The 243,793-nt window shown below is 44.7% G+C and overlaps 2 protein-coding genes across 7 annotated transcripts; one reads left to right on the top strand and one right to left on the bottom strand.

The window, feature by feature from the left end:
- Positions 1-27,140: 27,140 nt before the first annotated feature.
- Lrig1 (leucine rich repeats and immunoglobulin like domains 1) lies at positions 27,141-129,613 on the top strand. Its single transcript, XM_038318403.1, is given in 28 exon segments — positions 27,141-27,227; positions 27,230-27,260; positions 27,263-27,386; positions 65,068-65,136; positions 65,772-65,774; positions 74,141-74,215; positions 100,089-100,230; positions 102,223-102,323; positions 102,325-102,363; positions 103,902-103,953; positions 103,955-103,990; positions 103,992-104,047; positions 105,351-105,494; positions 107,604-107,646; positions 107,648-107,707; positions 107,709-107,749; positions 109,975-110,035; positions 111,311-111,330; positions 113,393-113,464; positions 114,269-114,340; positions 116,960-117,123; positions 122,448-122,768; positions 124,125-124,406; positions 124,940-125,359; positions 125,907-126,032; positions 126,638-126,784; positions 127,717-127,998; positions 128,095-129,613. Coding segments are annotated over 28 exon segments (3,315 nt in total). The 3' UTR covers positions 128,340-129,613.
- A 601-nt stretch (positions 129,614-130,214) lies between these two features.
- Positions 130,215-243,014, bottom strand: Slc25a26 (solute carrier family 25 member 26). Of its 6 annotated transcripts, XM_038318397.2 has the most exons (10): positions 242,880-243,008; positions 237,268-237,424; positions 233,635-233,744; positions 209,324-209,428; positions 207,553-207,600; positions 156,255-156,299; positions 142,433-142,502; positions 134,961-135,025; positions 134,166-134,239; positions 130,215-130,497 (listed from the first exon to the last, which is right to left on the bottom strand). In XM_038318397.2, exons 1-10 carry the CDS (start codon positions 242,910-242,912, stop codon positions 130,380-130,382), a joined length of 825 nt encoding a protein of 274 aa, XP_038174325.1. In that variant the 5' UTR covers positions 242,913-243,008; the 3' UTR covers positions 130,215-130,379. The 6 variants fall into 6 exon arrangements, with proteins under 6 accessions (XP_038174325.1, XP_038174329.1, XP_038174327.1 ...); XM_038318401.2 differs by lacking the exon at positions 233,635-233,744 and having other exon boundaries at positions 242,880-243,014; XM_038318399.2 differs by lacking the exon at positions 237,268-237,424 and having other exon boundaries at positions 242,880-242,994.
- Positions 243,015-243,793: the final 779 nt, after the last annotated feature.

The raw sequence follows: 243,793 nt of genomic DNA on the forward strand, positions 1-243,793 counted from the left end.
ACTCATGTCAAAAGCCAGGTACAGAGCACACCTGCAATCCCAACACTGAGGGAGAGGAGTCAGGAGGATCCTGGGGGCTGGCTGATGAGCCAGTCTGAAGGGGCCAGCTTCTGCTTTGTAGAAGTCGCCTGTCTCAGAAAAGAGGGCAGAGAGCTGGAAAGAGCTGCACGTGCTGAACCTTCCGTCGGCGCCAATTCCATTGTCACTGCCATTAGCATCTCTACCATTAATATTTAACTAGGATCTTCAGGGAAGTGTCAGTGTTCAGAACGTCCTCTTAAACTTTAAGATAAGAACTTTCTACTCAAGAATGTAGCCCAAGGGCCAGTCCTATTAGGGCCCTCTGGGAGCTAGTTAGAATCGGAGACACACTGAACTGGATTCTGCATTTTCTAAGGGTGCCACGGTGAGTGTCTTGCTTGTTACAGTGTGAAGGACACTAGAATCTTCTTGAATCAGATGTGGGGGTGAACATCCTGGTCTGTCACTTCACCTCCTTAAAGTTCATCTCCGTTTGACTTCTCACTAACCTTGCCTGCACTCTATAGGGACTGCAATGAAGTCAGTCCTACCTTTGGCTTATGGTTTTCTGTGCCCAAGGAGAAGAGTCTTTTCTACAGTGACTTAAGGAGCTGTTTCCTCAGGGCCCTCTATCACTAGGGAGGCTACTGTAGCCTTTCAAGAGATAACAAACAATCAAGGACAAGGACAAGATAGGGTTAGGGCCTAAAAGTGGGAGGGTTTTGCTCTCTCCTCCCCAGGGGTCGGTCAGACACAAACTGACAAAATTCACTCCGAAGCTCCAAAGCTCTGTCAAACTTTCAAATCCTTGAAGTTGTCACCTGTTTAAACTGTTTAAATCCGAACCCTGGCCCCTTATTGGTTATATGTGAATGGAGGCTCTTCCCAAAGTTGCAGGCTTTCTAAAGCCATTGCTCCCAGGATAAAACAGAGCCTGGGAAAGATTGGGTCTCACTTTATTTAGTGTGTAGACCATCTGTTTCTATATCCTTGGAAGCAATGGCTTCCAAATGGGAAACAAAGAGTCCCTTCTCTACTTCTTTTTTTTTCTTTAATTTAGATTTCCCTTTTAAATATATATTTTATTACTATATTTTATGTGCATGTTTTTTTCTCTAAGGATGTCTGTTGTCTGTGCACCACGTGCATGCCTGGTGCCTGTGGAGTCCAGAACTGAAGTTACAGGTGGTTGTGAACCACCATGTAGTGCTGGAAATCAAACCTGGGTCCTCTGGAAGAGAGCAATTGGTGCTCTTAACCACTGAACCACCTCTCTGGATCCCCAAGATGCTTTCTTACTGAGAAGATGTCATCTTTGGAGAAGTCCAGATTTTTCCGAACTTAGATTACAGCCATGAGTGTCCAAATGATAGCAACAGTCCCTGTAAAGCATGTCCCGGTGAAAACCAGTAAAGCGTAATGTCTTGGAGGTCCGTGTTCTCGCTTACCGCCCACACACTTAACAGGCAGGCAAGCTCGGAGAGGTCAAGTAACGGTCAAAGTCACCTGACTGGTTGGAGGACTTATCTGGACTCAAAGGCCTGTGTTTCCATGTAACATGAAGTGGGATCTAGTTCCAAAGGAGGTGAAGCTCATGAAGGACTGTCAAGTGGTAGTAGGTGCTAATGCTGTTCACTGATGCTCCCTGAAGTCCTAGACTGGATGTTCACTGGTGCTCCCTGAAACCATAGACTGGCAACTGTTCACTGATGCTCCCTGAAGTCATAGACTGGCTGTTCACTGGTGTTCCCTGAAGTCGTAGACTGGCTGTTCACTGGTGCTCCCTGAAGCCATAGATTGGCTGTCCACCAGTGCTCCCTGAAGCCATAGATTGGCTGTCCACCAGTGCTCCCTGAAGCCATAGAATGGCTGTCCACCAATGCTCCCTGAAGCCATAGATTGGCTGTTCACTGGTGCTCCCTGAAGCCCTAGATTGGCTGTTCACTGGTGCTCCCGATGCCATAGATTGGCTGGAGTCTGCGCTGACTTCCTATTGGTGTAACAAATGCCCCCAAATTTAATAACACAAATGTGTTCTCTTAGAATCCTGGAGTGGAGACATCTAACCCAACTTCTCTGGGCTAATATTCCTAGCCAATTAGTATAATCATGATAGTTGCCCACAGACATGCCCAGAGGCCCATTTTGTAGGTGATTCTTGGTTCTGTCAGTTGACAGCACGTTCACACCCACTGCCATCCCCTTTCTTTTCCTCTCCCTTCCCATTAGAACCTTTGGTTCCCTAGAACTTCACATCCATTCTCATGTTTATACATGTGTTATTGATGTATCTAAATAAAATCTAGACTTTTCATATGAAAGAAATATATGATATTTGTATTTTTGAGGCTGGTTTTATTAACTTAGTGCAACTATGTCCAGCTATAGCCATTTTTCTGCAAATAACAGAACTTTCATGGCAGAAAACATTCCATTGAGTAGATACAGCACACTTTCCCTATCTGTTGGGGCCATTGTTAGATACCTACGTCAGCTCCATAGCTCAGCTATGGTGCACAGTGCTGTGATTCACATTGACGAACAAGTATCTCTGTGGTGTGTTGACTTGGAGTGCATTGGCTCAGTATCTAGGAGTGGAATAGCTGGGTAATTATTTGTTCATTGTTTTGTTGATCTTTGCCATTCTGATTAGGGTAAGATGAAATCTCAAAGTTGTTTTGATTTCCATTTTCCTAATTGCTAGGGACAAGGAACATTTTTAAGTGCTATTTCGTGTCCACTTTTGTTTCTTCTCTCAAGAACTCTTTGTCCAGAACCCAAGTCCATGTTCTTGAATGGGTCATTTCTTGACTATTTTTTTGAGCTCTTTGTATATTCTGGATATTATTCCTCTGCCAGATATATAGGTGGCCATGATTCTCTCGCACTCTGTAGGCTTCCTCTTCACTTGATTTTAGTGAATCAATCTAGTTTGACGAAGTTCCACTTGTCAATCATTGGCCTTTTCTTGGGCAACTGGAGGATTACTCAGGAAGTTCTTTCCTACACCCACATTCTGCAGAGCACCGTCTCTGTTCTCTTTCAGCAGTTTCAGGGTTTCAGGCTCAGGTCTCCAATCTGTTTAGAGTGAGGTTGTGTACAAGGTGATAGGCATAGGTCTAATTTCATTCTTCTACACATGGGCATCCAGTTTCCCCAGCACTGTTTGAGAAGATGCTTTCTTTTCCCCAGCTCATGTTTCTGGGGTCTTTGTCAAATATTAAATAGCTGAAGTCATATGTACTCATAGTCGGCTCTTCAATTGTGTTCCATTAGTTTACATGTCTACTTTTGTGCCAGTACCATATTGTCTTTACTCCTACCATATGGCCCAGCTATAACACTTCTTAGCGCACACCACAAATAACTTGATTAACCATGTCCATTGTTGCTCTATTCACAATAGTTAGGAAATGGAAACAACCTAAATGCCCTTCAACTATGACTAGATACTGAAAACATGGTACAGGCACACTACAGAGTACCATTCAGCTGTAAAGAAAAATGAAATCATGAACTTTGCAGGTTAATGGATGAAACTAGAAAGAATCATTTTGAGTGACGTAAACCAACCTAGAAAGACAAATGTCACACACAATGTCTTTCATCTGAGGTTCCTAGCTCTGAATCTTCAGATGTGAATATCTAACCTGGAGTAACTTCAGAAGCCAGGACAGTAAAAAGGGACTGTGTGACATGAAGGCAACAGACACTGAAATAGCAGGACATGAGTGGTCCAAAGGGGGAAATGGGAAAAACAGGGGACTTCAGCAAAAGAGGAGGCGATCAATGACAGAAGGGGGAAGAATAGTAAAATAGCATTAAAGGGGTCTTGAAAGTCACAAAGAATCATACTATTAGCTAGCTACTTAGAAATACCTCTAATACACATTAATCTTTGTATACATAAACATTTATAGTTTTAATGAAAACTTCCCATCTGGCCTAATGATGCTCCCTACAAAGAGCCATAGACTATCCAACAGAATCCCCAACACCAGGTATGAGGAGCCCTCTTGGAGATGGTCCAGGTTGTCCAAGAGACTCTCAAAACCTTGTGGGTGGTTGCTCCTGCCCTTTGTTGTACCTCAGAGACAGAAGGCAAGTTCCTTTTGCTGAAGACACTATGTACTTCAGGACCTGGAAGACCCAAGCTGAATCTGACCTAAACCCTGCTCCCTGAGGACTAGTTTTTATGAATCTAGAAGGCAACATGCGAGCTTCCAGAAGAGGGAAGCAAACAATGGTCCTTTTGGTTATGATGCCAGCATGTTATGATAACCCTAAGGGTAGAAGTAGTGGCACCTGTACTTTGGTGATACCAACACCTCTCTAATTGGATTAAAGCCTGCCCAAGAACGGGGAAATTTAACTGATACAAGAAACATAGCCAACTACCTAGCTAGTGAAGCCATGGATCTTGGACTAGAAACATAGCCAACTACCTAGCTAGTGAAGCCATGGATCTTGGAGGAGAACCAACAACCACCACTTTACTAAGACAGCATAATCACTAATTATATTCTAAACCTTTATCCCCTATACTCACAGATAAATGTAGTTCTTAGTTGTCATCAAGGAAACTTCTCTTTGCAACATAGGAAGACCGTAACAGAAAACCACAACTGATCTAAACACAGAGCTGTGGATTCCAGTCCCAACCAATACATCTACAACACAACTCTTGGGGTAGTGATATTTCATTTATATTTTAACACATAAAGCTTGCCTGGAGTTCATAGAGTAAACCAGCCTCATGAGTCAGCCTGACAGACCAGGTCACAACAGCTCACACCTTTAATCCCAGTAGCCACACTAGTTTGCCATAGAAACCTAGTGGTGCATGCCTTTAATCTCAGTGGTGCATGCCTTTAATCTCAGTGGTGCATGCCTTTAATCTCAGTGGTGCATGCCTTTAATCCCAGAACCAGAGTGGATTATAAAATGGGAGAGACAGCTCTTACACACAATCTTATTCTGAGTAGTCCTGAAGACAGGATCGCTGTTTTGGACTGAGATCGAGGTAAGAACCAATGGCTAGTTGTTTTACTTTTCTGATCCTTATACAAGTTTTATTTATTAAAATACAAGTGAAATGACACTATGTCATGGATCTAAGGTTTAAGAGTAATTTTGGAAGAGGGGACAGAAAGATTGTAAGACATAGAGGAACAGGGTGCTTCCTGTGAGGTTGTGTCTCCTAGAAATGTCAGAGAGTCTACACCACAAAGTCTCACTGGTATGGCTGTGCAAGGCAATGAATAAGGACAACATCAACAACCATGCTAACGTGCAAAGGGGAAGCGCATGAGACCTCAACCTTAGACAAAGAGCTACAGGTAGCTGAGGAGCACTGAGAGTGGGAGAAATAGTCTTCCCCAGAGAAGAGCACACCCATTTGTTATTCAATACCAAATGGTCATCCCTGAAAACATATCTATAATATATATACATATATATATTATATATATACATATGTGTTTGTAACATTATGAAGACTGAGCAGTTTGCATTCATATGTATAAGAATACACATATAACAACAACAACAACAATTTTTTAAAATGAGGCCGTGAATTTGAAAGAGAGTGGGGAGGGGAATGGATGAGAGGAGTTGGAGAGGAGAAAGGGAAGCAGGGGGTAGATGATGTAATTATAATCTCAAAAAATAAGCTAATAATAATAATAAGGCCAGATGCTGTGATATGCAGTTGTAATATCACTTCTGGGGAGGTAGAGACAGGAGGATCCTGGTACTTGCTGGTCAGTCAGCCTAACAGAATCAGGGATTCTAGGTACAGTGTGAGATTAAAAATATTGCCTCAAAATACAGTAGAAAATGGTAGGAATAAGGAAGACCCTATTGTTGCCCCCCCCCCAGCCTCCACATACATGTGTACATATATGCACAGGTACCCACATAAAAAGATATAGATATGCCTAAGGATTCAAGGTCGCCTCCAAACATCGAAAATCACTTTCTAGGTGCTTAGGTGTATACCTGATTCTTTTTCTAAGGTTGTGAGGTCTAAGTTCTCCGGTTTCAGAAGTAGAATAATCCCTATGGGCCAGTGTTGTAGAATCTTTGGGACTGTGGCTAGGCTAGCACAAGTGGGTCACGGGCAGTGGTGAGGGGCACTGAAGGTGATATCCACTTCTGGTTCTGACCCAAACTCTCTGCTTCTTGATCCAAGATGTGGAGAGCCCCATAAGGTCCCACCACCATGCTTCCCACAATGAAGAGTTTAACAACTCTCTACACTGTGAGTCAAAATAAGATACATCTTCCTTGATTGCTGCTGTTGGGTGTTCTGTAAGACCAGGGCAGAAGTAACTACCAGAGTGCTTTTGTTCACTTAGCAGTCTTCCTAAGTTCACTTAGGGTCTGACATCAAGTCTTGCTCCAAACAAGAAAATGAGTGTTCTTAACTCCTGAGCTATCTCTCTAGTCCGGTTATCTTTTAATTTAGGCCACAGGGGAGATTTTTGAAGATATGTGTTTTTTAAAATAGATGATAATGGTCCTTAGAAGATAGACCGTGAACTTGACTCTTTATATAGTACTTATGATGCAAGTTTCTGGTAATAGCTTAGATATGTGTTGAGCCAATTTTTCTGATTGGATTCAATAAGGCACCTTTGTTTGATTCCAGCATCAGTGGGATAGCAGGCTGTAGTACAATTAATAAAAGCACAAAAACAGAATGTGAGGTTCAGTCTGAAGGTCAGAAAAGCAAAACAGTCAGTCACTGGCTCTTACCTCTACCTCAGTCCAAAATGGCGATCCTGTCTCCAGGAATCTCAGAATGAGACTGTGTGTGAGAGCTGACTCCTCACATCCTATATTCCTCTCTAGTTCTGGGATTAAAGGTGCATACCACTACCACCCGGTTTCTATGGCAAACTAGTGTGGCTACTGGAATTAAAGGTGTGTGTCACCACTGCCTGGTCTGTAAGGCTGACCAGTGCGGCTGTTTTACTCTCTGAACTCCAGGCAAGCTTTTTTATTTAAATACAAATGAAATCTCACTAACTACAGTGGGCTGCACTAAACCTGTCCCCACCACTCTTCAACACAGCCTATAGCATATTGAGTCAATCAAAATCCAAGTCTGCAATAGCAGAAACACAGAGCCTGCCACTAAGTTGGGTTTCGTCTGCTCTGCTCTGAGGCTTTGTAGCACCAGATGTTAGATACAAAAAACTTGTGTAACGAATATCATTTTAAATCTGTAGCATGGCAGCACCTCTACTGTTTCTGCCAGGATGAGATCAAGAAAAGCCCTATCTTTGGGGGCGGGGGGTAAGACAAGCATTGAGCAGGTCTTACAGAAATTTTAAAAATACCGAATAGCACTGATGAGTCTGTGAGAAGTCATACCCTGACGTAAGAGAAATTAAAGCCCTGATTGCAGGGCTGGGGATTGAACCCAGGGCTTCAGGCACACTTGGTTTGGCAAGCACTCTGTCAATTCAGTTATATCCCTAGCCCTAAGGTGAAAACATTCTGCGACACATAAAACAGGTAGGAAATATAACCTTGCACTGTCCATGAACACAGCCATGCCCGCTAGTTCATATATGTTCCGTGGTTGGTCTTCTCGTATGGTGACCACAGCACAGAGTTTGTAGTACCCGAATCTTGAGCTGTTTACTGCCCTTCCACATACAAAGAGAGGTTACCCAGGCATGGTGGTGCATGCCTGTAATACCAGCAATAACAAATAAAATTTTTAATTAGGAAAGAAAGAAGGAAGATCTAGGGAGACTAGCCTGGTTTGTGCAGAAAGGCCATCTCTTAAAAATGGAGGGGAAGGCTAACGAAGGAGGCCCAGCAGATAAAATCGCTGCCAAGGTGCCAAGCATAACAAACCTGAGTTCAGTCTTGAGGACCCACACAGTGGAAGGAAAGAATTTACACAAGTTGTTCTCTGAACTCCACAGGTGTGTGTCATGAAGGGTGTGTCATGGTGAGAGTGCCTGCACACACATACACAAACACACAATAAACAAAAAAAATGAAACCATTGTAAAAGTGCCCAGAAAAAAGGAAAGAGTGCCCAGAAAGGGAGCGGAATATGTGCTAAGTTCTTACATAGGGATCAGAAGACAGCAGAAAAGTTGGGGGGGGGGGATGAGAAACTAGCAGAGTAGGCAGCATTAGACACAGGATACTTTTGTTTGTTTTTGGTGCTATTTGTTTGAGACAGGTTCTCACTCTGTAACCCAGGCTGTACTGGAACTCCATATGTAGCCCAGGTTGGCCTAAAACCTACAGTGATTCTCATGCCCCCAGCCTCTTGGGTTCTGTGATTGCCGATGTGAATGGCCACCCCGGCAATATAAGGTACTTTCTGTTACCCAATGGCTTGGCATCATAAGTTTTGGTAGTAAGCTTTTGTCTGGCTCTATTGCAGCTGACAGAGTGCCCCCCACCCCAACCAGAGGGGCTTGGAGAACCATGAGTCTGCCTGAGTCCCTGTTACTTAGGGCAGTGATTTAACAATAGAACAAATGAGCGAAATCTCAGACTCTGCTTCTTACAAGCTGTGTGAGCTTTGGTAGGTTTCTTAACCTCTCTGGAACACATCGTACTTCTTTGCAAAGTGGAACGACTCTACTGTAGCCCCATCGGGTCTACGCTGATATACGAAACGACCCACTGAAAGCTGTGGTCTGTTGCCTCTGTTGTAATAACCTCACTGGGTGCGCCAGACTGGGTGCCTGGCCCTGCCTTCAGAAACCCAGGTTCAGTTCATGTGGGTGGAGCTCAGGAATCCGCCAGGAGGTGTGTGAACCTGAACCATGGGTTGAGAAATAACGCCCCCAGGAAGACAGGTGTGGGGCCATCTGGCCTGGCAATGTGACCCGGCCCAAGGCACCGATGATTGGTAAACGTGTAGCATGCAGTGAGTGGGCGGATAGTCCGGAGGTGGGACGGTTTTCCTCTGCAAGCAAGCCCAAGCCTGAGGTTGAATAAAGCCAGGGAGGTAAAGATAGGCTTGAGAACCACCCACCCCTCTGTGCGCTGAGCACCAAACACCATCCTTTCGTAGGCGGGGGCCTGTACAGATTCATACACTGAATACTGCCTTTCTTAACTCTTTGAGATTCTGCACAGCTGTGGGTTGGTGGCCGCCTTGTCCTGTGAGGACAGTTAAGGATCTCCGGTACTGCACTTCCCCCATCCTTCTCCCCATAGTCAGAAGTACCTGGTCTAGGAAGGCCCCCGAGCCAGGCAAGCCTGGCCCCCAAGGGACAGGAAGGAGCTGTGCCGGCTGTGGTGAGCCAGACAACACAGGCTGTACTCACAAGGCTGGTGGCTCCTCTCCAGCCTGTTGTTGTTCTAGAAGGAATGCAGACTGAGAGTGGCTAGATAGTCCTGTTTTCCCAAAGAAGCCAGATCCCCAGATTTTTGTGTAGTATATTCCCATTAATGAATGTTGGCAAGTAAGCCGATTTTTTAAAAACCCCGTGTGGGCCAAACAAAACACATCTGCTGGCCCGATCCAGCCTGTGGGTGGGCCTCCAGTTTGCAAACTCTGGTCTAGACTGAACGATTCCAGCCTGTGGATCTGCAGAGAAGCCCCCCGCCCTACCTGCCCCATGAGTTGGCACAGGATTTAACCGAGGGAAGTCTTACTAACCCTCCCCACACACTGAACTCATCAATACACAAGATGTCCAGGCTTCATATCCAGGATTCTGACTAGTCCCTAGGGACAATGTCCATAGGTCCTAGGAGTCAGAACTCAGCTCCCCTGTGTTTGGAGGAAGACCTGGGCCTGCCTGGAGGATGTACTAGTTTGAAAGCTGTGCCAGACTGGAAAAGACATGTGACTTTTTCTGGTTTTCCTTATCTATGGAAGAGTGCCACGTGGTTACAAATGTTATAGGCAGGTGTGTGTGTGTGTGTGTGTGTGTGTGTGTGTGTGGGCCAGATGTCAATCTCAGGAGTGATTTTTCAGGTGCTATTGACCTTATGTTTCAAGACAGGATCTTTCAGTGGTACTGGGGTACCTTTTAGTGGTACTAAGCTTACTGATTAGGCTAGGATGGCTGGCCAATGAGCCCCAGAAATCTGCCTACCTTCCCATCCCCAGCACTGGGCTCACAAACACATGCTGGACCACACATAGGTATTATTATTATTATTATTATTATTATTATTATTATTATTATTATTATAGATTCTGTGGTTGATGCTCAGGTCCTCCTACTTGAACCTTACAGGGTGAACTATCTCCCTAACCCCAGTTGTCACTAAATTCTTAACAGCTTAATTCAGCATCATTGGACTGAGTTCACAGTCATGGGTCATAGTTTTAGTAAGGGAGATGAGAAGCAAGGAAAGGTCCTTTGCACCTTTGGACCCCTCCACACAGAAGCAGGGTCTTAGGCAGGACAAATGCCTGAGGTGACAGCTAACAGCCCACTGGGACAATTCTGCAGCTCAAAGCCTCAGACATGAGGCAAACCACTCCAGTCTCAAATTCCCTGGAGGAAAGAGACCCTTGGATTTGGGACAGGAGGTTGATGCATGGCTGATGAGTTATTTTTAAATCTTTGATGTTATAAACACATGCTGAAGTAGAAGAGGGACAGATACACAGAGACAGAGAGAGGAGAGAGGAGAAACAGTTCAGCTGATGCAGAGCTAGCCTAGTGTGCACAGAGTCCTGGCTCCAAACCCCAGTACCACGTTAGCCAGGCTTGGTGGCCAACATCTGTCATCCTAGCCGTCTGGAGTTGGAAGACAAAAGATAGAAGCTCAATATCATCCTCAACTACACAGGGCGTTCAAGGCTAACTCAGGCTACACGAAACACTTTCAAGAAGCCAAACATGAGAGAAGCTGTTTTTATTGCTTTTCTGTCTTTTAAGGCAGTTCTTCTGAGCCCCTTTCTGTGAGCAGCTGGGGGTCTGCCTGGGAGCCAGGGCCACTCAACTTGGTCTCACACTCTGTGCTGAGTTTTTCCAGTAAGTTCCCAAGTTGCCAGGGTGGTTTCATACAATGGTCTCCCTCACAAGCTGTAATTGGCCCTTAACACACAGGAAGACACCAGGGAGGTTTTATGGTGTGTGCAGGGCTTTTGAACCAGGAACCAGATTCCTTGTCTCCCCATACCCCCACCCTGCACACCCTCTTTTCCTTTTGAAGTCAACGGGAGCCCTGTTTAGGGTGTCTAGCAGGAACCAAGGATCTGGTCTAGTGAATTGTTAGAAAAATGTATTAAAATGCTTAAAGGGAGATTAAGTTACACAAGAAAATACACTTGAGCCAGAAGCGACTGCAGTCAGAGCCACCTGAGGAGGGTCCGCAGGTCAGAGAAGAGAAGCAAATGTCTCTTAAAAATTTAGTGAATGTCTTTCGTGCCTGGGAAGAAATAAGGCTCCGTTGTCCTTGACGTGTTTAAAATATGAATTGCCAATTAACAATACGATTGGCAAATTGCTCTACAATTAAAAACATAGAAATGTTGTTAGAGGCAATTAGAATAATTGTCACATGTTAATTATGGGTTGATGGATTTTGCATGCTGCCAGCAATTACCCTTTGAGCCTGAGATTTTTCTGAACAGAATCCAACCCCATAAAGACATTGATATACTATGAACTGTCTTCCTTGCTGGCATGCCTACTGTCTTTTTAGTGTCTTTTAAGGTATGTAATTATTTTTAATTAGGCTTCCAGGAGAAATTTTCTGAATATATGTTTTGCTAGGTCATCCTTAGAAAACCTTGTATCCAATCCAAAAGCGGACAGGAAAAGAAGCCACAGTGGAGAGCCAAGCGAACTTCAGTTTTGATATTTACTGCCTTGCTACAGCTTAGTCTTTGGTGACCTCAAAGTAAAGTAAGGAAAATAGATACCTGACAAGGTTGTTAGTTAACACTGATGTCTCTCTCCTCAGTCCCTGTGTAGGATGAAGTCGTCGACATTGGAACCTACACGTAGTGTCTCCTAGCCTTTCCTTGCTCTCTCTCAATTCTTGGAGAATATGGTTCCTAGGTTTGTCCTCTTCCTTTCGTATATTCTGGTTTTGCCTATGCTAGACCTTCTCATCTCAAATTCAGGATCCTCCTACATAGAGTAGTAGAGTCAGCTATCTTCACATGACTGCTCTACCTGCGAAGAGAACGCTAAATTTAAATCCTGTTTATTTATGGTTCATGTCCAATCTTCTTTACTGGGACTCCAGCAAAGTCTCTTCTAGTAGTATTGATCTGGGTTCAGCTGATTTTCACCTGCAGTCCTAATTTGGCCTGCAGCTGATTTTTGTAGAAATTGAAATGTAGCTATAGCCAGTTGTTTACAAACTGCCTGTGGCTGCATTTGAGCTGCAAGGACATAAGCAAGCATGTTGTGGAATATTACTTTAATTTATGTAAAGGTATGCTGCTTTTGTTTATGTTGCATTTGCTTAATTATAGATGTGTTGCTGTTTTACCTTGCCTGTCTAAGGCATTTGATTAGTCTAATATAAAGTTGAATGACCAATAGCTAGGCAGAAAAGGTGGGACTGCTGGGCAGAGAGAATAAGTAAGAGGAAGAATCTGGGCTTGAGCAAGAAGAAAGAATGAGAGAGGGAGGGAGGGAGAGGGAGAGAGAGAGAGAGAGAGAGAGAGAGAGAGAGAGAGAGAGAGAGAGAGAGAGAGAGAGAGAGAGTGTGGGGGAGAGAGAGAGAGGGGAGGGGGGAGGGGGAGGGAGGGGGGGGGGGAGAGAGGGAGGGGCAGGCCCAGGGCCAGCCAGACACAGAGTAGAACACTCAGAGTGGAAGAAAGGTAAAAACCTGGAGGCAAAACATGGATGTAGAGAAACAAGTTAAATTAAGTTATAAGAGCTAATGGGACAAGCATAAGCATAAGCTAAGGTTGAGGATTCATAACTAATATTAAGTCTCCATGTCTTTATTTGGGAGCTGGTTCGTGGTCCCAAAGAAAGCCTGCTACCCAAGTATTTGTTGTGGAGACACTATGGCCCTCAAAACTGAAAATGTTTACTGCCTGACCTTTCACAGAGAAAGTTTGTCTGTCCCTGGGAATGAGGCCTATCTTAGCAAGTACTTGCTTATCTTAATTCCAGAGGAAGTTAACACATTTAGTGACCAATCTTCCTCTCACAATTTTTACATTAGAGCCAGGAGCTGGATGTCTTTATTTCTTTTTAAAATGAGGAACTGGAGTTGCAGGCAGTGTGTGCCTTTTGAGGTGGGTGCTGGGAACCCATCCTGGCTCCTATCTGCTGAGCCATCTTCCTAGCCACCACCCTAGCATCACTTCCTAAAAGTGCTCTCCTCATGATACCCAATCTCTTTCCTCATTATTATTTTTAAAATATTCCTCATTTATTACTATTATTAGGAGACAGTATTGGGGTGTCCTGTAGCTCGGGGGGGGGGGCTTCAAACTTCATTCACATGCAGCTGAGGATGGCCTTGAGACCCAGATACTTCTGCCTGGGTCTTGCAAGTGCTATGCTACCACAACCAGTTTATGTGGTGTCAGGAATCAAACCTGGGACTTTATGCTTGGTAGACCAGCACTCTACCAAGTGAGCCTCCCAGCTACTCCTGTGTGTGGTAGAACAGCATTCTAGTAAATGCTCTTCTACCCATCCTTTTTTCCATCTTCTTTATGCCACTTTTGTGCATATGCGTGCGGTGTGTGTGTGTGTGTGTGTGTGTGTGTGTGTGTGTGTATGTGTGTGTGTATGTGCTTATGCATATGAGTGTGTACACATTCCCACATTGATTTATGGAAGAGGGCATGTGTATAGAGGACAAACGTTGGGGTTGTCTTCAGAAATACCATGCAAGGTCTCTCATTGGTCTAGGGTTCACCAATTAGGCAAGACTGTCTTGCCAGTGAGGCCCCCGTATATCCCTGTCTATACTTTCCTGGATTATAATAAATTATTATTATTATTATTATTATTCTCTACTTTCTGGGATTATGAGGGTATGCCACCACATCTGGCATTTTCACACAGGTTCTGGCAATTGACCTAGGTCTTCATGCTTGCAGGGCACACAGTTTACTGACTGAGCCATCTTCTCTGCATCCTTTCTTCTTAATTCTCCAGTTTTCCTTTATTTTTTTTCACAAGAGACTTATCAAACATACAAATGAAACTTATTGCTAAACTGGATGTTGTGGCTCAGGCTTGCAATACCACTACTCAGGAAGATAAAGCAAGAAGATCATCATGAATTGGAGTCCAGCCTGGGCAACCTAATGAGTTCTAGGCTATTATGTGCTACAAAGTAAGACCTTGCCTCAAAGTGGGGTAGGGAGCATAGAGAGAAACAGAGTTCTCACCAGGATGTCCAAAATCATTTCCCAGAATTGAATTGACTTCCATCTAGTTTCGGGAACCTTTATACTCCCCTCCTTAGGGCATTAGGGTTGCAACCTGGGATACATTTGAACTGACTGGATGATAGCAGAAGGATTCTCCTCTTGGCATAAACCTCGGACTGGTCACACAAACATGTCACTGGACATAGAATGGCACCATTGTTCCCATAATGCCCCAAGGACTCTAGTAGGGGAAGGATGAAGTTATGAAGAGGGTAAATCCCAAGTTCTAGTCCTCTGTGTATGAACCGTGACCTCAGCCTGTTCCTCCCAAGCTTCAGGCTTTCATTCTTAAGATGTAGCTGCACAGGCTGTGGTATGGCATCAGTGCATTGATGTTAGGAATTCAGGAACACATTTACAAACTGACATGCCCTCAAGGTGGGATGTGACATATAAAATAAGCCGCAGATGCCCATCTCCTACAGGTAGTTAATTTCAAGTTTTCAAAATAAGCACAGCGGATTAAGTAAAGGTAAGTTTGGCCCTTCTCTGTTCCTGGGTGATGTCTGAAACATAGATAGCAACTGTTAATATTGGCTTCCCACCTCAGTCAGCCAGTCCTCAGTCAGCCGCTGTGCTTAATGCTTCTGTTTCCTTCCCACACACCCATCCCAGGTCTCCTTCTATGCTAGGAACTGTGTGGGACACACTGGATCTGAGTCTTGGTCCCTGCTTCCATCTCCATCCCTACTGTTAGAGTTTGGGGAAAGTAGATTGACTGATTATAGATATAACTGCAAACAGGAAGCTGAGTTATGATGATAAGGGGATGAGATTTTGTAAAAACTAGGGAAGTGGGTGGGAATCATGGGGGTAACAACCACTAAGTTAGTGGTTGGGGCAGACAGTAGATTCTGGGTCCTGGTTGCACAGTCTTGGGTGGGTGAGTTACTGATGTTCCTGTCCTTTAGAGCTCTGCTCTGCAAAATGAAAATACGAGGTTGTTCCGCACCAGCACACAGCCTCTCACCCAGGTTACCCAAATGCCATGCAAAAGCTTAAGAATTGGGAAACTTGAGCGCCAATCGTTATTACTAACTTGTCACACGTTTTCTAGAATTTTTTTTTCTGCATTTTGAGGGTTATCCCTTCAAAAGTTCATGTGTTAGAAATGTAATCCCGCACCCCAGTTCAGATGTTCATCTAAAGTGCATTAGGAGATTGGGGTGGTTATTAGTGTTAGATGTCATAGAGGAAGGGGATCCCTGTGTCATTAATAACTTTAAAGTATTTAATTTAATTTCTATGCATGCGATGTGTTTGTGGAAGTGTGGGTCCACATGTATCACATGCATGTAGAGGTCAGGGAACAAGTTTCCTTCCACTGTGGGTCCTAGAGACAGAACTCAGTTCATCAGGACATCTTTTTCTCACTACGCCATTTGACTGGCCCATCATTAGGAACATTATAAGATGAGAAGAAATCTGATCTGTGTTAGCATGTGACACCACACCGTGAGGCAGCAAAAGGGCCATGACCAGGTGCTGAGCAGACATGAGCACCGTGCTCTTGGACTTCCCAGTCTCTAGAACTGTGAGCTACATACGCCTTCTTTCATTGTAAGTCATCTGGTGTCAAGTATTTCGCTAAAGCAATATTGTTAGCATCGGGAGTTTCATGACATAGGAAACTGCACGTTTCTGGGCAAACCCAGGTAGTTTGGCATCCTCATTCTACCTGAAGCTACTGTCTGTTGTATGACTTTGGTGAATTTAGACTAAATGGGTGGATCTCTAACTTTATCTTGCCTGAAACACCTATTGTTAAAATAGAACGCTGGTTCCACCCCCAGGGACAGGGGTAGAGCCTGACTCATTCTGCTAGATAATCACAATGTTGGTAGCCACCTAGAAGTCTGGGATTCTATGGCCACCTCCCTGTGATCTGCTTAGAGTCTAGCTTGAGAAAATGAGCTTCCCATAGCTTTTAACACAAGAGCCAGAAGAGAGTGGGATATAGGGGCTACCCAAGGGAGCAGAGGGCTGCTGTTTATGAGGATATTTTGAGAATCCATCTTTTTCCTTTTGTGTCTTTGAGACGGAGTCTCGTGATAAATCAGGATAGCTCGTGATAAATCAGGATAGCCCCAAACTAGCTACGTAGCTGAGGATGACCTTGAACTCTTGATCGTTCTGTCTCTGACTTGACAGTGCTAGTTTTAGCATCAATGTACCTGGTTTACAGGGTGATCAAACCCAGGGCTTTGTGCATATCAAAAACACTTGACCAACCGAGATACAGTCACAGCTCCAAATCCACCTCCCAAGAATAAACTAATGTTTTTTTTTTTTTTTGTTTGTTTGTTTCCTTTAACCTCAAGACAGGGAGAGAGGAGTAATTCTGTGGCCTGCTGAAGACCCAGAACACATATTACCCAAGAAGCCGAGTTAGACTGTGTCAGCCAGGCTGCATGTGGCACTCAATCAAAGATGGTGACAAACATGTCAAGGAGGTCAGTGATAACACTGATCCTTTGATGTTCCCAATGACAGGTGTATTTGATAAGACTTTTCTCTCTTCCAAACCACTCATGTTTTATTGCCTGTCTTCAGGCACGCTTGCAGTCTCAGCTATCTCCTGCGATTTAACAAATCCCTCTGGACTCAGTGGCCGGGAGTGGGGTCTGTTCTTACTGGTCATGATTGTCTGGGTTGGGAATCTGAATGAGGCTCACAGGGATGGCTCCTTCCACTCTGTGCTTGCCATGCTCATTCTCACGGCTGTACCCAGCCAGCGGCTAGACTGGGCTAAAAAGGGCATTGTGGGGCAGAGAGATGGTTGAGACGTTTTGTCCACTTGTTGCTCTTACAGAAGACTGGGTTTGGTTCCCAGCATCCACATGGAGGTTCACAAACCACCTGTAATTCCAGTTCCAGGGGATCTGATGCCTATTCCTGATCTCTGTGGTCACTAGGGATATACATACATGCAGACAGGGAAAACATTCATTTATAAAAGACAGTGACCAGGTGTTGAGCAGATACCAGCACCATGCTCATAAGAAAATCTTAAAAAAAAAAAAAACTTTTTATTTTAACATTGAGGCTTTCCTGTCAAATCTCATTCCAGTTTTGGCTGTTGACTATGTCTTTCTGTTCCCTATACATGGCCTCTCTTTCCTTATGGTCTCTGTTCTTCTGGGCCTCAATTTCTAGGACAGCCTGGAGCTCCTCATATGGTAGCTGGAGTAGGAAATAGACATAAGGCACAGATGCCAGACTTAGAACTGGTTAGAATGTGACTTCTTTTTTGTTGTTGTTGTTGGTTTTTCGAGACAGGGTTTCTCTGTAGCTTTTAGAGCCTGTCCTGGAGCTAGCTCTTGTAGACCAGGCTGGTCTCGAACTCACAGAGATCCGCCTGCCTCTGCCTCCCGAGTGCTGGGATTAAAGGCGTGCGCCACCACCGCCAGGCTAGAATGTGACTTCTATCATAACATATTGGTTAGAGTAAGTCAGCATGTCAATCATTATCCAAAGAAGGAGGAAAAATCCATCTTGCTGGGAAGAACTGCTTTACTGACTATTATTCTAGACACTTGATTCTCCGATTCTTACCCACCAATGCACTTCCAACATAAAAGCATGGCTATTTTTATGGGGTGAGAGTCAGGGTTTCTGGGTGACAAGATGAAAAGTTTTCTTTGATTTAGAGCATCCATGCCCAAGGAAGGGTGAGGACTCCCTCAGGGAAATAAGGAAAAGTAAATGATTATCTAAGGAATGCAGCTCCTGGGCTAGAATGGCAATGAATAGCACAGAATCTGTGTCTGTCTGAACATCTGTTTGCTTATTTGCATTTGTGTATGTGGTACATGCAAGTATGTGTTCGTGAATGCGTGGTTGTGCCAACCTGTGCAGGTGCTGCAGAGGTCAGAGACTGGTCAATTGCTTTTCTACCTTCTTTGAAATTTTATTTGTTTATCTATTATCTATCTGTTCTCTCGTCTCTCTCTCTCGCTCGTCTCCTCTCTCTCTCTCTGTGTGGTGTGTGGTGTGTGTGTGTCTGCTCATGCCATAGCATGTGTGGTGAGGACAAACCGTGGGACTTGCTTTCTCTCCTTCTACCATGTGAGTACCCAGTCCAACTCAGGTCGTCAGACTTGGCACAATCACCTTCCACTCACTAAGCAATCTCTACTGGTAGCTGCCCCCACCTTATTTTGTGTGTGGTTGCGGGGGGGAGGGGACTTAGGGAGATAGAGTTTCCTTTCTTTCTTGAAAATAAGTTTATATTTAATTTATGTGTAGTGTGGTGCCTGAGTATATGTCTGTGCACCATATGCATGCCAGGAGTCCTTGGAGGTCAGAAGAGGCAGTCAGATTCCCCTGGATCTAGAGGTCTAAGTGGGTTATGAACCATTGTCTAGATAGTGTGATGCGGGAGTCCCTCTGTATGCTGTGATACCATTAATGAATAAAGAAACTGGTCTTGGCCTGTTGCAGGGCAGACTTAGCTAGGCAGAAAAAACAAACAGAATGCTGGGAGAAAGAAGGGCAGAGTCAGGGAGAAAGCCATGTAGCCCTCGCTGGGAACTTTACCAGTAAGCCACAACCACGTGGCAATACACAGATTACTAGAATGGGGTTAAATAAAGATAATAAGTGTTAGCCAATAAGCAGCTAGAGCAATGGGCCAAGCAGTGTTTTAAATAGTATGGTTTCTTGTGTGATTATTTCGGGAGTCTGAGCAGCCAGGAACCAACAAGTAACCCTCCTCCTTACAATCAATACTGGAACTCAAACCCAGGTTCCTCTGCATGAGCATGTCCTCTTCCCAGCTCTGAGATAGTTCCCCTTGATGTTTGCCTAGACCTCATGGGCCAATGGGTTCCCTCTTGTCTCCACCCTGTCCTCAGCATTGGGATTCCAGATGTACCCGGCCATGCCTGGGTTTTTATATGGATGCCAGAGATCCAAAACTTAGTTCCTCATGCTTGCATAGTAAAGCACTTTACCATTGAACTGGCTCCAGGCTTCTCTGTCTATATGTGTAAGATAAATTTGAAATGTGTAATAAACCCAACTGTCCTTTTGGAAGCAAATATAACAGGTCATAAAATTCACAAATGCTTCTTATTATCTGCAATGCAGCTCAGAGAGAAAGAGTTAAGTGGCACCAGAGAATGTAGCCTTTTTTGGGTTGTAGTAGTGGTGTGTGTGTGTGTGGTGTGTGTGTGTGTGTGTGTGTGGTGTGTATGTGTGTGTGTTCTCCAAAATCTCATATGCAGCAGATGTTTTGAATGCTCTTCAGTTTAGGGGCAATAATAGAAACCACATGCTTGCCTTTATTTTTGAAATTGTTTTAGTAAGGGCTTGTGAAAAATATGGAAAAATGTAAACACGCACCAACATATACAAATACATAACGTGCAAAGAAGCACTGAGGGGGCCCACAGTGGCATGAGGGATAGGTGGTGGTAAAACCTGGTGTAATTGCCCATCGTTAAATGTGCAAAGGAATGATGACCTAGGTAAAGTCAGATTCTGAGGCTGGGAGTGTTGCTGGGTAGAACATTTGCCTAACACACTTAAGGCCCTGGGTTGAGTCTCTAGCACCACATAAAACCAGAGAGGTGGCACAGGCTTGTGAATACCTAGCCCTTGGGAGGTAGAGGCAGGCGAATAGAAGTTCAAGACCCTCCCTCAACTACGTACCAAGTTTGAGGGCAGTCTGCTCTAAAGAGGACAAATTCTGAACTAGTGGGTATGGGGAGGGGCCGAGGGTCGCACGCTGAGAGGTTTTATGGATGGTGGTGCTGGCCAGGTTTAAACAGTAGTACACATGCATAAGATGTGGGAAGGAAGGGCCTGACAAAATGTCCTCCCTTAAGACACAGGCATGGCTTAGTGAGCAACTATTGCATTTGTGCCTGAAAATTGAACTAGACCATGGAATACTAAGATCAGATTAAACTTGGTCTCCGGGACTTAGTGAGCCTCCAGGTTGGAAGGAAAAGTTAAAAGGAAGAGAGTGAAACAGAACGATATGAGGAGGTGTAGAATTGCCAAGATTAACTCTGAGCACGGTTTTGGGTTTCCTGTTCACTGTTTAAGTAGGATATGATAGGAGTTGAGTGAGCTCAGAAGTCTCTGTAATGTCATCCAGAAAAAAGAAGATGATCTTTTCAACCTTATAGTCTGAAAAAACAATTTTTAATGCTAAGATCAAAAACAGTGCCTTGGGTATTGCTAAGCAAGGTTTCATCTGTCACTGAGCTCTGCCCTAGCTCTTACCCTGTGGAAGTTCTCCATGAGACTTAGGTGGAATCAACCCATAACGTGAAATAATGCTTAGCAGATAGTAAGTGCTCCAAATGATTAACCATTATTACCATACAAGTGAGGGTAATCCGAGGGAAATGTCCCATGTGTTTTTCTGGAAAAAAATTAGCTTATGAATATCACAGATAAAATTCTGGAAATCCATTAGTAGTAATACAACAAGAAAAATAATTATGGCCAGTCTCATGATACTGTCAAGAAAGGGGCATCTTGATGTCTTTTTATGAGACATTTACTGATATAAATCATGGATGACAAAAGGAAATTAAGATTTTACTGATTCCTGACTTCGTGTGTCCACAGCTTTCACCTCTGTAAAGTGGGAATAGTTTCAAAACATTTTTGTTATTGAGGCATGGTGGCATGTCTGTTGTCCCAGTGTGTGGGGAGGCTGAGGCAGAAAGTGTCACCTAAGCTTAAGAGTTCAAGACCAAGCCTGGGCAATATAGTGCGACTCAGTCTCAATCAGAATAAATACCTTTCTACTCTCCCAACCCAACTTTAGAAGACCCAACTGTCATAAGAGTTCCGGTGTCTGCAGAGCTGGCTTGCAGTCTCGGCTCTGTCACTTATCAGCCCATGTGGCCATGACCATTTCCCTGGAATCTTCCCCCAAAACAAATGCCCAGTAAATGACAGCTTGTGGCTGCAATATGAAATTGCTTAAAAAAAAACACACCACACACACAAGGTGTATTAGTTCGTGAGGACGGTTTATTCTCTACGCTGTGATGAATGTGCTGTTTCCGGTTTACATCCAACTGTTTTCTTTGGAGTTGCTGGAAGGTGAGGAACAAACCTTGTTTTCTCTGCACCCCTAATCTTCCACATGCTTCTCTAATCAGCCTCCGGTGACGTCACCGGCCCATCATTAGAGGCAAGGGGCTGCCTCTTCTGGTGAGCTGCAGATTTCGAGATGGACAGAGCTTTATAAAAATCCTGTTAGTCGCTCAGTTTAGAATGGCATATTCACAGGTAAAGACAAGATCCCCAGGATGTGGCTTGCGTCAGGGAGTGGACCCCACAGTTGTTAGCCGATATTAATAGTTCTTAGAGGAGGGCAGGAACCCGTGCAGGTCACAGCTGAGTCACAGGCCTCACACATTCTGCTTGGGCAGGCACAGCAGCTGCAGTTTGACACTAGCCAGAGACCCGCCAACAAAAACCCAAACCTCCTCTTCTCCTCACCTCTTTCAGAGGAAAATGCTGGAACTGGAGGCAGGGAGACACCGAAATTCTCTTCCTTCCCATCCCCCACCTCATTAACCCCCTCGCCCGACTTTCTCCCCATCCATCTCCTGACAAGATTATTGGGAAAAAAGGAGTTAATGAGTACACAGTTGTGTTTTTCTTGGGAGAGAAGTACTAGACAGGCTCAGAGCAGGCTGTCATCACTCCCGAGTCCTTAGGGGCTTTACAGGTAATATTAACCCTTCGTGGTATTCCTGGAAGAGAAAAGCTTGAGGTTGGAAGAACCTACTAAGATTTTCCATCTGTAGTAAAACCATGGACTTTTGTTGTTTCAGAGTTTAAAGTTAGTAACACTTAGAAAAGAAGCCTTAGATATGTGTGTCCCTAAACTGCCCTAAACTGTCCCCTAACACACCCGTGCCCTTTATCAGAGAGATATGTTGTGTGAGAATGTGTGTACGTGAGGGCTCTTGTGTACATTGAGGGTAGGACAGAGGAAGACTTTGAATGTCCCTCCACCTCTCTCTGCCTAATGCCCTTGAAGCAGGGTCTCTTACTGAATCTGGAGCTAGGCAAACAGATGACAAGACCCAGCCATCCTCTTGTCTCTTGCCTCCCATGGCTCCGGGATACAGGCACACCAGCCAGCTTTTTATGGGGGTGCTGGGGACTTGAACCCAGGTCCTTATGCTTCATGGCTAGTGCTCTTCTCCATTGAGCCATCTCCTCAGCTCAACCAACACACATTTTAACTCTCTCGAGCACAGGAGAACTATCCTTCATTGCCATCCAAGAATACTGAAGGTTTAAGAAAAGAAAGAACGGGATAAAGGTTTCTAATAACAAGGCTGGCTGGAACCTAGGTCTTCTGGTGACCTGTGTACACCAGGCAAGGGGCGTACCACTGAGCTATACTCCTGAAGACTCCAGTGCTTTGTAGTGCACCAAATACCATGTACTTCTCTTTTCGCACCAAGAAGGCATAATTCTGACTCCTTTGAAGTTGGAATTTCAATTCCTGTGATCAGCCTGCTTTTCTGCTTTGTAGAAAGGGGTGTGCGTGCCAGGTGGGGGTATGCCCATGGCAAATCACACACATGGAGCTCAAAGGACAAACTCGTAAACTTGATTCTCCGCTTCCACCTTTATATGGATTCTGGGGTTGGAAACCTAAGTCCTCAGGCTTGTGCCTCAAGTGCCTTTGCCCACTGAGCCGTCTTGCTGGCCCCCTTTCCTATTACATTCTTGTGTGCTTCTTGGCACAGTTGGGGTAATTGAGGTTTTCTAGCAGTGGGGTTAGCATGATGTATTGCCGAGACTTCTAGATGCAAGAACGCTAGAACGATTTTTAGGGGTGTTCATTCCTTGCTGGTTCCGGCATTGGTTCCTGCTTGACTAAAGCAAACTGAAAAATCTAGAATGTTTAGCGAAATGGTTCAAGCGCTAAGGAGGTAGAGGCAGGAGGATCAGGAGTTCAAAGTCATCCTCTGTTACCTATCAAGTTCCAGGCTAGCCAGGACTACATGATATAGTTTTTTTTTAAAAAAAATAATTAGAGCAGTAGATTAAAATTGAGGACCCAGACACACTGCTCTGTGCTGAAAGGACCACAACCTGTTCTCCTAGCAGGTAGCTTTCCGTAATAAATGTCTCCCTTGATATCCCTTCCTGGATTTAGGTTGTGGCCACAGATGATTCTTTTCTAAGCTGGATCTCTGCTCTCCAGTCCACATTCTTGCTGCAATCACATGCAGGTTGCTAGTAGTGGGGCAGATACTTCCATACATGGGTGAGGAGCAGACATGACTTTCATGCTTCGCTGTAGACAAGAAGAACTGCCAAGGCCCAGGCGCCCCCCGTCCCCCCAAGTCTTTCTCTGTTTGGAATCCTCTTCTCTGGTGGTGTGGCAACCAGACCACAGGGGATGTTGTAGATCTGTGGGCAAATTACCTTTGCAGCTAACCAAATCCTGTCCTCTAGGACTCTGGAGGTCCCGAGTGCATTTCATAGTCTCCACCTACAAAGCATTTGAAAACACTCAGTTGGTGCCAACCTAAAGGTAATCTTTAGTTTCAAGAAGTGTGACTAGCTTGTGTTTATTATGCTTTTTGATTCTGGGGTGGGGTGGGGACAAGCTGACGAGTTTCTTCTCTAAGGAAAATCCTCATAAGTATTCTGAAAAAAATTACTCTTTGGTTAAAAACTCAGGGAGGGAGGGCAACTGAGAGATGGGCTCAGTGGTTAGGATCACTTGTTGCTCTTGCAAAGGGACTGGGTTTGGTTCCTAGCACCACTTGGAAGCCCACAGCTGTCTGTAACTCCCAGTGCCAGGGGATCTGATGCCATTTCTGATCTCTGTAGGCATGCATGTGTTTGCATAGGCATACACACAGGCAAAATGCACATACACATAGAACAAAATAAGACATTTAAATTGAATTTTAAATTAGGTGTGTGTGTGTACATGCATTTGGAGGCTGGAGGACAACCTGCAAAGGTCAGCACTCTCCTTCTCTGCCTTCTGGGTCCCAGGGATCAAATTACTCTCTTGTTCTACCATCTTAGTGGCCTAAAGTACTGTTTGTCCCAACACTTGGGATGCTGAGGCAGGAGGATTGTTGCAAGTTTGGGCTAACCTGGGCTACATAGTGAGATGTTGTTTCAAAGAAAAAAAGTTGTGTGTGTTGGGTGGGGGGTGTGGGTGCGGTATGGAGACATGGCTCAGTAGTTAAGCATGCCCATACTTCTCTTGCAGAGAATTTCAGTTTGTCCCAACATCCATGTCAGGGTGGCTCACAACTACCTGCATCAGGCTACAGTGCCTTTGTTCTCTTTGGACACCCTGCAACTCGAATGCACATCCTACAGACAGACAGACAGATATAGACATACACCACAACTAAAAATAGAATAAAATGAGTCTTTAAAATGCACCTTTTGTATCCATTGTTCTTGAAATACTTAAATATCAAGATAGAGGACTCCTTCAACTTGGGGGTCTTTTATATTCCATTCCCCCAACTTATTTTTATTATTATTTCTTCTACCCAAAGGCATGAAAACAAAGAAACCTGTTTCTCCTTATCCGGATGGAAGTATATGCTCATGTGCACTGCATGTGTAGTGCACACGTTCCTGCCTCATGTATGTATGTGCATGCACACACTGGCTGGAGCAATCAAGCACAGGGCTTTCCTGAGGTATCACGTTTGGCTTAATTTACACACGTCTGAACACTGCTTTCAACATCACTTTCAGAGATATAAAAAAAAAAAAAACCAAGAGAAATGAACATCATTTATCTGATAGTGTACGCAATTAGCAGAAAGGAAGGATCAAAGTCAGGATAAGGAGAATGGCAAACAAAGCTGGGTGTGGTGCACACACCTGCAATGACGGTATTCAGGAGGGTCACAACTTTGGAGGGAGCTGGGCTACACGTGGAGTCAAGAGAGGGGAGGGAAGACAGGCAGGCAAGCCAACAAATTACTTGACCAGTTTAAAAACTTGAGGGGGAACAATCACATTTAGTATCAAAGAAAACCACTTGAATGGGCCGAATATGGAATAGAAAAACCCTTTAAGTGTTTTGATTTTGTCTTCCCGATGAACAGCTCTTCTACTTCCATTTCTATAAGTGTAAGGTAGATTTAACGCGCCGGACAAATGTTTTCCAGACCCCTGTGGCTTAGCTTTCCTGACTGGTGTGCCCTATGTTAGATAGAAACTCTCGGGGAGAGATGTATGTGAGACACCAGCAAGGCAAAAGCGCCCAGAGCAGCAGGTATGTATTACAGTGCTAATCTTACCCCCCCCCCCTTTTTTTTCACTGTACGCGCCCACCTACGCCCATGCACTATTTCACATGGCAGCTCTCAGTCCATTCTGAACCGTAGAGGCCACATTTGCAGGTTTAGTTTCTCTTTTACTGTCTAGAAAGTGATGCCATGGATGGTGTCTTGAAAACTGACTTTTAAAAGCTCCGATTTTCAAAAACAAAGTACAACACCACAACAAACCCTTTCTTTAAGCCCGGAGCATTTCCCGAACTATCCTTCAACTAACTAGGGCGGGGGAAGAGGGCGTTGCCCTTGAGATTCAATTTCTGTAGCACACGTTCATTTCGGTAGTCAAGGACACATTCCTAATTTTAGATATCGAGAAGAACTCCAGGATGTTCGATGAGAAGGGGATCCGCTCTGGAGGAAAACGCTGAGAAAACTTGTGAAAGTTTTAATTTTTTTTTAGATGCCTCCCGAAAGGCACCTGAAAAAAGTGTGCAACGTTTGCTGTGAATCCACTGTGTTGTCTGTTGTATGGGGGGGGGGGGGAATCGGAACAAACCTTGGGTCCAGATAGTTCCCCAATCTTTCCTCCTCCTCTAGGCTCAACGGAGCGATCCCTAGGCCACTTCTAGATCCCGGGGCAGTGTAGCCGACGTCCTACGGGGCTCCTTTAAGACGAGGAAGCACGCCCCCTCCATTTCCCCCGCCCAGTCCCCGCCCTTCACACCCTTGGGGTGGGAAAAGCACCCCCCCCCCCCGCCCGCGGTAGGCCGGGTCGTGGGGTGGGGGAGCGAAGCGCTCCTCGGGCCTACGGTAGCCCGTGGGGCTCCCGTAGCCAATGAGCGGCGGGCGGGGCGGGGCGCCACTCTGCAGCCGGCGTCCAACGTGGGCCGCTTCTCCCGCCTTCGGGACCCCAGCCGAGGGTGTGTGAGGGCGAGCAGCCGGGGCGGGGCCTCGGGCCGCGGGCTGGACTGCGGCGGCGCTGGCCGCTGATTGTTCGCCGCGCCGAGGCACGGTGCGCTCCGGACGCTCCGGGACGTTGGGACGCGTGGGGGTTCACGGCTTCGTAGCCCGGAGCCCTCCCTGTAGATGCTCGCCCGCGCCACGCTCAGAGGCCGAAGCTAAGCGTCCTCCGTCCTCAGCGGCGGCAACCTAGTCGTGCGCGCCCGGGCCTCGGGAGGGCGACGCGCAGCGCGGCGGAAGGACTTGCGGGCGGCGGCCGAGCACTCACCGCAGGGACTTCCGCGGAGTTCGCCGCGCGCAGGGGCTCGGCCCGGATGGGGCGCGGGGGTGGCTGTTCCCCAGGGCGCTTGCGAAGCGGCCCGGGCTGAACGCGCCGGCTGAGCGCCCGCGGGCAGGCCGCCGAGCCGACTGGGGTCGGGCGTCCCATTGGTCCGGTGCGGAGGCCTAGCCCGAGCGCATCCCGCGCCCGACCGCTCGCTCGCCCGCACCTCGCGCCAGCGCTCGCGCCCCTGCTTCGCGGGCGCGCTCCAGACAAGATGGCGCGGCCGGGTCCGGGAGTGCTCGGGGCCCCGCGCCTCGCGCCTCGCCTTCTGCTCCGGCCGCCGCCGCCGCCGCTGCTGCTTGCTTGCTGCTATTGCCATGGCCGGAGTCGGCGGGGCGCCCAGGCCGGCTCGCGTGGAGCCCTGCGCGGCCGCCTGCACTTGCGCCGTGGACTCGCTGGACTGCAGCGGGCGCGGGCTGACGACGCTGCCCCGGGACTTGCCCTCCTGGACTCGGAGCTTGTTGAGTATCACCTTTGCAGCTGCCCGGGCGCTGTCACTGGGACGGGCTGCGGGTGTGCACAAGCCGGGGAGGGTGCGGAGTGCACTCTGCGGGCTGATGAGACTTGTGGGTGGCCTGGGTGGAGGTCGCGCGTTGGGGGTCCGGTGGAGAGGACCGTGTCTCTGCGGTCTGAAGGTGAGCGCGTCTATCTCGTGGATTCTAGAGGAGAAGCGTGCCTTGCAACGCGTGTTCTCGTGCGGGTTCAGGACACGAGTGTAGGGGGGGGGGGATTGAGCGTGCTTCGTGGAGTGTGGAGACCTGCGAGTGGTGGGGTGTGGAGGGTGAGCCACCCGGTTTGTGGACGTTGAAGGTGAGTGAGTGTGGTGACGAGCGGGAGGTGCGTGTGTGTGGGGTGTCTGTGAGTGAAGATGGAGGTGAGCGGATTTGAGTGCAACGCGAAGTGTTGGAGCCTATGTCAGGATCGGTGGGCGTTTGTTCCTCTTTTTCCTCTCCACCAAGCCCAGATCTTTGGTGTCCTGAGTTCCAACTTGCCTCCATTTGGTAATGAATGAAGGTGACTCTTATCTCCAATGTTCGTTCTCTTTACATTATTTATTAGTGAGTGTGTGTTGCTGTTGCCTAATCACTAGAGACCCATGGTGGCTTGACTTGGTATTGGCCAGGGGCAAAAGGGACCCTCTGCCCTGAGAACCCAGGACTGAGGAGCTTTGAGAGTTCTTGGAGATCTCTGAGTGCGGCTGTTTGCCCTTTTCCGCCTGACTGGCATGTAGAGGAACTGTGTTCCAGATCCCTTCCTGTCTGTTCCCTGGGGCCCCCTTGGGCTTGATGATCCCCCAGCGGTGGGTCCCACCCTCCAGTTTCTCCTCCATAAATGGCAACAAGTTAGTTGTAGAGTAGTGCTGCTTCTGGAGAGGTTGCCAGGGGCCTGCTGACTCTGTCAATTGGCTTCACCGCACAGAGGGGCATTTCTGGGCTGTTTGGGGTTGGTGGCCTGTCAAGGGTTAGTGGGATGCTTTTTAACAGGGGATTGGCAGGAACGAAAAGACATTCGGTTTCTGTAAGCACAGTGGGATAGAATAGCTTTGTTACTCTTCTAAAAACTTAGACCTCGGTTATCAGTAATTAGCATCTCTAGAACTATTAGTACCTTCCAAAAAGGCCTGGTTTGAGTAGTCTGCTTCTCACTTGAATGTCTTTCCTAGGACATAGAGAGGAGCAGCAGAAGTCATGACACTGGTTTCAAAAAGAGAAATCGACGACACAGGATTGGCCTTCTACTATGTGGAGAAGTTGTTTCCTTTCTAACAAGAAGACCCTGTGCTTCTCAAAATGAGGCATAGGTTCTTTACTTCCATCTCTGGGGCAAGCCGCTGTGGTGAGCCCTAGAAGCTGGCTGCGACCCATTAGCTACCATTGCTACCCTTAGGCTTTTTCTTCAGAGATCTGCTTCCTCTCCAGAATTCACTAGTGAAAATGCATGATCTTAGAATGGTTTGAGCACAGTGGTTCTGTGGTTAGTTACCGGGAGATGAACACACTGTTTGCTCTTTGCTAGGATTTTATTTATTAATAGTTGAGGCAGTTTGGGGACATGGTTTTTATTTGTATACTAAGGTAGGTTTTTAAAATTAAATATTAGAACCATGTGGGGTAGCATTAGGATAACTTCTTAGTGCTCACCTGTTGGGAGAGAGAATTGCAAGCCATGTGTTGGTGTCATTGTGAGGAAGGAAGGCTCTCCAAGCCTGACTTCCTGGAGAGGACAGAGTGTTCTTATGTTGCACTTTCCTAGGTCACAAGACCCCACCTGCCTTGCCCTGTTTTGGAGCAAAACTTACTAATCATTTTTTAGACTTTCGTTGCCCACAGTGACAATTCACACAGCATAGATACCTTTAAAGTTGCAGTTTCTTTTACTCACAGAATGTAATGATCATAAATACTAGAGTAGGTATTTTGAGCCTCAGGAGATTTGCCTCTGCTGAGGATGGCTTTAACGGATTAGATTTAGGGATTCAAGCAGTGCGGTTTTTCTTGGTTAGCATGTGGTAAATACAACACGCTCTCACATGTGCCTTCCCCGTGCCACAGCGCGTGCACACACACACACACGACACACGACAATTGTGTCCTTTAAAAAATAGTTAGGAATTTCTTCTTTCTGCTCAAATGAAATCAAGTGTGAATTGTTTCTAACCTCTCAGATTTCTCAAATATTCCCCCGCACCCCGATATTGAGGCTTGAGGTCTGGGGTGTGCTAGGCAGGCAAGCTTGCTTCCTCCAGGCTGTATCTCTGATACCAAACACTTTGATTTCAAACCATTGCTTTCTGTCTGGTATTCCATAAAGATGTTCATACTCGGGGCTCTGATGTGGCAAGACCCATGTAGAGAAAGTCTCCGTATATATATAGTGTCTGTTATTTTCAGTGATTTACTTACACCTTCTGAGGCCACTGTGTCTAGAAAATGCTTTGAGCCTGTTCATAAGCCTATGCAGTAAGTAACTGCAGCTGCTCAAACAGTTCAGTGCTGGGGTTTGCGATATCCAGGGACCTATGGCTTTGCGGGACTCCTCCCGCCTTTGTAAACAGTTCATCTACTTTTGGAGTTGCTCTTATGCCAAGCATAGAGAAACTAGAACGTTTTAACAGTAAATAGAATTCAGGTTGGTGCTTCTGGGGGAAATAGAGTCCTCTCCAGGGCTGAGCATAACTGAGGCCTATCTCATTGCATAGGTGAGGCTGGCATGCTCCAGTCAGGACATTCAGAAATAGCACCACATCCTGCCAAGACTTATTCCAGCTCCCAGAACCGTAGAAGAGGCTGACCTTCTTAGAACTTACGTGTTTGCGTTCCTTTGAAACTATTTTGAGAGCATGGATTATCAGAAGCTGTTTGAGGTATTAAGAGGATTTACTTTTCGACGTTTCTTACCTGTCTAGATTTGAGCAGAGAGTTTAGTTAAAAATGCTGTTGACTTTGACATTCTGATGGTAACTGATGGCCTGTTGGAGTGGAGGAAGGAGGCTGGGCCTTGGATTCTTGTTCTGTGGAGGGACGTTAGCAGGGATTCAAAGCAAGGACATTTAGGAAAGGACACCAAATGTGGTCATCTTGAGTGCCCAGTAGTAAGAGTTTATTGATTTGTTTCTCATACTATGATTTGCAGAACTGAGTTGGGTGGCTCAAATCTAGCTTGCTGTGGGAGCACATAAATGGCCTGTGCTGTCACTGTATAGTTGGAAGAAGCAAGGAAATCTGTCTTTCAGATTCTACCGCTGTGCTCCAAGGACCAGGCCGTGGCAAGTGTTGTGAATTAAAGTTCTGGAATTACTTTCCATCTTATTTATGCAAACCAGGATGACCAAATCCTTTTAAGAATCCAAACTGGGGCGTGTGTATGTAGATGTGTATGTTTGAATGGAGTGCCTAGCTGGCCCAGATTCCTTCTTACTGTTTTATGTATGCATATCTCCTATCACTTTAAGAGCTCAGCAAATCTTGAACTTGTTCTGATTCGGGGTTGGAGGCTGTTTGGAATAGAGATGGATTTATTTATTTTGTGGTGCTAGGGATCCAACTCACTGCCTGGGGCATGCTACACAACAGTGCTTCCACTGAGGTGCTACTATCACCCAGCCCTATAGATCTTGACGGGTACTTGCTCCTTTCAACATCTACTCTCCTGTGAGCTCACGGGATAAAGATCTGTAAGGATGGGATCGAACCCAGGGCTTTGCCTACTGTAAGCCAGCCTTCTGTCAACTGAGCCCACATCCTCATGGCATTGTCCCCCTTCAGGGCACTATTTTAAGAGGCAGTGTTGTTTCTATCTCTTTCTATAATTACCTATGGTCACTAGTATTCACAAACTTGGGACTTGTGAGTGTATTATAGGCAAGTGACTCTTTGGCAAGCATCTTGAAGAAGGCTTGGGGACAGTGCAGTGCACTGCGATAGGAGCTTCCTTCTGTCAGATTCCAGTGTTCCTGCTCTCCAGCCTCCTCCCTCTTTGGTTAATTGTGTTGCCTGGGTTCCCTGGACTACTTCCTGACCAGTTGGGTCGCCCTCTGGCTGACCTTTTCTGCGTCAGGCTGCAAGCTCCCTCCCAGAGGGTCTCTTTCCCTTCTCGCATTGTCTCTGTGGTGCAAAGCCTTCTCTCATGCATCCCATGGTGGATAGAAATTGTCCCAGAGCCTGCTAGGGGCTAGTGTGACTTAGCACACCTGGTTCTAAAATATGCATCTACTATGCCCGGAGAAAGACCTGTGAGATAGGAAAGCCGGGATGGTGGCTGTTCAGAGTAGTAGCCTGTGGCTGCTTGAAAAGGTGAGAGGGAAATGTAGAAGCGGGGCTCACCGAGCTTGAGAGCTGCAGTAAGCTGTAGGAAGAAAGGTGGTGGTGGTTGACCTTGCCATGTCATCCTCCTCCTCCTCCTCCTCCCACATTTGTCTGAAACGTTAAAGGGGATTCTCTCTTTACCGCATAGGTTGCAAGACTAAGTTTTGTGGGTAAGCCCAACTTTCAGCTCGCTTTGAATGAGCTTGGCGACATTCGCTTCCCCCTCATCAGCAATTGCAGTTTGAAACCCGGGGGTCTTTTAGAAGCAGATTTTGGGCTGTGTTAATATTGTTGTTCACAGTGAATGCACTTTCAAAGGCTGAATGCTTTGTCTTGAGACAGGAGGGAGAATGGGGTGTAGGGAAATATCCCAGGCAGAGGAAGGGAACTAGAAAAAATTCTCAAGTGGTGTCTGGTCTGTGGGAGGTTTAGGGGCCGTTAGTAATATGCGTTTACAGTTTAGGCATGGTATTGAGCCAGGGGGTCTGTTAGGGATGAACCTCATCACTTCACTTCTTTCTCTGTGCTAGTTAGCAACTGACTGTTATCTCCTGCTGTGGTTTCTAGTAAGATTGCAGAATTGGTTTTATTTCCTATGAACCTTGAAGCCCAGAGGTTGAACTTTGTATGATGGAAATTGCATTAATTTATTGATTTAGCCCAAATAGTTTTATGTAGTGACAGAGATTAGGATAGTAGTTCAGTCTGACCAATTCATTGGTTACTTACATAACTGTGCCAAACGTGGTCACTGTTACTAAGCAAAGTGAATAGGTCAACAAAGAATGCACAGAACACAATGAAGATTTCGGTTTTTCACCAGTTGAATTTCAGACTTCTGATTGTGCCCATACTTTCTTGGGTGGATATCCCTTTTCTTACCCAAAAGCTTTATACTTTAGCTTCTATGTCATCATGTTTTGCATAGTTTAGTGCTTCAGTTTGTGGGTTTTAAAAGACTTATTTTTATTATTTTTAGGTATGTGCATGCCCGAGGGTCTGTGGGGGTATATACCCTTGAGTGTGGGTGCCCTTAGATGCCAGAGGTTCGGATTCTCCTGGAGCTGGAGTTATAGAGGGTAATGCGAGCTACCTGACCTGGGTGCTAGGAACTGAACGAAGGTCTTCTGACAGAGTAGGAAGTGCACTTAAGTCTCAGCTTTCTCTCTGGCCTTGATCATCTGTTTTTGACCCAAGTGTATTATGCATAGACATCCTAAAACAGTTACACAATGTGCTAATAAAAGTTGTTCTAAGTTTTCAAAAGTGGTTTCTTTCTTTCCCTGTGGTCTTGCACTCTGGTTTCCCTGCCTTGAGTCTTTGCAATCCTCTCGAAATGGGCATTGGATCCTGGTTTCTGATAATGTGATAGGTGGGAATGATGTGGTTGGAACTTTATTTACTTTTGCTCTTCTGTGTATGGTGGCGCCATTTACCTTTGCAGGGGTCTGGGCACCCAATGCCACCCTTCACTTTGGAGTGGTGATGGAAAGATTGGAATGTTCTTTTTAGGGTCCGTTTCTGGTATCTCCATTCTCCAGCCCTTGCCCCTGTTTCTGCCACGGGGATCAATGTATCATATCTTGTCGTTGCCATGAGGAAGGTTAAAATGTGCATACGTGCCATTTGCTTCCTCTGTGTGGTCCGTCAATTGAAGGTTGAGGTGGCAGTTCCTCAAATCTTGCATCCGTTCTCATGACTAGCCCTGCCGAGTTGCATTTCCTAGTGACAAAGGCTTTCCTGGGGAAAGTTTACCTTTCTGATATGAAGGGATCTTTTGGTGTGGTAGTATAGCATGACTCACATCACAAGCCAGGCATCGTTCTCCAGCAACAGCTTTGGTGGTGCAGTTATACTGCAGCAGGTAGACTCGTGTGCTTGGGAATCTCAGAATAAATGGGCAGGAAGCTGTACACAGTTGCAGTAAATTATACAATTAGCAAAAATTGTTGGGGGAGTTTGAAATCTATTCCAGTTGTGTAAATACTGCCTGTTTAGCATATTCTTTGGGGAAGGTGGATGGGAAAGGCAGGAAAGTGAGAAGTCCTTAAACCAATCATTTTATCCTCCTGTTTCTCAAAGTTTCATTGAAACTGAGCCCTACCCAAATGCAGGTAGCTCAGTAGCTTGAAAGGATGCAGGTGTGCTCTTCCAAGTGAGATTAGGTTACAGTCTTTAGGGCCCGCTGATCCTTGTTGGTCCCCACCACTCCTTTTGGAAAGACTTGAAGGAGAGGAGGTGGGAGGGGAGATAGTTATTGGCTGAAGGCAGATAACAAGTTTCATTTGTTTTGATCTGTTTACAATGGTATGGCAACTTGAAGGGGCCACAGACAGCAAACACAGGGTCATCTAAGGAACCTGGCAAGGATATGCCTTGAAAAGCCGTTTGCTTATTGCTCCTGGAGCACCTGCCAGTGAGTCTTTCCCCTTGTGAATGGCCATGATTCACACACAGCCTTGCCCACATGAACGGTTGCAATTGTTTGCACCCTTATTACTATTTAATCTAACCTAACCGGTAAGGCCCACTGTGCTAACAACCAATCCGTTCATCTCCGTGAGGCCAGATTCATCACTGCTGCTTCCTTGTGAACCAGGATGTTGGTTCCAATCCCCGCTCCTTGAGTTTGTTTTGGCAGAAGACAAGAAAAGGTGGTCTGTCTTTAAGGTCTTCGTGATGTGTAGCCTCTCACCTTTTATGGTGAGCAGGAATTGGAAATGAATGAATGAGTACGGTTTCTTTCACAAGCAGCCCCTTCCCATTATTTTAAAAGCTGGTATGAAGCTGGGCGGTGGTGGCGCACGCCTTTAATCCCAGCACTCAGGAGGCAGAGGCAGACGGATCTCTGTGAGTTCGAGGCCAGCCTGTCTACAAGAGCTAGTTCCAGGACAGGCTCCAAAGCCACAGAGAAACTCTGTCTCGAAAAACAACACAACAACAACAAAAAAAAACAACAAAAAAGCTGGTCATGAAAACAAAGCAAACCCCCTTAAAATTTGCCTTGTGTGTCTTCATTGTGCAGAGCGAGGAGTTGCTCCCCCTGCCTGTCCTTTGACCTTTCTACTAATGTATAATTTGTTGTTCAAACCACCGCTCATCTCAGCAGAGCACAATCGCACTGTTGAATTCTTTGTTCTGCGTTACCTACTTGATGATGGCTGGTAGGGACCATTAGGGCCCAGTGAACTGGGGCGTAGAGCCCTGGCAGCTCCAGGTCCTGTGCTTCCAGGGCTCTGCCTTTGAGAGCCTTTACATCTGAAGCATTTGCACTGTGGGTTGGTTAACAAGAAAGGACAGTGAAAACTGTCAGCTGACTGGGACAAAGCCTCTTGCCAAGAGAACTTGTATTCTTCTGAGATGACTGGAAAGATTGGCCTTCAAACCAATTCTGAGTTAAGGAAATGTTTGCCATGGAGCTAGGTACTTTAAAGGGACTCACTCTACTAATGTAAGGTGTTTTCCTCTTAACATTATCTTGTAAAGAGAGACTAGTGCCAGTTTATTAATAATGTCGGCCAGCTTTCATAATTACCAACTCATAATATCTCAGAGGCTCTGTGTCTCAGTGTCCCCTCCCTTTCTACAGTGTTTTAAAGAAGTAAATCCAAAGCACGCCATTTCATCTGTAAATGTGTAGGGTTTACACTGAACAGCTTTTGGGGGATGTAGCATTCCCATGGCAACTATTCACTAAAAGATGACTTTGAAGAGATCTGTAAATGAACAAGTTCTGAAAAATAATCAATCAAAATTCCAAAGGGAATTTTGACAAACTATGTATTTGCAGGATGTTTACTCAGCACATGTTTCAGGCACTGTGGTTTTTTAATGTTCTCGAATTACATGTTATTTGTTTTCCTACCTTTGCTTTTGTGGGTAGTGTTTAAAGTTCTTAAGTTCGAGCTCCTTGCCAGAATGTGCAATTCTCATTCGTTTTTTTCTTTTTCCGTAGATCCCATAATTGGGAGGGTCCTTCCAACCTATTAATTGTTGATTACAATCTATTAGTGAGCAAATATGATTACAATGGGTCATTTAAAAGTGGTATTTTAGATATTATTATTATTTAATGTAGGGATAATTAGCTATTGGTTGTAGCTGAGTCTTGAATCTGAATTGAGTTAACTCTTGTTTACTTTGCAGGGCCTGACCCTCCAGCTGTGTCTACTTGAGTCTGCTTTAAATAGAGTTAGAAGCGCCCTATAAGAAAATCCCCCAAAGCTCAGAGCCAGCTTCCTGGAACCCTCTGGGTTCCTTTTTAGCTTCACACAGATTAGAAAAAATGCTTCCTCTTCATGGCTACCGAGTGGTTTGTGTTATAGAAGTCCGTGGCTCTGTTTCTCTATTGTCTCTCTGTTGGTTGGAGAAATTCCTTTCAAATAATCGATGATTTTCATATTCTGTATGTGAAGATCTAATTTTAGGTAAATTATAGAGCGTTTAGTGGTTTAAAAACCCATCCAGCATGTCATTTTAAGTTCAAAGATCTGTTGAGCATAATTAAACTGCTGTCATATTTGATTAGAATAGCATTTACAGTGGATTCTCTGTTATAAAAACATACGCCGGAGAGTTAAGAGCGACTTAGAGGCAGGAGAACCCAGTGTGAGGGTCTGACTGTGTGCTTGAGTTCTGATTTGTACCTTGGGGAGAACTCTCTCTTGTCCCCTTCCTCATGTGCTATCTTGGTTCAGCCTCGTGCTCACATTCTGCCTTTCATTTTATTTTTTACTAAGATAATTGTGTGTGTGTGTGTGTGTGTGTGTGTGTGTGTGTGTGTGTGTGTGAGACTTCCTTTCTCCACCTGGGACAGTGTGAGTTTCTGGCACATGAGCGCCTAGTGTTTGCAAAACTCTATAAACAGCCAGAAGAGCTCGGAGATTCCAGGAAGTGGGTTGTTGATGCAACCAAGTGATGGATGCTGAAGCCACTGCTCAAGTGGGGAGGGATTGTCCTCTCCTCTGTAGGAGAGGAGAGGCGGAAACCAAGGGAAAGCAAGTGTTTTCCAGCTACCAAGGCTGCCCCACTCCCAGTTCACAGTTTCCTCAGATCCAAAGTCTGTGTCTTCTCCCCAGGTCATTCCTTTCATGGGAGAGGCTGTGCCTTGCCCAAGAGAAAAATTAGGAATTCTGATACGCTTTTTATTTTATTTTGAAGTAGTTTTGTTTATATATGTATGTTTGGCCTTGCCCAAGAAAAACTAGGAATTCTGATAAAATTTTTATTTTTGAAGTGGTTTATTTGTGTATATGTGTTTGTTATGTGTTCATGTGTTTTTATGGCGTGTGTGTATGTGAATGTGTGCATGTGTGCATGCGTGCCCTTGAAGTCCAGAAGAGTGAGTCAGATATCGTGGAGCTGGCTTGCAGGTGATTGTGAGCCACCCAACATGGGCACTGGAATTCAGAGTCCGGGCCTCATGACCCGGCAGAAGTGCTGTGAACCACTGAGGCCATCTCACCAGTCTCTGAGAGGAGTTTTAGATTCTTTAAGTCTGTTTGAAATACTGTTTAGGAATGCTTTAATTATGTTCAGTTCTGGGCAGCCTCCCCCCCCCCCCCCACCCCGAAAGAAAACTTATTTCACCTCATTGTTAATGACTTGGAGTCTGTAGAACTTTGTTGCATGTCCTTAAATTTTCTTGCTTTTGTTTTGTTTGTTTGTTCTCAAGACAAGGTCTCTCCACTGCGTGGCTCAGGCTGGTCTTGAATTCACAGCAATCTCCTGCCTCAGTCTCTTGAGTGCCAGGGTCACAAGTTCACACCGCCAGCCATCATACCTGGCTCTTTACTTGCCTAAACAAACAAACAAAAACAGCAAGCAAAGAAACAAACAGTGAAGCTCTTAAAAGGTTGAAGATAGAAATTTGCAGCTTCCATAGCTTTCTCTGGACCCGAGGGGAGCAGGAGGCAAGGCTGAGTCTCCTTGGAAAACACTTGGTACTTAGTACATCTTTCTGGAGGAGAGGAGCCCAGAGCTTAAAAACTTCTTAAAGGAATTCTTGACTAAATGGGGAGAAAAACTATTGACCAAAAGAAAAGAGTGAATTTTTCTAAAGCTGTGGAGACTAAGAATGTGATAGAATGGAGACTAGCTGTGGCTGAGTCTCAGAAGGCCAGGTGGGGGTGTAGGAGGGGGGCTATCCTGACTGTGCTATTGACTGGTGCTGTGACCTTGGACTGGTCCCCTACTTTCCTATCTGTAAGGATATAAGATCTCATTTTCAGATTCTAGCTAGTGGAGGCAAAGGGGGAAGAAACTTACTCCTTGGATTTTCTGGTAAGAGAATAAACGGTCTTTGTGTAGGATGCTTACTTTAAAGTACTCCGTGGGATCTGCAGATGGGTACCCAGAGCAGCCAGAGGAGACGGAGCATCGGGGAGAGGTTTAGTGAGGGACCCTCCAATGGGCCTTTGTTATTAACAAGGAGAAGCAAATGCTGCATCTAAAAGCACAGGTGAAACTTTCCTAATCTGAAAGTCCAAAGTGCCTCAGATCTGACAGTTTCTGACTGCTGGCGTGACACCACAAGTGGAAAATTCCATACTGGGAACTTCATTTTTCATGTACAAAGTATTAAAATTAGTGTATAAATTGCCTTGAGGCTATGTGTATAAGGTGTATATGAATCATAAATGAATTCATGTTTAGACTTGGGTACCATCCTTATATAAATAATCCAGAAATAAAAAAAAATCTGAGATCTGGGGAACTGGCCCCATGCATTCTGGTTGAAGGATTGTTAGCTTGCCTTTCCCTCCAAAGAAAACTATGGAAACTGCAAACTTGATATCGTTGACTTAGCTTTTTAGGAACATAGGTTTAGAGAAAAGGCAAGAAGTTACAGAATCGTTTGAGTCGGGTTTTCTTAGGACTGCTGCTGGCTGTCGGTGAGTGAGTGGTTATCAGTGAAGTTGTCCCTAAGACTGGTAGTCTTTCAGCTTCAGTAGCAACAGCTGCAGGGAAGGACACACCCACAGCTCTGTCCTTCGGTTCTGTGCAGGGGCATGGCTGATTTCTGAGTAACTTTCAGCCATTTTCCCAGGGAGCTTCTCAGTGTGCCTTTCGGTGCAGAAACTCAGTGCTCAACTTCTGTACAGCTCAGTGACTTCTTTTTCTAATGTTTGAAGTTTCTTTCTCCTTTTAAAATATTATTTTATTTAATGTATTTCTGTTCAGTGAACACCAAATTTACCCATCTATGGGTTTCCTTTTGATCTAACATTGTTTTTAGAAAATCTTGGTTCCTGCCAAATAGAGTAGTTCCTAAGAGATTATATTTATCATGTAGCTTTTGTTTTCTATGTTCCTTATTCTAAGAAGTTATTTGTGGGAGGAGGGGCAGGGGAGCCTAGAAGCCAATGTTGGGTGTCTTTCCTGTGTTGCTTTGTACTTTATTTTGAAATGGTCTCTCACTGAAACTAAAGCTCATCCTTTTGGCTTGCTTGAGTTGCCAAAGGCTTCAGAAACTGGTGCCACCATTCCCCTGGTGCTGAGGTTACAGGCACATGACTCCTTTAACAACTAACTGCATTGGTGGTGGGGATCTGCATTCAGGTCCTTATGTCTGTACAGCGTGGATTTTACACACTGGACCATTCCCCATTCCCTGTTTTCTGTGTTCTTCACGGCCATCTTTTATGTGGAATTGCTGTTTTCTTTACTGGAGATTCTTGGGCTCTCCCTTTTATGCACATCATGTACATTTTCATAAAATGAGAAAGGATGTTTTTCTGTTCTTTTCTTTAGAGCATGCTCTTGGAAGTTGGAGCTTTGTTTGGGGCTGCAGACCCGAATAGAGTGAAGTTAGAGGAGCCTTTAGTGGTGTTTGGAACCTCTCGACATACATTTAGCAGGAATTAGAGATGACATTAGGACTGAATAGTCCAAAAAGCTACTTTAAAAAATTTTTGCCCGGCATGGTGGCATAGGCCTTTAGTCCATCCCAGTACTCAGAGACAGAAGCAGGTGGGTCTCTGTGAGTTCGAGGCCAGCCTGGTCTACAGAGCAAGTTCCAGAACAGCCAGGGCTATGCAGAGAAACCCTGTATCGAAAAAAAAAATCAACAACAAAAAAACTTTTCATTGAGAGCTGAGGAGATGGCTCAGTTATTAACGTACTACTGCCTTGCAGGCATGAGAACCCAAGTTCCCTCCTCAGAATGCATATAATAAAATCCAAGCTAGATGACTCTAAATCCTAATGCTGGAATGGTAGAGACCTGAGGATCCCTGGGGCTCACTAGGTTACCAGCTTAGTCACCTAAGTGGGTACCAGGCCAGTGAGAGTGTGTCTCCTGTCTCAAAAAGAAACAATCATGTGGTACCTAATGACGTGAGGTTGTCCTCTGACCTCCATATGTACATGTGAACCCCCCCCCCACACACACATACATGTGTGCCTCATGAAGTCTCAGCACTGGGGAAGTGGAAGCAGAAGAATCAGGAGTTCAAAGCCAACGCCAACTGTAGGCTGAATTCAAGGCCCGTCTGGACTAGATTTGAACCTGTCAACACAAACAAAAGACCCAAACAAACAACCCTTTTCTGTTCTGTTAGATCAGTATAGGCTAAATGATTTCCCACCCTTCTTCCATGAGCTTCATATATGGTGTCATTTCCTGTCACTCTTGTTACCTTTTATGAATTTACCATTTACGTCTGATCTTCTTGCGAAAGATTCTCAGTCTGATTAGGTAACTTTTCACCTCACTTAGTTTTGAAAGTCATAGGAACTGTTTAAGTCCATGTACCTACGAATCATCAGACAAAGTTTGTTTGTTGCCTCTGGACTTTTCTCTTTCAAGGTTTGGTGCATTCTTTCTTGGCAGAAAGGATCCCGTGGCTCCTTGATCCTCCAGAGGCTTCATAGGTTTAGCGTCCAGATGTTACTGTCTCAGGTCAACCTATGTAGAGGACTGAAGGGAAGTGGTTTGAGCATTAGCAATCATGAGGCACGGCTGTGTGGAGGATCTGGGTGGCCCTCGTAAGCTAGTGAGGTAAGGGGTAACTGCTGCCTTCTCAGGGATCATTGCTTTGCACCATGCAGTCAGACTGTGTGGTTTGTCAGCTTCTGTGAGAGAGAGAGAACCTTTGGAGAGAATCTCTGACCTAAAACCAAAGTTGTGGAGAGACCTCCTTTTCCTTCTTCCTCCTCATTTTCTACTTTCTGCTCGAGAACCACTTCAAAGAGTCAGATGTGTTGGTGCCGCAAGCTGCGCCGTTATTGTTAAAGAATTTGGAAATATAATTGAAAACAAACCGTTGGACAGAGCAGATTTAGGCAAGTTCTAGCTCTGAGAGAGGAGGGAATTCCAAGTTCTTCCTCTATTTGGAGCTGATGTCTCAGAACACTTGTTCTGTAGATGAGTCATCGGTGAACTCTACATCTGGGAGTTGTATATTGGGAAACGGCATTCTCTTTAAATGTGGAAGAAACATAAAAGCTTAAAGTTAGAGCGCAGTTGGAAAACTGTAGTCAGAGTTTAAAAACACTAGCATCGAGGTGAAAACGGCAGAGTAATTGACCGTGAGATTCCATACTTAAAATGGAATGTTTCTATCCGGAAGCAGCGCCACAGCCAACTTACGTACAGGACTCCCGTCCTTTGTCTCTGGGGCAGATAATGTTTAAGAAATGTCATCAACACCCGCTATTTGACGTCACCAGCAACTGCAAGTGTGACTTGGAGTCGGTGTGAGCTAAGCTTTTATTTTGAACTCTTTAAACCAGTTGAGCTTCTGATTACCAGGGAAGGCCCTAGAGTAGGTCCATGGTTCAGGGTCTGTGAGGAGACCGTGCGCTCTCACCTTCTGTGAGTTCCTTCGTGTCACAGGTTGTGGTTACAGGGTGGGAGATAAAGTGGCCATGTGGTTTCTGTTAAGAGTGGCATCCCTGGAACCTGTCTGAGTGACTTTGGTGCATCTGCTTGGTCTCTCTCTGCCTCAGTTTCCTCAAGTAAAATAAGGATGATTAAAGTGTCCACTTTATTGAGCTTTTTAAGGACAAAGAAATGACAATGCCTAACACATGGTTGAAGCCAGTAGAGTACTAACAGTTTATGTTTTTATAGCAGGATATATCATGTGTGTCTTATGCACCAGGCTCAGGGTTGGTAAAGAACCAGTCAGGTCTAGCAGTTGCTAGAGTTAGGTGTCTAGTCCGCGTGCACACGACCATAGTGGAAAGAATACTCTAAGACCAGTCCTGGCCCTTTCCCTTTCTTTCCAAGTCTGAGTCCTTGAGGCCAGTCACTGGCTTCTCTGCTTCTGAGTGGCTGGTGTACCCAGCACAGTTCGGTATACAGTTGGTACTCTAATGGTGTCTGAAATGCGATTTTGAAGCACGGGCTTCTTCCTGGTCTGGCTTGTGCTCCGGCTCTTTGGTGAGAAGGGTGGCAGCGTGCACATATGCCTTGCCATCTGTTGTTTATTGTTTCTGTTAGGTTGTGGTTTGTGTTCCTGTTGCATGTTTCTTTGGTTTCTGGAGCAACTGCGAATATTATATGCTTGGGGATCAGGAAGAGTAAACTATTTGTAAGCAGTGAAGTGTCCTTGGGTTTGGAAAGTGTTCTTCTCCAGCGCGTGTGGATTTGGTGACTTTATTGTAATCTCACGGAGGTATCGTTAGACAGTTTGCAGACCGAGGCTCAGCTAAAAGATGGGCAGGTCCGCATCCAGCCTTGTGTAACCAGCGCACAAACAGCCTGGTGATAAGGCCCTGGTGTTAACGCTGACCCAAGCGGTGTATTTTTAACTCAAGAACATATAAACAGTTTAGCCTGCTGATGGAGTTTATACTTGCCTGAAATCCTTGGCATGCCTTGGCCTGGGTGTGCTGGGGATACATGTGGCCTTAGGAGAGGGCTGTGGCCACCAGTGACCCGTGGCCCCCAACCCTTCATTCTAGAATGAGGAATGCAGGCTTGGAAGGAATGAAGGGAGGTGTGCTGGTTGCTTATTCTTACGGTACATTTGACATTGAACTTTAAAAAGTACAAATTCTCTGTCGTGTAGACGAGGCAGGAGTAGAGAGCTGCTGAACTCACATCTGTTTTGTCCCTGCCTTCTCCCAGCTCCTCTGGAGCCACAAGGGGTCTTCGCAGAGTCACAGATTAGACTTCCTCCTGCTGGCTGCCCACTCACTCTTGAGTGTTCTGCTGCCTTCCTGCCAGGTCCCATCTGCCCATGCTACCATGCCCAAGCTTTTTACAGCATCTGTACTGCCAGCTTGTTTGGTGTATGTCTGGAGGAAGGGTCTTTTGTCTTGGAGGCTCCTGTCTGTCCTTAAATGTTTCTTCCCCTGGAAACTATTGTTTGCATTCCTTTTGACTTGGATTCCCATCCGGAAGACCCTGCTGTACTTCATATAGACTTTTCAGCGTGTTAATTTGGTTGCTATCTGGCACCCTAAGCTGCCTGACAGCAAAGACTGGCTTTCTTTTTAATGCTTCATTGTTTTCCCAGAATCTAGCATGAAGTCTGGAACACATAAATGCCCAGGCAGTACAGATGTAGACAAGAGCATTGGCATTCCTTCTTCTGCCTCTGGCAGGGTCTTAGATAGCCCAGGCTGGCCTCAAATATACTAACAAGTAGAGAATGACCTTGGACTTCTGATTCTCCTGCTTCTGCCTTCCAAGTGCTGCCGCCACAGGTCTGTACCACCTCACCTGCTTTACTCAAGGGTGGAATTGATCCCACAGCTTCATGCATATTAGACATTTAGCCTACTGAGTGAGCCAGATTGCGGCCCTTGGTATTCTTTCTCTCTGCTTTTCTGAATTCAGTAGAGTAGGACAGAATAGCCCAGACTTGCCAGGGTTCCTGTGTCTGTCCACTTTCTATTGACCTCTTTGTTGTGTCGTCCCATTCATCTTCTACCAAGTGCACATGTTGAAAATTTAGAAGAACAGGAAGGTTTTAATGCCGTACAACTGGAATTTAAAAGATGATGGACAAGCAGTGGAAGCCCTGCATGGGACCTGTCTCCCACGTGGACTCCACTTCCTTGCTGGAGTCTTCCCCATGGCTGTCGTTGGCAGGTGGGCCAGATTGCACAGTTCTCTTCTGAGTTGTGCTTGGCCGGGGCACCCATGGTGTAGTTCCGAACTGTTGACATGGTCTCTCATTCTGCTCTTTTGCCGGAGCTGCCTGGCGGAGTCTGTTTTTGGGAGGGCTGCTTCTCACTTAGACTAAGGCTGTCTAGACACCCTTCCCCTTGTGGTTGTTCTGCTCAGCTTATGCTGAGCCCTCGCCAGGCAGCTGGTTTTGGTTGCCTGAGCTCTTGGTCACTCTGCTAAGACCTCCCCTGACAGAAAGCACGGCTAGGCCAAGGTCGTTTTTCTTCCTCTGCTCTTGGCAGAGGGAACATGGCTCTCCTTGACTGGAGTACAAACAGCATTCAGGGCAGGTTACTTTACCTTCAGGGGACAAAGCCAGAGCAGCAACACAGAGTTGTAGGGACATACACAGCAGGAGACTCTGGCCCTATGGACTTGTAAATCTGACCCCTTTCTGTGTGGCACTCAGGTGTGACACTTTAGCCCCTACTCCACCCTTAAACACATAGGCCTCTCCTCACAGCAGAGGGTTTGTTGCTGACCTGACTCAAGGGGCTCTCACTGGGCAGTTAGTTTCACAGAGATACTGCTAACAGAGGACACTGGGAAGCGGGGTCTGCCGTGAGCTCCTCCTCATGTCTTGGTTTTGATGACTAGGAGGTCTTGGGCTGGGGTTCTGCTTGGGCCTTTGTACCTGGCGGCCTGTACTAGGTGGGAGAAGTGCTTTATGAGGCGGCTTTGTTCTATTGAGCAAAGTCACCTTAGTCTAATGAACATGTCTTTAATTATTTTTAATTTATATGGTAATAAACGTTAGTAATTATTAAATCAGAGGCAATCTACAAAAGAAAGGATAATTAACTTTATTATTCAGTGATAAATATCATTTTGTTGTATAAATTTGCAGCAGTGTCTCAGTTGAATACCTGCTTCAAATTACTGGTGTTTGTTCGGAGATGATGATATTGTTGGCTTTGAACTTCACAGCCTTCTGTCTCAGCCTCCAGAGTGCTGTGAATATTTATAGCCCCATGCCGTGCCTGGCTCAAACTATGGGTTTGGGGATTGTTTATTTATCTGTTTGTTTATTTATTTATTTATTGTCTTTTATTTTTTAACTTAAAATATAATTACGTAGTTTTTCTTCTTCCTTTCCTTCCTCCAGCCCTTCCATGCACTGTTCCCTCCCTTGCTCTCTTTCAAATTCATGGCCTCCATTTCTTTGTGTGTGTGTGTGTGTTCCTAAGTATATGACTACAATCTGCTCAGTCCATATACTGTTACTTGTAGTATATGATTTCAGGGCTGGTCACTTGGTATTGGATAATCAACAATTTCAACTTATGTTTTAAAGACTCAGAATTATGAGTATTTCCTCTATGGTTAAACTTTATAAAACGTGTGGTTTGAGTCATAATTAAACCTTGCCTGATACAGAGCCTCTAAGCTTTTCAAAACCATAGCTGTTGCCGGGCATCCTTTTGTGCATGATTATTTCTATACTTCTTAGTTCCCTAGGCTGTTACCAAATCTAGGTTGTTCTTGATAGGAAGAGTCTTAATACTTCCCCCCAAGAACACGACACTCTCAGGGAAGCTGTGCCTCCTTTCTGACACGCTCCCGTTCCCAGGTCCCCTTTGTCTTCTGTTGTCGTGTACAGAAAACGGCCTTGCTGTCTCTTCGTCTTCCTTCTGTGGAGCGTAAGGCTGAAGACTTCTCACACAGATATTTCCTTTTAAAGTTTTCTTTTTTCCTAGGTTCAATCCAGTAATTACCTCGGTGTTCTTAACTGTGGACTTGAGACTTGAGCACTGTTTAACTCTATAGAGCTGATGTTTCTGAGACAGGGCAGGTCTAGTTCTGTAGAAAGCTGTGCTCCTGGTGGCCATGGCGTAGTTTTGGCCATTAAGCAGGACATGTGCGCTCTCTCTCTCTCTCTCTCTCTCTCTCTCTCTCTCTCTCTCTCTCTCTCTCTCTCTCTCTCTCCCCCTCTCACCTCCTTTTTTTAAAAATAGACTCGAGTTTGCACTTACGTTCCACAGAATTACAGCAGCTCTGTAGGTCCCAGGCTGTGGCCCCCGTGGAGCCAGTTCAGCCCATTCAACCCCGGAACCCTGCCTGTGGCCAGTGTGCATGGTACCTACAGCTGGTAGGAATCAGAGCAGATTAGCATGGCCGAGAACCCTTCAGGAACAGCTTCCAGCAAATGGAAATTATTTTAAAACAAATTGATGTGGTTTTTCTGTCAAACCTACTTGGAACATAAACAAGGTTGGACCATAAGCTGCCCCCTTTCTACAGACAAGCCTGTGTTTAGAATGTGGCTTTCAGCAAAGTAAACATGGTCTCTAAAGTGAGTTGTCATTGTGTCTGATTTGAAAAGTAAAAGTAGCCGACTGCGGCAGTGCTGGCAGACAGCTCTAATACTGTGTGTAAGACATCATTCGTTCATTTGTCTTCCTGTCGCGCAGATACCACTTCCTGGAAAGGCCTTTGGAGTGAGGAGTCATTTGGTGTTAAAAAGATTAAGGGAAAAGAAACACCAGGGCATTTCTGTGGTGAGATAACTGTTTTTATTTTGCCCCTTTGCCATGTGGGAATATCAAAAACATCTTGTGAAATACTTAACTCTTGTGTGTTTGTGAGTATTGTACCCTGCACCCTTTCCCGGTCTGTGTGTCTTTGAATTCTCTGCCAGGCTCAAAATGGTTCCCCCGTCCGAGGAACAGTGTCTTACTAAATTGGCCACAGTCTTCCTAAAAGGAACAACACTTTTAATGTTCTGATTATGTATTAATGAACAACCAGGCCAAGGGGAACTTGCCAAAAAGGTTCGAGTGAGAAGGCCACCCGTCTCGGAGCGAACTTTGCACTCTGGGAGTGTGAATGATCTTGGGTGAAAGGAGTTTATTGCACAGGGGAGCAAGTAGAATCTCTTTGATGTTGGCTAACATCCTGTCCCCATTAGACTCTGGGGCTTCCCAGCTAACTGCGTCTCTGCTGGCTGCAGTGGTGCTGGAGTGTGGTGCTCGGGGGTGTCCAGGAGCTTGCTCTTGACTGTCAAGGGTCAGGTACTGTGCAAAGGGAGTCACTGGCCTCTCCCATAGAGACTCCTCAGCCAACGTCAGTAAATGCTAGCCTGACTCCAGAACCAGACAGATGCACCTCCCAAGTTTTCCTCTGGAGGGAGTTTTCGAGAAACAGCATGCTATTATTCTAAAACCTCTTGCCCCAACCACAGAAAGAGGTTAGATTCTAATCTTAATATGACTAATTTATTTTCTCCCCAATGCACTGACATTTCCTACTGCCTTCTGGCTTCTTTTTAATTTTTGAATGGCTGACCATTGGGAGCCCTGCTGTCCATAGCTTTTTAAAGTAATTACTTAAAAGAAGAAAGAAAGGAAAAAAAAAAAAAACTCTTTCAAAATCTAGAGACTGTGGGAGGGAGGATCAGCTGCAGCTCAGATCTTGTGCCTCGAGGATTGGCTGAGCCTGCGAGTGTGTCCTTTGAGAAGCAGAAAAGAGCTAATTTTGTGTACGTGTGTGCGGGGGGTGGGGGTGGGGTGGGGTGATGGCAGTATCACAGGCTTACCATAAATGTGGGTACTTTGGCCTCTCCTGTATCTTCTAGCAGGAGAGGGCAAAGTGTACATTTTTTTGTGGTGTTGAAGTAAGGTAGCATTTTCAGTCTGAAATTTGAGTCCTGAGGTAGTGGGGCTTTTTCCCCTCCTTTGACCTCCCCTCCCTTTCCCAGCCCCCTCCTTTCTTTCTTTTGTTTGAAATAGGGTCTCACTATACAGCCCTCACTGTCCTGGAAACTCAGCAGAGACCCACCTGCCTCTGCCTCTGAGTGCTGGGATTAAAGGGATGCACCACCACACCCAGCGGCTTTTTTTCTTTTTAATTAACAGCTTAATCGAGATAGAGTCTGAATACCACAGTTGTCTTTTACTCATTGAGGTTCCGAGTTCTTAGTGTGTCCCGCAGCATGCAGCTGTCATCACTACTTCTGGGATATTTTTATCTCTATATTTTGTATTTTAAATTTATATCTTATATTTATTTATATTTGTGCTGGAGCACACACCCTCATGCTGGTTGGTGCTGCCATCCCCTCCTCCTTTCTCGTCTAGGAGTATCTGTTTTCTGTGTGATTTGCCTGGGTTGAACATTGGGTGTAACTGGAAACATGCAGTACCTGGCCTGTCATGCCTGCCATCTTCCTTTGCTTAGCCTAATATTTCCAAAGTTTTTAATATGTACACATTATTGTTTCTTTGCTCTCATGTATGGGTGCTCGTAGAGGACAAAAGAGAGCGTCGTCTCCCCTGGAGCTGGGGTTACAGACACTTGTGAGCATTCTGATGCGAGTGCTGGGAACTGAACTGGTTCTCTGTCAGAGCAGCAAATGTGCTTAACCACTGAGCCGTCTGTCGGTCCCCTTCCCCTTTCCTCCGACATCTGAATAACATTCCATTGTTTGGATGTAACACATATTGTTTATTCATTTATTAGCCAGACATTTGGGTTTTCCCCACCCTTTGGCTAGTAAGAATAATGCAGTTGTGAACTTCCTCCTCAGACAAGCTCTTGTTCTGTAGCTCTGCTCTGCTTTCTGCACGCTGGGATGTGGCATGCACCACAAAACCTGGCATGACTGTCGATGTGTGCGCTTTTGTTTGAGGGTTTGTTTCTTGCATGTGTATATGCGGAATTGCTGGGGCATAAGGTAAGTACATGTTGATTTTGGGTGGCATTGCTAGGCTATTTATGAAGAATCTGTGTGTATCATTTTAAAAAGAGACAAGTAATATGATTTCAGGTAAGATTTGGGTTCTTCCCCAGGTTAGGATGTTCCTCTTAGGTTTGTTGTCCTCAGACTTTTAGAACCTTTGGGGGTCTTCTGATAGAAACATATGGGTATGACAGGTGCTTATTAGTTCATAAAGGTAATATCCCACAACCCATGGTGAGTTAGAACCACCAAGTTGAAAGTATATTTACTACCGGTAACTTGTAGCTTAGCAACATAACGAGTGGTTGTGTTGGTTGCTGGGAGCCGTGGCTTGCTTGCTTGCTACTAGCCTGGGAAAAGGCCACATTCAGAATTCCAAGTTTGGCTCCTACTGAATGTGTCTGACTATTGGACCATCACAGAGTCCAAGAAGAGTAACAGTGCTTCATGACTTGTCCCTGTTTGTCATCCCAAGAGAAGCAGTAAATGTGGCAGCAAATGGCAGTGGTTGCTGTGGGGACTATAGGTGCAGGGATTCAGATTGGTTATTAGCACTGGCCTCTACTAGAACAGACGAAGGGGATTACTTTGTTGCAGCCTGCTGAAATTTGCTGTGTGTCCGCACCTGTCTCTGGGCCTGACCATTTTCTCTGCTCGGGGCTCCTGCTTTGCCAGCTGAATTTAGCAGCTATAAATTTAGACAGAAATGTGGTGCGGAGGCTGTCCAAAGGTAGGGAGGGTAATTGCTCTGGACAGGTTTACAATAGAGAGGTGTGAAGTGCTTGGTGGAGACCGGAAGCTGGGGGAGGGACTCCAGATTGAACTTGAGCAGTTTCAGGGTGATGGACTGATGCAAGTAATTGAAAACTATGGCTCTGGTGATTTTTATTTGGAAAGGAACCCAAGGCTTTGTGTGGTTTCTTTTAAAGCAAGAAAGCAGAGAAAAGTCAGCTTGCTGAGCTACTCAGGAGGTTGGCTTGGGACCTTTTCAAGCTGTGTAGAACCTCCGTAGGCAGTGAGATTCTCTGGCCTTTGCTTTTGTTGTCACACCTGCTCAGCACAGAGTGGGAAGACGCGGTGGGGGTGGGGAATCCTCATGGTGGCATTCAGCTTTTGAGGTGCACTTTGGAAGCACTGACAACCCTGCTCTTCAAAACTCATTTTGTGCGGCTAGTCATTGGGTGCATCTCTCTTAGCAAGACAGGAGTTACACAGGAGACATTTGGGTAGCTAGTAGGCTTTTAAAAATTACCAACAAAATATAACAACAAAATTTTTAATATACCCTAAACTAGAATTATGGTATTGTGGGCTGGAACCTGCATTTTAAAAGCTTTAGGGGGATTGCTTGGGATTCTTAGAATGAGGGTCCCCTGTAGAGTAGGTCTGCATGCCTAGGTCAGCTGACACATGATCAGTTGCTAACTTAGTCTCTGCCCAGGCCCAGCTGTGTAGATCCTGCCCTTTTCTGATGATGTGTTCTGTTACTCAAAACACTGTCTGTTCCTGCTTTAGTTTATTAAAACCCAAACCAAGAGTTAGACTCATTTTTATCCTTTTCAAACTTCCTGCAACAGCTTGCAGAAAGTCCTTTCAAAAGTGCGATATAGAAGGTTGTTGGGGTGTGCTGGGCGGATGGTGGCCACACACCTTTAACCCAGAGGCAGGGGATCTCTGTGGGTTCAAGGCCAGCCTGGTCTATGAAATGAGTTATAGGACATTGGGGCTGTTACACAGAGAAGCCCCCAAAACCAAGCCAAACCAAACCAAAACAACCCCCCCCCCCCAATAACACAAAGGCGTGTGGGGAGTGGAGGTGATAGTTCTCCTTGGAGTGCAGCGGTTTTCAGTCTGTGGGTCATGACTCCTTTGGGGGTTGAATGACCCTTTAGCAGTGGTCAAATATTAGACATCCTGCATAACAGATATTTACATTATGAGTCATAACAGTAGCAAATTACAGTTATGAGGTAGCAACGAAAATAGTTTTGTGGTAGGGTCACCAGCACATGAGGAACTGTATTAGGGTCGCAGCATGGAAGGGTGAGAACCACTGTGGAAGTGTGTGGTGGTTAACAGCGAACCTCGTTACCTAGGCTCAGGTGGAGCCTTATGTTGCCTTGCAGCTCGCTTGGATTTATAAGCACACAGTGCAGCCAGCTCAGTGCCACAGTTTAATTTCCTTTGGTTGGGAATAGCAGCCAACAGCTGTTTGGTTGTCCCCTAGTCTTCAGCATGTTGGCGACACTCAGATAGAGGTCTGAGAAGACCTCATTCGCATACACCTTTAGGTTTCATGTCCTGCCTGTACCCTCTCTTTGAAAACGGAGAGAGGGTGATTTTAAGTGAGACTAAGGAAAGAGTCCAAGAGGCAAGGGTGTGAGGGGAAGGGCACAGGCACAAAGACACGATAAGGAAGGTCCTCTGAGACCCGGGCAACTATCTCTTGAATGGTGGTTATTCTAGCCACACCCTTCCCTCCATTGTGCCCTGGCTCCTTTGGGACTAATCAGTTTGGAGGGTCCAGATAGAAACAGGGAAAGCATGATGAGTAATGTCTCAACAGCAAGCACCATCCTTGTGGTGGATCATTGTATTGCTGTAACTGCCTGTTCTGAGAGGCAGGTGCAGTGCAGGGCTTGCTCACTGTGGAACCCAGGGGCCAAGGAACCTGGGTGATGGTATGTCTGGCTTCACAAACAACACTTTGGAGTGCTACCTGCTCCTGCTGGCAACAGAGCCACCAGTTAAATATGCAGCTGTTTAAGAACAGGAGTGTTTGCACAGCAACCTTCAAATTTTCTGATCCTTGATGAAAGCTTGTTGGTTGTGAATGATTAACTTCAACATGCATGAGGAAATATTATCCACCTCAGTGTCAGCTGTATTTGTATGTAAGAAAAAAAATAAAACTGGCCACACCCTCAGCTGGTATCATTTGGGGTTGAGAATCTGTGTGCTCATCCAGCGAGTGCACCAGGCAGCATATTTCGAGCAGTGCAGGAATGTGGTGCATGGTGTGTGGCAGCTCTCAGTGGCCATCCCATTCTGCTGGAACCAGGAGGAAAGGAATGGGTTCTGTAAGCCTCCGGAATGTACAGATGCACTGAGGAGCTAGAGTCGAGAGAGGTTTTGGTAGGGTGCACCTCCAGTGGAACCACATTCTATGTGGAACATCCGAAGAGTATGGTTGAAAGGGTTGGCTTGAGAAGTCTGTCCCCGTGTCACCCGCCCAGCAGCTTTTGCAAGCCTATCTGAGGCGTAGTTAATCTGTCACCTGGGGAGCTGTCCTTCCTAAGTACTTTGATTCTGATGCAGTGGTGTCTCCATGACCAGGGCTGGAGGAGCTGACAGAGGGAGCTACCGTGTAGCATCTGCTGGGGACCCTGGATTACAGGAAGAGAGAGTTGGATATAGGATTGTGAGTCTGGTGTCCCCCAGCTGTGGGTTAGAGGTTCCTAGGGGCTCTTGAAGCTGGTATTGATCGGGTGGTTATCTCTTCTGTCCTTTATCTGGGAAGAAAAATTGTGATTAGACTTTCATGTGGACTTAAGAGTGGAGTAAGGGGCGGGTGGGGGTGAGGGAGGAGGGAGTTTGGGAAAACCAAAGCTGACCAGAAGGGCCCGTTTCGTACTCAGGTTTTCCCATGGGTTTGACTGAAATGATGTTCGGTGTGAGTAATGCTTTGAGGTGATTCTTGGGGTTCAGTTACCTTACTACAAGCTCAAAGCTTTGCTCATTTTCAGGGCGGAAAGCGTGCATGCTGTGGGAGGGGAGAAAGCAGGTGCTTTGCCTTCCTACCCTACCTCTTTATTGTCCTCAGGTGCAGTGCCATTTGATATTGGCAGTTCTGAAATACATTGAGCGCATTGTTCCCAAGCTGCTGGGATTAGTGCTGACATAAATGGTGGGTCCTGCCGCCAGCCTTCTGTATGGCGATGGAAGGGGAGAAACCCAAGCTGTAAATGAGTCTCTGTTTTGGGGCTTTGTAGTGGCAAATTACCCGAATGTCTGAATTGAAAAGGTGCCTGGTTTTATACCATCATGAATACCCAGGCCTTAGATAAATATTGACACCAGCAGTGTGACAGGCCTACCATTTGTCTCATGCCCCAGGAATAAAAGGTCTTTTCTCAGGTGCTCATGACCTTATAAACCACCCTGACGAGTTTGTGCAGGTGCTCTTCTGCACTGTTTCTCGAGGTTTGAGAATTGGTTTTTTTCTTTGTGATTGGGCAGGTATGGTCTGACTTGATCTCAACTGGTTCTGGCTTATTGATCAAGGTTGGGTTTGCTGCAAGTGAGGGTAATCACCAGCACAGCTTTGCTGCCATCGGGCTGCCCTGGGATTGCCCTTTTAATGGCATTGGTTGGATTTGAAGACGGAGTGTGAAATCGTGATAGGAAAGGGAAAACTTGTATAGAGCCGTCTGCTGCAGATATGGAGCTCAGAGCTGAAAGCCTTCCGGGTAAACCATGCCCGGTCCCAGACCATACTTTGACCCCTCTTATGGAAAAGAACTAGTCTGACACTTCTGAAGATAATGCTGTGCAGCAGCCCCCTCACATGCTTATGGTCCAGGGAAGTCCTGTTAGGGTCACTTGATATAGGGCAGAGTGCTGAGCAGGTTCATAGCTTTGGGTTTTTTTTGATGGCACATGTGAAAAAGTGTGATTGGTGGAACTGGGGACTGTTTTTGCATAGGAAGTTGTAGGTGGAAGTTCTGGCTGTGCATGAGGCAGAGTCTCAGGTGTGTGACCTCATGTGTGTCTGGGTTCCCTGCTGAGATGGGAAGATGCTCTGTGGGGTGACTATTCTGCCTCTCTTTGCACACACAGGGTCTAGATATGTGTGTTGTATTTCTTAGGATTTTGTCTTTAGAACTCCAAAAGGGGTCATTTATGTGTGACTTTTGCTAGGACTTCTAATCAACTTTGCTGGTCCTCGCCCTAGATAGAGTAGAATATCACTCACTTCTTGTTTGGCTAATAGAGTTGCCTGCTTATATCTGCTCAGGGAGCAGATGACCTAGGACTGTTCAGTTTCATATGGAGAAGCAGTGACTTGCTACTGTGAGCCTCATTGATGAATGAGTAAAAATCAGAGAAAGGACTATTTGTCCTATAGCCAGCACATCTATGTTTCCATTAGATGTGGTGGTAGAATTGACTGTGTTTGAGGAGATGTCTCAGGATGCCTCATCTGAGTCTCTGCACTTACCCAGTGGAAAGGAAGGCCCCTGTTGTCACGCAAGAGCAGCCTGTGAACGGTGCATGCTGAAATACCACTGTTCAGGCAGACCCTAACTGTGTATCTCGTCGGGAGCTTCAGCATCAGAAGCAGAATGAGTTCCACTGCCCTCCTGGCTCTCGAGCAAGACAATCATGCTGTGGACAGTCTTTCATGTTCGTAGTATTTCATGATGTTTTACTATTGCAGAAAGAAAACCGGCTTTTTGGTATTAGCTAGGCATTTCGTAACATACTTAAACTTTTAAAAGCCCCTTGGAAAAATGGACAGAATGAAATCCCATGGCTATAAGCTAGTTAATAAAGTTGTTAACTGCTTGCCGTGCGGCTGACCTTTCAGAACTGTGTCTTCGTTAAAATATTTAGCTAGATACTCCCACGCCTGCCTGTGATGCAGAAGATGGGTGCTTGTGAGTCTCTTCATTTTCTCATTTGGTTGATTTACTCCTGGGTTTCTGCTTTCTGCATTTGGGTAATCTTCAATTTTAAGTTTTGGTAGGCAAGAAAGAGAGGCTGTTGATCAAGGAAATAATGTTTACAGGTACGCTACGCTTAAGTTCCTGTATATGCATCATGGTAAATTCCAGTAAACATGGGTTTTTATATTTGAATATTTGGATTACAGATTCTGGATGCTTGGGCTTCATAAAGACTCACAGTGACATCACACAGTCATACTAGCAATCAGTGAGGTGATTTTAGTTGAAAATTCAAGGGCACATGTATGTAATGGAAGCTGACAGTCCACTAGGCAAGGCCTTTTTTTTCCTTTTTTTCTTTTTGCTTTTTTTTAATGAGATGTTTCAGCATGCTAAAGTCACACTCACTGATGTCATTTGCCTAGTAAAGCTTTTATATGGCAGTGAGAGGAAAGAATACTGATAACTAAGGTAAGCTGCTGTTTCTACAAATGGATTTGTTTAAAACAAGCCACTTTCATTTCCTTCCTCCTCCCTTTTAGTGGAGGAAGATAGGCAGCATATTACACATTGTTCCTTTGTAACCCGGAACTTATTTGCTCAGAATGATCCTTTTAACCACTTATTATAAACAAGGGCAGAGGGCTGGAGAGATGGCTTAGTGATTAAGAGCACTGGTCTCTTCCAGAGGAGCTGGTTTAATTCCTGGCATCCACATGGTAGCTTACAACTATTTGTAACAACAGTTTCAGAGCATTTAATGCCCTCTTCTGACATCTCCGGGCACACACACACACACACACACACACACGCTTAATAGTTGGGCATTGTGGTGCACATCTTTAATCGTAGCACTTGGGAGGCAGAGGCAGGGGGACTCTCTCAGTTGGAGGCCAGCCTGGTCTATAGAGCGAGTTCTAGGACAGCTATACATAGAAATTCTGACCCAAAAGAAAACCAATGAATGAATGAATGAATGAATGAGTACTTGAAAACCCCTGATCATTACATGTCAAAAGTAAGTCAGTATTGAGTTTTTTCCCATTCATTTCTGTGATAGGAAGTTTTGTACTAATATTTCCCCAGTTGGCTATTAGGAGATAGGTTAGACTTGTGTGTGTGTGTGGGGGGGGCGGGGAGGAGGCATACAGAATGTTATCATTTCCTGGTTCCATCTTCTTACTGGAAGATGGCGTTTAGGATGTGTGACGGGTGGCCCAGATAGAGAAGTTTTGTTTGTTTGTTTTGATGTATGCCTGTTGTACTCAGAGGAAGTAGTGCATCATGGAGCCTTCATTCTTCCTGCATGTTTATACCTCCTGCCAGAAAGACAAGTGTGGAACATGGCCACCCTGAGCAGGAGTGCTCCTTATGGAGCCGTGCCGAGATGATTGTTTTGCATCTTAAGCAGTTGTCCTCTCAAGACTCTTACTGTAAACACACGGATGTGAACCTATGGGCACGAATTAGAGAATCATTTAAGGTGCTGCAGCAGGAGCTTGGCCACACTGTTGCTGTGGACAGTGGTTTTTATCAGAGCTGACAACTAAATTCTGTGGACCATCGGAAGTATCCATAAGGGCAGCCAGTTTCCATCTTCCTGTGTATACCCCAACTTAGTGAATATTCAGCTGTCTTGTGAGCACAGAAAACATTATCTTACAGTGGATGACTCTGTAGGAAGCTAATCTCCCGAGAGAGCACTTTTGGTGGACTTACCAAAGCCCTTGAAGAACCCAAGATTCTAAATTTGTTTATTAGATATCCTTTTCTCTCAGACTCATGCATCTCTCATTTTCTGTCCCTTTTGCCCACCTGATTTTTGTTGCAAAAGCCCATTTCCTGCCTCAGTAGAGCACTGGGAAGACTGCTCCTCTACTTTCCCTAGGAGCATTGCTATCTTTGGAGTGAGTGACCACGAGTGGACACTGTCTGTTCCCAGCTATGGTGGACCCATCTTGAGGTTAGGAAGTGCCTAGATTCTGAGGTAGAACCGCATTTTATACTATAAAAGGTAGTTTGGGGCCCCATGGGTGGGTATTGTGCAAACAATGAGTTCTCAAAGCCCTGCAGACTTTAGACTCTGGAAGTGTGCGTTTGTGATTCCTTGGTGGAGGTGATAGAATAGGGAAAGGACAATTCTGAGGGCTAGCATTCAGCTCTGCTGTCTCACTCCCGTTTCTCAGTCTGTTTGAAGCCCTCTAATTAGAAAGTCAAATGGTGGCCCTCTGTACCTCGTCCCACTTCGGTGGTCATGGTAATGTTCCTCTGGTGGTAGATTTATGAGATGGTCAGGCCTGTGGCAGGCAGTCATTCCCTGCTCAAACGAATGCCATTTGCTTATCAAATATCTACCAACCACAGCAACAATCATGGGCTAGAGCGCACCTTCCTCGTTGAGTTAATTCGTCTGTAGGGGTTAATAGTGCACAGACCATGTGGGATTCTTCTCAGTGTCAGCCTCTACCAAGGATGCTTAAATAATGAAATAAATGTACCTATTTCCTCCCTCTTTTCCAAGCAAAGATTTTGTAAGGAAGACGGATCCTAGACTCCTGCTGTAAGTAAGGTGTGATGCTGAACACAGATGCTGGCTGTCTGTAGTGATGGCAGCAAAAATGCTGTCTTCCTGGAGGAACAAGGAGCTAATTCTGTTCTGTGGAAAGACTTTAATGGGCTGGTGATTGGCACTCATGAAGGTCTCATCTCTGAGAGCTGTTAGGATTGGTATAACGATTGATTCAGCTGCTTGTTAGGTGGGCCAGGAAGCTCTGGGCTCTGCTTTGCTGCTTTGCCCTTTCCTTTCTACAAGGTCCTTGATGTGCTTGGCCTTTAACAGTTTACTTTACTTTTTTGCTCTGTGTCCTCTTTGCTCCTCTAGCCTCAGTTCCCAGGCTCGGAAAACAAGTTCCTCTCAACTCCCCTCTATGGCTTACTTTTTTTTTTTTTAAGTCTTTTCCATCATAGCAGATCTTCATTGTCCTGGGATGCTCCTGTACTCATGCACTATCATAGGGGGTGCTAAATACTGCTGAGGAGTATAGAGGTTGTCACCAGGAGTGCTGAGGTCCTGTGGTCAGGAAACTGCTTATAAATCCACGTAGCCCATTGTGGTGCGGAATGCCCACTTAGTGACTGTTCTCAAGAGAAACTTCAGCATACTCTTCCTCAAAAACCCTAGGGTTTTTCTTTCTTACAAATATGTCCCTTGTGCCACATGAACTACCAGTGGAGGCCAGAAGAGGGCGTCAGATCCCTCTGGAACCCTTACAACTGGTTATGAGCTGCCATGTGGTGATTAGAATCATTTTCCAAACACTTCAGTTAGAAGAAACACATTTTTCTGCAGCCCAGTTTTGGCTCAGATCAGCCAGTATGCAACTTTTTATCTACTACTGGGAGATACTTCCTGGAGCCATTTGATTGTGGTTTTTGGTCAGGAGTCCTACCTAACCAGTACAGTTGTAAATCTTCTTCTTATCCTAATTTATATCAGAATTTATTTAGTCATTTAAAATTATTTTATGTGGCTGGGCGGTGGTGGCGCACACCTTTAATCCCAGCACTCGGGAGGCAGAGAGGCAGGCAGATCTCTGAGTTTGAGGCCAGCCTGGTCTACAAGAGCTAGGTTCCAGGACAGGCTCTAGAAAACTAAGGGAAACCCTGTCTCGAAAAACCAAAAAAAATATTTCATGTGTATGTATGTTTTGTCTGCATATTGTCAGTGCAATACATGTGTGCAATGTCCTCAGAACCAGGAGGAAATGCCAGAACCATGGAGCTTGAGTTACAAGTTGTTGTGACCTCCGTGTGGGTGCTGGGAATTGGACCCAGGTCATCCGGAAGAACAGTCAGTAGTTTTACTGCAGCCCCATGTATATGCTTATTCATGTATATATACATGTGTAATTAGGATAAATTGCAGAAAGTCTTATGGCAGACATATACTCAAACATTTGTTGAATTTGGCAATTATTAGGTACTAGAGGAAAAAGATGTGTATCTCTATCAGATTAACCACTGTTAGGATAGAGTACATTCAAGACCTTCTGAGGTTATAAAGGCAGCATGAGTTGGCATTGGAGTTCAGAGGCCCTGACCTGTAGATGCTGGATGGTAGAGTGCTTGCCTAGCACATGAAGTCCTGGGTTTGATCCATAATACTGCATGAAACAGACATGGTGACACATGCCTGTCATCCCAGGTCTTGGGAGTGAAAGATGGGAAGGCAGGAAGTTTGAGGTTGTCCTTGGATAGAGCACTTCCAGGGACCAGATTGGGCCACATGAAAACACTGCCTTAAAAAAAAATCAGAGGCACACACTAATAACTGAATGATTTAAAGAGGAATGGGTGAGTTTTCATCCTTGTATGGCTGTATTATTATGGCTGGTGTGTTGGCTTCTCTTTTAAGTCACCTCTTAGGCCTCCCTTATTCTCAGGGAAGATGGCTTTAGTAGCATTTTTAGAATTGGAAATAATTGCAGTTATTAGTGCCTTTCTGAAATAGAATTAACCAGAAACACAAAATGAGTGGCATGTATCTTGTTGGGACACCATTCACTTCCTATTTCCTTATTCACAGAAGGTATTACATTGCTAGACCTCTGCGCGGGGCCTCATGTGACTGTGGCTTATTTAAGACTGAGGATGTTTTCCTGAGTGAGAGAGCCCTTGGGTGTGGACTCCAGACGGATGAGTCTAACTTAAGTTGCAATTCTATTGTTCCTAATGTAATGTGTATTAGCAGGCTCTTCACTGTGGGCTGGGCAAAAGCATCTACGTTAAAAAAAGGGATATAGGATATGTGATGTCTTGGATTTAAGTGTTTCCTGCATTCACAAACCTGGCAAATGGATGTAGGGGCCATGACAGTGATTTCATTGGAAGGTTGCTGTGTGACATAGGAGTTCCCAGAAAGTACAAATGCAGAAGAAACAGCCTAAACGCTTGGAGCTCAGAGGGCTTGAACAGTTTTTGTGCTTTAGAATTCTCGAAAAGACCAGTCCTGCCTTTCCTGGCTCCAAACAGGCAATTTCCTCTTTAATGGGTGACAAACATTGCAAGTTTCTGAGGTTGAAGAAGACATGGATAGCCAGAACCTAAAAAAATATCATGAACAACGATTTTTCCGGGCTAGCCCTGGGGACTTGCTGGTACTCAGAAAACCGGCCATTGGGTTGCCTCTACCCTTCTCCCCCCCTTGCTGTGTTTACTCAGTTTAGCAAAACATCTGAAAGCTTAAACCAAGAAAAGCTCTGGCTGTCCAGGAGCCCAGCCAGGCCTGAGTAATGGGAAATAGATTCACTTGGAAACCAAACTGCAAAGGGAAACCTCATTCAGTGGGAGTGCTTGTCACAGATTTAGGACCAGTTCCTTCTGCTTGGAGCTGTTTGTCCGGTTGTGTGAGAGCCGGAAGCATGCGTTTTGCTGTGCTTCACTGTGAGAGTCTGCCTGCAGAGGCCTTGTCTGGGGGTGGGAGGGCTGAGCTCATTCTGCTGTCTAATAAAGTGGGGTAACTTCCTTACGCACAGCTTACTCAAAAAGTTAGTGGCACTTTTTGTACCTTAGCTTCCGAGAAGTCAATGAATTATTGTTCGCCAACTTGGAAGAATGCTTGCCAAGTCTGTAACGTGTGGTTCAGGCTGTAATCCAGGAAGGTGCTGGTCAGATTATGGAAATGCCGATTAAGCCTATAGGATTACACTGGAGCACGTTTTATTAGAATTTCCTTCTTTCCAAGGAACATAGGCTTTCCAGTGTCCTTTTCCTGCTTGGGGAGTTAAGAACTTGCTTGAGAAGAACTTGGGAGCCAGGCTGGTTGTGCATACCCCAATCCTGACACTTAGTGGTACAGGAGGATCAAGGTCGTTCTCAGTGTTTCAGTGAATTTGAAGCCAGCCAGAATTACATTACATAAGACCCTGACTCAAGAAAAAAGGGAAAGAAAGACATGTTTATTTGTTAACATCACTGTACATTTTTAACAAAGCTCTTGTGTTATTAAGAAACAGATTTGTAGTGCTGAGGATCAAACCCAGGATCTTCTGAGTACTGGGCAAACCCTCTCCCACCGTGTCCACCACAGCCCTGAGTTATCATATTGCTTGATGTTGGGGATCAAACCCAGGACCTCACGTATGCCAGGCAGTCACTCTACCTGGAGCCCCTGAGATTAACTTTTGACATCCATCTTTCTTTTGTAGTTGCTGCTTCACTTAGATTATTTGCTGATCGTGTGATGATTTAGAAGCACTGGTTACTTATAGTTAGTTCCAGCCCAGTTTAACAGAAATTTCAGCGATAACTGAAGTGTCTTTCCTCCATGCCGTGCACATGCTCTATTGAGTGCTTGAAATACATTAGTGTGATAAGGAGCTGAGCTTATATTTTCTGCTATCTTAATACAAGGCCACATGGTAGTTCGGTGTACGTGGTGGTAGTGATTTCTCGGGCTATTTGAAATTCTCTGGCTCAGGGCTGGGAGCTTGTTGGAAATATGCTTAGCTGGAGCACAGGGTTGTCGTGCCCTGTTAAAAGTGTGCTTTTCAGACACGATCCTGAATAAATTTGAGCTGTTCTCTGCAGCCCTACCTCTTGTGTGTTCTGCAGACAGTGGGCCGCATGGCATCTTTCAACAGATAGCTGAAAATAGTACCTATGGCTGAGTTCAATTGTTGGAAGATCTGCACGCTCTTTGTGCAAGAACAGGGGCAATTTGTGTTGTGACGGTGGTTGGTGATTGCTCAGGGAAAGGCCGCAGTTGGCAGAGACAGAATTCCCGGAGGTTTCTCTCCTTAGGTACAGGAATACTTTGACAGTGTGTGTCCTGCTGACAGATGAATTGTTTGACAAGAGAATCTGAACCTTCCACTGAAGACCCATTCACCTGTCAGGCAGGAAGGGGCAGCCGTGTTTCCTGGAAATATGTGGGAGGCTTAGATGTGTATGCAGGTCAGCTGCCACCTGGAGGAATGCTTCTCAGTAGTTAACCCTTTCACTGTTCTTGGGATGGGAAATTAAAATTCATATTCTTTTCTGCTACTTCTGGACTAAGTATATTTCCTTTAATGTTGGAAAACGAGTGTTGGTAAGTATATAAGGCAAAGGGTTAAAAAACGTAATTTTTTAATTAGGAAAAAATATCCTGTGCTTGTAATTGCTTTATTTAGAACAGCCAACTAGAAACAAGTTAAATGCTTCTCTGCAGACAGCAGATAAGAAAATGTAGGATGTTCATACCAAGTGTTATTCAACCATCAAAAGCAGTGACACTTAGACACATGTAATGAGATTCATCTATGAGCCTTGAAAGCATTTGTGTTAAGTGAAATATTCCAGACACAAAAGGACGGATATCTTATGATTCCACTCACGTGGTGCCCAGAGAAGTGTTTTTAGAGACAATGGTGGTTGGCATATCCGGGGCAGATTGGAATTGGGAACTTTATGCTAAAAAAGTCGATACTGGTGGTTATGATGGGTATGTTCAAATGTATGTGTGGTCGCTGAGCAGCAACTTACAAATGGGTAAATGGTGAATTTTATGTTATATGCATTTTTCAATGAGTGAGCAAGTAGTGTGAGAATTTATGTTTTGACTGATGCCTATTATTTTATTCCTTGTTATATTTCCACAGAAGAATTACATTGTTTCCCTTATTTCCTGCTAAGGCATTTGAGGTCTCACAGTTTCTTTAGGGATTCAGGACGACCTTTCAAACTTAAAAGCTTGTCTAGGGACAGGAGCTGTTGCAGGCAGGGGCTGTTAGCCGTGGCACCTTTGTTCCGTGCTGCCTACAGGTGCTGTGGGAGAGTGGCCCTTTCTTAGGCAGTCCCTTGGCACGTGTGTTGATCTGTGGCTTTTCTGGTTCAGTGACTCCCCACACTGACCAGTGAGGGCTAACACACTTAGTGTCTTGTCCTTGTAGCTGCTTGCTGTCATCTGCTATCATGTCCCAAGAGCTCTCAGCTCTGGATTACAGTGTGTCAGAAAAAGTTGTTTCTCACAGTCTGCTCTAAGAAGCAGAAATGATTAGCATTTCTGAAAGTTAGTTATCTTTCCTTGCAAGGAAAGACAAAGCAGTAGATATACAGCTTTAAATGGACATGTGAGGGGTGGGAAAAGAGAGGCCTGATTTTATCTCAGAATGCTCCAAAGGAAGCCTTAGTGAAGCTATAGAAAGCTGCTGAGCCCAGCTCCTCCCCTGACCTGTGCATCTGAATCTATAGCTTCAGGAGCCTGGAGTCCAGGTCTCAGCAGAAGCCAGTGCTCCCCAGGCCAGAGGTGGCTCGCAAAGAGGTTTTGTTTGACCTATCCCTGGTTACTTTGTTTTGTTTTGTTTTGTTTTTTAAAAGGAAATAAAAAGGTTTTTTTCATAAGAATTCAGATTTTGAGCTTCTCTGGAAAGCCTAGCCTGGTGTCAGCATTGGTCCTTGTCTCTGGTGCCAAGGAGTAAAGGGCTGCGTAGGTAGATGGGCGCGCTTCCGCGTTAATCTCAGTCCCTCTGCCCTTCTACCTGCTCTGTGGCTTCCGAGAGGTCTTATAAAGTTCTCTTCAGTTCACCCTTGCCAGTTCCCTGTGATGATGTAAACTTTGTGCTGTCGTTACCCCTCAAGACAGTGTCCCCATACCCTTTCTGATAATCTGATCAAAACAGAAGGCAATAGTCCAGCCGGTCCTTTCGCTGATGGAGGGAATTCTCTCCAGCTGGGTTTTCTCTCCCAGGTCTAAGCTGCCAATGTTTGCATCCTCATTAGTAAATGCCCCCTAAGTGTGGTCAAGCTCATACTTCAGTATGTGTTTTAAAAATTACCACCTTCAATCTTTCTGGTAACTTAATCTCTGGGCAAATTGCTTTTAATTCAGACTGTGCCGTGAACACAGATGGGCCATTTGTTTCAAGTGCAGAGTGACTTTTATTTAGATGAATGTCTTTGAGTTCACAGTGAAATGGCTATCAGCTCTAGGGTAGTATTGATTGAAATGTCTCTGGAGTAAGTTTAAAAGACAGTCACCATTTATGATTGGTAGTATTGTTAATTAGCGTTAATGTCAAGGGAATCAATAGCCACGATGAAAGATGTTGACCCCCCGCCCCAGGCCTGGATGGACTTGTGGCCAGGAACTGCAAGGCAGTGAATGCTCATCTTGATCACCCCCAGTGGCTTCTGCTCCTGATGGATTAGGCTGGCTGTGTTCAGCCTGTGGTTAAAGAAGCTTAGCTGAATGAACATTGCCGAACTTGCTCTGTCTGCATCTAAGGCTAGAGCTAGGAGTGCCGGGGAGAGACGCCCAGTTCTGTACAGGATGGTGCTACTACCTGAATGCTGCATCTGTGTGGCTTCCCTGGCTGGGGTTATCCCCAACATACATCCCACCAGTTGGCTCCCTTCTCTTGGGATTGTCATTCCTAATTTTGTTCATCGCTGTAGGCTTCCTATTCTGAATCGTGTATTGTTCATTTTTTAAATGTCACTTGAACTTTGTCTATGCTCCTGAACTTTTAAAATTAATCTTAGATTCTTGTTTAGACCAAGATTTTCAGTCTGACTAGTACTGACCCTGAGTTGCTGGATACCTGGTGTGAGACACTGACTGTTTGGCTTGGTGGAGTGTTGAGAGTTTCTCCAGATATCAAACCTCAAGATCTTAGTGCCATCTTCCACCATCACTGACAGCTGGGCATCTCTCTGACATTGCCGTGTGATGTGTGTGTGTGTGTGTGTGTGTGTGTGTGAAATCACTCTTGGTGGAGAACTGCTGGCTTAGACTGAAGTGCTGACAGCCTGATCTCTCTTTCTGTAACTAGTGTTTGTTGGTACTTTAGTTAAACATTAACTTTTAAAAAGTCATGGATGGTGTGCTGCATTAACCCTAGCAGAGGCAGGCTGATCTCTGAGTTCTTGGGCCAGCCTTGTCTACGTAGCAATTTCCAGACCAGCAAGGACAACATGGAGAGACCCTCTCTCAAAACAACAATGAGAACGTGTGGCTTAGCAGTGGGTCACAGTGGGGGAGGTGTCAAATCACCCTTTCACAGGGGCCCTCTAAGGCCATCAGAAAACACAGATGTTTACATTATGACTCATAACAGTAGCAAAATTAGTTACGAAGTAGCAACAAAAATAATTTTTTGGTTGGGGGTCATCAAAACATGAGGAACTGTATTAAAGGTGGCAACATCAGGAAGGTTGAGAACCACTGGCTTAAAGGAGCACAGGTGTGGAAGGAAAGACCAATTTCACAGTGGTTTGGCTCTCTGACCTACCCCCACACCACAGACACACACACCCCAAATGTATTTAAGTGTTTACTTTATAAGTTGTGCACCTGAGTATATGTTGTGCACTGCATGTGTGTATGAGCTTACAGAATATGAGAAGTGAATGTCAGGTCCTCTGGAAATGGAGTTACAGGCACTTGTAAGCCTTGTAGGTGTCTGGGTACTGAACTCAAGTCCTCTGCCAGATCAGTAAGTACTCTTAACTGCTCAGCTATCTCTCCAGTCCCAATAAATGTAATTTTAAAAACTGAGTGGCCGTGGACTTGACCTGGTGTAAAGCATTGGATTGGACTGGCCCACCTAAGTTTTCAAGTGTCAGGTAGCCAGCTGGTTGCTGTTGAAGTCTGCTTGAGTCTGCTCCAGCGGTGTGGGTTCCAGCTGTGCCCTGTGCACTCTGTGTGCACTGAAGCAGGTGAGGAGAAGATGTTTACCGAGCTCAGTGTGTGTTACTAAACAGTGAGCAGGATGAGAGGTCACTAGGCAGAGGGACTGGATTTCTTTGGAGGTGAGTGAGGAGAGGTTTCTCAGTCTTTGATACAGTGTCAACTATTTATTGTTTTTCACTTTCTCTTTTACCAGAAACCTGAGTTATAACAAACTCTCTGAGATTGACTCCAGTGGTTTTGAGGACTTGACGAATCTTCAGGAGTGTAAGTGTTCCCCTAAACCCACAGGGGTGGAGGGTAGAAAGGTCTGGGGGATATCTTTTCATATTACACTGTTCCCACTCTCCTGGGCAGGTGATCTCAGCTTATAGGAAGGCACTTTGCATATGGGTCTTCACTGACAAGTGGCACTAGGACGATTTCTCTCATCTGTGGTTTTAAAAAAGTTACCCCGCAGTCAACCAAAAATGCCAAAGTAGAAAATTTCCAGCAGTTAAGCAGTTCATGAGCTCAAGTTGCACTAAGTATGAGCAGTGTGGTGGAGTCTTGCATTTTTGCCCAGGTCACAGACTGTGTACACTGTCCGTGCCACTTGCCCAGTTATCAGATCGTCAGCCATGGCATTGTTGTGCTTATGTTAAGTAATGCCAGTTTTCCCTAGTAATGGTCTCAAAAGCACGGTGTTTGGTGATAGTTGACAATGGGAATATGCCAAAAAAGAAGCTCTGAAGTAGTTCTTTAAGTGAAAAGATGAAAATACAATAAGATTTTGTGTAAGAGGTTGAATTCACATAAATTTTATTCTGTGTTCTTTTAGTTATTATCAATCTCTACAACAACTGATTTACATATGGAAAAGACTATATATAGGGTTCCAGGTATCCATGGGGGCCAGAGAGTGTAGTCCTCAAGATAAAGGGGAGCCATATTAAATTTCTCCCTTTGCTGCGCCTCTGTTTCTATGAAGGGCATGCTTCAGTGTAGTAGGCATTCTGGAAATCATGGTTGTCAGGTGGGTGTGTAAGAGATAGAAAAACCCCGATGACCATCCGGGACACAAAGCTGTCCTGGTGTCTTCTCACAGGTCCCACAGAGGTAGGATCATTTAGTCAGCAGTGATACCTGGTGCTAGCCCACTGTTTGTGTTTCCCATGAATCTGACATAAAAGCATAGGCAGTAGAGGCTCTCCTTCCCTATATCTCCTAGTAGAGCTGAGCACCAGGTACGTCTTGGAGCATCCTTCAATGCAGTCCTCTGTCATTCTTTTGGCGGGGGGGGGGGGGGGGGGGGGGGGGGGGTGTTGGTTTTTGTTTTTTTGAGACAGGATTTCTCTATGTAGCTCTGGTTGTCCTGGAACTCACTCTGTAGACCAGGCCTTGAACTCACAGAGCTCGGTCTGCCTCTGCCTCTCGAGTGCTGGGATTAAAGACTTGTGCCACCACTGCCCAATTAATCATTCTCTTTATTGTAATGAGTTCTGTTTTGCTACATGCACTGGGATTATCAGGAATTTTAGCTCCACAGCAGCTTTACAGAAATTTCACATAAGTCACGCAGAGCCACTGTGACTATTTACTGCAGACTGCATACATATATGTGTATTGTTTCAGGATCAAAATGTATATTACAGTTTGTTGTTGTTGTTTTGAGACAGGATCTTGCTGTGTCACCCAGGCTAACCTCAAAGTCACATGATCCTCCTGCCTTAGCCCCCTGTGTGCTTAGAGTTGCAGGTGTTCATGGTTTTGTATCTGACTTACCTACTAATCCTCACATTTAAAAATACATAATTTAAATTTCCCCCCTTATTATTTGAAGACTTTATTAGGATCACTTTCATATATTTTAGGATGTTTCTAATGCACTAGGTTCTCATAGCCCCACTCAAGCGCCCCCTTAATTGTAGCTGTCTCTCCCTACCTTCCCTCCCTCAACCCCCATCTCTCCCTACCACTAGATCCTCCCCACTCCAGTCTCATCCTGTCGTGTCCCTGTCCCCCTTGTCCCTATTCTCAGCCCACTCATGAAGTCTATGCTCTGTATGAATATTTATATAAAACTACTATAAAATCATTTTCAAGTTTACTGTTATAGACATTTTATCAGATTATTAAGTTCTTTGTACATTTTTACTACAAGTAGTTGATAAAAGTCCTTGTGGGTTATTCTTCTGCTCTGTAATAGCATCTTATCTAATGAAACCTTAACTTCATTCACCGATACAGTTTGTAGAATAGTTGCACTCCCCATTCCGCATGTCCAAACATTATGGGTTTTTATGTCCTTTTACAAAGCTTAGACTTCCAGAGTTAAATGACAGAGTTGCAAGGAGTTTGGAATGCCTTGTGTTGGTCCTTTCATTTACCCATGAGGTTCAAGCTAGCCAGGATGGTAGGATAAAATGTGAAGAGGGCCAAGACCTCAGTAACAAATCCTGCAGGCTGCTGACTTCAACAGCAGACTGAGTCCTCATGGTTCTGAGAGCTGGAAGCCTGTAGGGACCCGGCTTCTCCTGAGCTCTTTCCCCTTAGTTTGCAGATGGTTGCCCCTTGCTGTGTCTTCACGTGGTCTTTCCTCTGTACATATGGTTGTGTCCTGATTTCCTCTTATAAAGACACCAGTCACATCACTCAGGATCCACCTGTATGATATCAGTTAACCTCAATGATATTTTCCTACCCTTGTGCTGGAGATGGAACACAGAGCCTTGGCCATCCTAGCCCAACACTGTACCACACCACTGAGCTGCAGACCCTGAACACCGTTTTCCAAAGGCCCTATCTGTAAATATGTTTATACTCGGATGTCCTAGACTGTGTGCTTCCACACACTAATTTGAGGAAGAGGACACAGTACAGCCAGCCCTAGTTACCTAGGTTGATAATCTTAGTCTGTCAGGAGCCAGTTGGTTTTATAACCCAGCACTTTGCTTTGGTCCAGGATGTTGTTGGCTCTTGGGATTATCATATGTTCAAATTCTGTGTCAGTCTCAGAGATTATTGGAAGAGATGAAAATGATGTTATTTCCTGTGACACCACAGGCTTTTGTTTATACTTATTCCTGTGTCTGCTTTGTGCTAGATGAGATACAGAGAATAGGTGAGATCCATAATAGGGCTGTGACTGGGGTGAGGCCGATGAGGGCCTGTCCTTAGGCACTGATGTCACAAGGGCACCAAAACTTACCAGCCAAGATAATGGATGTCTTGATGTTATATTTTAAAAGAGGAATGTTTTAGAAGTTCACAATGAACAAAATTATAAAAAATCCGAATCAAGACAGAATCAGTATTTCTGGTGTTTTTCCTATTGCCTCAGTACCAGAATGATTTGATTGTGCTACTTTTAATCCATCTTATCTCAGACTTTTGAATTTGCTCATTGTGGATTGTGTTTTGCATTCATTTTGATGTATATTTTTAAAATTCTATTAATATATTCTGTGTCCTGTCATTCATACGTGTGGTGAGCATTATGAAGAGCAACTTTCTGTGTTTATCTCCCTCCATCCCTGTTTCCTTGCTCAGAGGCTTCCTTCTTTCTCTCATTTGCTTGCTCCCTGGACCTCCAGCTGTAGTCTCCATCAGCTCCAGGTTTCTCAAGAGTTTATGCTCACAGCTAGTAAGGGGCAGAGTATGCACAGCTCACCCACTGCCCTGTGGCTACAAGGCCTCCTGGTGGGGAAATGGCTGGATTTGTGGTTCTGCTCCGGGTCTGTTCCTGCTCTTGGGTTTTTCCCCTTTCTGTGACATTGATGGAGTGGCCCATAGTCAGTCCTGCTGTAGCTCCTCACTGATGAGGATGTGGGATTCCCTGCCTCTGAACCCAGCAGCCTCCGTGCTCAGTGTGTTGTTTAGTAACACATCCTTGAGGCTGACAGATTGGACTTCTTGCCACTATGACTGTCTCTACCTCTGCAGACGGTGAGTTGCTTTCATCGTGCCCAGAGTAGCAACACTAACTTCTCACTGGTGGAGGACCCAGGCTTTCCCTAAGAGACTTGTAATAAAATCCTGGTAACTCAGAGAGGGCTGGGTACCAGCAGTGAGTGGTGGGACCCTAGGTAAGATAATGGAAAGAGGAACACAACCCACAGTCAACACACCAGTGCTTCCAAATTAACTTGGCTCAAGTCAGTTCTCCCTTGTGATCTTTGGGGCAAAGGCCAGCACGATAGTTGTAGTGACTTAGCAGTGGTTTAATTTTGGAAGCTCCAGAACCACATAGCATTGTGTGTTGAGGAGAGACAGAAAGCAAGCCCTTTGGAGCCCCCGGAGGATATGGCTATGTGCAGCTGCTTCCAAGTCACAGTCCTCACTGCTTACAACCCTGAGGAAAGCCCAGCAGGGAGTGCTTCCACCAGAATGCTGGGCACTGAGTCCTCTAAGAAGAGGCTATTTATACAGTCCTCTGTGCAAAGACACTCAGATCACGTTACCACGGGTGGTTTGGGAGTGCCCACTACTATGCTGCTGTGCCCTCCATGCTTCCTGGAGAGGGCGAGGAAGCCCTGTCTCCTCCCTTCTCCTGCCCGTGTGCATGTACAAGCACAGGTGTGGAGGGTACAGTGGTTGTTATGTAAAGAAAGACTGGAATACTGAGGGAGGTTCGGATGGGCTTTTTTTTTTTTTTTTTTTTTTGCTGTTAGTACTGACTGCTAAGTATTTCTCACTTTTAGATTTATTTCTTCTGGATCCTGCCCAAGCCTTGTGACTCCGGTACTTGTATTATTTACATTTCTTAAAGGAGGAAACTAAGGTACAGCAGGGTTAAATGGCAAGCTGAAGGTCATTAGATTGCTAAGGAGTAGAAGACCTAAGCCTCTGTGATTTAAAAATCCATGCTGTATGACCTCATGCCCAGAACTCCCTGCTCAGCTACTTACTTGGTAACTGCCTTTGTTTCTTCATTAGAGGTGGACTTGCAATTGAGTGGACTCCTGAGGGACTGGTGTATTATTCAGGATTGGGCAGCGCTGGGCACATAGCAGTCATTCGCCCTTCTTGTCATGTGGATTATTAACTTAAAGTAACTATTTCTCCATATCCATGGGTTTATCATCTGTGGATCAGCCAACCTCTAATTGGTAATTGAAAATGCTTGTTTGAAACATGTACAGATGTACTTATTTTCTTGTGCTTATGCCCTATACAGTGCAATCTAATGGCTTACCTAGCATTTACATTATCTTAGGTGTGTTAAGTAATCTGGAGATGATTGCGGGTTCCCAGGACACATTCAGGTTATAGACAGGTGCTATATATATCTTTATGGTTCTTGAGCTTCTGGTATTTTCAAGGAGTCCTGGATCAAGTTAGAGTTCATGAATTCTAACACACAATATTCTGTATTATTTTATAAAACAATTTTATCTGACCAGCTGCATATACCATAAAGTCTTACCAAGAACAATCGTGTGTCAGTGTTATTCTCCAGTAACTGAAGCTCTGATTTAAAGCTCACGTTTGCTCTTAAGCACTACTGCTAATGGGGTTTTCCTTGTAAGAAACAACCAACCAAACTCTCAACCTGACTCCTATTGCAGTTCCATCTCTGTAAGGAGATAGCCCAAAGCAGCCACTCTGTCTACAAAGAGCCAATTGGCTAAACAGTTAGTAAATAAATTCTGCTGGTGGTCAAAAGGTCTTCATGAAATATCCCTAGGGGGAAAAGCATTGTTGAACAGTATGTGTAGTGTGCACATGTCTGTATGAAACAGAAACATGCAAGTCTCTCCTGTCTCAGGAGCTTCCTCTTGGGCAGAACAGGCGCCTGAAGTATGAGCAGGCTTTGTCTTTCACTGAATACTCCTTGTATTCTCCTTGGAGTGTGTGAATCTGTGTGTCCCTTTAAACCACTCAAGTAAATAGACTTCAGTACCCTCCCCTTGTAGCCCCCAGTTACACCTTTGTTGGCTTTTATATTATTTATTAAAGCCACATTGGAGTAGGTTAATAAATGATGCTGCTGTACTGTGGCCTGCCCTTTATGACACTGTGCATCTTGCAGCATGTAATACTCCCTTTAACAAGCTACTTATTGCTTATAAGTAGAAGCTTTGAGAGAAAGCTGCAGGATCAGAATGTCCAAGCTGACCTTAAGGGTCAGTGGGAAGCATCCCACCTCCGGGTTCTGTCCTGGGGTCAGGCAATCTGTCTAACTCATTGACCCTACTTACACCTCCTCCAGCTCAGGGCTGGGCCGTGATTCATGCTCTGGTCCTGAATCATCAGGAGACGGTTTATAAAAGCTAGGCATTTCAGGGAGATACGTAGTGTTTTGAGTGGAAGTAAAGCTTTGGGTGTGGGGGTAGGTGGGTGGAGTCAGCAGGGAGCTGCTAGGCCTCAGGGCTTGAGGAAGAGTAGAACCCTGGATAGTGAAAGCATTTCATCACCCACTATCCTTAACCTCTAAAACGCCCGTATTCATGGAGACTGCTAAACATCCAGCAGCCTCTTTTCCTTCGGTGCCCCAGCAGTGCTATTTTTGACCAGTCTCTATTTCAGTCTGGCAAACAGCTCTTCATGTCTCAGAGCGAGTTCGACGGTTCTGCCTTCTGAGGATTGCATTCTCTTTTCGGCAGGACAAACAACTGGGGAGCCAATAGCGACGGAGCTAGCAGCTTATGTTGAATTAGCATTTTTTCTCTTCTTGAAAGTAGAAACAATATAAAAGTTAGCTAGCTGTGCAGTTAGTTCCCTCTCCTTTGGGCTCCAACTGTCCTCTCCATAAATCAGGCAGCCCTGTTGAAATTAGAGCCTGCTATTTCTGACCAAGCCTGTTGCTCCGGGGCTGCTCATCAAGACATACAATTCCCTGTTAATCTTTAGCCGTGGTCTACTGTTCCTGCATAATCCACTTCCAGCAGGCTCATGGAGATGTGAAGTGCTAGCCTGCCCCTTCGCCTCTCACACATTTAGTTCTGTGGTATGTATCAAGTGCAGCGGTGTGTCATATGCATAGCAGAGCTGGCCTGAGACCAGGTTCCTCAGCTGAAGTTCACCTGCACTGAATCTCATTCTCTTTTCAAGTTCAAAATCAAGTTATGGTAAGCAGGCAGGAAAACAACCTTGATGTTACCTGAGGGATTATGAGTGTTCAAGCCTGCCCCATCCTTCCTAGCCTGTGAGCTTGCTTCTTTTCTGATTTGTCTATCTTTGTTCATCTCCTGGCTGTGTCATATATGTGAAGTACTAGTCTGGGGTCATAGAACTCTAGGCTACGTATTTAAATGGACTTAAACTTACTATAATGTAGGGAATAACAAGTGCTGGTATCTGACTCAAAGTCGTTGCTAAGATAAAAATTACCTAATGCACATGGAATTTGGGCTGTAAATGGGTATTTGTTAGAAAACTTAGATCCTAAGCTTGACTCCCTGAGCCACTGTCAGGTGTTGTGGTGACCGTTATTTTGGCTGCTTCATTGGTGTGCTGGGATGTTCCTGAGGTCTTGGTATCTAATGATGAGGTGTGTAGCGCATGGGAAAGCTCCTAGAACGGTGCCCACCTTCAGTGAATCTCCAACAAAGCACTGCTGGTATTTTCTACTACCACCCGCCATCCTCCTCTGATTTCCAGTGATCCTTAAGAAATGGAGTTCTTAAGCTGGTGCCTTTAATCCCATCACTCGGGATGCAGAGGCAGGTGAATCTCTGTGATTTCGAGGCCAGCCAGGTATACACGAACTAGTTCCAGAGAAATGCTGTCTCAAAAAATCAAAAATAGAAAAAAGAAAAGAAAAGAAAAAGGAAATGAGTTCTTATGCAGGATGACTTGTTGGCAACAGACTCCCAACAGTTTTTCTTGCTCTGATGTGAGGGTCCTTTCTAGTAATCAGCACGCTGGTGGGCATTACGAAGATTTATTGGTTGAGATTAGGACTGATGAGAGTTTTCAGTACTTCCACACTGTGATAGGAAATGGCAGGGCAGGAAGAGATAACGGTGAAGCAGAAACTATGTGATTTAAGGGGCAGTCAGATAAGAGACTGTTAAAGTAATTAATTGTCTATTTCCACAAACAAGGCCTCTTTAAGTGGAGAAGCGATCTGCCACATGACACAGACCTGCCTTCTCCCTGCCAGATGCTTCAGTCATGGAGCTGGTGAAAAAGGCAGTCTGTGTCCCACGGTCAGGAACTGCCAAGCTTCATTCCTAACTGACTGTGGCTTTGATAGAAAGCCCCCACCCTTCTATTCATCTCTGAAAAGCATGGCAAGACAGCCATATTATTCAAACAAGTATCCAAGTCGTTGTACTTGTTGAATACAGCTGTCATTTCTGAGTCTTGTCCTCAAATGTGAGGTAGATGCTTTTTGCAAGATATACCTCCCTTAAGAAATTGGGAGCAAGGATAATCCATTTTTATCCCTCAATTCCTCTTTTTAAATACTATTTCTTTCTAGCCTATCCCCCCAGAACCCTGACTTTGTACTTTGGGTTTCTTAAAGCATTTGGGGCTCACATTGGGAGACTGGTTTTGGATTCCCTTCCCAGATTTAGAAGTTGTATGCCCATGTAAAGAGGCACAGCCTTTGTGGGTAGACAGGAGGCTGTGCTTCGGTTTGGGGCCTTCCCTTCCATTAAGAGATATTAACTGTGGAAATCTGGATTTAGAATATTGTAATGGGAGGGATCCTGGAGAATGAATCCATCTGCAGAGAAGTTTCAAAAATGTCTATTTGTGGAAGCATGGTACGTTTGTTTTTGTACATCACTGAGAGACTTCAGAGGAATCTCAAATAGGTGAGGGTGTGAGTCCAGCCCCCGGTACATCAGAGGCACACTGAATCCCCTGGAATACCATACCTGTGTTCAGCTCTCTCATTCTCATGGTCCCTTGCGTGGGACACGAACTAGAGTAACTCGGAGGGATCAATTCTTCCTATCCCCCAAATCCTTTAGTTCATCCAGATCATGTCTGTGGATGGTCATGGGAACACATTTGGTCTAGAACCCACACCAGGCCCTGTTTTTACTATTCTCTGTTAGTCTATTTCTGAGCTTGATGGGAAGCCAGAGCATGTCCTCTTGATGTTTATTTCTTACCATGGGATGTGATAAGTGGTTGGGCTTTTTTTTTTTTTTAAAGGAATGTGACTATCTCCCTTTAAAAAAATGCATTCTAAATCCCCTTATCTTTTACCTCACATCTCATTGTAGCCTTACTATGGTTAACTACAGCACTGATTTGGTATTTTTCTTGTATGTGATTTCTAACTAATTTAAATGCTCCAAGTGACGAATTACTTCTTGTTCTTACAGGTACCTCAACAACAATGAGCTGACAGCCATACCATCCCTGGGCGCTGCCTCCGCACACGTTGTCTCTCTCTTTCTGTAAGTGGTGCCACCTGGAGACCCTGGGCTGCGCGGTGGGGCTGTGGTGATTGCTGACACTTGCTAGCAAGAGCTTGTGTGTCCGTGTGTTTCCTGGTAAACAAGGGTCTTTCTTAGTGTTGCCTGATAATGATCATAGCAATGCACTTGTTTCGCTGTTGGGAAGTTTATGGTGTTAAGTTGAATTGTTGCTTCATTTCTAACTTGGGGAAAATTGGTCCCTGTGCTCCTTCCCCCCGCACACCCCACACCTGCTAGAGGTACACAGGACCAGACTCTCTTGCTTTTAGTAGTTAAGTTCCAGCTTTGGTTAATAAACTGTATTAGAAGAGTGAACTATGTCAGTTTACTTTTATGGCCCTAAGAGAGTAAAAACTACCACAGAGCCCTGGCGTCATCCTAACGTCAGGAGTTAACTGTCAGCCCCAAGTGTTAGCTGGGACAAGACCTGTGTGTGGAAGTTGCTGTACATCTCTGTGACAGAGCACCTGATGGGAACAGCTTGTACAAAGAAAGAGTGATTTTGATTCAAGGTTTCGGGGTTTTGACCCTTCATAGCGGATGCAGGTGGGCCAGTGGATCAGTCTGTTGCAGTAGGAGATTGTGGCAATGGCTGTCCACATGTTGGTATACCAGAAAGCAGGGGCCTAGAACCAGGGTCCTGGTAACCTCCAACAGCTTGCTCCTATTGGTACACTTCTGCTGCGTGGCCCTTGCTTCTAAGAGTTTTGCAACCTCCCAATCAGTACCATCAGCCAGGGAATAAACGTGCAAAACCTGAATTTGTGGGGGACATTCAGACTCAAATCATAGTGCTGTGTGTTACTGTAGACAAAATATTGAAGACAAGAAAAGGCATACAGGGGCCTAACCAAAAAGGAAGAGGAGGGTGCTTTGAGGGTGTTATCATTTAAGCTGCTCCTAGCCTTATCTGGGGATTATTATGCACTTGGCTCCACCCCATTCCTGTGGCATCAGGTGAAGTGCCACTGGTTTAAGCTCACACAGCGGTCTTTCCACATGTGCCCTGCGTACAGGAATGATGGCTACCAGGTTTCATTGGCAGTTTCCCCAGAAGAATACCTTGTTGTACTGGATTTCCCATCTCCACTTACTCCCTGCACACCTTTAATTTGTTGGCTTTAGGATTCATTGTCTCACCTGTATACATCGTTTTCTCAGCACAGGCTAAGCAGACTGAGAGAGGGACTTAGCAGGAAGTTAATAAGATTGCTGCTGGAGTAGCTTTGCAGATCTGATTCTGGCACGGGTACTGTGTCCTGTGCACTTTGCCCTGGAACTTAACCCTTTATGAGGCCTGGTAGCTTGCAGGGAGAACCTGTGGAGCAGAATTGTGACTCACTGTCTGTTCCTGGAAAAATGACTTATGCTCTTAGAACTCTTTTCCCTCATTTACAAAATGTGTTTTCTTCTCCTTTATACATTCCCCATGGGCAGGTCAGACTAATGGGAATAGAACACATGTAAAGCGTTTGTTACCCCCATGCGACATATACCTGGCCACTGCTTCTGGCTGGTGGACCTTGGTGAGCTCTCACTTTTAGGACATAGGATTTGTGGACCAGCCCTTGTTCTGTGAGGTGCTTGTGGGAAAGCTGTAACCCTTTTAGCTAGCAAAGCCTGGTTTTCTTTTGTATCTACTTGGCCTTTGTGCACGGCATCTGGAGAGTTGTTTAAGTTGCTGGTAAATTAGGTCAGTTAGCCTTATGTGAAGCTAATTAGGGATGTGATAATCCCTTGTGTGCCCATGAAGCACAGCACTTGAGGATTTAACTTGTGGCTTCTGGAAGCCCAGATAGCAGACTAGCAGTTCCTGTCAGCTCCAGACATGCTAGAGGCAGAGCATCGGGCCACACCCATCACAGCCCCCATTCAACAAGGCCACTTGCCCACTCATTCGAGTACAAGTGCTGGTTTCATTCCGCTTGCTCCTTACTTGAAGAAGCCAGGGAGGAGTAGCTCCCCAAAACTCTTCTTAGTTGTAAGACAGTGGTAGGACCGAGGCTGGACAAAAATGTCCTTACAGGTGATTCTGAGCCGTGGCAGGAGGGCCCCTGACTTAGTGCCTGGACCTGTGGCTCTTTGAACTTTCCCTTGCTCTACTAACTAAAACTCCGTTTCTGTTCTTTGGCACCAGTGCCAGGGAGCAGTGGGGCTGTTTGGCCCTATTCCCCTTCTTCCATTAGACTATGTTGAAATATATAAAAGAAAAAAAAGCCTCCCTTTCTGTTGTGATTCAGTTTGGGAAATGCAGATTCATGTTGGCAGCCACCTCATTGGTCTATTCTCATCCCCTCTGACTTGGGCAGTAATTTCTCCGAAAGTAGAAGTTGAAGGATCTTTATCTTATTTTGTTTTGAAACTGTATTTCGGGTGCCTTACAAAAAAACCAAAAGGTTCAGTTGGCAGTCTAGGGAGCCTGGTTATAGACCGTTTTGCTCCCAGCAGATGAGCAGAAGGCCCATGTCCCCTCCTGATGGGAACAGGCAGGGAAGCCACTGCAAATCATTCAGACTTGGAACAATGCTTTCTTAACCTGCGCTGTGTCTCAGGACCGCAGAACTAAGAGGTGGCAGTGTTCTGTAAGTACTTAGTTGTTGAAGGGAGTGGGGCCCCTTGTTCCGTCCCGCCCGGCTAGCTTTCAACCCGAAATAATCACACAGAAATTGTATTAATTAAATTACTGCATGGCCCATTATTTTTAGCCTCTTATTGGCTAACTCTTCCGTATTAGTTTAACCCATATCTAATAATCTGTATATCACTATGAGGTCGTGGCTTACCGAGAAGGATTCTAATCAGCGTCTGTCTCAGGCAGGAGAATGATGGCATCTGCCACACTTCCCTTCTTCCCAGCATTCTGTTCTGTCTACTCCACCCACCTAAGGGCTGCCCTATCAAAAGACCAAGGCAGTCTCTTTATTCAACCAATAAAAGCAACACACAAACAAAAGAACTTCCTACACCACTTAGTGCGTGCCTCTTTGGCCACTCCTTCTCTTCTGTCTAGAGCTTGTCCCAGATGCTGTGCATGAAGATATGGCAGGGCATGGACGCTTCTAATCTTTACCTTGCAATTCTTTGTTTAAGCTACATCATTTTGTAGTACTGGGGATTAAGCTCAGGACCTTAGATATGCTAGGCACATGCCTGTCCAGGTATACCCCCAGCTCCATTAAAATATTTGTGTGTGTGTGTGTGTGTGTCATTATCACTGGTGCAGGTGTGGCCTGGGACGTCCCCCCCTTTTTTCCTTACTTTTTTTTTTTAACTTAAATTAACCCATTTATTCAGTTGGCTGTGCATTATTGAGTAGGTTTATGAGGGTGCTGGGAAATGAACCTGAGTCCTCTGGAAGAGCAGTCAGTGCTCTTAACCACTGATCCATTTCTCCAGCCCTTCTTTACTTGTTAAATGTGGGACTTGAAACATGGGAAAAGGATCCCCTCAGCTTTTCACTTTCCTTCTGTGACCTAGAACCTGAGAAGAGGGCAGTATAACAGAAAGCACATTTCCCCTCTGCTTGAACTACTATTGGTACTTGAGACCTTAAGAAGTAGGTTTGTGGTTTTCAGCATTGATAGCTGCCATTCTGGATGCCAGCCTTAGGGTGTGCTCCTTGTGTCTTTTGTTACTCAGGACTGGGTTTTCAGATCATAATTTCCTTCTGTCTAGGTGTCAACCTTGGGAGGCCTCATGGGAAAGGTCCAGTTTTGTGCCTTTACTATCAGAAAAAGAGTTTGAGAGTTTGGGGACTGGGATCATCCAGCACAGTTTCAATTGGTTAATGCTTTCTGATTGAAGGGATCTGATTCAATTAAAGTATTTGTCAAAGAACAGGTTTATTTGCATTGGTGTTAAGGATAATGCTGAAGTTATTTGTCCTTAATGATAACAAAAAGCATGAAAACCCAAGGAAAGCTTTTAATAGGATTGGGGTGGAGTGAGGGAGCTCATTTCATAAAAATAGATCTTAAAAAATGAAACAGACTTTATCAAAAGGAACTGAATCTGCCAGCAGATTTTTATATTTGAGATTTAAGAAAAAATTTTGGAAGTATGAGAAACCCAACTTTTCATTCTCATGGCAATAGTTATTTTGTTTGAGAAATCAACGTCATTCCTGTTGAGGAAGAGTTTGTGCTTTTCCTCCAGCATTGCCATAGACCACTGAAGTGGAAGTGGTTCCTCTCTCAGACCAGGTTGCTGCAGGGACGTGGGCTACTTTGTGTCCTGCAGCAGCTGCAGGATACTTCCCATGTGACTCTTGTAGGGGCTGCCTTACCCCTCCAGGTGTGGGACATTTCAGGCCTTATTTGCCACCATGCCCTGCTCTTTGCTCTTCTCAACCTGTGTCCTTGATAGGCAGGACACCTGAGTTACACAATTACAGTTGTTTGTGACTTTGTGATACTGCTATTTAAAATTTTCTGTTGTTGCTTAGAAGTACTTCTCTTACAGATTTTAATTATTTCAGTTCGCGTGTATGGTTGTTATATCTCCACACTGTGTGCATGGCAGTGCCCACAGAGGTCAGAAGATGGCGGTATCTCACTTGGAGCTGGAGTTACAGGTGGTTGTGAGCTGCCATGTGGAATCAAATCCATATCCTTTGGAAGAGCAGCCAGTGCAGAAATCAGTTAACAGTGGAAGTGTAATTGAAAAGCAGTTCTTAAAGGGGAGAGAGCTGTGGTCTGCAGACATCCTTCTTACTGATCTTCCATGAGCATGTCCCTGGAAGCCAGGGATACAGGGAGTTCACTCAGCTTTGGAAATTATTTATGATTTCAGGACCTGAGCAAAGTCCCTCAGAAATTGGTTTGAAGCACAGGCAAATGTATACTGAGCCTTAATTGGTTGCTAATATCCTTTTTTCTTTATTTATTTGCTGTGTATTATATTTTTAGGGACAGTAGTTCAAGGTCACAGGTGTAACTTTGCTGGATGTAGAACTCTCTTGCTTATGGATATATTTTGTTTGCCTGAAGACCAGAGTGTGCAGAGAGCCACTAGTTAGCCATAGAGGCCAGGCAGTGATGGCATACACCTTTAATCCCAGCCGGCACTTGGGAGGCAGAGGCAGATGGATCTCTCAAGAGAAACAGCCAGACGGTGGTGTCTTACACCTTCAGCCAGTACTTGGGAATCACAGACCTTTAATCCCAACACTAGGAAGGTGGAGACAGGAAGGGATATGGATGGGCTGGGCCTAGAGAGGAATATAAGGTAGGAGGAGACAGGATCTTAAGGCATTCAGTCTGAGGACTTTTAGAGACAGGAATCCCCATTTGGTCTGAGGATTTCATAGAGGTAAGAACCAGTGGTTGACTGCTCTGCTTCTCTGATCTTTCAGCATTTACCCTGATAATCTGACTCTGGGTTTTTATTTTTAACACTAATTAGAATTTGAGCAACAGTTGCTAATATTCTTGAAGTAGTGTGTGTTTATTGTGGCAGGAGTGTTTACTCCTCACCTGAGATGCAAGAGTAGGTGAGGCTTTTGTCTTTGTTTTTCCTCAGCTGTCTTTCAAACTTCCTGTGAGTGCATCCCCTGAAAGGGCAGTATTAGAAGACATAATAAAGAGTTCATGTAAAAACAAAAAAGAAAACTTAGTTAGCACTTGGTGTTTATCGCAGGAAGGATGAAATAATGATCATATTTAAAAGCTTGGGGTTACTGTCAGGTGGTGGACTCATTTTTACTGTTGTAGAAACTGGGCGTTGTAGGGGTTATGCACAGTTGAGGTGGCTGTAGCTGATCTTCTTGTTGGTGTACCATCTGCCAGCCATCACGAGAAGAAAGACAACCAAGGGTATTGAAAGCTGGCCATGCTGTTCTGATTCATCAGTTCTGTATGGGACAAGGGAATTAGCTTATGCCTTCCCAGATGCTGTTGTACTACTATGCAGGGTCACTGCCTAGGTTTATATGAGATGTGGGAGAGAAGCCCCAGGTCTCAGGTATCCTTTCCAAGCCCATTAAACTTTGGAAGAGAATCAGCCAGACATTTCCTTATGTCACCAGTGTGGTGACAGGCACCTGCCAGGAATATTGGGCTCCAAGAAGTCACTACTCAGAGTTGAGTGGCAGGAGACAAAAAGCATAAGTACCTTGGATACACTAAGCATGCTCGAGTCCCATGGTTCTTAACAGTTTGTTGTTTATTGGTGACCTACTTGGGACTCTCCAGCTGACTTTCCAAGTTACTAGGGAGGGAAGGAGACAAGGAACGCTGTTATGCAGCTGTTATGCAGCCTAATCTGGCAGGAGCCATATCACCACCTGAACATTAGCACACTGGTGGCTGTTGAAGCTTGTCTCCCAGGGCAGGAGTCAGTTTTAATACCTCTGACCTTACTGCTGTCCTTGTCCTTACATAAGTCTTGAAGAGCACTTCTTTGTTTCATGTGACAGTTAAAAGGGATGTCAGGGAGGTGTGCACTTCTCTCCTTGTTCTAATGGGTCCCTCTCTTGTCTTTTCCTAGCGTTGCATTGTGCATAACCCTTCCATTTCTTCTCACTTTCCAGCCTTCTGCCCTGGGGAGGCTGTAGTCCTGATGGCCAGCAAGCATAAGAGATAATGAAGAACCAGCCTGCCCCTGTCTTAGACGTAAAGGCCAACTTATAGTAAAGACAAACTAGATTCATTCCTGTTTATGATTAAACCTCAGTTTCTTAAGAATTGGGCTATACCCCATCTATAACCTTAACTACAAATAGTCTGTATTGCCTGTTCCAGGAATGGTAAATGTATCTTTGTTTCAAAAAGTTAATAACCATGTTACAGCCCTAACTTTGTTTCAAAAGGATTGTTATGGCTACCTGGGTAGGACTACCTGTTGTTATGACCACCTGGCAGTCATGTCCTTGTTTCAGGAGGTTATTGCTAACTTGTTATGCTTGTGACCCTATCTATTTGCCCACCAAATCCACCATTTGGAAAGCCTCTGCCCCAAGCTATAAAAAAAGTCTTCCTCACATCTGGGGCTGCTCTCTTAAGATCCAGAGAGCCAGCTAGCCGGTTCCAGGTGCACCTCTCACACAAAGCTTGCTTTAATTAGTCAGTCATGGATTCGATCTTTCTCCTCGCAATTTCAGATTTTACAATAAAAGCAAAGTAGTAGGGCACAGGCTGGTTTGCCACGGACTCTGGAGTTGTGCATTATGGCTGCCAGGCCTGCTGTGCCGCTCCTAGGAGGGCTCCACCAGAAGAGAAGCTCAGTAACAGGTGGTCTAGGCCATCTTCTCCTAACAAGCTCCATCTAGCTGTAGAGGAAGAGGGACAGATAATCATCATACAAGGGCTGAGCACTGTCTGCGGTCCCTTCTTCATGCATGGCAGGAAAGGCTCTCAGATAAAGCGACATTTTACCCAAGGTTGTGGCAGTAAGAATGTGGCACAGAGAAGTAGGCAGAAGAGATTAAAGCAAGAGAACAAGCCAGATGGCAGAGAGACTGAAATCCCTTCTCCACCTACAGAATCTTCAGGAGAAGGTAGGGGTGATGGAAATGGCCTGCAGAGGGTCACCAGGCTTAGGGCTTTGGCAAAAGTCCCAGTTTTGTTCCAGCTGTCTAGCCCGTTCCCATTCTCAGGAATGCCTTTCTCTTCCTTAATACACTGCCCCTATCCCTGTCTTTATTCTAGGAGTCAGGAATTTGGAAATCTCAGTGGGTACCCTGTGGACTCTGATCCACATCTCTAATATTAGACTTCATTTTTCCTCCTCCATGAAGTGGGTGTAATTTAACACTGTTCCGCCAGCAGCACAGTGAGACCCTTGGGCATTCACCCATCCTAGCAGACCAGCAGACATGGCTAGCTCCATTTGGGGGCCAATCTGCCATTCCATCTTTTTTCTTTGTCATCAAACAGGCTGTTAGGCAAACTAGCAAGTTTCTGCTGAAAGGCTGAAAAGGACCTGTGGTCTCAGCACTGCAGCCTCATCAGATGCTGGGTGCCACCACTGAGCCTTAAAATAGAAAATTCCCACTTTTGAGAGCAGTCCTGTGTCCCGGCAACTTCCCGGGGACTCTGCAGCACAGATGTCCTTTTGCCCCCAGTTGAAGTGAGCCTTTCTCTGGGAAAGAAGCCGATGTGGCCTCCTAGAGAGCCTGCCAAATCACACACAGTCATTACTGCTTCTTTTCCTCCTCTCCTCAGTCTTTGAGAGTGGGGGTGGTAAGCCAGGGAGATGAGAGGTACATCTGCAAGTTATTTGCTGAGAAAGTGAAGGAACAGCAGCTGCAGAGCTGGGGGAGCCCAGGCAGGGGAGCACTTGCGGAATACCAGCTTGGTCATGGAGGTTCCTGCCTTCTGGGAACGCAGCAGCTGAAGTTATACTGCTGAGTGTTGGCTTTTGTGAGATGTTTGGGTGGTGCTCCCCTCCCCCACCCCCCGCCCCTTCTCCCTTTCTCCCTTCCTCTCTCAATATAGTACAGGATCAGTGGGAATACAGGCTGCTCCTGATGCTTGAGAACCAGGGAAAACTTGAGGGGAGGAGCCACGCCTTCCAGGAGTGGGCTCTGAGGCACCCTCCTGGGCTCCATGAATGTAGTTTGGAAGCAGAGCTGCGCTGGTCGCACAACTCCAGTGTGAAAGGGGCCGGCTCCTGCCCACATCAACAGACTCATTCCCACCGGGCCATTTCCTTCTCCCCTCCTCCCCTACCCACTTCCTGCAGGTGGCTTCTGTAATCCAGTTAGCACTTGGGGAAGCCTCTTGTGCACACGTACCTAATCCGAAAATGGCTGGCTTGACTTTGACCTGCAGGATGACCTTGCAAAGAAGGCAGTTTTCCTATTGTGTCTGCTCACACCTGGGAGCCATTTTCAGCCGTTCTAGCCCAAGTGGAAGAAATGTGTTTGTGTTTATTCCAGGCCTTTCTTTCATAAGGCCTGCCATTGTTGGGCAGTATATAGGGAATACAGATTCAACCCATTTGTGCAAAGGGTCACGGTTTTAAAGATAGGCTAGTTAATCATTATGTTGACAGGCTATGAAATGGACATTTTCGTAATTAAAAATGTTCAGATGTTATCTTATCCTTGCACCTTTTAAGATATAAAACAGTGAGTGCAGATTTGGTGTATGTCTTGTGTACCCTCCGAGGTGCAGTTCCGTAGTCTGAGATGCTGAAGGTGCAGACTGCAAGAGTCTTCACTGAGGTCAGAGAGTGACAGATGGGTCCTGATCTCTCTTTTCTCCACCTCTAAAGCTGGCTGCCCACTGGAAGGATGTGGTCTGGGAGCCTAGGGAGTTTTGTCAGGTCCAGAGCTGACATACAGTGAGGGGCAAGATGCTTCTGCCCAGGTGGTGTCCAGCTTATCCCTGCGTGTATTGCTTTACAGGCACCTCCTTGTCCTCAGGTGAGCTCATCTGGAGCATTCACAGAAATGCTTCCCGTGCCTGCAGTTCAGACTGATCCTTCCCATGCTCTCAGGTAGCTGGTTGTTCTGAAGGGTTATGGCCAGCTACCTCCTAAGAGGGAGACTTAGGAAGTGCTCTTGTTGCCAGGCCTCTGCAGAGCCCCAGCCTCCTTTGTGGTATTGCCAGCAGAGTTGCCCATAATGGGGACCTGCCCTCGAAGACATCACTCTAGGGCAAGATTCTTATGCCATTTCCTCACTTCCTGGATGCATTTCAAACCAAAGCAGCAGAGGCAGAGGTGCCCAATTTGTGGTTTTCTCTTCCCAACTTCTTAACTGGGTGCTCAAAGTGAGCGTGGGGAGGCACAACACTGTAGCCCCAGGGTCTGTTCTCTCTTGTGTCCCAGCATCGCCCAGCTGTGTTGGTACCGAGCCTTGGGAAATAAAAAGATACAGTGCTTTGGAGGGCTGCAGGGAAGTCACTCTGATACCCATATGACTCTGTGATGGAGTGTAAATTAGATTGCTCATATTGTCGCCTGCAGCTGCAGGGTTGGGCTGACATGGCTCTGCCTTGCTGTGCTCTAAGGGTGTTTGTTTCCTTTACCCCCAAATCAGGTGTCCTGGTGGTCAGATAGTCCATCTGTCTGCCCTAAAATTAATCTCATTTGCAGATATTCCTTCTGGATGATCTTTTGAAAAATCTATTGGAGTTCACAGGGTGTGTGTGTGTGTGTGTGTGTGGGTGTGTGTGTGTGTGTGTGCGCGTGTGTATGTATGTGCGTGTGCGTTTTTGTTCTTGGCTTTCTGGTGTATTAGCTCCTTTTTGGGAAGCTGTAGAGTATAGCTCTCTTATTCCACCAGGCCTTCTGTCAGCTATGACTGCCTGGCATTTGTTTTTGTTACTTTTTGCTTTGGAGGGTAATTGTTAGTTGACAAGTGGCTGTGAGAAGCAAAAACTTCCCTGAATACCTTTCCTCAGTTCCCTTAGTGGCTCTATCTTGTAAAACGTCACAACCAGGATATTGATACCGATACAGCAAGATACAGAACACATCCATCCCACTAAAGTCCCTCCTGCTCCATACCTGGACTGCTGTTCTCCCAAATTTATACTTTTTCCTTTTTTCATTTAAAGTATTATGGAAAATGAAACTCTACAGCACACTGTTGGGACTGGTCATCGTGCTGAGGTGTGATTCTTTGGAGGTTGGTGCAGTTGTGGTTGGCACTTAGTTCTTTTATTACCAGGTTGTATTCCATTTTGTAGATATATCATACTTTGCTTAACCTTTCAACCGTAGTGAGGGCTCCTGGAGTTCTCCCCAGTTCTTGATTGTTCTGAATAAGAGCTGCTGTAACCATTGATTTTTGTGTGTGTGTGTTTGTGTGAATATGAATCTTGCATCTTCTGGGATCAATGCCTCAACGTTAAGCAGACAACTTGAATGGCACTTCATGCTTTGTTTTTAATAAAACTGCTGTACTCTTTCAGAATGGTTGTGCTGTTTTATATTTCCACTAGCAATGTATGAATAACCCAGTTGTTTTTCTCTGATCAGTATTTAGTGGTGTATTTTCATTTTTTAGTTCTTTGACCATTCTGTTAAATACTTAGATATATAGATTAGATCTATTTCATTGTGATTAAATTTGTATTTTTCTATTATTGATGTGAATTTTTTTTATTTGTTAAATTTTCTACCTATGGGTTTATTATTTTTGTTGTTTTTAAGTACAGGATCTTGCTGTGGCAGCCCAGGCTAGCTTGAGGTCTCATTCCTCATAGGTGTGCGACCCATTGCCCAGCTCCTTGTGAGTCTTGTTGCTGAAAATGTTGTCAGACTTCTTGCTTATTGTCAGATCTTCAAACAAGTTATTTTATTTTCTTTTTGGTATTTGTGTTCTGGAAAGTTTTTACATATTCTACATCCTTTCCCCCCCCCCCTTTTTTTGGATGTGTGGTTTGAAAATATTTTCACTAACCTGACATTTAACAAACTTGTTTACATTATAAATACCTTAAACCTGGGGTATAAGTCCAGTGCACTAGTCTCTTACCTTATGGATTATGGATTCAGCCCTAAACTGAAAGATTTTTCTTCTGTTTTTTTCCTGTATGTTTTGTAGTCTTGCCTTTTGTATTTAAGTCCACAATAACATGCTTTAAAAGCATGTGTTTCCAGGGAAGAAACAGAGCAATTGCTTGCTCTTGTGGGAATGTAGAACAGACTGGATGGGGGACTGTTGATTTGGGGTGCGGAACAGTGGTGCTGACTATGGTGCCGCTTTGATGCTGTGGCAAATCTTGTCATCTATGGGGTGGATAAGGAGGATACCATTTAAGGGTCAGCTCTTAATCCCATTCTTGATTCTCCAAGTGCTCTTAGTTTGTATGCTGAGAGGCTTGGGAAATTGCGTGGTAAGAAGATAGTCTAAATCATATGATCACATCAAAAGTCTTCCCAGATGAGGCAGGGAAACAGGCCTGGTTCTATTTTAAAGGCACATCATGGTATAACTCCCCAGAGGGAAAGGACTTTGTCTTAGAGGCTGCAGCCAAAAATTGAAATAGCTTCCTCCCCTGCCTGGAACTGTAGGACTGTTCGAAGCGGGCATGTGGATTGGGGAATGTTCCAGTGTCAGGTGCAGACAGGCGGCCCTTTGGTGGCCTCTGAAGACATTTCCGGGACATCCTGGCTCCATCAAATGCCTCTCTGTTCTCTCAGCTATTGCTGTATGATTTGGCTTCCTGTGCTTCTTCTGCTCACAGGACAGCATAGCCAGGAGTGTGAGAACACCTGGGCTTGCACCCTAGTTGGCTGGATGACTCCCAGCCAGGGTGTAACCCCTGAGCCTGGCATGGTTGGGAGCAGAGGGTGAAAGCGTCCCCTTAGAAAATGCTTCTGTGCCACCTATCATTCTGTCTGCCTAGGAAACGTGAGGCACTCCCCTTGTCTGGTGCAGATATGGGAAGCTGACCACCGCGGTCATGGTCAGTATATATAGAGGAGGTCTGGGATCCTAGGATGTGTTTGTGGTTTGTAGGCTAAGGGCTTGGTAAGATTCTTGCAGGTGTGTGGGTCACCATTAGGAGACTAGGTGGGGAGGAATATACAGTGATCCTAACTTCATTTGCTACCTCAACATCTGTATAGACAGGCCAGCCACGGTTCTGATCACTTGGTGGCCCTCATGTCCAGTGATGATCTCTTTCCCAAGAGTCTGACTACCACCCACCTACATCCTGAGGCCATTCCATATCATGAGACTGTGGGGATTCACATACCGGGCTCCTGTGTAAAGGCAGAATGGGGAGGCAAGCCTGACTGTGGGCAAGCATCAGTGAATTTAATCCAGGTTCCAGCTATAATGACCCTTATAAGTACCTCTCACCTAGGAGTAGGCTCACATGCTGTGAGACTGTTAGGAACAGGGCCCTTTAGGAGACTCCAGATCTTAATACCCCCAAATCTGTTTCTGGTGCACAGGTAATAAAGCAGTAATTCCCATGCCCCCATACTATTCTCTCCCTAGGCATTTCCAGTTAAAGATTGGGTCCCATGAGGGCTGGAGGGATGGTTCAGGCACTGACTGCCCTTCCAGAAGACCAAGGTTCAATTTCCAGCACCCACATGACCCCTAAAACTGTAACTCCCGTCCCAGGAGTTCTGATGCCCTCTTCTGTCCTTCACAGGCACTACAACATATGTGTACAAAAATATATTCAGGAAAAACACTTATATAAATAAATCTAAGAAAAAAAAAAACTGAAAAAAGATTAATTCCCACAGCTCATACCTAAATTCACTTGTTTTTGTTGTTTGCTTTTAAATAAGCTTATTTAACCTAATTGGCAAGCACATTGATGTTGTGCAAGATAGTAAGTGTGATTGGATTGCTGTCAGGCTCTGGGTGAGAGCTATGCCCTACTTTGCTCTGTTTTGTGACTTTTAGAATAGTAGTCATGTGGCTGGGTGGTGGTGGCACACGCATTTAATCTCAGCGCTTGGAGGGCAGAGGCAGGTGGATCTCTGTGAATTCGAGGACAAACCTTGTCTACAAGAGCTAGTTCTAGGACAGGCTCCAAAGCTACAGAAAAACCCATCTCAAAAGTAAAAAAAAAAACTAGTAGTCATGCACATTGATAGCCCATGCTTCCTACCTTTGGCCTCACCACACTGGATAGACATTCTCCTGGTATACTTGGTACACAAGGATGACACAAAGTGTGGCCATACGAAGGAGGTGTGTTCCACTAGGGGAATGTGGAATGAGATTACCATGTGTTTCTCATCCCAGTTCCATCTGTTGGATTCTGGATGGTGAGGTCACCAGGAAGAAGGATCACAAGAGTTGGTGACAAAATCCATTGGTTTTGGATTTTCTGGGGTTCCCCTTACAAAGCAGAATTTGTGGGTGGTCTCTTTTATGGGAACCCTTGCTGGGGCAGAGCCCTTCCTGGAGGTAGACTCCTCCTTACAGTGGCTTGCTCAGAGGTAGCAGATCTCAGTAGGTCCCCTTCTCACCTTGTTTTTAGCTACTCTATGCTACTTCTGCCACCTTTCCTGTCCTCTCCCTCCCCTCTCCATCCTCCAACAGGAAGAAAATTTCATTTAGTACACTGCTAGGGGCAGGGACTGGGCATAAACATGAGTGCTGTTTGTCTGGCTTGTTGTTCAGAGACAGCATGCCCTGGCCCTGGAGGCTAGGAGAGTCTGTAGTCCCTCATTGTTCCGTGTAGGAGTTTTTCTTTCCTACAGGGCATAGACCATGGCCTCTAGTATGTACGAGACTGACTTTAGGCTTGTTTATCTATTGTAAGTCGGAAGGGCCAGGCCAGACTCGTAGTAGCCCTGGCTGTTTGTCTGGGGCTAAGGTCTGTAGAGTGGGTGCAGAGAAGCCCATGGGTGTGCTGGGGTCTGTGAGGTAGGCAGGTACAGATGGCTAGCATCAGAAAAAAGGACAATAACAGCTGAGAGAGCACCTGGTGGCCATGGTGGCCTTGACCAGGAGCAATAAACACTTAACGTCTGTATGTAGATGTAAATTCTGATGGAAGTCACTGATCTTGGCCTTGATTTCTGTCTCCTGACTCCAGTTTGATACCATGTTACCCTGCCAAGTTACCAGGACAGTTTCCATTTCTGCAGGGATGGAAGGAAGTCCAGCCCTCAGAAATCCCTTCCAGTTTGGGGGAGGCTCAGCCTGTGTCCTCAGGGATAAAGGCAGATGTGGCTTTCAGAGCCCACTAGTCAGTGGATCTGATAGGAACTCTATGGAGGGAGTGGAGAGACACTGTTCAAGGTGACACTGAGGTGACGCTTAGCCAGCCTCTCTTGACCTGCAGTGTTTACCTTGCTAGCGTGGACTCATGCACGGATCTCAGTGTTTGGGGCTAAGTGAGCACCCGAAAGATGTGAGTGACTCAAACCCACTCTCCCCACTATTCCTTAAAACCGCCTGCAGTTCTTACCTGGAAAAGAAAGTTAAAACTCTGTTTTACTTTTAATTCCTTTTTCTTTGTTAAAAAAAATGTTAGGTTGGGTGGTTTTACCCTTGTTTTCGTCTATGTAATTGTCAGGAGCTGGAGCTGTAATTCCACTTGTTTGCTCAAACAAACTCTGGTAGAGAAACTTCTGTGTTCTAACGCGTTTTTCCAGCTACTGAGGGTATAACAGTAAAGAAAGAAGTGAAAATGCCCAGCCATGTACAACCCTATACTCTGCTTTACCTCAGGACTGGCAAAATAACTCCAGGGGACTTAATAGAGGCATTCTGTATCCCCCCCTCCCCCGTCCCACCCCAGGTTTGCTTCCCTTGTCTTCCTGTGGGTTCATTGTTCATTCTTGATGAACCAACATCATCCCTAACTGTGTGACCTGTTAGTATTCTCTCTTGGTATTGGTTCTCTATTGGGTTTGAAGATGTACAGTGGCTACTCTGAGGCTCTAGTGTAACTGTCCCAACCCTCCTCCCTGTCTAATCCCGTCTTAACAAGCTACTGATAAGCTTGCTGTCTTGGTGTTTTTAATTTTTTTTTTCAGAATTTCTCAGAATGTTCGTTCAAAGTGTGTATTCGGAAGGCCTTTGCACCCAGCAACACACAATTTTCCTCAGGAACCATTTTCTTTGTTACTGTTTTATTTGTGCTCTTTATATGGGAATGCAGCAACAGTATGACAGTTTGGACTGTTGTCTTCATGAACCGTTCTCCCCTGGAGGGGTCACTCTAGACTTAGTGCCGGCTGCCACTTGATCGTCTCTGGGTTTCTTCATTGCAACCTGGGAACTTCTGGATCAATACTTCTAGGCCGATGGCAGGCAGAACCGGGTGGAACCTGCTGCAGCAGCATGGTCTTTGGGACATGCATTCGCATGGGCTTAAGGCATCAGATTTTTTTTTTTTTTATTTTTGAAGAGAGTTAATGGAAACACTGTCTGTTGAAGACCCCCAAGGGGGTCAGTGATCCTGACGGAAGTGAGCCGGCTGGGAGATTGGTTGACACAACCCAATCCTGCCTTAGGAGAGTTGACCCTGCCCTGGCGGAGGCTGTTTATCCTGCCACTGGGCTGCTCTTGTTTTTATCCAGTCTCCACCTGATAAACAGATCCAGAACGTCATCTGCAGCCAGGCTGAGAAATCTGCCAAAATTCCCCAGGGAACGGGTGATTCACTAGCAGCAGGGGAAGGAGAAAGGCAGTGAGCAAGAGACCTGCTTACGCTGACTCTCACTTCCTGTGCACCAGCTCATCTGGGCTGGGCTGTTTCTAACAAGACACCAGTGTGTTCAAGCGGGTTGTCAGTTTGTACAATGGGACAGATGGCTTTGGTTTTCAGTTTAGAAAGATGGTTATAAACCAGGCTGGTGGGGGGGCAAACAATACTTCTGATTGTCATGTCGAACTTTCTTTAGGTTGACCTTCAAAGACCTTCTGTGCTCACTGGGTTTAAGACTCTCCTGGGCCTCGGTTCAGGCTGCATATGGGCATTATTCTTGCCAGTGTATACCTTACACTTGTTATCATCATTTTGTGCTCATTAGGTCCTCATCTAATAGCCAGACAAGATGAGTAAATTGAACTTGGCCATATTCTGTGGCCCCGAGCTATATTCCTAATATTTAATATGTTTTACATTTAATATATTGATTATCTTTCAGGAGCCAGTGTTCAGTAGTCACTTGCACCATCTGAGTCCCAGGGTTGAGCTTAGGTTGTTAGGCAAGTGTCCTTATCCACTGACTCATATCCCTGGCCCTTGTAATACATTTTACTGATGGTGTGAAAGTGTGTGTGTGGGGGGGGGGGTTAGGTGGGCAGTGTGTGACTTTTGAACAATGGTTAAATGAAATAGCATAGATGAGCACTTGGAACACACTGTTTCTCAGGTTCATTTCAACCTTGGGTGAATTTAGTCCAAAGGAAAGGTACTAGTGTCTGTGTGAAGCTGATGATGCACATGCCTGATGACATGTGTAATGTCAGCACTGGCCTTTGCGTGCCTGCCAGAGAACACACAGATACACATCAACAAGCATGTTTGGAAGATTTATCTGTGTTCCTAGTTACGATTTTCACTATAGTCCCAACCTGGAAAATACCCCTTGCTGCTTAAAAAATAGAACGAGAAAAACAAATTTCAGTGTATTCTTCAATAGAAGTAGTGGTGCTGAAGTTGGGATGGAGGCATGTGCATATGATCTAGGAGGGTGGAAGGAGACTCACGGTTTAGGAGAGAGTACTGCTGACCTGAGCTACACACCCAGACTCTGTTACACGCAAGATGTGTGTGCACACACAGAAGCACACAAAGACATGCATGCACACTCACCTCTCAGTAGAAAAGAACAGTCTGGGTGTATCTCAAAATGTGAGTGAAAGTAGCCAGATATAGAAGAGTTCATGTGGAATAATTTTGTGATATATAAAGCATTAAAATAGGCTTTTATGGTTGGAAGAAATTATAGGTTTGGTTTGAGAAGAATAACAGCTAAGAGATCGGAAGGTGGCAGTTTTCTGTATTTGATCTGAGTGATGCTCATGTGGCTGTATATGTATCTTTTATAAAAATACACTGAACTCTGCGTGTATAGTTTATGCATAAAAAGTCTGTGTGACTTTTATATAGTTAAAAATGTTTATAAAATAAATAGGCTTTTAGTATCATGTGGACCTGCCCAGGGCACCCTGTTTGAACTCATTATATGCCTTGCCTTGGTGTGGCTTACATTATGAGGCATTTGAATGCAAATACCTCCCTCAGTAGCATGAGAGCTGCTCCGTGCTGCACTAAGTTTTACCCCTCAGTGCTGGTCTCCAGTTGTCTCACATTGTGCTAGTTATGTGCACGATGTGTGAAACTATACTGTCGTTTCCCACGGCACCTATGGATGGGTGGGCGCCTTCCGTTGTTTCTGATGAGACTTTTGAGTGCCTGCTGGGTGTGAGCGTGAGCTATGTACTGCCCTGCAGTCTCAGAATTCCTGAGCACTGCTATGGTGTGCAGAGGCTTCTGAGCAGCCCAGAGCTGCCCTAGTGGAGGGTTTGGTTACCTGTCTGCCAGGATCGCTGTGGGGATGGCAGGCTGGAGGTGAGAGAGTCGGGGGGTATACTAGGTATCTTACAGTTTTTTTCCTGTTCTGGTCTAGATTCAGGCAAGAGCTGTAATTTGGACTTTGCTAACTTCAGTGATTTAAAATGATAGAAGATTTTGTATTAGGTAGAGCCCACAGTCTGACACCATAATGGCTGGGAAGAGCTAAAGGTCATTCCATGATTGGTGCGAGGACTGGTGACTTGGCCGTTTTCATTCTGCTTCAGGATAGCTGGGAGAGCTATAGAGGAGAGACCCAAGGGTGGCTCTGTATTCTCTGCAGCACCCTCATTGGCCTGTCTCTTTCCACTGCTCCAGGTGTAACCCGGGTCATCTCTGAGGAATATACAAAGCTTGGTAATTTAGATTTCATTTTCCTTTCTGAAGAGCTAGAAAAGATATAGGCAGTAGAGTGCAGTAGTGATGTTGTAGCAGTGACATGGGCAGAGGAAGAAAGGGAGGGGTGTCTCTGCAGAGGGAGGTTTAGCCCAGTTGTGCAGGTAGCTAAGCCAGGTTGAGAAGCAGGTTGACACAGTTAGAAAACTGCATCAGACCTAGAATTCGAGTCTCCTAGAAACCAAAGCTGATTGCTCTGCTGTCAAGAAGGTGGCAAATAATAGCATGTGGCCAGTCCTGGTCTGCCTCTTGTTTCTGTAAGTCACTATGATGGAGGACTCTCCTTGGCTAATAAAGAAACTGCCTTGGCTTTTTGATAGGGCAGGATTTAGATAGGTGGAGTAGACAGAACAGGATGCTGGGAGTAAATTGCCATGCCTCTGTTCTCCCCAGACGTGGGGCTTGAACCCACGACCCTGAGATTAAGAGTCTCATGCTCTACCGACTTAGCCAGGCAGCCTGGAGCAGGGCGGCGGGAATGTGGCCCGCTGCTCATCACTACACATCACCAATTGTGTATTGACTATGCTGCTTGATCACTACAGAAGCTGAATTTAAGTAGTTGTGACAAAGACCACATGGTCCACAAAACAAGTTATTCACCACCTGGCCTATTATAGAGTAAGTTTGCTGGTATAGACAATAGGTGCATAATTTCAGGAACCAGAAATTTCCACTCAGCATGTCCTTTGATCCACTCACTCTTAAGATCTTTTCCACTACTAAGGGGACCTCGTGAACCAGGCTTTCTCAGGGTGTAGTGGAAAAACACTCATGATAAAAAGTTTTAAGTGTTGGTTTTGCATGCCTCTGTCTGTTTTACTGTCTAACATCAGCTCTGAAAATGTAGCCAAGTGGAGGGAGCTTATCATGCCTATCCTCCTTTGAAGACTGATATTATTTTTGAAGCCTTTAACAGGTGTTGCTTTAATAGACTTCTGCTGTATTAAGTTTTCTTTACCCCAGAGGGCAGCCCTAGAGGTAAACTGACACTAGTTGGAAGTGAGTGCCGTGTGACCAGGCTGCCACCCGCTACCCGAAAATTCCTGGCTGCAGAATGACTGGCTTGTGAGCGTTCCTTTGATGAGGCCATTGACATTATTCCTAGGCCAGTGCTGTGCCTGCCTTGCACTGGTCTTCCTTTTTTGTAAAACCAAAGAGTGTCCTTTTGCACTTCACCCACCCCGTGAGGAGGTGGAGTAGTCCTCCGACAGCAGCTGTGAGAAGGTGGTCTCTGGGGAGCCACTCTTCTCTCCACTGGGGGACCTTTGCTTCCATCCTGCCATGCTCGCTGAGGCCCTGGTCCCACAGGTCCTGTACCGCATACTATTCTTGTAGAACCCTGGGATGTTGGGGCATAGGCTGGGCCGCCTGGTGGAGGCTAGTTTACCACAGACCCATCAGAGTTGATCAAGGAAATAGAATTTGCTGGGAGAACTTCTTGAGTTGGCGAAGCCAAGACTCAAATTCTGGGCTTGCCTCCCAGCTCCTCTTGCATCTTAGCTGTGACCTCAATCAATTGAGTTCCAACAGAGCTCTGAGTTCATTGTTTTGAACCATCTAAGAAGAAATGGTAGTCATATTTACATGATTAGGTTGCTGCTTGGTTTCTTTTTTTCTTTTTTTTTTTTTGCCCAGGGCCGGCTATATGACATGCAGCAATTTACAGTTAAGAACTTGGAGATGAGTGTGGACCTTCAAGGGAAGTGAGCACTCAGGTTAATGAGTGATGTAAAATGATTTGTTTGGATATTCATTAAGAACGGAGTGTTTTCTGATCTGGGCTACTGAGACTCTGTCTTAAGCAAACAAGCAAATAAAAGAATAGGGAGTTTTGTGAAGTAGTGTGCTGTCCTGAGTTGGGCCAGCAGATGGGCTTTCAGGCCCTCTGCTTTCAGGGGGAGGTGGGATGGCTTTACTGTGTGATCCGAATGCTGGCCATTTTCCTCTAGACTTAAGGATGGAGAGCTAGAAGGGAGGGTCAGCCACCAGAAGAAATGGGTTTGGGCGTGTTTGGCACTCAAGGGTCAAGGATATGAGCTTGCTGGGATCTACCCCAGTTGGTTGGTGTTCAGTCTTAAATTTGCTTTGAAGTCTGGCTCCCTGAGACAGCTTGGTTGTCCAGGGGCTGGGGATGGCATTCTGCAGCTGAAGCAGGCCTGGCTCCTAAGTGGAGCTGAGAGCTCTGACTCAGTCCTTGTTCCTGAGAGGAGAGCTGGGCTTGCCTGTGTGCATTGAGATGTTGCAAAGAAATTGAAGGGAACCAGTCATCCATTCATTGTTCTCACTCACTTTTTCTCCCCCCAAAGCATTTCCTGTGAACCAGATCCATAGCTTGCTTCTGAGGACAAAACATGACTAATAAAACATGGACCCTTTTTATTAAGCAACTGCTGGTACATGTCAGGTCACATCAGCCCATGGGTATACGAACTTCATATTCCACTTTACAAATGGGACTCCACTGGGTTATGAACTTGGGTGACAATACTCATGACACATCTTCAGTAGGGCTGTGCCATGTTTCAGAGCAAGGGGTGCCCATTCTTGGGTAGAGGTGCCAGGATCATCATATAGATCTCATACACATGGATTGTCCTTCAAGGAGTGTTGCAGAGTCTGCAGGATCAGAGCTTCAACATCCACATATCCACATTCTGAAATTGGGTGGGTGATTAGGAAAGGTTGCTTGGGGCCCAGACTGTAGTTGACAGCAGAGATGAAAACCCAGAGAAAATGTAGTGTGAGTTCTTAGCAGCTGGGCTGCCTTTGACATGATATAGGTGTTTGCAACTGGGCAGGGCTGTCACAACATCTGTGCATGGCAAACTTCCTCCTGTTCCTGTTGATTCTGCCTGAAGCTCTTTGCTTGGACAGTTTTTGCTGCAAGAATGCTGGTGAATCACATTTGTGTGCTTACCCTTAGACCTTATGAAAGTAGCTGCATTCACTCTTGGTGACCTGTATTGAGCACCTGGTTCCTGCAACTTATACCTTTCGAGTGTCTGGAGGCAGTCAGGAGTAGATGACTGTCTTATTCATAGCACCCATGCCATGGTGAGAAAGAAGATGTGAACTAGATAAGCAACACCCAGTTTACCAGACAACAGTGAGAGCCTAGAGAAGGACAGGGCAGGTGATGGGAGTGCGTGCTGGGTGTGATTCTGGAAAGAGTAGCCAGGAAAGGCCTGACTGGGTTGACACTGGAATAAAGACAGGAATAAGGGACTGTCCTCTGGAGAATGCAGCACTGCAGGCAATATGAGCAGGAAGTACAAGGGCCCGTGGCCTGCCGAGTGTGAGGACAGACTGGGCAGAACATATGAAGTGGAGGAGTAGGTAGACCCATGACAGATGCTCTGACCTCTTAGGCCTTGAAATGAAGGACTTCATCTGTTTTGAGCAGGGTCTTGTGAACCAAGAATCATTTTGTTTTGCTTTAAAATTGTTATAAAATGTATATTAAAAAATTAAACAGAAAATTTAGTAGTTTTTGTTATTGTGCAACCTATCTTGAGCCATTCCTATCTTGCAGTACAAAACTCCATGTCCATTACCAACCAGTCTTCATTGTTTTTTCAAAGACCCCTGTCTTTGCAACCATCTTTGTACTTTATTTTATTTTATTATTTTATTTTTTTGGTACCTGCCTGCTTTCCCTCTCTTTTTGAAACAGGGACTCATCATGTAGCCCAGGGTACCTAGAACTCTCTAGAACTTGCTGTGTAGTTGAGGCTGGCCTCAAACTTGCAGTCCCTAGGTTAGGGTTAGAGCTTGGATCCTAGTATCTATGTAATGCTGGGCATTGTGCGAACACCTGTAGCTCCAACTCTGAGCAATCCAGTGCCCTCTTCAGGTTTTCACACATGCACAGGCTTGCGTACCTCTCCCACTCATGCACATGTGCATACACGTGTGGATACACACAAATAGTGCTAGGAATGCCATTTTGTATATGTTGTACAAAATGGTAGAAGTATGTTTAGGTCCATGCACAAACTGTTCAGAATTTTATCTTTATTTAAGCCAAAATTCACTGAACAGTTTTTTTTTGTGTGTATGAAATTGAAGTCAGCAACTGAAACAACAATTTTACAAAATGTAACATTTGAATATAATTCAGAGATACATTAATTTGATACATGCTTAGTAGTGACAGGACACAAACATTTATTGACAATAAGTCATACATTAATTTGAAGCATTTCTTTGGTGTGTCTACAAATAGCACAGTAAAAACTGGCATTTGTGAGCTGTCGTGCTTCCGTGGCATATCAACATGTGTAGCACGGGTATTGTGTGTTCAGAACCTAGTCTGCAGTGAAGACATGTGACACACCACGGGCAAGCGCCATCGGAAATATGGAGTCATTACACTTTCAATTTTGAGTTATTATTTTGTCATTGTGTGCATCCATAAGTCTATTACCAAACGTTTGCAGCCTCCATACGTTCAGTTGTATGTGGCCCCATACGAGGTGATACAATAGTTTAGGTTGCTGTGGTTTATATCTGTTCATCTGCCACTGGACATTTGGGTTGTTTCATCTCTGGAATACTCTAAATAGCGCTTCTATGAGCAAAAATGTCCTCCTGAAGCCATCTGCTGGGGGGGGGGGGTGTTAAAAGGTGATGATCCTGTGCTAATTTTCAGATGCCCGTTGTGTTTTCTAAAGCACCGCCCACCCCCACTGCCTGCCAGTAATTTCTCTGCACTCTCATGTCCATGCGCTCCTTTGATCGTTGCTGTGGGGACTGACTTAGCTTCCCTTACCAACACCTGTTGGCCATTTGTGTATCTTCTTTGGAGAATGTCTATTTAAGTCCTCTGCTAATTAAAAACATTATTTTTCTTTTATGTGTAGGTGTGTGACTGTATTCCATGTCTCAGGGTGGCTGTAGAGACCAGAAGTTGGTATTAGATCTTCCCTGAGCTGCTGTTAAAGGCTGCTGTGAGCAACCTGACATGGGTGCTGGGAACCGAACCCAGGTTCTCTGGAAGAGATCTGCGTCATCTCTCCAGCCCCCTTTGCTGATATTTTAATCATGATGGTTTGTTGTCGAATTGTAGCAGTTCTTCATAGATAACTAAACACTGAATGCTTCAGTTCTGTGTGTAAAACAACGCTGTATTTGCATGGCCCTGTGTACATTACTTGAAGTAATCTCTGAATTACATTTAATAGTCAAGACAGTGCAAGTACTTTGTAAGTCACTGTCTTTGTGGTTTTGGGGATGATGAAAAGAAAGTTGGCACATGTGCAGTACAGGTCTCATTTTTTTTTTCCTACTGACTATCGTGTGTGAATGCATTTGCTTAAATCTGTGGGTGTGGGACTCACAGGATCTGAAAGTTGAGCCTATTCTGAGCCTTCACCCAAGTTCCCAAGCTTGATGACCTAATTGGCTTGTTAGGCTGCTGGGCTAGGAACTGACTGCAGGTGGCACTGTGCACCTGGCTGGCTTTGCTGACCATCCAGTGCTTCTCTTGGGGTGTTATCTGTTCCTCTTTAATTCTTGTGTCCCTGTTTCTGGTGGGCAACCTCTCTCATTTGGCCCACTGAGTGCTTCCCTGGTTTCGTTCAGCCCAACAGGCCAGCTCTTAAGTCTGACCCAGCTCCTGATCTCCCCAACTGGCTCTTTCTGCCTCAGTCCTCCTCTCAGGCCTGTCCTGGCATCTTCTTCCTGACTGTCTTTCCCAGAGCTCATGCCTCACTCCCACAGTCTCCATGGCTGCCTTCTCTGCTCCGTGGGGAACTTTTCCACTGTGTGAAAATGTCTTGCCTTCTTCACAGTGGCATTTATCCAGAATGGGGGCCTAGAATGCGGTTCAGTGGATAAATATACTGCCAAGAAAGAAGAAAAACGTGTAAGACAAAAGACAAAGGCAGTGGAGACAGAGAGGAGGTGTGGGGGAGAGGAGAGAGGCTAGACTGTGTCCCAGGGCTTGCTTGTGCCAGACTCTTTGTGTGGAGCCATCCTTTCTTTGCCCAGGTCCTCTTTCTGGCTCCCTGGTACTATATTCAGAGTTCCCGGATGAGGCCCAGTGCTGTGTCTTTTATTTCTTGTTCTTTTTCTTCCCATACTTTACATAATAAAGCTTCTATTTTCCTTTTGGAGTCAGAAAACTGAAGAGACCGCCTTTATTAAAGACATTAATGAAGAACTCAGGAAGTAGCTTAGGGAGGGGCCTGGAGAGGTAAAGTTTGTCTCTGCCTCAGCACAGTTGTGCAAATGCATTTTGAGCTTCAGGGCCTGGGAGACTTGCGAAGAGAACAAGGAGCCTGAGAGTCCCAGAGCTTCTGGGAAAGAGGTCCTTGTTTATGCCTGTTGGAACCGATTTGGTCAAGTGTTTGTTTAAAGGAGATGCCACTTGGTAAGCAACACCAGGCTCTTTTGGGTTTTGTTCCAAAAGGCTTTTGATTGGTTGGAGAGCTGCCCCTGTTTACTCAGAGCTAGCGGGAGTGTGTGGCTGGGATCTGCTAGTCCCAGCACTACCTACCACCAGTGAACTTCACTGTGACCCCTCCAGGCAGAACCTAGCCCACATCAGTGCCCAGCCCTCACCCCATTGCTGGCTGTTGCTAATGCTGGCTGGTTAGGTTTTGGTTTTGTAGAAATAGGATTAAAGGTGCGAATAAGTCATGGCAGGAAGTTAAGCTCTGCTGTGCACTCCAGGTGCTTTAGTGTGGTTTCAGGGAGCAGACTGTGGCCTCATCTTTCAGATGAGAAAACTAAGGGCCAAAATTACCAACGTAGAGGTTCAGGGATTTGGCTCCAGCTGGGCCCAGCAGTGAGCACCTGTCTCAGTTTAGAGTCAGGTCTGGTCATCACCATCTTTGTATTTTTACAGTCCCATTTGTCTTCATGCCTGGCATACAGTACATGTCAGGAAATTGTAACTTGTGTTGTAACATATTCAGTTGGAGTAAACTGAGCTCTGGGGGGTGGGGTGGGCTGGAGAGATGGCTCAGCAGTTAAGAGCACCAAAACAGGACCCAGGTTCAATTCCCAGCACCAGCATGGCAGCTCACAACTATCTGTAACTCCAGGAGACTCAACACCCTTACATGCAGCCAAAACAACCAATGCTCATAAAATAAAAATAGATAAATAAAAAAAAAATAACAAACAACTGAGCTCTGGGCTCTGGTGCTTGCAGTCTTAAGTCACAATGCTAGGTACCAGAGATCAGAGATGGGGTTGGGTTGGGACAACTTGGTACACTTGCATGTCATCTATCACTGGGCAATGAGCATGTCATCATCCTATGTTCTTTTGGCTGGAACAGCTGAGGCCACAATATTTGGGCAAAGAACTTATTCTGCACAGAAAAGTCTATGTATAACACTGAGCCAGCAGATGATAATGCAATAGAAAGGGATAATGAATATTGAATATCACTGAATTGCAATTTTAGGTAAAAGTAAAATTGCAAAAAACAAGCAGTGGGGAAGGTAAGAGTTTGTTGTCTCACCCTTGCTCTGTTTCAGGCAGCACAACAAGATCCCCAGTGTGGATGGAAGCCAGCTGAAGTCCTATCTCTCCCTGGAAGTTCTGGATCTGAGTCTGAACAACATCACAGAAATCCGAAGCTCTTGTTTCCCTAATGGCCTGCGTATAAGGGAGCTGTAAGTATCTCTGCCATCCTGTACCTTAACTTCCAGGCCTTGTAATAACTGCCCTGGTTCTCAATCCTAGACACAGGATGGATGCTTGCTTAACTCTGGCCCTGCTTGGCTAAATCTATGAAGTTGTACAGACCTTTGGCAGGCCAAGAGTGGAGGTCTACCCATGATCCCTTGGGGCACCCATTTTAGAGCGTTTCCAAACCTGTAGTACTCTGTGGAGTCACAGGTGGAGGGCAGCCGTGAGGTAGGAGAGGTTAATTGGCTATCCAAGGAACTTGCCCCCCTCACAGTGCGGAGCCCAGGAGTTGGGACCAGTCTCTCTGCTAGAAGTCTAGTTTTGCTCTCATGCTCTGAACTATCTCCCAGAGAAGCTGGGAGGGAGTGGTTGAGTGATGAGTGGGTGCAACCCACAGGGGACAGGTTCAAGGAGCATATGTGTCTTTGTAGCACCAGAGACCATTTGAGTAAGCCATGTTGTGGCTGGCTCCTTTGGACAGGGCCGTTACTCAGCTTTGTAGTTGTTTTAGATGTCTAAAAAAACAGTCCCAGTACCTGTCTCACACTGAGTGGATGGCAAGACAGGAATGAAGAAGTTAAACCTATGGAATCCACTCACTGCAGGTAGGAAAATACTGCTTTGGGGAGGAACCTGAAGACCGAAGCTAAAGAAACAGTTCCTAGTTGTGAGTGGCATTTCAGCCGTCATCACTGCTTCTGACCTTAGTCTGCAGCTCATTGCAAGGCTGCTTTAGGGCTCACTGTGACCCATCAGGAAGGGTGTCACTTGGTGCATCTTTCCCAAGTCCTTCTGAGTCTCCAGGGAGAGGAGTGATTGCTTTCAAGAGTTCCTCAAGGCACAAGAACTGGGAACAAGAGGCCTTGGCTTCTATAACGCCCCTGGGAGGGGACTTTCAAAAGGGCAGCTACCACTTTAGTGCTTCTTATGTGACACAAAGCAGCCACCGACTGTCACCCTGGGTGCACTGTCCTTTCCCTGCACAGATACAGAGGGCACTTTCTACTTGGCAGCTGTTGACTGCTATGTCTTCATCACACCGATTGCTCTTTAATCTGGAGTGCTAAGAACAAACAGTCCAGCCCCATCTGCAGAGTCCTCATGTGCCCTACTCTGGGCTGCTGCCTGATGGCGGGAACAGAAGTGCTTCACTCCCTCTTGGCACACCAACCCATTGCGGTTGAAGATTCTCTCTTGTCTGTCTCATTTTCACTTAGGCATGTGTCTGGGGAAGGCAGGAAGAGGTGTGGAATGGCCTCTTGGGAGGAGCCTGTATTGTTGGCTATGTCTTGTCTTTTTACTACTTGATAGAATTTGCTCTTTGAGCTGCTTGCATCTGAGTTGTCCATTGCCATGTATATTGAGAAAGAGCGCCCTCCTGTGTGGTCACAGGAGGCTTCCTCTGATGTGCATACATGTAGCCCTGTGAAGATGCTTCTTGTTTTCCAAAGAACTCACAGAGGTTCTTATTGAAGGTGTTAGACCTTATTTAAATGAACGGTTTGCACATTTTCATTATGTAAATCGTACAGTCAAACCCACTTCAGGCTTAAATAAAGGCTGTTTTCCCAAGTGTAAAACCCACTTGACCTTGCCTCCCAGTTGACTTTTTGCTTTTAGGGCTTTTTCTGTCCAGTCTGAACTAATAGTTGGTGAAGGACTCCCACAGGTTCTCTTGAGTGAGGCAGGCCTTGTGTTGTGCAGCTGGTGTGGGTAAAGGTTAGTGTCATCCCCACCAGCATAAGCACAGTGTGTCTCAGTGTCTTCTCTTGATCACCATTTCTGCTACCAGCGTTCCCAGATTCCCTGTCTTCCAGTCAGGATAGGCTTGGAAGCCTCCAAGATGATAAACAACTTAGTGGAGAGCTGACCCCTCTGGGGTGTCTTAGTGCTTCCTAGCAGACCCCAGCTGGGTCCAGCACTATAAGGAGTGAGGACGGCTCCTCCTGCCACTACATTTTCTCTCCTGAATCATTCCAGCAACTGGCAAGCAACCGCATCAGCAGCCTGGAGTCTGGAGCATTTGATGGTCTGTCACGGTCGCTGCTGACTCTCCGTCTGAGCAAAACAGGATCACCCAGCTCCTGTGAAAGCATTCAAGCTACCCAGGCTGACACCATTGTGAGTACAGAAACCTGCACTTTAATTAAGGTAGCCAAAACTTATGGGGGCCAAATTTCCCCAAGGACCTTGTACCCAATCGCCACCCACCTTGCTTACCCCCCTCGTAAAGCTCTGCATAAACTATCATTTATGACCCTACTGCAACACCTAATAAAAGCAAATTAGGAGCTGGGTCTGGTGTCAGCAGGCTGCCTCAGATGCCGAGGAAAGACCCCGTGCATACATGCTTGTCCTCGCTGACACTGTACTTCTGAAATGCAGTCCCTGATGCCTGCTGATGGCTTTCCCTCTCTGAACTCCTGATCCCACTGCCCTCAACTTCCCAAGTGCTGGGATTACAGGCATGCACCACCACTTCCCACCACGGTCTCATCTCATAGGGTCAGCGAGGTTTCAGGTACTGAGGCAGCCTGTGCCTTGGACACGAAGGCATCTGAACTTTCTTGAATTCTTTGCTATGCAGCTAGCCTGATCAGAGGCAGCCACCTCTGACTGAAGGAAGCCCACCACTTCATTCCTAAACTTTAGAAGGTTAACTGGTTTGTTTTTGTATAAGAGAATACATTTGCATCCTTCCAGATAGCATAAACAACGAAAGGTTGCTAGAAAACTTACATTAACCAAATTAACCGTAGCCAGTGAAAGGTTTTTTCCACCTTTGTTTCTTTGCTTTTCTGTGTCTTCCTTTTAGCAGAAGAGTATATTTCAGGGAATATGCTGAGATTCAAAGTTCAGTTTAAACAGAACGAAGCAGTTGCAAGTCAGGCTGGGACAAGGTGGAGTATGTCCTATCCTCGTGCTCCTATGCAACACCAGCCTTAGGTGCTGGAGCTTCGCTTTGCTCTTTTCAGTCTAAGCGGCCAAAGATGCTGTATGTGAAGCAAGGGTCATGAGACACTGCAGAAATATCTGGGGAAAACCGAGGGCTTCCTAGCTAGTGCTGTGTTCTCCCACCTTCCCCAGAGTTGCTGATGGGAATCCAGCTGACTTAGATTCCTGCTCTCTCTTGGTCCATAAAAGCTGTTCTGCTAGGACTAGGGACCAAGTGTGTGCTCCCACCCCCACTTCTCCATAAAGAGTCACTTCTCTCCATTGTACGGAGGTCTATCAGACAGCCGAGTGGAAGTTAGCTGCTATTTGATACCTAGTGGTTAGGATTTTTCTTGGGTTGAAGCATCTGGTATGGATTTTGTTGCTGAGCACCTCAGTTAAGGAATGTATCTCCCGAGACCTGCCCAGGGCCTGCTATAGACTCATGAATGGTGACTTTGCTGGGCAGAAATGTGGGTGCTTTATGCTCCCACAGTACCAGGGCCAGCACAGAGCTAGCTATGCTATGTTCACTGTAGTGTTCTTACTATCTCCCATGCTGTGGACAGTTGTCAGTGTGCCAGCTGAGGTGTACCCTTGGCTCCCCTAAGACTCCTCCTCCTTAGTTTCCCCATTGACTTTAAAAACCTGCTTGAACTTCTGGGAATGGTGCAGGCTAGATGCGCACATGGGATGTTCTGACCTGATGGCTTCCATTTCCATAGGGACCTGAATCGGAATCGGATTCGGCTGATTGAGGGTCTCACGTTCCAGGGCCCTCGATAGCTTGGAGGTGCTGAAGCTTCAGCGAAACAAACATCAGCAAGCTGACAGATGGTGCCTTCTGGGGGCTGTCTAAGATGCACGTGCTGTAAGTGCAGGCATCCTCCTGGGCTCTGGGAGGACGTAGGCCATGGACTCTTTCAGCTGGGTGTGGTGGCTGCCTCCACCCAGTCCCTTGCTTCTTTGGCCCTTTTTCTGCACAATGAACCAAACCCCAGGCTTTTCCCTGAGAGGTAGGAGGAGTTTCAGCGGACACATGGTCAGCTAAGGAAGTGGAAGGAGACAGACTGCACCAGTCTTCTGGGCCTGCTCTCCCTCCCCCACTTCCTCCAGGAGCCTAAGACTGCGGAGTGATTCCTTCCCCCAGCCTCTCCACTCCACAATATTAGAGGAAGTCCCTTTCTTCCTCATGCTGGGTTGATGGTCTTTCTTGATGTGCAGGTGGGCCAAATGTATAGTCCATCTTGGGAGATTTATCCTGTCTTGTGAGCTAATCAAGACGCTGAGTGCAGATGTGCAGCTTTTATCAGGGGGTTTCCAGCCAGATGTGTGCAGCAGCAGAGCTGTCTGCTGCCAGAATACTGAAAAAGAATAGCAGAGAGGCAATCACTGATCTGATTTTAGACCTCTACAGTCGTTTGAATCTGCGCAGCCAGGCAGTGAAGGTGGTGTCATCTCACCACCACCACCAAGCTTGTTTTCCACAAGGTAGTCGCTTCTTACCATTTCTGTCTTTGGGTTCTCTGGTTTTCAGGCTTGTCAATGGCTCCTTCCAGAGGAATACAACTGTCAGTGACTCAGCTAGCCACGTTCTTTACTCCTACTTCTCATCAAATCACGTCTTAGCCTGTACTTCTGCTGTGTCTTTGTAGCTGGGACCAAGGCCGGAAGCCTGGGCCCACAGCCCCAGGTGCCGTCCTGTCTCATCCTCAGAAGCTGTCCCACTACCCACCCCCCCATACACACCCACTTCGTACGGCGTGCACAGGAGGAGCCTGCCACTCAGCTTCTTGCTGGTCACACTTCCACCTTCTGATTAACTGGATGTCAGTTTCCTGTGTTCATTAGGGAATCTGAAATCTAAATAAATGGTCACTTGCTGAGATCAAACTTCTCAGAAGAAAATCGATTGCCCTCCACTTGCTTATGTTAAATCTGTGTCTTTCTTAGAATTTTTTTTTTTTAATACACTCAAGCAGAGCAGTGGGAGAAAGTCAGACAGACAAAAGCAAGTTCCTGTTGGTTAAACTTCTCACTAATACTGAACACAGAGCAAGATGTGCATCCTTATCTCTGTGCTGGTACCGTCTCTGTGGTAATGACCACATCTGATACAGACAGTGTGACGAGGGAATGGCGGTCTCTTCATCCTGTGTGTATCCTCTCTGCAGACACCTGGAGAACAACAGCCTGGTGGAAGTGAATAGCGGCTCCCTCTACGGCCTCACAGCCTTGCACCAGCTGCACCTCAGCAACAACTCCATCTCCCGAATTCAGCGTGATGGCTGGAGCTTCTGCCAGAAGCTGCATGAGCTGTAAGTCAGGGGCAGTAGTCTCTCACAGTACCCGGTGAAGCCTCGAGTCAAGGAGCCATGGGCCCAATGTATCCCACAGGTCCTGAGGAAGAGGCAGCCCAGAGACAGGGAGCCTGGTGATTTGTTCAGGAAGGAAGACCCACATGAGTCTTAGGTCTGAGGCTTGGAGTCAGCAGTGAAGGAGAAGACATGCCAGAGAACAGAAGCCTAGATATTGTCACTTTTGAGTAGGACAGTGAAACCAGAAAATGGTGGTGTGCTGATGAGGGGAGGCTTTGTTAGCTTTGGGATCTTTACCATCCTTTCCTCAGTTTTTCAGAACACTGGGTTCACCCCCAGTGCCTGATGGTGGATGTGTGGAGAAGCAGCATCCCTCAGGTCCTTTGGGAAGTTCCCGGACAGGGCTCCCAGGTTGTACCCTTGCTCCTAAGGATGGTAGTGACAGACCCCCCCCCATGGGTGTGTGTGTGTGTGTGTGTGTGTGTGAGAGAGAGAGAGAGAGAGAGAGAGAGAGAGAGAGAGAGAGAGAGACACCTAGGCATCCCCTCACAGAAGGACTTAGCAGACATTCTGTCCCTGCCACGTGTCTAGTTCTAGGAATGCCACACCTTACTTAGCCTCCCCAGTGGTTTTTTACTTCACCAGCCATACTTAGAGACACTTGACCTTGATGCTGACAGGTCTCGCAGCCCATGTTCTCCTCTGGTCATCTACCCTCAGTGTAAATGTTCTTCCATATCCCACACTTCCCTGGAGTTCATAGTTTAGCTGGTCCTGTCCTTTGTACAAGGCCGCAGTCCCTGCCCCTTGCAGGACTGTGTTCATTTGTGTTCATTGCACTTAGGTTCTGTGTTAGTGTTCATTCCTTGGGTTTAGCTTCCTGCTACCTAGAGAAGCTGCTGTTGACCACCGCCCGTGGTACTGAGTGGCTCTGACCAGCCTTGACTCATGGCTTTCTTTTGGGGGCTAGGAGTCGTAGGGAAGAGAGGGGCCCTTGTAGGTGTCTAGTCCCCACCTGAGGACAGTCCTTCAAACATACCCAAAGTGTTTGGAGCCCCTGGAGCTGGGGCCACATGGAAAGTAAACTTCTAGAAAGGACCTTTGAATTTCCTCTTCCCGTTTCTGCCTGGCAATATGACAGTGTCTCTTGTGCCCTCTAAAGAAAGGGAATGTTCACTTGACTGTTCTGGACTAGTCCTAGTAATTTGCTCCATATTAGAAAACCTCAGCCAGATGTAGGATTGCTTCTTCAGGGTGTTCTTGCCCTTCCTTTAAGCTAAATTTAATTGCCAGTTCAGGATTGTAATTTTGGTTTTCCTGCCAGATCTTTGCAACTGAAAGAACACTGTGACTTATTTCTCTAAGAGGGTACAACATAGTGTTCATTGCCACCTTTTAAACCACCTTAATCTTCAATCAATTCATTCTGCTTCTTTTTGTACCAGTCCAGGCTTAACTTTCTAACTGTAGATAACTGATATGTTACATAACCAACGCAGTGCTGTGCAGCACCTGCAGTAGCACTGGGAAGAGAATTGGATTCCAACTAGAGTCAGATGCATGCCCAGGGCCCTGATCTCTGTTGAGGCAGGTGTTGTGGTCACAATCCAGGCCTTCTGCCTCAATCCCGCAATGATGACAGGTCCTGGTTTGGCTGTCCCAGGCAGTGGCTCACGGTGCCCTCTGCTGGCCGATACAGGAGTGTAGCTGTGGCCTCCTTGCTGAGTGAAGAACTCTTCCAGATTCTGTTCACTGTATCAGTCTCTGCCAACACCAGCAGTGGGAGGGGCTTGGAGCCTTGAGATTTGGGTTTATGACAGGTGTCTACAGTGTGTCTAAGCCTTAGTCCTTAGTTTTCTGGCATGGATTTCATTTAGTTATCAGACTAGATGAATGTACGGCCACTTTTACTCAGGATTCCTGTAGGTGTGCTTAAGTATCCCCTTTCCAGTGAGGTCATGCCTATAGAGGGATAAGGACTCTTTAAAAATTGTTATTATCAGTAATTCTTAGTACATTTGGCAGGACAGGGTGGCATGACTGTCCCAAGAGCAGAGAGCATCCACAATGGCCTGATGGTCATCTGTCTTCTTACTCTTCTTTCCTCAGGGTTCTGTCCTTCAACAACCTCACTAGGCTGGATGAGGAGAGCCCTGGCCGAGCTGAGCAGCCTCAGTATCCTGCGTCTCAGCCACAACGCCATCAGCCACATCGTCTGAAGGAGCCTTCAAGGGACTCAAGAGTCTGCGGGTCCTGTAAGGATTTTGCTTTGGGGGGGTGACAGAATAAAGGGTACCCAGGTGGGAGAGGCAGACAGCAAAGCCCCTGCTTTGTTGAGATTCCCTCTTGCTGGTGTCTAGTCAGGAATAGACCCAAAGCTGGCCTGCTTCGGGAACATGGACTCGAACTTTATATCATTGACCAAAAAATTACTATTCAGCAGAAAAATCTTTTCTCTATAGAGGGATAAGGACTGTTAAAAATTGTAATTATCAGTAATTTTTAGTACATTTGGCAGGACAGGGTGGGTGGATCTGGAAAGCAGTGCCTACACAGGGTACCTGCAGCAGCACCCAGACAGTCCGGTGTGTCTCTGATCTAGTCTTCTGTCTGTGACCTGCTCATCCATTTTTCTTTTTTGAGCTGAGAGGGTGGTGGTTTTGTTCATTTGCTTTTTAAGACAGGATCTCTGTAGCCCAGGCTAGTCTCAAACTCGTATAACTGAGGCTGGTCTTGAACTTGTGGCTTTCTTCCCACTTCAAGCAATAGGATTACAAGTGTGTGAGCTTCCGGGCCTGGCTGTAAATTTGAGAATTTTTTCTCATGTTGCTGTAGATCAAGCCCAGGGCCTTGTGAATGATAGGCATGCTCTCTTCCTCTGAGCCACAACCCCAGCCCTGACTTCTGTATTTAAATCCTCTGTGTTTCTTTCTCCAAGTCGGTACCATGGTCAGTTTCCTGCTACTTGAAGATCTTCAGTGGATCTGGTATCCCAAAGAGATAGAAATGAGGTCCTTGCTTGTGCCTCACTAGGGAGGGGTTGTAACAAAGAGAAAGTATGAATGTCACACCCTTTACACATCCAGTTGGGTTGAGGTTGCCCAGGGTACTTTCCTGGGACTTTGTAGTTACAAAAGTTAGGCAGATTCCTAGCAGCCTGAGCCCCAAACTCCCAGAAGGGCATAGGGTTTTCAACAGACAGTGGGAGCAGCTTCTGTGGCCTTGTCTAATGCGTGATCTTCTACTGGGAGAGCACGCCTGTCATGTGCCTGGAGGAAGGCCTTTCTCCTGCACTCGCACCCGGCAGAGTGGGCTTCAGGAGTGATTCATGGCTGGGGAGTATGAAGAGCTAGTGCCAAGTTCTCCAAGCCGAGGTCAGTCTGTGAGCCCTTGTGAGACCTGAACAGAAAGGCCAGAAACATTCAGGCTGAGCTGGCCAGAAAGAGAGGAGACTTTTGGCAGGCAAGGCCCAGAGCAGGAAGACAGGCACACAAAGCCGCCTCTTGGGCCCCTGCTGTGCTCCGTCTAAAGATGACAGGGTGGGACTCACTGAGAGGGGAGGTGCCTCCAGCACTGCTGTTCTCTTAGCTGCACTCAGAGTGAAGGTCACAGCAAGCATTTTGCACTTGCATCCCAGCTCTACTCCTAATTGGCAGTGACTTTCCAGCTTCTTCCCTGAGCCAAGAGCTCCATCCCTTTCTGCTCTTGGCCATATCTACAAGGATTCTGGAAAGAGATGTGCTGAGACCGTGGCCCTGTAAAAATCTGGAAAGTACCAATGTGAGAGTAGGGGTCTGGCTGCAGGTATGGTGTGTCGCTGGGAACTGTGACCTGCTCTTGGAAGCCGAAGTACTAACCTTATTCAGACGGCCTGGGGCCGAGGAGTTGGCCTTATTTTTCTCCTGTCCTGGCAAGTGGGTCACAAGACTGAGTCAGCACCCAAATGTCTGCTCTGGCTAAGAGTCCGGTGCTGGAGAGGCCTCATGAGGAGCAGGGTGCCGGCCCCAGACACAGGCCAGCCTGAAGGAACACCAGGGCAGAGCCCTACTTGTTGCCATCCCTTTCTCTCACATGCCTTCCAATGTCCTGGTTGAGCCCGAGAGAGGACTGTGGTTAATACAAGAGTAAACAGGAGCCATTGGGAATCATTTGGGCTAGAGGTCTGCTTTGGTGGAGGTGTTGACTTCTTTTGGTGCTGCCTCTACTGGTTTCCCTCCCTGGAGCCAGCCAAAGGATTTGATGGGTGTGCTAGCTTCACTGGAAGCAGAAGCAAGGTCACACTGCACAGTATGCAAAAGGACTTTTGTTCAGCCACACTGTTGTGGCAGTAACATAATGCTGGGTCCGCTGGGGTTGCACCTAGATGCTTTAGGGCCTCCCAGTGAAAAGCCCGGGTGGTGGGGCTGGTTCCTCCCTCTACAGTGAAGAATGAAGTCATAGCCCAAGAGGGGAGTGAACTCACCTTCTGTCTTCTTCTCAGGGACCTGGACCATAATGAGATCTCAGGTACAATCGAAGATACCAGCGGTGCCTTCATGGGGGCTCGACAACCTCAGCAAAACTGTAAGTATTTCTGGGTGTGCAATTCTGTAATGCAGGAGATGCTTTCTAGCAGCTCCCCTGACTGGGCTCACAAAGGACAGCAGGGGGTCGGCTGTGTGCAGAGAAGAGGCTGGGGACCAGTGTGAGGACTCCTTAGCTACCCACAGGCCACTCTCACCAGCGTGTGATGCTCCTTAGGGCTGCTGGTCTTGGCCCTGTTCACAGCCAATCCGAAAACGCCTAAGTGTTTTGTCCTCTGCACAATTTCTAGAAAATGTGTGAAATATCTTTCAGTGACTTGATAGTTTTGAGGCTCTTGTCAGTACTTCTGTATTAATTACAATCTCAGCTAGGAGCAGTCATACGGAGACCACTAGGAATAGCTACTTTGAATTCAATCTGGGGAGTCTTTTCCCTTCCCTCTGAGAATTTGCCAGTTGCTGTGTGAGACTCATGTCTGTGTGAGGTGTCCATGATGATCTATCTAATGAGGACAGGCTCCGTTATGCGACTTTAGAGCTAGGTGGGACGACCTTTGAGCCCAAGGCCTTGCAGGTGACAGGTTCAGATCTGTACACCTGGATGGAGGAGGTGGGAGGTAGGCGGTGTACTCATTCCCTTGTCCAAGTTCAGAGTTACCTTGCTGGGGGCCAGCCCACAGGCAGCTTGTGAGGGAGGGGCGTTTCTGGACTTCATAGACCCTGGAGAGACGTGTGGGAGAAGTGGTACAGCCCAGCACTCTGCCTCCAGGTCCACCCTCAGCATTGCTCAGGCAGGAAGAAGGCATTCTGTGTGAAGTGCACTTGAAGGGAATATGTGAAGTTACACAAGTGGGACCCTGTCCTCCTGCCTGGATGGGTGTTCCATATGGGGAGGAAGGGTTGTCCACGCCATGGCTCCTTCCAAGGACACGCGTACACGTCCTACTATGACATGTTCCTCCACTCTGCACACACTAGGGTGCCTTTGTGGTTGCTTTACCTTTAGCAAGCACTGAAATGGCCTTTGGGATCCTTTGGCTGGATTGGCCATATGTGTAAGAGGGTTTAAGAAGTGATGTCTGAGGTCACTGGGGAGGTCAGGCTGCCACTCCCCTGAAGCACCCTTCCAGCCCGGAGAGCCATCAACACCTGCTAGCTTGAGAGCCTGCCCCACACCACCCCCAGATGTCTGCCAAGAGGAGGGTGGGGCCTGATTCAACCTACCAGCAGAGTGATTGGCACTGTGTAATTGAGAATTTGTTTTATTGCTGTTGTCACCGTTAGAAATAACAGCTGCCCTCACTGTAAAAGAGGTCAACGTGACTAATATTTAATGGATGAAATAAGGCACAGCTTTTTCCTAGATCTAGTTTATGGGAGATTTCACTAAACAGCTCAGTTTGTTTTTACTAGGACTTGGAGCACATGGTGCCCTGGCTTGTGGGGATCTGAGTAAGTGCAGGAATTGGCAGTCTTGCAGACACACTTGGGGTTCAGTGCCCCGTGAGCTGTTAATTGCTGCTAGTTTTGTGGCTAAGGAGCCAAAGTGAACATAGCCACTGGGTTTCTGGGCAATTGGTGTATTTAAAGTAAGAATTCCGGGTTGTGAGTTGTGGAAGTGCTTTCAGGTTGAGATGGTTTTTGTGTCTACACAGATTGCCCATGAAAGAAGAAGGTAGAGAGGTCATTTGCCTGTTTGCCCTTCACCTTACTAAGGCTGGAAACAGTGGGCTTTGTCTAAAGGCTGAACTGACTGCTGAAGCCCTCGGGGCAGGAATCTGTTTCTAAAGAAGCCTTATGGTGTGGTTCGGTGATGCCCTTGGGAGCAGGTAGAACTGGCACCTGTCTCTCTGTGCCAGTGTTCCTTGTGTTTGAGCCTGTTTCTGGGGTATAAACCAATGTCTTGTAGGCTAGCCCTGTTTCTGCCCTGTACTGTCTGTCCCTTCAGAGCCTGACTCGAGGCCACGTGGTGGGTGATGGCTTGGCCATGGTACAACCTCGTACCTCACGTCACCTTTCATTAGTTTCCAGCCACAGACTGATACTCAGCCTCCCTCATGGCCTCAGTCCTACATAGGTGGAGGATGGCCAGCCTCTAGTCCAGATCGTATCCCTGGTTCTTGCTGGGACGATCTTACATAGGTGGAGGATGGCCAGCCTCTAGTCCAGATCGTATCCCTGGTTCTTGCTGGGACGATCTTACATAGGTGGAGGATGGCCAGCCTCTAGTCCAGATTGCATCCCTGGTTCTTGCTGGAAATTCTCAACAAGAAATACCTCTCTCAGGAAGAATTGAGCCAGCCTAGCTTTGTCCATGGCTTTCTCCTCTGTCCACTTTAACACTACTGCCTGGCCTGGTGGACTTTGACATTTCCCAGGCATCCGGCCTGCTTAACGTGCCTGTTAGAAAATCCTGGAAGACATTAAAACTGAAGGGGCAGAGCTGATGACAAGCACCACTTTTGGTAGTCCCGAGAGATATCTGCCTCTCATCAAAGTCCTGAATAACAAAGGAAGGAACTTTGTATTTAATTGTTCAGCATACTCAAGGGTCTCCCTTGGGTGGGAGCTCTGAGCTTCATAGCCAGTAAAAGGAACACTGTGTATATTAACTCAATACTCACTGCTAAGGCCAGGATTAGAACTGTGAAAGTCCTGTCTTGTGCTCAAATGCCTAAGGGTACAGGCTTTAGTCATCTGGAAAGTAGATTATGATACCCAAACTACCTGGGATTTAATGAACTTCTGGTCTACTGCATATAAATTCTGGGCTCTCACTCAAGAGCCAGAGTACAGGGCCTCTTCTCCAGGCCCTAAGGGTAAGGGTAAAGATCAGGACAGCTGCATCCTGGCCATTGTAGTGCATGGCAGATGTAAAGACGTATGGGGTATTCTGGATGGATGCCCATCTTCTTGTTCTCTTCTGGCCACTCAGGACCCTTTAGCATGGAGGTGAATGGCAGATTTCAGTGCCTTCTGACTCTACTTTTCTCACTAAAACAGTAACCAGCCTGTTTTTTCCTGCAAGACTACCACCTTGACAAACTTCCCACGCCCTTGGGTGGTCCTAGGACAGACAGCATGGTGTGGCCATGGTGATTTTTACTTGACACTACAAGGGGTCTCTTAAGACTGAGTGGAACATGTGATTCCAGCCTGTCATCAGCATGAAATTGTAATAAAGATAAAGGTATTTAATTTCAGAGTGGGGATGTCCTGTGTACTGCAGCTCTGTGATCCCTGAACAGGTCAGCATTGCACTCCCTCTCTCAGACACTTGTCAGGTAGCACTGCCCTAATGATGTGTTTTCTTTTTCCTAATGCGCCTTCATCCCCATCCTGTCTACCTTGGGCCTGGATGTTTGGAAACTACAGAACTCTGTTTGGAAACAAGATCAAATCCGTGGCTAAGAGAGCATTCTCAGGGCTGGAAGGCCTGGAACACCTGTAAGTATCCTGCCAGACCCTGCCCTCCCCACAGGCCTGCTAAACATGGCTGCTGGGGAAGTCTGCTAGCAATTTAATCGCTTCTTTGTAAACCGAGAAACAGGCTGTTTGGAAACACCATCTGCTTCCTTCTCATTATAAGTCAGCTTCAACTTTGGCCTTTTATTTTGCCCATGCCAGGAACACTCACAAAGCACATAGTCTGCTGGTGTTCTCTTAATTAACTCAATTGGTATTGGAACAAATACCTTCGTCCCACCTGCTGGACTACATCACCCTGCATCAGACTCCGTGCAGGGTCCCTGAGCTCTTGCTACTCCATAAGGATACTTTATCCTGGCAAAGCCAGGCAGCACCCCTCCCCGTTAGCAGCTAAGCCATTTCTAGCACATGCAGGGAACTTTTCTACTGGGAGGGATTCTTGCCTAAGGGACCTTGGAACGAAGTAGGCAGCACTAGTTCTGAGATGTTTATGCTGTTGTTGGGAGTGGGTGCCTCTGGTGCCGGGTTCTTAGCTTTATTCTTCTTTGAATCAAGGTTAGTCTTTGCTCTGCTGGGTAACTTTTTCCTCAGCGTTCTACCTAGCTTCAAGGCTGCTCTTATGGTTGACTCGGTCTCCAAGTCATTTTGTGTGCTTGCATAAACAAGAGAACTGTGGATCTGCCACATGGTGCATGGGTCGCTCCTGTGGGTGGGTCATCTGTGAACCAGGGCTGGCCTGGAAAATCCCTGATTGTCCTCACTCAGCCACACACTTGACAGCTGCCCTCAGTTCCTATGGATAAATTATGTGTTCTGTTTCAGGAACCTTGGAGAGAATGCAATCAGGTCTATCCAGTTTGATGCCTTTGCAAAGATGAAGAATCTTAAAGAGCTGTGAGTACTTGTGAATCCATGGCTTGATTGGCATGCGAGGAGACTCTGAGAATAAGCAAGACCTGTAATTGCATTGTGCTCACTTTATATAATAGCTCTGATCACTTATAGATTAGATGTCAGTTAAAAGAAAAATGCCTCATGGGGCTTAACTCTGGATAGGGGTACCATTTTTTTTTTTCTGAATTGCTAACGTAGTAAGCATTTTGGAGTTTTTGGGTCATAGGGGCTGGGTCATGACTATCAGATATGTTATTACAGCAGACAGCAGTAATAATACACAGACAATGGATGCAGCTGTGTGCTGCTAGATTCATACCAACAGAAACAGACGGTGGGCTTGCAGGCCAGAGTCTACTAAGGCCGTGCTGGTATGTAAGATAAAATCTCTTCTATAAAATGGATCATCACCTTTTTAGGTATACCAATTTTGTTTGATTTTTTAGGTTTGATTTTGTATTTGAGAAGGGTTTCCTGAAGAAGTTTGTAGGACTGTGAGCAAGGTGTCTATGGCCTAATTCTGGACGCTCAGCCTTGGTTTCTTGCCTGTTTTCCCTTCAACTGCTGTGTGTTCTTAAACCATGGGTGGCCCTGTGCCCAGTCCTCTGGTTGGAGAAAGAGGTTCACTTTGCTTGGTCATTTTCTTCTCCATCAGATCGCAGCAGGTTATTCTGTGCCCTTAGTCAGCCTTTGGGTAAATTTCCACAAGCAGTGATTAGAAACACACTTTGAGTTGGAATCATGAAAATGCACAATGTTAAGCCAGTGAAGAACTGGGCTGGTTAGAGGCATGAAGTTTTGCCTGAGTGAAGAAAAGACTGGAATCTATAGGACCTGGGGCAGCTCATGGTTCCACCATCCACAGCCTGGCCTTTGCCTCTACCTATGGGATGTGTGGTTGACCAGGAACTAGTGACCTCCCTGGTGTCTGCTCCAGTCATTTCCTGTGTTCTCTGGCCCTCACGCTCATCACTTAGGAAGGCCTTCCCATTCCTAGTACCCATAACTCGCTGGGTCTAGCCTGGCCTCTTCCCTGGGGTGGGCTTCACTAAAGACCTTAATGCTGAACCCAGCAGGTATACTGAATGTGGTACAAAGCCTGATTCTTCCTACAAACATCTGTTCAAGGGTTGAATGAGGTTTTTCCCTCAATTTGTTCCTATGGCTAGAATTTAAATAAATTTAAATGTATCTCTGTCCCAGCTCCCAGCAATGTCCCGGCCTTGCTCGCTACGCCTCTGCGGTCTGTTGTGCTCTACCACACACACGTATCTTTTGATGAGGAGTGTTTCTGACAGCCAGCCTGCCACCACATCTTGTGTGGTGTATGAATTAGTCCCTTTCTCATGGGTAGTGTTGATGGCCTCTGCCACCACAGTAGCCCCTTAGCAGGATGGCCCTCAGGTATCTTTCAGTGGATACTACTTGCCCATCATGTGAAAGGTATAAAAACCTCATACCGGTACTGTTGTCAAAGACGGACCAGCACCCCTATTTTAGTGCTTTTAGACAAATAGTTGAGTGTTTGGGAAAATATTTCCTAAGGTGATTTGGAGAGGCTGAGGTGGGGATATGAGAACAGGAGGAAGGAGGAGGCTTTCCTCTGTGGTCAGCATAGGCTGTGTTCATCCCTCTGTGCTATTTACTAGTTCCATACCATCACTGTTCATTAGACATCAAGAGAGAGATAGAAAACAAAGCTAGCTCACTTGTTGTTGTGGGAATAGGATGTGCTTGGAATTGCCCCCTTTGTCACCACGTACCCCAGGCAGTGCATGATGGGAAGCCCACACATTCATTGTCATCTCTTCTTTGGCTGTGGGCCAGTGTCACTCTTTAACTCAAGACTCCAGGTCTTTAAAGATTCAGGCAGCTAGACTCTGAGTGACTCTTGGAGAAGGAATGTCCGCTCAGATGGCCATTCTGATTTCTGTTTGGAAGTATAACCCCAGCTGCTGAAACATGAAATGTTCTCTGTTTTGGTTGGAGCCTCACAAAATCAAAGTTGAGTGTTTTCATGCCTGCTGGGCTGCAGCAGTGAACTCGAAAACACTGTTGGAGGTGGAGCCGAATTTAATGCTGGTGTGAGGGTAAACACGGGCAAGAGGAAGATGTGCTGGTGAGGCTCGGGGTTGGAAGTTAAAAACATTTACAGTTTTGTGAAATAAAAAGATAACAGCCATTTAGAAAAGATTTCATAGGATTTGTTGTAGGATTTAAAGTCTGCTTCAGCTTGGAAGTTCGGTACAGCTTATCAGAAATGTGGAGAGCCAGTGGCAGGCAGTGCTCTTCCCATGTGGGACACATTCACCATCACAGCAGGTTAGAAGGCATCCCCAGGGCAACAGGAGCTTTGACCCCCTTAGGACATGGGTAGACTCACTAGGTGCTACTGTTCCAAGTGTGATCTTAGGACAAGCATTCTCTTGGGGGTTGCTAGACATGCAGCATCTTGGGTTCTGCCCTTCTGACTCCATCAGAAGCATGAGAAAATAGCATTCCTTTTGTAGTTTAATGTCCCAACTTCTCAGCTGATTGGTTGCAATGCTTTGTTCTCTGTGTGAGGGAGCCACCCCCAATGGGTTCATGCTAAGTGTCCATCTCTTGTTTCTCTTCCAGCCACATCAGCAGTGAGAGCTTCCTGTGTGACTGCCAGCTCAAGTGGCTGCCCCCATGGCTAGTGGGCAGGATGCTACAGGCCTTTGTGACAGCCACCTGTGCCCATCCAGAATCACTGAAGGGCCAGAGCATTTTCTCAGTGTTGCCGGACAGTTTTGTGTGTGGTAAGATTTTCTTTGAGATTTGATTTTTTGTTTGTTTGTTTGTTTGGTGGATGAAGGGCAGAGAGGCCAGAAGGAACTGCTCATTATGAGACTCATTCCTATGGCGGTAGTTAATGTAGTCCATGGTTACAGATTAGCTGCTGGGTGCAATTTATTTCCCACAGAAACCACATGTATTTACTGTATGATACCTCATTATGTGGTTCTTGGAGTACATGTATTTAATTAGAAGGAAGTAGGTTCAGCTACAAATCTAAATAATCGGTTACAGGAAGATAGTTCTAGACTTTTCAAAAGGGTCTGGTGCCTGGGTTTGGCTGTGAATTTATGCAGTGCATGAGGATGGGGTTTCAATGTGTATTTCTTTCCATCCCTAAGAGTGAGAGGTTAAACACAGGAAGAACGGGTCTCAGGAGAACAGCCACTGTAGTAAAAATAATTCCTTGATGTTGACTTGCACTCTTGCCGTTTGTCCAAACCACTGAAATGTGCACTGGTGAGAGTCTTTCTTCCATCTTTGTGAGCAGGGGTGGTCAGGATCCAAGTTTAGTTACAAAGAGCACAGAAAATGCAGAACAGCTGAAACACACATAGGCTAGCTCCGGCAGCACTAACATAACCACATAGATAAGAAAATGGATTCCAAGAACGAGAAGTCTTTTGTCTGGGTTGCTTTGAGCAGAAGTGGGGTGTGTGATCCTCTTGTCATTGGTTCCCTCGGCCTCACTGAGCTTCCAATCTCTTCCTGGACAGTGCTAGTTAGGACCCCATCCAGCAGCATGGATGTCCCAGAACCTCTTGTCCAACTTCTCTTCCTTTTCTTTATGACTGCCTGAGGTGAGACGAGTGTCCTCTTACCTACTCTTCCTCTCCTTCCACCACATCAGTTCCCAAAGTAGAATCTAGGGTTATGTAGAGAGTGCCCTAGTCACAGAAAAGCAGGTCCCACTTGTAAGGCCAGTACTAAGCAAGTCCACGGCCATTGACTTGTTTGGGCTTCCTGAAGTTAAGTGGTCACTGGCTCCCTCCATCATTCCTGCTGGAGGGCAGTCTTCTGTTTGCATGCAGCCATGGGACTCGGGGCAGGCTGTACCTGATCCCTAGCTGGTGGCTTTGTCACACTTGGTATCACAGCAGCAATCCCTCATAACCACTTATGAGAATCTTTGATGGAAATCAGAGGTTCAAATTCTTCTCAGTGTTTCCCACTTGTGTTTCTAAGAAATAGCAACGGCCACCTTACACAGTCTAGGAAGTTAGCATGAAGTTATGAAGTTAGGTGAGTGCAAGTAGAGCCCTTTGGTGCTGCACAGGAGCCTTACTGTGTAAACAGTACACTATGGGCTACTGGGCCCACCCCTGTGATACAGCTCAGGGGGCGGAGCAGCTCTGACCAAGTGCTTGCTGAGTGTTCCTCATAACAGCCCAAGCTGGAGCTACCCAGACCCCCGTGAAAGGCGGTAGGCAGGTAGCAATCCCGTTGGTCATCAGGTCAGTTAGTCCGTCTCGCAGCATGGATGGACTCTGACAGCGATCACACAAGTGCATGGAGTCACGTGGAATGCCTAGAGTAAGGGGAACTGCAGAGGCAGGAGGAAGACGTTACCAGTTCCTTTGGAATGGGAAGCAATGGAGATGGAGATAGATGGGGAAGAACTAAAAAGGACAGAAGTCTTCTCTGTTGGAGGTGACAAAAATGTTTAGGATTTGTGAAGATACTAAAAAAAAAAAAAAAAACCCCAAATCACTGAATTGTATATTTTACAAGGGTGGATTGTAGCTGAATAAAGCTTTTTAAGAGAAAATATAATTTACATACTGTAAACATCTACCTTCTGAAAATGGCTTTAGACTACTCAAAATTAATGCCATTATTACTACTCATTTTATATTTTTATCGTCTCTAAAAGAACCCCACCCCCATGCCATGAAGCTGCCCTTGTCCCAAGTCTATCCCTAAATCCCGTGAGGGCACCGGTCCAGTTCTGTCTCGGATCAGTCTGTTCTAGACAGCTGACATAAATAGTACTAAACAAAAATTTAGCTTGCACCTTCTGGCAAGATGTAACTCAGTTCTGCTTTGATGGTGCTGAGGTTTGAATTCAGGACCGCAGGCATGCTAGCCTAGCATTCTAGCCCTGAGTACGCGCCAGTGTAGTGTCCCTTAACATGTACTCACTTAGTGGACTATGGGCTGTTATATGGGTATACAGTGTATCTGTCTACCCATCAGATGCTAGGCATTAGGTTGTGAGTACTCTTTGGACCCTTTGAACAATGTGCTGCACACGGTCAGGTTTTTATGTAAGTTTTCTTGGGTTTATACCTAGAATAGAATTGCTGAATCTGTTTTCCCAAAGGTGCTTCATAACGCCATATACCTACTGACAATGTCTGGGGATTCTGCTGTCCATAGTGGCATTTGTTTTCCCTATGACTTAGCTGTGGAGTGCACTGTCCTGTGCTTACCGGATGAGTGCGTCTCTTTTGGAAATCTAGCTGCTCAAATAATTTGTCCATGTTGTGTCTCTGCTCTTTAGCTGTAAATGCTTTTTATAGTCCAGACTCTGATCATGGATATATTTGCCAGTATGCTCTCCTACTCCGTAAGGTCTTTTCATCTTCTTGACAGCCGCAGTGCAGAGTCTTAGGGTCTCCAGGAGTCTGGAGTTCTCCACTCTCTGCTGTTTGTGCTGTCACTGTCATTTTGAGAGCTACTGCCTCACACAGGGTTTGTGACACCTTACTCCTCTGCATTCTCCAAGGATTATAGAACTTCTGCGACTCCATATTTTCTCTTGTCAAGATTATTTTGAGGACTATGGGTCCCTTGCCATTTCTCTATAAGATAATAATTTGTAAATTTCTTTAATGTCGGCAACTAGGATTTTGGTATTTTACTGACCCTAGGTTAACCTGGGAGCATGGGCATCCTATTTGCATTGTCTTCCTGAAGCATAAACGTGGTGTTTCCATTTCTCAGCTTTTCCATTTATTTATTTTTCTTGTTATTCTTTCATTCTTGGGTTTGTAGTGTAAAAATGTTACTCTCACCTAGAAATGGAGATATAGTTAAGTGGGATAGTAACTGAAGTGCTGGATATGAAAAAGCAACTCAAGTTTGCATCATGGATTTTGTATTGCACAACTGTGCTGTTTGATACAATATATTCTGCTTGGTTTTTGTTTTGTTTGTAGATTTTTCTGTTGTATGCATGTGTATAGTGGCCAGAGGTAACCCTCAGATGTCATCCTCAGGAACTCTCTATGTGTGTGCAATTTACAGTGCTTAGAATTTTTTTTTTTTGGTGGTATTTAGATCTAGTTTGCAAGACTCGTCCAGAATACATGTAGCATAGGTCTGGAAGCATAGAATTCTCTACTGCAGATTGCCCTTTTCTTTTATCTATATCTGGAAATGTTTAAATTACTCCAACTTCGGAAGGTTATTTTTTTTTTTTTTGCTGGATATGGGGATTTTAGTTTATAATTTTTACGTAAGGACTTTGGGTGTGTGTTTCTACTGTCTTCAGCCTCCCTGATTTCTGATGAGAAGTTAACTGCTGGTGTTTTAGAGGATCCTTCTAATGTAATGAGTTGATCTGGGGCTGTTTTGGTATTTAACAGGTTGACCATGGTGCATCTTTATCACGGTGCTTCTGGATATAGCTCTCCAATATACTTGTAGCTCACTGAACCTGGGATGCATCTTTTCCGTCAGATTAGCATGCTTGGGCCCATGTCTCTGAAAACTTCGTCTTTGTCGTCGTGGTCTCCAGCTAATCTGCATGTTGCTGTTCTTCTTGATGCTGTGGCACAGGCCTCTGCCATCTACTCAGTGGTCATTTTTATTTGTTCTTGGCATAGATCTCCATTCATCTGTTTCGGGTTCATACTCTTCCGCCAGCTCAGTTCTGCGGTCAAGCCCCTCTGACTGATTTTTTTTTTTTTTTTTTTTTTGTAAAACTTCACTTATTCTACTTTAAAACTACATTTGGTTCCTTTTCATAATGTGTCTCCTTGTTAAGGTATTCATGGTCTTTAATTAGTACATAGAGTTCCCTTAGTTGACTATTTTTATAGTATGATATAAAAAATTCAGAATATAGGATTCTTTAGACAGTGTCTCCTGGCTGCCATTTTCTTATCTGTATATTTCCTACTTTTGTTGTTGCAGAGCGGGCGACAAAAACCAAATAGTCTGCCCACTGTGGGGATCATATATCTGCGTGCTGGCCTTCTGGGCTGGTTGCTGCCTTTTATTCCTGTTTGTTTAGCGCTATCTCCTCGGCCCATGCTGTAAAGCCTGTGCACCGCACAGCCCCTTGGGTTTCTGCTTGGTTATTTTAGTGATTAGCTAACAGCCGGACACAAACATCCTTACTGAGTCTCCTATCCCCTCCCCCAAGGTCCCCTTAAGTATTGGGTTTTGCCACCATTTTCTCTTTGTGCAAGCCCCCAGTCCAGTCACAGGAAAAGAATTAGAAACCTTTCCTGGGTGTTTGCATAGCTCATTAGACCATGTGGTCTTCTAAATTCTCAGGACTCTGTTGAAGGGAGGTTTTCATTGCCCGTTAATGGTATCTTTTTCACCTGATGCCCTTTGAGAGTTGCTAGGGCTGGGGTGGTCACCTAAAGAGCTGTGGGATTAAACAGTGGTGCTTCACCAGTCCATCAGTTGTTCAGCAGTAGGGTTTCCTCTGCCCTGCATACTCCTGCAAGCTCATAGAGTTCCCAGCTGCTCCAGTCAGTGATAGTTCTCTGTGGCACTGTTGAGGGAGCTAGTTCTTGCTGCTGGGTTTCAAGTTTGTCACAGATCTGGGAACATGGAAGGAGACTTGGGTATATGAAAACACTGTACTGCTCACTGTCCTGAGGTGTGGCTTTTTTCTTGCATCAGAAATCCATGAATTGTTATTAAGCGCATGGTTTTCCACACATGTGAACAAATTTATTTTTGTGTTATTTTCCTGTTTGAACAGTAGGATGTTTTTGAGTTCTGAAACTCGAAAGTGCATTGAACGTCTGTCGTTTGCAATTAGGTTTGCAAGTCTGACTGATGATACCTGGAGATTTTGTTTCAAGTGGGCCACACTGGCATAGCTGTCAAAAGGAAATACAGGCTGGTTTGATGAATTGAGTAGTCATGGGTTTATTTCTAGCCAAGGAGGCAGTGAGGCCTGAGAGCCATGGCACAGCCCTCACCATGTCTAGTGGAACTGTGCTGGATTGTGCCCAGAACTGACCCAGTTCCTTCTTAGCTTGACTAGCAAGCAGCCCGTGTACAGAGAGCAGCGTGCCTTATGGTTGGTTCTCTTCCCCAGATGACTTTCCAAAGCCACAGATCATCACCCAGCCTGAGACGACCATGGCTGTGGTGGGCAAGGACATCCGTTTCACGTGCTCGGCAGCCAGCAGCAGCAGTTCCCCGATGACCTTTGCCTGGAAGAAAGACAATGAGGTCCTGACCAATGCAGACATGGAGAACTTTGCACATGTCCGTGCACAGGATGGCGAAGTGATGGAGTATACCACTATCCTGCACCTCCGTCACGTCACGTTCGGACACGAGGGCCGCTACCAGTGCGTCATCACCAACCACTTCGGCTCCACATACTCACACAAGGCCAGGCTCACTGTGAATGGTAGGCAGTGTCATCTTGTGCTTCTCCAGCACGGAGTCCAAACTGTGCTCTCGGTTGACTGTGATTGGTGCAAGGAGACAAAAGCTGCTATGGGGTACATTTCTTTGTACCATTCCTTGGGTTTGTCCTAGACCAAGTTTTACACATTGAATCATTCTTTTTAATTTGGGGTAGGTTAAAGTCCATTTACGTAAAGTGACATTGTGGAGTTAAGCCTTGTTATTTTTATCTGTTCATTGTCTTCCATAAACCAAGAGATGTGGTTTCCAGACTCCAAGCATCTCTGGATCCTGAGGAAGCTTCTGCCCTCAGAATAGATGCAAAGCAGATTGGGACAAGTGCCAGTCCCCATTCCTCTAGACAAGTGTGACCCTTTAATTCAGTTCATGCTGTGGTGACCCCTAACCATAAAATTATTTTCATTACTATTTTATAACTGTAATTTTGCTACTGTTACGAATCATAATGTAAATACTTTTGGAGATAGAGGTTTGCCCAAGGGTCCGAGACTCACATGTTGAGAACCACTGCTCTAGAGGATATGGAGTTAGGTGTGAGTTGAGCCCCTGGCTCGATGGTCCAGTGTGCAGGGAAGTTGTGACAAGGCCCTCTTACTCAAAAGCCAGCCTTTCAGCCGTTAAGGTGGCTTTCTTTTGGAGTACTGTTTGATGTTGTGTGAGGAGTGAAGTCAGCATGAATAGGCAAGCCTTCCATATCAGGCTGATGAATTGGCTTGTGGGTGGCCTGAAGCACGGCCTCCATCCTCCAGTACCTGTAAGCTAGTCTCTGCCACAGCCGGGCAGATTGTCGGGGTTCGCCTGAAAGAGCCTGGGTGTTTCCTAGAGACTGAGGCAGCTGGTAAGACTCCCACAGTGGCTTGGACACCAAGTCTGGACACTGTCTACTATGTCAGCATTGATAGCAAAGCTATATAGGCTAGTCAACTTCATATTTCTGCCTAGGCGTGAAATAGGTCATAGGTCCATCCGTGTGGGTTTCCTCTAGAGGGCTGAGCTAGACCATTTGTTTCTCTATGGTGAAGACATGCAGCTTTCCCCTAAGAGCAGATGAGTTGTTGCCCAGCTCTCTTCAGACAGCTACCTAGAGCAGGCCCGCCCCAGACCTCTACTTCTGGAGGATCCCTGTATAGTAACTATTGTGGAAGTACAAGAGGCAGAATGCTTTGAGTAGTTAGCACCGTCCTACAACACAGCAAGGCTTTAAGTGTAATAAGTGCAGAGTTGTGCCTGGGATAGGGAGACGGTGGAGTAGCAATGAGCTGGAGCCTGAGCCCAGTGGGGGTCTCCTTTTGCATGCAGCCATCCCATATAACTTTACCTATATTTTTTCCCCCAGTGTTGCCGTCATTCACCAAAATTCCCTATGACATTGCCATTCGGACTGGCACCACAGCTCGCCTTGAGTGTGCTGCCACAGGCCACCCTCACCCCCAGATTGCATGGCAGAAGGATGGAGGCACTGATTTCCCTGCGGCTCGTGAGCGACGCATGCATGTCATGCCAGATGATGATGTGTTCTTCATCACTGATGTGAAGATAGATGACATGGGGGTCTACAGCTGTACTGCCCAGAACTCGGCTGGCTCTATTTCAGCAAATGCTACCCTGACTGTTCTAGGTTCGCTAATGATAGTGTATGTGGTGGGGTGGGATGGGGGTAAAACTCAAGTATTGGAGGCATCTGCTTTCTGGAATAAGTGTGGTAGACTCTTTGTACCTAGTTTGAAATTTGGGGCTGCTTTTCAGTAAGTTTTTCTGGCTCATAAAAGACAATGAGCAAGAACTTTAGTCTTGATAGTACTCAGCTGTATGTCTGAGTAAGGATCCCTCTGTGTGGGGGGTGAGTGGGTATGATCTTGGCAGCAGTAGTGAGTGACGCAGGTCTACAATAGGACAGTTTAGTGTGAGGTAAGGCTTTAGGTCTTTGCTATGTTGAGGCCATTCCTAAAATGGCAAGGAGGATTTAGTCTCATTTGGTCTTCTGAAAAGCTTGGAGCACCCATAAAAGATCTCAGATGGCATTTCATTACTACATGGGATTGTCTCCTGTCTGGAAAACAAGTTGACCCCCAGCAAGCAGAGTGGGGACTGTTTGCCAAGAGCAAGCAAGCCCCGTAGAATAAATGTGCAATCTCCGCTGCCTTCCTGCAGAAACTCCATCCTTGGCAGTGCCTTTGGAAGACCGTGTGGTAACTGTGGGAGAAACAGTGGCCCTTCAGTGCAAAGCAACTGGGAGTCCCACGCCGCGCATCACCTGGCTTAAGGGAGGTCGCCCGCTGAGCCTCACCGAGCGGCACCATTTTACTCCAGGCAACCAGCTGCTGGTTGTTCAGAACGTCATAGTAGAGGATGCAGGCCGGTATACCTGTGAGATGTCTAATCCCCTGGGCACCGAGCGAGCACACAGCCAACTGAGCATTTTGCCCACCCCCGGCTGCCGGAAGGATGGGACCACCATAGGCATCTTCACCATTGCTGTGGTCTGCAGCATCGTGCTTACCTCGCTGGTGTGGGTGTGCATCATATACCAGACCAGGAAGAAGAGTGAGGAGTACAGCGTCACCAACACAGGTCAGCAGTGTGGCACTAACACTAACACACGTTAGCAGTGTGGCACTAACACTAACACAGGTCAGCAGTGCGGCAGGCTCTTCAGGGGGAGCGAAAGTAGTGGATGATGCTAGGCCTGAGGCTTTGCCTAGAACCTAAGTGACTGCTAGGATTCTGTCTGTAGAGTTGAGGTGTTGCCCTCCCCCCCCCACACACACAACATGTTAACTCTGAAGGACATAACAGGAAATTGAAACACTCTCAAATTCAAGCACCTGCTGGCCCCTGCAGTTTCTGGTCTCCATGGCGATTCAGAGGCATCCGGGCCCTGCCTATTGTCATGAATCAGGTTGTTTCCAAGCTCTCACAGCCTTGGGATTTTGTTAGGTCCTCCATCTTTGTGGAGTAAGGCATCTGACTGCCGCGGTTTTTACAACAGGATGGAAAGGAGGTTAAGCAGCAGTGCTGAGTCTGTGCGGAGCTCTCAGGCCACTGCTGTGTGACCGCACATGCGTATCTGTATTGGTGTGGCAGCAGCCTGTTGTTTCATCGTCATGTCTTCTTGCAGATGAAACGATCGTGCCTCCAGATGTGCCCAGCTACCTCTCCTCACAGGGAACCCTTTCTGACCGGCAGGAAACTGTGGTCAGGACGGAAGGTGGTCATCAGGCCAGTGTGCACATTGAAAGCAATGGTAAGTTCAAGAACAGTGGAACAGTCTGATCTGACTATGTCCTGGACGCGGCTTTACCTCCTCGCCGGGGTAGGTTGGGCACCTGTGTCATATGTGGCGAACCAGGTCTTTGACAGATGTTTTGCTTTGGATCTGGTGTGTACAAGTACTGTGGTTTTAACATCTGGTTGTCCAGAAGTCCCTACACTGGGCACTATGTCTTCAATCAAGAGAGGATTGCCAGAAAGAGTAGATGCCAAGAACATTCCAGGTCCTGGACCAGCTTTACAGTACTGTTGGTGCTTTGCATGTGGTGGTTCAATCAACCACAGACTGAAAATTCAGGAAAGAAAAGTTGTGTCTGTAGTGAATATGCAGGTTTCCCACTGTTCCTGGGTACTGTTAGTAGAGATGTCGTAAGGTCTGCCACAGACGTACAGTTTATGTGCAGACAGCATCATTTTACAGAAAGGACTTGACCATCCTTGGATTTGGGCATCTCTGAGGAGCATAGGAACCAATCCCCGGTGGGTGCCAACGGATGGGTGCCGGGAAAGCGCTGTGGCCTGTCCGCAAGAGGCTGAGAAACCTAAAAAGCTTCTGAACTGTAAGGGGCTTCATTTCAGGTGTGTGTCTGAGAGACTCGAGCCTCTTCCCAGAGGTTGACGTGCACAGCATTACATGCCGGCAGCCCAAGCTGTGTGCTGGATACACTAGAGAGCCCTGGAAAGTGATGGAGAAAGCCGACAGGACCGCTGCTGCACACACAGCAGGTAGGAATCACGGCGACAGGGAAAGCCATTGGTTTTGACACTGAAATAGGAGTAAGCTGAGGAGCAGCACATCACTGGTCTCATACTGTCTCCGAATTGTATTCAGAAAACAAACCGGAAGCTCTGGCTTCTTTTGATTTCAGAGTCCTGTGTGTCTTCGGTAAGTCTGGTGTGGTGAGCACAAGTGTGAGTTTCCTTAAATTTGTAAGGAGCTTACAGGGCAAGGCCCACAAATCATGGAAGTTAGCATCCTTGCACCCAGACTGTCTTGTCTTGTCTAGACAAGATTTCACTTTGTAGCCCAGGCTGTCTTCAGCCTTCTGAGATGCTAGGATTATAGCATGGGCTACGATACGCAGCCATTGGACAGAGGTTGGTGTGTCTTCCTCAGTCACTCTCCACCTTACGTACTGAGCAGAGCCTCTCTCACTTAAAGCCCAGTGCTCACTGATCAGTTACTCTAGCTAGCCAGCTTGCTCCAGGATTTCCTGCCTCTGCTTCCCAAGCCCTAGATTACAGATGGGCCGCCATGCTGCCTGGCATGTCCGGGAGTCTGGGGACCTGAACTCTGATCCTTATGCTCTTCAAGCACTTTACCTGCTGAGCCAACTCCCAGCCCCACTACCTGGAGTCTTTAAGGCTTAATGTCTGACTGTTGAGAAGATTCACCACTATGCGATGCCTAATGCAAATCTTCCCTTTTACTTTCCCTTCATTTTTCCTGTGATCAGAGTGTGCACTCTAAATTAATTTCATGTGCTCACTTAAGCACAAAAGACCAGGACTTGGTGTGGGCCCAGTTCCTCTCCATGTGTACATTCCAGGGAAGGACAGGGTGATTATAGTGGTAAACAGGACCCAGGCCTCTGAGAGGGGATGGGGACTTCAGTGGCTCTGGTTCCCATTGACCTTTGGCTCTGTGCTTCATTCAGCACACAATGGCTCTGCTGTATGCGGTGACTGCAGTACTGACACGGATAGTCAGCCCAAGGAACAAGCCTTCCATCCCCAGCCTGTGTCCAGAGAGAGTGGACGGCCAGGTACACCGAGCAGCCAAGAGCTCAGGCAGCATGACCTGGAATACTCTTCACACCATCCTTACACTGGGACTGCTGACGGGTCTCACACCCACTCTGGAGGATCCCTCTATCCGAGTAACCATGACAGAATACTTCTGTCTCTGAAGAACAAGGCAGCATCCCCAGATGGGAAAGGTAAGTATCGTGTTAAGAAGCATGTCTGCCATGGGCTGGGAGCCCAAATGGGGTTAATGTGCACAGGCTAACGTGCCCTCATGTTTTCTTAAACAGGAGATTCCTCTTGGACTTTAGCAAAGTTACATGCACCAGACTCCATAGACCTACAGCCTTCTCCTACGTTAACTTCAGGCAGCCCAGAGCTCATAGAAGATGCCCTATCTACTGAAGCCCAGCACTTGCTTGTTTCCAACGGCCACCTCCCCCAGGCCTGTGACTCTAGTCCTGAGTCTGTGCCACTGCCAGGACAGCTCACTGGGAAACGGAGGGGACCATTGTTGTTGGCACCGAAAAGCTAGGCTTCATCTACCTCAGCTCGTCTAAAGCAACCGTTACAGGAAAGAGGTAGGAGAAGCTGTGGGAAGTTTGTGTCCGAACAGCAGTCATCTGGACATAGTTTTAGCTTCCGTGTGGAGTGTCAGTTGGCATCTGGAGCACAGAAATGCAAGACTGTTTGTGTACAAAAGGCAGGAAAAGTATTTGATACCATTGTACATAAGAGTTTTCAGAGATTTCATATATATTATATATCTTTTACAGAGACTATTTTAATCCTTAGCGCATGGGTCCCGCCTTCAGTGATATTTTCACATTAGGTTGCTGTCTAATTTTGGAGAGGGTCAAGAATAGTTCTGGTGCCTTAATGCACAGCTGAAATTCAGGTAAAACCACATTAGCTGTTGCTGGTGGTTGGGAAGGAGGGCATTTTGGCTGTGTGCTCACTTAGTCAGATTCATGTGTGTTGGCCAGACCTGGGCAGCTGTTCTCTGGCCTCATAGAGTGGGACGCACATGTCACTTGCCTTTCTTCTGGGTTCAGGGTCTGTCTTTGAGGAAGAGGTTGAGGGCTGTTAATCCACCAAAAGCAATGGCTCGGAACAATTAAGCACTGCCTTTTGTCTTTGTAACTCACTTGGTAAAGCAATGTCTTGTCTCCTTCAATGGGTCTTTTGGAGCTTATTAAGGCAGAGGCTGCCAGTGTGGGTGCACCTGTGGATTTTCCCATAGTGAGGTTTAGTTCTGCCAATACAGCATTGCAGTGGGGGATAAAAGTAGTTCACTTCTAGGCCAGCTGATTTCTGCCCAGCAGGCCTGTCCACAACGTTCCCTCATATAGTGAAACTGGGCTTGGCCTATACAAGACTGAGTCCCAGGCCTGGGTGTATTTGCACTTTGGGGCCCTGTTGCTAACCATCTTGTGAGTGCCAATGTGTAATTCAGTAAAAACTACATGGAAGCAAACTCAGTCTTTAAAATCCCTGAAAGCTGAAGGGAAGTGTTGACACAGTGATGGCCTGAGACAGCGTACTGCCATGTCATAGGTCATCACTGTGCCCCAGGACAAAGCACAGAAGTTTATTCTCCACACTTGGCTGATTAATGTTACTTCCACAAAATATGTGAATTTGCTGCTTCTGAGAGGCAATGTGAAAGAGGAAGTATTACTTTTTATGTACAGAGTTATTTATTTATAGAAATTTTGGTACAGTGTACATTGAAAACATGTAAGATATTGAAGTGTCTAACAAATGGCATTAAAGTGTCTTTAATAAAGGTTCATTTATAAATACTAAGTGTGTGCTATGGTCATTGTTCTAAGTACAGTTATTCTGCTTTTTAATATTCTTTTTCCCCAAAGGGAGACTACTTAAGACAGAGCATCACAGACTACATTCCTTGCTCGGATGGATGGCTCACTAACTTTTTGCCACCTGGAGCTGGTTAGTTAAGCCTTGTGCTCCCCGAATATGCTCCCCCTGCAGCAGTGCTGCTTGCACACACCACGAGGACAAAGGAACAGCTCTAGCTGGCCCTTCTGAGAGGACAGTGGTGGTCATGGGGCTTCATGTCCCGCTTGGGCCCACCCACTCAGTCACTGGTGCTGCAGCTGTCTCACACTAGGGATTTTGGGGCACTCTGCTGTAAAATAATATAATCATGTGTTTTTATATGAGAAATACAAGGGTAATTAAAAACACCAGTCTCCTTACCAGAAAGAATGTATGCTATGCACCTGCAGTTCATGGTTTTTAAACAAAGCTATAATCTTACACAATAGGAATTAGCCCAGGGGAGAAGCACCCACACTCACATTTCCTGCCCCAGCCTCCTTCCTTTTCCCAGTCGAGCCATTTGCTTGCATTTTAGTGACTCAGTAGACAGCGGGAGGCAGAGGACTGACCAAACAGAAGGCTGAAGTATTTATTCAGGGGTGGCGATGCTGGTCTGGAGGTCCACCGAGGATAGTTTCCAGGGACGACACTGCAGCGTCGACTTTGCCGTCACAGGAAGGCAGGGGCTGCACATCAGCCCTCTTCTCCAGGGACACACAGTGTCTGCTCATGGGCTCTTCCTGCCCACTTCTAACAGTAAGCTGCGGGTCTGGTCGTAGGCACCCAGAAAGATGAAGCCGCCCATGCTGATTGCTGCCATTCGTGGGACGACACCTGCAAATAACCTAGGAACAGAAACCATGGTTTGCTCACTTGAGCACACCCACTTGTCAAATCCCTCAGTCACTTAACAGTGGTCTCCTTCCTCTCAGAAGACCACTAAGTACACTCCCAAGTATGCATGAGAACCTGGAGCCCAGTCTAGCATGGCTGAGTGCTAGGCTGTCTACCTGGGAGCTCTCATGTAGACGGAACCACTGTCCCAACATTGTGCTCTAAAAATGGAGTCAAAGGGACAAATCTGAGGCCAGGCTGGGAAGGGTATATCCCAGTGGGACATCTGAGGAGCCTCTGGGTCTCAGTTCAGGGAAGCAAAACAAGTTCTTAAACAGTTCAGCTATCTTCTTGTCCTGGTGACTCAGCTGTACTTTGTTGTTGGAGTTCCCAAATGTGATTCTACAAGACGGAAATGCATCTCGTTCAGGCTACATAAGGACACCAGAGGCACAAACCTGTGATGAAGGGGGAGCACCTCACACATGGCAGTCCTGGAAACTCCAGTGTTCCATCCCAGTCCAATCAGAACTGTGGTGTTAGCGACCCACTCTCTAGATCAGTAGTTCTCAACCTTCCTAATGATGTGAACCTTTAATACAATTTCTCATGTTGTGGTGACCCTCCAACCATAAAATTCTTATTGCTACTTCACAGTTGTAATTGTGCTGCTGTTAGGAATCATAATGTATATTTGTGTTTTTTGATGGTCTTAGGCAACCCCCCCCCCAAAAAAAAGGGTCACAACCCATAGGTTGAGAAGAAATATTCTAGAGGTTCAGATATTCTTCAAATATCCACTGTGACATTACTGAAAAAAAGTAATCTACTAATGATCTCATCTGGCTAGATAAGCCAGCACTGTAAAACCAGTAGAACAGCATGCAGCTGAACAGAACACAGCAGAAGAAGCAGGCCTGGCCCAGCCATAAAAGGTTACAGGTCTGTGTGCCAGGCTGTTGGACACGGGACACGGTCTAGGCTGTAAATAACTGATTTCTGCAGAGGAGGGAGAGGCGGGAGGGGCAGAAGACCTCTTATTTCTACTGAAACCTTGCTGCCCAGAAAAGTGCTTTCATATGCAGAAAGACAAAGTTGGAAATCAGAACTTAGGCTGGTGAGGTGGTTAAAGATGCTGGCCGTCAAGCCTGATGACTCAAGCTCAATCCCTGGAGAAAGAGCGAACCAGTTATCACAGGTTGTTTGATGTCCATGTGTGCACACTAGTGGGGAGACTTGGGGTGTACGGCAACTGTTTTGTTATGCCAGGGAATCCCTGCGGGATACACAGCCCCCTCATCCTACATAATCACTGAAGTAGTCTTCTCCCCACCCTTTATCTGGCACCTCACGGGAAAGCAAGGACTTTATATCACGGGGCCCCTTTTGATAAGCCATTTAGGGAGCTGGAGAGGTGGCGTAGAGGGTAAAATGCTGCAGTGCCGGCATGAGGACCTGCATTCTAGAACCCATGTAAAGCTGGATGTGGCGGCCCCAGAGTGGAGACTCAGAAGACAGCCAAGAATTTAAATTACCTTTCAGCGCTAAGGTTGGGTCAGAACCAACATCCACCCTTGACCTGTTTTTCCTTCTCTCCTCTGCCTGTAGTTTTGACATTGCTTAGTTTTAGTCGCTGTGTGCCGTGGCCTGGGCGGGGAAGGCTGGTCCTTGCGTCAGCGCTGGGGCAATGCCCCCGCCACTGTGCCATCCTTGTAACCACTTTCTCAACGCTGGCAATGGCTGCAGCTCTACAGCACCGTGGTCAGAGGCTTGGCTGAGTCACCACAGACGCTAACATGTGGAAATGAGACTGAAATCTGGCAGGTGGCCTTTATGATGTCGAAAGCCACTGTCCCCAGCTGCTGCTTCTGTGGGCCAGCCACTGCTTATCTAAGAGGACTCCCAAACAATGTACATGGGATTCACAGCCCATTTCCCTCCTCCATTTCTTTGTTCAGAGTCGAATTAGTTCCCAAATGAAAAACTATCGTGTCTTATTTCCTCAGAAGGTGTCAGCCGTGTCACTGCAAATGCTCCCACCATGCCGACCCTGTGCTCTGAGACATCAGGAGTCTGTCAGTCTGTCCTGTCCACCAGATCCCTGTATCTCAGACCATTGGAGCGGGACATTCAGTAAAGCCACTGGCTACCACTTTCAGCTGGAAAACCCAAACAACACAATAGGTTTGCTCTCTGGCAAAAGCCTGACCACATTCCCCGACCATCAGACAGCTGAAATTGAAAACACCGAAGTTACACAAAAACACAACCAATGACCTACTTTGGCATGGGGATGAGACAGGCAGCAGGGCCCGGTGAAGAGGCTGAGGGTAGGCAGGGCTCAGCTATGTATACAGTGCTGCTTTTACCCAGCCATCCCAGCGCTAGCTCACCCTGCCTCTCCAAAGGAGGCTGCTGAGGACTCCGCACAGCATATCAAGAAGGTTCCATGTAGAAAATCCTTCTTTGCTAACATATCAGCATTTGCACAGCTTCAGAACAACTATATGGGTGTAGAGTAGCAGCTGTTTAGGACATAAAGCAAGATAGTCTGAAGCACGTGGAGCTGGAGAGAAATATGCAAGTCTGAAGAGCCAAGCTTAGGTCCTCAACACCCACATAAAAGCGAGGTGCAGTGACATACACCTGTAGCCAGCACACCGGGGACAGGTAGATCCGGGGCTCACCGGAGAGCTACTGTAGCCAAAATGGTGAGCTCGAGGTTCTGAGAAAGAGACTCTAAAAAACAAGATAGAGCCTGATGAAGAAGACACCCAACCCCAACTTCTGGCATCTACATGCACACACGTGGGCAATACACCTGTTTGCATATCATATGCAAAGTGAAAAAGATTGAGGTTCTTAGCTATTAACACAGAGCAATACTGCCCAGCTGAGGCCAGCCACAGTGGAACTGCCAGTACAGTTGTGAGCTGGGTAACACTTCAGAGAAAAGCAGACTGCACAGCAGGTCCTGCTGGCCCTGTAGGATGAGGATGTGGCTGGAAATAGTTTTTTTCTGTTTGTATATCTCCAGATACACAAACATTTACTGCTGTTACAACTATCCATAATTTCCAAGACAGTCTCATGTTGTACTTGCAGCTACTATTCCCCAGGTGTGTGTCACACCATCTACATTTGTGTGAGCATTACAGTGACAAAACTGTCCATCAGTAAAACAAACCTATAGATGCAGAGCAAATCCCATCACACGGCGTGGCTACCAATGGTTCTTAAAAGTGGTTACAAGGGTTGGAGAGATGGCTCAACAGTTAAGAGCACTGGCTGTTCTTCCAGAGGTCCTGAGTTCAATTCCCAGCAACCACATGGTGGCTCACAACCATCTGCAATGAGATCTGGTGCCCTCTTCTGGCCTGCAGGCATACATGGAGGCTGAACACTGTGTACATAAAAAAAGACTACAGCTTAAAAAAAAGAAGTTGCTACAAACACCCAGCCCCACTTTCTTCTAACTCACTTGCATGTCTACATTTTCTTCTAACTCACTTGCATGTCTATACTGTGTGAGAACTTATTTGTATCAATGCTGGAGCCCAAATATAGCTGAGGTTATACATTTGCACGTCATCCATGGCAGGCACAAAGATCTGAGGAAGAGCCAGGGAAGAGGAGGAAGAGGAAGAAGAAGTCAGCTAAGGGCCAACTTCGTCCTTACCCTGCTAGTCCCTGTGTGCGCCACACCGCATGCATGGCCGAGAGCACATTCCCGACAGCAGTGCTGGAGCCCGCCTGCAGAAGACAGCAAAGACAGGGCTGTTACCTCCCAGTACTCTGAACAGGCTCCCCTCACCCACCTTCAAGGCACACTTGCGTTGGCTTGGAAATCTTGCCTACGTTCAGAGAGGCAGACAAACCCCTCAGGGAAGCCGCTTCTCAGCGCTCACCCAGGAACCAATGGCAACTGTTCAACAGAGAGCCGATGGGTGGGGTGGGGTCTCACTATAAAGCCTGACAGGAATAAGGAATGCCATTTTCAGTTTTAAAATCACCCCATTCTCAGAGCTGGTCCTGTCCACCTATGGACTAGAATTCTGCTCACGCTGCTCTGCTTCCTGCAGACCTGGACTCGGAGAGAATGCTCGGTTCAAATATGTTACTGAAATTCCTTAAAGCTCAGCCTGGAGCTTGTTTTGTTGTTTTTAACAATTCTGACAACTGTCTTTTCTGGTCACAGCCAACCATAACTAAATTCTGAGTCTGCAGATTAGCTTCCGAAGAACATGAAGCCAGTCAAGTTCTCGAGTCTTAGGTCTGAAAACAGTCGCAGGCAGAGGCCCTCAGGTCTGCAGCTGTGGGAATGCTTGTGAAACGGCAGCAAGCTACACACAGCTCCCTCACAGTGACAGTGCTCACTCCCAATGTCGGTGTCTCCAAGGGTCTCTGAACACTGCATCCCTAAAGCTCTGCCTGATAGCAGATACGGCATCAAATCTGCATTATTGATACTCACCTTGGCCAGCATGATCCTTGTCTTAGCCACATCCAAAGGTGTAGTAACCGCAGCTGCAAAGCCACCTGTGTGCGAGACCCAACAGTCGTGAGACATCTAGACAGCATCCTCGCCATTTCTACACCTGGAGTCACAGGACTGGCAGTCATGTCTTTGTCATGCCTACTTGACTGTGTTGAGAACGGTGCACACATGAAGAATTTAATCTACTTGACTGTGTTGAGAACGGTGCACACATGAAGAATTTAATCTACTTGACTGTGTTGAGAACGGTGCACACATGAAGAATTTAATCTACTTGACTGTGTTGAGAACGGTGCACACATGAAGAATTTAATCTACTTGACTGTGTTGAGAACGGTGCACACATGAAGAATTTAATCTACCCTGTTCACACCTCTTGCAGTGAGAATGCAAGCAAGTGGAGGCTACTCCTTTTCCTCGTGGGTTAAGGAGTGAGGCCCTACAACTCCCCCTGCTCTCTCTGAGCCTGGTACACTAACACATGTGTACACTAACACGTGTACACGAGCACATATGGCGCGTGAACAGCCAGATATGGGTTTTTATTGTGAGAAGCACACAGCTCCCAGTGGCTCTGGGGATCACACCTTTCTGTAGGCTCCCTGTCTTACAGCCTCCAGAGGCTTCGGTTGCTTCTGTTCCGTATGGGCAGGCTCATATGTGCCGCCTCTCCAGGAGGCTTCCTCTATTTCCCAGGCTCTGGATAACAGTCCAGAGAATAATTACACTTTACCCTCTCGGCCTCACCTCACATTCCCTCTTGCTTTGGCACACGTTCTGCCTCAAGGCTTCCTTTCCATATTCTCCTGTGTTTTCTTCATCTAACTACTATGATGGGCAAACTGTCCACAGATTTTAACAGTGTTTCTATCTGTGGACACAGACGCCAAGAATTTATTGCTGATATAAACTATAGCTTATGGTCTCAAAAGGTTTGTTTGCTTAAGACAAGGTCTCACTATGTACCCAGAGCTAGCTTGCAAATGGTTATGTGGATCAGGCTGGCCCAAACCCACAGGGTTTGCTTCCACCTCCTTGGCCTGGGATTAAAGGCATGTGACACCACTACACCAGGCCTGATGTCAATACTTTACTAACCTGCTGCAAAGATGCATACAAAACCCTGAAAGGACAGAAGGAGAAACAATAACCCCTACAAGGCTTTCGGGAGACTCAGCTCTCAGGAGTTTATGGGGCTTACAAAGGAGGCTCCAGAAGTAGCTCCAGGCTCCCTCTGCTGTGGCATATGGACAAAAGGGACACTGACTTCTGACAAATATCTTTCTAAATGTGGGACTGGAATAAGGTGGCCACAGTGACCCTGGGCTGCACAGTGACATCTGTTCTGACACTTGTGGGAAGGCACACCCACTCCCAGTTTACGCTCTAATCTTGGTTACCCACGACTGCCACACACCTTAGGCCTGTCAGCACCCCCTTTGTTTAGAACCCCGTACTTTTTGTCCTTTTAGATTATGAGTTTGTGGACCAACAAGATGGCTCAGCAAGTGAAGAGCATTTGCCATGGGTCCCATGCCCTGAGTGCGAGCCCTGGACGGCACATGGCGGAAGGAGAACTGACCCACATGCTGGCGCGGCATGAGCACGCCTTCACCCATCACCACCACTAGTGAAAAGAAACTGAGAACATTTAAAAAGATCTGAGATCTGCTCTAAGCTTGACTGGCTCCAGCACTTTTGGCCCTGGTGCCTGGCCTCAGACGCTCACCTGTAAAGGGCAGGCAGCCGTGAGGCAGATTCTCTTTATTAAAGAATCCATGCAAAGTGTCTAGAAGAGGCATGAGCCACAGTAGCACTACGAAGGAATCCAGTCCAGTCTAGGTGGGCCCTGTGCTGGTTAGGCTTTTGCTAACTTGACCCAAGATGGAGTCGTCTGGAAGGGGAACATCAACTGAGGAACTACATCCATAACACTGGCTTGTAGGCAAGTCTGATTTTCTTGATTAAAGACTGATGTGGGACCTGCAGACTGGGGGCAGTGCCAGCTCTGGACAGGTGCTCCTGGGTTGTATGGAAAAGCAGGCTGAGCAAGCCTAAAGGAGCATCCCTACAGGGCCTCTGCTTCAGTCCCTGCTTTGAGTGCCCATCCTGGCTTTTCTTCAGGATACACTGTAAGCTGAAATAAACCCTTTCTTCCCCTTGTTGCTTTTTGGTGTTTATCATAATAGAAAAAGAAACTAAGACATGGGTAGAGAGAATGGTGATTTTCCTTCCTACATCAGTCTAGTGCTCACAGTAGGCACTCAATATGCTTAGTGGGTGCCCCGTACTAGTCATGGTTTTACAAACTAAACATGTAAAGGGCAGGGAAAGGTTGGCATGAACACCATCCCTTGCTTACTATCAGACTCCAGAACTATGCCTGCACCATGACTAGCATCTACCCGTGGCCACAGAGCAGGTAGTATGGAGCAGGAAGTGGGATCACATGTATCCTGACCTCTAAAAGGATCCGATACAACACATTAAATAAAATAAGCCTGAGCATTAAACTTCATTCTCCTATATAAAAATATTCACAGGCTTCCCTAAATTAATTTATAAAGCAGATTAACACATAATAAATTTGGATAGCCAAGTCAAACTTGCCCTGGCCACCAACGGAGGTTAACCATCTTTTCCTGTGGACACTTGCATATTCTTTAGAGGTCTGTGCTCCCTGGAAGGAGTCTGAACGAAAGATGAACTCAAAGCACACAGATCCTTATTGTACTATCATGCAGAGATCGGTATTTTATGTAAGGCATTAGTAAATCAATCTGAAGGCCGTCAAATATCGAACTACTTATTTTATACGTTCACTTAGAGGGTAACTGTGAGGAGCACCTAACACATCAGAGGAAACCCTTATGGGGTGCGGCAGACACAGGATGCTCTTGTGTGACCCAGACTCCTAAGGGGACTTTGCTTCCCTGAATGCTCAGCTGCAGCTTTTGGAGCCACATTCATGGAACTGATTTTCCCAGGAAAACTACTTGCTGCCTTGGGGGACAAATGTAGTAATAGCCCTCTAAAAGGCAAAGGACTCCCTTCTTTCTGACAGCTTGGAGCTGCCCCTCAGAGCAGAAGCTACTAGGAATGTGGAGGAGGGGGGCCCAAGCCAACCCCGGCAGCCCGGCGGCTCATTTCTGCTCCTGGAGCCTCCTAACTGATGCAGTCAGGGGCAAGACTTTCTTCCTGCCCGCCTCCCTCTCAGGCTCCAAGCAAGGCTCCTCTCTCTCTCTCTCTCTCTCTCTCTCTCTCTCTCTCTCTCTCTCTCTCTCTCTCTCACACACACACACACACACACACACACACACACACCCTATTCTACAGTTCGAGGGATGACAGCCTCCTCTTCCCTTATACCTTTGCTCCTAAGAGAATATAAGAAAGTTTTTACTAGAAGAAATTGATCCAAAGATACCAGAATACCAAAACTGTAGTAAACATATCAATACCCAGCATCATAAGGTTTTATTTAAGAGTCAAGGCCTAGAGTGAGGAAGCTGGCAATGCCCTTCTTTTTCCTGACTTTAACCCTGACCAGAAGCCAGGGGAATTTCTAAGCATGACAAGCCATCAACACCTCCAATCTCAAGAGACATTTTTGGGTATTTGTGCCAAGTAGCTTATGAAGCAAGCACGGGCACAGAAGAGCGTGCTGAGGATGGCACAGAACACAGTCCTGGGCAACGAGCAGACCAATTTAAACTTGGGAAAGCATCTGCGGATGAAAAATCTCATCTCTGACTTGAGTGCAAGTTTGACCATGAGAGCAGCGAGTCGGTACAGCAGTGTGTGGATGTCTCGACAGGGCTGCAGTCCACTCTTGCAGAACACCAATTTGCTCAATTTGGACAGTTTTCAAATTATGTTTATCCTACAGCAATGTTTTCAAAATACTCATCTTGTTTCTCTAATGTTTGTACCAAACAAAATTTCCAAAGAATATAAACAAGAAATGTATTTCTTTTCTGTTAATGTATGATGACCTGTGAACATCCACTTTCCCCCTGCTGTGGGGCGATGGTCTTGTACCCTGTAAAGATCTGTCACTTGTACTGGTTTAATAAAACACTGATTGGCCAGTAGTCAGGCAAAAAGTATAGGCAGGGTGTGGAGGCCTAACAATTTCCTTGTTGACCAAAGGTCAGAGAGTTGAAACTTGTTAGTTCCTTCAAGGTTATTGTGCTTCTACCTCAGACAAGGGTCCCACCTAGATGTTGTTCAGAGAGTTCTGCTCTCTCAAGGTTATTGTCAACAGGTGTGGCTAATTGCCAGACCACATGCTCCTGGAATAGGGAAGTAGTTTGTTCCCACCTCAAACAAAAGTCTAAGGATTCAACTAAGTTCCAGTTCCCTTTATGGAAATAACTTGGGATTCTACCCAGGGAGCGGTTTGCCTACAGAATGTTTTGGTCTAGGGCATGAGCGTGACTTCTTTTGTTCTAGCAACAGAATGTTTAACTATAAATGTAGCCCATGACTTTCAATTGATATTTCAATTCCTTGTATCATGTTAATGCAGTCTTTTGTCTTAATCCTACTTTTTGGGGTAGGATATTTTAAGCGGCTGGAAATTAAATGCAGGCAAATTTTCAGTAGTCACTAAAAAAATTCCCTCCCAAGACTATCCTATATGTTTCTCCATTTTATTATTTTCATTTCTGTCTTCATATTCTTTACTACATTTCTAAATCCCCACACCTCTAGTCTGGAGAAAGGTATTTTTGTTGAGGCTGGCTCCTGAAAGCAGGGCAACCAGAACAGGAGAATTCTGGGAAGAGGAAAGGCTCAGTCTTCAGTCATCACTAGACACAGAGGAAGCAAGATGAGAATGCCTCACTGATAAAGGTACCAAGCCACGTGGCTAATATAGACGAGAATTATGGGTTAAAGTGAGATATAAGAGTTAATAAGAAAGACGGGTTTGGTCGCATGATCCATCAGTCCCCCGTCTCTCTGAATGTGGCCAACAGCGGGGGCTGACTGAGAAGCAAAGGACAATGGCGCTGGGCTCTGATTCTTCTGCATGGACGGGCTCTGTGGGAGCCTTCTCAGCTTGGTCGATCACCTTCCTGGACCTGGGGGGAGTTGGGAGGACCTTGGTCTTAGCATAGAGTAGGGAACCCTGATGGCTCCTTGGCCTTGAGAGGGAGGGAGGGGAGGTACGGGTGGAGGGAAGGGGAGGGAAGGGGGAGGAGGAGGGGAGGGAAGGGGGAGGAGGAGGGGAGGAGATGGAAATTTTTAAATATAAAAAAATAAACCACGAGGGAAAAAAATTTAAAAAAAAAGAGTTAATAAGAAGCCTGAGCTAATAGGCTGACCAGTTTATAATTAATGTAAGCCTCTGTGTGTTTCCTTAGGACTGAATAGCTACAAGACAGGGCAGGACAGAGACCTTTGCCAACAACCTCGCCCGCCCCCCCCCCCCCCCCCAGGCCTTAAACTCCTTCACTTGGCAGAATCTCACCTGAAAACAATGAGACGGATGGACAGGAAATCTACAGGCTCAAATAAGAAACTACACTGTGCAGTGACTGCAGACCATGACATCATCCAGTGCTGTCCAGGAAATGAGTTATTATGGGGACTGCTTTCCGATTGGGGGATGTTGCTTTTTTTTTTATTGGAAGAGTAGCAACTCCTTACAGCTGTTCAGTTTTACAGATCGCTGAGGGTCAATGCACACATCACTGGATCCATCCAGGGAGGAGTGATTATTTCTATGCTATAGGTCAGAAAGCCCAAGGTCTCTAGGAACTGGGCTTAAACCAGAGACTCGGCCACTTGTTAGACAGAGAGCCCAGCCTAGCTCAGCATCACAGCATCCTCGGGGAAACACTGCCTTCTAGAAGGGCCGGGGGCAGAGGGTTCCTACCACATAACACATGTGCGACAGAAACTGTCCTCCTTCCCTCCTTTGACAATGTGAGTGCCATGCAGAACATTCCTCAGCAAGAGGACTGTATAAAAACAAATCCCCAAATATACAGTATCCATGTGTCTGCATGTAAATTCTAGAATCGTGATTTGAAGGATATCTTAGGGTTTCTAGTGCTGTGAAGAGACACCATACTGACTGTGGCAATTGTTATATAGGAAAACATTTAATTGGGGCTGGATTATGGTTTCAGAGGTTAGTCTATTCTCATCATGGTGGAAACCATAGCAGCATGCAGGCAGGTATGGTGCTGGAGAAGGTGCCGAGAGTTCTACATCCTGATATGCAGGCAGCAGAGGAGACTGTGTGCCACAGTGGGCATAGCTGAGCATAGGAGACCTCAAAGGTGCTCCTACAGTGACAGCTTCCTCCTATAAGGCCACACCTAATAGTGCCACTCCTTCTGGGCCAAGTATTCAATCTCCATAATGTTTACTTGGTGTTCCACCCCTAATAACTCTGCCCCAGGTAAGAAGACAGTCAACAAAAGTAATACACACTTCTCTAAAGGGTGGGACAGCAAAGCATCCTGACCTCTGGAAAATGAATCAAGACCCCTCCCTTAACCCCACCCCTGATGATGCAGGTGTGGAAACCATTATCCTCCCTGATCTGGACAGACTGATGCCTTCTCTGCAGTAAAGTTCTCTCTGGTGGTTACTTCCACACCTTACATAGGTTTAAATTATTAACAAATGAGTCAATAAAATGTATGGCTTCTGTTTTCCTAATCACTACATGAAAACAAATAAAATCCAATAACTGTTACAGATATTTGTAAAAGAATCATTTTCCCCAAAGTTGCTGACCTCCAACCTGCCTGCCCATCAGTTCACCAGCACTATATCTAAACACTTTATAATTCTCTGGCCAAGCTCTACTTTTATTGCAACTATAATTCTAATTTGCCTGTATTTGTACTGACAAACAGACCTTTCTCTTCTCCAGTCTTTGAAGCATCTGTGTGCTTAGCACTGAGTGATGGACAGCAGCACAACACTGTGCTGACACGCTGTTCTTGCTTTAACGTCTTCAAAATGCCCAGATGTTCACAAGCCCACATGTCCTGCCCAGTGCATTCAGCCTGCCATAAGCTGTGGAGTAGCCCCTGCTCTCCTGATACCAATTAATCTCCTGCACTGTCAAACATGTCACACGGGCTGTGAATCTCCCATCGCCTGCAGCACGGTTCCCAGCAGACAGCTGCACAGTACCCCCTCCCTAACACACACAGAGGGCTTTATAAACCATCCTTAAAATAATCCAAGGGCCAGAGTGAGGCTTCAATAAAGATAAAAAGGAAAAGGGGAATCTGTCAAAAAACAAATTGGTTGTCATTCAAGCAGACACCTCTTTAGGGTTTGTTTCACTCCAAACAGCTAGCGAGGCTCTGTCCGTCTAAACAATGTGGAATTCCTGAAGAATGCAGCTCTGCACAGCGAGCATTTCACATTCTCTCCCCCCACTTTGGTTTTTCCCAGTATAATATAATCCCTTGCACCTGCAAAAGCTCCACAGACTGCTGACTGCCAAGAATCCACCACATGACCGCGTTGCCACGACCAGAGGGCCTGTGTGGAAAGAGAAAAAAAAAGTTATTCTATCTTTGAGTTTATCAGAACCTGCTGTGGGTTTAACATGGGATGGGAACTTCAGTGAGAAGCTATTTTGGTAGGAATTCTTCAACGATAACGTAAGTGATTTTCCCAAGGACTTAACTGCATTCTAAAATTAGTCAAAGAAGGAAGGGTGACAGCCACGTTATGAGTCTCAAAGGAAGTCTCAAGGAAGATTTCATACACACAAATTAAATAAAGATAATACATTTATGACAATGAAATATTTTGCGCATTATAGTTCATAATTATTCCAGAACAGTGTATGCCAAATTTCTTAGTTCTTTAAAAATCCTTATCCAAACTCACCTTTGAAAGACACTAGCTGTCACCTGAGTGGTACTTTAATGGAGGGGCATGTTTTGAGACAGGGTCTAAAGATAATCCAGGCTACCCCAGTCTCCTTAGTGCTAGGACTACCAGTGTGTGCCACGATGCCTAGCATTAATTTAAAATTGGTGAAAACACGTTTGTGCTGTTCACATAATAAGCTGGGGATCAAAACTATATATTTAAAGTATACAATTTAAGTAAGTTTAGGTGGACATACATACACACGCGATCACTGCTACAACTGGGACCACATACTTACTTACGAGCCAAAGTTCAGCATCCCTTTGGAACTTCTTTCCCGAGCCCCACCTCACTGTCCTCTAAGCAACTTGATAATCCTATCACTACTGACTGGTCTGCCTAGTCTAGAATGTTATATAAACTTAATCCCATCAATTTTCCTTTCTTTGTTTTCTCTCATAACTACTGTGTTTATGCACATTACAGATGTCAAGACTTCATCCCGTCCGTGTTGGTGAGCAGTAAGCCCGCACAGAGGTGCGGTACTATTTGTTTTTCCAGTTTGGGGATGTCACTGACAAACCATGTGAACATTTGCAAACAGACCTTTATATGGAAGATGCCTTCCCTTCTGCTCAGGAAATACTAATAACTAAGAAGGAAGTTGCTGGATCAGAGGCAGGGGTACGTTTAACTTTGTAAAAGCTGCCAAGCTGTTTCTCCAAAATGGCTGTACATTTTATATTCCCAGCAGTCCAGAGCTGCCCACATCATTCCCAAGCTAGGTTGCCAGCATCCATGAGTGCTCACACCCTAGGAACTGTGCCATACTGTTTTACTGTTCGCGTTTTGTTTTTAAGATTTTAAGTTCTCTATATGTGTGTGTATCCCTTGGACGAGATGGTATGGGCGCATGAAATAGACACCCACAGAGGTCACATGACGTTGGCCCTGGAGCTGGAGTTTACAAGTAGCTGTGAGCAACTAGACATGAGAGCCAGGGACCAAGCCTAGGTCCTCTGCAACAGCAGTACATACTCCTAACCACAAATCTCCTCTCTGGTTCCTTACCAGGGATCTAATGATGCTGACCTTCTCTTTACATATTTATTTGCCCAAATACATGAATTTTCAAATATCTGTGTATGCTTATTGGGTTGTCTATTATCTAAATTCATGATATTTCAAAGTTCTAAATATATTCGGAGTATAGTCATTTGCTGTTACTTTTCCTAATCTGTGATTTATCTTTTCATCCTTTGGAGAATGTTTTTCAAGTAAGCATTAAATTTTGATTATATCCAAATTATTTTAAGGTAATCATAATATTTATGTATGCTGATATTCATATTATAAATGGGGAGATTTGTTTGATTTTTGCTTGAGACAGGGTCTCACTCTGTAGTTCAAGCTGACCTGGAACTCACCACATGAACCAAAGTGGTCTTGAACCCACCCAAAGTAATCCTCCTGATGCTGCCTGCTCAGCACTGAGCCCACTGGTGTATGCCACGGGGCCTAGATTAGGAAGCTTGCTTTTGGTGTCATTTGTAAGAAAACTTTGCCTGTTTCAGTGGTGTAAAGCTTGCCCCCCATTATGTTCAGAGATTTTAAGTTTTGATCTACTGCTTGAAAAAAAAAAAAAGCAGTTCTTCCTTCAGCGAAATCCATTCTCCAAAAATCTCCCTCTAGCTGCTCATCATCCTCAGATGCCAGTGCTGTACTTCCTTGACTAGCACAGGTTTTAATAAGAGTCTGAAATTCAGTAGTTTCCGTTCTCCAAATTGATTCTTTTGAAAAGTTGTTCTGACTATTCCAGACTTTTCACATTTCCACATGGATTTTTACATCAGATCACCAGTTTCCACAGGACACCCTGCTGAGAGCTCACCCAAAGTACTTGGGTCCTTGGACTGTTTTGGGAAAGAATGGACACATTAACAATACTGATCTTTTCCTGACTTTTTCATCAGAAGCATTTAGTTACTCTTCTCTTGCTGTGAAGAGACACTGATTAAAACAACTCACAAAGGAAGATGCTTACTGTGGCTCACAGCCGCAGAGCCCGAGAGTCCTGATCAACATGGCAGGGAGCATGGCAGCAGGTAGGTATGGCGCAGGGGCAATAGCTTAGAGCTTAGATCTGATTCAAAGCAGGAAGCAGAGAAAAGAGAACTAAATTGGAATGGCATGGCCTTTTTAAAACCTCAAAGCCATCCCTAGTGACATACCTCCTCCTACAAGGCCACACCTCCTAATTCTTCCCAAACAGTTCCACCTGCGAATGAAGTATTTAAATGTAAGAGCCCATGGGTGCCATTCTCATGCACACCACCACAGGAAGCATTTCTCCCCTCATTCTGGCTTCCTATAAGGCCTCTCAAGCCTGCGCTATAGTTTCATAGGCTTTCATCCCGGTTTTGTCAGATTTATTTGCTAATACTCCACGTGTCATGGAGCTATGTAAAGGGTAAATTTGAATATGTAAATGTAATACAAACTGAGTATCAATACAAATGATTTTATATAATTTGTGTTCTGCAACATTAGCCACTTGGCAAGGCCCTCAGTTCAATTTCCAGCATCACAAAACAAAACCAAAAAATTTTAAAGTATATTCACTGCCAGGCTCAAGGTACATTGTAGAGCATTCTATTTTCCAACTTCACTCAGTGGTTCGGCTCAGCACCTGTGGAGACACCGTCAACTTTCTTCACACCTAAAGTCAGGTCTACTTCTTCCTTTCTAATCAGAACCTCTTATTTCTTTTCTTATCCTGGAATAATGGCCACATATGTTACCAAAAGGAGCTCCTGAATATCTCATCTTAAGTGTGCAGAATAGTATGACGTTGGAAGTAGCGTGGCTCTGGGGAAATATGCGCACACAGCACACATGAAATAACAACAGCGGACTCTGCACCCATCTCCCATTACAGGTGTTTATTTCCCCGCTGACAACTCCCTCTGGAAGGGTTACAGGACTGCTAAAGATTTGATGGCGTCCTAAAATTAAATCAGTATACACACGGCCCTATTTACCTTGTCAACAAAACAGAATAACAAATAAGATACACACTGCTGTGTGATGTCTCATTTCTTCCCAGTCCTATGAGGAAGAGTAATTCTCTGAAAGTATATTTACTAAATCTACTGGGCTAAAAATTTACCTATCAAATAGACTTCTTAACTCTGCACATGAAAACAGAGAAGCTTTAAGAAACTTTGTTACAAATGTTTCTAAAGGCTGTAGCTCCACAGAACAGAATTTGGTACATTCTGAGTAAATGCTTTACTCAAATTTATTTATGAAAATAAATGTGCACCTTTGTGGAAAGCATTATTGTCTCCATTGCTCTATAAGCATTAGATTAGAGACCCAATGGGACGTAGTGAAGAATAACAACTTTGATCTTCTGTAGCAATCTTTATGTGCTTTAGACACCATTAATAAAAATGTCACAAAGCATTTGTGTTAAATGCACCTCCCACCTGTGTGTGTTTGTGTGTGTGTACATTTGTGCCTGCCTTGCTCATGCCAAGCACATGTTATACTATTGAGTTACACCCCCAGCCCTTAATGCCATCACTCACTAACACACTGACTAGCAAGATGTGAACATGACCTATGTTTTTTAGTGGGGAGAGGTCATCTGCTATCCTTAATCTTCTGACAGCTTCTAAAGAGGACACCATTCCAAACACTGAAGCCACTGCTCAGAAGTTTGATTTATAGCAACAGTAAAGAACAACCAAAGGATGAAAGAGATCACAGAAGGAGAAGGCAACGAGTCTTCGGGGACTGCCTACCAGGTGTTTCCTGCAAGCTCAAGGGGAAAACAAAACTTCTGGGACATTCATGAGGGAGGCACATACAGTAAGCAGTGAGCAGGAGGAAGAATGGAGGAGGCACATACAGTAAGTAGTGAGCAGGAGGAAGAATGGAGGAGGCACATACAGTAAGTAGTGAGCAGGAGGAAGAATGGAGGAGGCACATACAGTAAGTAGTGAGCAGGAGGAAGAATGGAGGAGGCACATACAGTAAGTAGTGAGCAGGAGGAAGAAGGCTGTGCAATGGGGGTGTAGCTGCTGGTGGAGGAGATTTACAGGGGTACCCGCTGTGTTCTAGGAAAGGGACCTAGTTACCAAGGGAAGGAAACAATCAAAATAGATTCTGGTGTCTAAAGACTGTTTAAATATAGACTCCATAGATCAGCCACTTCACCTGGCCAGAATTAGCCTAAGAAGATATAAAAAAATTATTTTATAATAAAGTGAACACTAATAAAAAAATCTTAGAAAAAACAGTCCCCAAGTCTTTAGAGAAATTAAAACAAAGTCAGGGACCAATGTCAGTGGCAAACTCAGAGCACGATGTAATTATGACTGAGAGCAACAGGCACAACCGACTCCTCAGCTGCTAAAGACTTCTCATGGTGGGACTCTCACCACAGCCTCCTGGAGTGTGTGCGCCTGTTAGCATTCTGTCACCCTTAATCACTGGTGAGCCTACCAGTGGAACTGGATCTGAATGGGGCCACATGGTGTGTCCCATACAACTGGATACAGACCTACAAATTGCCACTGACTTTAAAATAGTGTCTGTTTTGTCTCAACAAAACAGGGTATATACATCAGGGACCACAGCTGCCACTGCCACGACACTGAAATACCCCAGTGAGGTGACTTATGCCTGTAATCCCAGCACTCAGAAGATGGCTAGGAGTTTGAGAAGAGCCTGGGCTTCATAGTGAATTTCAAGACAGCCTGGAATGAGATGACTCACTCAAGAAAACAAATTAAAAAAAAACAAATAACAACAACAAAACCAGGCTGGCTGACGACTGATTAAGTAAACAAATAAAGCACCCATACTATGCCATATTCAAAACAATTTGCTTCAGTAAGTTTGAGGATTTTTTTAGGTGAGTAACTGAATATAAACTCTTGGGAAGATAATATCGAGACTGACCAATGTAAACAAATGAGAGCCATTTACAAAATAAGAACAATAAGAACTGTGCTAGTCAAAAGTATTACATATAAATCAGAAATATATTTGAAATTGTATCTTAGCCCATGTGTCTGCAAGGACAAGAAGATGGGATACTCAACGGAAAAGCTAGCAAACATCACTCACAGAAAGATTAAATATCAGTTATATTTAAGTAAGATCAGACCACACTGGAAATAGAATAAAAATAAATACAGCGCCAGTGACGGGTCACAGGATCTCTACTGATGCTGCTGGACAGCGCACTAAGTAACTAGTGTATCCCAAGTGGGCATTAAAGATTTTCCCAGCTCGTCTTATTTAATTTTGGAAAGCCTGTATAACCGCGACAGGTGGAGCGCAGAGGCTAGAGTGCTGAACACACTGCCCGAGGTCACACGGATCATCCATCTGGTTGCTCCTGCTCTGCACAAAGCCACATCTTGTAACAGACAGAATGGTCTGTGTGTGCTTCTCCAGGTTAGTCACCGCGGCAGCACACCCTCCAGTGGAGTGCGGTACAACGTGCGAGCTGTCGAGAAAAACGGTGTCCTTTCCCATAGCATTGGTCTAATTACTGTAGTTTGTAACAGAGCCTTCTCTGTTGTCTTGTTTTCTTGCCTGAAGGGCCTTTCTGAACACACATACACACAAAACCTGAGTAAGTATTTCCATTGCCACATAAGAGTAACTGTCATTCCCAGCAAGGCAGACGAATGACTGGAGAGGTGAAGGGGGACAGAAAGGGACCAAACACGAAGAAACAATGTTGGAGCCTCAACTGTTAAGGATTTAAAACTATAAAGAGCCACATATTCCCAGATATTTGAATCCTGATCTCAGTATCATGTTGTTTCCTTTTTCTTTTCAAATAAAAACAAAATTTTATGATGACTACAGACATTTATTTATATCAAAGAGAAAATCAAGTTTAAGGGTTAAGACTGAACATCAGATTGCACTTAACTTCTTCATTTCTCCTTAGGTAAACCTTTCCTAATGCAGGGTGATAGGGAAGGAAGTGTTTCTGATCAAATCTATTCTAAAATAATTTTAGGCTTGCAGAAGAGCTGCAGAAACAGCTCAGTTCCTATTTACTTCCCCGCCCCAACATCCATAGTTCAAGGATCAAAGCTGACTACAAAAATCAGTACAAACCTACTTAACTGAATTTTATAGGAACTGCTACTGTCTGAAAGTGACTCCCATCTGCCTGGCTCTTTCCCACTAATGGTAACTCAGTGCATTGCTACAGAAATACCTGAGTTGTTTGCATCCCCCACGTGATTCCTCACTTTTTTTTTAAAGGTGTTTTACCTTGTAAACTTGTCTAGAGCTCCAGATGTAGACCAGGCTGGTCTTGAACACCACTTGGTTTCAGCCATTGCTGAAGGCTTGTCCGAGGAAGAATAATATGAGAAACTCTGGCTCTCCCACCCCATCCCAGCATGGCAGACACCAGTACCAGTATTCACAAAGAGGTACAAATAGGCAGTATCAGGAATGACTTGGAGACCCAGTGTGGGCAGCTATCTTCCTGATGGTGAGCTTTCCAAGAGTGTGAGCTTGATGAAATGCGAGCTGTGTGATTAACTGGTGGCGTCTGACAAAACATAGCATACACATAGCACACTGATTATCTAAACCCGTGCAGAACCCCAATAAAACCCATTGGCTCACCAAGGTGGACTTCACTGGTATCATACTTTGGTCTGTCATTAGTTCCGTATCTTGGGTAAATGGACTTTTGCTCACATCTCCCAGGAATACTGTCAGATGACAGGTCTCTGTCTCAGTCCCTGCCTTGAGCTCTTTTCCTGGCTTCTCTCAATGATGGGACTGTACACTGAAATAAACCCTTTCTTCCACTTTATTGATTTGGTCAGTGTTCATCATAGCACCAGAGAAGCAAACGAGGACAGTCTGACTCAGTCAGCAATCAGGAAATAGAACCACTCTGCTCTTACCTTAAGATTTCTTCCTCCATGCTGACATATAGGGCATGACATTACCATGGTAATAATCATACATGTGTACTTTGCTCTCATTCGTACCGCCTCAAACCAGCAAGCCTATCCACGGGGACAGTCCTCTCTCCCAGTCTCACAACACAGTGCCTAAGGAAAACTGAAGACTGAGCATCTTTGAATGATGCTTTATTACTCAATCCATCAGAGACATTTCTGTGGATGTGATCGTGGTAGATATTCAGCAATCACTACATCACAATCAACAGCAAAGTTACTGCTCTTTAACTTGAAAATATAGTTTTCAAAAAACAGTACTGCTTCTGCGTGATACTTACAGAATAAAAGAGAAATACCCAAGTAAGTATAGTTCGTAGTTACCTGTAAAGGAAATGAGGGTGTGCTAGCCCAGTTTTCCATTTCAAGGCTTCAGTTCCATTCTAAGAAGCACAGAATGATGTCACAGGCTTCTCCAAGTAAGCTGATTTGTTTTTGTTTGGCTTCAAGCTTCATGTTTTCATTTCTTAGTTACTACTATGTAATTCTGCGCCATCTTGTAGCTGATGTAAAACTATGTAGTTCTGGAAGCAATTAGCAATTCTCCTCCTGCACTGTGAAGTGCTGTTTCCTAGGTTTTGCTGTTCTTTTTAGGCTTGACCTTCCTATAGAACATTCAACATATCTTTTAATATTACATTTACTCTTCATCTAAACTTAGGAAGAAAAAAAACCTGTATGTTTCAAAAAGAAAACATTTTTATGGCCGTGAATATAGTTCCAAATGAACCTATAAATAAAATAGCCAATACAGCAGTTATACAAGTCTGTGTGGAACTCAGTCAAGAAAGAATGCTAATCTTCAACAATTAGCAAATACCTATCAACCCCCAGTGTAAGAGGCAGAACATGAAGAATATAAACATAAACAGGCAAATGACAATATTCATTCATCTTCACAGCAGCGTGCTGTAGGGAATGTGACACAAACGCCTGAGAGATGGCGCTGAGGTGGCCTTTGCATGTGCCCACTGTCCTGAAGACCTGTTGGTGGAAGTCTCTCGCTCATTCCCAGCCGCCCAGACTCAGAATAATCACTCAGAAACTACAGTATTTAAATCACTGCTTGGCCAATCACTTAAGCATATTGCTAGCTAGCTCTTATATCATTGGTTAACCCATTTCTATTATTTTATATTTTACCATGAGACTCATGGCCTACTGGCAAGGTTCCGGCTGGTGGTTTGCATCCATGGCTTCTCACTGACTCTGCCTTCTTTCTCCCAGCATTCAGTTCGTTTTCCTGCCTAGCTCTCTATTCTGATAAGGCATTGGCCGAGAGCAGCTTCTTAATTCATTAACCAATAAAAGCAACACATAGACTGAAGGACTTCCCACACCAAAGAACTGCGTTTGAGGGACTGCCAAGACAGAATATGACTGACTTTTACTAACTGTGGGTCAAATGAAAGGGAAAGTCACAGTAATGACAATGCACTTCATGAGCAAGCTCACGTGTGGGTGGACTGAGAACATAAGGGCTAGAGTCAGACACGGGTTCAGATCTCAAAGACACTCCTTAGCACTCCTGTGATTGGGAGCAGGGCTTGTGGCTGGCACACTCTCTCTTTCTTGGTCTCTTTCCCCAGCTACAAAGTGAGGACAAATGACACCTGTTACGGTCATTGCTGTTGCGCAGTAAAAAGTGCTGTGAGCAAATATAACCCTAAGTGACTTGATGGCAGAGACCTGCATGCCTGGCATTCCTAGCTAAGTCTAATGAAAGGCTCAGTTCTGAGTTCTACATGGTAGGAATAAGATTATAATGCAAGCTGCCATGGAATCTGCTTGGCCCACAACCAATGTCTTTGGTAAGTGTGTTTAGGGATGGCATGTGCCCTCTTGAAATGCCAGCATGCACTATGCAGGTGTTATGAGTTCTGAGGAAGAACAATGAAAGTCCTACCTGGAAGAGGGTGATACTTGCTCTAAGAACTAGTCATGATGACCAGCTGGGCTTGAGGCTGAGGGAAAGAGCTAGAATACATATAGCAGAGGAGAAATAATTTATAAAATGTTTGAGTACATGCCACATATGTGGGGACATCTGTGGAAGCCAGTCTGGGGTATCACACTCACAATGCTCCTGCCCCAGCCCCTTAAAGGCTGGAATTACAGGTATACACCACAACCTGACCCAAGGCGAGCATAAGCCATGAAGAAAAGACTCTTCTCTAAGGGTCCAATCGTGACAATCTACCCCTTCATTTGTCCTCCTCAAGATGCATTGAAAAAGTATTTTGAAGAAACTATATATTATGGTGACAGTCCTTGGGGACACAGGCAAGTGGCTTCCTGATTAGCTTGACCACTACAGTGCTCTGTATTGCTATGTGCCTCTGCCCACTGCACTCAGCTGCAATTCTTCCGGACTGAACGAGGTCTGGCCCAGGATGGGGCAATGAAGATGCACCAGCTGCTTGCACCACACTGGCTGCCTGTGCCATTTGGTCTGCCGGTGGAAGGATCTTATCTGAGTGCTCTCAGCTTGGTTCTGAGACAAGCAACTGAAAACACAAGCATCAGGGAGTCTGTACAGCCCAGAGCAGACAGCTTTGAGCAGGAGATCAAAACATGACTGAACTTTGAAAGATGCATCCCATCTGGATCCACGAAAGTACCATTCTGGTAGTGAATTCAGGGGAAAAAAATACAAGAGGAAGGGTTTGGGAAACCACTGCAAGGCATGGCATGAAGAGCTGTGAGGACCAACAACCTCACACTGACGAAGTCCTAAGTGTCTAAGGACACAAATGCCACTTCCAAAGGCAGAGAGCTGTGAAGACAGCTTACAGGCTAAAACACCTGGCACATAAGCATGAGGACCAGACTTCAGGTTACCCAGAACCCACAGAGAAGCCTGGCAGGAAAGGTGGCTGGCCACCTGCAATCTCAGCACTTGGGAGACAGAGACAGGGATCTTGGAGTAAGCTGGCTAGTTAGATCGCCAGAATTAGCAAGTTCCATGTTAAGTAAAGGATCTGGTTTGATATGTAAAGTGGAGAGTGAGTGAACAAAAAAAGCAGTGTCAACTTTGGGCCTCCACATGCATGAACACACATGTGCATGTGTACTTAGATACATGACAACCCACACACATGTATACACAAATATAGATACCACACACACTCACACCACACACACACTCATATACACCAAAAAATATGCACACACTACACACACTCTCACACACCCCAAACACACTTTAACACACCCTACACACATCACATACACGCACATGTGCACACACTCACACACTCATGAGTGCACAATATATACCACACAATCATAACACACACACACACACACACTCATTCACACTCACATACCGTAGAAGTAGATAATAAATTAGAGAACTTGTTAGAGCTTGGGGCTGGGATAAGGTAGTAAAAAAAAATCTTACAGCCAATGTCTACAGGTTTAAAAAGTCAGTTGACAGGGGGCTGGAGAGATGACTCAACAGTTAAGAGAACTGGCTGTTCTTCCAGAGGTCCTGAGTTCAATTCCCAGCAACCACATGGTGGCTCACAACTATCAATAATAGGATCCAATGCCCTCTACTGGCATGCAGGTGTACATATAGAATGCTCATACATAGACTATAAATAATTTTTTATGTCAGTCAATAAAACAGAGTAAACAATGTGATTGCAAATAGAAACCAGCAGTGACCCCTTGTAATGGGTCTGGAGACCAGGTGGTAGAAGCAGCCCTGGTTAAGTCAAGCGGGAGGAAGTCTGTTTAGAGGAGAGGTGACCACTGTAATCTGGACAAAGAATGTTTGGTGCTCACCCACTGCCTCCAGACACTGCTGACTACATACCATGGATGGCGAGGGCCCTGGCTGAGGAGGTTTTCTAAATCACATTCCTACACGAGAACAACAGAGACCCCACCCCCACCCCAAATAACACAATCTCCTTGCGCGACTGCAAAAGCAACTTGAGTGAATAAAACCAGAAACACAAAAGCAAGTGTTCTAAGGTTTCTGCTTCTACAAAGACCCTGTAACCTCACATTTGGATGTTAAACAAAAACACAGAATATTTGAAAAGATGCAAAACATCTCTAATCATCATTTAACCTTGAGGGAAATTCAAAGCAAAACTATGAGATGCTCGCCCACAACTATTAGAAAGGCTGTTTTTTCTAAATCAATTCACACAACAGCAAGGACACAGAACAGGAATCTCACGCACACACTGCTGGTGACGCACTGGGGGAAACACCCTATGGACTCTTATACAGCTAAGCATGTGCCCTGCTTCTGGCCCAGAAACACCACTCCTGAGCAGCTTTCTCAGGGTGGTGGTGGGGGGGGGGACGACGACATCCATACAAATACTACACACAGATATTTATAGAAGCTCAATGAATACCGACTGGAACCTGGGAATAGCTCAAATGTATATCAGTATTGACTAGAGCCACACACTCTGAAACACCAGTGATAAAAAGTCATCAATACCCGTGCAAGAAGCAATACAAAGACCCAACAGCACCGCAGAAGGAAGAGAACGGGGCAGGGCATGAAATGCTGCAGGGCACATTCTACCTGCTTAGTGACACCGAAACGAAACGCAGTGAGTGCAGGGAACTGGGGGAGATAGGGCACTCGCGACACCGTGGTTCAGTGAACTGGGCTGGAATACTGTTATAACTAACGTAGCCTTTTTGAGGGTGCCACTGACTGCACATGCTTTAAACAGGGCCGGAGAGACGACTCAGCAATCAGGAACTGGCTGCTCTTCTTTCTCGAGCTCAATTCCCAGCACTCACATGTAAGCTCACAAACATCTCTAACTACAGTGCAGGGCCCCGACGCCCTCTTCTGGCTTCTGAAGGCAGCAGGCACACACTTAGTGCAGAGACATGCATGAAGGAAACACATAAAATTAAAACTAAATTTACCAAAACCAACAAAACCCAAAAACCTTGAAGCACAGTACTGTTGTCTCTGATTACCACAAAAATTCACAGTGATTTCTTAACTAGTTAGAATTCTACAAATGCCCTTAAAATTTTTCGAAAGAAATGAACCAACCCATGCTTCTTCCCTCTTTGAACCTCTGAGCATTCCTCTGTGGGCTTGAGTGCCAGGACGTTAGAATGTGTAGAATCTTGTGAATTGGTCATTGAGGCACTTATACAGGGGCTCTTGTTTGCTGGACAGCTGTTGGTTACATTGTTCTTTTCTCACAGGCTAAAAAGGGGAACTGGTATGCTAAGGGAATGTGACCTTCTCACTGGATAGCTGTTACATCACGCCCTGAAACACCAGCCAAGGAATCTGTACTTACCCTGCACCAGGAAGGAAGAGCAGAAACATAACAACAAAAGACCCCAAACTCCAGTAAACGAGTGGTACTACCTTTTAAAATCGGACCACATGTAAGGAATCTTGAATGTTCTAGTTTACTTTAACTTTTAAAAAACTTACATTTATTTGTATGTGTGTGTGTTTTCACGCACGCATGTATTCATGGGGAGGGCTTACAAATGCATGCCAAGGCATGAGATCGGAGGTCAGAAGACAATATTTAGAAGCTGGTTCTCTCCTTCTACCATTTGGGTTCTGGGACTAAAACTTTGGCCAGAAGGCCTTTGTCTTCTGAGCTATCTTGATGGCTCCAAGCCTCCAGCTTACTTTCTAAAAGAACAATGTTTTGAACTCACTTATTATTCTTGGTATGCAATTTTAATACAATTTATTTAGGAGTCCAAAATCCTAAATAACTCTTAAGATACTTTTTAAGAGAGTTTTAAGAGAGTTTTCATGCACAGAAACTCTATAAAACTATGGGCAGCATCAACTCGGGTTTTGTTTGCTCTTTCTTTCCTGCAGTTCTGAGGCTGAATTTGGGGATATAGGCATGTACTGCCCAGCTGACCCAGCCCCAATCCCTACCTTGATACTTTGCCATCCTCCTGCTTGGTTACTTAAAACCCTTCTCACTTGGACAGGAACTTTCAATCTTTCCTGACTGTTAACCTACTAAACGGTATGCCTTAATAAGACTACATCACAACTCAGTCCAGTTCTCTGTGCACAGTGCAACACTGAAATTGCTCATGAGGATGCTGACCTGGATCGCTCTTTTTACTAAGCCCTTTACAGTGCTGGCAAAAAGACCCATGTGATTCAAACCACTATCAGTGCCCCAATGGTGAAAAACAAAGGCAATGTCTATGCATGCTTAAGCAATTTAATTAATCAAGTTTTGTGTGAGTGCATGCTCACGCACGCACACACACCCCAGGCTGTGTGTGGAGAAACACTTCTGGCTGCTGGTAATTTGGAATTTTTAAACTTCTACTCACTAATATCTTCTTCCATTGCATACCCACACTGTTGGGAACTAGAAAAAAATTCTCCAAATGATGATTAAAAACTTACTTTCAAGGATTCCCACAAGGGAAACTGGACCAAGGAGAAAGGAATCTGGAAAAAGAGAGAGAAAACATGCAAATTAGGTAACATGGACCAGAAATCATGCAAATTAGGTAACATCTACTGGTATTATTGTAAGAACCCACAAGTATTACAGTGCTTCATTTTATCTCATAGCTGTAATATGGACAGATTTAGCAAATATACAGGTGTAGTACATGTTTGGAAACCTGATAAACTCTGGCCATAGATCCTCTACTATTTCAAGCTTAAGGAATGCAAAGACCACCATGAAGTGAAGAAGAAATTCAGGGACAAGGTTGACACAGAAATGATACACCAAACATCTCCTATGGCAACACCCACAGTAAGACCCAAGCAGCTATGTGACAGCTATGGCTGTACAGTCCTCAGCAGGTAATGTAAGGGGTCAGAAGAGCAACTGAGCAAAAGAGAAAGGGTGAGGGCAGAGAAAGAGAAAGATTCAGAAGATGGAGACAATATAAGAGATGCAGGGAGAAGGGAAGAAAGTAAAACAAGGAGAGGGAGGGATGGAAATAAGAAGTGAGGACAGCGGGGGAGGACAGCAGGGGGAGGGCAGCGTGGGAGGGCAGCAGGGGGAGGATAGTGGGGGAGGGCAGCAGGGGGGGCAGCAGGGGAGGACAGCAGGGGAGGACAGCAGGGGGAGAGGGAGAAGGAAGCAGGCAGGAGAAGACTAACATGAAGGAAAACAGTGGAAGATGGGCAGGAAAGGAAGAGGGAGACAGAGGAGAGGATGGAAGTATGGAAATGGGGTGGAGGCTGGTGGAGGTGGAGAGAGTCACTTGAGGGGCATGTCAATATGGCAAACTCCAGGAACCTGCCAACTGTCTGGGAGTGGATGGCTGCACCCTAGAGGAAGAAAAGCTCTATAGGGATTGTGCTCCATGCAGAATTCAAAGTAAAGCTGTTGAGTCAGGGACAAAGTCCCCTGTAGTCCTCAGAAGAGGTCAAGGTCACAACACCTAGAAAGTGTTTACGGTGAACCCTGAACTAGGGAACAGATCACCGGGTCCTCAGTAAGCGGGACTTCACTAAAGCCCTCATGTCAGCCAGCGCTGTTCCCCTTGCCCTGCTGACAGATCAGAGGCTGGGTGTCCACAGAAACTGTGTAACTTGCCAAGAGACACAGAGTCAGGCCACCTGACTTCAGAGCCCTAACTACTATTTTACCAGCAAAGACAAACATTTAACCATGTTTATCTGCTTATAAATCCACATAGTACAATTTCTTCGCTTTTAATTAAACTTTTGGAAATTCTTAAAAAAAAAAAAACCCACACCCACATTTCCAAATTAAGAATAAACTCCAGTGGTCTCCAGTCACTGCTTCCCCATCACTGCCTGGCACACTCAGGGGCTCACAGTGGTCCCAGAGTTGCTATCTCTACACAGTTTAGTTCAGGGATACTGTCTAGACTGTGCCCATGTGGACTGCCAGAGTGTCGACCAGTGTGCACCCCCACACCTTTTGGAGGAATTGACAGGTGTGTAATAACTATCTGCGATCATATGAACTCAGGGCAGGAAGTTATTGCTATGCTTAGTCAGAAACACAAAGTCTGTCACAATCTGTCTAAAGCAGATGGTGTCCCTGCCTGGGAATGACAGTGGCCATAAAGAGAATCTGCCCTCCTCAGAAAGAAAATGGTAGCATGTGTGTGTCAATGTCACTAGTTTGGGTGAAGGTGACAAATGACAATCTCAGAGATGCTTGCTCATGTCATAAGTAAGCAGTCACTCACCCTATGTCACAGTCCCACAAAATGTTAAGTCGAGTGTTTTGATTCCCAAAACAAATCTGACATTATCCATCCTGAAATTCAAGAACTGTATTTTCAATGAAATCAAACACCAAAACAAAATCCCTGGCTGTGAAACTGATTTCTAAAAACTTTTCTAAAATCTTAACAAAGTATACTGTGCGGGGAGACGCCGCCAAGAGGAGAAGCAGCAGGACTTAGTCTTCTCAGTCTAACTTTCTTCCTTGGACTAAGCCTTTCTAAATGTGAAGACAGCACATTCTATGTTAAATGTCTCAACTGCAAGTTTAAAAAAGGTCTAAATTATTTTTACCAGAATTTATTTGACTTTTAAGACTATTCAGTTTTCATTCTATGGATATTTTGTCCATTTGCCTCTATTGCAAATTATTCATGAAATTCTTCCTTCAGTTTAAAGAGGTAACTTACATAACATACGATGGAATGACCCTGGTTCAACTATTCCCTGGGGCATTTGCTTAAAAAAGAAGGTCCACAGTGAACCCCAGCTTCGCTCCCTACAACAAGATTAACTGACAGACTAAGGCAATTAAACATTCTATAAATGTTTGAATATATAACTTTATTTGGGGCTTTTGGTAGTGAAAAGGTCCCTCATAAGATAAACGCCTGATGTGTGCAAGCGTCTCAAATGTTAGTCGCAACTGTGCAGGCTGCTCGCTGTCTTCCCAGCAAGAGGAAAGCGCTATGGAGACGGAGCACTCGTGTGGGGCAGCTCCACACTGCTCCTACCTTGGGCAGAACATGGGCTACCGGAGAACTGCCTCCCTTCCCAGGTCTGGTTTAAAGTCAGTAACACTGATGTTTCTTCAGAACGTGGAATTTTATACCCCAAACAGATGTAAGCTGTTATTCTAAAATGCTTTATAGATGAAGAAAATGAATAGCTATACTCAGAGGTTTTCTATTCCAAAATACAACACACCCATTTTATAGCACCAAAAGTTACAAAATGGGTCACTGTTGTGACTTGTTTAATGCCTCCATTTAAGATGTTTTGTTTGAGTAAGGTTGTTAAGACCCAGGGCACTAATAAGTGAGCAGCAATAAAGCCAGCTACCATCAAAGAGGCAGAAGCAGAGGACCCTGCTACAGTTCAACATGGATTCTGTTCAGCACAGGCAAAGAAGCAATTCTATCCCTTGAGCGTATGTGAGGATTCTGGCGGAAATAGAGAAAGTGGAATCACTAGTAACACGAACAATGTACATGGTTAGATCATAGGCAGGACTTACTATCCCCAAGTATTGGACTGCTATTCTGCTTGAATTCAATCAAAGTTTCTAACCTTATGATTGTAAGATAAATAGTCTTTCATAAACAGTGAAGTGATTTATAACTGAGGGGCTATAAAGTATCATTTCTAAGTATTATTAACCTCTGCAATTTGACTATTTGATAGAACAATCACATAACAAGATACTTTTTTAAATAAATAAGGGTAGACTGTAAGCTATAATAAATACAATGTGAATGACCTACAAATCTAAGGAACAAGAAGTTATACTTTAAGAATGAATGTTATTACACTTGGCAAAAATGACCAACATCTCTGTTTATAAACTCAAGGAAATGTGCAAGAGTTAAAATTCCAAGGATTGATGGTTAGTCCTAATCGTTAGCTTGGCCAGATTTAAAGTCACTATGGAAACGAATCTCTTGGCTTGTGTGTGAGGGATTATATAGACTAGGCTAGTTGCAGGAGGGAGATGCACTCTAAATGTGGGTGGTATCATTCCACAGGCTGGAGTCTTAGACTCAATAAAAACGGGAAAATGGACTCTGCGCACACACCCTTGCTCTCTACTTCCTGGCTGGACACAGTGTAGGCAGCTGTCTTCACTCCTGCTTGCAGCCTTCCAGCGGCCTTGGTGGACTGTGTCCACTCACGCTGAGACCTAAACTAAACCCTCCCTTCCTTTAGCTGCTTTTGTCAGGTATTTCACTGTGGAAACAAGGCGAATACTAACGCCTAAGATTTAAAAGCAGCATAGAAGTGTTCCGCTTGCCACCGACACAGGAACAGCTCCAAAGCTGCCCAGTCCCCTTTCCGAGGAATCCTACGAGGGAGAGGGAGAGTTCTCTTCTGCTGCATGGCAATTTCCAAGTTAATGTGCTTCATTTAGGGTTTCCCACTCTAGTGTCCCACAAATGACAGCCATTCCCCTCTTGAACAGCCAGCTTTTTTCTTATTTATTTATTTATTTTTGGTTTTTCGAGACAAGGTTTCTCTCTGTGTAGCCTTGGCTCTCCTGGAACTCACTCTGTAGACCAGGTTGGCCTCGAACTCACAGAGATCCACCTGCCTCTGCCTCCTGAGTGCTGGGATTAAAGGCGTGCGCCACCACCCAACTCAGTCAGCCTTTTCTGTTCAATACCAGTGGAGGCCAAGGGCAAATGATGGGAAGAAACCCCTTGCTTCAAAATGACTGGCATTCTTTAAAAACAAAACAAACCAAAAAACAGGGTAGAAATACAGCCATTCAAAGTCTGCTAGCAACTGCCTATCAGGACAGAATTTCAACAGTAAACACCTCATGGACAGAGAACAATTAATACATGCTTGCTAGTGCTCCACATTTACACGCCCAGGATTGCCATCTAGAGAACAGTCCCCAGCACAGTTAAGACAGTTCTTCCCACATCAATTAATCTAACCAAGACAATCCCTCACAGACTTCTCAGAGCTAAACAATCCCTCGTAGGTGTGCCTGGAGGCTGACAATACTAGCCCCTATCCAGGTCTCTCACTGATGATGGAACTCATGGATTGGGCTAGGCTGGCTGGCCAGTGAGCGCCAAGATCCTGCTGTCTCCATCTTCTCAGACCTGGTAGTACAGATGCTTGCAGCCATGCTTGAACATGCGTACCAGGGACCAAATTTAGGTCCTCAGGTTTGCACAGCAGGCTCTCTCTGAACAAACCATCTCCCCAGAGCCTGCCACTCCTTCCCTATGAGGTGACCGGTAGTTTAGTAACTGACTTTAGTCAATTTCAACTGCATTTCTGTATCTGGTTTGGTTCAGTGTTGTGGCTGCTACACTGGTTTATCTTCGCATCTCTGAAGGTTACTGAGCCCTCAAATGAGCGCTTCTAAGTAAGAAAATTCATGAATAAAACCAAAGGAGGCAACCATACCAACAGAGCTACAAGGTGCAGCCCAGAACACAAAACATGAAAAACCAAGGAATCATGACTCACAGAATCTCTTAACTCCTCTGAAGAGGGTGAACCCAGCAAAGCCAACAAAGCCAACAGCCATGCGAGAATGCGAAGCTATAGGAAGCAAAGCACAGACATGGTGGCGAGTATGCCTCTGCACTAGACCACGCAGAGCACAGATGAGGACAAGCACAAGGTGGGGGCAGCACCGACACACTCAGAATCCTTATGTTATTCTATATCGTGTGGTGTGTTCATATGCATGTGTGTACATGAGGGCACACGTCCCTGTGGGAGCCAGAGGCCATCTGCAATGTCTTCCTCACTCTCTCCACCTTGCTGCCTGAGGCGGGTTCTCTCACTGGAACTGAGTGGCCAGTTGCTGGGCCTGATATTTTTTTGTATGGGTACTTAGGATTTAAACTTGGATCCTCATGCTTCTGAACACTTTTTCCTACTGGGCCATCTCTCCAGGCTCCATAATCTTAAACGTTTTGAAAGCTGACATGATACTCCAAGTAGACCTGACCTCACATGAGGGATCACAGGCAAAAAGCAGGTGCCCTACAGCCAATGTATAAAATTACCTTCAAGCTATGTGCATGTGGTAAATATGAAACGTAAGTGAATTCACACTTAGCCTTAGCCCCTGCTGTAAGATGGTCTTTGCCGCTGAAGACAGCATGCATAGGATATGGTACTTTGGTGTTTCCACTACGAGTTCGTCCTTCCACCAATATATTTTAGCACCATGCTGCTCAGAAAACAAGAGGGAAAAAGAATATTCAACCATTTAAGAAGTTCAATGGTTAAGCTTTGTTACTTCTTATCTTTTCAGTGTCTGGCTTAACAAAAGGAGGTCACTTTATCTAGGCTCCTGCAGCCATTTTTCTGATCATCATTTAGACAGAATCTCACTATGCAGCTCTGGTTAACCTATAACTCACAATATAGACCAGGCTGGCCTCAAACATACAGAGATATACTTGCCTCTGCCTCCTGAGTGCAGGGAATAAAATAAAGGAGTATGCCACAATGCCTGGCTGGTTTAATAAATTCTTAAAGAATAAACAAAGAGTTTCAAGCTAACCAAACATAGCAAAGATTCTCCGTTAACAGTGACATCACCTCTACGGATGTACTCTTTGTCTTTACACTGAATCCTCACCTGCTTCCTTCCTGGTACCACCTCTAACCTCTCCAAACAGCTCAGTGCAATTAAAAGTACTTTTGGCAGTGGTGCTATTAAAATAAACCAACAACAGTGAGCTAAGCAGAAATGTATCCTTGAGCAATTTATAGACAACAAAGAGAAGAAAAAGCAGCTGGCAGAGCAGACGCAAAGACAGCAGACGAGAGCACAGGCAGTACGACCATTGTTCATTTATCCCCCGTCCTGGTCCTGGGCAAGAGGGCTCAATAAATACTACCTGGGTGAGTGGAGCAAAGGAGGGGAAAGAAGGGATGAGAAGAGAGATGGCTAGTTCGGGAAATAACAATTCATTAATTATGGTTTAAATTTACTTGTGAGATGGTGTTTGGAAAGCAGAATGTGAAATATAAGTCAGTGTCAGCTTCATGCAAAAGAAAAAATTAAAAAAAACAGATCTCAGTCACTGTATTTGCTAGTTAAGCCTACAAGTCAGTAATAAAGCCATGCACCCATCTCAGGAAAGTTCTATTGCCCAGGCACGTCATCTGCTGTCCACAGCTGGCTAGGGGCACCTTCATTTATGTTCTCAGCTACTACAGAGCTGTGCAAAGATTCAAGTAAACCTACAGCAAATTCAGGGTAGTAGGAGCGTCACAGGAACCCTAGTTCATAGCAAGCATAGTTCTACATATGAACACAGGGAAGAAAAAGCAATTCCAAAGCAGCAAGAATATTTAAAATAAAGAATCAAAACAACTCGATCAAATCAGCTAAAACAAGGGTAAGAAACTACAGTGGCAAATATGTAGCAAATGGTGTCAGGTATGGTGGATACACACTGCAACCCACACCCTGCAACCTACACACTGCAACCCACATACTGCAACCCACACACTGCAAGCCACACACTGCAACCCACACACTGCAAGCCACACACTGCAACCCACACACGGCAACTCTTGTGAAGCTGAGGCTGATCAAAAGTTTCAACCAGCCCTGGCTATTTAGTAAGCTGTAGGCTAGCCCAGGCTATATAGTGAGAGTCTGTCTCAAAGAACAACAAAGCAAACAATAAAACAAAATAGTAGCAAGAGAAGCCAGCTGAAAAAAACAAATTGTTACATTAAAATAACCAGTGGAATTTTGTTTATAAGGAAAATAAGAAGTGACTTTTAAAATGGTGAAAACAAAAAGGTAAGCATAGAAACTGGGCTAAAAATTAGCAAAGGTGATCTTTAAGAAAGATATTAAGTATGCTACCAAGATGGCTCAGTAGGTACCAGGCTGCCAACTGATCAACCCCTGGGAATCCAATGGTACAAGAAGAGAGCCAGTTCTGACCTCCACATACAAGCTGTGTCATGCATGAACACAGGCACATACAATAAATAAACATAAATCTTTAAAAAATATTTAAGTACCAATAAAGCCATGATTTATAAAGAACATATATTGGAAACTCACACTCAGCCGCAAGCACAACAGTGAAAGAACTCAAGACAGTGAACAGGAGTCTGCACATCAGGTAGAATTCCTTAATGCCACGTGGTGAGGGGACAAACTGCATCACTTGGTGAAAGAGGGGAAAGCGGCCCCTCTCAACCCTCACCTCCTCTGCCTCAGGAAACACAAGGGCTTTGGCTAACACTTCTCCATTGACTCAGAAAACCAAGCAATACTCTGGTCAAAACTATTACAAAGCTCCTAAAAATTACTGTTGTAGTCAAGAGAGCAAGGAAAAGGAATAAATATCCATATAAAGCCAAGAATATTATGAAAAAGTAAAGGTAGACAGGTGAGAGAGAAGGTCCCTGTTTACAACTCAGATTATACTTTAAAAGACTATACCCTGGAAACATCTGTTTAAAAACCTGTCTTTAGATCCAAAGAGCTCTCTAAGAAAAGCACAGTACAAAATGAAGCATTAATCTAAATCTTAATCAATAAAAACCAGGTTAGAGACATTGGGATAAAAACCTGGAAGATTAGAGAACTGGGAGCAGCTGCCAGATGCTTCCTATCTGTTTCATTCCTGGATCCAAAGAGGGCTGAGACGCCCACCTTATCACTTCCTGTCTTAAAGGTGTGTGCCACCACTGTCCAGCTTCAAAGGTTAACTAGTGGCTAGCTCCACCCTCTGATCTCCGGGCAAGCTTTATTTGTCAAAACACAAAATATTACAAAACAGCAACAGAAAGCATGATTAGGGATACCTGGGTACTCACTGTAGCACTCTCTGCAGCAACTGACACATAGAAGCAAAAGCCAATAATAAGAAAACAGCTGGACCCATGCAGGACTTTTCCACAGAATAGGAAGTAGTCATTTAAAAGAATGTTCTGGAACTGTAATTGTTAGCATAATTGATTTTTAAGTATATAAAGAAAAAGAAAATACAAAAATACTATGTATCATATAAAATCCTTATATAACGTTCAAGACAAAAACTATTTGATCAAGACAATGATAATACATAAAGTACACATACATAAATGCATGTGCTAATGTTAGGCTATTAATTAATATGAGGTATAGGGGGAGAGGAAGTTGAGCAAAGGAGTAAAAAGAGAAAAAAAACAGCCCCATAGAAGAACAATTCTCATATATTTTGGACCAAATTAATGTACATGCATCTCACAAGATGTATCAAGATGAAATCTAAAGAAGAGGCTGTGGAGCAGAAGGCAGGTAACAGAATATGAGTGGCCTTTGAGAGATTCTGCAAGGGAGAGAATTCAGGGAAACAAAGGGAAATTATGTTCATTGGGGAGAAAAGTGAGGGAAAACTATGGGAACAAGTGAAGAAATGAGTGGAACTCTAAATACCAGAGTAGGAAAAGCAATGCAGTAAGAGCGGCAGCAAGGCCCAAGGCAAGGACACTGGAATCAGGCACACATGCACAAGCTATATGAGCTGGGAGAAAACCAAGCCCATGGTTCAGTGCACATGTGAAGTCCTAGCAATAGCTCAGGGGCAGATGAGCACACAGAGTACTTCAGTCAGGTATCATCACTGTAAGAGGGGTTCTTTTAGGGACTGAATGGCTTTAGGGAATAGAGCAGAGTAGCGATAAAATGGGGCTTCTGTGACATTCATCAGACTGAACAGGTAGGTGACAAGTGCACACAACAGTGGAAGAATTGGCCAATAGGGCATTCCAAGAGGTATGGGCAGCAGGGAATAGGGATTGCAACGGCCCAGCACTCATTGGGCCCATTGGAGATAAGTGGGAACAGATGCATGAGGTATCTCGAGGAGTCAGATCTGAGAGTACCATTGTAGGAAGAGCCTACTTATTGGCTTCCCAGCTGCCCATTCCCTAATAATCACACACAAAAAACTATATTAATTACAACACTGTTTGGCCAATGTCTCAGGCATATTCGTAGCTAGCTCTTACATCTTAAATTAACCCATTTCTATTAATCTTTGTATCACCACGAGGCTGTGGCCTACTGGTAAGGATCTGGTGTCCTCCTTTGGTAGCTACATGGCATCTCCTTGACTCTGCCTACTCTCTCTCTCTCTCTCTCTCTCTCTCTCTCTCTATATATATATATATATATATATATATATATATATATATATATATATATATATATTCCAGCCTGACTATATTCTGCCCTGCCATAGCCCAAAGCAGCTTTATTCATTAACCAATAAGAGCAACACATATACAAAAGGACATCCCACATCACACCATAACCAAGAGATGGACCTGGATCATCTGCTTACCACCACCTATGTCATATGCCACGCTGCCCAGTATAAATATTGATAAATGGAATAAACCTTCTAGAAGATAAGACAACTGCAAGTCTATATGTGTGGAATGTTACCAAGTCTAATTCGTGCTACAAATACTGCTGGACGTAGAGAGGTAGGATCCAATTCAACAACACAGATGACTCCCATGCCTCACTCTCACTGACACATAGATCACCAAGACAAAACAAACAAAATACACTTCCCAAACTCATGAGATTAAAGTACCCCACAGATGAGGACTTAACACCCACAGAGGATTCCACTCAACAGCTACTGGATATATTATTCTTCCCAGCAGCTCATAAAACTCTCCATAACACAGATCCCTAAAGCAAATCTTAAACAAACAGACAAAGATGATTGGGATAATATCAGATTAATTATCAGATTATAATGAGAGTGGTCATCAACAGGAAGGAAAATCCAAAAACTACAAACACATGTAGCTGAGTGTATGCCTTTGAACATTTGGTGGATCACTGAAAAAATATGAGAAAATTTTTACAATTCTTTTAATTACTAAAAACCAAAAGATACCAGGCTGTTCTGTGTAACAGAAGGCAGCATATCTGAGAGGAAGATCACAGCTACACTAAACATCAGAAAAATCTAAAATAAAATGATGTAACACTGCATTGTAGAATCATTGGAAAACAACATCACAAACCACCCCAACCCAGCAGACAATTATGAACAAGATCAGAGCAAAAATTAATAATGACCAAAAGGACAATACAAAAGATCAACAAGCTGGCCAGGGAAGTAGTAGGCTAACTGCAGATCTTCACTTCCAATTCATTCCCCAGTCTTGTCCCCAGCTCTGTAGCAGATCACCTGCTACAGCCTCCCCTTCCTGTCTGCCCCCATTCCCAGGGGACTAAGCAGATCCTAGTGGGCCACCTGGCTTTCCTCCCTCCAGTGGACCCTCTCAGTGCTTCCCTCAGCCCATTCCCATTCTTAAATGTCTACTTCCAATACCTAGAACACATTCTACCTGGAACTCCCAGTGGTCACACCTGGCAGGATCCCAGAAGCATTTCCTACCAAGGAACACACAGTCACCATACCCTCCCCTCCTAAGAACCAGAGAGGGCAACAGAAATGAAGGAACAAAACACCCACCTAACAAAGACAAGACCAGATATCATCACCTAGAATTACAATCTTCCCAAACCCAGACGCCTAGACACCAGAGTTTAACAAAATCCAACACCACTTCATGATAAAAGGCTTGGAACAGTGGTTCTCAACCTTCCTAGTGCTGCAAACTTTAATATAGTTTCTCATGTTGTGATGATCCTCAACCATGAAATTATTTTCATCACTACTTTATAACTGTAATTTTGCTACTGTTACAAATTGCAGTGTAAATATCTGTATTTTCCAATGTTCTCAGGCGACCACTGTGGGGGGTAGTCCTGGAGAGGCTAGGGATACAAGGGACATACCTCAATATAACAAAGGCGGTTTACAGAAAACATCTACTTAAATGGAGAGAAATTAAAGCAATTCCATTAAAAACAGGAACAAGACAAGGTTTCCACTCTCTCTATACCTATTCAATATAGTGCTTGATGTCTTAGCTAAAGCAATAAGACAACTGAAGGAGATCAGAGGATACAAATTAGAAAGGAAGAAATCAAAGCATCTTTATTTACAACTGATACGTAAGTGACCCTTTTGAACTGAATTCTTCTGGGAAATTTCAATAGCTGGTCAATATTTTCAGCAAAGTAGCTGGATACAATACTAATTCACAACAATCAGTAGCCTTCCTATACACAAAGTAGATGAACTGATAAAGTAAGAAGTGAAACAACATCCCTCACAATAGCCTCAAAAAATATAAACTATCTTGGGGGTAACTTAACAAAGACATAAATGATTAAAAAAAAAACTAAAACATTGAAGAACAAAATTGAAGAAGATAACAGAAAATGTAATGATCTCCTACACTAATGATTTAGTAAAACTAGTATAATAAAATTGGCCATCCTACAAAAATCAATCTATAGAATCAATGCAATTCTCATCAAAATTCCATCATAACTATTCATAGATTTTAAAAGGACAATCTTCAGCTTCATATAGAGAAACACACGCACATATGAAACAAACAAACAAGTGAACAAAAACAGGTTAGCTAAAAACAATCCTGAATAATAATACAAGAACTACTGGAGGTATCACCAACCTCAATCTCAAACTGCACTACAGAGTTACAGTAATAAAAACGGCACGGTACTGGCACAAGAACGGACACACTGATTAACGGAATTCAACTGAAAATCTAGATAGAATTCCACACGCCTATGGACATCTGATTTTTTTTTTTTATAAAGAAGCCAGAAATATACATCGGAAACAAAACAAAACAAAAGACAGCATCTTCAACAAATGGTCAAACTAGACGGCTATATGTAGAAGAACTACAATAGAAAGATGTTTGTCACGGTGCAGAAAACGCAACTCCAAATGGATCAAAGACCTCAACATGAAACTAGATACACTGAATCTGAAGGAAGAGAAAGTACAGACTAGCCTTGAGCTCACTGGCACAGGAAGTCTTTCTGAACAGGACACTATTGGCACAAGCACTAAACTAAGATCAACAATTAATAAATGGGAATCTTACTAAACTGAAAAGCTTCTGCATACACAATAAAGGATACCACCATTCAGACAAAGTGGCAGCCTATAGAATGGGAAAAGATTTTTACCAACTACATATCTAATAGAGGGCTAATATACAAAAATATATAAAGAACTCAAAAAACTAGATATCAAGAATACAACCCAATTTAAAAATGGTATAAAGATCTAAGCAGAGAATTCTTAGAAGAAACTCAAATGGCCAAGATATACTTAAAGAAATGTTCAACATCCTCAGTCATCATGGAAATACAAATCAAGCTGACTCTGAGATTTCATCTTACACCTTTCAGAATAAATAAAATAAGTGACAGCTCAGGCTGTCAAGGATGTGGAGTAAAGGGAACACTCCTCCATCGCTGGTAGGAGTATAAACTTGTATAGCCACTATGGAAATCAGTGTGGCTGTTCCTCAGGTGGATGGGAATCAGTTTACCTCAAGACCACTGTACCACTCTTGGGCATATAACCAAAGGTCACCTCATTCTACCCCTGAGACAATTGCTTGATCATGTTCACTGCTGCTCTACTCGTAATAGTCAGAAACTGGAAACAGCCTAGATTAATAGATGAATAGGTAAAGAAAATGGGGTACATTTACACAATGGAATATTACTTAGCTGTTAAAATATGCAATCATGAAATTTACAGGTAAATAGAGGGAACTAGAAAAAAAAATCATCCTGAGTGAGGTAACCCAGACACAGAAAAAGACAAATATTGTATATTTTCACTTATATGTGGATATTAGCTGTTAAGTTAATGATAATCAAGCTATAATTCATAGAACCACAGAAGTTGGGCATAAATAAGGGAGGAAGGGGACAGATATATCTCACTAGGAAGAGGAAATAGAATAGATTGTTATGTATGGACAACAGGAGATAGAACTGGAATGGGAGGATCAAGCAGGGATAGGGAGGGAAGAAGATGAGGGAGAGACAAGTTAAAATAAGGGTCATTCAGGCGGTAGGATGAAAACCCAATGCAGAAAAGTTTCCTAAAATATATACATATATGAAGGCAATTTAAATGAAATCAGCAAATAATGGAGGAGACATTGCCCCAACCAGACATCATTTGTAACCAAAACAAAGCTTCTAATAATGGGAATTGGGTTACATCTAATTTATTGTGGGCCAAAGGGGTTCCATAGAATCCCCAAATAACCCAGACTGTTGTCAAAGTTATAGGTTGCTCTCCACAAACTGACGGCAACACCTACATAACTCACTGAACACGGAAAAGTTGAGTTGGTAACCGTCCTAGAGCCTTCACCCTTATGGCTAGTGTTTTCGGTAGCAGGAGGTACAAGGCAATAGATACAGCCATAGAAGGGTAGAAAAACAGATGAATAAATTGTCTGTGTGGATGGTCTGCGGCTGTGATGAAAGCTCTTCATGTCACCTAAGGGTCCCAGAGATTTACGTGTGCTGTTGGGAGCCTTTGCCATTCTCACCACTGGAATGCAGACTCTTGAGCAGGGTCTTTCAATGATGAGTCACAGGGTAGCCATCCTAAAGTGTGATTAAATTTAACTTGGACTTATTACATACACAGACCATATTATATGTGGAAGTTTACAGACAATCCAGCAAGTGATGGTCCTCAAAAAATAACTTAAATATTACATAAATGGCCATTACCTAAAAATAAATTATCAGTGATTTCATTTCAGTTTTCGGATCAGGCCACGGGGGTAGAGATCATGGAGAGTGAGAGAGCGAGCAAGAGAGAGAACAAGCTAGCTTGCTTAGCACTTTTGAAACCTGACGTTGCATCCCAGCACTGCAAATAAATGCATAAATAAGAAGGGCGGGCCAGATGGCTCAGTGGGTAAAGGTTCTGATTGCAAAAGCTTGGCAGGCTGAGTTTGACACCCAGAACTCACCCAGAACCCACAGACAGGTGGAGAGCGCTGACTCTGCAAAGATGTCCTTTTACCTCCACACACATGGCATATGTGCACAAAAGCACACACAAATAAATAAATCAATATTTTAATAAAAAATGAATTGAAAAATAAGTTGGATGAGGCCTGCTTCTCTGATCAAGTCATCCATTCATCTATGATTCCTTTCCTTGGGACCCAGAAACAATGTCAAAGTGATGTGGAAATCTGAAACCAGACACCAAAGGCATAGCAAACACATGCATTCTGGAAAAGTCATAAAAATATCCAAAAATAATTATATCCTTAACGTCCAAATGACTGAACAAATTCATTTCTAATAAAGTACAACTCTGAAAAGAAAGATGACAACATGGCACTTGCATATCAAGTATCCGCAGATTCCCTAGGACCAGGACATTCAGGCCTAGGGGAAGATGGGTAAGGAGGGGCACGCTCTCCTACTCACTGTATTCAAATTAAATCATGCCTGTCTCAAATATCACATGGGAGGGAGGCAAGAATAAGGGGCAAAGAACAGATTTACTTTGTTAGCAGATGTTTCTCCTTGTCCCCATGCAAGAGTAAGTGCACACTGTAAACGGCTCAGTTAATCAAACAACCATACATTCAGCCATTCCCCTCCAAAACCTAATTCACTATATGTACCAACTGGGCAGGGTACATGAACTCACCTTTCCTTGAAACTTTTACCTTTTGTTATGGTCACATTCTTTTTTGTTTAACATGTACTTCCAGTCTTGTACCAACTAGAAATGAATACACGTTCTAAGAGAAACACTTATACTAGGACTGTAGAAACAAAGGAGACCAAGATAAGCTGATGTGGGAGTCCCCTCTAAACAGAAAAGGGGAGATGGTGTGGGAGGTCCTTCTGTCTATGTGTTGCTTTTATTGCTTAATGAATAAAGAACTGGCTTGGTCTATAGCACAGGAGGAGGAAGGAGGAGTTAGGGAGACGCCATGGAGCCACCGCTGGAGATAGATGTGCTAAAATTTTGATGATAGGCCACAACCTCATGGTGATATACAGATTAATAGAAATGGGTTAAATTAATATATAAGAGTTAGTCAGTAAGAAGCTAGAGCTAATGGGCCAAGCAGTGTTTTAATTAATACAGTTTCCGTGTGATTATTTAGGGTCTGAGCTAGTCGGGCAGCCAGGAAGAACAAACAACCCTTCCTTCAACAATAAGCAGAGCTGGTGAAGGAAACAGACAGTTGGAAGGAAGCAGGGTAAAGGATGAGAGTGCCAAAGCCAGTTTAAAACCTCCATACACAATCTAAAATGGATGAAAGACACTTAAGGAAATGTTCAACATCCTTAGCCGTCAGAGAAATGCTCAACATCAAAGCAACTCTGAGATTCCATCTTACACCTAGAAAAATAGCTAAGATCAAAAACATTGATGACAACTTATGCTGGAGAGGATGTGGGGTAAAGGGAACATTCCTGCATTGCTGGTGGGAGTGCAAACTGGTACAGCCCCTTTAAATATCAGTATGGCAATTTCTGAGAAAATTAGGAAACAGCCTACTTCAAACCTGGCAATATCACTTGTGGGTATATATCCAAAGGATGTTCAACTGTACCACAAGGGCATTTGCTCAACTGTGTTCATAGCAGCATTGTTTGTCATAGCCAGAACCTGGAAACAACCTAAATGCCCCTCTACCAAAGAATGGATAAGGAAAATGTGGTACATTTACACAATGGAGTACTACACAGCAGCAGCAACAACAACAACAACAACAATAATAATAATGACATATTGAAATTTGCAGGCAAATAGATGCATCTAGAAAACATCATTTTGAGTGAGGTAATCCAGACCTAGAAAGACAATTATCACATGTACTCACTCATAAGTGGTTTTTAAACATAAACCAAAGAAAACCAGCCTACAAATCACAATCCCAGAGAAACTAGACAACAATAAAGACCCTAAGAGAGACATACATGGATCTTATCTACATGGGAAGTAAAAAAAGACAAGATCTCCTGAGTAAATCGGGAGCATTGGGACCTTGGGAGAGGGTAGAAGGGGAGGGGAGCAGAGAAAAATATATAGCTCAATAAAAACAATACAGAGGTTAAAAACAAGAAAACCTCCATATACTTCTCTTAATAGTCACATTTAGGACACATTTAGTCACATTCCACACACAACCCCATGGAGCAACTTGTGCACACTAAAGCTTGAAAACCCCTGAGATAATGTTGAGTATAGAATAAAGCAACTGTAGAGCTGTACATATTCAAACCATTCTGTTTAAGATGCTAACAAATTCAATCAGGAGGGCTGACGGGGCAGCTATTCAAAGAGAACTCCTCGCCTGCAGAGACAGACTCATCTGTACTACTCCTTAGCTCACAGGTCTATACTTTGTTGTAAGCAGCATGCATGGGGATGGACACAGTGCCAGCATAGGACCTGGCTCAGAGCAGGTATGTAAGAATGAAGTCTGGCTCACTAACTCAAAAACCACTCGCTACATTCTGAAAGCTGCAGAAAGGGGCAGTCAAGTACTTCCTTTGTTTCCAGACTGTTCTGTATTGCTGTGGCCTCTCAAAGGACAAGCTCTAGGCACCCCTGTAGAGAGAGCTCCACTGTACAAAGTGCTAGGCACCTAAGGGCCTTGGTAAATTAGAAAAGCACCTAATGTTACTCTATTATAGCATGGCTGAGGCAACTAAGGATGGATGACCATAAGCTTGGCCTCAATGTCAGGAATGAAGAAGATTCCATTTGTATTTTGGGCCAGAGCACTGTGGGGACCTAGAGCATGAAAAGGACATTGCCCTTGTTATTCCTGTCACCTAAGCTGACCCAGGGCACACAGTAAAAAACCAACTGGGTCCACATGCAAAACAGGAGGAAATGCAATATTCCTACAATAGCCATCTGTGAGCTCAGGAGAAAGCATGGACGACAATGAGCAAACCGGAGGGCTGGGAACTGGTCCCCCTGATAGGGCTCATAACCGTCTGAGCCAGCATGATTAAACCCCATGTCAGAAGCAAATGGAAACAACATTGTGCCATCAGGAGACTCCATGCTCTGTGGCAAAGGAACAATTCCCCCCAGTTCCGTCTCAGTCAGCAAGCCATGCACACACGAGGTAAGCACAAGCAAGGCCTGTGAAAGACTCTAACTGTCCTAGGGGCCTTGATACATCAACAGTGTGAAGAAAGGGAACTCGGAAACCATAGGGGTGCTGTCCTCCTAAGCCCCTAAAGAAAGGGTAAATTTTAAATACTGCCAAAGTTAATTCTAAATTACAACAGTGATACCCTTTATGAGCAATGAAGGACATTCTACAACTGGGAAGCTGCTCCACTACTCTGGCGTAGGTATGACTTGTAGTAACAAGCAAATTGAAGAAGAGACATGTAGTAATCTCAGTAGATAAAGAAAAGGTGCCTGAAATCCCACACACTTACCATTAAACACACAAAAACAACTAGGAACAGTAAGAAACTTTGCTCCTTAAGAAATAAGATTAAAGTCTCTTGCCTTTCTTGTCTCTCTTCTTGCATGTTCTGTCTGTCTGTGTGCCTCTCTCACGTCCCCACTCCAAGATGGCCTTTGGCTCTTTCAGGTTCCCCTTCAGCCTCTCACAATAAACCTCTTACACTAGTGGGGGAAAGATGGTTAAGGCCCAGGGATAAGATGCTTGTTAGCCCAGCCTCGACAGCCTGAGACACCAAAATGGTGGTGACTTGGTAAGTTGTTCTCTAGCCTATACACACACACACACACACACACACACACACACACACACACACAAACGCATGCACACATTGTAGTATGCACTTACACATGAGCATATACGAAAAATTAAAAAAATGTAAAATTAACTTCAAATAAAATTAAATATTAAAACATGTATAAGAAAGCAACAGTTATAACACTACTTGTCAAAGCTCCCTGCGTGTGCCTTTCACAAGAGACTGGGAACATGGGAAGGAGGTGCAGAGTGACCGTATCTATTCAGCATCACACTGAACATGGGAAGGAGGTGCAGAGTGACCACAGCTATTCAGCATCACACTGAATATAGGAAGGAGGTGCAGAGTGACCGTATCTATTAAACATCACATGGAGGGCTGAGCCAGAGCAGCCAAGAAAGAAAAAAATAAGGTGATTGCATAATGGAATGGCAAAGTTCAAAATTATAAAGACTGTCAACACCAGTTGCTGTCAAGGGTTGGGCAACTAGAGCCCTCGCATGGCTAAGAGAAGTCTAACGTGACCCCACCACTCTGGGAAATTGTTTTTGTAGACAAAGCTTCCCCATATAGACCAGTCTGGCCTCAAACTTGCAATCCTTCTGACTCATCCTCCCAAGTACTAGGATCATAGGCACATGCCATCATGGCTGTCCAGTTTACACACGATATTAGCCACATATTCCATATCCCACTAAGTACCTATAACAAATATCCACATAGAGGCTTGTACAAGAATGGGCACAGCTGCTTTACTAACCTGCGCTCAAAGCTGACAACCCAAATGTCAACTTCTAAGAGAACAGATGAGCCGATAATCACATCTTACTCAACTAAACAACACTTAACAGCCCAAAGGAAGAGGCAACCGTTTTAATTAACAGTGTGACTAAACTCCAAACACCGTGGAGCCAAAGGAAGACAGGAGATCCTCAGGTCTTAAATAGGCGGATAGCTAGGGAAAGAGCCTCATACCTAACTGACCTCCAGCTACTTTCACTTTGATCCAAGATGGCTGACTCACAAATTCTAGTCCAAACAAAAGGATCTTTGGCAGCTTTTCCTTGAGAGGAATCTCAGTGTCCCGTCCCTCCTTCCCTCTCCCTCTCCCCCCCCCCCCATCTGCTTTATCCAATAAGAATCCTGCTGTCAGATGAACCTACCCAACCACAAAGTGAATCTTGCCCAGGGTAATTCTCTATGGAAGACATAAAAGCCCAGACTCCACCCCTAGTGCGCCAACTCTGGAGTCCCTGTCTTTGAGTGCTGTGTGCTTCTTTGGCTTCAGTATGTCCCGACTGTGTGCTGTGACTGCAACCTTCTTATCTAGTGATTCTTTATCTGATGGAGAAATGGACCTGAGAAAGGAGACTAGAGGACAAGAGTGACAAAAGCCAGATACCAGAGGAGACCTACTGCATAATTCCACACAGTCGGAATCTTCTAAAGAAACCAATACATTCTCACACATCCTCAGCCTAAGTGTCGGTGAGAAGATGGGTGGCGGGGCCTGGCGACTGCGCATACAGCAGCACAGGCGAGCTCCTGGTGGTGATGAACGTTCCACAGGCTGTCCCAGGCACGCCCATCCGTGCATGCACTGTTTGACTGCTCTCCCGCCACCCGCAGAGCTGAGCAGCTGCAACAGTGATGGTCTGGCAGGCAGTCTAAACTATCAGACACATCTGTAGAAAGATTAGAGGCACCTGCTCTACATTCCCATCTTACTTGAGGTGGCCAGGCTGGAAGACGGATGTGAAAACTCACGAGTCATGAAATGAGCAGGTTTCTTAAAATAACAACTCTGTTTCTTTTGAGTCAATTTTAATGACTTATTTATTATTTATTATTTCCAAGAGGAATAACCATGATAAGAATATGGACGAAAACTGGGAAGAAAAAGCTATGATGCGAAGCGAGTCAGGACACCATTCTGTAACAAGAAAGTAGAGTGGAAGGTACTGGCACTCTTAAGTCCTTTTGTCTGCTTGAAAGAAGAACTGATTAAAAAAGTCCAAAGCCATAAATGCCCAGAGGTAACTTTAAGCTTCTCTTCCTGGAAGCCAATGTCGCACCACACAGACCCACTGCCAGGCGCTGCATTCTACAGTGTGAGTTCCACTAATCTTTCCAAAGCCATCCGCAGTCTTACTATGCCGTCACCTATCCTCATTCTATAAGGCCGGTTACTCTCCCAGAACTCCCTGCTCCTCTGCAGTCCCCACTCTGACCCCACTTCCAGGTACACTTTCTAATGACCCTGTATACACAAATTCCATCCACTTTGTCTTTATTCTCCTTGCTAATCTGTTTTCCCCCTCTCTCCTGCTAATCTATCTTTTGTCAGTTTAATTTTGGGCCTTCAAGCACTTCATGCCCCAATAGACATAAAATATGAGACAAAATAAAATTGGGCTTATAAATGAACTTTGGCAACCAATACAGAATATTATTTTTGCTCTTTACATTATTTCTCTTACATCATAATATTCTTACTAATGCAACGTTGATTTTTCAACATGACTTTAAATTAGTTGAAGCCTGTTAACAGCAGACATTCAAATCTGATGTGGCCTCTCCTCTCCCTCCCACATCAGCCCTTCCAGCCAAGCTCTCCCTCTTCCTCCTCAGCGAACAGCTGCTGACACAGAACAGCTGTCAACGCTGGGCAGGCAGAGGGGAGAAGGGAGAGATGGTCATGTGTGCCCAGTGCTCAGAGGGGTCACTACACTGTACCCCGATTCCAACACCTCATGCCAGGAGAAATCTTTCCACAGACAGGGGTTTTATCATGCCATGTCTAATTATTTTGAAATTGGTGTTATGATGCAGTATAAATAATCATGGTTAAAAAATAAGACAAGAAGGGTCCCTAAGGGAAATCCATGTCTATTTCATAAAATCTGACAAGGAATGTATCATGAACAGTTTTATCAAAGTGGTTTATTAACTAACGCTTTTCAATTATGAACAGGTGCCCCTAGAAAACTGACATAGAGCGGGAGGGGGAAGGGAAGGGGGAGAGAGGGAGAGAGAGAGAGAGAGAGAGAGAGAGAGAGAGAGAGAGAGAGAGAGAGAGAGAGGGAGAATATCCAAGTTGTTGCTGATAAATTGTTCAACACAGACTGAGTGTTGAGCTACAAACTGGCTCAGAAGTCAGTCATGGCAAAAGTATAAAACTTTAAATTTGAAGTCAACATTCATGTGCCAACCCTTTTTTGTTATTAAAACCACATGTTGGCACTGGGTCATTTCATGGTTCATTTGAAATAAACATGCAGAAAATTATGGGAAACAAATAGAGCCCCAGAAGTCTGTTAAAGCACATTCTCTGTCACCGGCTTCATGCTGCCATCCTAAATAGTGCATCTGTAGTGGAAGGGACTTGTGCTAAAAAGAAAACTGCATCATAGTGATGGGATTAGAACTGTGGCCAATGCTTATTTTTATCCCAGAGACTGGAAAACATGGATCTCATTACTTGTTCAATGAGAAAATGCATTAAAACATTTTAAATAGCTTCAGCTAGTAATATCAAATTTTACAAGGCAAGTGTCCTATTTAATATACAAAACTAAAATGTATATTAAACCAATGAATTAATATTAATGCAGAAGACTCCTTTCTTGAAGGACTCTTTGCTGTATCCTCACTGCAAATACAGGATCATCTCAAAACCCCACCCCTTCCCACAACTGCCTTCAAGTTCATTGGTGACAACAAGGCAAACCCTTTAACACAAGTACGCCCTGGTTCATTTTGGTCTGGGTTTTCTAAGACAGGGTCTCATGTAGCTCACGGAGGCTTGAGCTACGTACCCAAGTCACCTTGGGGTGACTAAGAAAGAAGACCCTTGCCAGGTAGAGCTCTTCAACACTGAAGCACCAACCTTTACAGTGAGAAATAAGCTCTCAGTCAGAGGCCTGCTGCTTGAGTGCTTGCCTAGCTTGCCCAAAGCCCTGGGTTTGATCGCCAACAACACACAAACTGGACTAGAGCTAGTGAGCCAGGAAAATCAGCAGTTCCAAGTCATCCTTTGTACACTGCAGCTAGCTTGGATACAGAAGACCCTGCCTCAAAAAAAAAAAAAAAAAAAAGGAGGAAAGGAAGGAGGGAAGAAAATGATGTAAAAATTAAATTTCCCTTCATTGCAAATTACCCACCAGCATAAAGCTAAAGTTCTCCCTGCTAATTCCGAACTCTAAATGGCAGGCCACCACTGAATGCGACAAAGCCAAAAAAAAACTGGTCAGGAACAAGAAAATGACAAAATTTCGCGGAGAAAACATTTCAAAGGAAAGTGAACTTTCGCTGCTCTCTCCACTACTTTGTAAATCAAGCAACCCCAGCTTCTCTCCTTCCCTCTTGTTGCCCTGTGTGCCTCAGCCTCCCCCCACCTCCAAACACACACCTAATGCACCAGCACAAAATTTAAATCAACAGTACTTTAAAGAGCTGCTACTGATTGCTAAGTATTGTGATCTATAAACAAGTGAAAGAGCTATAAATGTGCCTACTGACCCAACGAACTAGCACCACTCCAGGCGGGGGCTGGAGCTGGGAGAGTACCTTCCATCAAGGGATGGCATCCAAAAGAACCAAGATCTGCAGCTTCTCGGGATGCTACAAGGATCAGCAAAGAACTCCAAATGCAGAAAATCACCATGCCTCTTAATTACATGCAAGCCTGCTTCAAACACAGGTGAGGATCCAGCCCTCCCATTTCCACTTTAAGTAGGGCCTGAGAACTTGCCTTCATTTGCAATGCCAGCTGATGTTATACTTTATCCAAAGGCCACATTTGCAGAATCTCTGTGGTAAGCTGATGCTCATGGCCTATGTGGAAAATCCTGCTAGAACTGAAGCATTTGCTGCAGTCATGTGGAGTAAGGCAGGTGTGGTGCAAGCTGCACGGTAGCACTTGAGAAGAGAGGAAGAAGGGTCAGAAGCTCGAGGTCACCTCCCCACAAAGAAAAAGTCTGTGAGCAGCCTGGACTACATGTCTCCTTTTAAATAAATAAATAAATAAGTGTGGTTCTTCCTGACAAAATGTTCCCATCACATTGGTTTTTCTTAATGTACGTCTCTTTTTTTTTTAAGGTGATCTTCTTAAAGACCATGACTACTGAGATAAAAGTGACAACATACAAATCCTACAGCACAGCACAGAAGTGAGGACAACTGTGGTCACTTCAGACTATGACGCCTACACAGCAAAGGAAACTATCAGTGAAGAAATTGTGATGTCGGCTTTGGAACGCACACATCCGCGAAGAGGTCAGTATGGGAACGAAGCAGCAAGCCCAGAGCCCTGCAGTGCCAGGCACTCGGTCGGTCACACTGCCAGTGCTGGTTTTGTCAGCGGTGCTGTCGTGGTTGGTAATAGCAGGAGATTTGCTTTGTTTCATTTGTTGCTTTTCTGTCTTCTTGAGACACCATGTCATTATGTAGCCTGGACAGGTCTGAAGTCTCAATCCCCTTTCTCTGCCTCCTGTGTCATCATACCCAGTGCTAATTATCCTATTTTTAAAAGGACAAAAAGAGGGTTGGAGAGATGGCTTAGAGGTTAAGAGCACTTGATGCTCTTGCAGAGAACTAGAGATTTGGTTCTCAGCACTCAAATCCCACAAACTCTTCCCACAACTGCCTCTAATTCCAGCTCCAGGAGACATGACACCGCTTCCGGCTTCCACAAGCACCCATACACACATGCACATTAGTAAACAAAATAAAAATATTTTTAGAGGTTTATTTATGTTATTTTATGTGCCTGGAGCCTGGGGCTTGTGGCAGCCAGAAAAGAGTACCAGATCCCCAGGAATTGGAGTTACAGAGAGTTGCCACCACGTGGGTGCTGGTATCCAACTTTGGTCTTCGGCGAGAGCATCAAGTGCTCTTAACTGCTGAGCTATCTATCCCATACCCCACCTAAAAGAATAATCTCTGTTAAAAGGCAAATGAACCGAAGAAACATTTCTCTTTCAAAAGATATATAGACAACAAGCATTTAAAAAAGAAAAGTTCAGCATCACTTACCAGGGAAATGCAACTCAGAACTACAATAAGACACCACCCGACACCTGTGGTATGGCCTGAATGTGGAAATTTACCCTGAAGATGGAAACTAAGACAGATGAATCAGAGCATTCGGACACTGAAAAAAGGATAAAATAAGGAATATGAACAGAGTACGCAAGATCATGTGACACCATTAAAAGATCAAACTTACGAATCACACGGAGAAAGGGAAGAACTTCAACCTAAAGGGATAAACAACATGTTCAGGAAAACATCTCAAAACTAGAAAAAGAGATGAACATCCAGACCCACGAGACATTCAGTACAGGCAGACAAGACCAGAAAAGAACCATCCCACATAAATATTATGGTTAAAACACTAGAGAGAACAAAGATTATTGAAACTGTAAGAGAAAGGTATCAAGTCACATATAAAGGCAAAAATCGTAAGAATTACAGCACATTCCTTAACAGGAAGTCATAATCCCAAGAAAACAACAATCATGTATTTCTAAGCACTGGAACATAGTAACTGACAATCGAAATTACTGTACCCAGTGAAACTGTCTGTTATGACTGAAGGAAAAAGACCTTTCATGATAAAAACAAGCTGAAGGGGTCGTGACCACTAAACCAGCTCTACAAATGACCCTTGAATAAACCTCAGGCTTCCTACTAGGCTACATGCAAGAATAAACAATGCAAGAATAAGGAATAGAAACAGGAAAACACAAAGCATGACAAAAATCAACAAAATGACAGGAATCATATCTTCCAGTAGCAACTTTGAATATTAACAGGCTAATTTCCCCAATTAAAAGACACAGACTAGCATGTTGGATTATAAAACAAAATTCATCTATTTGTTATCTCAAAGAAATACACCTTATCACAAAAAGCAAATACAACCTCAGAGTGACAGGATGGAAAAAACATCCCAAGCAAATGGAACCAGAAGCAGGTGGAGATTACTATCCTGATATCCAACAAAATCAAAGTTCAAACCAAATTAGTCAGGAAAGATAAAGACAATCACATCATATTGATATCTGTATTACCTATCAAGAGGACATTATATATCTAAACATATAAGTGCCAAACGCAGGTGCATCCAACTTCATAGAACAACACTGATAGATGGGAAGACACAGATTTACCCCAACACAAAAACAGTGTGTGACTTCAATACCCAGTCACACTGAGAGCATCCCAACAAAAAGTAAAATAATGAGAAATATCTATGTTAACCACAGATCCAATGGACCTAACAGACATCTACAGAACATTCCATGAAACACTGCAGAATACACTCTTCTCTGCAGCCCAGGAAACTTTCCCTAAAATAGATCATATAATAGAAAATAAAACAAGTCACAACAAATAAAGAACACTGATTTAAAAATAACTTCTTATATGCTATCTTACAATAGAATAAAACTAAAAAATCAATAGCAAGAGAAATGACAGGACATATACCAAGTATGAAGACTAGCAAACACACAAACAGATAATGGAAAGCCTTCAAAGAAATTAAAAGGAAATTAAAACATTCCCAGAGTTGAATGAAAATGAAAACAACCATACAAAAACCTATAAAATATAGTGGAAGCAGCACTAAGAAGAAAATCCATACCTATAAGGTCCTACATTTGAAAATTAGGAAGCAGAGGTGGTGGCTGGGCAAAAAGTATGTGTATTGCTCTTCTAGAGGAACCTGACTCAGTTCCCAGCATCCATGTCAAACAGCTTGCAACTGCCTGTAACTCCAACTCCAGAGATCTGACACTCTCCTCTGACCTCTGCAGACATTGCACTCACGTGTACAACCCCTCATCCACAACACACATACACATAACGTTTTAAAATAATAAAAATAAATTCGTTTTTTAAACAAAAGAGAGAGATCTCAAATAAATAACCTAATGATGGTACCTTACGGCCTTGGAAAAGTAACAGCCAATGCCACAGAGAGTCAGGAAAAGATGAAATTAATTTTAAAAAACTTACAAACACTCAGGGAAATAGTGAGTTGGCTCTTTAAGAAGCAAGCAGCAAGTATAAAGCAGTAATAAAAAAAATCTTTCAATTTAAAAAAAAATCCAGACACAGATTTACTTCTGACTTCTCCCAGACCTTCAAAGAACTAAGACTAATGCTTCACAAACTATTCTACTATACTGAAAGGAGTTTTAGAAAACTGGAATTATTACTCTGGTACCAACAGTAGATAAAATATCACAATAAACCAGAAAATTATATTCCAGTCTCTCTGATAAACATAGATGCAAAAATACTCTGACAGGATTCATGAACATGTTACGAAGACCACTGTCCAAGGTCAAGGTGACTTCCTTTCAGAGAGAGGATAGTCCAATCATCTCAAAGCAGTAGATAGGAGTTGACTCCCCATGGACAGTATGGGGAAGGCCAATGGTAAACTATAGCTGGACATACTAGTGACCAGAGAGCACAGATAAACAAGAGCTCAAAGGTGGCAGCCATCAACACCAGCAAGGGTCGTTGGCCTGCAGAAAAAGACCAAGGTCAGCAACCAACAAAATACATGAAAAGGGGGCTGGAAGGATTTCAAAACACGATAGGCACTAATCTGGCAAGCAGTGACTATCTCCTACAGCTGGGCCAGGGGACATCTCAAAAGTGGGCAGCCTCCTCCAATTACTGGCTCAGATAACAATAAACCCACCCAAAATAACCGATTTTCATTAAAATTCAGACTTTGTCTAGCCTTCACCATAAATCTTACAAAAGCCTCTAAAGAAGCAACACGCTAGGTCCTACCTCGCTCCCCAATTACATGAACCTTAGGCTTCCTGTTCTTTGAGTAATAAACTTTCACTTTCACTTGCCACGCTCTTTCAGCCATGTTTCTTTTTTATTTTATGTGAATGGGTGTCTTGCCTGCATGTATGTCAATGAACCATGTGTGTGTGTGATGCCCTCAGAAGTAAGAAGAGGGCACTGGATTCCCTGGAACTGGAGTTACAGACAGCTGTTTGCCACCACATGATGCTGAGAATTGAACCTGGGTCCTCTGGAGAACAGCCAGTGTTCCTAACCTTGAGCCATCTCTCCAGCCTTTAGTCATCCTTTTTATTCTTAACAACGTGAGACAAAGGAATTTGAGAGCCACTCTCTCAAGGGACCAAATTTGCTGAATGATGATCTTCCAGCATTTTAACCCCTGGGTCAAGTCCGTAAAGAGTCCAGAAAGGTTTCCCCATTACTATCTTGATGCCCCTTGCTCATCAAATCCCTCCTTCCTCTCTTTGACTGAACTCTGGGAGCTCAGCCTGGTGCTTGGCTGTGGATCTCTGGAGGGTGGGGTGAAGGGGAGGTGGGGGAAGCAGATGGACAGGAGAGAGAGGGAGCTGTGGTATGTAAAATGAATAAAAAAAATTTTTAAAGAGTTCAAAAAGGCTGCTATTCTCAAAGATTCTGCATTATCAGGAACTAATAGGGGGCTCAATGGGTAACAATGTCACTGCATAAGCATAAGGACCTGGGTTCAAACCCCCAGCATGCACATAAAAAGCTGGGTGTGGCCACTTGTGTACATGTAACCCCAGCACTGTGGGGCATGGAAACCTGAGGACTGTGGGGAGTTTGTATGCTGCCACCTAGCCCCAGGTTCAAGAGAGACCCTAGAGACTCCAGCAGAAAACCCTTAGATCTCATTAACATGCTAGGCAAAGTGGAAGGATAGAAAGTCAAGGTATAAAAATTAGCAGCCTTCCTACAAACCAATAACAAATAGGCCGAGAAAAAAAGAAACAAAAATATCATTTACAAATGCTTCAAAAAATTAAATTAAAAATAAATACTGTGGACTAAAACTAACCCAGAAAGCGAAATACCCTACAATAGAATCTTTAAACAATGGAAGAAGCAATACCCTAGTTACTTCCCAGGCTGCAACCCTCTTGCAGTATACTCAGTAAACTGTTTCAACACACATACACACAAAAAGAAAGAAAAGGAAAAGAAAAAAAAAAAACACTGAAGGAAGAAATTAGACAAGTTACCAGAAGATGGAGACATCAGAGAGATCTCCTGTGTTCATGGATCAGAGAACTAATATTTTGAAAGCATTTATTTTACCAAAAGCATTCTATGGATTTGGTAAAATCCCCATCAGGATTTGAAAATCATGCTACATAAAAATAGGAGGAAAAAAATCTTAAAATTTATATGGAAGCACAAAATGTCCAGGGTAGTCAAAGCAATCCTGAATAAAAAGAACAACACTGGAGGCCCCAGCATGGCAGACTTGAAGTTATACCACAGACGTGGTAATAAAGACAGCATGGAACTGGTACACAGACACGTAAGTCAATGGAACAAAACAAAGCACCCAGACATAAACCCAGAGCTACAATTACCTGATTTTTACAAAGATGCCAAAAATTCACACTGAAGAAAAGCCCATCTCTTCAACAGTGTTAACAAAACTGAGTGTCTGCATGGAGAAGAATAAAGCCAGATCCCTTCCTCTCTCCCTTGCAGGAATCAACACCAAAGGGAACAAAGACCTTAACATAAGATTGGGAACTCTGAAGCTGACAGAAGACAAAGTAGAGAGAAATCTTCACAATATCAGGATAATAAAACTGAGCCCAATGGCTCACACCCATGATCTTAGCACTCAGGGAGCAGAGGCAGGAGGATCAGAAGTTCAAGGTTATCCTTGGCTGGATTAGAGGCAGCCTGGGCAATGGGAGAACCTATCTTGAAAAAAAAATGAAAGTTCGGGTCACAGACAGCACTTTAGGAATAAGACTCTAGTCACTACAGAAACAGTGACAACAACTGACAAATGGGACTTCAGGAAATTAAAAGGCTTCTGCACAGCAAAGGACAGACAATCACATGAAGACACAGCCTACAGAAAGGGAGGAAGTCTTTGCCAGCTACACACAGGATACAGGATTCACATCTATACAAGAACTCAACAAGACTAACCAAGGAAATCAAACCTAATCACAAAAGGGCTATGAAAAGAGCAAACATTCTCAAGGATGAGGTGTAAACAAGCCAAGACACACATGAAACAGCACTCACCCTCCCCTGCCTTGTGAGCAGTGCAAACAGGAAGTAAGGCCACTGGGGTCTACCCAGCTCCTTCCAGTCTCTTTTACTCTGAGGCTCTGGTGAGGTAAGCAGCTCAATGACTGCGTGCATACCACCATGAAATTCGACTGCACCACAGGCCCCAAAGCAAAGGAACCAACCAACCATGGACCAAAACTGCGAGTCGAATCAACTTTCCTCCCTCTTTGTTCAGTCTGTTATGTCAAGCATCTTGTTACTGAAACTCAAAACTAACTGATACAGGGTTTCCGAACACCTACAACATCACGAACAGGTCGTGCACCACACTTGCCTCTTGTAAGTGGCTGCTGTAACAGCAGACATCCATTACAACCTCACCAGACCACAGTGGACCCCGGCTCCACTGTCAACCGAAATACCTCGATGTCTGAATAGCTATGTTAGAAAAGAGGTGACGATTAAAACAGCACTAGAGACAGCACAGTAACTAACACATGAAGCTACTCTATTATAACTGTCACCCCTATGTCTTCAAAGTGCCATTTCAACCCAAGGACAGTTCTGCTCTTCCGCCACCCAGAATATCTGGGTTTCCCTACTTGGTGAGGCATCTGGCATCTAGCGGGTAGAGGCCAGGATGCCACTAAACATCTCCCACTACATGGGAGAGGGAGCAGGTCCAGAAGTCCTGCTCAGCAGACACAGGTCTCCCTCTCTATCCTTGCTGGCCTCTCATCCCTGCGACTGGACATGCTACTTAGCAGTAGTCTAAACTAGAGGCAAAATTTGCCCATGCCCCAAGTTTTGAGACTCGAGTTTTCATCATTTTTGGTTTAAGGCTTGAACTTAAACGTAAGCTACACTTTCTTAACCTTTTCTTCTTAGCAAGCAATGTCACAGTCCTGGAAGAGATAGGGCTTACCACTGCAGTTTATCTACCCACTCTTGGCAAATGCACACTGATTAAAGCTGGCTGAGCTGGTGGTGAGGGGCTAAGGGAAGCTGAGCACAAGAGATAAGAACCACGGCTGAGCAAAGGCTCCAGCGAGGAAGGGATCAAAACAACAGGAAGGCTGGAGACTTGCAGACACCTAAGGCAGTTCCCTAATAACTGACCCCCCTGCAGGGATATGGGTCCATCCCCAAAACCTGGGTAAGTACAGCTGGGTACACAGCCACACTGGAGACTTGGGAGGGGCTAAGTGGGCAGACCAGGAAGCTCTGAGGACTGCCAACACCAGCACCAGCACCAGCACCACGATAAACAGGACCATACGCACCCAAAGCACTGTCTGGCGCACTCTCCAGACCCCTTCAGGTGTATGAACACAATCAATGTGGGCACTCTCCTGAGCTCCTCACACGTGTAAACACAGATCTGTGTCACTGGCACTCTCCTGGGCCCCCCACATAATTCTCAGGGAGGCATTGTTTTGTACTCATCTCAAAAAGAAGAAAGAAAATGAGAGGAGACAGTTGAAATACCTTGCCTAGGGCCCCCACAGGGTGTAAGGTGCCTGCAGCTGAGGCGCCATCCAGACAGGCGACCTCACTGCCTGTGCATCTACCTACCACCCCAAACAGTCTCCTGCCAGCATTTCTAGACATTCATGGGCACTTGGCTCCACAGCTCTCAGCATCTGTACCTGCGGACAATACGCTTTATCAAGTTTGAATGACAGCACTTAGACAAGGAAACACATAAGGCGAGCTCGGGGTCTGCTGCCAAGAACCCAGATGTGGCTGTTGTCAAATGCTAGGCACTGCTCTTGGGAAATGGTCTTCGCCCAGAGTGGGCCTTTGAATCCAAGTTTGCTTTTTCCAGTCACAGCCTCCCGCTTACACATGAACCCTGACAGACAAACCTGCAGTTGTCACTCATATCCCTACTCACTCTCCCTGCAGCTAGAGCCAAAGGCGCTCCCGTGTCCTTTGACACAGCCCTGTTCTCCAGCCAGAGTGGGAGGTGTAGCAACAGCTCCAGAGCACAGCAAAGACCTGCATCTACTCCAACTCAGAACAAAACTCAAACTTTAAAGTAACTAGTATATAAACTAACTTCACATTTCACTTCATTTTAAATCAAAAGCCCATGCCGTAATTGACTCAGGGAAAATGGAAATTTTGAGTTAAAATTTCAAAATAAGTCAATTTCACCTTACTAGGAACACTGCTTTTTTTTTTTAAACTCTATTTTCCATCTTGGATTCAAATATCCTGAGCAAAAAATAAATCTGCCATTTGATTCCTGAAGCTCAAAAGCTGATCCGATACTAAATCTATATAGGTTTTTATTTATGGATGAGAGGAAACTTGAAGTTTTTTTAAATGCTGTCATTTCCAAATCTGCTTAGAAACACGAGCTGAATTGTAAAATAAAATCTACACTGTGCTAGAGAAAGCCATCCACACCTACAGAGGCAGAGGCGCAGATCAACAAGATGCTACAGTCCAATGCTCGTGTGTGTGTGTGTGTGTGTGTGTGTGTGTGTGTGTGTGTGTGCGCGCGCGCGTGCGCGCATGATCCCAACAGCACTGGGTGAGTCAGTACTAGTCTGTGTCCGTGAGCACAGGTGCTATCACACGTCCTCCTAATTTCTCTCCAGGAAATGCCACTGTTCTGTGTAAGGTTTTAATGAACCAAACTGGCAGAGGCACTCTTCTTCAGAACAAGGGAAACTGCACAAGTCATGGTGGTGTCCCTAAGGGGACAGATGGGAATGCTAAATTTTAGTAAGAAGAATAAAAATCAGCGTAAGTAACAAACCAATGCTTTCCCTACAAAAGTGACTTTCATCCTCCAGTGAGACCACACCTTCTTCCCAAACAATTCCACCAACTGGAGAGCTCGTTCAATCCACCACCCTGGGCGTGGGCTGCCCAAGTTCCTCAGTATCATATACCAAATGTCTAGAGACAGCTGGCAGACGGAAAGAAAGCAGAGTGGACGGCCCTCAGCACTCCCACCACAGTAAGTAGTCAGTCGTCTGGTTTCGGTTTTGTCTTAGGTTATGGAGTAGATAGTGGAGGAAGTCAGCAACTCAGAACTGCCAAACCAAAAATATAAAAGTTTTCAAAAAAGGAAGTAGTTTTCACATTCTAATTCTGGATGTTAGTTGTTGAAACCACTAAATACAATATGAAAAGATTACATAAGAATTATGCAAACAAAAAAATTGCTTATGACTAATTCATGATTTCCTTTAGAAAGGAGAAAGTTCAAATCATATTACCATGTCAATTTAACAAAAACCTGGCCACTGCAAAGAGTCTCCCACACTGTGGTCAATGGCCTGCTCACTTAATGTAATATTGGTAATGGCTGAATTCCAGTGTAACAAAAAGGAAATAAAGAAAAAAAAAACCAGCCTGGAAGTCTACTGGAGTTCACTGTAACAGGATTTGAGCTATAATTAAATTTGATTAGTTTGGTTCAAACCTCAAGTTCAAAAGAATTATCAGCATGAATGGATGAAAAGCCCTTTTACACGGGCATTTTGAAAATATGAAAAGGGCTGACACAGCAAGCATCAAAGACTTTAAAAGCAATTGACCCTTCCCAGAGCAAAGGAGAAAGGCTAACAGCTGAAACTCAGATGCTGCGTGAGAAGAAAATAAAGATCCAGATGGCTCCAAAGCTTGGCAGTTTCTTAAAAATTAAATACTATTATTTTTAACAGGAACTGGCCTATTGATGGCCCAAATGGGTCATTGATAAAATGTGAAAAAGTCTAATTCCACCCTCTGAAAACTGAACCAAATAAACTGTCCATTTTCCAAAACCTAGCAGCATGAGGACACTTCTCAAGGGCTTCCACAAACAGCTGTGACGACATTTAAATAAGCAGTGTCCAGTAAAAACTAAAGCACTAACACCCTGGTCTAAAACTCCAAGAAAGCAGTTTCTTACAAGAAAGCAGTTCAGGGAATCTAACCAACATCAGGAGACGCCACATGCTCACTCCCGACATGAACCTATGCCACCCTACACACCTCCCATCACACAGGGCACTGAAAAAGACGACTCAAAACAACGAGTGCACAGACAGCCTATGGGAGCCTACTCGTGGCTGGCAGTTCACGTGGGGCTTACAGACAACTATAAACAACTATATAAGCATGGCATATAGATACGAAAGTGTGCTGGGGGCCTAAATATATGCACACACAAGCAACATGGCCATCAACATCCACATAGCTGTCAGATGAGCTGTATGTGTTAAAGTGTAAGCATATAATAAGTGTGTGTGTTTATGTGTAGTCATGTACACACACACACACGGGCCTAACAGTTTACATACCCTGGATTTTTCAGTAGCACTTGTGCATTTTAATGTTAAAGCATGTTCCTTGTTATTGTAACCACAAGCCTGGGAAGCGGGAGAGCAGGCTGCTTGTCGAGCATTGGGAACACTGTGCCAAATGAAGCAGGTGTGAGCTATCTCAGAGATGAAAGCAATTTTCCAGACACCACCACCATCCTATGATGCCTTCCTGACACGGGCAATTCTCTTCCTCTCTGTGAAGCACATCTGAGGGGTGGACATTCCTACTGGGTTTTTAGCACAGAGGAAAAGGGTCGGATCCAACAGCAACCTTGTTCAAAATAGAAAGAAATCAAGCAGATAGGCTGGCTAAATCTTTTCTCAAGTGTTTTCGGTATAATCAAAATAATTCTTCATATAATTCTTTTATCTTGAAAATTATTTTAAATAGCTTAGCTTTAAAAATTCAAAGTAGTCAACTACCAAAAAGAGGGAAAAAAAGAAAAATACATGAAGAAATCAACCATGCTGTTTATTGTCCTTTAACAACACGATGAGAAGAGAGGGTGGGTGTGAGTGTGAGCAAAGTACGTAATACACAAACATGAAACTATCAAAATAATCCGCTGCATTGTGTCTGGATGAAAAAGTACGTGGAGGATAACACAGGTATCAGGAGTTATCATAAACAGGACAGAAATGTCACTAGAGATGGAAACACTTTAGCTCACCAGTCCTGCAATATTGTCCATCGTTTTATTTCAAAACAGAACAAGAACCTCTTTTTTGTTTCTGGTTGTTGGGATTTGTCTAGTTGCTGTTGTTTTGCTGTGCTGGGGACTGGATGGCAGAGAACCTTGCATACACTAAGTAAGCTTGTACCCCACAGGGAAATCTCTTCTCTGAATTTGGTATCATACAGTCCAGCTGCTCTCACATTTCAGCAGGCTTGCCTACCTGGAGGCAAAATACCTGGAGGATAAAATGCAAACTCGTGGGGCAGAACTTAAAGACTTACATGTTTACCAAGTACCCAGGTAATGCTGAAGCTGTTGGCCCAGGCGCCATACCTGAAGAACCAGACGGGCATTCCCCTGTCTCTTGATAGTCAGATGACCTGGCAATTAGAAAGACTTCTGGGCCCTGGAGCTAAGAAGGGGTTCTACAAAAAGGAACCCCAACCCAGGCAGGGAACATTCTTCGGAGGTTAGAGTCCAGGACTCAGCAAGCCTTTTTCTAACTGACCAGATAACAAGGAGAGCCGACTCTGCAGGCTGCGCAGTCTCTCCCACACCAGTGCAGTCTGTGCAGTGTGAAGGCAGGCCGTGCAGGAGAGTGGCTAGGAGCCTACAGGTATTACTAAGTTACAGTGTAGCATTTTAAAACCAACATGGTCCATGCCACCTCAAAAAGTCACAAGACAACAGATTATATTGCTGTAACTGGGACTTTGCTTCCGGTGGTCTGATATAGTGGACGGTAAAAAAAAGACACAGTGGAACACACTTTAACCTTGTGTAGTTTGCAATAAACAAAAGGGTTTACTAAATAGAGATCTCACTTCCAGAGTTAATATAAGACATGACTATTTCTATTTTTTACAAGATTTTGTTTTTCTTAATTATGCAGGTGTGTCATGGTGTGCAGGCACCTGCAGAGGTGTTATATCCCTAGAGCTGGAGTTACAAATACTTCTGTGCTCACAGACATTGACGCTGGAAGCCGAACACACGTCCTCAGCACGAGGGTACACTCTCCTAAGGCTGTACCATCTCCTCAGTCCGTTATCTCCGATACTGTCTGTAAACAGAAGGATGCCGAGGACACTGACTAGTTTTGATGACCCCGTTTTGCTGCACACCACACCTGGCGGGAATGAGCCTGCAGCTCAACCTTCTGGTCAAGGTGTGGAAGACAAAGAAAGCTAGGTCAGTCCTTATCATCTTGGTTTTAAATGTCTCTCTCTTCATCTACTACTTACTTTCTGCCCTTTCTTAAAACAATTTCCCCAGCACTAAAATCTTCTCACATAGGACCAAAAGAGGTATAAATTATGATATGTAAGTAAAATGTTTTGTGCACTGAAGTGAAGTAGTTCTAGTTATCAAATAATTCTTAAATTTAAATATTTAGCGAGCAAGACAAGCATGTTATCTTTACAAAGTAGGCGTCTATAATATTTAGTTATATATATACATATATACATGTGAATAACTTTCTATGTGTTTATAAAATCATAAACATACACACATACAACATCATCTACATGTGTTCACAGCTGTCTCAGCTTTCGTAACTGAAAGTGATATTTAAATTAAGTCAATATGCTCTGGTAACTGATGAGTAAATTTTATGTAGTACCTTCTAACATGCAGGCCAGCTTATCTAAGAAGTAAAGACAAATAAATCTGTTCACTTGTGTTCACAGATTCAAGCAGCATTTCTAAAGGAGCTGCAGCTAATGTGTGCATGTCCATGTTCAGGATCACAGTGATGAGTTCCAAGTCTGAGACACAGTTTGGAACATGTTTCATGTATCCTGAACCATGCATGAAGAAACAGCTGCTATTTACAGATCAAAGCAACCCCAAGGATCCTAAAACAAACCAGAGTGAAAAAGGCCTAAATCTAATTTCATCCTGTCCACACACTCCTTTGAACTTGTAATTCAGAGAATTGGTCAGTATGTTGAACTAATTAGCATGCTTAACGCTTGCCAATTTTGATGGCTCCAATTCTTTATTTTAAGAAATGGAATATAAATAAAAGGCTTTTGCAGATACACATAAGCAAGTCTGAGAAAATACAGGAGCCACTTCAACTTGACAAAGTCATATATATTGAGCAATGCCTAAAACTTCTCACCATGAGACTATCCACTGTTTTAATACCTATTTACTGTTCTCTAAATGGTGAATGGGAATCAGCTCTTCGGGGTGTTGTTTCGCATGAGTTAACTTAGTAAGTTTTTGTGACTATCTACCCGCTGTCCGCAGCAGACCTCCAGCACCAGCTCGGCATGAGGCACTGCAGTAGGTGCCCTGCTAGAAGGCTGGGCTGGTTTTACTCGCAATGAGAGTAAGCAGAGTCGAACCTTCTAAGTGAAACCCCAGACTAGGAGTTAAGAGCAAAAGGACACACCTCTCTCTCTAGCCACACAGTTTAGCCTCAGGGCGACCTTGCACAGTCATTCTTATTACCTCTGGTGCTCAAATAAAAACAAACAAATAAAACAAACATTCTAAATAGGTTAGTGGGTGTTTTACAGTGTCACCAGAACCAGTGAGGATAATGAGCATTGGGTGGGTTTTTTTTAAAATAATTGTTTAAATTGTCAGGCGGTGGTTGCGCACGCCTTTAATCCCAGCACTCGGGAGGCAGGTGGATCTCTGTGAGTCCGAGGCCAGCCTGGTCAACAGAGCTAGTTCAGGACAAGCATTAGAACTGTCTCAAATTCCAAAAAAAAAAAAATGTTTAAATTATGATAACATCATTCCCCCTTTCCCTCTCCTCCTTTCAACTCCTCCCACGGACCCCCTCCTTGTTCTCTCAAATCCCTGCCTTTTATTAACTGTTGGTGGTGGTGATGGTGTTAGTGGAGTGAATGTGTGTGCATATGTGCATGCGTGGTGTGTTTAATCTAGTCTATCCAAACACTGATGTTTTATTCACATGACATCAATGGACCTTCGAACAAACAAACTCTACTTCAGCTTCAACTCTGCTTGCCCCTCTAACTTAAATCTTGAGCTGGGCACAGGGTTGAAGGAGTGCCAGTTCCAAAGGGGGCCTGTGCATGTGATTCCAGGCAGGACCCGAGTGTAGCACTCAGTGCCACTTGAAACAACACTCCAGTTACAAAGATTCTGAAGGCAGTTAAGCAGCCCATACTTCCAGTATCAGTCTGCCCCATCTCTCTCTTCCTCCTGCTAGGAACCCTTGTAAAAGCATTACTGCAAATCCACCTCATTCAGAGAGACGGCTCACTCTGGCCAGTGACTGCTTGGTGCTGCACTTGTCAGCACCTGACATGTTCACCTACCAAGAACTGACTCTGTGCCCCACTGGCTCTATAACGAGTCCAAGTGAACTAACATTATGCGGCAACCACACCAGGGATATTAACTGTTCTAATGATGTGGGACAGTGTTTTGCTTGTGTTGATTTCATTTGCTAATAAAGAAACTGCCTTGGCCAGCCCTTAGGTGGGTGGAGTAGACAGAACAGAAAGAGGAAGTGAGGTAGATGGCTCAGTCAGATGCCATGCCTCTCCTAAGTTAGGTAGACTGCCATGCCTCTGCTCAGGGAGAGAGATGCGATGGGGCCAGCCGTTCAGACATGCTGAATCTTTCCCGGTAAGAAACCACTTTGTGGTGCTACACAGATTATTAGATATGGGTTAAAGCAAGAGATGTGAGAATTAGACAATAAGAGGCTAGAAATAATGGACCAGGCAGTATTTGAAAGAATACAGTTTGTGTAATTATTCGGGTAAAGCTAGCCGGGCAGCCAGGAGCCGGGCAACGGGAACGCGGCCCGCAGCTCCTCACTACAGAATGGCGCCCAACGTGGGGTTTTAGTCCGCCTTACCTATCCATTAAAAAAGCATCAGGGCAGGACGGGGGAATCCAGAAGACATAAATTTGGAAGATTTTTTTTTAATCAGCAGCCTACTCTGCCAGTTAAAAAAAGAAAGAAAAATTCCCTAGACAATCAAAGCAGCAACTTTCAAGCTAGATGTTGAGAGATGAGCAAACAAATTCCTGAGCATGACAAGAAAGCAAAGACACTGCCTGGCAGAGAATGAGGAGTAAGCACATGGCTGTTTACACATAACCACAAACATCATCAACTGCGGGGCAAGAGCATTTCCATAGAAAAGACGGAGCATCTCAACAGAACCATGTTAGAGCAACTGCACACCCACATGCAGAAACAAAACAAGCAAAACTTACACCTCACCCCTGAAGAAAAATCACCTCAAAATATAAAAAACAAACCATGAGACTTTTAAAAGAAAATAAAAATTGAATTTTGCAAGCAATGGAACAGCACTCTGTGACAAAGAACAACTGACAGACACAGGAAGACTCTAAGGCATTCTTCCTCCTGTGTAATATACCAGAAGCCAGTCCAGGAAATGGATAAAAACACTAGCATGTAGCCCTGATGACACAGTTCGGATCTCCGGAGCACATGGAAAACACAAACACCGCAGCAAGGTGGGAAGGGGAGACAGGCGAGTCACAGCTGCAAACAAACAAAAGACCCACGTAAACAACGCGGAAGGCTACGACTAGCACCCAGGTTATCCCAAGACACCTGTCTCACACAACAGGAAGGCGAGGACAAACAGCCAAAGCTATCCTCTGACCTCCACAGAGGAGCCTCCGCAAGCACTTCTCTCACAGAGACTTTTTGTCTGCAAGTTTGTCTGTGTGAGAAAATGTCTGTGTGAGGGGCTGGAGAGGTGGCCACTGGTCACGCTGGCCACTCTTCCAAAGGACCAGAGTTCAATTCCCAGCACCTACATGGCAGCAACTATATATTGTTGTCTGATATAATTATATAGAAATTGAATGGTGTAGGAGGTCCTTCTGTTTGAGTTGCTTTCGTTGGTTAATGAATAAAGAAACTGCCTTGGCCTAGTTGATAGGGCGGAACTTAGACAGGCGGAGAAAACTGAACTGAATGCTGGGAGGAAGAAGAGCAGAGCCAGAGAAGCCAGGGATCCTCCACAGGAGAATCTCTGGTAAGCCACTGCCACGTGGTGATACACAGATTAATGGAGATGGGTTAAACTAATATGTAAGAGTTGCCAATAAGAAGTTAGAGCTAATAGCCAAGCAGTGTTTAATTAATACAGTTTCTGTGGGGTTATTTAGGTGTAAGCTAGCCAGGCAGCTGGGACAAACAAGCGGCCCTCTCCATTACAATTAAGGGAATATATGACTGACTTAATTATTTTTTTCTGCTCCAAATAAAAGTTTATGTGTAACGATGCCCCTACCACCCAGAGATTGGCTTCAGAATACACTCTCCACAAATATCGACCAAACCAACAAGGAATGGAGGTTCTCGCAACATTAGAGACTTAGCAGGCCTCGAGAGGATCCCACTGGCCAAACTTCCGGAGCTACACACCAAACAATGTACATACATCATGGTTATTCAACAACGATCCCTAGCTGTGGTGATGAGGAGCATATACCTGCGACTACACTAAGATCCACTAAACTGTCACTTTAAGCAAGTGGATTTAATGGTATGTGAGTTACATCTCAATAAAGCTGTTACCCAAAAAGAAAAAGTAAAGGCATGAGTCCACAGTGAAGATTAAAAAAACAAACTGAGGGCGGAAGAGGCAAACTCTTCCTCACAGATGAATGCCGGTTAACAAACTCAGGAAAAGACAGTATTAGGAAAACCATCATTTGCAATACCAATGTAATAAATATTTCAAGCAAGAAGTATCCACAGATGGTAAAACTATTAGGTGAAAGATGACTGGGGAACAGGAGAGTCGCACAGCCTCAAAATATCACTCCAAGGATTGCTTTACAACAAGGAACTGAAACATCCATGCATGGAAATCAGAGAACACCTACCCAGGTGATCACCAGTGCCTGTGTAAAGCAGTCAGACTACAGTAACCCACAACTAATCACAGGAGACCAGACAATCTAATGTGTGGCTCCATAGGAGAAAATGTCAAAGTCATGAGGGAAATGAACACCCTTGTCCAGGCTGCACCTTCCACCTTCTGAGGACATGCTGCGGTTTCACAAGTGAGACGTCCTGTGTATACTATGAACACTGCACGGATGGTGAAAACCCTTGGTAAACAAATAATTAGTAAGAGATGAACTACATACCGTGTAACTGTCACAGGACCTGTGGATCTGTAAGCCAATATGAGGCATGCCCCATGCACCCGAGAAAGAAATGGTAGGGCAGAAAGGAAGAAGGGGCGAAGGAAGGACATAAATACAAAGCATTTCTTTTGGACCCTCGGCTGTATCCCTGCTGGGGAGGAACATACAGCAAACCACACCCCACCTTCTACCCCCCAAAATTCCACAGTCTGATGTCTAAACACAGTATCCAAAAGTACAGGCCTAATCAAATCACCTAAACAAAAGCCATGTCCAAAGTGAGGAAGGAGACAGGATGGGCAGCACTGCTCACCATGCCTTCTGCTAACTCCTTACACTTCTTTTTCTTTGACAAAACAGTAAGAGCTTAAGAATTAAGTTCTAAATTTAACTTGCCATTTTTAGTTTATTTTAAATCATTTCATACAATGCCCAAACCTGGCCCTTTTATAGCTTTTAAAAATAAAATGATGATTTTACTTTTTATGCATGGGTCTTTTGCCTGTCATGTATGTTTATGCACATAGCTATGGCCACAGAAGCCAGAAGAGGGGCCAAGGCGCCCTAGAACTAGAGTTGCCATATGAGGTGCTAAGAATCGAACCCCTGGAAGAGGTCATCTTAAACATCAAGGCCTCTCTCTAGTCCCCGATTTTTTTCTTTTTGTTTTTAAAAATAATTTATAGATTTCTATCAAAGTCACTAGTATGGTACAGAGTCCACACACATTCTGCTGCTGGTTCTAGAATAGTCCTTGAAGCCAGTGTCCACGGGACTGGAAAAGTAGCCCAGGGGCAGAGCAGGCACCTAACAAGGCTGCAGGCTGTTCCCAGCACATGGGAAAACAGCAGCAACTACAGTGCACAATGAAAACCACCGGGCTGCAGGCCAAGGCCACTACTGCATAGCCAGAAAGCTAGACTGTAGCTCTCATCTGAACTTCAAGGGTCACCTCACACATCTGCTTCCTGCCCCAGGCCCCGAAGCCTCCTGAGTCTCCTCTGACTCTTACGGCAGGCAGGCTTCCATCATGACTCCTCACCACCTTGACAAGCTTACACACCATCTCCCCGTTTGGCCGTATGAAGTTGCTTCAGGATCATACTGAAATTCATTATATTTTTGTTGTGTTTGGGTTGGGAGGCGGAGATAAGGGGGCTGAGTTTGGGGTCAGCCTGTTCTAGATAAGGAAGCACTGTCTTCATTTGCTTTTGATTTGGATTTTTGACTTTTTTTTTTTTAAAAAAAAAAGAGTTCCATGTATCCAAGGCTGGCCTCAAACTTGAAAGAGACGCAAATAGGACCTCGAACTCCTGATCCTCTCGTCTCTGCCTCCAGTTGGGTCATTACAGGCATCTACTGCTACACCTTTTTTCTGGAGGGGGCAGTTTCAAGACACGGTTTTTCAGTGTAGCTTCGGAGCCTGTCTTGGCACTCACTCTGTAGAGCAGGCTGGCCTCAAACTCACAGAGATCCACCTGTCTCGGCCTCCCAAGTGCTGGGATTAAAAGTGTGCACCACCACTGCCTGGCATACTACACCCATTTTTATGCAGTACTGGGGAAACAAACACAGGCTTCAACTACGAGCACTCTACTAGCTGACCCTGTCTTTAAATTAAGAAAGAAATAATAATAAATTCTGAGCATGTATGTACCAAAGCTAAAAAACAAATCTATGCATTTAAGCACTTTCTATCAGGAGCATAAACAATTGTGAACACACTCCAATCTGAACCACTTACTGAAGCCAGCAAACACTACCAAGCTTCCAGGTTCCTCCTGCCTGTTGAGAGTTCCAACTTCAACAATACACAGGCCTTGGGCGCCCTCTAGTGTCTCATTCTACACCACACGTTTCATATCAACTTAGGTAACCATTTTCAGAGAAGAAAGAAATGTTTCTTACTGGTTTCTTTTTTCCACCATTACATAATAGTTGCTTGGCTATGTACCAAAGTAATCTCAAGGCCCGAGCATCAATTTTCTTACCTACTGGTCATGCTGAAGCCCAGAGAAGGAAAGAGGATAGATGTCCAAGAAGTCAAAACAGTTTTAAACAAGTTTAATGAAGTTCATAGAATTCTTTAAAATTCAGATTTTGTGCTCTAGTATTAGAAAGATGGGTGGTTCCTGGGTCCCCAGCACTTGAGGTTAAAAAAAATCATAATCACTCATGTTTAAGAAAAAATAATCAGGACATGGCCACATGCCTGCCTAAAAACCCAGTGCCATGGAGGACAGAGACAGGAGAATCAGCAGTGCTTGCTGGCTGCCAGCAGAGTTCTTGCTTGAGTGACAGACCCTGCCTCAAGTGATAAGGCAGACAGTGGTAGAACACTCAGTGTCCTCCTCTGGCCTCCATACCCATGTACACAGACACACGCCCCTCCACACAACCATACCCAAACACGCACACACACACACACACACCTCCACACACCCACACACGCCCCTCCACACAACCATACCCAAACACACACACACACACCTCCACATACCCACACATGCCCTTCCGCATGCCCATTCACACACCCACACATGTACAGACACACTCCCCTCCACACACCCATCCATACATCCATACACGCATAGACACACACAGACACATGCCCCTACACACCCCCCCCACACACAGGAGAATGTGCTGTTTTCTGCTTACGGTCTTGATCCAAGCTTTGCTGTAGTCATTTTCCTGGGATTTACCGAAAGTGAACCTTCAGTGGGCTTAAATGTGAGATGTAAGCAAGTGGCTCCTGTGCCCAGGAATGCACACTTTGGGGCTTCACACACTTGACCTCAAATTCCAATCGCAACATTTCCTAGCTCTGCTGAATTGGCTCACTCATCTGGAAAAAGGCTAATGCTTTATAGTTTGAAGATTTAAAAATACATTAAGTCATTATTATTTCAAACTGTAGCTTTTCATTGTAAGAATCCATGGTAGTCTAGGCCAGATTGTGAAACCTCACAGACACAAATCTTCAAGTTCCTTCAAATAACCTTCAACCTTGAATTGCTCATAAAATTTCTGTATTTTACTTCAAATTTAATTTTCTTAATATATAAATGTTGTTTCTCTCTTAGCCCTTCTAGAAAGATGGAATTAGTGCAGACGGTAAGATTATACCAGTAACAGGACTCAAGACTTCTCAAGCTCTAGTGTTCAATTGTGTTCAATAGTGTTCAATTGGCATTTATCTGATGAAGGATCCTCTTTGCAAAACAAATTATATATTTTATATGTAATTTCAGAAAATAGTTGTTCATGAATATGTGTGTCTATATATTTCATGGCTGTGTGTGTGTGTGTGTGTGTGTGTGTGTGTTTATTCATCCCTTCCACGGGAGCAACCTTAACTAGAAATGAAGATAAGGGTATCTGTAGAAGACTCAAGAACACCAGAAAGTATATTAAGAAAAAGAAGACAAAACCTGACTGCACTGGATATGGAGAAGAGCAGGCTGGTGGGTACCAGAGATGTGCCAGAGAAGTGCGTGTGAACACTACCACTCTGCACCATCGCACTTGGTATACTGTGCATGTGTCTGTGTGCACTTGGGTACCCTGGCACATGTGTGGAGGCCGGAAGACAGCTCAGGGAGCCCACTCTCCTTCTACCATGGGGGTCCCAGGAATCAGCTCAGGCTGCCAGGCCTCATCAGCTGGGCCATGTGGCAGGCCTAGGCATTTCTGGAGCTTTAAGATGAGAACAGAATTTGTCCCAAGAATAGGAAAGAAAACAGCAGCTGGCTTCTGTGAACAGGACCTCACAACGCAGACAGTAAAGGACTAAAGTTATTTTTTCTACATTAATTTTACTGAATTGTTCTGTTTGAAAATATTTACTGAAGAGATTGTAGAAAGTGTAGGCTAAAATCCAAGCGGCAGCACAGTGACGTCAGGTTCTTACACTACAGGATTAACTGAATGATTTATCCTCCATTCTTCACAGGTCTCTAGTAGTTACTGTAATGCAAATGCAATTAAGTGACTCATCCTATAAACCTGTGTAATTAAAGGGGAAATTTTATTGTCATTTGTTTAATATTCCCATTAATAAGAATGTCTTAGCACACGTTTCCTGAATAAGAAAGCAATGGACAAATTCCAAGGACAAACAGGGATTTTCTTTTCTTTTCCCATGAAGCTAACGTTATGGAATTTAAACAGATGTTCTATTTGGTCATAGTTAATAAAATGAATTCTGGAGGATTAAAATCGGGCTCAGTGTGTTTGCACTCGATTATCACTAAAAGACAACTTTGCGTTAAAAGTTTGCAAAGGCTGCTGGCCATTCTACACTGGACAATCACTGGGCTGTAGATCAGTGAGTGCCTACAGCTCTCCTTCTCCAACAAAGCCAGACTAACAAAAATAATTTTTCTAAGGGTTAAGAAAATTAAAATCTTGGAAAAGTATGTCCCTCTTGGAATTTCAGTGTCTGGCAAGTGTGCAGGTCACAATGCAGCGTATCATCGGGAGAGCCACTGCCTGGCTGTCTCCAGCCCTGATTAGAGCTGCCACACCCTTCAGAGATGAACACGGTGTCTGGTAGCATGGGAACAAAACAGAACAGATCTTAATGCAAGGAGGAAACCAACACAAACTATTGAGCGCCTCTGTGTAGGCTCTCTGTGCTAGAGAACCAGCATGCAAAGAGGAGAGAAAAGGCAAGAGAAACGCAGACCATCTATAAAAAATAAAATTAAAAAAGAAAACAGAAAAAAACACTGGAAATAGGATGGAGAAACCAAAGGTGAAGCAAAGAGACAAATCAAAGACACAATGTCAAAGACACACACTGCAGCGCACAGCTAAAAAGAAACCCTCTGATGAGAGAGTAAAAAGTACAACCAAGAAGCTGGGAAGCAGTGGCCAGCCCTAACGGCGGCACGTGGTGAAGTTCAGGAGCTGCTGTTTCACATCATTCCTCCTAAGAGGACACAGAAGGGCCAGGACTCGCTCAGAAAGTCTCTCGGGCTGAAGACGCACCTCAGTCTACAACAGCCTGCTTGCCAACCAAGTCAAGCCCTGGGAATAATCCTAGCAAAGCAAAAGGCTTTCTTTGATGGATCATTGTGCTGGCTAATACTCTGTCAACAGCAATACAAACTGCAGTCACCCGAGAAGAGGGACCTCAACTGAGAAAATGCCTCCACCCGACTGGTTATGGGCAAACCTGTGCTGCGTTCTCATGACTGATAGTTGATGTGGGAGAACCCAGCTCACTTTGAATGTGGCCACCCCTAGGCAGGTGGTCCCGGATGTAAAAGAAAACAGGTTCAGTAAACCATGGGGAGCGTGCCAGTAGCAGCATTCCTTCATGGGTTCTGCTTCTGTTTCTGCTTGACTGAGTTCCCTCAATGGTGGACCAACATGGAAAATGTAAGTCAAATAAACTCTTTTCTTTCCAAGTTGCTCTTGGTCAGAATTTTTTTATCATAGCAATAGAAAGCAAACTAAGATGTATTCTTTCTTATCTGAAAAATGCAAATTAGCTTTTTATAGTAAATTAGCAACAGAATTTTTAAAAATCACATTTTTTCCTGACCTTATATTAATGATTTTAAAAAGTTCAAACATTAGGGTAACTCTACTCCACACTATATTTACAATGACAAAACTACTCTCTTGCAGATCTCTGGATGAAGCATCTTGACCCTAGTCCTGGGCCCCTCTTTCCAACACCTCCTATCATGAACCCCAGTTACACATTCAAATGTAGACAGAACCAAGTGGCTTCTGGAGGCAAGAACTGAGCTTCACGTCAGCTTTAATCCGGGTGTCTGGTAGGCTGTCCTAGTGTCCGTCTTAGCTCGCTATCTAAGAGTTAAGAGGACGGAACGCAGAGCTCCCGGCAAAACAGGGAAAACTGGGGATCGGAAACAGCACTTGCCAACTGCAGAAACTTAGCTGGGGCAGAGCTGCACCCTACATGTAGGTGTCTTCTTACTGTTAAAGGCTTTTTTTCTGGCTTTGGTTTTCTTTGAAGGCAGGATCTTGTTTTGTCCCTCATACAAGCCTTGAACTAGTCATTCCCCTGCCTCCAACTTTAAAGACTTGATTATCAAGAATACAAACTTAGCTCATGTTTCTTGAGTTTCTATTAGGTAAGAGGCATGAAAAAAAGAGATCTACATATATCCTCTGGGTTAATTCTCCAAAGAACGGTGATTGATTCAAATAACCCAATAAACAAAAGAATTCTAACACACATATTAATGCATTCAGTCTTACTTAAAATTAAAACATCATTTTCAGCTCATAGACCACTAGCACCACCAGTAAGCCCAAGGACAGGGGAGCTTCAGAATTCTCAGCAAAAATACAGGCTGGTACTTCCACAAACTCAACTTTCTATTATCTGTCAAAATTACACATTTATATGTCTTGGCATGTAACCTACAAAAAACCTGGCACACGTGTACAAGATGGCACATAAACAGCATTACACCTTGGGGTGCGTCTGTAATGGCAACCAATGAGGGGCTGGCTAAGTAAATAAAGGCTCATTTGTACAATCAAGCACCATGCAATCATAAAGAATAAAATGATCCAATTTGGCTAGCAAATACCATCAGCATGAGATGGAGCCCAAAGGATCAAACGAATGGCCCTAGAAGGCATTCTTGCATATCACCATAGAACCTTCACCTGGCATTGGATGGAGAAAATGACAGAGCCCCCACATAGAAGCACCGGATTGAGCTCCCAAGGTCCTGATGAGGAGCAAAAGGAGGGAGATCATGATCAAGGAAGTCAGGACCGTGAGGAGTGCGTTTACCCATTGAGACGGTGGGACAGATCTAACGGGAGACCACCAAGTCCAGTTGGAATGGGACTGATGGAACAGGGGACCAAACCGGACTCTCTGAATGTGGCTGACGGTGGAGGAGGACTGAGAAACCAAGGACAACGGCGATGAGCATGAACTCTACAGCATGGATGGGCTCACTGTGAGCCTTGTCAGTTTGGTTGCTTACCTTCCTGGACTTAGGGGGAGCTGGGAAAACCTTGGACTTAACATAGTGAAGGGAACCCTGATGGCTCTTTGGCTTGGAGAGGGGCGGAGTGGGGGTATGGGTGGAAGGGAGGGGAGGGAAGGGGGAGGAGAAGGGGAGGAGATGGAAATTTTTAATAAAAAAAAGAGAAAAAAATAAAAAAATAAAATTCTCCCGCACCATAAAAAAAAATTAAAAAAAAATAAATAAATAAAAGAGAGACTGTAACATGATGAACTTGGGGGAAGACTCCAAGAGAGAACAAACAACAGAACCAGAAAGGAAATTCTAAGGACAACGTATAGACATCCCTAAAGGGGGTCGCTTGTTGCCTAACAGGGATAATGAGAGTGACTGAGTCTGCAAGGCAAGGCCATCTCCTCTGGGGTGAACTATACAATGATTTTTACATCTCAGTTTGGGGTCTTGAATTTACAGAACAGGCTGCACTATCCATTTGACCTGCTTATAAGATGTGTGTGTCGGGAGGAGGGGGTATCTTTATCTACCTCCAAACTATTGGGTGGCTACACTCCTGTACAAGAAGCCAGGAGTTACTCATTATTAAGATGGTAATATCTACAACCAAGACGGCACCAACAGCATCATCCCTTCAGATCCGAGCAGCAAAAGCCACAAACTGGAATTTTCTCCTCTAGGACACAAAATCAGGCTCTTTCTGGGGCATCTCCCAAGTCTTCCCCTCCAGTCTTCTAGCAAACATGCAGCTGAGGTGAGAGGTTCAATTTATCCTCCTTGCAACACCCCACCTTATCAATGATCTCTGAAAGCATCCTTCCTTGACCTGAGGTTCATCTGGGAAACAGGGAATCCTGGATTCTACTTAGACATGCAACACACACACTCCTTCCCTGTCCTAGTTCAGGCTATCACATCTACTTACCTCTTTGACTACTTCTAACTGCAAGCCTTCAAGAATCATGGCTCATTTTGTGTCAGTGTGTTCATGTATGTACCCTCACATGCACATGTATGCAAGTGTGTATGCATATACATATGTGTACGTGTGAGCATGTGCAGGTCAGAGGTCAAAACTAGGTGTCTTCTTCAATCACTTTCCCCCTCATTTTTGAAACACAGTCTCTCACCAAACCTGGAATGATCAGTTCCGCTAGGCTGGGTGACCAGTGAACACCAGGGATCTGGCTACCTCTGCTTCTCCAACCCTGGGACTATACGCAATTGCCAATATAACCCTCTTTTGATGGCAGTACTGGGGGATTCAAACTCAGGTCCTCACTCTTGTGTGGCAGATACTTTACCAGCTTGATGTGGGAGGGTCTTCTGTTTTAATAAAAGAAACTGCCTTGGCCAGCCCTTAGGTGGGTGGAGTAGACAGAACAGGAAGTGAGGTAGATGGCTCAGTCAGATACCACGCCTCTCCTAAGTGAGATAAATCACCATGCCTCACCTCTCTGGGGCAGACTGCCGTGCCTCTCCTCAGGGAGAGAGATGCGATGAAGCCAGCCACCAGGTCAGACATGTTGAATCTTTCCCAGTAAGACACCACTCGTGGTGTTATACAGATTATTCGATATGGGTTAGTCAAGATGTGAGTAAGAGGCTGAAACTAATGGGCCAGGCAGTGTTTGAAAGAATACAATTTGTGTGTTGTTAATTGGGGGCATAAGCTAGCAGGCGGCCAGGAGCGGGGCGGCGGGAACGCAGCCCGAAGCTCATCACTACACAAGCTGAACCACCTCCCCAGCTCTAAGGCTTGCTTTTATTATAAATGTGACAAGAGTGGGCATACCCGGATGGGCACCCTCTGAACTCATCACTCCAGCCCTTAACTACATGGTAAAGAAGACTCCCCTGTGTGCTTCCCCAACCAGACAGAGCTATCTGCATAGTGTTAAGTAGAATCTGTAGATAAAGGCATCAGCTGAACTTAACTCACTTTAAGCTCTTTTAAAACAGATTGTTTTTCTCTGCTTTCTTTCCCCACCTAAGTCCCTCTAATTCACACTCAACAGCATGAGGCTAATTTGTATAACACTTTCAGGTCAATGCACCTAAAATCATCTTGACCACACCCACAAACATGACTGTGTTCCCCACCTCCATCTTACTGCAGTAACCCCAGTGCACCAAGATGCTCAGCCGTATCTAAGTTGGTCAAGTTCATGAGAAAGAAGAAAAGAGAAAAGGTGAGGTAAATAGTCTAATCTGCTGATCTCGCTCAGACTCCATGCAAAATCCGCAGAAACTTAACTAGTTCAGGAGAACAAGAGGCAAGGTATACAATCTCTACAAAGACCAAACACGACACTGTGTGACAGTGCCCACAAAGCCCAGAGAACGCAGATCTTGCTTCTAATGCATGCAGCTGAACGTCAAGCCCCTCTTAAAGGCAGTAGCTTGTGAGGTAAAACTATTTAAAGAAAAAAATGCACACTGAACAAATTGCATACATGTCCTGGTGGTTCTCACTAACATTTCTGTGTGTTTCTTATTGAAACAATCAAATGGGCTCTAGACAGAGATTTTATATTACTGTCAGTCTAACTCAAGGCTTAGAACTCTTCATAATGCAAACTGTTGTTTACAGCAGACATCCCTTCTGATTTGTCTCACCTGGAGAAGCTGCATCTCATTCTGCAGTAATTCCCTCTCATGCCAGCTGAGGCCGTGGACAGAGCAACACCTCAACTGAAAGCAGCTCTGAAGGAGCCTCGATGAGCACGCACAATGCACAAGACCCCAATCAAGCTGCCAGCAAAGCTCTGCCACTCTGAGTAAACAGTCATCTCAGTAAGGTCACAGGACTCACGAGGATTGCAGCCAAAAAATTAATTACTAGCACGACATATGTCAAAACAAATTTCTGAGAGGATGGAACAACAGTTGTGAGCATGTGTTTTATCTCTCTGTATGCAAAACTAGCACTCTCTGGAATGGAAATATATTCATTTATTCAGCCCTTTTCAGAAAAATTTTAAAAAATGTTAATTACTCTTTCCTCCGCTCTTTCTTGCACTCAGGTGTAGAGGAGCAAATAACACAGGTATCGTGAGTCAGAAAGAAAGGGCAGAAGGAGACTCATTCGGGTGATATTTCTCAGACAATAGCAACAAATGCAGAACACAACGAATGAGGAACATTCTGTTTGCCAAAAAGGGAGCTGTCAGGCTCCACAAGGCCACACTGCAGGTTGTTACCTCCTGAAAACCAAAGGCCTAGGCCACACTACACACAGCCTGTAAGCCACAGGGAGCGCAAAACAAGAGTTTTCAAAAGATGACCAATATTCTCCTAACATTATTTACATTAGAAATACTTTTGCAAGTTAAAATGTTTCAGTCGCAGGACTCCAAGAGGAGGAAACATCACCCAGTTCTTCCCTTTGTCATGGAAAACTGTGTCCCGGACTAAAACCGTTTCTCACACCTCACTGTGTAAAAATTCAAACAGTCTCCCCTCTGGAAGGCAAAAATTAAAGCATGTTGTCTACAGTATCTAGTGATGTCATTACTGAGGGCCAAGTACAGCATGTTAGTTAGAAGGCCCAAGATGAAAGCACTGGATTTCTCTCCAGAAAGAGCGCCCGATCCACTGCATTTCACATTGGGGAACCAAAAGCTACCTCCCTGTGGTGGGCTTCTTACATAACCGATCTTGCCATGTTAGTCCTTACTATTTCAGCTAGCAGATGCTTAGCCAGCTGGAATGATAGAGACACCAGCCGCCCAGCAAACCATCACGAGCATTCTTCTACATGGAAAGACCAAGGTGCAGCTAAGCAGTTCCTGAGTGACGGCATTCTCCTGATTCTTAAGAAGCATAGGGTCGCCAATCAAAGCCCACCCTGCTTCGGGACTTCAGGAGTAGTAGTGACTGGGTTACCTCTCTCAGAACTGTGCTTTTATAGCCTCGGTACAGTCCTTGGATCCCCTGAAACAAACAAAAGCCAAGTGATCAGAAAACTGAAGAACATTCTATAAAGAGACCTGCCTGCTCCAAAATTTGAGTTCTAAGACATTGCTTAGCCACAGTTTTCTGAAGTTAAACATTCTAAACTGGTTTAAAGCATACAAGCCTGCAGTTAGCTCCCCTGCAGTTGGCATCTCTAATAACGAAACAATATATGTATTAAGCAACAGTGTTTATCTTTTGAAAACATTTACATTGTATACATTTCCAAAAGGCAGTCCATCATTCTTTAATGGAAGATGAGGACTTATTTCAGAAATTGGTCAATAATCTCTCAAAAAGTATGTATTATGGATAAGCCTAGTGTCTGTTATATGCTTAAGTACACACATAGTCCAATGAGCAGTCCATAGGACTGACCGCATTCCTACAGTTGGTAACAGACCAGAAAGATGAGGGATTTGGTGGCACACACCTGTCATTCCAGCACTCAGGAGGATGAGGAAGAAGACTGAATACCAGCCAGTGTCACACAGGAAGTCCCCATCTCCAAAACAAAGATAAAGAATAACTTTTTCTTTAAACCTAAACTAAGATTGGCTCACACTAATTTAAGGAAAGCAGAAAAAAAAAAAAAAAGACACACATGATGGCAGAAGCCACAGCCACAGCCCAGGCAGCAACAGTGAATAACCCCAGGAGTTCAAGGCCAACCTGAGCAACACAGCAAGACTTTGACTCATATAAAAGCAAACTAGAACAGAGGCTTCTGCTAAACTGATCGAGGACAACAGAAACATGCCTAGTGTCAGACGTGTGTCTAGGGAGGGCAGCTCTGACCACTGCCAACACTGATTAGAAAGAGAAAGAACATTTACTTACTTAATTGTTTGTTTAAGGGTCTCATGATGTAGCCCAGATTGGCCTGGAACCCACTGTGTAAACCAGGCTGGCTTCAAAACTTAGGAAGCTCACCTGCCTCAGCCTCCAGAGTGCTGGAATTAAAGGCATGTGCCCCCATGCCAGAGGAGAAAAGACAATTTCATGTAACATATGATGCTGGCAATGATTACCAGCCCACTATTATATCTTATATTAAATACTGCTTCTCTCCCACGGGCCCTCTAGTTCTGTAGCAATGTTCTGAAGGAGTATCTTAGTTCCTTCACATGACTGGTCTGTCTGATCTGGAACCGAGACGGATTACATTCAGAGCACATGCAGAAGTGGCACTTGCAGCGCGGATAGTAACCCAGAGACAGATACTGGGGCTCAACCTGAAGGTGAGAGAAGCAAAGCAGCCAAGCCACGAAAAAGAGCAAGTTCCTGTCTCATCCCGCCTTATATTCCTCTCTAGTGCTCGAATTAAAGGCGTGCACCACCACTGCCCAGCCTCTATAGCTAACTACTAGCATGGCTGCTGGGATTCAAGGTGTGTGCCACCACTGCCTGGCCTGTACGGCTGACTACTGTGGCTGTTTTGCATTCTGGTCTTCAGGCAAGCTTTATTCATTAAAATACAAATGAAATATCACTACAAGTACTCAATACATGAATGCTTCAAAATTTTAAAGAGTGAAAATAAAAATTCAAAAAGAAAGGAAAAGACAATCTCAGCAAAAATGTTATTGTAGTTAGACATTAAGGCCATCCTAAAGTTTCTCAAGGCCCCTGCAATGAGGTCACAGTGTTCTCACTAAAATTGCCCTCATCAGAGAAAGAGGGGGGTCTAAAGCAGCCTTACCTCTTCATTTAATATAGCAGAAAAGATCTGTAAGGTTGTTGAAGAAGCAGACACCTGCGCCTTCTGTTTAACCACTTCAGAAGGAACTCGAATCAAGCAGGCAACCTAAAACATACGGATTTAATTATATCTGAAAAGGATGTTGCTGTTGCAAAAACTGACATCTTTTTATATACAAAACTAATAATGCAAACATCATCTTAAGGTTTAATGTGAGGTGTCAAAAAGACTTATTAACCTAAAATTCTTGAACCTTCAAGGACACACAGTGTCATCAGTGCCAAAACCCTCCTTAGAATGAGATCTACTCACCTTGGACACCAAGCTCCACACATACATACACACCACTCAGTGGCAGGAAGAAAATTCCATTCTCATGGATCCCCAACTCACAGAACAGTATGTCACACTTAAGCAACTTTTCAAGCCTGTTTGGCCAAGGAATATACCTTTTCTTGACTAGAAGTAACGCACCAGGAGAGGCGAGACGGGCTGTAAGCTGGCAGCCCTGTCCCTCCCACCAACTCTCAAGCCAGCCTGGCACCTAGGCCTTCCCACCACACCACTGAGGACCAGCACCAGCATTCCAGCAGACACTGGTCCCAGCTACGCACACTCACACCTAGCCAAGTCAACAAGCAATTCTTAAATTGTCTTCGGTGAAGAGAAGAGGATTCCACACTGAAGGCTGGCGGCCTACTTTCAGAAATAGAGACTAAAGTTGAAACCAGAAAGTAGGAGAGGGGACGGCTAGTCAGTCATGGGGGAGATAAAAGGATCGTTAAACAGTTTGTGTTGATGCCCCTACACAGCAGTATTCCAGAGACAAATGCTTTCTGCAGCTTGGATTAATGCCCAGTGTTTTACACATGCTTGAGGACACTAAATTTCAGCTTTTAGAATATGAATATATACTTATATATAAGAGATGGCAGGAAATGCAGATAATCTTTCTTCAGTGATACATGTAGCTACACTAGGTGGTACAGATCTATAATGTCGGCCTTCTGGGATGGCTGGGAGAGGAGAATCCAAGGCCTCCCTGGACAACTTAGCAAGATTGGTATCAAAAACTAAAGTAAGAGGGCTGAGGACACAGGCAGGTGTACAGACATTATCTAGCACTATGAAGCCCTGGGTTCAGTCTCTAGTACCACAAGATAAACTACGCTGCAAATAGAACTGCTCTCATTATGCAGCCCAGGCTGGTCTTCAACCCAGAGTCCTCTTACCTCAACCTCCGAAATGTTAGGATTACAGGCACACATGTACTAATATGGCTAGCCAAAGCTTATTTTTTTCATTTAGAATATAGTATTTTTATTAATTCTTTAAGAATTTCATGCATGTACACATTATATCTTTGAGAATTTTATGCATGTATACAATGAAATATGATTATCTATCCCAACATCATCCCCCCCAAGCTTGTGTACTGTCCTCTTTTATTTTTTTAATTAAAAATTTCTGCCTCCTCCCCACCTCCCATTTACCTCCCCCTCCACCCTTCACTCCCCCTCCCTCTCCTGTCCGAAGACCAGTAAGGGTTCCTTGCCCTGTGGGAAGTCCAAGGTCCTCCCCCCTCCATCTAGGTCTAGGAAGGTGAGCATCCAAACAGGCTAGGCCTCCCCCAAAGCCAGTATATGTAGTAGGATCACAATCCAGTGCCATTGTCCTTGGCTTCTCAGCAGCCCTCACTGTCCGCCATGTTCAGGGAGTCCGGTTTTATCCCATGCTTTTTCAGTCCTAGTCCAGCTGGCCTTGGTGTGCTCCGATTAGATCAGCCCCACCATCTCGGTGGGTGGGTGCACCCCTCTCGGTCCTGACTTCCTTGCTCATGTTCTCCCTCCTTTTGCTCCTCATTTGGGCCTTAGGAGCTCAGCCCAATGTGGGGCTCTGTCTCTATCTCCATCCATTGCCAGATGAAGGTTCTAAACCCAGAAGTCTAGTTAGTGCTGCCTATATGTGTACAGGTATAGAGCTATATCCACTGAATAATTGGACCTAATCAAGGGCCATACTCCCGAAACAATTGACTCTCCCTCCCTCCCTTGGCAGCTATCAACTCTCTGAAGCTTCTCAGTGAGCGCTGGGGCTGGTGAGTCTCCTCCACTCCAGGCTGGAATGCTGACCTTGTGGAGGTCTTGGGAAGGCAACCACAGATTCTATAAGCCTTGTCTAAAAGATATTGTTTGCCCCTTGCCTTCTTGATATCTGCCTCTTAAAATCTTCCTGCCCCCTCCCACATGACATTTTCTGAGCCCTGGGAGGAGGGGATGTGGTAGATATGCCCCATATACAGTGAGCATGCCACAATATTTTGACCAGCTGGGAGTTTCTTTGTTAACTGCTATCCTCTCAACAGAGCTATCTTTGATGCTATGCTACACTAATCTATGATTATAAAGATATGACCTTAGAGGTCAGTTTGATATTTTGTCCACTTATCAAAATAATAGGTTTACCCTTGGGGTCTATGATCTTCCCAATCATTGGTCCTTGGACATAATTACATGTGTTTCCTTCCATTGAATGGTATGGTAAAAGGAGCGGTGGGCTGCATTCCCGGCGCCTGGCCACCTGGCTAGTTTACACCCGAAATAATTACACGGAAACTGTAAGAGAGAGAGTCATGTAAAAGTGTTTAATTGAGCTGGGTGGTTGTGGTGCACGCCTTTAATCCCAGCACTCGAGAGGCAGAGGCAGGCAGATCTCTGTGAGTTTGAGGCCAGCCTGGTCTACAAAGCTAGTTCCAGGACAGGCTCCAAAGCTACAGAGAAACCCTGTCTCAGAAAAAAAAAAAAAAAGGCGGGGGGAATAACTTCTATTTCAAGTTTCAATCTGTATTCTCTTGCTTTATAACCAGATATAAGAGCATCCTTTAGCCGGGCAGTGGTGGCGCACGCCTTTAGTCCAGTACTCGGGAGGCAGAGGCAGGCAGATCTCTGTGAGTTCGATGCCAGCCTGGTCTATAAGAGCTAGTTTTCAGAAAAGGCTCCAAAGCTACAGAGAAAACCTGTCTTGGGGGAACAAAGTGTTTAATTGGAGTTACCCTAAACAGGGCATAATGCTTCTCCAAAAGCCATAGCTTGCCTAAATAAAAGCCCAGTTTTAGATATAGGATACCTCTCCATGAGTAGCTCATGAGAGGTAACCTGGAGACCCCCAAGCCAATGCAGGCTTATGTCGGTGCTCTTGGTTGCTCACTAGAACTTGATGGTAAGACCCTATCACAGAAAACACTTGGGTCACAGGACATGGAGAAATCAAGTTGGTGCTAACAAGATGGATTCTTCCCTGCTAGATAGGCTTCAGGGAGCCAAGTATGCTATGACGGTTGCTAGGGGAGAACAGTTATCAACAGCTTCATTCAGATGAGGCTTACTTTTTTCAAAGCAATTCTTCTAATTTCTAATCACAGATTCTAATCTAACTTGGATGTAGCAAAAGCGGTTTTATTCTTTCTGAAACTAAATACTTCTATGAGTTACAAAACTTTTGATGTCAAAAACATTAGTGGCAAACATTTTAGACTCTGAAACCTTCATAGACTCTGTTACAATGGTTCAACCATATGGTTTTTAGTACGAAGAAGCCATAGACAATGACATGTAAATGAACAGTTTGTGCATGTTCTAATACAACTTTATAAAAGCAAGCAGTAGTTTGCTCTAGATATAAACAAATTCTTCTTTGGTACTATCCTTAGCACAGCACAGATGTACACCTCAGCACTCCAAGATGCAAAGACAAAGGTGACATGATGTGTCTCTACTTTTTTACTCAGCATGGTGGTGCATGCCTACAATCCCAGAATGTGGGATCGCAAGGTTCAAGATCATCCTCAACTATGTAGGGAGTTCAAAGTCAGCCTGGGCTACATGAAACTATCCTGTCAAAGAAAAAAGAAGACTGAAGAAGAGGAAGAGGAAGAGGAAAGAAGAGAAAAGAAACAATGCCCCATCTCTAATAAATGGGGAGGAATAGACAATGATTTCAAGAATCAAGGAGGGGAAAGGGAGTATTGGATCTAGGGTAGTGGGGTATTGGGTGGAGCCTCCAGACCTAGGGAAAATTGTTAGAGATTATTATTCGGTTGAAGGAGCTTTCAAATGAGCCAGAAGAAGCTGGCAAATCAGGTCACAGTCGAAAGCTCTGGGCAATCAGACAGACACCCCAAGTACCATCATACAGAGCTTGAGCTTCATGACATAGACCAGGAAAGTCAGAGTTTAAGCAGAGATGCAATCACCTATGCCAAGACTGCATTGTGGGAAACAGTGCAGTTTGAGAAAACAGAAAGGTAAGATTCAAAGGTCAGGTACAAGGAGGAGACAAGCCAAAAGGCTGCCACAAAAGTTTGATGAACGATGATAGGAAATAAATATGGCTCAGAGAAGAGGTCAAATTCAAAGAAAAAGACAGGAATAAACTCCCAGACTAGGTTTGTTAGGACTACCCAGACCACAGCCTGTAAGTTGTTCTAATAAACCCCTTACTAATATGTAGGCACTCTTATCAGTTCTAATACAGCTAGAAAGTGAGAAAAATAGCATGGCTCGAACTACAGAAGCCACCAGAGGTCAGGTGAGCACTGGCACCAGAACAAATGGAGCCCTAAGGAGTACCAGCTCTTGAAAGGCAAGCAAGACAAGAAATGGCCAGAAAAGCACACGGGGCAAGAAGGCCAGGCAGCGGCAGTGAGCTCATGCGGTCTTGGATGCTCTGTGAGAGGCTTCCCAGAGGCTAAACATAGAGAGGCAGTCTAAGTTTAAAGTGATACTGGCAGTATACAAGCAGTGGCTACCTAGGCCATGGGGCACCTATAAAGGAGCCAAGACAACTGAGACATGCCAAAGTTTAATACATACCAGATCTGGAAAAGGCAGTATGAAGAAGTATCATAAACTATCCCATTATGTATTCTATCCTGGTTACACACCGAAATGTTAATATTCTGGATATGTGTGGATGCAGTATGAAAATCACCCGGTTGTTTTTTACTATTGTTCACATGAAATTACATCTGCATTCTCTACTGTGCTTCCTCCTCATTCCCCATCAGCACCCAGGACAAGGTGTTAAAGTCCAGTGTCAGTGTAGTGGGGCAGACCAGTGGTGGCATCTCTGCCACGCTGAGATGATCCAGACCACCTGGAGATGCAGGCCCAGTGCTTCCAAGATCACTGGGAGATACAGGCCCAGTGGTCCTGAGATCGCTGGGAAGACACAGGTCCAGTGCTCCCAAGATCGCCCAGAAGCACAGGCCTAGTACTCCTAAGATGACCCAGAGACACAAGTCCATTTGAGGTTTTCTGTGACTTTCCTTCTTATGCATTTCCAGACCCATGGTCTTCCAACTCCCATGTATTCTAAGTGTTATGGATCAGAAACACTAGTAACAGTGACCATAAGTGATCATAACTATGTCTATAAACTCATTTAGTGATAGGCAATTCAACACTTAATATAGACCCAGGCTCTCTAACCTTATGTCCCGCCTCCCTGCCACATGTGGTCTCACGTAGAAAAGAAGGGTTGATCTCCAGCACCTGTCGTCTACCAACACACTTGAGGAGAAAACACACTCCTCTTCTGGGGGAGGACCATCCTCCCAGTCGGCCTCCCCTTGCGCTGTTAGCTCCAACAGTGTGATGTGGCCACCTCCTTTGTTAGGGAGGCTCAGGACACAGATGTCTAGCAAAAGACAGGAGCATTATCTCCAACTGAGTGTGTATTCTCAACCAGCCTCCAACATTAGAGTGACAGGCACTTACAGCAATATATGGCTTTTTCATGGGTGTTAGGGATTTGAACACAGGCCCTCTAGCTTTCAAAGGAATCATTCTTGTCCACTAGCAATCCCTCTTTAGTTCCCATTACTATTCCTCCTCTATCACAAAAAGGTCCTTCATTATTCCTACTTCCTAAATAAAACTATGACATTTTGCACTTACTCCGTGTGTGTGTGTTTATGTGTGTGTGTGTGTATGTGTGTGTGTGCGTGTGTGCGCAGTGTGTATATAGCTACACAAGCACTTGTGTGTAGCAGGCTTTCTTGGACTGCCAGCCTACAAATCAAGACATGGAGACTTATTATTAGCTATGAATGCTCATAACTTAATTTACCTTGTTTCTCTTTATCTATGTTTTGCCTCTGGGCTTTTTACCTTTCATTCTGAAGGTCCTATTCCATGTCTCCCCAGCTGGCAGCTGCCTGGCTGGCTGGCCCAGGGTGTCTCCCTCTTCTTCTCCCTCCTTCTCTCTTTTCATTCTCTAGGGCCTAAATACTGCCTCCTATTTATTTACTCTGCCCTCCAGCCCTGTTATCCCTCTACTGCCTAGCAATTGGCCATTCAGATTTTTATTAAACCAATCAGGTGCCTTAGGCAGGCATAGCAACACATATTTACATCATTAAACAAACGCAGTATAAACAAATGTGTCGCATCCTTACATGGTTAAAGTAATGCTCCACAACACTTGTGTGCATGCGCATGCAAGGCCTGAGGTCAACACCTGGTACCTTCCTCAAATGCTTACCACCTTTATATTTTGAAAAAGGGTCTCTCATGGAACCTGAGGCTTGCCAGTTCAGGTAGGCTGGCTAGCTGGCCAGTGAGTGCCAATAATCTTCCCATCACTGTCTCCCAATAACAGGGTTATAGGCACATGTAGCTTACGTCTGGCTGCTACACGAGTGCTAGGATTTGAACTCACATCATGTTGCATTCACAGCAAGCACACTTACCCACTAAGCAACCTCCCCAGTCCTACACTATAAATTTTTTTAAAAAATTTCTACTGAGTCATAAACACCTTGAGATTGAGAAAAATATATATCAACCTCACTAACCAACTGAAGAAAAAGAAAACTCTATTATAGATAATTTTTATTGTTGTATGTAGAAAGGAAATTAAACTACCAAAAAGGAAAGAAAACACCAAAAAGTTATAATTTCCACACAAATACCTTTACTGATAGTCCCTTATTTTTCAATTATCTTTATATGAAACACCCATACAGATTTTGATTAAAAGACTAGAAAAAAATACAGTAGGATTACAAGTATTTTTTTCTGCTTATCCATATTTTCTAACTTCTCTGCAATCACCCCTCATAAGTTCCATGGACCAAAGACTTTACGTGAGCCAAATTAAAATAACCTTGTAGATGCAAGACTAATACGACTTTGACAACGATGTCTGTTTTTAAGTTGGCAATGGTCTACAACAGAGCGGAGCAGACAGCATCCCAGAGGATCGGAATTACATACAAATCACTTCTCTGGGTAAGAGCGTGAGCTTTCAGAAACCCACTGAAAACTGAGATGCAAAATGAAGTCCACTGACACCAATAGAAACCTAAAGGCAAGCTCCCAACATCTACAGCTCACCAAAGAATGAAAGCACATAAATAAATGAAGGAGGAAAGGAAGAAAAGGGCGCGCTAATGCCTTGAGCTTTCCAATTCAGGAGGTCAACAATGAAATATGACCCCAATAAGGCAGGAAAATAGGAGCTGTCCACTTTTGAGGTTCAGCATAAATATTTATGGAACTTCATGCTTCACAACCCTTCATGCTCTTAGATTACATTTTTATTTCTTAAAAACACAGGAACAGAAGAAAAACTTGGAAAAGGTTCTCAGATGGAAAACAGTCCCAGCCATTGCCTGGTACAAAGGCCCCAGCATGGAGTCTGACTTCTGTGGAGTGGCAGTTCAGGCCCAAGTCAGTCTCTCTCCTCCTGCTCTCCCCATGCCTTCCATTTGGTTTTCTGGTTTTTCTTCAGTGTGAATGTGAGGAACAGCAAAGCACTGCACAGGAACAAAGCATGCCTGAGTGCTGCAGCTCTGTGACAGGAAATGCAAGTAACCCTGCCCCCAGGTCTCCTGGAACTGCTCTGGGGCACACATGCGGGATGGAGCCAGGACATAGGGATGGTGGCATCTTCATCAGACCTGAGAATACTTTTCGGCTTGAAGTTCTATCAGCATGGCTTTACATACAGAAAATAAATGGAGCTGCAAAACTTAGTTTAAATTTTGGTTAAATACTATGCAGTTACCACGAGTTTTCTTTCTTAGAAATAAACTACTCTCAAAGTTAACTTACTGTTGCAGGGGGCATCCCAACCTCTTATTAAATACAACACAAAACTGGAAAACTATAAACCATAAATGTCTGAAAGTGAATTAATTACTGTGATTGTTAGCATCACCGTGAGAAACCGAATGAGGACTGGTGGGTGAGACGGCTCAACAAGCAAAGGGGCTTGCTGCCGAGCCTGGTGTCCTGAGTGCCACCACACCATGGAGGAGAGACCTGAACCTCTAAGTTGTCTTCTGACCTCCACATGCACACCATGGCGTGTGTGAGAGACCTGAACCTCTAAGTTGTCTTCTGACCTCCACATGCACACCATGGCGTGTGTGTGTGAGTATGCCTGCTCACAAGCATGTACACACACGGGCATGTGTGAAGTATGTATGTTCACACACACGTACACACGAGGGCATGTGTGAAGTATGTATGTTCACACACACGTACACACGAGGGCATGTGTGAGTATACATGCTCACACGCATGTACACACACATATGGGGGTGATGGCTCTTCCTTGCCACAGCCAGGTTCCACATGTCAACATATGGCCTGCCAGAGTTTCACAGTTTCCCTCTGCTCTCTCACTGTGCACACATGTTCAAAGTTCCACACAGGCATCATCTTCATTAAAAGTCTGCCATGCTTACAAGCACTCAAGGGACTCAGCAAATTTTAAGTTAGTAAGCTCATATTTTAAATGGCAACTCTATAATACATTCAACAGAAACCTAAAAGTATGTCAAATAGAGCAAACCAGAGACTGATTATATCTGAAGAAAAATCAGTGTTGGGCTTTATAGAACTCAGGGCAGATGCTACAAAGAACATCCGGGAAACACTGCAACAATAGACTTTTGAAAAGCAGTTTACTTGCATTTTATGTTACTTTCTTTTTCTAGCTCCCTAAATTCTCTTTAGAAAGCAGACTTCAATTAACAGCTAACATATTTTTCTATGCCACCATTTAAAATTAAGAAAATCTCTATAACTCCACAGTTCATTTATGCATCAAGCCTGCCATCTTCTGGTTACATATGGAACGACACCTACTGGTGAACAAGCAATATGGAAATCCTACCTGTATCTTATATTGAGACAGTTTCCAAACCTTTCTTCCTTAAGTGGTTCCCCTCACTTACAAAACCACCCTATAAGCACCACAAGAAAAAAAATAAATCTCTTCAGGTACTGGGCTCTCTTGAGAGAACCAATACTGCCCCTAGCAGTAGACTGCAGATTAAGTGAACAGTCTTTCCAACAGAAATCATTATAGTGACCTGCAGGCCCTGGTAGTAAACATTTAAGAATCGTTATACAAGGCAAAGACCTCCTTCTTCTATACTCTCCACCACAGCAGTGAGGCATGACTCAAAAGAGGATTGGAAGCCCCAAGCATGAATCTGTAGATTACTCTTAAAAAAGAAACCAGCAGATGGGACACACTATAATACTAACTGTCATTTCTATAACACACCATCACACAATGATAAATGTACTTTAGGAAGGGACCTCCTCAGCTAAAGCGTATATGCGAGGCGGCATGCTTTCTGTAGCACACAAGTGTCACCTGCATTCCCTGGCTTGTGGTTCCTCCTTCCACCATTAAGTTGTCAGTTTGGAAATCAGATCTCCTGGGTCCAGATGCTTCCCTTCCCCCTTGGTGTAGGATGCTTGGGATTATGCTGAGCCCACCTGATGATCTAGGAAATCCTAGCTCTCAATATCCCTAATCCTATCTGCCCAGTCTCTTTTGCAAAGTAACATTCTCAGGTTTCATGAATCAGGAGTGGGGGCATGATGCTCTCTAAAATAGAAACAGTAGGGCTGGAGAGATGGCTCAGAGGTTAAGAGCATTGCCTGCTCTTCCAAAGGTCTTGAGTTCAATTCCCAGCAACCACATGGTGGCTCACAACCATCTGTAATGGGGTATGGTGCCCTCTTCTGGCCTGCAGGCATACACACAGACAGAATATTGTATACTAAATAAATAAATATTTTTAAAAAATGGAAACAGTAAGTTCTAGAACATGACATTCTTATTTTAAGAAACAAAATTATCTGCATTTTCTGCCTCAACATTTTTTAATTTTTATTTAATATGCATATATTTACATCATTCCTCTCCTCCTGCCACTCCCCAACTCTATCTCAAATTCAGGGCTTCTTTGTTTTAGGTGTTTGCTGGTTTGTTTCTGTCTGTGTGTGTGTGTGTGTGTGTGTGCGCGCGCGCACTTGCATGTGCACGTGTGTGTTGAGAACTAAACTATTAGGAGGCACATCCCTGAAAAACACTAATTCTCTCCCTCTCCAGTCATTAGTTGCCTGTTGTTCTCTGCCTAAAAATGGAAATGCATGAGATTTTCCCCATCCATATCCCCATGTTAGCATGTTAACTGGTGTAGGCAGTCATACTACTAAGATTTTTGGTGTGGGAGGTCCTTCTGTCTAGGTGTTGCTTTTATTGGTTAATGAATAAACTGGCTTGGCCTGATAGGGTAGAAAAGAGCTAAGTGGGGAAAACTAAACGGAATGCTGGGAGAAAGGAGGCGGAGTCAGAGAAGCCATGTAGACCCACCAGAGCCAGATGGAACTTTACCCGGTAAGCCACTGCCACGTGGGAATACAAAGATTAATAAAAATGGGTTAAATTAATATTTAAGAGTTAGCCAATAAGAAGCTAGAGCTAATGGACCAAGCAGTGATTTTAATTAATACAGTTTCTGTATGATTATTTCAGGGGTAAGTGTAGGCCCATATTTCATATAAAATAATTTACAGGCAGACTCATTGGCCACTAGGCAGCTGCAATCCTGCCAAACAAGCAAGTCAACCAACTAACGAAGGTCAGGATGTATGTCTCCTTCTCCTTTGTTAAAAATGTAGATTGCCTGTGGAGAGGTGTTTTCCAAAGCTGGTGACTAAGTTGCAGGTGTTTCCCAAGCCCCATGTCCCCCAGCAAGAGAATATTAATGAAGATTCACCTTGGTTTACCTGGGGGATAAAAGGTGTTTTGTATAATAAATGCCGGTAGTTCTTTAGGATGGAGAAAGCCTGAGATGCCCTTCTGTTATAACTGTGTGAACTGTGTCTCGTTATTTTCTCACGCCTCCATACTGGTCCAGTTAGGGAAAATAGTTTTCTATGTTGGGGCCTATGGGCATTGACAGGTAAGTGGCCAGGAACAAACAAGCGACCTCCTTCCTACAGATTTCATGGGTAGAGCTTCCTGTCATGTCTAGAAGACACAACTTCACTGCAGACATTATGGTCCTCTGGCTCTTACGATCTTTCCACCCCATCTTCCACTATGTTCTGGACGTAATGGCTGTGCTGTGGATTATCAACTGGGGCTGGGCATTCCAGTCCGTTGTCCTCTGCATTTTGACCAGTTGTCTGTTTCTGAAATGGTCTCTGCTTAGAAAAAAGAAGCAGCTGCAGCAGCCTCTTTGATGGGGGGCTGGAGCTACACCACCCGTGGGTCTGAGGATAAGAAGTCAGAGTAGTGGCAGGAATTACAAGGGTCAGAGAACGGTAGTAGTAAGTTCTTTTCTAAGATCTACAACCTCACCAGCCTTGGGCAGTTGTGTTTCCAGAACCAGGCTTGGGTTCCCTCCTGTTGACTGGGCCTCAAGCTCAATTAGACAGCTGTTGGCTACAGCCACCATTAGGAATAGCTTGCCATGCTGGTCACTGTTGCAGTTCACGTGCATCACAGCTGTGCAGGACTACTGATTACTTTTTCCCCTTGGTAGCCGGGATGTCACCTTCTGCTACTACGGTACTCAAAGAGGAGACATTTGGGTAAGGCCCAGCCAGATTCCTCTAAGTCTTGTGTCCGAAGTGCACGGTGTCTTTAATAACTGTCTTACCTTCAACTTCTGGGAGGCAAACAAGGGCAACAGCAATAGCCTACATTGTTGGGGAGTTGTTTGGCCTCTCCTAACCAACAACGCAAAAGAAGGTTTCTCATAAACTGGTAATGGAGTTTTTGTTAGACAGGCTATGGCTCTTGTAGGGAATATTGTCCTCCAAATGGCATAACTGCACTTAAACTACACACACACACACACACACACACACACACTGTATAATTTTAGATAAACATAGATTAATAAGATTCCCTATGGCCTTTTCAAAGATCCTTAGTGTTATTCTTTCACTCCTTCCTAGGGTTCCTAGGTCATTTTTATTGGAGAACATTTCTACAGGACTGGTGGATGGGGGGTGGGGCACTGTCTTGACCTCTTATACTGTTTATTTTTAAGGAAACCTGGGCATGTGGATGTCTTTGGTTCTATGTTTGATGTGGACACACAGACTGGGCCCCACCTCTAGCTGTGGGTCTGGGCTTGGTATGGGAATTGGGCAAGGTGCAGGTGGGCTAGAGTCAGGCAGACTCACCAGGCTGAGCCCAAGACAGGCTGTGCAGGCTGTGCTGTCCCTGTTGGTTGAATACAGCACACGCAGAATACGGTCAGATGAACACCTGATTGATGCTTACTACCCAAGTCCTGTACTTTCTCGTCTCCACTTCTGTCATTTTTATACATAACATAAAACAGCAAATCTCAGAGAGGTGCTCCTGGCAATACACAGAAACACCTCCTCGTTAATCAGCATCCACAGTGTTTTATTGTCCACTCACAGCCAAGAAATCTTCAGCAAATCACTCAACTTCTTTAAGTTTAATTTCTCTGTATTCCTGTCTCAAAACTGTAAAAATGTGTCACCACAGCAATTTATGTGGCCTGGAACCAGAAACAACATTTATTGTACTCTGCGAGATGCAAGGCTGAGCGCTGTGTAAAACTGCTGCATTGTTGCATCCCTGGAAGAACAGGCAGTGAGGCAGCATGCAAACATGTCTGTCCAGGTGGGCAGAGCAGCAGCAGCTCCATGGAACAAACAGTGCAGGAGTGGGAGTACGTGCATGGCACACACAAGAGAGAGGAGAGAGTGTGTGGGAAAGTCACAGCTCTGTCTCCCATCCATAATCTGAAAATAGATGATCCACATCACAAGTCCCCAAAATAGTCCCTGGCCATTCAGTAAATGAAACCAACCATTTTTTATATGCTCTTCAGAAACAGGATTACCAGTTCTCACTGTGCTCGGTAGCACCTGTCGTGTACCAGCCATATGGAGACACTGGACATCACAGCACCACAGACCAAGGCAAACTAGTGACCCGGAATTTAATTCATTATCTTTCCAAGAACTATATTCTAACCAATCAGAAGGGTAGCAGATGCCAAGTTTTGGTAGACATTAGGGAGAAAAGTTAGCTTCAGAAGCTAGTACTGTCTTAAAAATGAGTTTTGTCTCTGACAAAAGTCGGGCTCACACAAAAGTACCTAAACCTAACTTCCTTTAATGCTGCTGTCCTTAGAGAGAAGGACTCAATTTTCCTATGCACAACACAATGGCAATGACTAACCACATTACACTCTCACAGTTCCAAACAATTCCTTCAATTTCATCATAATGTATGAACATCATGTTGTTACGATAAAGCTCAACTTAATTGTCTTCCATAAACTGATACTGTTCCAAAGCCCAAAGTTAAATTAACACAGCTTCCCTTCCTTCTTGTATTCTAACTAAACAGCATAATCAACAAAAGATGCTGTCAGGTCACAAATCAATGCCATCTGAACCAAACCTGCACACTGTGTTAGGAAAGGGAGAATTTACAAGATGCAAAACCTGCAAGGGTCAGAAGGGACATGGGCAAGAAGCCTCCATCAGATCTCTCAGGGTCCTCAGCATTCACGCCCCATAGTGAATAACCACAGGTTACATCACTCCGTGTAGGTGATGCCAAATCAGGGTGACTGAGCCCTGACTGCCCCCTACCTCTTCTTGCTGGACATGAGGTGCCTCGGACAGCTAAGAAGATGGGGTGGTGTGAACTACATGGAATCATTAAGCTCTGCTGGGGAATTATCCAGCTGGCACTCAACACACATCAGTCAACAAACACACTACTGTTTAGAAGCTCTTCTGTGGAACACCTCTTTCTCTGCTGATTCCTCGTTAGCCTCTCTGCAGTTCACCGTCTTCCTCTGTAGCGGCCCCTCTGGCCCTAGCAACCTCTGGTTTACCACGCTCTCCTTACCCAGACAGCTGCCAGACAGTGATCTGGAAGGCACAGCTAGGATAACTGTCGTCACTCCTCTGTGCAGATGGCAAAGAATGAAAGGCAAGCACACCTTACCAGACCTGGCAGATTCTCTCGCCTGCAGTCCCTCCTCACCTAGATGGCCCCGTCACAGCACACTCCAACCATCACGAACTTGCAATTGCATGGCAAGAGCTCTCCAAGACTTTTCTTGATTCTACTCAACAAACTATCACACTGTGTAACACAAGGCAATAAAGTTATACTGCATTCCTATTAAATGAGATTTTAGCTGCTCTTGCCACAAAAACAAACAAACAAAAATAGTAACTATGTAAGGCGACAGAAATGTTGACTTATTTTACTACAATGACCATTTTACTATCTTTGCCTATTCCATAATATCAATGTATGTATCTTAAATATGTACAATAAAATCTACTTTATAAGGAAGTCAGGAACAGGGGCGATGGCTCAGTGGATAAGGCACTTCCTGTGCAAGAGCGAGGACTGGAGTTCAGACCCCAGAACCCACAGAAAATCTAAGTAGGCATAGTGGCTGCCAATAATCTCAACATTCAGGAATCAGACAGGGGATCCCTGGGGCAAGCTGGCTAGCTGAACTAGTTGAATCGGTGAGCTCCATGCTCAGCAAGAAAGCTTCCCTCGATGAATAATCAGCGAAGGCACCTGATGTCAACTTCAGGCCTCCACATGCGCGCATGCACGCATGCACACACACACACACACACACACACACACACCACACTAATTAGGGCTCACATGTGTGCCCTCAAACATGCATACACATATATACACATTACACAAACTACACGCACACAAAGTAAATTAGTTAAATCCATCAGACTCAACAATTAAGCATTCTGTAAGACACTTTCTAAATCAACATCCATCACTCATTTCAACCCAGACAAAACCAACTACACCTTCCTTCCCTCAGGCTCACTCTGCCATGGACTGCCTTTTCTTAAAACGCCTGGACACGTGAGGGTATTGTGTGTCTCCTGACCATTTTCTGTCCCTCTACTTCACCTTAGACATGGGAGACGCAGATCATAATGTTAGGCACGAACAGCAAAGGTGGAGAAAACTAAGCTGAACGCAACAACAGTAAGTAAACAAACAAACGGTCTAAGAAAGGATAGGGCCCTTTCATAAGTTATAAAATGTAACAGAGTTGGGCTACTTTTACTGAACAACTTTTTATATAATTCTATGGATTAGATTTGCTAAAAGTTGGGTAGGGGTAGCATAGTACTCAGTAATCCCAGCATTCAGGAGGCAGGGCAGGCGGATCTCTGAGTTTGAGGCCAGCCTGGTTTATAGAGCGAGTTCCAGGACAGTCAAGGCTACATAGAGAAACCCTGTCTCAAAACAAAACAACAAACCAACATTTTTGTTGTTGTTGTTGTTGTTGTTGTTGTTTTCAAGACAGGGTTTCTCTGTAGCTTTGGGAGCCTGTCCTGTAACTAGCTCTTGTAGACCAGGCTGGCCTCAAACTCACAGAGATCCACCTACCTCTGCCTCCCGAGTGCTGGGATTAAAGGCGTGTGCCACCAACACTCGGCCAAACCAACAATTAAAAAAAAAAGAGGGGCTGGAGAGATGGTAAGAGCACTTGCTGTTCATGCAGAAGACAGAGTTTCAATTCCCCATACCCATGTGGTGGGTTACAACCATCCGTAACTCCAGTTCCAGGAATCCAACGTCTTCTGGCCCCTGGGACATTGCATGAATGTGGTACACAGTCATACATGCATATAAAACACCCACACACACAAAACAATAATATTAAATTAAATTTTAAAAAATAGAATTGCTAAGAAGAAATAAAAGTCTGCCTACTTCCTATACACAGTGCACTGCGTGGAGAACGGGCTCCCAGGCACACAGGAAGCAGCGAAAGGTGTCCTTGAGCACAGGCATGTGCTCACACTCATCAAAGAAAAGAGGCCAGGCAGACAGCAGTTCTGTTTTAGCTTCTGCAGGTTAAGCTCACATTTCTACCTATTCGTGTTCAACTGTAAGCAGCTCCCCGCACAGCATCATGGTGAGTTCCTTCTGAACCAATCATTACAATGCCTGGGGCCCAGGAGAAGAGATTCTACTACTCACTCAGCTATGCCCGATGACTCAGTCACACAGCTGAGCAAGGAGTCAGAAAAATACTACAGCTGCAGGAAGGCCTCGTGGTGCACGCTTGGAATCCAGCACTCAGCCTGGGCTATACAGTGAGATTCTAGCCCAAAAAAGAATATTTAACTATAAAAGGATGGTTCACATATATTTATGACTATTTCAACATCTATCATGAATAATTCAAAATGTAAAATTCTTTTCAAAAGTTTCTAACTTGGAGCTGGAAAGATGGCTCAGTGGTTAAGAGCACGTGCTGTTCTTGCAGAGGACCAGGTTCTGCTCTCAATATCCACTTGGTGGCTTACAGCCTCTCTAAGTACAGTCCCAGACCATCCAACGCCCACTTCTGAGACCTGGATGCAGATATGCACATACATACACTCAGGCAAACACTCTTACACATAAAGTAAAATTTTAAAAAATCTTTCAAAAAATATTGTTTTTAACTTTTCTCCCATTCCCTTGCTCAATGTTTCTTCTTGTTGTTTTATTTTTCTATTTATTTGTTTACTTATTTAGAGTCAAGGTCTCCCTACATAACCCTGGCTGGCCTCCAGTTCACAGAGAGCCGCCTCCCTCTGCCTCCTCGTGCTGAGATTAAAGGTGTGTGCCACAACAGTGAGTGGTTCTTAAAGGTCATATGAACATCAATTATTCATTTTATTTTTATTTACGTGTTCACACATAGGCGTGCACTCAGAGACTCCCTGGAGCTGGAGTCCAGATGGTGTTGAGCAGCCTAATACAGATGTTGGGAATGAAATACAAGTCCTCTAGGGAACAGCACGTGTGCGTAACTGCTGAACCACCTCACACTCATGCATGATACTAACAGGACAAACAGAACAGCTTACATCCATCCCCACCAGGGAAGACACGGCAAATACCAGCATGTGCTCTAAGCTTTGTGTCTGAGAAACATCCTTCAAGTCCTCAGCGCACTTAGCCAAAGCAGATCACTCAGTGGAAGCCTAACTCCACTCTGTCCATGAGAGTCTGAGCAGACTGAACACAGCAGGTCCAGCAGCCTTTGAGCTCCTATAGGAGGGAAGCCTTCACATAGCATGTCTTCAGCTAGAACACTCCAGTAGCACAGGCCTTTACGAAAGCTCTAGAGCAGGTTGCAACGTTCACACAACATCCTTTTACAGAAAAGCCAAGTCTAAACATATGAGTACTGGTCCACCCTCCAAGAGAATCAGTCTGTGTGTGTCAGTGAGTACCAGCACCATCTGGGGTTCTTGTTTACCTTGCAGAGTCCCCACTACCATCTCCAGAGACTTTCGTTTGTAGCCTGCCACATGGCAGCTGCTTCCGTTGCAGAGGCTCCTCAGGTCACATTTGACAAAGTGCTGTTAGAAGATGGCAGAATGGCGCCTACGAAACAAGATCTAATTGATTGATCTGCTTGTTTCAGTCTTGTGTGGGAATGGGTTTGAAAAGGACAATCAACCAGCATCCATGTGGGGACTTCTATGACATTGCACAAACATTTAATTCACATGGGTTCCTTTTGGATACAAAGAACTTTCAATGTTCTTCCATTTCTAAAAGTAACTGGAACCAAGCTCCAAGAGGCGTAAGCTTCAAGAAAGTCAAATCTGAAAACCATTAAAGAACATCCCCACTGCTAGACTACAGTGCCCACACCATTAAGGGAAAGGGAAAGCTGCCGTGCCTTGGACCTCATTACGGATTCTGCTTCTCACAGCCTTGTTCTGTGTGTGATGAAAACTAGGCTGGGAAATAATTGAAGTAGGGATTTAGAGATTTGGTATAGCAAACTTCCTAATAAAAATGGCACAAACGGGACTCTTCTTGCTGTGGTTACATATTAAATCTTATTTGATCGATTTCTCTGTATTCCAAATTGTAAGCAGAAGGCAGAAGGTTGTGATTAATGTCATATTGATTCATCATTAACATTTAATCAAGCCACTACCATAGCAACAGGGAATGCTTATTACTGTGGCACTGTTCTTTTCTTTCCAGTTACCTTTATTGTCGCTGCACCAAAGAAACTGCGGACATATTCAATAGCAACAAAACATGGTATTGTTTCTATGAAATCTGTCGGCAGCATACATAACCAGCCTGGATCAAAGGGAAGTGCTGCCAAGTAGTGCTGCACTGAGCTATTCCTTATGATCTAGGCTGCTGCAGAATAATTTTCTATTCCTTTTATTTTACAAATGAAATTGTATTTCCCCTATGTCCACTTGTTTCTTTCTCTTATTTTTAGCACATTTACATGAAACTGAAACCCAAAGTTTGTGTTCTATGAAATGGAAACAAGATACTAAGACAGGAAAGAAGTAATACGTAAACTTGTTAAACAGTTTAACAAACGAATTCTGGATGTCAGGGAGGTTTTCCAATTAAGTTCCAAGACTATTAGCACTTCAGAATAGTACTTCTGTAAACTTCAGAAATCTGGCAAACTTTTTTAAGTTCTTATTTTTTTCATGAGAAATTCAAACATGTAGGAAATAAGATCATATCTACCCCTAAGCCCCATTTGTTCCCTTCAACTCCCATATCCTTCTCCCATGTCCCCCTCCTAACTTCAGGTCTTTTTAGTAACTCAATAAGCCGAGTCAGTGCTGCCCACACATCCACAGATGCAGGACTACCCACCAGGACAAAGAATCAGACCAGTGCCAATCCTTAGAAGACTAGCACACAGCCCTTCAGAAACGGTGGGCCTTGAGATCATCTGCACCATTCAGCAAACTTTTTAATAAAATAAATCAGTTTTACTGTCACATACAGTATTATTTTAATTATGAGTCTTGTATGGGTTTTTGCCGGAGAGGGAAGGTGCCACAAAGGGCAAAGGTGTCAGATCCCTATAAGTGGAGTTACAGCGGGTTGTGAGGTGCCGGGTGGGTGCTGGGCATTGAACTCAGGTCCTGGAAGATCAGTACATGCACTTGGCCACTGAGCCATCTCTCTAACTACACTCCCTTTAAATCAACTCAAAGTCCACAGAGCCCTCACTACATGCGCCCTGCTGGTCGGTCCTCCTCAGCTCCTCTGGGAGTCCCGGAGGAGCCCCTAAGAGGGGCAGCGATGACACCTGTCTGAGCACTGTGTCCTCACTCTCACAGCTGCCTGGCTCCTAAGTCCCCCGTGTCCCCAACAGTCTGCACAAGGAAGTCCTATGTAAAACCTCCAGTTCATAAAAAATAATAACTACAGATCTCAAAGCATTAGACAGTATAACAGTTTCTACAAATGCGGACTTTGAAGGTCGCCTCTGCTCTTGGCTCCTCTTGCCCTCCTCTGTGACCTGGTTGCCAGAGGTTTCTGAAACCATCAACTGAGCAGTCATGCGAGTCCTTCACCACCATGACAAAATGAAACTGAAACTTTCTAAAGCCATGCAGCCAAATTTTTCCTCCTTTCAGATTAATTAGATTAATAGGGTGGCCACAGCAACACAGCAGTGTTTCTAGCTCTATAAAACCTGTCAGTAAGCTCAAAGGAGTGCGGCAACTGAAGAAAGCCTAGCAACAAGGTCTTCAGGCATCAAGGTCTCGGGCGAAATGGAATGAATGGCTATGTTCTATTTTGTTTCTTGCTTTCAACAACATATTAGAAAATATAGGTAAAATGAACAGCTTCTGAAACTATATTTGAAGCAGAACAATATCACATGCAAATACACAATAATGGCAAGGCAAGGGTGTGGTTAGTGGTAGGGTACTACTTACTAGATGCAAGGCTCTGGGTTCATGCTCGGGTGGGGGGAGTAAATTAACAGAGGAGGGACTGGGGAGATAAATCATCCAGTGAAATACTTGTCCCACGAGCATGAGGATCTGAGTTTGACCCCCAGCGCCCATGTAGAATGCCAGGCCCTGTGCTCCACAAATGGAGACACCAGATCTCTGCATATTACTGACGAGCCAGTCTAGTCTAACAAAGTCCCGGGTCCCAGTGAGAAACTGTCTCCAAAACCAGAAAAGCATCTCAAGGATCATGACCCAAGGTGGATCTGTGGTCTGCACACATATGTTCATGCTTGTCAACACATACACAGACATCCACACATCCACATATAAACACATATATACAGAAAAATAATAGGCAACAGCTATCATAAAAACAACTCTAAATGCACTTAAACATTCACAGACAATTTTTCATTAAAATATTCAAAATTAACTGTATATAATGAGGTCTACTATGAAAACATAATCAGAATTGATTTAAGCCTAGAACAAAAAGTTGGAATCGTTGAGACTTCTCCAGTTGCTTTTTTTTTTTCAGTATTATTCTGCCCCTCCTTTCTCTTTCTTTCTTCCATCCTTTTTCTTTTTCCCCCTCTCTCTCTATTTTATTATTTATTTTTTGAGACAGGCTGCTCACTATGTAGTTCCAGTTAGCCTGGAATATGTACTACGTAGACCCAGCTGGCCTCATACTGCTTCCAAGTGAGGATTATGTGTGGATTGATTTTAAATTAATAAATTGTTAAAATGACAAAATGTCCTAAATTAATGTATAGAATCAATGTAGTAACTCTCTGCTTTCTTATAGAAATGTACAAGTTGATTCTGAAATTCACACAGAAACAGGGATCCAGGGCTGGAGAGATGGCTCAGGAGTTAAGAGTGCGTGATGTATAATCACAAGGACCAGAGTTAAGACCCAGCGCCCACATAACAAGCCAGCTCCGAGAGAATGCAATGGCCTCTTTTGGCTTCCAGCCCTGTGCACACATAAGAGGAATATGCCCGGTACGGTGGCGAGTGTCTTTAGTCTCCTCACTTGGAAGCAGTCTGAGGCCAGCTGGGTCTATGTAGTACATATTCCAGGCTAACCGGAGCTACATAGTGAGCAGCCTGTCTCAAAAAATAAATAATAAAATAGAGAGAGAGGGGGAAAAAGAAAAAGGGTAGAAGAAAGAAAAAGGAGGGGCTGAATAATACTGAAAAAAAAAAGCAACTGGAGAAGTCTCAACGATTCCAAGACTTATTACAAGGTTACAGTGTCCTGGGTAAGGACACACAGAGATAGGCCAGAGCTCAGAATTCAGAAATAAATCTCACTTTGATAGTCAACTGGCTGTTGACAAGAACTCTAGGGTCACTCAGTGTACAGCAAGAGTCCTTCCAGTAAAGGTATTAGAAAACTTAATACTTGCATTCCAAAGAATAAAGTTAGGGGCCAGTGAGATAGCTCAGCAGGTAGCTACGCTTGCCATGTATTCTAGTTTGGTTTCTGTTATGATAAAACACTGAACAAAACCAACTTGGGAAACAAAGACTTATTTCATTTTACAGATAGTCCTTCACTAAGGGAAGCTAAGGCAGGAACTCAAGGCAGAAACCTGGAAGCATAGGTCATGGGGGTGTGTTTCTTACTGGCTTGCTTCCAGGCTCACATCCAGCCATCTTTCTAATACTGCCCAGGTCACCTTTCTAGAGATAGTATGTCATGCAGTGGGCTGGGCCGTCTACATTAATTAGGAATCAAGAAAATACCCCACAGACATACCTACAAGTCAATCTAAAGGAGCCAATTCTTCAACTGGGGTTCTTCCTAGCTGTGACAAGTTGACAACCAAGGTTAGCCATCACATCACACACACTTGACTACCTAAGTTTAATCCTCAGATGCCTCTGACCTCCCCACATGCATATGGTGACACCTGTACTCAAATGCACATACACAGTAAAAATAAACTTAAGAAAGAATAAAGTAAGACCACAAGCTCATACCTGCTGTGGGATAACCTCTCTGTGTGCTATGAATATGTTTTATTATCACTGGTTACTAAAGAAGCTGCTTTGGCCTATAGCAAGGCAGGATAGAGCCAGACAGGAAATCCAAGCAGAGATATAGGGGGAAGAAGAGCAGAGGCAGGGGCAGATCCCAGCAGCCACCAGAGCAACAAGATGTACTTACTAGAGAACAGGTAACACCATGAAGCCATGTGGCAAAATATAGATTAATGGAAATGGGTTAATTTAAGTTTTAAGAGCTAGTTAGTAATAAGCCTGAGCAATAGGTTTGTAATTAATATTAAGCCTCTGATTGACTATTTTAAAAGCAGCTGCAGGACCAGGCAGGACAGAAAAGTCTCTGTTTACACATACTATATACAAAATTCAACTCAGAATGTAGCAAAGACCCAAGTACAAGAGTTAAAACTATAAAATGTGTATAAGAAAACACAAGTGTATCTTTATTAACTCAGATTAGGTAACAGTTTCGTAACAATGATGCCAAATCACAGAACACATACACTTGACCCTAGCATGCTCACCACAAAGCCACACACACACTTAACTCCAACACCCTCACTACAGAGTCACACATACTCGACCCCAGAGCCCTTTAGTGGTTTGAAAAAAAATGGCCCTCAAAGGTTCTGGTACTATCAGAGGGTGTGGCTTTGTTAGAATAAGTATAGCCTTGTTGGAGGAAATGTGTCACTGTGGAGGCAGACTTTGAGGTCTCATATATGCTCAAGCTTCACTCAGTGTGACACAGTCTACTTCCTGTTGCCTGCAAGATGTAGGACTCTCAGCTACTTCTCTAGCAACATGTCCACCTGCATACCACCATGCTCCCTGCCATGATGATAATGGACTGAACCTCTGACTTGTAAGTAACCACTTCAATTAAATGTTTTCCTCTATAAGAGTTGCTGTGGTCATGGTCATGGTCTCTTTGCAGCAACAGAAACCCTAAGATGAGCCCTCACCACAGATACACACAACTTGACTCAGAATCTAGAGAAGCTGAACCAAATGGAAACTGGAGAATGCATGGGCCAGTGGTCAACACACTAAACCAATGAGCAGTGACAAAGCGGCCAGCAGCGGCTGCCGCAGTGGCTGCCCTGCACCCCACTTCTGTTCACAGCCATAGCTGCTACTTCACTTTACCTTCATTTCTCTGTGACTAACCACGTGAAACTGTTCTGTAGAAGCCATTCTGGGAAAAGTAGTTCCAACTCAGCTACACTAATACAAACAACATTGACCAAACTTATAGATATCCTCTTCCATCTCTTTAATTCTATCGTACAATGACATTTTAGGGCTGCCTCTTACAATAATATACAATGGACTTTTCTTATATCATAAGACTATCTTTAAACTGTCATGTTTAATCCATTCTTAATTATTGGGATTTTACCACTTTCGAAATTAAATAAAACAAATGAAAGCAAAAACCGGTGGAGGCAGGGAGGTGACTCAAGCATAAACATAAAAAGCTGGAAGTAACGCACGCACTGTGAGCCCACAACTGCTGGAGCTGAGGACAGGAAGATGGGGCTGGCTGGGGCTTGCTAGCCACAATCCTAGCTCCAGTTTCAGTGAGAGACCCTGTCTCAAGGGACTACAACAAAGGTAGAGCAGGGCACCCAATGTCGTCCTCTCCTGGTGCTGCATACAAGGGCACAGGTTCACAGGCACACTTGTGTATACACAGCACACACACCTAAAGGCACACATACGCACAAAAAGAACTGTTAAAGCCTAGTCTGTAATTTTTGTAGTCAAGAGGCTGAGGCAGAAGGTTTGATTACAAGTTCAAGACCAATCTGAGTACATAGTAATACCCTGACTCAAAGGGGGGAGGCTTTAAATTAAATAAAATTCACATAAATATGTTTTAAGGAGATAAATACTTGTACTCTAATATAGTCATTACACAGTAGAATCTGATACAGTGATACAGAGTTTGTATATCATTTTAAAGGCTTTTAAATTTGATACTTAGAACCAAAATAAACAACATAGTGTTAAACAATATATGTTTTAAAGTGTTGCATTAAAAGGTACAATTTTTAGATTTTTATCAGTTAAAGGACACCTAAATTTTAAAAATGAAGCAATTCCCTGCACCAGCAAACACAATTTGCATTTCTGAAATACTTTATCATGTAGCCTATTGCTTACCACTTCTCCTGCAGAGGCAGCCAGCATGTGCTTCACGGGCCTGAAGTGTGAAGCTGAGTCGGTGTGCAGCAAACATTTCACATATTCATACGTGAGAAAAAACATAGCAGCTGAAATGTAAAAGTCTCTTTTAAGTGTAAATATCTCACCTACTAAGTAATGTCTTTCAAAAGCTGCGACAATAATAATTAAATTATGAGATAATAACTAACAAGTACACGCCTTTTTCCACCCTCTTATAGAACTATCAAGTCTGAACTACATTACTGGCCTTGGACTTGGAGAAATGCAGAAGACATGATCCCTATCTGAGTACACTCAGAGGGTAGCCTGGGCACTGCCATGCTTCATTTCCTAGCAAACTTCTCAGAAAGGACTGTGGGCTTCACAGATCCCAAACAGTATTACATATAATCATGAAAACAAGCAGCTGAGCTACACATAGGTTAAGACCTTAAACACATAACTTAAGTAAATGTCGATTCTACAATGTTTACTGCAGAGTATACAAAATAACTATGCTACTTTTCACTACTTCAAATCATCTTTAGAAAACGTGGAAACAATCAACAATTTCATTAAAAATGGAAGTCGGTGCCAGGCTTGGTAGTGCACACCTTTAATTCCAGCACACTGGAGAGAGGGCAGGCTGATCTCTGTGAGTTTGAAGCCAATCTAGTCTATATAGCAAGTTCCAGGATGAATAGACACGTTATACACTGAGACTATCTAAGGAGGAAAAAAAAAGGAAATCAGTAGAAAGCTACCTCTATTGCTACAATCAGAGTTGCACACGAGGCTTTAAAACTTTCTGTGTACTACCAATCAAGAGATTTATTTTTACCTCTTTCATAAGAGGATACTGAACAACAAATTCATCTTCTGAAGGACATGAGAGCATTAAACACTCAGAAAAACAACCCGACAAAGAAAACTGATGGAGGAGAGTTATCTGTCTATGTTTCTTTCATTGGTTAATTAATAAAGAAAACTGCCTTGGCCCTTTAAGAGAACAGAAAATTAGGTAGGTGGAGTAGACAGAACAGAATTGTGGGAACAAGGAAGTAGAGTTGGGGAGACGCTTCAGGCAGTCGCCATAGGAGTCTCCATGCTGCTCCTCTCCGAGATGGACGCAGGTTAAGATCTCTCCTGGTAAGCCACACCTCGTGGTGCTACCCAGATTACTAAATATGGGTTAAAGGAAGATGTGAGAATTAACCAATAAGAGGCTGAAACTATGGGCCAGGCAGTGTTTTAAAAGAATACAGTTTCCGTGTAATTATTTTGGGTAAAGCTAGCCGGGTGGCGGGACACAGCCCGCCGCTTCTCACTACAGAAAACCATCTCCCAAAGTCCCCAGTGTGTAAAGGGCTGCTCGCATGAGTAATTACAACACAACAGCTGTGACGTCACTGTGTCTGGTCTATTCCCATGTGTGGTTCCTCACACTGTTTCCCCCACTTTGGTCCATTCACACACGTCCAATATAAGGGCTCTACAGCATTCTGCTCTATGTTCTGCAGGTGCCTGCATCCCCTAAGCCTCGCCCCATACCCAGAGAAAGGAGGCAGCTGAAGGTTCCTAGGTTCCACCATCAAGCACTTCAGGACTGTCATTTATAGCTACTTTTGTGAAGGAGAGACTTAAGTTCCGGCCCCTGCCACACAGGTAGCATCCAAAAAGGCTCTAGAGTTGGAAATGATGGCACAGTGCAGCTCTAAAAGCTCTGAGCAAAAAAGGGAAGAGGAGGTGAGCTAGCCATGGCCCCCACTTTAAACCCCCAAAGAACAAAGCCCCAGCCAGACTGGTGCTTCTTCTATTATGTTCTTGTCCAAAAACGAATGAGGCTCTTTAAAAGAGCTCCCATACTCTCTCAATCCCTTCCTGTGCAGCTGATTCTGTTCTCAGAAATGTCCGGGGTAGCGGATGGTTACCAGTGGATTCTGCACCCAGACTAGACAGAGGCTAACCAATAACAAAAGGACAATGTTTTCACAATGAAAAGTTTTGACTCATCCAAAATTTATAGAAAACCCCATTTCTAGAAGGCTTTGCTTTGACTTTGTCTCCTGTACTTTGTGGTATAAAAGGCAAAAATTTTGAACATAGCCTTCCTAGAGACAGACTGACACACACAAACACATATGTTTATATATGCTCATGCGTGTGTGTGCACACACACACAAAATCAAAATCCTGTATGTAAATGCCTTGGAGAAGAACATAAAACAGTCTTGTGAGCTTAATCATAGTACAGTGTACCACATACACCACCGGTGATGTCACACCTGCCTGAACCCTAACTGTAATACGTAAGAGAGAGTGAACCACAAAAGCGACAAAAACTACTGACCAAAGGCTATGAGCACAGAGCATAGTCCTCTGCACATCACCTGCTCAAAGGTCCTCAAACTTATCTACAGAGGAGGATTGCCCTGGGGTTTCAAACTGCCAGCGTGTGGACACACCTGAGACTAATTATACCCCAATTCCTGCAGGTGGGCCACTGATATCCATGTGGCTTTAAGCTGCTTGTTGATCAGGTCATTTTACTTGGGACAACCCTGAACCTTTGTCCATACTAAAAATTGTGCACTATACATGCATTATACAGTGAGGGCTCAACAACAGCTCATCAGTCTTCAAAGACTAAGAGTCAAGGGTCGCCCAAGTGACTCCCTGAGGATAGGGAAGAAAGTGATGTCGACAACAAAAGGATGGAAAGACTACCTTTTCTCTGCACTGATGGGCACGTGAGCGTCAGGTTAATATAGTCACTCATTATCCTGGAAAAAAAGAGAGAAAACGAACCCCAGGATTTAAGAAGCTCCTAGAGCCATGATTTTGTGGATGCAAGCTGTGTATCATTTTTGCTAGCTAGTTCGGTTTACTTTTGAGCATTAAAAGAATCCACTGGGGACTGGGAGATGGAAGGTGGACACAGCTCAGGGGAATACTGCTCACCATGTGCAAGGTCCTGTGTACAACCCAAAAGAAATATAAAGCACCCATTAGTAGACAATTAAAATCGGTAAGTGCTGAAAACAGATAAACTCAGGAGTATTAAATGAAACACATAATCCTCATTATCCCATGAAAATACCAAAAGTCACGACAGGACTTTAAAACTCAAACAACAGGCATTGGCAGGAGAGTATCCAAAACAACCCAGCGAAGGGCCATGCTCAGCAAAGAGCAATTTAAGGAAATACCTCTCCGTCTCACCTGCTCACATTCCCAAGCAGGCACCATCCAACCAGCTCTATGCTGGGCTCACCTAGGAGGCTTCCAACACACCTTTATAAAGCTGCCCAAAAATTCTGGCATGCAGGCAAGGTTAAAACCACTGCTCTAAGAGATCATGATGAAAAGGCAACATTTTAAAGATTCTAAACTGGGGATTTAAACAGCAAAACCATTTTTAAAAGATTACCTTCTTTTTCTGTATAAACACCCTGGAATGGAATCTACAACACTCTCTACATTCTGTTTAAATATAATCAAAGAACAAAACATAAATCCAGAAGATCGGCTGTAATACGTAAGGAATTTTCTGTAGGTAACATCTTAAACTATTCTGAAAATAAATCCACTCTCTTGGCTTCTATGCACTGTGAATATCAACACCCTTACCATTAGGAAAGGACCCAACAGCTGTAGAAGGGACGCCAGCATATATTCCACGGAAACCACCAGCCTTGTTGAATCCTTGGGGACTCTGCAGCCTTGTCTTAATAGTATCCAAAGGAAATAAGATCAAGTCAACAGAGGCACCTGCTACTCCTCCAGCCTGTGCAAAACGAGGGGAAAGAGAGAAGAGAACAGTGAGCTCTCAGGCATGGAGGACAAGAAAGCAGCCTTTTCTCCTTCCCCACACTAGACAAGTGCTCCACACCTGAGCTACAGCCCCAGCCCCAAGAAAATCTTTAAACAGCTTCTCACATCTTTGAGTCCACCAATTTCTTTGCAATACTCAAAGGACTTGCATTTTTTAAAAAAAATTTATTTATTTATTATGTATTCAGTATCCCTGTCCTAGCCGGTTGTGACAACAGTGAATTTTAGTGATGACTACCATAGCAAGCTATCCCCAAAGGTGCAGGAGTGGCAGTCACATCTTGGTAGCAGCCAACTGCTGTCTAGTTGACTTAAGATCCACTCGACAAGAGGAACATCATGCCTGGTACTAGAAACCTAACCAACTAACTAGAACTAGTGAGGTCATGAATCTTAGAAGAGAATACAACACCATCACTTTATTAGACCAGCAGAAACTCCTACCTGCATTCTAAAATGTATCCTTATGTTCACAGGTAAGTGTAGCTCTCACCTCTCATTAAAGAAGTTTCTCTTTACAGCAAACGGAGATGATTACTGAAAACCACAACAGGTCATGTACAGAAATCAAGGATCATGGAAAGCCTGGTCCCAACTGATACATCTACAACATAATTCCTGCATCTAAGGCTCGGGGAACATTGAAGAGGAGAAAGAAGTCTGCTATGGACTGTGTCTCCTAGAGGTGACAGGAAGTTACACCCATGATACCTCAACAATACAGCTACCCAAACAAGACCTGAACAATGATAATGTCAACAGAAGGGAGAACTCTCAAGGAGCCCCACTCATAAACAAAAACCTATAGGCAGCTAACAATGCTGGGAGAAGGAGAATTACCCCTCCGGGATGTTACTCAATACAAAGTTGTCAGCCCTGAAGTCACACACACACAAGCCACACCAAAGGACTCAGGAATTGTATTTATATATTTATGCACTTTTCTATGTAATAATAACAATCAAAAGAGGCCATTAATTTGAGGGATTTGAGGGCATGGAAAGGGCTGGAAGAAGCAATATGGGGTAGAAGGGAACAAGGACAAAGAAGGAAGAAAGTGATATATTTTAGTTTTTTTTAAGTCTTAATAAAAAGTGAAAATAAATAAAAGCAAAAGAGAGTACCCAGATGTAATGGCATATATCTGTAATCCCAGCACTGAGGAGGCTGAGTCAGAAGGACCTGGAATTCAAGACCAGCCTGGACTATAGAGGGAGACAGTCTCCAAATTAATTAAGTAAATGAAATGGATGACATACCATATACAGACCATTCTATAGTGCTTTTATGCTGTTAAACAATTTATCTTACGGCCAAATCAGACCTATTTTCTAGTCTGTCTTTTGACTACTGGGTACTAAATCTGCATAACAACTTTTGGGCATCTTACATTTTCAGACAGCTAATAATTCTTATCCACCTAGAAAACTACAAATCCAAACACAGTGCCCTGAAAGGCCTAAAGCACCATTCGCAGGTGGGCAGGTGGGCAGGTGGGCAGACCAGACCACTGCAGATCAGAGTCCTCAGAGCAATCTGTAAGAAGTTTGCCAGCCATTTCCATTTTTTTAATATCAAACCATATGAGCATAATCTCTTTGAAATACAGAAATTGACAATTAAAAAGTATGTGTCGTGGCAAAGAAAGGAGAGGATAAGGGAGAGAAAAGAGTGGGTACTATTCACACTTATGGGTAAAATTCAAATTTAATCTAAGCTTTGAGTTTACAAACTTTTCAGTTTGGGCAAAGCTTAGTGTGCGGTAGATCGACTTGCTCTACCGGCCTTTCAGCACAAAACTACTGCAAAAGTTAAGTGGGAGAAAAACACTGGTGAGAAACAGCGCAGTGGCTATTTTTTAATTAAATAATACAAGTGAATTAGTAAAAGCTAAAGAAGATTGGCAAATGTAATAACACTGTGATACCACATGATCAGCCTGAAAGACAAAGTAACCGTAAAGACTATGATGTGAGTGCCCTAAAACGACGTCACCAAAGAGCTCTGAGATGTGTCAGGAGAGGCTGCAAACGGTACTGAAATGAGTAGGCCAGGCACAGCGGCAGCACCTGCTGCAGCCCGGGCCGGGGATGGGAGAATCGCGCAAGCCACAGAGGAAGAAAGGAAAGAACAGACAGGTGCGCGGTTCTCTGTGGAGACGGGATGGACGTTCCGCATCCTCGAGGAGGCTCTCTGTGATGTGGAACTGAGCAACCCTCTGGCACCCTTGTCATGTTTTCAAAAGGAATTTTATGCAGTCCAGCAAGTAAACATCCTGCCTGCCTTCTCTCAGAACACAGAACAAAATCTAGTGAGGACATGTGATATACGCTGATTGTTTGAATGCAAGCTGTACCCTAATTTCTCTTTAATCTTCAGCAAGTTTAAGAAACGCTGGCTATCTGTGCTAAACTTTAATAACTGAGTTACTCTCTTAATGTACGGTTGTTGTGTACGACGAGCTTATCCTCTAAACCTCTTTTCATCAGAGTTCTTGTCTTCTGAGGATAAAATGACCAGATGCAATTTACTGATCTAGTGAAACAGAAATAAGAAGTTACTAATTGCTGTGTGAATTTCAAGCTTCTATAACCAAAATGCCATTTAACTCTATGAGAATAAAAAACGGAAAACCTAAGAGTGTCTATTCAGACACACAATATATTTAACATAGGGAGAACCTGGCTAAATTGGGGGAGAGGGTGCATATGCACAAGGTCTTGGGGAGACAGCTAAGTTGGTAAAGAGCATGGATACAAGCTTAAGGACCTGAACTGTAATCTCCAGCACCCAAGTGAAAAGCTGGCTACTGTCTGAGAATTGTCTCCATGGCGGGGATGAGGCAACGTCTACCCTGCCACAGTCTAAGCTCCTAATGATAACAAATTTCACCAAAGTTCCCCTAGGAAATCCGTATTTATCAGGCTTACTTACAAAAAGAACACGGATGAGCTCATGGGTGGACCAGAGGAGCATGGGTGACATAAAACAGATGCTCTGCATGGATGATGACCTCTCCATGACCCCAAGGATGGAGTGCCCCCTTCTACTTTTCCCCAGCCAGTATGCTCTAGTCCTTCCTGGAAGCCAAGAGCAACTAGGGCAGCTTGTCTACAACTGGCTAGAAACTCAGGTGATCCTAAGACCTTCCCATGCCCCTCCTCCTATGAAGGAATGTCAAGAGTCAAGAAGCCCAGCTGGGATGATGTTTTGCAAGCAGGCAAAGTTGAACTCATGAAGATGGCTGCAGTCCGGCTAAAAGGGCAGTGCTGTACAACACATGCACTTGTAACTTCAGCACTGGGAAGGCAGAGCCAGGAGGATGCCTGGGACTTGCTGGCTCCCCACCTACCTGCATTCCAAGTCCCAGTAAAAGAGTTTATTTATGTGTATGGCTGTTTTGCCTGTGTGTGTATGTATGTCTGTGTACCAACATTCATGCCTGGTGACCAGGGGCCAAAAGAAGGCAAAAGATCTGCTGCTGGAACTACAATGTCAGATGGTTGCGGTCACCTTGTGGGTGCTGGGGACCAAACCCAGCAAGTGCTCGCAACTGCTAAGCCACCTCTTGTTCCCCTGTATGTTCATTTCTAAATCATTCTTCTTTCGCTAACTCTAGCACTCACTTGTTTCTTTTGTTGTTGTTTTTGTTTGTTTTTCGAGACAGGGTTTCTCTGTAGCTTTGGGGCCTATTCCAGAACTACCCCTTGTAGACCAGGCTGGCCTTGAACTCACAGAGATCCGCCTGCCTCTACCTCCCAAGTGCTGGAATTAAAGGTGTGCGCCACCACCACCTGGAATCACTAATCTGTTTTTTAAAACCACCACAACTGTGGTTGATCTAAGCAATCAGGAAGCAGCTAAGAACACAGACTCCACCACTAAACTACCAAGAGTGGAGCCTGAGCTCCAAGCTAGAGTCATCTGGGAAAAAGAGAACCTCACTGAAGAAAATGCCTCCCTCAAGTTGGCCTGTGGGCAAGTCTATTGGGCAAATTTTATTACTGATTAAGGTAGGTGGCCCTGGGTGGTACGAGAAAGTAGGACAACAAGCCTGTAAACAGCAGCACTCCTCCGGTCTCTGTTTTAGTTCCTGTCTTTGTTTCCTACAAAGACAAGACTGTGATCAGGGCATATAAGCCATAAAAACCCTTCCAGAGTTGGTTTCGGTCCGTGTTTTATCGGAACAGAAAGCAATCTAGAACAATGGGTAATACTTCAGGTGTTTGTGAAAACTGAATTGAGGGACACGGAAAGCACATTTCTGAGAACCGCAGTGTTAACTGGCAAAACTATTGCTGCTGCCTCACCCACAATAAGAGAGCGCTCGCTGAAGTAATATATTTCTTTATATCTTAGTAGCCTGGCTTACACAAGTTTCAATGAATCTAAACCAAACTTAAAACTATGATCTCGTATGTCTGGCTAAGCCGCCCCTCCCTTTCGCCTATTCCCATAATACCCTGAACCCAGCCCTCTCTGTCACTTACCCCAGCATTCACTTCAGCACTGTCTCCAACACCTGACTCTCCTGGGAGGTGTCTCTTGTTCAACACTGTATCTCCAAACCCCTTCATCCAGAACATTAGCTAATTCTGTGAACAACGCCCCTGAGCTTCTATTTGCTCATTGCGGGAGGAATTTTAAAAATTAAGGCGTTTCGTGTCTGCACCTGTACACTCCTCCACAACGAAGCCAAATCAACCAATCTGTCTTGGATCTGCTGAGTCTATTATCCCCTGCCAGAGCTGCTGTAACAGGCTCCTCGAGGAGGAATTAGACAATAAACATTCTATCAACTCCACAACTACTTGTGCTCAGTACTTCTTCAAAGCCTAAACTTGGAGCAAAATAAACAGATTACTATGAACTAAATGTATAGATACAGCAAAACGACAAGTTAGTGTCTTGGAAGGGTCATGGATGTTTTCCTTAATCGTGTTTATTTCCATGTTTCTTTGATTCCCAAGTTCAGACTGAATGTGGCGTATAAAGGAAGCTGTTTTGCCTTGAGTGAAGACAATAAAAAGACAGGCATTAGCGCACGCCTTTGATCCCAGAACACAGAAGGCTGAGCCAGGCCGATCTCTGCGTTCAAGACCAGCCTGGTCTACAGAGTGAGTTCCAGGACAGCCAGGGCTACACAGCGAAACCCTGTCTCGAACACCCGCCCCTTTCAAAAAACAAAGGACAATGAGTCTAGCATTCCTGTCTACTCTGAAATCCCGGCAGGACCCACCTCGCCTTGAAAACACGTTTTCTTGGTGCCCCCAGGTTTGCCCCTAGACCTAGATGCAAGTGACACGAGGACAGACCACTGCGCAAACCCGGAAGGAGGCGCCAAGGCAGAGAAGGCCACGGCTCCCATGCAGCCTTCACCCAGCCACCCAACCCTGCCCGGCACTCACCACCAGCGAGGCCGTGAAGCCTGTCCCGTCCATGGTCCCGCAGACTCCTCCAAGGCTAACATTAACGGTGAAGCAGAAGCAGGTGCTGCCCCAAGGAGCTGGGCGCCGCCATGTTGGGGCGGGATATAGGGTAACTACTTCCGGGGCCGGTATCGTGACGTCACGCCACAACATCCGCACACGTGCACCTGCCGGTGCTTGGCGCTGAGCCGGTTCGGGAAGATGGGGAGCCTAGGGTCTCCGGTGTCTTGGACGCCTGCTTACCGTACCCTTCCCGCAGCCAGGACGAGATGCCGGTGGCCCCTGCTGCCATCTACGGGAAGAGCCTGAAGGAGAGCCCGGAGAAGCGTGGCTGGCTGGAGGAAGGACTGGGCTCCCTCTGCACTGCCAGCATCTGAAGGCCAGCCTGTGGTTTCCTACTCTCAATCCAGATAGGCTATTCCTTCCTTTTCTCTGTGCAGGTTCTATATGGGTTTTTGTTAATCCATTATCAGAAAAAATGCTAAATAAAAATAAGTTTCCTTTGCCCTCCCCCAAAAGTAGCATACTCCATTTTTACTGACATGTATTTCCCATTAAATTAGTTTACTTATTTAAAAGAGTTGGGAAGTGGTTGCTAGGGGTGAGAAAGGGAAGAGTGGAGGTAGCTACTATCAGAAAACAATTAGATAGGGCCAATGAGATCGCTTAGCAGGTGTCTTAGCTAGGGCTTTTATTGTTGTGGAGAGACACCATGACCACGGTAACTCGTATAAGGAAAACCTTAAATTGGGGTGGCTTCTTGACAGTTCAGAGATTCAGACCATTAACATCTCGATGCAAGGCATGCAGGCAGACATAGTGCTGGAGCTGAGGGTACTACATCCTGGCTTGTAGGGAACAGTCACACACAGTGTGAGGGAAAGAGAGTTAAA

This window comes from Arvicola amphibius, chromosome 2, assembly GCF_903992535.2.
Source record: "Arvicola amphibius chromosome 2, mArvAmp1.2, whole genome shotgun sequence".
NCBI classification, from domain to species: Eukaryota; Metazoa; Chordata; class Mammalia; order Rodentia; family Cricetidae; genus Arvicola; species Arvicola amphibius.

Excerpts from the sequence above, each read along its gene's own strand:
- Slc25a26 (XM_038318397.2), bottom strand. The coding sequence starts at position 242,912 with ATGGACGGGACAGGCTTCACGGCCTCGCTGGTG. Across the intron at positions 233,745-237,267 it reads TGTTGGGTCCTTTCCTAATG|CTGCTATGTTTTTTCTCACG; the intron begins GTAAGGGTGTTG and ends TTTACATTTCAG. Across the intron at positions 130,498-134,165 it reads CGCACACAGGGACTAGCAGG|GTTATTTGCAGGTGTCGTCC; the intron begins GTAAGGACGAAG and ends TTCTGTTCCTAG.